At 48.9% G+C, this 260,816-nt stretch overlaps 10 protein-coding genes and 1 long non-coding RNA gene across 26 annotated transcripts; 6 read left to right on the top strand and 5 right to left on the bottom strand.

The window, feature by feature from the left end:
- Positions 1–913: 913 nt before the first annotated feature.
- On the bottom strand, positions 914–6,982 carry Snu13 (small nuclear ribonucleoprotein 13). Its single transcript, XM_021183605.3, has 3 exons — positions 6,782–6,982; positions 3,422–3,542; positions 914–1,921 (listed from the first exon to the last, which is right to left on the bottom strand). Exons 1-3 carry the CDS (start codon positions 6,965–6,967, stop codon positions 1,659–1,661), a joined length of 570 nt encoding a protein of 189 aa, XP_021039264.2. The 5' UTR covers positions 6,968–6,982; the 3' UTR covers positions 914–1,658.
- Positions 6,983–15,704: 8,722 nt separating this feature from the next.
- LOC110310976 (uncharacterized) lies at positions 15,705–22,834 on the top strand. The gene is made up of 2 exons (XM_021184171.1): positions 15,705–15,940; positions 18,451–22,834. Exons 1-2 carry the CDS (start codon positions 15,731–15,733, stop codon positions 22,741–22,743), a joined length of 4,503 nt encoding a protein of 1,500 aa, XP_021039830.1. The 5' UTR covers positions 15,705–15,730; the 3' UTR covers positions 22,744–22,834.
- Positions 22,835–26,381: 3,547 nt separating this feature from the next.
- On the top strand, positions 26,382–86,012 carry Mei1 (meiotic double-stranded break formation protein 1). The gene is made up of 31 exons (XM_021183647.2): positions 26,382–26,555; positions 27,984–28,107; positions 28,865–28,915; positions 33,337–33,410; positions 37,467–37,572; positions 39,447–39,650; positions 41,387–41,499; positions 42,565–42,679; positions 44,729–44,845; positions 46,076–46,175; positions 46,279–46,413; positions 49,485–49,599; positions 51,138–51,229; positions 52,446–52,587; positions 53,695–53,806; positions 55,540–55,600; positions 57,793–57,890; positions 60,758–60,926; positions 61,241–61,388; positions 63,069–63,344; positions 67,172–67,337; positions 69,449–69,547; positions 72,374–72,484; positions 72,772–72,935; positions 75,365–75,446; positions 75,610–75,785; positions 82,606–82,687; positions 83,074–83,180; positions 84,029–84,160; positions 84,328–84,440; positions 85,841–86,012. Exons 1-31 carry the CDS (start codon positions 26,397–26,399, stop codon positions 85,884–85,886), a joined length of 3,789 nt encoding a protein of 1,262 aa, XP_021039306.1. The 5' UTR covers positions 26,382–26,396; the 3' UTR covers positions 85,887–86,012.
- Positions 86,013–87,170: 1,158 nt separating this feature from the next.
- Positions 87,171–101,282, top strand: Ccdc134 (coiled-coil domain containing 134). Of its 2 annotated transcripts, XM_021183610.3 has the most exons (7): positions 87,171–87,288; positions 89,322–89,440; positions 90,670–90,791; positions 90,991–91,075; positions 94,003–94,184; positions 94,484–94,555; positions 99,923–101,282. In XM_021183610.3, the coding sequence occupies exons 2-7, from the start codon at positions 89,338–89,340 to the stop codon at positions 100,046–100,048; spliced, it is 690 nt and encodes a 229-aa protein (XP_021039269.1). In that variant the 5' UTR covers positions 87,171–87,288; positions 89,322–89,337; the 3' UTR covers positions 100,049–101,282. The 2 variants fall into 2 exon arrangements, with proteins under 2 accessions (XP_021039269.1, XP_029325240.1); XM_029469380.2 differs by lacking the exon at positions 87,171–87,288 and having other exon boundaries at positions 89,331–89,440; positions 90,662–90,791.
- Positions 101,283–106,270: 4,988 nt separating this feature from the next.
- On the top strand, positions 106,271–166,386 carry Srebf2 (sterol regulatory element binding transcription factor 2). 3 transcript variants are annotated; one of them, XM_021182744.3, is made up of 20 exons: positions 106,271–106,525; positions 129,047–129,463; positions 130,402–130,583; positions 131,900–132,046; positions 134,160–134,381; positions 136,200–136,314; positions 136,453–136,634; positions 139,516–139,708; positions 140,169–140,350; positions 142,491–142,767; positions 145,684–145,853; positions 152,852–153,020; positions 154,693–154,810; positions 155,569–155,678; positions 157,020–157,152; positions 158,495–158,663; positions 160,481–160,666; positions 164,204–164,315; positions 164,718–164,857; positions 165,049–166,386. In XM_021182744.3, the coding sequence occupies exons 1-20, from the start codon at positions 106,438–106,440 to the stop codon at positions 165,145–165,147; spliced, it is 3,411 nt and encodes a 1,136-aa protein (XP_021038403.1). In that variant the 5' UTR covers positions 106,271–106,437; the 3' UTR covers positions 165,148–166,386. The 3 variants fall into 3 exon arrangements, with proteins under 3 accessions (XP_021038403.1, XP_021038402.1, XP_085687813.1); XM_085831687.1 differs by lacking the exon at positions 106,271–106,525 and adding an exon at positions 106,660–107,213; XM_021182743.3 differs by having other exon boundaries at positions 164,718–166,386.
- Positions 166,387–167,918: 1,532 nt separating this feature from the next.
- Shisa8 (shisa family member 8) lies at positions 167,919–173,548 on the bottom strand. 3 transcript variants are annotated; one of them, XM_085831405.1, is made up of 4 exons: positions 172,607–173,548; positions 169,471–169,604; positions 168,750–168,896; positions 167,919–168,591 (listed from the first exon to the last, which is right to left on the bottom strand). In XM_085831405.1, the coding sequence occupies exons 1-4, from the start codon at positions 173,128–173,130 to the stop codon at positions 168,185–168,187; spliced, it is 1,212 nt and encodes a 403-aa protein (XP_085687531.1). In that variant the 5' UTR covers positions 173,131–173,548; the 3' UTR covers positions 167,919–168,184. The 3 variants fall into 3 exon arrangements, with proteins under 3 accessions (XP_085687531.1, XP_085687532.1, XP_021039977.1); XM_085831406.1 differs by having other exon boundaries at positions 167,919–168,588; XM_021184318.2 differs by having other exon boundaries at positions 167,919–168,544.
- Positions 173,549–183,892: 10,344 nt separating this feature from the next.
- Tnfrsf13c (TNF receptor superfamily member 13C) lies at positions 183,893–185,088 on the bottom strand. 3 transcript variants are annotated; one of them, XM_085831787.1, is made up of 3 exons: positions 184,920–185,088; positions 184,490–184,705; positions 183,893–184,071 (listed from the first exon to the last, which is right to left on the bottom strand). In XM_085831787.1, exons 1-3 carry the CDS (start codon positions 185,086–185,088, stop codon positions 183,893–183,895), a joined length of 564 nt encoding a protein of 187 aa, XP_085687913.1. The 3 variants fall into 3 exon arrangements, with proteins under 3 accessions (XP_085687913.1, XP_021039808.1, XP_021039809.1); XM_021184149.3 differs by having other exon boundaries at positions 184,490–184,693; positions 184,944–185,088; XM_021184150.3 differs by having other exon boundaries at positions 183,893–184,038; positions 184,490–184,693; positions 184,944–185,088.
- Positions 185,089–194,671: 9,583 nt separating this feature from the next.
- Positions 194,672–205,491, bottom strand: Cenpm (centromere protein M). 2 transcript variants are annotated; one of them, XM_029469439.2, is made up of 7 exons: positions 205,383–205,491; positions 204,894–204,973; positions 202,319–202,411; positions 200,742–200,821; positions 200,159–200,250; positions 199,812–199,865; positions 195,303–195,380 (listed from the first exon to the last, which is right to left on the bottom strand). In XM_029469439.2, exons 1-6 carry the CDS (start codon positions 205,437–205,439, stop codon positions 199,818–199,820), a joined length of 450 nt encoding a protein of 149 aa, XP_029325299.1. In that variant the 5' UTR covers positions 205,440–205,491; the 3' UTR covers positions 195,303–195,380; positions 199,812–199,817. The 2 variants fall into 2 exon arrangements, with proteins under 2 accessions (XP_021039182.1, XP_029325299.1); XM_021183523.2 differs by lacking the exon at positions 199,812–199,865 and having other exon boundaries at positions 194,672–195,380.
- Positions 205,492–221,488: 15,997 nt separating this feature from the next.
- On the top strand, positions 221,489–225,571 carry Smim45 (small integral membrane protein 45). Its single transcript, XM_085831602.1, has 2 exons — positions 221,489–221,766; positions 224,854–225,571. The coding sequence occupies exon 2, from the start codon at positions 224,868–224,870 to the stop codon at positions 225,072–225,074; it is 207 nt and encodes a 68-aa protein (XP_085687728.1). The 5' UTR covers positions 221,489–221,766; positions 224,854–224,867; the 3' UTR covers positions 225,075–225,571.
- A 5,760-nt stretch (positions 225,572–231,331) lies between these two features.
- Positions 231,332–240,835, bottom strand: LOC115029420 (uncharacterized). 3 transcript variants are annotated; one of them, XR_003834989.2, is made up of 4 exons: positions 240,752–240,835; positions 238,079–238,186; positions 236,565–236,795; positions 231,332–231,468 (listed from the first exon to the last, which is right to left on the bottom strand). It is a non-coding gene; the product is annotated as an uncharacterized LOC115029420 (long non-coding RNA). The 3 variants fall into 3 exon arrangements; XR_015045642.1 differs by having other exon boundaries at positions 236,657–236,795; XR_003834990.2 differs by lacking the exon at positions 236,565–236,795.
- Positions 234,560–260,332, top strand: Septin3 (septin 3). Of its 6 annotated transcripts, none has more exons than XM_029470058.2 (12): positions 234,560–234,825; positions 237,168–238,600; positions 245,085–245,276; positions 248,719–248,847; positions 249,177–249,258; positions 249,878–250,015; positions 251,669–251,786; positions 252,307–252,402; positions 254,959–255,058; positions 256,200–256,251; positions 256,534–256,627; positions 259,023–260,332. In XM_029470058.2, the coding sequence occupies exons 2-12, from the start codon at positions 237,187–237,189 to the stop codon at positions 259,086–259,088; spliced, it is 2,481 nt and encodes an 826-aa protein (XP_029325918.1). In that variant the 5' UTR covers positions 234,560–234,825; positions 237,168–237,186; the 3' UTR covers positions 259,089–260,332. The 6 variants fall into 6 exon arrangements, with proteins under 6 accessions (XP_029325918.1, XP_021039544.1, XP_029325922.1 ...); XM_021183885.3 differs by having other exon boundaries at positions 256,992–260,332; XM_029470062.2 differs by lacking the exons at positions 234,560–234,825; positions 237,168–238,600 and adding an exon at positions 240,653–240,691.
- Positions 260,333–260,816: the final 484 nt, after the last annotated feature.

Raw genomic sequence — 260,816 nt, 5'->3', positions numbered from 1 at the left:
AGAGAACTACCTGAACCCCTACCACCCACAAACACCCAAACTGGCCTGGTAGGTAAGCAGGTTCTAACAGAACAGATGGGCCTCAGATGCCCTCATCTTCAAGTACACTTCCTGATGGAGTGGGAACTCTTGCCTGACTAAAAATAAAAATGAACAGAATTTGTTCTACTGTGACTAGTCACTAAGGTACTTATCTGAACACTGCAAGATTTTTCAAGCCAAAACTTTTAAGTTTGTGTGATGCAGGGATAAAGCACAAGAGGTGGGGGAGGTGGAAGTTAGTTCAGTCACTAACATTAATTCTGCGTGTGCCTGACTGCCAACAGTGGTTTTCAACTGTAGGCGATTTTGTTTCCTGGACAAGTTTGGGTAATGTAGAATCGTGGCTGGTTGGGAGTGGAGGTGGCATGCTACTGCCATCTAGTGGGCAGAGGCCAGTGATGTCACCAAGCACACTTAAACCCACATAGGGTGGTCTGTTTGAATTAGCCAATTTGTCAGTTGTGTTAGGAAATCCTAGAGTGATAACACTCCAATGACAGTCTGCACAAGAGAATTTTAAACTACCAAGTCACTTATAGGTGACAACTTTACAAACTCTTGGTGAAGAGTTTAAGTGGGAGAGAGCTCTGTGGTAGGAATGTGCTTGCTACTTTAGCACACATAGGGGGCACAAAGTAAACAGAACAGCTGGACTGGGGACAGAGCACTTCTGGAGCCCTGAGCTTGATCCCCAACATCAACACATCAAAACACAATAAAATGTTTTTAGTCTTGGAGAGAGGCAGTTCAGGGCAACCTGGTTTATATACCCAGAACATGTCTCGATTTCACCCCCAACCCGTGTTATCTAGAAATGCTAAGCATTTAAAATATTAGCTGGTAAAACTCAAAATCAGGCACAGCTGCCACATTTCATTTAAAACGAAATATGAACATATTTATTAGGATGCTCAACAATGAACATGTTATCACTTTATTCATGTGAGGGAGAATGCACCTGACCCATGCTGTGGGAAGAGCAGGATAAGGGCTCCCAACACGGGCATCAAATGGTTCCACAAGACATCCCCATTTACCAAGGAGAGGATGTTTCCTGCTAGCATTGTCTCTGCTATAAGTTCCAGCAAATTGGCCACGATCTCCACAGAATCCCTTTGAACTGATACTGCCCCAGATACAGTAGAATATCAGGCTACATACATCATAGATACACAGGACATTAATAAACAGCTCCCAGACATAGGCCCAACATCAAATTTCTTCAAATGGTAAGGGGTGGGAGAGACTGCTACACAAAGGAAGTTCCTCGGTGTCAGTAACATTTATGGAGCTCTTATATCAAAGGCACAAGGGGCCAGGCTTACTGTCATCCTACCCTGCGCAGTGGAATAAGTTTGCAGATGAAAGTATACATTGTCCCTGGCTTAAGTTTCTCCTGGTTCTTCCGGTTATCAAATGGTGACATTCTGCCTTTCACCTGTCCTAGCTATCATTTCATTTTTTATGGTAGAAGAGATGGTGAAAAATAACCTTATTAAGACAAAAATAAAAATATAAAACGTAGATGTAGTACAATATAATAGAAACTGGCTGAAAACAGACAATATGATACACAAACAGGGTGGCAGTAGACAGGAAAGGGCAGAGGCCACAGCCTACACCAAGAGCCTTTCAATAGACTGCTGAATGGACTGGATCTGCTGCTTTAGTTGAGAGCCTTCTTTGATGGTAACAGAACAGGCGATGACTGGTCTGGAGACGCCACAGGCCCGTCCTAAGGCCTGCTTGGAGCGTACAAATACATAGGGGACATTCTTGTCTTCGCACAGCAGAGGGAGGTGCAGGATGATCTCCAAGGGCTCAGCGTCTGCTGCCATCACAATGAACTCAGAGATGCCTCTGTTGAGGGTTTTGGTGGCTGTAGAGATAGGACATGTAGCCAGTAGATGACATGGGGTTTGGTGAAAGCCGTCACAACAAAGCAAGCTAACAGGTGCACTGAAATGGCAAGTGCTTAGAAAAAGCCAGGTAAGGTGGGACTTGCCTTTAATCCTAGCAGCTTGAGACCAACATGGTCTAGATAATGAATTCCAGGACAACCAATGCCAGAGTGAGACTGTCTCAAAAACAAAAAGCTTAAGAACAGCAATTTTCTGCCTGGAGCAGCCCTGATATGTAATTAGGCACCCAAACACTGACCAATTACTTAACCCTCAATGTCTTTCCCAAACCGTAAACCCAATCTGGTCACTTCTTCCTCTGATACTACACTCTCCAAATCCCCACCATCTTTCACCTTCTCAGCTCTAGCAGTTTCTCCCTAAGGATCTGTCAGCACCAGGTAATCCTCCTGTCACCAGGGCCTCAGGTCTCTGTTCACATATCACTTTCTCAGAAGATTCAATCAAAAAAGATGCCCCAACACCTCCACTCTCCTTGACAGCACACCTGACTTCACTGTACTGTGAACTCCAAGAATGGAGGACACAACAAAACAGCCATGGAAGTGCTCTGCTTTTGTCTTCTGCCAATGACAAAGGTAAACAGTTTTCATTTTTTAATCGTTTTCCTAAAATCTCAAAAATGGTAAACAATATTTCAATTAATATCTTCAAAACCAAAACAGCTCTTCTACAAAATACTATTTGCTTTTCTTCTCTTGGTAGAAATATCATAGCACATATAATTACTTCACTGATAACTGTTCATTTAACAAACAAAACCGCCAGGTGTGGTGGAGCACGCCTTTAATCCCAGCACTTGGGAGGCAGAGACAGGCGGATTTCTGAGTTCGAGGGCAGCCTGGTCTACAAAGTGAGTTCCAGGACAGTGAGGGCTACACAGAGAAACCCTGTCTTGAAAAACCATATTAAAAAAACAAAACAACAACAACAAAAACCCCAAAGCCAAACGTGGTAGTACACATCTGTGATGCCAGAACTTTATAGAGATGGAGGATCAGGCTACCTAGTAAATTTGTGAGGCCAGCTTGGGTTCACAAAGCTTTCCCCAAACAAACCAACAAAACACAAAACCCCTCAGCCTGCTCCCACTCTGCACACAAGGGAGATATATCTGAGAACAACTGAAATTCATGAATCCCACAATGTCAGAGAATGAAAAGCATTAAAATGTAGAGTAGTACAATTTAATGCCAATGTGTTTCATTGGTGGGTAAAAAAGTTCTAGGATGCACAGGTACCCAACCACTTAGGTTGTGGTAGGAGGACTGCTTGGGTTGGGGAGTTTGAGGCTACCCTGGGAATACAGGAAGATCTGTCTCCACAAATGAAGACAGAAGAAAGTGAAAGAGAAAATAAAATATTCCCCAAACCCAGTCCTTCTTCAAAACTAGATATTCAGGAGACCGCTGAAAACGAACCTGCAGCACCCCACCATCACCCTGTGGATGTCTTACCTTCATTGGCTCCTTTCCGAAGCTGCTTGTAGTTACAGGACTGTTGAACAAGGTCCAGCAGCTTCTTGGTGAGGTGGGCATCTGCTAGGGGATAGGCCTTCGGATTCACGTCAGCCTCTGTCTATAGGGAAACACAAGAGTCAAATTGGACCAGAAGCTGTTTCGGATAAATTACAAAATATCAACAACTGTGATAATGAACAGTTTCCTGTTTCAGTCAGGGATAAATGAGACCCAATTTCAAATTACTCCCTAGACAGTTGGTGGTGATATCCAACTTTAATCCCAGCAGATCTCGGTTGAGTTCAAGGTCAGCACGGGGTCTACAGAGTCAATTCCAGAAAAGTGAAGAGTCAAGACTACACAAAGAACACAGTGTCAAGCAAACAAACGTCCAAACCACCACACCCTAGCAATGCAACGAAGAAAACAACCAAGTACACACAGAATGTGAGTATTAACATATGCCAACCTCTCTCCAATGCCCCCTTCTGGACTCCAAGGGCAAAGCAATCATGTATGATTGCTACCTATGTAGCAAGGATTCCTACCATCTAGTTTTATTTTAGAAAACTAATAATCAACAAGCTCATGGAGACAACCACATCCACCACCAAACTCACCAGCTCAAGATTCCTTACCACAACGAACCAGTTCAGAGTGTCACACTCAAACTTATAATCATTTAAGATATCCTCTAATTTTATTTTTTTAAGCGTGTGCATGTGTGTGTGTGAATGACAGCTGGGCAGTTGTGCATGCCTGTAATCCAAGCCCTCAGGAAGCAGAGGCAGGTAGGGTTCTGAGTTTGAGGCCACTCTTACAGGCTAAGTTCCAGACCAGTAAGACCAACAAGACTGTTTCAAAACATAAATCTAAAAAGCAAACAAAGGGTGTGCATGTTTTGACCCAGTGAGATTAGATTGTAAGAAAAGTTTCCCTATTATTATTATTAGCTACTGAATTTAACATTTGTTTCAGAAGTCGATAAGAAATCTTTAAAAAAATGAATGAAATAATGGTGTGCAACTGCACAAACAAAAAACAATGGTGGGGTGGGACGGTCCTAGCACTGGGGAGGAGGATCTATGCAAGTGTGAGGCCAGGCAGGAACACAGTGAACCTGTCTCAAAATACGGAAAAAGAAAACTACTGAATTATACTGGAAACAAAAGCCCTTTATGGCATGCAGAAATGGAACATTTAAACTCTATTTTTATTTATGTATTAATGTACTGGGTTCAAATTTTCATGGTGTCTTCTAGCCTTACTTATTCCATTTCTTTGGATTTATCACTGGTTTTCACTATTTTCTCCCTTTACTGGTTTGAATTTACTTAACTCTCTATTCTTTTTCCCCTACAGAAATTTGCTAGGTTGCCTGGGCTGGCTCTGAATTCCTGTGCTCAATCAAATAATTACTTTCAAGTAATCCGACCTGCAAATGCACTCCTAGCTTTACCTCTAAGGTCTCAAATGTTAAAAAGCAATTCAAGCTGGGCAGTGGTGGCTCACGCCTTTAATCCCAGCACTTGGGAGGCAGAGGCAAGTGGATTTCTGATTTCGAGGCCAGCCTGGTCTACAGAGTGAGTTCCAGGACAGCCTGGGCTACACAGAGAAACCCTGTCTGGGGGTGGGGAAGCAATTCAACAGACTACTGAATTAGTTGTGTAAATTTTTTTCTGTGATGTCAGAAACTGAATTCAAGGCCTTGATCATGCTAAACAAGCAATGACCTTTTGGAGACAAGGCTGGCTAAAAAGCCCAGGCTAGCCAACTTAAATCCCTAGGCTTGATCAATTTGGTCCCCGCATCTACCTGACAGTGAAACATACAAGATTTTTGATTTGGCAAATAGTGCCTAAAAATGACTCTGTCAACAAGGGCTTGTTTACTTAAAATTCCAACAGAGCTGAAAAGAAGCCAGTAACACTAGCAGCCTTAAGTTCTAGCTAAACACCTTTTTAATGTTGTAAACTCATCAACTGTGTTAGTTGTAATCAGTGGTACATCGAATTATGCAGTGTTTGATGTTACTGCTGTTAACTAGTCTATACTTCCTGGTTTTGTGTATTAGAGAAACGTTACTGCAGACAGTACATCTGCTATGGCAGCAGCCTCCTGGTCTAATCAGGGGGCTCCAAGAATGACTGACCAGCCTTGGTGTAGTGGCACACACCTGTAAGCCCAGCATTCTGGGTGCCGGCCGAGGCAGGGAGATCTCATGTATAAAGCCAGAACTCGCCCGTTCTGCATGTTTGTACTCCGCCTGCTACAAGCGACCCGTTGTCCCCACTTCCCAGCCTAGACAAACTGCTGCTCACCAAGAGCACCGTACTTCAAAACTCTTCCCTGGTTCAACACTGGCTCAGCCACTCTCTCTAACTCTAGACTCGGTCAGTAGTTGCTAAACCTCGGGGGTGAGAGCACGAAAACAAAGCAGACCACCCAAGGGCTGGATGAAATCCCACCAGGCCTGAAAGGGCTCAGCCAAACTAGTTCCAACAGGAACCGCCGCCCGGAGCCCTGTACACCATCACAAAGTGGAGAAGCTCAAGCGCTATCATCCCACGTGGGGCTACCAGGACCTCGGATTACTGAAGGCGTCGGTTGCTCTCATGGTGGGAGCCTTTCCTGAGCTTCCTTCACATTTCATGTGACCCCAAATTTTAAAAAGGAGGCGAGGGTGGGGTGGTGGTGGTTACCAGTTCGGGAGGGCGCGATGGTACGCGCCTTTACTCCCAGCACTGGTGAGGCAGATCTTTTGAGAGCTCAAGGCCAGCTTAGTTTACAGAGTTCCAAGGCCAACCAGGGCTCCATTAGCCCCTAAAAACAAACTAAACCAAAAAGCGCCCCCGAATTCCCTAAGACTTAGTTCCCGACAGACCCTGGCTGCGGACCCCACGGCGATCCCCTTCCTCAACCCCAGGAGTGGAGAAGACGTGGGTAGTGAGTACCTTGCATCCCGGGATTTCACCTCATCTCCCAGTGTTTAAAAAGAAAAGAGAAAGAGAAAGAAAACGAGAGGGAGAAGAGACGGGCTTCCACACGCGTTCACCATCCCACGTGGGGCGCTCATTTTCCCACGCTGCGCCATGCCTGTCTACTCGCCGCGGCCTCTGGCCACGCCCACGGCTGCAAAGCCCACCGGGCCGCAGCGACCTGGGACTCCCGCTGCCGGGGTCTCCACTCCGCCGCCCAGGAACGACCTCGCGGGCCGCCGGAGTTCCAGCCCCGGGCCTGGAGGTCGGCCATCACGGAGCGGGCGACATGTCGCACGCGCTCCACCTCCCCCAAGACGCAGCGAACAGGGCCCGCGGCCCGCGCTTCCCGTGCTTGCGGCCCGCCGCGCTCACTCACCATGGCTGCGGTGCGCCGGCCTCGCCGCGACTCGACAACAGCCCACCTCAAGAGGGACTGAAACGCCGCGCAGGAAAAAGGAGCGGAAATCACTTCCGAAGCGGTAGGAAGCGGAAGTGACGCCACAGAGAGCGCGCAGTGACGTCGTCCCGCCCCCTTCCCGGAAAAAGAGAGTGCTGAAGTCATCTTTGGATGTGGGAGATGCGTTTTTTCAGGTTTTATTAGCGTCCTAGTTAGGATCGGCAAAAAATTGTGAATAAACCACTCGGGAAGTGTCACACTAGTACAACGGGTTGTGAGGGTTGCCATTTCATAACCAGGCTTTTTAATTTTTTTTTGGTTTTTCGAGACAGGGTTTCTCTGTGTAGCCCTGGCTGTCCTGGAACTCACTCTGTAGACCAGGCTGGCCTCGAACTCAGAAATCTGCCTGCCTCTGCCTCCCAAGTGCTGGGATTAAAGGCGTGCGCCACCACGCCGGGCTTTTTTTTTTTTTTTTGTACATAGTGTACCCTTTTCAAAACCATCCTCTCAGGCAGAGGTTGATTTCTACAATTGGCTGGACTAATGCAGGGGTCGTGAGTCTCTTGGGGAGTATGTGTTTCCCATGGGCCGCCGAAGACCATCGGAAGACACGATTCATAACAGTAGCAAGATTACAGTTATGAAGTAGCAACGGAAGTAATTTTATGATTGGGGGTCACCACAACATGAGGAACTATATTAAAGAGCTGCAGCAATGGGTAGGTTAAGAGCCACTGGACTAGGGGGCTAGTTAGTGAATGACAGGGAGGTTGTGTTTGGAGTAATTATGTAGGACACCTGCTTCCTCCTTCTCAGCATCTTGTCCCTTCTTTAGTGATGCACCAAAACTTCGTTATGAAAGGATAAACTCAAGTCTAGCGCTCCCTCCCACAAGCTCTTCCGTGATCCTCGTGGCTTCTCAGTCTTTTCCAACATGATGCCAAACACATCTTGGGGCCATTTGGATCTAGCCCAGACCCCACCATTAAGAGCCAATTTCAGCTCGTGTCACAACTGTAGAGCTAAGAACTGGGAGGACCTTTAATAGCCTTACAAAATAGTTCCTCATTTTTACAGATGAGAACAAAGTCTAGAGAAGGGAAGCCTGCCCACTGTCAGGAATCAAACAGTGGCAAAGCTAAAACTGAACTTTGAGATTTTTAGCATTGGGGGTGAGGCAACCACACAGATTCAAACTGCCTACAGGAGGGAACATTTCTAGAGACTGGAGAGGTGGCTCCCTGGTTCAGCACACTGGCTGCTCTTCTATAGGACATGGGTTCAATTCCCAAACACCCACATGGCAACTGACAACTCTTGTGACTCCAGTTACAGAAAGATTCAACTGCCTCTCCTAGCATCCATGGGCACTGTGATGCACAGACTTGCGTGCAGGCAAACAATCACACATAAGAGACACTTTTTAAGAGTGAATACCGATGGGGCAATGGTGGCGCACGCCTTTAATCCCAGCACGTGGGTGGCAGAGGCAGGCAGATCTCTGTGAGTTCAAGGCCAGCCTGGTCTACAGAGTAAGTTCCAGGACAGGCAGGGCTACACAGAGAAACCCTGTTTCCAAAATGAGGTGGGGGTGTCAACAACACAAATTCACAGAAGAACATGAAAGAGCCCAGTTTCAAAAGGGAGTGAGTGGGATAAAAGAATTTCTGGGGACTGAGTAGATAATTTAGTTTGCCTGGCAATGGTGACAGAAAAACCCTGTTTCAAAAGAAACCTCTCCTCTCCCCTTCTCTCCCCTCCCCTCCCTTCCCCTCCCTTCCCCTCCTCTCCCCTTCCCGCCCCTCCTCTCCTCTCCTTTCTTTTTCTGAGACAGGATTTCTTTGTTCTGAGCAGGCTTGTTCTACCATGCATGCTTTTCTTTATTATGACCCAATGGGTTTCATTAAGGGTTGCTTATGGTAACATGGATACTTTACTAGTGGTTCCAATACCAAAGAAAGTCTCTCTCTCTCTCTCTCTCTGTCTTTCTCTCTCTCTCTCTCCCTCCCTCCATCTCTGTCTGTCTGTCTGTCTCTTTCTCTCCTCTCTCTCTCTCTAATTTAGGATGTTTTGCTTTTTTGCTTTTTTTTTTTTTTTTTGGTTTTTTTGAGACAGGGTTTCTCTGTGTAGCCCTGGCTGTCCTGGAACTCACTCTGTAGACCAGGCTGGCCTCGAACTCAGAAATCCGCCTGCCTCTGCCTCCCGAGTGCTGGGATTAAAGGCGTGCGCCACCACCACGCCCGGCTCATGCTGATAGTATTAAGAGGAGCTGGCGTGTTACACCTGTAATTCCATCGCTCAGGAGGATCAGAAGTTTAAGGTCATCCTCATTACCCAATGAATAGAAGGTCAGTCTAGGCTACATGAGACCTTGCCTCAGAAAAACAAAACAAAAAGTATAACTAAGAGGGTAGGTTACCATCTGACTTTAGGGTTTAAAAGTGGGGTCTTTGGGAAGTGGTTAAGATCCTGTAAGCCATTAGGTCAGAGTAGAGCCCTTATGATTGGATCCTGGTGCTTTAATTTATTCATTTTGTCTTTTTTGTTGTTCATTTTTGAGACAGAGTCTCCCTGTGTAATCTTGCTGGCTTAGAACTCACTAGATGCGGAGGAGTCCTATGTAGATCAGGCTGACTGAACTCATAGAGATCCTCCTGTCTCTGCCTCCTGAGTGCTGGGATTAAAGGTGTGTGGTGGTATGTGGTGCTGGGGACTGAACCCAGGTCCTGGTTAAGAGCAGCAAGTACTCTTAAATTCTGAGCCATCTCTCCACACCCTAGGGTTTTTGTTTGTTTGTTTTCTTTCGTTTTTCCCTGTTATTGAGACAGGATCTCATTCTAGAAAATATTGGCTTAGAAATTACTATGTAGCCCAGTCTGGCCTCAGATTTACAGTAATTTTCCCTTGGCCTGCCAAGTGCTGGGATTATGAGCATAAACTGTATTCTCGTGGATGTATAAAATGAGAAGACAGTTGTACAGATGTATTTCCACTGTCCCTTGCCGTATGGTGCTCTGTGCCACCTTGACACTCTGCCAGCCGGAAGTCCAGCACTATGAGCCAAAATATACTCTTTTCCAAAGAATCCTGTCTGGGGCTTTTTATTCTAGAAATATAATACAAAGTGATTTATTCCGTTTAACTAATTCCTGTTTAGCACATGTCTTAGGGTTTGACTGCTGTGAACAGACACACCATGACCAAGGCAATTCATAAAGGACAACACTTAATTGGGGCTGACTTACAGGTTTGGAGGTTCAGTCTATTATCATATAGGTGGGAGAGTGAGACCAAGGTTTTTGGGTTCAGACTCCATCTTTGAGAACCTGACCCCCCCAACAAGACCTGTGCCTAGCACCAGTCTCCAGATTATTCCCCCAATAGATCTGCACCCCCAAGTTACAAGCCCACCCCTGCCTAACAACCACCAATCAGAAGGAAAGCAGAAGTTATGCCAATTATGTTAAAGGCCTCAGTAGCCCTCCAATTCGATCCTCGCCAGGCTAGACACACACTTCGCTTGCCATTTTCTGTAAAACCTTGTCCCAGTGAGTGTTCAGGGCTTTTCTCCACTGGAACTGTCTTGTGGGTTAAGCCCCAAGCTTGATCTTGTGAATAAAGAGATCCTTGTGTGATTGCATTGGTCTTTCCAGGTTCATGAACACTTCCTGGTGAGAGACCAAATCTTTCAAGTTCAGACTGCATTTCAGAGAACTTAAATTCAGGTAAACTAGCAGGCCGGTACCTAACTTTGGTTTCCAAGTTCCCCCCCAACAAGACCAGTGTCTCCTCGTTGATCTCCCCCAACAAAACCTGAGCCTAGCTCCAGTTCCTAGGCTAACCCCAACAAATCCAGAGTCTCCAAGTTAATTGCCAACAAGCCCACCTTATGACCACCAATGCAGAGGGAAGCAGAAATTAAGTTTAGGGTTTGACTCACAGCTAAAGGCCATAGTAGCTTTCCAATTAGATGCTTGCCAGGCTAGAATCCCCCCCCCCCCCCCCGCCACACACATATGCTTTTAGCTTTCTAAAAAGCCTTACCCTGATAGATTTCTGGGGCTCTTTTCCATTGAAGCCATCCTGTTGTGTCAGAACTGACGAGCGTGGAGCCCACACTTGTGAATAAAGCCTTGTTGTGATTTACATCTGATTGGTTTCTGTCTGTTTTTTGGGTTCACTAACACATTCCTGCCAGTACACTGGTATTACAGGAGAATAACATTATCTAGGCAGGCATGGCAAGGGAGGCACTGAGAGTTCTGTATCTTGACCTGAAGGCCGATAGGAGAAGGCTGCTGTCTTCCAGGCAGCTAGGAGGAGCGCCTCAAAGCCCACCCCCAAAATGACACATGAAGTGGAAATTTAAGGGTTCTTTGGAAAGTCAGTTGTGTTGGATGGTGCTGGAGCGAACACATGAAGTAGTGTTTTCCTGAAGCAGATATGTGAATGAGTGTTTGGCTGAAGCAGACACAGGTAAAAGGATGTTTTGCTAAAGAAAGCACGTGAAACATAACTAAGAGGGTAGGTTACCATCTGACTTTAGGGTTTAAAAGTGGGGTCTTTGGGAAGTGGTTAAGATCCTGTAAGCCATTAGGTCAGAGTAGAGCCCTTATGATTGGATCCTGGTGCTTTAATTTATTCATTTTGTCTTTTTTGCTAATGACATGCATGTATTGGTCTGCCTTATATGCATTCTTGAGCTCCATTTGCCATGATTCCATAGATAGAAATGCACCAAAAAACTCCTGGTGGTGTGTTGGCGCTTCTTTGCCACTCTGGCCATTGGCAGAATGATGTCAGCTGATACAGACTCACACTGAGTTTTGTTAAGACAGATGGGCTGAGGGAAGACACATGCTGAGTCAAGCACCTCTTTCCCCTCGAGGTCGACTCCTCTACCCCTGCGTGGGATATGAGTCGTCCAAGAGCTCTGGCTTTCCCCGAATAAAGCCTCATGTGGTTTGCATCAAGCTTGGTCTATCGTGAGTTTTTGGGTGTCCGCTATTGTCCTGAGGCCTGAGCGAGGGGCTCCTCTCGGAGTCTTTCACTAACAACCTTTCTTTTCCACTACCTCTGGTGGGTGGTGGGCTAGAAGGGAGGTTAAAGGGTTTAAGAACCGTGAACAGACACACTTCCTCCAACAAGGCCACACCTACTTCAACAAGGCTACACCTCTCATAGTGCCACTCCCTAGACCAAGCATGCACAGACTACCATGGCACCTCTTCATAGAATCTTCCTCGATTACTTGACCAAGTCGTTGTCCTTACTAGAAAGAGTCGCAGCTTTCTTGCATTTGCTCTTTGGATCATTTGTTGACTCTATATTTATTCAAGCACACAGGAACCCTCCCCTGCTCCCTCTTTTTAGTTCAAACTCATTTTCCTTTACTAAAGTCCAAGTTACTATGGTTTGATTCTCAAAGGGAAGTTTGTTCAAATGAAACATTTCCAGGTGACTGTTCCAGTCAAGCAGCGATTAGCAGTAAGGCCTTGTGAAGCCCATCAAGGGGAGTTCCCTCTGGTCAACGACTGCTGCATTAATTAGCCAGGGTGACCTTGGGAACATCAAGGATAGAGAGTTGAAGTGGTCTCAAGAAGAAAAGGCATGGATGGGAGGCGGGGGAGGAATCTATAAAATACAGCAAATGGTAGCTTTATTTTATAGGAGAAAGACTTGTATATGATTTGGAAACAAATGGCATTGGGAGGAAGCACAGGAGGCCATGGAATTGATAAGAACGGAAACAAAGAGAACTAGAAGGTGGCGAGTAAGTATATAAAAAGTTAGGACTTCACTCTCCTTGAAGGATCGGAGACGACAGTGCCTGGAGAGACGTGAGAGAGCCCTGCTTCACTTGCACACCTTTTAAAACCTTGTAAGAAAGCATTTTAACCCTAGTAGCCGTCACCTTTCTTTTTTACATGAAAGTAGGACGGTAAATGAGAGTTCTAGTATGATTGTAATTAGCCTTTGTTGAAATGAGTATAATAAACATTTTGAGGAAGGAAATAAAGTCGAGGGAAACATAATGATAACACTGTTGATAATCCTGTTACAGGGACAATGAAATAGGCAAATAGATTTTTGTTCATTTTCAAGGATTTTCAGTTTTTAACGATTTTAAGGTTTTAGAAAGGGGATGTAGGGAAAACTTGTAAGGAGACTCTCAATTGGAATAAAATAAATAATGTAATTGTTGAGGATGGGATGGTAGTAAATCATGTGGATGTATCTAATTGTGGCCTTTCACTGCAGAGGGTTGTTAGTCACTAACTTTAACCTAAAAGGTTAATGCTCAAGCTTTGAGTGAGTTTAGATTATAGAAATAGATCAACTTTCAAAATGTTTTAGTGGTTGCAGTGGGTGGCTTTTATGTGTCAACTTGACACAAGATGAAGTTATCACAGATAAAGGAGCATCAATTTAGGAAATGCCGCCATGACACCCAGGTGTAAGGCATTTTCTCAACTAGTGATCAAAGGTGGGAGGTTCCCTTGTGGGTGGTGTCATCTCTGGGCTGGTAGTCCTGGGTTCTATAAGAGAACAAGCTGAGCAAGCCAGGGGAAGCAAGCCAGTAAGGAACATCCCTCCATGGCCTCTGCATCAGCTCCTGCTTTCTGACCTGTTTGAGTTCCAGTCCTGACTTCCTTTGATGATGAACAGCAATGTGGAGCTGTAAGCTGAATAAACCCTTTTCTCCCCAACTTGCTTCTTGGTCATGATGTTTGTGCAGGAATAGAAACCCTGACTAAGACAGTGGTACTATTTCAAGTACAATTGGTTTGAAGCTGTGATTAAATCTGTATATTTCTGAGTAATGCCCATAGAATACCCTTGGGAGATTTGATGTTACTGTGGCTTGGTTTAGGTGTCCTGGAATTGCGTTGCTTTTTTATGCCTAGTGAGGGAAGAGCTCATGAGTGAAGTACATCTTCAGATGAGATTAATATCTTGTATCTTGGTAATACAACACAATTATCCACTGCTAATAACCGAAGTTCATCTGGGTTGTTTTGTTTTGTTTTTTCGAGACAGGGTTTCTCTGTAGCCCTGGCTGTCCTGGAACTCACTTTGTAGACCAGGCTGGCCTCAAACTCAGAAATCTACCTGTCTCTGCCTCCCGAGTGCTGGGATTAAAGGTGTGTGCCACCACGCCTAGCTTGTGGGCTTGTTTTACCTTCTCTGAAATGGAGACAGACAGACAATATTGAAGGAGCCTTGTCTAGACAACAGTGAGGATGATGATGTCAGAATAGTCAAGAGAAAAAGTTATTTGGCTCCGAGGAACTCAGATAAAGAAAGATGAAGTAAAATGCTGATCATCTCTGCAAACCTTGCAAACCTTTCTGTCTTTTTTTTTTTTTTTTAAGATTTATTTATTTTAGCTGGGCGGTGGTGGCACACACCTTTAATCCCAGTGTTTGGGAGGCAGAGGCAGATGGATTTCTGAGTTCGAGGCCAGCCTGGTCTACAAAGTGAGTTCCAGGACAGCCAGGGCTATACAGAGAGACCCTGTCTCGAAAAACAAAACAAAACAAAACAAAAAAAAAAACAAAAAGAAATACCCCAAACAACAACAACAGCAAACAAACAAACAAACAAAACCCAACAACAAAAATCCCGAGACAGCAGGATTGTTGAGTCAGCCTGGGCTATATCATGATTCCTCCAGAAATCTCAGAAAAGCGAAACTAGGGGAGGGGAGAGGAGAGTGAGTGATTTGGAGAAACAGTTCTTCCGGAACCTCATGTGATGTGATGGAGCCTGGCCTATGTAATTTTGCTCCCACGGTCCTCTTACTACCTTATTCAGACAGGATATGGTGTGCATGCCTTTCAACCCCACACTGCAGAGGGAGGCAGATTATTATGAGTTCAAGACCATTGTGTTTTACATAGTGAGAACAAGCTGAGAACATACCCAGCTAGGGGTACAGAGAGATACCCTATCTCAAAAAAAAATTTTTTTTTGTTATTTAATCAGCAGTGTGGGAGTGAATGTCTATAAAAACTCAGGCTAAGATGGATCAATGTGAGTTTTAAGGTAGCCTGGGCTGCTGGGTGTGGTGGCGCATGCCTTTCTTTAATTCCAGCACTCAGGAGGCAAAGGCAGGCAGATTTCTGAGTCTGAGGCCAGCCTGGTTTGCAGAGTGAGTTCCAGGACAGCCAGGGATACACAGAGAAACCCTGTCTTGAAAAACAAACAAACAAAAAGATAGCCTGGACTTTATAAAAAAAAAATCCTCTCTCGAAGTCAAGTAATAGAAACAATAACAAAAAATTAATATAATTGTTGCCAATGATAGTTCTCCTTTAATGACACAGACTAGAAACTATTCCTACTTTGTTATATTTCTGGTTGTGAGCCGAGCCTTTAATGGCTGAGCCATCTCTCCAGCCCCTATTCCTACTTTCTACATGCACCTAACCACCCCCCAATGAGGTAGGCTTTCTAGAATCCCTTCTAGAAGCTTCTGAGCTCCTTTAGACTCAAAGTCTGGTATGTGTTCTTCGATTTCTTGATGGGCCAAGAGACCATCCTAACCTATTTATCAGTCACTACTTGGGCAGAGATTTATGGCCCTGAGTCATGGATGAGACTTCCCTCACTGTCCTGGGAGTAAGTTTGAGCCAAGGTCAGGGCAAGCTGAACAGGCCTGGTTTGTATCCAACCTGCTATCTAGCCATTTGACCCCATGGAGGCAAAACACACCAGGTTGGAGCTCCTGGAAGGGGCTTTCTCCACCAAGGGCCTGCTAGCTAGAGCTGCAAGTGCACCATCAGGCTCCTTTGTGAGATGGCCTCAGTGACAGAGGCATTATGAAGTAAGGAGTACCCCACCCCAAACTTACTGAGCCAGCTACATCAGCCTGTGTTTCCTCTTCACTCCCCAAAACACCATCTACCTGACCTAAGCTTTGCCATGTTGTTACCACTTCTGGGAGCCTGTGCTGTGGTAGGTCCATTCCAGGGCCCTGAATGGGAGCCAGTGAGGGGTCTACTGTCCCAGGATCAAAGCTGCAAGGATCCCCGGTGCTGTGGCAATCTGCTTGTCTCCTGCCTCTTTCTGATCTGGCAGATCCAACAGTATTGGCACCAGTTCTCCAGGACCAGAAAGAGGAATGTCACCAAGGTAAAGGAGGTCGCCTCCTTAGCATCATGAACGTTAGCCACTTGCTGCATGGACTGTGTTCTGTGTCTTGTGTATTAGAGGTGAACTAGAGAGCATGGACTGCTCTGTATAAGCACTGTCCATGCCTTAAACCCAGGACTCACTCTAGACGCAACTCTTCCTCACTCCATAAACTCAACCTGCTTGCAAGTTTTAGGAACCCTACTTGAAAACCATATCTCATATCTGATGGCTTCTGGAAACCTTACTCTACCACCTGGGCAGAGCCGCCATCATGTAGCTCTGGATTGTGGTAACAGCTGTCTGCTTCTGACTGGTATAACCTTCCTTTTTCCTTTTAAAAAGTATAAGATGTACACACAAATTACAAGTGTATAAATCAGTGAACTTCTATAAGCCAAGCACACCCATGTGGAGCACTCAGATTAAGAAACACCATCAGGGGCTATCAAGATGGCTCAGTGGATATGACTGACTGCTGCCAAGCCTGATGACCCGACTATCATCCCCCGAACCCACATGGTAGAAAGAAATTCCCACAAATTGTCCTGTGATCCCCACACCTAAGCCACAGTATGTACACCCAAGCTTGTGGTGGTGTGTGCTCATTATATATAGAAAAAGAAGGACAAGGATGGTGCAAGCTTGTAATCCCAAACATTCAGGAAGCAGAGGCAGGGGGATTGTCCCTTTGAAGTCATCCTGGTCTAGTTACCAGCCAGCCAGGGCTAGATAACTGTTTCAAACAATATAAAAGGAAAGTTAAAGAGCAAACAGATCACCAAGTCAGGAGTGTTGCTTCATGATAGGATGTCTAGTATGTATAAGGCCTTGGCTTTAAACACTAGCCGTGAAAACTGGGCATAAGGCTGCATGTGGGGTGCACCCCTTTGATTCCAACATTCAAGAGGCAGAGGCAGGCAGATCTCTGTGAATTTAAGGACAGATTAGTCTATATAATATATTCCAGGACAGCCAGGACGAAAAGATAAAGAAAAAAGAAACCTGGGTATGGTGGCTTATGCCTGTAATCCCAGCAACCCGGGACTCAGAGCAGTGCTCAGGAGGAGCACTAGAATGAGACTGTCTCAAGGTTTGCCCCACAGCTTCATGCCAACCAACCAACCACCCACCCACCCACCCAACAAACTCACCAACCAACCAACCAACCTGCTAACCAACCAACCAACCAAACAAACAAACAAACAAACAACCAAACAAAAGAACCATCCCTCAAAAACCCAGACCAAATCTAAGCACTAGAACACTCTGGGTTCAAATTCCAGCAGTGAAAACAATTCCCCAAAGCCCCCAGATGTGCATTCGTGACTGACTCCTAGATAAACACAGACCTATGTGAAATCACCTGGCAAGTATTCTACGCAGAGCTTAAGTCAAACCGTGCGTGTGAGCCAGGCAGACTTTAAGAACAGATTAAAGCTCTTTGCTACATTAGACCATGTAGTGGCTTCTGGGAGTCCACTCCCTACCAAAACTCCTGCCTCAATTCCACAGCCTGATAGGATATAGCATGTACTTCTCTCAGACCTAGTCTTCCTCTCTTCTTGTTCTTGGCTCCATTCTGATCATATGAGCACTCTCCTGCTCTTCCTTCTCCTCTTTTCTCTCACTTTCTTCCTTGTTCCCCTCCTCCTCTTACTCCTCCTCCTTTTGCTTCTCTTCCTCCTCTTTTCTCTCTCCTTTTTCCTTGTTCCCCTCGTCCTCTTCTCTGTTTTTTAAGGGTGGGAGTAGAGCCCAGGGCCTCCTCACAAGCTAGACGTCTTGCTACGCATTGAACAATATCAAGCTCTCGCCTGGGCTTCCTTGCTGTACCTGTGGACATGGTCTTGGTTGCTCTGTTCTTAGGGTCTTCATATTTAATGTCTCCTCTGCCTATACTACTCCTGTCACCCGTCCTGACCCTGTGTCAGTTTTCCAGACACGCGTCATCTCCTCTGATTTTCTTGACTCTTTTGTCCAGTGGAGTTAACTCCAGTTCTTCATTAGCATTTATTTCCATTCAAATGCTTTTGGAGGAACTCACCAGGATTTTCTTTTATTTAAGACAGGGTGTCATATAACCTAGGTTAGCCTCTAACTTGCTATGTAGCCAAAGATGACCTTGACCTTCCAACCCTCCTCGGTCTACTTTCTGAGCGCAGAGACTATTAGAGTGGATTGTTTCCATGCTAGGTGAATACTCTATGAATTAAGCTACAGCCTTAGCCTAATTGATACACATTTGGTTACTATCTTTTCTATGTCTACAACATTGCTCCCAGCAGGGACTTTGTCTTGTTCACAGTGGTCCCAGCACACAGAACAGTTCCGGGCTCAGCATATCCTCAGTATTTCCGGAGGGAATGAATGACGTCTGCTTGCGGGGTGGTTGACCCCTTTTCTTAGCACAGGTGCTAAGGGAGAGTGGGACATTTGGTCATATCCGTGGGGGAATGTGGGAGATAAATTGTGTGCAGAACTCTGCTTTTCAGCTCTTACTTACTTCACAGGTGCCACCACAGAGACGGACAGTGTGGTCTGCCCCCCAGGACACGTTTGTTGGGATGATTCCTGAATTCTTTACTCATGGAAAAAACAGGGGCCTGGATGTTCACATCCAACAGTGGATGCAGAAGCGGCGGTGGGGATACCAGAAGACTGTCGGACAACAGTGGGACACCCAGTATCTGCTGTCTCTGCAGAAGCCGTGTCAAGACCTGCCTTGGGATATCCATACCTCTACTGAGCCCATTTTTTGTACCTCTTCCTTTTCAAATGCTTGTCTTCTCCCTCAGGACAGTTCTTGGGAAGCATGGCAGTTATCCTGGCATCCCAGAGATAGCCAGGCCCGCCCATCCCTGCCTATATGCCAAAGAACGGAGCAGCTGCTGGATCCTTCTCATACGTTGGTGCCGCCAGAGCCTGTTAGCATGACGTACACCTCCACAACTCTAGCCTTCTCTCTTCCAAACTTCCCTCCAGCTCAGAGTCTAAACTTCTGCCTCAGAGAGTTTCTGCCCGATCCTCTTAGCCAACAATTGGAAATGTCCACCAAGGAGTGCTTGGAGCACTCACAAGGTCCCTTAGTACCATGGGGTCAAACCAAGACAGTAGGCAGAGAATGCAATGAAGTTACTCTGCAATATCTAAACAAGAGAAAGAGCAGGGGGGAAGATGCTCAGGAGATACGAGCATCTGGAGCCTTCCGCCCAATAGACTCTGGAGTGGAGGAGGATGAACAGGCTAAAGCCCTGGGGTACAGAGACCAGAGGCAAGAAAGAAGGGAAACTGACAGCGAGATCTCAGTGTCAGAGTGGGAGAGGCAAACCCAGGTGAGGACTGCAGAGAGAGAACAAACTGAGAAACTCCAGAGGGAGCCTGGAGAGGAGAGCCCTTCTTCCCAGTCTCACATAGGAGAGAACCAAGAAGAGTTCAGATGTAAAACTGACATAGCAACTCAAATACCAGCATGGGTTGGCCAGGAGGATGCTGTGGAGACTCCAGCACTGGGGACGAATGAGAAAGAAGCCAGAGGGAAGGAAGAGGCTGAGGTCGAGGCCCAAGGATTGGAAACTCAGGACTGGACAGGAAGTAAGGCTGCTGAGAATTCCCAAGTGCTAAAGTGGGGGACACAAGACCAGATTGGAGGCAATACTGGTACAGAAACTGAGGTGGAGGAAGGAAGGAACGAGGATCAGATCAGAAGTGGAGATGGTGTGAAAATCGAGACATCTGGAAGGGAGAATCCAGGAGAATTCAAACAGGACAATGAAAAGACCCAGGCCCTGGGGTGGGAGACCCAGGCTGGGGAGCGTGGAGGACAAAGCAGCAGTGAGAACGACACGAAGATCCAAGCATCTAAGGGAGAGAACCGGAATCTGTCAAGACAGGAAGTTGAACTGGGCTTGAGGAAGCTCAGGGAGGTAAGAGAAGAGGACTGGGTGGTGATCCAGGCACTATGCTGGGGCAGCCAGAGCCTCAGGCTGATCGCAGTGGACAGAGGACTCATGATACCATGCTGCGGAGACCAGAGCCAGGTCAGAGGAGAATATACTGTAGACATCTCAACACTGGAAAGTGACCAAAGAGAGGGTGGGGATGCTGGTGCAGCAAACCAGGTGACACCCGAGGCCGAGGAGCAGGCTCGATCCAGTCAACCTGACATGGAGACTTGCACAGTACTGAGCCAGGAAGAGGAAAAGACTGAAGAGGAAAATGGAACGGATGCTCTGGCACAAGGGAAGAGAAACCTGAGAGGGGCTAACAGCACAGATGAAGCACAGACCCAGAAACTTGGGGAAGAAAATCAGGGTCAGTTAGGAAATGAATCCCATAAAATGATTCACGGACCAAAACGGAAGAATCAGAAATTAGAATCAGAAATTAGAGGCAACGATCATATAAATAACCAGACATCTGAGGCAGGGAACTGGGCGGAGCTAACAAGCAAGAAAGGTGATATGACCCATGGGACAGGGTACGAGGAAGCTGAGGAGGCTGAGGGTGAGGACCGCACAGAAGGGACGAGAATCGTGAGAGGAGCCGGAGGGGAGAAAGGTACAGAGACCAAGGCAGCCATGGAAGAAAGCCAGAGCCCGTTAGGTGATGTGGGTACAAACACCCATTCATCCGAATTAGAGAACCAGAAGGAGATGGGCAGCGAGGTTGCAACAGAAGCTCGGGCCCCGGAGCAGAGAAACAAGACAGAACCTGGAAATAATGACGTAAAGACCCAGAGACCTGAGAGCGAGAGCCAGGGACAGCTGGCTGAAGCTGGAGAGATCGGGGAACAGGCTAAAGGAGAGAGCACTTCAGGAAATGGGGCATCGGAGAAGAAAAACTGGGGAGAGGGTGCAAGAGAGGATTGTAGAAAGCTGCAGCGGGCCAGGAGAAAGGATCAGAGACGGTTAGGTGAAGTTGATGGAAAGACCTACCAGTTAGAGTGGAAGAACCAGGAGAACTTTAGAGATGGGAATGATGCGGAAATTCAAAAACAAGGGAAGAGAAACCCACTATGTTTCACGGGAGACGATAGCTCAGACACCCGAGCCTCTGTGGGAGAGGACCAGAGACAGTCTGCGTATGAAACCGATGAAAAGAGTCAGACACGGGGGCAAAGAAACCAGAGCAAGCGTAGAGACACTGCTACAGAAATCCAGGATGTCGGGGTCCAGAGAAAACGCAGAGCTGAGGGCTCTAAACTGTCTCATCCATCCGGGAGAGGAGGCAAGGGCCGGGTGGGCAGGAAGGATGCTGTCAGGCCCAGTCCCCCAAATGACTCTTCTGGGAAAGTGGGGCCCACAAGGCAGAAGTGCAGCTCGGCTCAGCTGGCTTCTCTCACTTCCGGATATGGAACCCCCAGACACAAGCAACCAATGGCTGGAAATGGTGTCGACTCTGCTCCCTGTTCTGAAGAACATCTAAGTTGCCAGGGCAGAGCTCCTGCCCGGAAGCACAGATGTGAAGTCAGTGAAAGAACCCAGAGGGCCCAACCTGGATCTCAAAGAAGACAAGAAAGGGACAAAAGGGTGGACCTAGGGAAGGCTTCCAGCCCGACCTGCCAGGACCCCTATCCACAGTCTCAGGCATCCTCTGTCTTTCCCTCTCTCCTCTGTCCCCAAGTGTCTCAAGCTGTTCCTGCTGTAGCATTCGTACCAGTAGCTCTCAAAACCCTTCACAAATGGCCAGCCCTCAAGAAGAGCAAGCATCTGCTCCTGGAGTCGCTCATGAAGAGGAGGATTGCACATCTGAGGTGGGGCCTCCCTCGACGCATCCTAGAGTCGTACTTGCTTTTTCACTTCTTAGAATCTTGCTCCTTGCCGCCGGCTGGAGGGAAGCTGCCTGGATCACGCACGGACCGGGAACGCCAAAGGCAGCAGGGACGACATTGTGAGTCTCAGGCATCCCTGTTAGGCCTTGAGTCTCCAGTCGGGACTCAAAGCCGTCCAGTTCTTGAAAAAAAAAGTTCGAAACTTTGTACCCAAGTCCAGGCTGTAGAGAAGCGTAGACCAACCAAGCCGGAGCCAACGGGCAGCTCTATTCCACCTAAGAAACCCAGGAGAATAAGACCACCAGGGGGAGCAAGAGAACCACAGATCCAGGAAGAGGCCCCTAAGGCCAAGATCCCTGCTCCCAAGATTCCCAGGCCAGCAGTAGAGTCTAGGAGCTGGCACAACCCAAGAGGAGTCCCAGAGTTTTCCATTGAGAACAGCAGAAGCAGAGAAATGGTTAGGCCTGGAGTCTCCCATGTAGAAGAGAAGACTTCCAGCAGAGCGAAGGCCTCATCTAGTCCAGGAGGCTGCAACCACCTGAAAAAGGAACGTGAACCAAGGGAAGCCTCCGGGCTCTCTGCAAACAAGTGTCTGCAGCCCACGGGCGGAAAAAGTGGAAGTGTGAGACCCTCAGAAGACAGAAAACGAGCCAGTTCTGCACATACATCCAGCTTGAAAGGGAGTATCCACTCCGCGGCAGCCAGACTGAGCATGACCGTCTGGAGCAAGATGGCGTCGTCGACACAGCTGGCTAAGCCCCAGCACTCAACCCCCTTTCTCACCCCAGGGAATCCTACTCCACTTAACAAAGTGGGGGCTCCATATACAGATGAGAACCGCAGCCGATTCCCCACTGCCTTAGAGAAGGACCTGGGGCCACCAGGAGTAACTGTTTCTAGGATAGAGAGCTACCAGGAATACGAGACCCCTGGGAACTCAGTGGGGACACCCCACAATCCAGCCGTCTCACAAAAGTTTGGTTTTATGAGGCACTTGAGATATTTTCTCAGACAGTATGGCCTTAAAAAGTAGGCCACAAGCCCAGAGTCCTTAGGACACGCCAGAGAAGGCATGCAGCGGACCTGCTTAGTCTCACAGCCTCTAATAAAATTGGTTATTTGGATCCTGCAGGATTGCAGATTCCTTTGCTATGTTGTCTGATTGTTCTCTTTTGGGATTTGGGTCCTCTGTGGACAGCATAGCCACTTCTACACTGTAGTTTTGAAGGTTAGCAGAATATAGGGCAATCCAGTCTCATCTACTACCAACCCTTACTTTCTCAGTCCCTTTCTCCCAGGCTCCCAACTCCTCTTGATAGATCACACTGTAGTTTTTTTTTTTTCTCATGCCTTTGTCTTGCTCGATTCCCAAACTAATCCTGATTGAACTATGATACTCAGCCCCAGTTGTCTGGAGGGTTGGTTAGTGTTCTTCATGACACACCGTTTTAGAGTTTTACTGCTGGGAACAGACACCATGGCCAATGCAAATCTTACAAAGGACAACATTTAATTGGGGCTGGCTTACAGGTTCAGAGGTCCAGTCCATTATCAACAAGGTGGGAGCATAGCAGCATCCAGGCCGGCATGGCGCAGGAGGAGCTGAGAGTTTTACATCTTCATCTAAAGCTGCTAGCAGAATACTGACTTCCAAGCAGCTGGGATGAGGGTCTTGAAGCCCACATCCACAGTGACACACCTACTCTAACAGGGCCACACCTTCTAATAGTGCCACTCCCTGGAATGAGTTTATACAAACCATCACATACACTATTATCCAGACTCATTATTACAAAAAAGGGAGGTTTTCAAAGGCTGAGAAACCATTGAGCAAGAGGAGACAAAGATTTTAAGACCAGAAATTGAGAAGGACCAGACAGAAAGGTGTTTTTCTGGACCCGACAGGATACTATACTCAGACTCACAGCAGCTGTGGTTGCCTGTACAAGAGCTGTGCAAGATCAAGCCAGAGTACATTCTAGCATGGGGTGGGAAGGCATTCCTGGATCCCTCTGTTCCTGAGGGGCTGTGGGTACTTGATGACTTCCATGGGAGGGGCGAGTCAGTTTTCTTTAAGGTGTAACTCCTGATAGGTCAGGCATTCTCTAGTGGATGGCCCCGTACCATATATGGGCAGTATCAACTGGAATCAAGGAGTTATTTAAAAAAAAAAAAAGTCACAGAGCCAGGAATGGTGGCGCATGTCTTCTATTTCAGCACAGGGTACCCAGAGGCAAGTAGATCTTTGTGAGTTCGAGGCCAGCATAATCTATATCAGGAGCTCATAGCTGTCAGTAACTAGTTCTGGGGCACTTGATGCCTCTTCTGGTCTCTGTGGACTCCTATAAGCACATGGTTCTATGGTAGAGAGTCAGATAGAAAGGACCAATCCTAAGTGACTTGACGAGTTATTGAGTGACTTAGTTAAAGCTTGTGCTGCCTGTTAGCTAAGCAAGACCGCACTTGCTACCTGGGACAGAATGACCTGTAGGAGTAGCTGAAACAGATCTCTGAGTTCCACGCCAGCCTGACTTACATAGTGAATGCTAGGCCAGCCAGGACTACATAGTGAGAACCCTGTCTTTGGAAAGTGGGGGAGGCAAGGGGTGTTCAGTTTTGGAGTTTTGCTGCCCGTAAACCAACTTCATGGAAAATCCAATCCACACTGCCTCAGTTCTATAATATCGCCCACCACAATTATTTGTTGTATTAGCTCACTATGGGCACATTCCGGTAAGTGTGAATCTTCAGAGGAAATCTTATGGCGCTTCTGCCTTGTGAGTGCTAAGCGAGTGCTGTACCGCTGAGCTATCTTTAGCCTCTACTTGCTTGGTTCCTTATAAAAAGCCGTATGTGTTGACCAAAGGTCACGTAGAAAACGTAATTTCAGCCATTTGGGAGGTAGAGTCGTGAGGCTCAGGAATTCAAGGTCATTCTCAAGTGTACTGAGTCCTCTACCTGTGGGGCAAGTGGACGGCGCCACCAGACAGAAGAACTGGTAAGGATGAGTGAGCCCAGACCCTGGAATTGAGAGCCAGAAGGATGAGGCCACTCATTGCCTGCTCTCTGCTCTGGAACAAGTAACCAAGACAGACTATTGAAGGCCATGGCAGTTAGTCTCTTAGCATAAAAACCTGGAGTGCTCCATGCTTATAAGGTACCTGGATAGGTCCTTTTCTGGGCATTCCTTCCCAGAAAAGGGATTTAATCCCTGGTTCACCTTGAATAGGGTGTATGCGTTCACATCCACCATTAAAGCAGTTTGAGCAAGGACAAAACAAACCAACTCTTCGTCAGGGATTGCTGTGGAGGGGAGGCCTTGTCATAAAGAGCTGAAATCTCCTGGAGACGGCCTTCTCTCTCCCAGCTCCTCCCAACTCTCCCTGAACTCACTTGGGACCAAACCGAGTTCTACCCCGGACCTGGGCTCTGCCTTCCAGTTCCTGCCTGGCGTGCCCTAAGGGGAGCTTGGATAAAGGACCCCCATCAGTATCCCAGTGGCGCCTAGGTACACAGGAGACTGGGAACCACAGATATCAGCCTCCATCCCGCTGAGGACCCTCGTTACAGACTGTGGTTTGCCTCCCCCGAGCAGGCATGCTGGCCATGGCATGGGGCCAGGCACCCCAACAGGAAGGCAAGATGCACCCCAGTTTATCTGATAAAAACAAAAAACTCCCAAAATCCTGTCACCCAGTTAAGTTTTAATATATGTTCTGTTTGTTTTTTCCACCATCGCCTGCAGAATGTTCCTATAACATCTCTCTACCTCTACACTGTGGTAAGTGTGTAAAACAGTTTCCAGTGATCTCTACCTTCTGGTGCTGGTGCCTGGTGTAACACGCTGGCTCCTTGAATGTGATTTGGGCACTATTGACTCCCAACAGTTGGGGTACAGCGGAAATGATGGAGCAGTCCTGTCTCAGTCTTGGGAGAATCAGGAATTTAAAGTCATCCTCAGCAGAATATCTTGTTTGAGACCAGCCTGAACTACATCAGAACCTAACTCTTTTTTTTTTTTTTTTTTTGAGACAGGGTTTCTCTGTGTAGCCCTGGCTGTCCTAGAACTCACTCTGTAGACCAGGCTGGCCTCGAACTCAGCCTCTTCCTTTCAAGTGCTGGGATTAAAGCCATGTGCCACCATGCCTGGCTAGAACCTAACTTAAAATAAACAGAAGGGAGAGATGGCTTGTTCTTGCAGAGGACTTGGTTTTAGTTCCCAGCACCCAAATGGTGACTCTAAGCCTCCCCAACGCTAGCTCCAGGGGATCTGACTCCCTCTTCTGACCTCTGCAGACACCAGGCACTCACATGGTGTACATACCTACACACAGGTTAACACTCAATACATTAAAAAAAATTAGTCAAAAAAAGCAAATAATAGCAACCTTTTTTTTTCTTTATTAAATCTGACAGCTACTTTATAAACGCTTTGAGCACACATTCCCGATGAGGTCCACGCACAGTCCTTTTGGGTTTAGTTGCACACAATCCACAGTTCTAGCCTCCAACACCTTGCCTTGCAGTGGCTGCTCGCCCGCTGGCTGCAACGTCGTCCGGGTGCAGGAGGCTCGCGCTCCTCCACGTGCGCTCGGAGCGCTCTTCCCACTGCGCTTGCGCAGAAGCGGCGCGGGAAACCCTGCGCTGCAGAGCCTGAGGGCGGGCGAGGAGGTGGCCGCGGGGCAGATGACGGCTGCTGACCATCCTGCGTTTGGGAGAGATGAAGAAGCGGCGCTGCTCCTGGAGAGGACTCATCACCGGCACGATCCGCGCTGGCTGCTGCCCGTGTCCCCTCACGTCTGCATGGCCTGCGCGTTGGAACTGCTGCCGGAGCCCGGAGTGTCGGTGCGACCTAAACCCTCCCTCCTCCTCAAGGACCTGGCGCGGCCATTTCCCTCACCCTCCTCAGCAAGCCAGCTTCTCTGAACCAGGCACTCTTTTCCTGAAATGAAGCCCAAACCGGACCCCGCTTCCTCAGGCTCGCCCTTCTCCCAGCCGCCGCGGCCATTGCTGCCCCCCACCCTATCCTCTTCGCCCTACCCTCCTGCGTCTCTGCCTGTCGCCTGCTGAGTCTCTAGTGAGCCTGTCCCTAGGTGCAGAGTCTAGAGGAGCCCCGGGATACCTCCAGGGCTCAGAGCCGCACACTCCACTCTCTGTTCCCTGCTCCCCACCAACCCTTCTGTTTGCTTTCCTCCATCTCTAGGTATTGAGCCCCAGCTCAGCTCCTCTGCTCCACTCCCTTTTAGCTCTAGTGAGTGGGCAGGGAAGGAGGAGACTGTTTTTAGTCTTTGTGATGTCGGGAATGACAGGCAGAGGTTCCTGGCAGGCAGAAGTGGGGTGCATGGGAAGTCATTTTTGATAAACAGAATTCTCTACATTTGCCTTAGCAGAGTTGCTTGTTTGGAGATCTCACTAGATAGCTATCCCAGAGTAGCCTTGGCCTCACAGAGATCCACCTGCCTCTGCCTCCCGAATGCTGGGATTAGAGGCTCACATTACCATGCCTACTGGTCCCTTCTCTCTTGTTTGTTTGTTTGTTTATTTATTTATTTATTTATTTTTCTAGACAGGGTTTCTTTGTGTACCCCTGGCTGTCCTGGAAATCACTCTGTAGACCAGGCTGGCCTCGAACTCAGAAATCTGCCTGCCTCTGCCTCCCAAGTGCTGGGATTAAAGGCTGCGCCACCACTGCCCAGCCCCCTCTCTCTTTTTGATCTGATTCTGTCTTGAACATTTTTGCAGAGACCGTACTGGAGACTGACCAGTGTGAGGGTCTGTGCTTACCCTGAATGGAAGGATATGTGTTCTCTGCCTACGGCTGAGGCTCATGAAGGGTTCCCAAGATCATTCCTGGTTTTGATTGTATTGCCAGCTTCTTGGGCTGAAATGTGTTGGTGTCACACACTTAGGAGATAGAGGCAGGGTGATTAATTCAAAGCCAGGCTCAACTACATAGTGAGTTTGAGGCCAGCCTGGGCTACATACATGGGACAAAAAAAAAAGTGTCCCTCCTCCAAACGTATAGGTGAAAAAGAGTGATTTGTAAACACAGTGCTATGTAAATGTAAACTACAAAGTCAGTTTCTGTATACGTCTGTACAAATGCACGAATCTCCTGGTATAAATGGTGTCTATCCTCCCCGCAGGGAGGATGGCTGGCTCACAGTTTAGAGTGACTGTGCTAGTACTCTTGTTATATTTGGGAACTACAGTTTGGGTTCAGAGTGAGCCTGCCTTGGTTACTGTTGAAAGTTTCTCTTCATTCACTCAAAGCTGGTGCGCAAGAAACATGTGGTGTTCTGCTTCCAAGATGCGCTGGTGAGGCACACCTCCTTGGTCACTCAGCTGGTAGCTCAGGACCAGAGAGTCTGCATCCATTTTGTACGCGTGCTTTTTGGTGAGATCCAAAGGGGGAACTGGCGTGAACTGTGCGCGTGCGTGCGCGGCGGAGCGTAGGTTTTAACCCGGGAGGACTTGGAAAGATGACTTAGATGTCTTGTATCACTGAGGCAGTTTACTAACAAGTTGTTTGGTTATAATCATAGCAATATGGGCCCCCTCCCCTTTCTAAGCTGCATGAATCATTTTATGGTAACTGCCCTTATCAGCTCTAAGAGGCTAGTGAAGGTGGAAAGGCCTGGAATGGAGTCGGCTCGCCTTGGTTGTGATACCAATCAAGTCATTGTCCTTCTCCTTCCTTAATTTCTTCAGGTATAAAGTGAGGTGGCTCCCTCTTTGATTACAGTGTATAGTGGGCCTCGCCCTAGTGGGGAGGATGGATAACCTCGTAGGGAGGATGGATAACATGCTCTGAGTGCTCCTCCATGTGGAGGCTTTCCAGGTTTACCAACTGCTGACCAGTGGGAGCCAGGATGACCTTAGGAGAAAACCAAGACTGCCAAATGTATTGTTAACCCTAGATGGGTCACAGACTCCAGGGCATACAGTCTGCTTGCCGTGAACTCTCATCATTTAAAACTGTCATCATTTAAAAGTTAGACTGAACGCTGAGAACTCTAGGTGTGGTTGAGATCAGAACTGAGCAAGGGCAGTGTTTCAAACGGCTGGGTTTAGAATTATCCTTGCCTTTGTAAAACTGTATGCACTGAGACCGCACTGCTAATCATCCTATTCTTGCCTCCCTCTGCTCCAAGGACTGTTAAACAGTGTGGAAGATGGGAGTATGGCAGACCTCTGTATTGAAGGTAAGTGTTCCTGCTGAAGCTGTGTACCTACCATTCAAACTGGGGACTGTCAGCCTGAATTGTAGCCCTGGCTACTGAGGTGTTAGTGAAATTGCCCACTTAGGAACGTAGGAGGGAGCTCAATGAGTTGATAACTGATTCTGTTTCTTCTCAGGCATCACCTCTTTGCTAAGTACTGCGTTAAGCATTAGGGGTATGTAGATGCTAGGATGTGGCCAGGCTCACTAGGAGTTTACAGTCTGCAGAGGACACTGGTTGGTAAATTAGTGGGGGTCGATGAGCGATGAGGAATGGATGATGGGCTGGGCATAGAGGCGTGTGCCGTGAATCCCAGCATTCTGTGGCAGAGGCAGGAGGATGTCTGTGAGTTGGAGGCCAGCCTGGTCTACATATTGAGTTTCAGGACAGCCAGGAATACATAGAGAGGCCCTGTCTTTAAAAAAGAAAAGAAAGGTAGCTGGAGAGATGGCTTAGTGATTAAGAACACTGACTGTTTTTCCAGAGGTCTTGAGTTCAATTCCCAGCACCCACAAGGTGGCTTACAACCATCTGTAATGGGATCCGATGTCCTCTTCTGGTGTGTCTGAAGACAGCAACGGTGTGCTTATATACAATAAATAAATAAACAAATCTTTAGAAACAAGCAAACAAACAAGGCATTGTCAACAAACACTTTTTGTTTTTGAGCCATGTGTGGTGCTCATGGCTATAATCTCAGGATTTGGGAGGTGGAGGCAGAAGGATCAGGAGTTCAAGGCCAATCTTGGCTACCTACCAAGTTTGAAGCCAACAGACAAAGAAACTGGGCTGGAGAGATAGCTTAGGGATTAAGTGCCCATATTGCCCATGCAGAGAATTTGGGATCAGTTCCAGCACCTAGTAATGATTCACAACCATTTAAAATTTTAGAAGAAGCCGGGCATAGTGGTGCACACCTTTAATCCCAGCACTTGGGAGGCAGAGGCAGGCTGATTTCTGAGTTCAAGGCCAGCCTGGTCTACAGAGTGAGTTCCAGGACAGCCAGGGCTACACAGAGAAACCCTGTCTTGAAAAACAAAATAATAAAAAATAATAAAAAAATAAAATTGTAGAAGAAATTTAATTCCAGTTCCAGAGACTCGAGTGGCCTCTTCTGACCTCTGCAGGCCCTAGGGATGCATGTGGAACATATTACATACATGCAATCAGTTACTCATATACATTAAAAGAAACGCAAGCCAAACATACAATATTTCAGCAACACAATTATTTTCAAAAAATATATTTCATATAAATTTCTTCTAAAATTTTAAAATTCAGTGTTTCTCGTTTTAAAACATTATTTGTGTGTGCATGTATGTGCCCTATGCTTTCAGGAGCTGGAGTTCTAGATGGTTGTGAGTTCTCCGGTGTTGGTGGTACCAAACTCTGGTTCTCTGGAAGAGTAATAAGAGCTCCTAATTGCTTAGTCCTCTCTCTAGTCATTTGTTTGTTTGTTTGTTTGTTTACTTGGCTTTTTGAGACAGGGTCTCTCTACATAGCCATGGCCGGCCTCGACGTATAGAGATCCCCCGTGCTTGGTGGGTTAGGCATTCGGTCCTAACAGTAACGAGTTCAGCCTTCAGGAGGAGAAGTCCATGTTTAGCCCATACATAGCCTCCAAGTCTTCCACCACAACCACACTGTAAATGTGTCTATTAAACGAACCCCGGGTGGTTCAGGAAAGGGGAGGATGGATGCCCACATGCCATTCTGTCCCCTTGAGTGTTCAGAGCCTCCTTTGTAGCAGATGCTCCTCAGGAAACATTCATGTGACAGTTGTTCCCGTTCTGAAGGTGCCCCACCCCACTGCTTGCCTGTCAGCTGATTGACTTATTTTGTCTTTCCCAAGTTTGTGAACGTCCCATAAATCAATGTGATCGGTAGCATCCCATAAATCAATGGGATTGGTGTCATTTCTGACCATCTCTGTACAGGCTACATATCTGGATAAATATGTATTACTTGAAGTTTTGACTTCTGGAGGAAGTTCCTTCCTTCCTTCCTTCCTTCCCTCCCTCCCTCCCTCCCTCCCTCCCTCCCTCCCTCCCTCCCTCCCTCCCTCCCTCCCTCCCTCCCTCCTTCCTTCCTTCCTTCCTTCCTTCCTTCCTTCCTTCCTCTTTCCTTCCTTCTTCCTTTTTTATTCTTTCTTCCTTCCTTTCCTTTTTTATTCTTTTTTCCCCCCGCCCGAGACAGGGTTTCACTGTATATCCCTGGCTGTCCTAGAACTCACTCTGTAGACCAGGCTGGCCTCGAACTCAGAAATCTGCCTGCCTCTGCCTCCCAAGTGCTGGGATTAAAGGTGTGCGCCACCACCGCCTGGCTTCCTTTTTATTCTTCCTTCTTTCCTTCCTTCCTTCCTTCCTCCCTCCCTCCCTTCCTTTCTTTCTTCCTTTCTTTCTCCCTCCCTCTCTCTTGTGTTTCCTCCCTTCCTTTCTTCCTCTTTCCACCCCCTTTTTGAAACAAGCTTTTGTGAAGCCCTCACTGACCTTGGATTTATAGCCAAGGATGTCTTTGAACTTCTGATCCCACCTCATGCTGGGATTATAGACAGGGATTGTCACCACACCCAGTTTTATGGGATTCTGAAAACTGAACCTAGGGCTTCGTGTATACTGGGCATTCATTTCACCAAGCGAGCCACATTCCCAGCCTTACTGGGGGATATTTACTCATGGCTGCCCTTGCGGCGGTTCACTTTTAGCTGGTGCCAGTGTAATGGCCAGACCACTGTCAGAGCCCCGAGGATGCCTTGGGAGGCACTAGAGGGAGGTTAAACGGTGCAAGGAGGACTCCCGCATCTCCCTTGCTCCTGCTCGCTTCCTGCTGCTCTCTGGGTCATCTCACTGCCCCCCCCCAAATTTTTCTTTCTTAGTATAAGATGTGAGTATATTGCTGAAGTTCTCTTAGTACAGCTACTATGAAGCCAGGGTTTGGCTGGTGAGATGGCTCAGCGGGTAGGAGCACTTGACTGCTCTTCCGAAGGTCCTGAGTTCAAGTCCCAGCAATCACATGGTGGCTCACAACCACCCATAATGAGATCTGGTGCCCTTTTCTGGTGCGTCTGAAGACAGCTACAGTGTACTTATATATAATAACAAATCTTAAAGAAGAAGAAGAAAAAAAAGAAGCCAGGGTTTGAAACACTTTCTATTGCCTGCTTTTTTTCTTCCTTGGAGTTTGCGCCTTTATATTTGAGAAAAATGTAATTATTTTTACTACATATTTTATGTTTTTATATATTTTACATATTATTTATCACAATAAATAATATGTAATAAATAACCATATATTATATATTATACATATTATTTATATATTACATTACAACCATAATTATCTTGAGATAATTATAAGTTGAGTTCCTGTGCTAATTATTAACATAATATCTCGCAGCTTCAAATCTGTTTTGCTGCACAATTATTGAGACGTATCTGCTATCATTTTTGAAAAGTACAGACTGATTAGAAAAGCCGCAATATCGATGTACAGCAATATACTCACATCTTATATTAAGAAAAATGTTTTGGGGGGGCAGTGAGATGACCCAGAGAGTAAGGACAGGTGCTATCAAAGTCTAATACCCTGAGTTCAATTCCTAGGACTCACGTAATGGAGGAAGAAAACTGACTCAAAGGTTAACCTACACGCATGCGCGCACGCGCACACACACAAATATATATAAAATGTTTTAAAATGCAAACATATATAAATAAGTACATGTATAAGAAAATTTAAATAAAATATACTTTGATATACGTATATATGCCTACTTTTTTCATATTTAAGAATTGTTCACATAAAGTATGTGGGCCCAGATGTGGTGATAAATGCCTCTAATTCCAGAATATGAGGAGGTAGAACCAGGCAGACCAAGGGTTCAAGATCAAACTCGCCTACATAATGGGTTCAAGGCCAGCCTGGACTACATCAGACCTTGTCTCAAAGCAAACAATAAATAAATAAAAAATAAAGATACTCAGGCTTAGAGACACTTACTTAATTGGTCTAGAATGGGACTTGAAATATTAACATTTTCATCTCTCTTTCTTCCTTCTTTCCTTCCTTCCTTCCTTCCTTCCTTCCTTCCTTCCTTCCTTCCTTCCTTCCTTTCTTCCTTCTTTTTCTGTGGCCTTGGGGGTTGAATCCAGGATATGAAGCATGATAAGCAGTCACTCCTCCGTAACTATGCCTCAGTCCCGTATTAGTATGTTTTTGAAGCTCTTTAAAGCCTCAGTGGTTCTAGGGTGTAGCCTGAGATGCTAATATAAAACAATGAAGATGGGTACATGTACTTTAATGAGGGAGAGATATTATTTGCAAGAAGCAAATTACTGCCATGCTGGTAGTTTGAGTAGGTGTGCGGTTGTCTTCCGGGTTGTAATGCTGTTGCATCTCTTCAGTCCTTGTCCAGCTCACTACTCAGCCGAATATGGAACAGACCGTCTGTTGCCTAATGAATGAGTGCCACAGAGAGGTGAGTGTATAGCTGAGGGGTCCCGAGACCCCTCAGAACCCCCCGATTCTGTCAGAGCTAAGCTGGTCCTCTTTGCATAGATGGAAAATTAAACTCTAGAGAGTTGCTGAAGGTCCCACAGTTGGTGACAGAGTCTATACGGTTCTGAGGATCTAGCACACTGTACACTGTACAATGTCCACTTTCAGAGACCCGAGTTCTACTTCTGTGCACAAAGCCTCATCTTCTCTGTGTAGCCATCCCATGCCCCATTCTTGGGACTTCTATTTACACGACTTCTTTCTTTCTTTCTTCTTTCTTTCTTTCTTTCTTTCTTTCTTTCTTTCTTTCTTTCTTTCTTTCTCTCTCTCTCTCTCTCTCTCTCTCTCTCTCTCTCTCTCTTTCTTTCTTTCTTTCTTTCAAGATTTATTTATTTATTATATGTAAGTAGCTGACTTCAGACACTCCAGAAGAGGGCGTCAGATCCCATTACAGATGGCTGTGAGCCACCATGTGGTTGCTGGGATTTGAGCTCAGGACCTTTGGAAGAGCAGCCAGTGCTCTTAACCACTGAGCCATCTCTCCAGCCCTAGAACATATTTCTTTGATGAATTTTTTTTTTTGCTTCTTTTTTTTTGATTTATTCTTTTTTTAAAAAAATATTTTTTTATTACGTATTTTCCTCAATTACATTTCCAATGCTATCCCAAAAGTCCCCCATATCCTCCCCCCCCACTCCCCTGCCCACCCATTCCCACTTTTTGGCCCTGGCGTTCCCCTGTACTGGGGCATATAAAGTTTGCAAGTCCAATGGGCCTCTCTGTCCAGTGATGGCCGACTAGGCCATCTTTTGATACATATGCAGCTAGAGTCAAGAGCTCCGGGGTACTGGTTAGTTCATAATGTTATTGCACCTACAGGGTTGCAGATCTCTTTAGCTCCTTGGATACTTTCTCTAGCTCCTCCATTGGGGGCCCTGTGATCCATCCAATAGCTGACTGTGAGCATCCAGTCACTTATGTGTTTGCTAGGCCCCGGCCTAGTCTCACAAGAGACAGCTATATCAGGGTCCTTTCAGCAAATGCTTGCTAGTGTATGCAATGGTGTCATCGTTTGGAGGCTAATTATGGGATGGATCCCTGGATATGGCAGTCTCTAGATGGTCCATCCTTTTGTCTCAGCTCCAAACTTTGTCTTCTTTGATGAATTTATAAAGGAAAAAAGATTCGCGTCTGAGTTTGGTATTTTTGCTTGGTTCTGAGTTGTGTGTATGACTTGGTATTAGTATCTGAAGTCAATCTGTACAGTGTGTATAACATGCTCTCTTTATTATGTTAAAAGCCAGTTAAACCATCTTTTGTATTATGCCTAAGATTGAGGAATAATATCAAAACTGCTTTTTGTTTTGGAGATGTAGCCTTGACTGGCCTAGAACTCATGGAGATCTGCCCACCTCTGCCTTTTGAATGTGGGATCAAAGGTGCATACCCCCATGCCCAGCTTAGGATCATTTTCTATTTATTTATTTTAAAGATTTATTTATTTTTATTATATGTAAGTACACTGCAGCTGTCTTCAGACACTCCAGAAGAGGGCGCCAGATCTCGTTACGGATGGTTGTGAGCCACCATGTGGTTGCTGGGATTTGAACCTCGGACCTTCGGAAGAGCAGTCGGGTGCTCTTACCTACTGAGCCATCTCACCAGCCCTATTTTTATTTATTTTATAATATTTATTTAGGAAGACACATGTTCACATTAATCTAATTAAGAGCAATATTTAATTATACATTGTATTTAAATTATCATAAATTATTTTATATGTGATTAATAGATTAAATTTCTGATTATATTAGCTATCCATTACGATGCTGCCATTAATCTTTTTCGATCACTTGCTCAATATATTACAGGCTGTGAGGTGATTTGCATGCAACGTCTTTTTCTTCCTTTTTATTTTTCTTTTTGAGATAGGGTCTCCATATATAGTCCAGGCACTAAGCTTTTGATTCTCTTGCCTCAACGTTTCAAAGACTAGCATTATACCCAGCTTATATGAAACATCTCTTTAAATTTAAATTTTATTTTATGCATATGGTTTTTTTTTTTTTTTTGTCTGCATGTATGTCTGTGTAGCGCATGCATGCCTGGTGCCCTCAGAGGACAGTGTTGGATCCCTTGGAGCTGGAGTTCTAGATAGTTGTGAGCTGCCATGTGGGTGCTGAGAAACAAACATGGGTCTCTTGGAAGAGCGGTCAGTGCTCATAACCACTGAGCCATCTCTCAGCCCCTCCCCCCCTTTTTTAATAGTTTAATGTATTTTAATAGCAAACTTACAGGAACAGCACAGAAGACCGACAACATTAAAAACATGTACTTGTATGTAGGATAACTCAGTTAGAAAAGTATAGTGAATGGATGGAATCTACTGTGTGATAAAAATGCTACAAACACCATTTAGTTGCCGTCAATAAGAAATTTACTTATTTAAAAAAAAATCCAAATGCTGGCATTGTCCAGAAAATTTTAACAGGTTTATTTATAATTGTTATAAAGTGGAGCTGTTGAAATGTGGTCACTGAAGCATTTTGCTTGCATTAATGCTTTACATCTTGCATTTATATTAAAAATTCACACACAAGTGAACGTGGAGAAACGCCAATGCCGGATTCTGTCCCCCATGTCTCCACTCGCAATCGTATACTTAGGTACCTTTGACCCCATGGAAAAAATATCTAACATTCAGAAATACGGATAAAAAATTTTTGAGAATGAAATGTTTCCCCTCATAGTGGACTCTTAAGCACGTTCTCCGCGTGTGCGGTGTGCTAGCTGGATATCTTTTGGCATAATTGTTACATGTTTGGCATGGACAGCACACAGATTGGTATCTTCAAAAAGGCCAACCAGATAGGCCTCACTTGCCTCCTGCAAAGCACCAATAGCTGCACTCTGGAAGCTCAGATCTGTTTTGAAGTCCTGAGCAATTTCTCGCACCAGATGCTGAAAGGGGAGCTTGCGGATCAGAAGTTCAGTGGACTTCTCCTCCTCCTTCGGCTGGAGCTCGGCAAGTGAGAGGCAGCGGTGCGGCGAAGGCTGCGAACACCCCCTCTTCCCTTTTTTTGAGAATCTTATTAGTAGACCAGGTTGGCCTGGAACTCAGAGATCCCACACCTCTGCCTCCTGAGTACTGGGATCAAAGGCGTGCAGTGCCAAGTCTGGCTGATGTACAATACCTTATCCAGGCTCATCAACAAACGTAAGGGAGTGGTATTCTTATTTTCCACTGGAAGAGTCTATGCAGTAGAGAAGGCCACTCTTCCTGTAAATCACAAAACATAGTTCTTGTCCCACAGAATGCGTAACAATAAGAACCGAGCATGGTGGTGCAACCTATAGTCCCCAGCCTCAGCTATGTAGAGAATTTAGGCTAGCCTGGGCAAGATGAGATCTCAAAAAAACCAAACTGAAAAGATTCACATTTAACATAATCAGGAAAATTATGTTTATTCAAACCATGTGACATTCGCCCATCAGGCTGAGGGTGCAGTTTAGAGGCAGAGGGAGGTCTTGTGTTCAAACCCAAGCACTCCATCCACACAAAGTTAATATTCAATAGTGGTAGCTAAAATATGTATGTGCATACATTTAGAGTCAGTGTTTTATCTTTATGAGGGTTCCAACTTTTATCTTCCAGTGTCTAGTTCTTAGAGAGGCAAAACATGCTCTGTGTGTGTGTGTGTGTGTGTGTGTGTGTGTGTGTGTGTGTGTGTAGATTGAACACAGGATCTCAAACATGCTAGGCAAGTGCTCAACCACCAAGCTACGCCCCAATCCCAATATGCTACTATGAACACAGTGTAACCGCCATGTACTAAGCTAGGACCTGAGGCCATAGAGAGGAATCTGGCTTGCTCCCTTTCCCCAGCAGTTCCCAGGTGAATGGAGGAGAGGGAGACTTAGCTAAGGCTACCTGCGGTGACAGACATGCATAATGGGCGCTACCTGGGTAGGGCGAGATCTGCACGGGAGAGAGGGCAGCTGTGATTCTGACTGGGCACATGTTCACTTCCTGTAGCTGTGTAACCTGCCCTCCATGGGAGGCAGCCTGGCCACCACGACTCTCCTTGGCAAGCTGGTGGACGCCATTCCTGGTTTGGCGGATGAGCTTGTAGTGGAGCACGGTGAGTTTCCTGTGGAGGGGGCGGCTCCTACCCTTTCCAGCTTTGGTCACATTGCCACCTGGGCGTCCTAGTCACTTAACTCTTCTTCATATTTGCAGAATGTGCCCCATGTTGGTCACTTTGAACCAATGCACCAGCTGCCTCTGGTCTTGGGCTTTTTGTCGTTGTTGTCGTTGTTGTTTTGTTGAGACAGGGTCTCACTACATAGTCCAGCCTGGCCTGGAACTCACAGTTTCCCCTCAGTATACTGAGTACTGGAATTAAAGGCATATACTGCAATGTGTGGCTCTTTCCTCCCCTTTAATATAAATGAGTTAAGGGCTTATTGCGACCTTCCTTTTGGGTGAAAAGACGAATTAACTCTGGGACTCAGAGCACCTTTGCATCTTATATATGTAATGTAGAGTGTTTGTATGTGTGCAGGTGTGTGGGTACAAGCCACAGAGAGTTTGTGGAGTTCAGAGAACATCTCATGGGAGTCATTTTCTCCTGCCACCTTGCGGGATCCAGAGATGAAACTCAGGTTGTTAGGTTTTCAGGCAAACTTCTTTCCCGGATGAGCAAGGTTTCACAAACCTTGAAGCACTTTAAAAAATAAAAAATCAGTGAAATGTAAATATATACTTCCCAGAGGACTGACCGTTAACTTTGTTTTGTTTTGTTTGTTTTGTTTTTTGCTTTTTTTCATACTTTTTTAAAAAAAGATTTATTTACTATTATAAGTACACTGTAGCTGTGTTCAGACACACCAGAAGAGGGCATCGGATCTCATTATAGATGGTTGCTCATTATAGATGGTTGTGAGCCACCATGTGGTTACTGGGATTTGAACTCAGGACCTTCGGAAGAACAGTCAATGCTCTTAACCACTGAGCCATCTCTTCAGCCCCTGTTTGTTTGTTTTTGAGACAGGGTTTCTCTCTGTAGCCCTGGCTAATCTGGAACTTTCTCTGGAGTCCAGGCTGGCCTCAAACTCAGAGATTTACCTGCCTCTGCCTCCCATGTGCTGGTATTAACAGTATACACCACCACCGTCTGCCTACCCTTTAAGTTTTGACTTTCTCTTTTGGTCTTTAGGAAACATTTCTTGTAGGTGATTTGGGAATTCACTACTATCTCACTGACATGATAGTTTGGATTTTTATTTTTCTAAAAGAAACGTATCTATGTCACAATTTGTTTATATACATGCCTGCATGAATATACAGGTGCTCAAAAAGGCCTGAGGGAGCGACATATCCCTGGGAGCTGGAGTTATAAAGTGGTTGTGAGCACCTTGTTGTGGGTGCTGGGACCTGAACCCAGGTCTTCTGCAAGAGCAGTAAGTGCTCTTTGCACTGAGCCATTTCTCTAGGCCCTAGTTTGGAGTTTTATACGGTAACTCATGTAACATTTCTTGGTTGTTGCTGAGAGATGGTTTGATGGCTAAGAGGACTGACATTCAGTTCCTAGTATCCACAACTGCCTGTGGTTCTGTATCTGGCACCCTCTTCTGTCCTTCATGGGCACCTGCCATCTGCATTCACACGCACAAACCCACCCACAGACACATTAAAAATAAAACGTAACTCGGGTGGCAGTGGCAGGTAGATTCTGTGTTTGAGAGAAACCCTGATTTAGGGGTGGGGGGGGGCAGGAAGACCAAAGCCAACCAAACAGTAAAAGACTTCTTGGTTGTTTTCTTTTCTTTTCTTTTCCTTTCCTTTTTGTTTTTGTTTTTGAGACAGGGTTTCTCTGTGTAGCCCTGGCTGACCTGGAACTCACTTTGTAGATCAGGCTGGCCTCGAACTCAGAAATCCGCCTGCCTCTGCCTCCCTAGTGCTGGGATTAAATGCGTGCGCCACCACACCCGGCTTTGATTGTTTTCTGAACAGGCAATTTGATGGAACATCTGTTGAGGGGCTTGGTTTACCCCAATGAGGGGGTACAGGCTTCCATCTGTTACCTCTATGGGAAGCTCTACTCCTCGCCCATGGCCGCTGAGATGCTTTCCAGCCATTTCCGGGAGAAGCTGTGCGCCCTCTTCCTTTCCACCTTGGACAGCGCCCAGACAAAGGACCTACAGATCAACTGCTTGGGTAAGACAGTGTGTTAGAGAGTAAAGGCTGTTGCAGGTGGGGCAGAGGTTTGCTGCATTGGAGAGGGCCGATTGGGAGAAGAAGATGGAGGAAATAGAAGTCTTTTTGCTTTGGGTCTTCGCTGCCTGAACTTGCTGCCAATGTGAATTGTCATACTACACAGTTTTCTCCTATAGAGTCTCTTCTCTAGTCAGAAAAATCTGACCTCTTCTGGCCTCCAGGGTAAAGTCTGGGTTCCCTGCTTGTGTGTGTGTGTGTGTGTGTGTGTGTGTGTGTGTCTATGTCTCAGTATATAACCTAGGCTTGCCTTCAGCCCTGTCTTCCAGACCTGTGCCACCATGCCTGGCTGTTGAAGGGTTTTAGGAGCTTCAGGTCTCTTGCTTTGCTCCTTACGTGAATGCTCACAGCATGGTGGAGGCTTCTGAGTCGTGAGCTGTATTTTATCATCTCTGTCGGTGCCTGTGGTTGGGCTGTTCCCCCGCTCCAGCTTTCATTTTTCAGACAGTGTGGACTGACACTGTGAGAGGTGACTGAGAGGAGCCACGGGGAAACATGATCTACTGTGTCAAACACAGCTTCTTTTCACAGTCTCGGCCAGTGGTCTCAACCGTCCTAACACCACAATCCTTTAATACAGTTCCTCATGTTGTGCTGACTCCCAAACATAAAATAATTTCATTGATACTTCAGAACTAACTATGAACCATAACACAAACATATGCTATGCAGATATACGTATGCAGATATATATCTGATATGTGACCCCTGTGAAAGGGGTCATGACTTGCAGGTTGAGAACTGCTGGTCTGTGCACACAGTCTAGCCACTCAAGGAGTACTAATTCTGAGCAAGGCTGTGTGCTGGACTCTTGAGTCAGCAACTCCTATCCTGTAGGAACTCACAGGCCACATGGAGGACAGCCATGGCCAGCTAGAGTACAGTGTGGTGTCCTGACAGAGAGATGCAGGAGGGATGAGAGGACAGAGGACAAGAGAGGCTGCCTAGAGGAAAAGATGCTAAGACTGAGGCCTGAAGTATGAGAGGGTGTTGGAGGGAGGAGGAGGGGCGGGGGAGGTAACGTGGGCAAAGGCACCAGGAGTGAGGCAGCCTCAGAGTGTGGTACCTGGGACAGGGCAGTGCCGGAGGGAGAGCACACTAGTGTAATGTGGGTGTTAGCCTTGGCTGTATGTCCATGTATCACACCCATGAAGCTCCTGCAGAGGCCAGAAGAGGGTATCAGCTCCCCTCGAAATGTGGTTACAGGTGGCCACTGTGAGAGGTACAGATGGCCACTGTCGGCGGTGGCGCCCCTGAGTTGGTGGACCTGGGCTGGTTGAGAAAGCCAGCCGAGCAAGCCAGGAAGCAGCTTTCCTACACGGTTCCCAGCCCTGTCTCTGCTTGAGTCCCTGCCCTGACTTTCCTCACTGGTGGACTCTGACATGGAAATATAAGATGATAAGCCTTTCCTCCCCAAGTTGTTTCTGTTCATTGTTTTATCGCAGCAATAGGAAACTAGCCCAGGACACTACTGAATTCCTGGACTCCTGGGCCTTCTAGTTTGTAGGTTCTCCTCAGCCTTGTGGGAGGAAGGTGGGCTGCAGGAGGGAAACTGATGCCTAAGAGTTCTAACCACACTTCATGTTTACAGAGACTGACCAAGTCTCTCAGGTGATGTCTGTCTGCCGTCTGTTGAGAATGCTGATGCTCTTCTGACCTCCCTCAACCCCTCTGCCTAGGTTTACTAAGGCAGCTTCTGAAGTACGATCTCTTCGTGTCGCTGATCATGAACAAGTCTGTGCCAGTAGAAGGTGCTGAGAGAGAGACCTCACTACCTCTGGTGCTCAAAAAGGTAGTGGTGGGCCAGGGCTTGTAGCTCAGCTGTAGAGCCTGTGCTTAGCATGCGAGGCAGGAGGGTCAGGAATGCCAGGTTATCTGGGCCACATGAAGTCCTGTCTCAAAACAACTATAGCAGTAAAGTAAAAAGGGTAGGGAAAAAAAATTAAAGCACAGAGCAAAACCAACCAACCGAGTTTTGACGGGACAGACATTTTGGTGGTGGGAAGACCTTTGCATTTAGAGCGGTCTGACCTGCGTCCTTGCCTTGCTTTTCCCTCTTCTCGTCTCTCTGTGTGGCCTGGAGTTTGATGATCTGCTGAGCAGACTCACCGGACCGAGTGTTTAGTTATACAGCAGCGACTTCTTACACGGAAAGGCTACAAAGCAAAAGGGAAAAGGGGAAAAGGGACACCAGACACAAGATTCTAGAACCCTCTCCAAGTGGGGTCTCGTAGGGCGTTACAGCTCCCCCAACAGGCCACTGGGAAAACAGATGGAAAGTCTTTATGCCCTCCTCTGGAGTTTTGGCTAGAGCAGGGTGCTCAGGAAGGTACCCCTTGCCTCCCACACACTGAGGGTCCAGCTCCTGGAAGGAAAGCAGGGGCGCATCATATACATTGTTAACATAGTCTAGTTGTCGCTGATCTCATAGGTCTTGGCAGGAGTAGCGACCCTCCCCACCCCCCAAAAAAAAACCATATCCAGCCACAGTTGAACTGTGTAGACAGCAACCTCTCCAAGAGCAAGAGCTTTGGGCTGGTTCTAGACACACACAGAAAAGGGACAAAGCAAAGGGATCTGCTCTCCTGGTGTCATGTGACCGTGGCAGATATTTTGTTACCGAATTCTGAATCCCTGTGTTCGAGCTGGGTGTCCCCGATGGATGCCACGGTGAGGCCTTCAGCCTGTTCTCACCTGTGCTGTTCAGAGACCGCTTTCCATAATCTATAGTTCTCCCCGTGCCTGGTACCATGAAGTTTGGGATCTGGGATGATTTAGGCTTCTGCCCCGAGGCACGTAGGCTGGGTGCCCTGGTCTTCTCAGTGGCGTGATTGGGAACTTCTTGCTGCTTCTCCAGTTTCTCCTATCCAGAGATGAGATCCTGCAGGTGGCCAGCTCCCACTGTATAACGGCAGTGCTGGTCCATTCCCTGGCGAAGCATGCTGTTGCCTTCATTCACGCTGACATCCCAGGTATGGGAATCCTCTGACCTTCTTCTTTGGGGACTCCAGAGTTCTGCCCAGAGCCTCGAGGTTGTGGCGGTGGTGGCAGCAGTGGAGGCAGTGGTGGCAGCTTTATCAGTTAACTTTGATACCATACCAGAGGGTGGGATCAGCGGTATATAGAGTAGGCTTGCTAACGTCTGATGGACTTGAACAGGTTGTTACTGACACTTGTCATAGACCTTTGGGGAGTGGCAGAAAGACCTGAGACAAGGAGGGCACATGTACATTAAAAAAACAAAACACCAAAAACAAAAAAAAAAAAAAACAAAAAAAAACAAACAAAAAAACAAAAAAAAAAAAACAAAAACAAAACAAAAAAGCCGGGCTATGGTGGCGCGTGCCTTTAATCCCAGCACTTGGGAGGCAGAGGCAGGCGGATTTCTGAGTTCGAGGCCAGCCTGGTCTACAGAGTGAGTTCCAGGACAGCCAGAGCTACACAGAGAAAACCTGCCTCGAAAAACAAAACAAAACAAACAAACAAAAAAGGAGTGCAAAGTTTTGTCTAGGAGTGTTGCGGAGCCTGAGGACATTAGCCTTGTGATGGATGTTGGTGTCACTCACGCCGGCCCTCTTCTTGTTAGTTTACCTTTTGTGGTCTGTGTTGTAGAAATTACTTAAATCCCAGCCCCCCCCCCCCCCCGTTTTTTACCCCGCCTTCGTTTCTAAGTTCCCGGATGAAAGACACATCGCCTTTGTATTTTTAATAAACCTTAGTCAGCACACTAGCTGGGCAGTTGCCTATCCCCTCCCCCTATACTGTTAGACTCTACTTTCCTATGGATGACCCCAAGTTATGAGTTACTATTTACGACTAGTTACTATTCCATCTGGGCTGTTTTTAACTCCAGTTGGGCAGCCCACAGGGCTATGCTGTCTTGATCCTTAACCCATGGCAGCTTCGCCTTCCTCCTCTCCTGCACTCTCTTTGTCCTCATGGTCAGGTCAGGGTCTCAGACCCAGGGCCTTGCCAGTGCCCAGCAGGCAGGCACTCTGTCATGGAGCTGTATCTCCAGCCCATTATTGGTTTATAGGTTAGGACATTGACTTTTTTTTTTCCTAGAGAAAACACAAATGTATGTGCATGGAGCCCCTGTGTGTCACCCGCCCTCCCCCCCCCCCCCCACTGCTCTGTCCAGTCCTCTGGTCGCTGACGCTGTGCCTGGGCCACGCCATGTCCTTCCTGCTGACTCGCGATCCCTCGCTGGCAGCTCAGGGCTCCACCCTGGTGTCTGTGAGGGGGTCTGGATCTCTCCCATGATCCCTCGCTCGCTCTCGCCATCCCGCTTGCACTCCCGTGTGTGTGTGTGTGTGTGTGTGTGTGTGTGTGTGTGTGTGTGTGTGAGCCCTGCCCAAGAGGGCTCCATCCTACCCCATGCCTGGGGCGGCCCAGGCGGGGACGCAGAGACAGACAGACCCCAAGTCTGTCAGGCAGTCAGAGTCTGAGTTCGCCTGTCTCTCAGTCTCTCCTCCTACCCCCTGACCGCCCGAGTATGTGCTCCGCGGTACTCAGCAGACCAGTGTGGGCATATACATCCTCTTGGTAGAGGAGGCAGGAGAATGTGGGATGTACACAGTTTTGAGGGGCTGTAGATGATGACTGGGGAGAATTAAGGTTCAGAGAAGGGAGGGGATGTTCCAAAGCCACAGGGCTAGTCCTCTGCAGAGAGGTGCCATGTGGCCAAGACTGAATCTCAGTGCTCTTTGTTCCTGAGTTGTGCTGAGGTGATGTCTGCCTGGGTTTGAAAACCCAACGTTTCAGTCTCTGCCAAGCAGAAATGGCCTTCATTGTTACTGCGGCTTCTTCTGGTATTCCGTTTCCCTATCTCCTTAAAAAAGAAAAAACACCTTTGTGGCCCCGAGGACACTTTGAAGGTTTATCTGAGTTGTCAGTTTCTGATGGAGAAGGATGTGTGAACAGAGAAAAGGAGACAGAACTGATAGAGTGGAAGCCCTCGAGTCAGTTTACGGGCCATGATCTCCAGCCACCACTCACTGTTTTCTCCTCTCCCCGGCCAGAGTTCCTCTTTGAGCATCTCTCGTCCTCCAGCGAAATCCTTGTCTGGTCCAGCTACAACTGCCTGATACTCCTGGCAGAAGAACCGCTCTTCTTTTCAAAGTGTCACACAGTGTATGGTTGGTAGTATGGACAGAACTTTAAGGTTGGGTAGCAGCCTCAGAGGCTGTGGAGGGGTGGGCATGCACTTTAGGTCATGGAGCTAGAACGATGCCATGTGTAAACATCTCTATCCTTGTGGTTCTGGTGAGACTCTTCATCAAGCAGGGCCGTTCTCATTAGCCACTAAATGAACTCTAGCCTCTCATTAAGCAATTTCAAACAGATGCAGTCCTTTGTATGCCCTGGATATCTGCCTATCCTAGTTAGTCTCAAGGCCTTTCTAGTTCTTCCTTTCAGTGTCTTGAAACAGTTCTTTTTCCTTCCATACCAATGGTCTTTATTTGGGATCCGCAAAACTACATCTGGGTTTTTAGACTCCAAATAGTCAATATTTATCTCTGCCTTTGAGTGTTGGGATTAAAGGCTTGCACCCCCCACTACTCAGCTGTTGCTGTTTTTTGAGACAGGCTTTCTCTGTGTATCCCTGGCTGTCCTGGAACTCACTCTGTAGACCAGGCTGGCCTCCAACACAGAGATCCTCCTGCCTCAGCGTACACCACCACCACCCATCTGATTTTTGTGTTCTATGCTTCTTGTCTGTGCTGGGTACCAAACTGGGACCAAGAAGTTAAATATATGTATGTATGTATGTATATATATATGTATATATATATATATATATATATATATATATATATATCTCATGGTCTCTGATCCTGAGAGAGGTGTGAACAGGCAATTTTAATACAAGTTAATTCAAGATTTTCTAAACAGAAGCAAAAGGAGCTTAGCAGAGGTTCACAGCTCTTCCTGGATGGAGATGCAGGGCTTTCTGGAGAAGCAGAGGCTGGAGCTAATTCTTCGAGGAGGAAGGGAGGTGTTAAGCGGGAAAGATGTGACATAATCAGTAGGTGGTCAAAAATATCCCGTGTGTCTCGCGTGGGTCTGTGCAGGATGTTGGAGGACCGAGTGAAAGATGAGGCCTGCCCTTGAAAATGTCACGGCTGAACATCTGCAGCTAGTGCTTGAACTCAAGGCTTTAGCATGCTAGGCAGGCACGCTGCAACTGAGCAGTAGCCATAGTCCCAGTCTCATGGCATCAGTTCAGGAGTTCAGCCTCGTCGGGGTCATTTCACAAGGGTCCCGTAGCTCATAGGTGCTTTTTAGAGTGTGTCACCTCTCCTGGGTGGTTCATGAAGAACCACAGAACACTGATCCCTTGTCTGTGGCGTGTTATCCTGAGGTAGGGATCGAGGCAGTGGTCAGGAGCCTACAGGGCAGCCAGCAGATGACCAACACCGAACTGCATACTCAGGGACTGCTGCTCTTCAAAGAAATTCTGACTCGGTAAGCCAAGGCGTGCGGGTGGGACTGGTGAAGGAGAGGTGAAGTTATTTCTGGTGAGGCCGGGGTGAGTCATTCATTTTTTTTCTCCCCTACCGTGTCATAGGCAGCCAGAGGAGATCAGGCTGTTCACAAGCTCAGCTCTGTGTAGAGATGCCAGCCATGCCCTCCAGGAGGCCGTGAGCAGCCCTGTGTTAGATGTGGCTGCTGAAGCACTGAGGGCCATTTCAGCTTTTCTGAGGTGAGAGGCTCACCTGAGTGTACCTATTGACCCGTGGAGGCCAGGGAGTTCCTTGGGGTGTGTTCTTGTGTCACTGTCATCATTAGTATTTAGGGTTAGCGTTGTTTTGTTGAGACTGGGTCACATAATATATAGCCCAGGCTGACCTAGAACTCACGATGTAGCCCAAGTTGGCCTCTAACAGTAGTTTTCTGTTCTTTATTTCCAAGTGCGAAGATTAGGCATGAGCCTCAGATTTCTCTATGTAGCCCTGGCTGTCCTAGACCTCACGATGAACTCACAGAGATCCCCTTGACTCTGCCTCCTGAGTGCTGGGATTAAAGGCCTACATAACCAAGTCCAGCTTCTGTTTGTTTCTGAGTTTCTGAGGCAAGGTCTGGTGTAGTCCAGACTGGTCTCAAAACTGCTGTGCACCCGACAATGACCTTGAATCCCTTAGCATCCTGCCTCAGCCTTCTGAGTTCTGGGACATACCAGCCTGCGCCACCTCACTCAGCTAACTTTGGTTTTTGAAGCCATATTTTCTGATTCTCATTCTCTCAGCAGCTGCCCCCCACCATGCTGCCCCCCCACCCAGCCCTCTCTTCTACTTTCCAAGGTTAGTTAGGCTGTAACTTTATTTTTACATTGTAAAGGTTGTTAATATTTATAGTTTCTTCCTTCCTTATATTTAAGCCTTTGTGATTCAACTTCAGGGTGGTTCTAAAATTTGAAACAAAAAAAAATTAACATTTACATGACAATAACTTGAGTCTATCTTTTTTTGTGGTTCCCTGGATCTGCATCTCTAAATCTGGAGCATGAATCCCAGGGTAGATGCAATGAGTAAACCCGCCACCCCCTGTAGTGCCAGAGGCAGGGTAAACGTGAACAAGCAGCCACAGCCGGGCTCCTTGCGCAGGCCTGTGCTGCAAGAGGCAGGTGGTGGCATTTGAGTCCTGTGAGGAGGGCTGAGGGAATGCAGGTGGAAGAGAGACAGGGTTGGAAGATGCAGGCAGGAAAGCATTGACTTCCCGAGGGTGCTGCAGTTACTTCAGTTAGCAGGTTACAGGAAGGGGCAGCCTTGCTGTGCAACAGCTGTTTGGTCAGGGTTGTGGAGAGAGCTGGGGAGGGATGGGAGAGAGTCGTTAATGTGTGCACGGTGGTGAGGGACTTGACTCATCCCCCAGTGTGTTTACTGACTCTGTGCTCCATCTGAGGTAAGCGGGGTCAGAAGCTCTCTGGGAAACAGAAGGAAGGATGGGAAAAGCAGACTGCTCAAAAACCAACCAAATAAATAACAAACAACAAAGATGGTGGAGCCAGGGCTTGATGACCACCAAGGGAACAAAGTTAGAGTCTCACACGGACATGGTGGCGCACCCCACCGTTATCCCAGTCACTTGGGAGACTGAGGCAGGAGGCTTGCTTGAGGTCAATGAGAACCCAAATGAATGAGCTGGCAAGATGGCTCAGTGGAAACACTTGCTGTCATCTATGCCTGGCAGCCTGAGTCTGCTCCCCAGAAAACCATGCTGGAAGGAGAGCCTCATTCCTGAAAGCTGCCCTCCATCTCTACATGAGCGCTTGGAGGCCGCTGCTCACACGGATGGCACACACGACAATCAGTACTGTTTAAAGAAACAGGCTGCGAGACATACCCTGCCTCAAAAAACAAACAAACAAACAAACAAACAAAAGACAAACCAAACCAAAGGTTTTCAGAAATCAAGGGACAGAAAAGCCAAGCCCAAACTGTGTGCGCGTGGCTGGCTGAGAACTTACTAGGAAGCCAAGTAGATCATTTGATGTTCAGAAAGGAGCCATGGATGAGAGATAATAGACTGTTCCCCAATTACTAGACTGAGTTTAACTGATTTCTCCCAACATTTATGTCTGCCCACAACCTATGAGTATGTCTTTTTGTGGATACTGTCAAGTGAGGATAAAGCTATATACAGCAGGGATTGCAAATTCAATGACTACTGTCTACATTATGAGCTGGAATGGCGGCACTTCCCTATAATCCTAGCACCTGGGCAGTGGAGACAGGAGGATCAGGAGTCCAAGACGGTTTTCAGCTCCGTAGGGAGAGTGTGGGATCATCCCTGGCTACCTGAGGCACTGTTTCGTCGACATGATGCTTGTAATCTCAGTGCTTGGGAGCTTGAGATGAGAATGTCTGAGAGTTTTGGGCTAGCCAGGGTGACATAGTGAGTTCTAGGTCATCCCAAACTACAGAGTGAGACCCTGTTTCAAAAAAGGTTGGGGTGGAGGACTGGGGCTGGGGAGATGGCTCAGTGGCGAGGAGCACTGGCTGCTCTTCCAGAGGACCCAGGTTCAGTTCCCAGTGCCTACATGGTGGCTCACAACTGTCTGTAACTGCAGTTCCTGGGGATCTGATGTCCCCTTCTGGCCCCCAGGGTTACCAGGTACCACAGGTTGTGCGCATACTTACATGCAACGGAAACATCCACATGTATAAAAATAATTCTTTAAAAGCAGTGTGTGTGTGATTCGGTCATATGGGGACGCAATGGGAGAAGGGAGGGGAAGATACTGTTGTGAAGATGAGCAGAAATTAGAGCACTGTCAAGGAAGGCCAAAAATTGCCAGCAACCACCAAGAAGCCATGGCAAGGAAGGGTTCTTCTAAAATACTTGGGATTTTCAGGTAACACTCAATCTTTTAACATTGTGACAAGACATTGTGTCTACAGAGTTAGGACTCAAGAACTACGCAATTTACAATCTCATAATATCATAAGCATTATGGTGGATTTAACAGCAACTTCTCAGAAACTAGCATCACCTGACCTGTCCTGACTGTCTTGATTGATGTGTGGAACGAGACCCGCCCTGATGATGGGGGGGCACAGCTCAGACAAAGAGGATGTGTCAGAAGGAAGGTGTCCCCTTCCCACCCACATTGGTTTGCCTAGTATAAGCCCCGGAATCATCCTGTAATATGCACTGCTGTTAACTTCCTTCCACAGATGGGAAACATGATGAGGATAGGGTAAGCCCGTGAAGGAAGCTGTGTATCTGCTTGGGGCTCGCTTACCTCTCTGAATGTCTTGTCTCTGGATGCAGGAAGGACCACCAGAGCTCTCTGCCCGTGCAGTACAGAGCACTTCGAGCCTTGCTTGAAGCCATGCTGAGCCGATGTATGGAGTTTTCCCAGACCCCTCTGAACAGGAGGTCCCTGGTTAGTGAACTGCGAGCATACTTCTTCTGGAACCCCTGCTCTAATGTCTATCAGTCCGTCTGTCTGTCTTGACTTTTTTCTCTCTGTCCCAAGATTATCAGCATGTATGACCATGCTTACCTTAATTCATTGTTTGTTTGTTTGTTTATTTTGTAATATTGAGGCTTGAACCTGGGGCCTTGCTTATGCTAAGCAAGCAATTTACCATTGAGCTATGTCTCCAGCTCTCCAGTTTGTTCTTAGAAAAGCAATTTGTATGTCACCTTATCTTCTGTGCCAGTTTACAGGCTTAAGGGCAACGATCTCCATTTTGATGGATGAAAAAACTGATTCCTCAGGTGTTATTTCTCCACAGTGAAATAAAATTATTAAATGCAGGTTAATTGGGAAGCTGCCCTCGGGAAGTTCAGTGGCCACAGGGAAGGAGGTCAGGGAAGTCACCATGGGAAGAGAGAGGAGGGGAAAGAGGAGAGAGAAAGAGAGAGGGGGGGGAGAGAGAGAGGGAGAGGGAGGAGAGAGAGGAGACAGAGAGGGAGAGGGAGGAGACGGAGAGAAGGAGAAGGAGGAGTGGAGGAGGAGGAGGAGAAGGAGGAGAGCCGTAATTATGTAGGGAGAACCTCTGAGGGAAGGGCAGCCCATTGCCTGGGCTGGAAAGTTCAGGGTTTCAGGCAGGTACTGAGGGATGCTGGAAGAACCTGGAGGCCAGGTCTGCTTTGACATGTAAAACATGCACCCAGTCCCTCGTCCCAAATGACAAGGGTTAAACAATTTTCTTTAAAGACAAAAATTTCAAAGTACCTTAGCAAGCAAGGTTTATACCTACAGTCCTCATATCTAGGCCACTGGGGTAGGAGGTTGAAGAGTTTGAAGCTGGCCTCAGCTACATGTCTCAAAAAATGACTCAACTTTAGTATCGGAGCTTGGTTAATCACAACTTTCTTATGTTTTTGTTTATTTGTTTGTTAGTTTTTGTGCTGTTGGGAATCAAACCCAGAGCTTAGTGAGTAAAAGGTAAATATTCCACACCAAGCCGTGTTCCTAGCCCTACTCAGCAGGTGTGGTAAACATTCTCACAACATCGTCTAAGACTGGCTGCTTTAGGATCTCAGAAAGAATCTGACTAGTGTGTATTATGTTGTAATGGTTGGCTTTTAGTGGTCAGGAAAGATAGTCTCAGCGTGGGTGTTATGCGTCTCAGGATTGCATTTCTCATACATGCTGGCATGAGGATTGTCTTGTGTTATGGAGCTATGGCATTGGATGTCACAGCTACTAGCTATCACCCACCTGCCGGTGACAGCCTTCTGTATATGATAGACCAAGAGCCCTTCCTGAGGTTCTTAAGGGCATGGGGTTAAGCGTATCCCCTCTGCTATTTTTAAATGAGCTACTCAGACTTGTGATGATATATATACCCACGCTCCCTTGGAAAGTCAGGCATATGGGAACGGGGGTCGGCAGTGAGGGTGGAAGTCTGCAGCATCCAGGCCTGGGCTGGCTGGCTGTGTGACTCATAGGCTCTTCTCTCCTCACCCCAGGGCCACGCTTGCAGTAGAAACTCAGAGAAGGCCACTCTGAGAAAGGGGAATTTCCTCCTGAGCACTCTGGAAGGCTTTAGAAACGCCTGCAGGTGAGGGCCCCTCTGCAGCCTGAGGCCGGAGAGCAGGAGATGGTGGGGCTGGGGCAAAGAGCAAAGCAACAAACACTTGGCTTCTGTTGCTCTCCAGAATTGTGAAGGGACTAGGACTGGGGTAGGAGTGTGGAGGAAGGTTGAGTGTGGGTGGCTAGCGGTTGGATGGTCCTCGGTTCCCCATAAGCATCCTGGCGATGCCTTTGCTAATGTACTTTTATTTTATGTGTGTGGGTGTTTTTTCTTGAATGTATGCATGTGCACCGTGTATATGCATTGTCCATGGATGCTAAGAGAGGGTATCAGATCCCCTGGAACTGGAGTTACAGAAGGTCGACAGTCACCGTGTGGGTGCTGGGAAATGGAACCGGGGTCCTGTAGAGGAGCAAGCCAGTGTTCTTAACCACTGATGGAGCCATGTCTCCAGCCCCCATGAAGTCATGCCATACCCATGTTTGTTCATCTCCGAGTCTAGCCTAACGCTACCACTCTTCTCTGAACACAGTTCACATAAACAGATGTGGGTTTGGATTTGTTTGGTTTTTCGAGACAGGGTTTCTCTGTGTACCTCTGGCTGTCCTGGAACTCATTGTAGGCCAGGCTGGCCTCGAACTCACACAGATCTGTCTTCTTCTGCCTCCCAACTGCTGGGATTAAAGGCTTGTAGTACACTTCCTGGCATATAAACAGACATATGTCATGTCTGCTGTAGCACTAGTGAGAGGGGACAGGAAGAATGACTCCTACCCACGAAGGGCTGACAGTCTCTGAGGGAAGGGGTACTCTTGAGTGTATATGTGAATTCTCTGAGTTGTGTAGAATCCGAGGAAGGTGCGTTATAGGCAAAGAGAACAGCATGGGGAAAGGTAGAGATGTGGTAGCACATAGCATGGGATGCTCGGGGGATGCACATAGGGTACAGAAGAGTCACGTGTGATGGAGCAGTAGAGACTCGGAGGGCTGTGTAGCTCTGCTGTCCTGGAGCTCACTCTCTAGACCAGGCTGGCTTTGAACTCAAAAGTTCACCTGCCTCTGCTTCCCTGCTTGGGATTAAAGGCATGTGCCGCCACTGCCCAGCTCAGTGAGGACTCCTAAAATTGCCCCCCATCTAAGGGTAGGAATACTTTCCGTGAATTCGGAGCGCAGTCTAACGGGGCACATCCTCTCTTGGGGTGCACGCGGGTCAGGTTAGTAAGCACGCATACTGATTTCTCAGGCTGGCTGTGGAATTCCAGGGCGAGCCTTCCGCCCAGGAGAACCCCTTCACAGCTCCCAGTGCAGAGAAGGAAGACACCTTGGAGGCCTTCTCAGAGTTTCTTCTCAGTGCCTGTGACTCCCAGTGCATCCCGATGGTGATGGTAGGTTCTTTTCCACAGGAACGCTAACCCTGGGGACTACTCAGCTGGCCCCCAGGACCCCAGCAATGTTACTCTTGCAGCCACCTTTACTTTGGCTGTAAAAATAAAATAGATCTCATTCTAAAACTAATCCATTGATCTGGGGAGAAAGATGGCACCAGTAACAACAAAATAACGTGCAGGTGATGATTGCTTTTAATGTGGAGCCTGTCTTACAGTCCCAGTGTAACTTTATCCTTCCTACCTGGGAGGTTGGTACCAGAGTCCCCCTAATGTCTCTCCCCTGTCCCAGGCTTTACACATACAAAGCAAGAGTCAGTTATTAAACTATACTCTTTAATTTTTTTAAAAAAGAATTTTTTATACACACACACACACACATATATATATGAGTACACTGTAGCTGTCTTCAGACACACCATAAGAGGGCGTCAGATCCTACTACAGATGGTTGTGAGCCACCATGTGGTTTCTGGGAATTGAACTCAGGACCTCTGGAAGAGCAGCCAGAGTTCCTAACCGCTGAGCCATCTCTCCAGCCCACTCTGTAATTTTTAAATGATATTTTTTTTCCTACTGTTAGAACGCAAGTATGTATTGGGTATGGTGGCACACACCTTTGGTCCCAGCAGGTGAGGCAGAGGCAGGTGGATCTCTGAGTTCAAGACCAGCCTTGTATACACAGTGAGTTCCAGGACAGGCTGGACTACATAGACAAACCCTGTCTTGAAAACAAAGTGAAGTCAGTTGAATTCTATATTACTGTTACAGTTGTTACTGTAGTGAGAGAATGTCACCCTGGATTGTGGCTTAGAAAGCACATTTGGACATTCTAACTCGTCTCCGTTCCTAGGCGGTAGGTGTTCCTGTTTTTATTTGTGGGGAGAGGATAGAGCAGAGGCAGGGGAGGTAAAGTATCTGGCTCTCCAGCTAACGACAGAAGCAGTCCTTAGGTGCAGGCTTGTGAGTTCACATTGCCTAGCTTTTCTCGTGTCAGTCGGATGAAAGCGATCACATCTGCACTTGTATTCGATGGCCGCTTCTGAAGATGCCTTTTCTTCCTCAGAGCCTCAGGCCTTTGTATTCCCTCACTTGTGGTATTTTCAGAGGTACTCGGAGGAGGCCACGCATCCAAACCTGATGGAGGTTTTCCTCTCCATTCTACACAGCCTCTTTGTCATCGTTCCCCACATGAAGGTGAAGTTCTCTAGGAAGCTTGGTAGGTGGCAGGTCATTGGTGTCTGCAGGGGGGGTGAGCTCTGTGAGCAGCTGCTGAGAGTGCTGAGGAGTTGTCTGTCAGACTGTATATCCTTTTCTCTGTCAGTGTTGAGTGGGAGGGAGGCCATGGGGCAGTCAATGCTATTAAAGCCAGTTTCCAATTCATTGATACTTTCAGTGTTGTCTAGAAATCCAGGAGGCTCCAGTTAAATATTTGCAATGCAGCAATGCAGTCCCTTCCTTCCTTCCTTCCTTCCTTCCTCTCCTTCCCTACCCTCATCCCTCCCTCCTTTCCTTTTTTCTTTGAGACAGGGTTTCTCTGTGTAGCCCTGGCTGTCCTGCAACTCACTCTGTAGAGCAGGCTGGCCTCGGACTCACAGGGATCTGCCTGCCTCTGCCTCCCAAGTGCTGGAATTAAAAGCATGCACCACTACCACTCGATAGTGGAAAAGGTCTTAACATACTTCCAAGAGCCTTCTAAGGGAGCAGTCATACTGTATGTAGAAGTTACTATTTAGTGGTCCTCTGAGGTTCCTTCCTATTTCATCCATCTATCCATCCATCCATCTATCTATCTATCTATCTATCTATCTATCTATCTATCTATCTATCTATCTATCCATCCATCCATCTAAGTATTGACCTATCAATCTATCATCTATCATCTATCTAATGTGTGTGTGTGTGTGTGTATGAGTGTGCACGCGTGTGCGAGCATGTATATCAAAGAACAACTTGCATCTCTTTCCTTTCACTCTGTGGGTCCTGAGGATAGAACTCAGGTGGTCAGGCTTGGTAACAAGTGTCTTTATCCCTGAGCCTTGTCATTGACTGCCTGGCTTCTGACTTTTTTTTCCTTCTCCAGTCTTTAATAAACTTAATAATCTAAGTTCTTACATGAGACACTGTGATATGCTTTGAATATATTGATTGGTTAAAAATTTATAGGGATTACACATAATCCTCGCTGAGGTGATGCGTGAATTGGATATCAGAAAGGTGAAGCAGCTTGCCCAAAGCTTTCGAGTGGAATGCCCCGTTTCCAATACTGCAAATGTTAGAGTCTTCTTTCTCTTTTAAAGGTTTCGTTTTAGCTTTGGGTTTTATGTGTGTGTGTGTGCGTGCATGTAAATGTGCATGTATGTGCACGATATGTGTTCATTATTGCAGGCAGAGTCCAGAAGAGGGCGTGGATTCTCTGGAGCTGGAGTTAGAGGCAAATGTGAGCCCCTTGATGTGGGTGCTGGGAGCAAAACCCCAGTCTTAGAGTGGAGACTGGGAGAAGGCTTGCACTAGAGCAGCCTGGACCATGGTCAGTGGCTAAAACGGAAGCTGTTGTCAAGTCTCTGGTCTTAGATCCAATCTCCTTCACATGGACAATTTACAGAGCTGGAGATCAAGCAATAACTACTGCTATTCTTTCCAAGTCTAAAACTGGATTATTTTCTACAAAGATGAGCCAAAGACTGGAAGCAGCACTGTCCTTCCTGGTGCCTGTAGAATGTACCAGGTTATAGCAGAACATAATCGAGAGATAGGAGATGAACAGTCATCCCACTCTTACCCTGAGGCACGTATCTGTTAGATGTACTTATTCCCAACCCATGAGGTACAGACAGTTGGTCTCCTAAGTTAACTGCTACTAGATCCTGGCTCCATGACAGCAAAAGCAGTTCTCTGACACCAGTAACCGGAAGTTCTGTGACAAGCCTGCTTTCTTCCCACTTCACCTAGCTGATTCATCATTCATACGACTGACCCTGGAGCTGAAGGCCAGATTCTGCGGTGGCCAGAGGTATGTATGGCCCCTGGCAGAACCGAACAGCAAGGGGCCAGAAAAAATTTTGACCTAGTAAGTACAAGTGTCTGGTTGGTGTTTTAGTCATGGGACCCTGGTATATTGGAAAACAGTGTCAGCATTGCTGGGCAATGCTGACACACGAGCTGGAGGTGCTTCTGTAAGTTTAGTTTCATCTGCCGCGCAAAGGCGACATGTAAGCCGACAACTGTCACAGCAAAGGTGGGAGGGCCCTGTCCTAGCATTGTCTCTGTGGCTGTGATAAAACACCCTGACAAAAACAGCCTGGGGAGAAAAACAGCTAGTCACGTTGTGCTGTCTGCTTCCTTCTTTCTTTTTTTGGGATGGTGGTGGTGGGGTTCAAGACAGAGTTTCTCTGTGTAGGTCCAGCTCTGACAGTCCTGGAACTTCCTCTGTACATCAGGCTGGCCTTGAATTTCACAGAGATCTGCTGCCTCTGCCTTCCAAGGGTTGGGATTAAAAGCATGCACCACCACCCAGCTGCTTTCTTTATTCGTATATAGTTCAGGACCCCCTGCCTAGGAATGGTGCCACCTACAGTGGACTGAGTCTTCCTATATCTTAATTAGTGCAACCTTGGAAGATATGCCCAAAGGCCAACCCGATATAGACCATCTTGCTCCGAGAATCTCTTTCTAGGAGAGTGTAGGTTGTGTCAAGTAAATAATGAAAGCTAGCAGGGCAGTGGTGGTGCACGCCTTTAATCCCAGCACTTGGGAGGCAGAGGCAGGTGGATTTCTGAGTTCGAAGCCAGCCTGGTCTACAAAGTGAGTTCCAGGGCAGCCAGGGCTATACAGAGAAACCCTGTCTTGAAACAAACAAACAAACAAACAAACAAAAATGAAAGCTAAACATTGGGGCTGGAGAGATGGCTCAGCGCTTAAGAGCACTGACTGCTTTCCCCGAGGTCCTGAGTTCAATTCCCAGCAACTACATGGTGGCTCACAACCATCTGTAATGGTATCTGTTGCCCTCTTCTGGTGTGTCTCAAGACAGCTACAGTGTACTCATATAAATAAAGTAAAGAAATAAATCTTTAAAAAAAGAAAGGAAGGAAGGAAGGAAGGAAGGAAGGAAGAAAGGAAGCTAGACATCACAGGCTATTGGGACTCCATTGTATAACCTTATTTAAATGGAGAAACTGAGGCCCTGGGAGGTGAGAGGATACAATGTTTATCAACTCAAGAGTCTTTGCCAGCCCAGCAGTATCACAAGATCAACTTTTGTTTATAGTGGATGCCCCTGTTTCAGTGTCTGGTCCTACTAGTTTTCTAGAGCACCCTTCTGTACCTTCCTGTCTTTGTAGCTGTCCAGAGTAGATAAACTACCAGTACCGCATGTGGCTTCCCTTCCATAGCTTTGAACAGATACCCACATTCAAGAGAGTATTCAGCAATCTATCATGGTTCAAGGTCAAACCGCAATTAAATTTCTTATTCTCTTCCTCCTTCCTCCTCCTCATCTTCCTCTTCCTCTCCTTCTTCTTCTTCCTCTTTTCCTCTTGTTCTTCCTTTTCCTCCTCTTTCTCTTCCACCTCCTCTTCCTCTTCTTCCTCTTCTTCATCTTCCACTCCCTCCTCTTCTTCCTCCCCCTTTTCCCCCTCTTCCTCCTCTCCAACTTCTTTCTCTCCCTTTCTTCCTCTGCCTCTTCTTTTCTCTCTTTTTCTTCCTCCTCCTTTTTTCTCCCTTCTTCCTCCTCTTCCTTTTTCCCGTTCCTTTTCCTCCCCCTCCTTCTTTTTTTTCTTTCTTGTTCTTTTTCATAAGTGCTCTACCCCAGGCTGGACTTCATGGCAATCCTCCTGCCTCAGCCTCCCAAATGCTGAAATTGCAGATACATGCCACCTGGTGGCATGTATATTTGAACTACTTTATTTTTGCTTGTACGTTTTCATGGCCTTCCTTATTTTATTTTTTGAGGACATTATTAGTGATTCCCATCTGAGCCAAGTGCCTCTTGCAAGTGTGGCAGCTGGTTACATATTTACTTTTAAATGATATTTAAATTTTATTTTTATTTTTATTTTATGTTTGTGTGTATGCCTACTTTTCTGTGTATGTGTGTGCAGTGCCCAGGGAAGCCAAAAGAGGGTGTGGGTGTGTGGTGGGGTTAATGCTGTCAGAGCCAAAGCAGTAATGCTCTCTCTTTTTGTTCTCACTTCTCCCTCTAAGTCACTCGTCCCTAAATCAGGTGTGCTCCAGTTTCCTCTACTACATGTGCCTCAATCTCCTCTCAGCTCCAGAGAAGACAGAACCACTTTCCCAAGAAGGTAAGATGGAGTGGTCCGACCCCTCCCGAGTCCCATGACAGTTTCCCGTCTGGACGCCTAGATGGCTGGCTCTGACGAGTCAGTGCAGGGAGACCTCTTGTCTTACACTACACTGATGGACTTCTAGGAAGATTCCAAGGGAGATGGAACAATAGCATAGAAAAGGATGGGATCCAGGGCCCCTGGGCGATCAGACTCTTGATGGTCGAGGATGCAGAAGCTTATCTGGTCTATGTCCTCTTGCCCAAGTGTTTCCTCTGCACCATCTGCACACTAATGCTTTGCTGGTCCACATGTAGCCCAGAACTCAGCATCTCTCCAGTAGAGTAGTCTATTCCATTTCTTTGTTCATTCATTTAGGAAATAGTTCTTGTACATCCATTGTGTGCCAGACTGTATTCCCGGAGCTGGTGGAAGAGCTGGGGAGACCAAGCCCTTTTCTCCTCCAGTGAGAAAGGCAGGCATTGTACAATAGATGCAATGCCAGACCTGGGTAGGACTATGAAAGAAATAGAAGCCGACAAAGGGATAGAGAAGGAGAGAAGAGAGGAGGAGGCTGGGCCAGATAGGGGGCCAAAGGAGAGCCATGTAGAACCTGGGCAGGAAGATCTGGGGGTGCAGGTCCCATGCGAGATGGTTTCTCTTTTGTTGAGCTTCTCCCTGTGTCTGGGAGGCAGAGGCAGATAAAGCAATGGTCGCAGTGCTGTTTCCTATGAAATTTCCCTATTGTAGACTTCACACTTGGTATAACATAAGACAACCAATGTTTTATGCACTTGCTCAAATATTATCCTCTTTGTGAGTTAGACTTGGTGGTAAGTGTATTTTTTTTCCATTTGCCACGATGAAGATTCTGTGTCATCCCTTACTCCCCTATCTCTCCCATCCACTCTCTTTCTCAGATACAGACAGGAGTCCAGCCAAGCATTCCCATTACTTCCTGTATGACCTGGGTCCATTCTTTTATTACAGTAGCCAGTCTCGGCTGCACGTTTCCCAGCAACTTGCTGGTCAGGTGTAACTTTCAGAGAGAAGGCCACCGTGTCTGTGCTGTGGTGGCCCCAAACTCTTGGCAACCACATCACCATGGCCTCTGACAATTCTCTCATTTGTCAGAACAAAAGGAAACCCCTCTCACCTGTTCCCTTGGGCGCTGGGTGCTTGTCAGATCTCAAAGCACCAGGAAGAGAGGTAGACCGACTTGTGTACTCATGGCTGTTATCTTCTTTCCTGTGTGTCTCACAGGGGAGGGGTGTGTGAGAGTCAAGGATACTCGTCCCGTTATGCTCATTTTCATTACGGAGCATGTCGGTAAAAAAGGAGTTGAATTGAAATTAGAATTCCTGGACTGGAGGGATGGCTCAGTGGTTAAGAGCACTGACTGCTCTCCCAGAGGCCCTGAGTTCAATTCCCAGCAACCACATGGTGGCTCACAACCATCCGTACTGGGATCGGATGCCCTCTTCTCCTGTGTCTAAAGACAACTACAGTGTACTCCTGTGCATAAAATAAATAATTTTTAAAAAATGAAATTAGAATTCCTGACGGGGCTGAGCTACCACACTGCCTGGGGGGATTCCCTCCATGTGTTTAGGACTTGGCCTCAACAGGACAGGGTCTTTCAGTAGCTTTCAGCCTGGGCACTTGCTTCCAGTCTCCCATTCTTCAGCTTGTCTCCACCCACGACTGACCTATCTGTCTGGGAAGCGTCAGCATCTTAACTCCCCTGCTCTTCAGCTGTGGTCCTCGGATGTCAGTCTGTGTAGTAGTGGTCTTTGGTTCATGTGGAAAAGAAGGCTAGTGTAAATTTTCCAAAAAGTTGAAGAGCTCTGTCCTTTTGTTCTCTATTCCTCTAAGATCCTTCTTTGTAAAACAGGTTCCATAAGAAACTAGGACCTCCGCTCCCAGGAGGAAATACAAGTGGGTTTTGCTGTTTTGTTTTCATTTTTATTTTTTTTAAAGATTTATTTATTTATTTTATGTGAAGAGGGCATTGGATCCAATTATAGATGGTTGTGAGCCACCATGTGATTGCTGGGAATTGAACTCATGACCTCTGGAAGAGCAGCCAGTGCTTTTAACCCCTGAGCCCCTTGATTTTTATTTTTTGAGGCAGGATCTCACTATGTAGCCCAGGCTGTCCTTGAACTGTCTAGCCTTCTACCTCAGCCTCCTGAGTGCCAGTATGCAGCAGGGGATATGGATTGTGCCACTACACCCTGCTAACGTGCTTATCCACTCTACTGATATCGAAGTCCTTTAAGCAGCGTTCAGTGTCTTCTGCAGCCCAGCTGTGAATTATCCGTATGGACTTACAGTTCCTGATGCTCCACATCTGTTCATACCAAACAGAAATGTGTCCTCCTACAGCTCTGGGCCTCCAAATACCCTGCTTCCCATCCCCTGGGTTTGGCTCTCTCCCTTCCCTGCCTGCTTTCTGCTTCTCCTCTATAACTCTCTGCCCTTTAAGTTCTCCCTCTCCACCATGCATACATGAGTTATTCTTTCCACGCTGGAACAAGGCACTGACCCTCTGTCCTGAGATTGTCCTATCTAGCTATTCCTTCAGGGTCTCCAGTAGGTTTCACAGTCTGATCTAATGAGGTCATACAGTGAATATCTATCAGAGGAGTGAATGAATGAGTGAGCAAATGAGTGAATGAATGAACTAATGCTGTCTGTGTCCTTCCATAAGTTAAGTTCAGGCTCTTCTGACAGGCTGAAAGCTGCTAAGGGCAGAAGAACCTCCAATTCCCCCTGTGCTACCCTCGGTGCCCTGTGTAGCATCTACACGCAGTGGTTCTCCAGTGTCATTGCCTGCTTTCCTGTGTTCTCTTTGTGGCCTTTCCCTCCCTGCTCCCTCCCAGAACTCTCTGCCGTGTCTGAGTTCCTACAGCATGGACTGCCCCACATAAGGAGCAGGACCCCAGAAAGCCTTGCCTTCCTGTCAGATCGGCAGTATGTGGAGGCGGCCACGCGCCAGAGACAGTACTGCATCCTCCTCCTCTTCTACCTGGCTCACATCCACGACGACAGGTCAGTACCCAGAGCTGGCAGCTGGTGCCACGGAGTCCTGGTTCCATGAAATGGATATCTGTTTGTGTTATGCAGACACGTCCATCTGTGCATGTGCATCCGATTGCTCTTCTATTAGACAAGCATGGCGATGCTTTGAACGTCTATACAGCACACTACTGCTTGTGCGTGGTGTTGTCAGGCTGTGGGCATGCAGGGGAAGGACACTGAGTTGAGGGAGGATGGGAGCAGGCAGAATAGAAGGCTCCGCTGGCCTCGCTGCCCCGCTGGCCTGGCAGCTCGCCCTTCTCACCCAGGCTCTCCTTGCTCAACAGGTTTGTCCCTGAGGCGGAGCTCTTTGTGGCCGTGCAGAGCTTCCTTTTGTCTCTGCAGGACCAGGGTGAGTGCCCACCACCAGTGGTCTGCAAAGCCTCCATGTATCTGCTGGCAGTGTGTGGGGACAAGGACAGTGCACTGGCTGAGGTAGGAGCCAAAGGGCATGGGGTTGATTCGGGGCTTCTCCAACTGCCTGAGACAGCGGAGAAAGACATGCTGGGAAGAGTACCAGTGGCTTCTCAGTTAGCAAGGCTGGATTGCAAAGGTCTCTTCAGAAAGAAAGAAAAAGAAAGAAAGAAAGAAAGAAAGAAAGAAAGAAAGAAAGAAAGAAAGAAAGAAAGACAGAAAGACAGAAAGAAAGACAGAAAGACAGAAAGAAAGAAAGACAGAAAGAAAGAAAGACAGAAAGAAAGAAAGAAAGACAGAAAGAAAGAAAGAAAGAAAGAAAGAAAGAAAGAAAGAAAGAATTTCTCCTTTCCCAATACTATCTTTCCGAAACATTTGAAAATAATTTGATATGCTCTTTTTTTTTCCTTAAATGCTTCAATATATATTTTCCCAAAATAACGGCCTTCTGAGTTGGGTGTGGTGGCCTATGTGTGTAGTTACAGTGTTTGACAGGACAGGAAGATTTTTGCCCAGCTTGGATTACATAGTAAGCTCTGGGCCAATCTGGGTGAGGCTCTGTCTCAAAGTCTAGAGGTATTAGAATATTACTCAGTCCTTAAGTCAGTTATCTAATTTCACTCCTTCTTTGAGTGCTGGGGATTTAACATGCTACTCTAATATGCTACACAGTCTGCCACAGAGCTACAACCCGAGCCATCACATTTTTTAAACTTAATAGTGTTCTACGTAGCTAGTTTCCCCAAGTCTAAGATTTACTGCAGAATTACATTTCACAGTCCTCCCCCACCCAACCCCCTTCTTTCTTTTCTTTTCTCTTTCTTGAGACAGGGCCTCTCTGTGTAGCCCTGGCTGTCCTGGAGCTCACTCTGTACACTAGGCTGGCCTGGAACTCAGAGATCTGCCTGCCTCTGCTGGGATTAGAGGCATGTGCCATCATGCCCCACTAAACCACAAACTTTAAATTTTTTCTTTTCCCCTTTTTATTCCAGCTAACCCCCACCCTATAGAATGGTGACACATTCATGGGCAGGTCTTCCTCGCTTGAAATGCCCTCACACAAACACTTGGGCGTGCCTTACTAATCTGGGCATTTCCCAATCAACCAATCATTTTGTTAATCTTCACTGTCAAAATGAACCGAGGAATCTGAATGATGCGTCAATTTTCTATGGGAAAGGAGTAGGTATTTAGGGTTTGGTAAACAATTCCACACACATCTGCCTTCTCCCTTCTGAGCCAGGCCCTCTGCTAGTGTACCTGCCCCCAAGCAGTCTAAGGTAGGAGACAGAAACATTGACAGGTGTCATGCATGATAGGGTGTTGTTCTTCAGCCCCAGCACTGCTTTTATCCTGCACTGTCGTCGTCCCCATACCCCCATGGGGATTTTTGCCATGCCTTGAAGGGCATCTAGTAATGTGCTCCCACTCAACACAGTAGATGCTAATAGCATTTCCTCCAGTCACGGTAATAAGCAATGCCTCCAGACATCACTGAATATCACACAGGGAGCAGATGCACTCCGAGCTACTACTGAAAGGGAGGCATTGTGGGGTTTCCTCACCCAGGCCATTCTGATGAGCAGCATGCTGTCCTGGGATGCTGAGACATCTGTACATTCACCTCAGTTACTGGCTATGCCGTTGGGTCTCAGGTCCTCTTCAAAGCATGTCTAGTTGCTCTCTGTTGCTCTCCTCCAGGCCGTGATCAGTGCAATCAGAAAGTTCCTAGAGGGCATCCCAGACCTGCGCGGGGTCTACACTCACCACCCGCTCCTGCTCAGGTTCTTCCTGGCCTATCCAGGGTTGATGAGCAGGTTCGGGCACCGTGTCTTGGAGCTTTGGTTCTCTTGGGAAGAGAGCGGCTACGAGAACCTAGATGATGACTCCTCTCCTGGGCATACAGTCTTTCCCGCCAACCTCGCAGCCCTGTTCCGTGTGCTCAGGAGCACGCCCAGCATCCTACTCATTTTGCTGGTAGGTGTTCTCACTCATTCCCACACTTACAGTGCTAGCTAGGTCTTGGGAGATGTAACTCAGTTGTTAGAGTGCTTGCCTGGCATGCGGGAAGCCCGCGGCCTCATCCCAGTTTGCATAAACTGAGCATGGTGATGCATACCAGTATCCCAGCACTTGGAAACTGAAGGCTGGAGAAACAGAAGTTAGGGTTATCCTGTACTATCTAGTGAGTTTAGGACAGCCTGGGTTTTAAGAGAGAGTGGCTTGTTTGTTTGTTTGTTTTTGTGAGTGTAGGCCCTGCTAACTATTGCCAAGCTGCTCTACGTCTTTTATCTTTACCTATGGGCTCATGAATCCTGCCTCCTGCGTGCTATATTTTAATTACCCTCCTTTGCACAGTCCAACTCTTAGGTCTAATTGGGTACTTCAAACTTTTCGCCTCCGTCTCACTAATTCATCCACCCTTTGGCCTCAGACCCTGAAGTTCCTTAAACGTCACCATCATGATAACCAAAATGTCCCTGTGCCTAATTACCACTGACAAGGAGTCACCCGTTCTCCTCTTAAGTGCTCTGTTGATATTGATGGCTGCCCACTTTCATTTTTGTGACACACCCTTGGTTTAAAGAATGCCGTCTCTTGGTTTTCATCCTTCTCTTGATGTTTCTCCTCAGTCTCTTATTGATTTCCCCGCCCGCAGCCAGGTCTTGAAGGATGATATTCTGCAAAGCTCTATACAAGGCTAGGGTTGGTTCATCTGTCTCAGCTCTGGTCGCTGTCTACCTGTGGGCTCTGGTCCACGCTCCATTCCCGACACTCTAAGCTCAGTCTTATACTGCCAACCATGTAGTTAGCACGTAGGCGCTCTAACATAGAGCTCTTTGGAATGGAGGTGTGGGTCAGTGGTAGAGTGTGTGCTTGGAATGCATGGGAGTTTGTAAATCAGTAAACATATAAATCTCCAATTAATCTTTAAAAGATGGAGCTTGTTGTCTCATTCTTCAGTTCCCTTCACAGTTTGGACCTTGTTCAGGTAGAGACTGCCACCTCACTTTCCACTAGGGCAGGTGGGAAACTGCCCTAGACCACCAGTTTCAAAGAAGCAGGCAAGTAAGAAAGTGAATCTCCGAAGATTAAAACCTTAGATTTCACATCCTCAGGACGTGATGGGGTGCTCCATCTTACCCTACTGGCTCAGACCCTGCCTTTGAGTGTGTTCAGCCCCACTCATTGTTCTTTGAGTGTGTTCGGCCCCACTCATTGTTTCTTGTTGGAGGTGGTTGCATCAGGGCCCAGGAGTCTTAACTTTCCTTTGCCCAGAGCTCAGTAGGAAGGAGCTACTTTCGGGGCTGCATGTTGTTTAGAGATGGGAAATGGAGGTTTACCTGTGTTTCAGGTAAAATGGAGAGCAAGAGAGGTGGGAGGTGGTGTGCAGGAATATTAAATGCACGGAGCATACAGGTGATCACTTGTAATCATTGGTGGCTCTGAACCAGATAATTCACATTGAAGATGCTAATAGAATTGCCCAAGGTAATCGGATCATGGCCAGGACCAGAGGCCATGGCTACTGAGCTTGACTAAATTAGATTCAGAAACATCAGTGGTGAAAAGAACAGCAAGAACAACTTTGTTTTCTGTTCACACAGATAATTCCCACCATTGCTTTCCAGCTTTTAGCCACAGGAGGGAAAAGAGTCTAAAAATATGTGCTGGGACCAATTTCTGGTTTTGATATGGGTAATTAGCAGCTGAAAACAAAGCTGTTAATTGCCACTCTTATCAACGGGTGGTCTTTCAAGTAGGATGTTTAGCTGTGAAAAGCAAGGATGTCACAGATGCTCTGTTCTGAGTCCGGACAGCTTTGGACAGTTGAAAACGCAGTGGGCCGTGGGTCCGCCCAACTCCTTCTCACTAACCCGAAGGATGAGTGCATACCAGCACGCAGCATTTACTGTGGCTGGCAAAAACCATGCAGCCCCTTTCCTTTTGGACCTTCCAAATTCACAGGTTTCTGAGAAGGCATTGTGTGCCAGTGGGGCAGGGACGGACCAGTGAATGACAACAGAGAAATGGACTTGACCCTTCCTCTCGTGACCCCGAGTAATTCATTTCTACCTTAGATGTCAGCCTCACACTCCTCAAAGTGGAGGAGTTGGATGAACACACACACACACACACGTTAATTATATGTTATTGTTGTTTGAGACAGGATCACAGTATTGATGTAACCCAGGCTGACCTTAAACTTAGAGCCTCTCCGTCTCAATTTTTCTGAGTTCTAGAATTTTAGGCTTATGCCGTCACATCTATCTTTGACATTTTCTAGATTTTCTAGATTACCTAGATTTTTTTTTTTAGCCCTCCAGTCTGTGATTTTTGTCTGCCCAGAGATTTTTTTTTTGAGTCTTTGTGAGGTGGCAGAGGTAAAGCCACCTCTCCCCTTCATTAGCACACATTGTGTTAGAATTTACAACTACTGTTATTCTCTTTAAGGCACCATCTTATTTCTGTAGCCTAGGCTAGCCTGTAAACTAATATATCGCCCAGGCTGGCCTCACACACATGAAGTTCTCTGCCTCGTCCTCCTGAGTGCATGTTACCCCATCTGGCTCTCTGCTACTTTCTTGATAGATAACCAATCAGTCTGCCTTAGATTTGCATTTGAAAACCTGGAGAAACAGCTGACTGGAGGAGCTATTAGGAAGATATGAAAATGTGTAGACCAATGTCTGGCTATGATGTAAAAACAGTGCTGCACCAATGCCGTTGGGTTCTAATTGAGCAGCTACTACTGATATCGCCACTGGTTCTCCAAAGCCCAAGCCCGGGGCTCGTTTCCTGGTGCCCATGCGGTGGTCAGCACATCAGGGTTTGTTTGGCTAACATGCCCTGTAGTCCTTTCTCTGCACTGAGATTCTTTGTTGACCTTGGATTCACAATGCTCTATTCTAACTGGCCTGACACATTCGCCTGTCCAAAGGCATCGGCTTGTTTGAGCTGGTAGGTGCCAGGAACTATCAGAGACAGCTACTGGCACCCTTTCTGCCCGTTTTTCCTTCAACCTACCCTCGTTAAAATAACTTCAAAAGCAAATCAAAATAAAATGTCCTTTTCCATTTTCTAAATCCAAGACCTTTGGGCTTGGGGCAGGGATGGGCAGATGCTACCTCAGAGATCAGGCCTGACCTGATCCTCATTTCCCATCCCATGCCCTGAATCTATCCCAACTTATTCTTTCCCTGACCTATGACATCTCTGTCCTCTGCATTCCCTTTTTCTGGTTCTCAGGTTCTTGGTCCTAAAAACAACCTCTTCTTGACCCTAGTAATTGAACTTACAAGAGAGGGGCATCCTGAGTCCAGAGACCCATGTTCACATCCTGGGTACCACTTACTGGCTTTATGTGACCTCTGGCATGTCACGTAATGTCCCCGAGCCTCCGTTTGCTTCTTTTTTTTTTTTTTTTTTTTTTTTTGGTTTTTCGAGACAGGGTTTCTCTGTGTAGCCTTGGCTGTCCTGGCACTCACTTTGTAGACCAGGCTGGCCTCGAACTCAGAAATCCGCCTGCCTCTGCCTCCCAAGTGCTGGGATTAAAGGCGTGTGCCACCACGCCCGGCTCCTCCGTTTGCTTCTTGACGTAACAGGCTGGGACTGTCCTCCATGATTTGTGAGGGATTAGTGCATCCTCCCAGAGACTTTGTTACAGAATTAGGTGCTGAGTGAGATTCCACCCAGCCGCTGTGAAACCGTTATCCTAGGTTCTTTTCCTGCCCCTCTCTCTTGCATTGTCTGTCGGCCCCTGGCTGTGTGCTCTCTGAGCCCTGGCTTCCTTCTCTTCTCAGGACCTGGTCTATTCCAGCCCCGTGGATACAGCCCGCAAGGTCCTCATTGTCCTGAGGGCGTTCCTTCGGGAGAATGAGGATGTCAAGGTGGGTGGCCTCATCCGAGGCCACTTCCTGCTCATCCTGCAGCGCCTCCTGGTGGAGTATGGAGCATCCAGCTCAGGAGGTCAGTTTGCCTTGGACGCATCTTGACATGTGGAATAGGCTGTTACTTATTTTGGTGACGTGTGCTCTAAGAAAGAGAATCAGGTTTTGTAACAGAAGAAAAACGAGGCCAGTCCCTACCCTGCACAGTATGTGCCCAGAGCTGTTTGTCACAAAAATGGTGACTCCCAGAGGGAAGAAGAAAGTGGAATCTGGGGGAGGCTGGGGACCCAGCAGGGCTGTGGGAGTAGGGTGGATCTGTGATGTGTTGAATCCCCAGTGAGATCCAGGATGCGCTACCAGTCCCAGAAAAAAAAAAAAAGTCCTGGCTTTTCAGTATGAAGAAACTCAAAATTGAGGTTCATTTGTCATCAGCTATTTTTAAAGAGGCTGGAAATTCTTTTCTGTTGAGAATCTGATCCTGGTTTTGTTTTCTGAGGGAAGGTCTCATACAGAGCAGGCTGGCCACAGATTCATAGAGAGCCACCTGCCTCTGTCTTCTGAGTGCTGGGATTAAAGGTATGTACCGCCACAACTGGCTCTGACCAGGCTGGCCTCGAACTCAGAGATCTGCCAGCCTCTGCCTCCAGAGTTCTGGGACTAAAGGTGTGTGCCACCACTGCCTAGCTAGGAAGAATCTGATTTTATAAAAATAAATTTCTGAGCCATCAAGGGCAAATGGCAAGAGGCTATGGCTCCCAAGTCCAGTCCTGAAAGAAGAATGTTGTCTTAAGAAACCCAGCCCTTCGTTCCTAGGGAAAACAACATGTGACTGGGTGATAGAACTGCTTACCGTAAGCTCTGGGCCCGGGAGACAGCTCAGCAGGTAAAGCACTTGCTGCTGACCACCAGTTCCCCAAGCCCAGTTTCAATCCTGGAACCCATGTCAAGGTGCAAGGAGAGAGCAGACTCCATGAAGTTCTGTGATCCCCACAAGTGTGCTGTTGTGCCCCATGTCATACACACACACACCACCACCACCACCACCAATAATAGCAATAATGACAACAACAAATAAAATTTAAAGATTGTAGGCCATATGTGGCAGCACTGGAGAAACTGAGGCAGGCATGTCTCCATGGGTCTAAGGTTAACCTGGTCTACATAGTGAATTTCAGGACAGCCAGGTTACATAGTCCTATGTATGTATGTATGTATGTATGTATGGGTGGGTGGCTTTGGCAGGGGGTTCAAGACAGGGTTTCTCTGTATAGCCCCAGCTATCCTGGAACTCACTCTGTAGACCAGGCTGGCCTCGAACTCAGAAATCCACCTGCCTCTGCCTCCCGAGTGCTGGGATTAAAGGCGTGTGCCGCCACCAACCAGCTAATAATTTTTTTTTTAAGTGTAACCAGGTGGTGGTGGTGGCACACACAGTTAATCCCTCCCAGCACCTGGGAGGCAGAAGCAGGAGGATCTCTGAGTTTGAGGCCAGCCTGGTCCATAGAGGAAGTTCAAGGACAGCCAGGACTACACAGAGAAACCCTGGCATTGTCTGACTCGGTGGTTTTCACAGAGTACCATAAGTTAGGTGACTCATGAGCAGTAGGTTATTACTAACAGTTCTTGGGAAATCCAGAGTCCAGATACCAGCAGGTTTGATATCTGGTGAGAATCCACTCTGTTCAGACATCTTGTAATCCTCCTGTGGTAGAAAGGACAAGTGACCAGGACTTTGGAGACATTTTGTGGGTACTAATCCTATTCATGGTGGCTGCATCTTATGACCCAATTGACTGTCAGTAGCCCCGCTTCTTAAGAATCATATTGGAGGTTAGGATTTGAGCGTAGGATAGTGGGGGCTTACAAACTTTCAGAGCCCAACACCTTGCCTTGCCCTAGCTGGGGGAACTTTGTGAGAAGTAGGAATAAAAGTCCCCGTCTCGGGTGTTTTTAATGTACTTTAGTGAAATAATGGATTCCCGATAGCCACTCAGAGATGGCCTCCAGCAGTTCAGCTACTACTGTCTCCCACGAGAAGGAAGACGTCTGGGAGCAGGGATGAATCTCAGCAAGCCACCAGATTGATTTTCCATTCAGAATAGAGTCACTTAGGGCTGTCTGTGTCAGGGAGGGTCTGACCTGTGGGTGGACTCAGCTTTCTTCTCTGAGCAGCCCATTCCTGTGCCTCAGGGAACCTGCCGCTGCTGCTGAACCTCCTGTCCTTGGTGCAGATGAGGAATGAGTCAGAACAAGAGCTGGACAGCATGGCCATGAAGCTGCTTCATCAAGGTGCCTTGGCCGCTTGAGACACACCGTGCGCATGGGCCTGGGGCGGAGTGTGATGGCATTCTGTTCCCTCAGAAGATGTGAACCGAATCAGCCTGTTCCTGGGGGTGTCTTTCAGCACCCTCTGCTCATTGTAGAGGAATACTCAGAGAGACCCAGCCAACAAACAAACAAACAAACAAACAAGCCAACAAAAGCCCAAACCAACAAACCAACAATGGGGTATTATAGGTACAAGCTCTAGTGAAGTCAGAAAGCACACTGTTAGTGAACAGCTGTGTGAACAGCCACCTTGCCTGTGCTAAGCCCATAGGTCTGAATGGAGCATCCTCCCATGTAGGATTGAGATACAAATATATATTCGGGCAAATGTGCAGTGCTGGACTAACAAAGGCCTTCTGGATACAGTCTGGGTCAGGTCATGGTATCTTCCTTGTTTCATCGCTGACTCGGGTCTCTGATCATCCAGTTCACAGCTCTCTGGGAGTCTTTCTCTTCTAAAGTATTTTCTTTTTTTATTTGTGTGTGTGTGTGCGTGTGTATGCGTGCGTGTGTGTGCGCTGTGGCATGCTTGAGAAGGTCAGAGGAAAGCTTGCAGAAGTTTGTGACATTCCTCCACTGAGATCTGAGGACTGAACTCAGGTCAACAGCAAGTGTGTTCTCAGCCACTGAGTATAATAGACTTCTGTCTGTCTCTCTCACCCATAACCCAGACCTGACTGGGACCTTTCACTGCCTGTGAATGTAGCCACCAGTTCACAGGTGGCACCAATAAGCACACTGAGGAAAGCTGAAATGAGTTGAAATAAATGACATCATCAGTGACTATGGATTTAGGTCTTCTGGCTGCAGGGTAGGATTTCCCTCTCCAGGGCTGAGGTTTCCTCAAAGGATTCATAAGAATCACTGAAGGCAGCTCTAGACCCTGTGTCTATATGGTGCTGGAGGGAGATCTGTGCATGATAAAAATCATTATTACTCTCTGGTGTGTGTATGAAGTGCATGTGGCCCAGGCATGCTACAGCACGTGTGTGGAGGTCAGAGGATAACTGTAGAGCCGGTTCCCTCCCTCCATCTTCTTGTAGGCTCTAGGGGACGAGCTTAAGTTATCAGTCCCGGTGGCAGGTGCTTATACACACCGAGCCAACTCATGGCACTTCTGTCTAAAATACTCATTCACCCCACCACAGCCCCCTGTATTCTTGTGCCATGCGTGTCTTCAGGGATTGTAGTGTGCTGTCTGGCCTGTCATCTGTTCCTGGCGGCTGTCCCTGTACTCACATGCATCGTCAAGGAGGCCTGCTGCCCTGTGTGGGGAAAGATGGCTACCCTGGAATTTCTCCACGGATGCTCCACCTTCAGATGCTTAATCGTATATCTTACCATCTTTAGCAGAGACCATGCAGTTGTTCTTCCCTGAATCTTTGGTTCTATAACGTTTATGATGCTGTATTCCTCTTCCTGGGGGAATGTAAGAAAATGTCTATTCAGGCTCAGATAGGGCACAGACCACAAAAAGGTCAGCCAGTGCATTTACAGGAATTAAGAATATAAATGACTTAAAGATAACAGCATCATTGAAACGTTCTAACCAGGCGTGGTAGTGTATTCTTTTAATCCCAGGACTTAGGAGGCAGAGGCAGAAGGATCTGTGAGTTCAAGACTAGTCTGATCTACGTAGTGAGTTCCAGGACAGCCACAGCTACATAGAGAAACCCTGTCTCTCAAGGAGGAGAAGGAGGGAGTTCTGCCCTAGCATAGGCAACTCAGGAAAGCTACAACACTAGAGACCCCGATCTGAAGTTCGGTGGCTGAATAGGAGTCAACTTAGGCAGAAAGCAGTGATACAGGAAGAGAACATGGCACATGTAATGGTGTCTGCCTATAACCATAGAATTCTGTAGGTGAGGCAGGAAGACTGTAAATTCAAGGTCAACTAGGACTATATAGCAAAAGCAAAAGCGTGGTGGTGTGCACCTGGAATCCCAGCACTTGGAAGGCAGAAAGAAGCAGGAGCATCATAGGGGCTCATACCATCATCAGCAAAGTGGTGAATCTGAGATTAGTCCAGGATACATGAAGCCTTGTCTTAAAAAAAAAACAAAACAGGGAGTGTGGATGGAAGGAAGAAGAAAGGGGTGAGGATAGCCAAGGACAGGGGATTGTCTGTCCAGCATCCCAGAATTCCCTGGGGGATGCAGCAGCTGCTCCTTTGCTAGGATAGTTAAGAGGCTGGATGGTCTTAGGGAATGAAGATCAGAGCTAAGGTAGCAGGCTGACACACGCACAGTGAGAGGCTTCCCTTGACAAGAAAACACATAACTGTGTGTTCAGTGCCCTTTGGTTGTGGGTGTTTATGTGGCCGGTGCAGACTGAAGGTGTGAGCATATGACTTTGTTCCGACTTCACTCCTGTCACTGTCTGTCTTAGTTAGGGTTTTACTGCTGTGAACAGACACCATGATCAGGGCAAGTCTTATAAAGGACAACATTTAACTGGGTCTAGCTTACAGGATCAGAGGCTCAGTCCATTATCATCAAGATGGCAACATGGCAGCATCCAGACAGGCATGGTACAGGAGGAGCTGAGAGTTCTACATCTTTATCTGAAGGCTGCTAGCAGAATACTGGCTTCCAGGCAGCTAGGGTGAAGGTCTTAAAGCCCAAGCCCACCATGACACACCCACTCCAACAAGGTCACCCCTTCTAATAGTGCCACTCCCTGGGCTGAGCATATACACACCACTGTCTTTCCTCCTGTGCAATGTGCAAGAGTACTTAAAGTGTAGAGCGCTGTGCACAGACTACCTGTGAACTCTGTTTCTTTCAGTGAGCATGCTGTGTGGGAAGTGCAGCCCTGCACATGTGGACATCCTGCAGCCCTCCTTCAACTTCTTGTATTGGAGTCTTCATCAGACCACACCCAGTAGCCAGAAAAGAGGTACAGGGACCCAGGCAGAGTCATTGAAGAGGACGTTGTGTGTGTGTGTGTGTGTGGGGGGGTGTCCTTGGTACCCTTGGCTTTTTCTTCTTAAAAAAAAATCTAGGAGTCTATGTGATGATGATAGAGCTCTCCAATTCTAATAGTCTGTCATTCGTCAATGTGCGAAGTGCCTTAGGTCCCTTTGATGATCCACTTGTTTGTATTTATATGCTCGAGGCCCTACCGGGTACTCAACCCATAGGGACATGAAGCTAGATGGCCGCCCCTTCCTCTCCTGCCTGCAGCTGCTGCTGTCCTGCTGAGCAGCACAGCCTTGCTTGAGCTCCTGGAGAAGATGCTGGCCCTCACCTGGACAGAAACAGGCTCCTCCCCAAGGACACCACTGCTCTGCTCTGCCTGGCTGCTCATTGCCTCCTTCTCTGCCCAGCAGCACAATGGCAATTTGCAGGTTTGTATCTGGCGCCATGTCTTCGGGTCATGGGGTGGAGCTGCAAGAAGTGGCTAGCCTCCGAGGTCTGTTCCCAGTTCTGAGGCATATTAGATGTGTGACCTTGGCAAAATATTTAATTAACTATTGTGGGTTTCAGTGTTCTTACCCACAGGTGAGAAGCAAGGGAGTCAGGGTTATCGACAGTGTAGTTTGTTTTGTTTTGGGGTTTTTTTTGGGGGGGGGCGCTTTTTTCGAGACAGGGTTTCTCTGTGTAGCTCTGGCTGTCCTAGAACTCACTCTGTAGACCAGGCTGGCCTCAAACTCAGAAATCCACCTGACTCTGCCTCCCGAGTGCTGGGATTAAAGGCGTGTGCCACCACACCTGGCCTGACAGCGTAGTTTTAATACAAACGGATCGCCTGCGTATCAGACTATAGTATTTGCCCTACCCTTGGGGGATGTGTTTTTCTCAGTAGAGCCTTAAAGTAAAACTGTACTTCACAAAGGTGGTGGGTAAAGATGCTCCAGGGAGGAGAGTACACCCTGAGCAAGGACATAAAAATGGACAACTTTAGGACGTGGGACATATATTTAGGGATAAGCTGGCATGTGTGGCCAGATCGAGGGGCTGAAAAAATAGATCGGTTTAGACAAGAAGGCAGGAGCCAGCTGTGACCTTGTTGTTCCCAGTGGCAAGATGTGAAGTGCCACATGTAGTTAGCTGTCATTGTCACTGTTGGAGGTGAGTGCAGGGAACAGGACAGCAGGGGACAAATACAAAGCCTCATTTCCTTCTGAAGGACCTCGCCATGCCAAGCCTTTTGTGAGCTCTGTCCTTGGTTATTTCATATTCAGATGTCCCTTCCCCAAGACTAGCTTGCAGGGACAGAAACCACCCCTGATCTCCCAAGGCATTCCCAAAGCACCCAGCCATGCCCACAGTGGCCACACAGTTCCTTACGTAGAAGGGAAGTCAGTTTTGGCTCTTGTGTTGGTGACAAACTATGGCAGTTATGTGCTGTGGAAGACCTTACAGGGTATGGCCTAGGGTTGATTTTTGTTTATTTATTATTTATTTATTGAGACAGGACTCCTCTATGTAGTCCTGGAGCTGTCTATGTAGATTGGGTTGCTCACAGAGAGATCTGCTTGCCTCTGCCACTGGAATGGTGGGATTAAAGGCATGTATAACCATGCCTGTCTCTTATTTTTTTATTTTATTGAGATAGGGTATCATGTGGCCCAGACAGGCCTCTGATTTGCTAAGTAGCCAATTCTGGCCTTTCAATTCTTACCCTTCTGCTTCTACTTCCCAAATGTGATTTTATAGTTAGAGTGACTGTTCCATGCTTGATTCAGAACAGAAACCTTGCCTGTTTTTTTTTTTTTTGTTTTTGTTTTTGTTTTTGTTTTTCCTGAGAGTAGCTTGAGCCACTCACACTTCCATAGTGACTAGTCTAGTAGAAGCCTGCCTCACCTTTCTTCCTTCTTGACTGGGCCTGGCAACCAGCGTCTGCCCAGCTCAGGACCTGTCCCTACCCATCTCCCATCCAGTCTAGGATGTTTAAAAAATTTCTTTGTGCTTGATTATGAGCCAAGAGAGTAGTAGTTCCTGCCCTCTGACAGATCTTGGTGGAGGTGAGCGGAACAGACTGGCTTTGCATCTGCCCGCGTCTAGCTCCCCAGTCCAGACTAGTGGCATGCACTTATGCTGCTCCGGAGCCGGTCTCCAGATAACTGGAGAGGATGTGAAAGTAGTTTGTTTCATGGACGAAGAAAGCTAGGCAAGTGGAGAGAGAGCCAGTGACTTACCTAAGCCTCACAGCTGACAAGTAGCAGAGCCAGCATGCATGCATCCATCTTTCTTCCTCCTTCTCTCCCTCCCTCCCTTCCTTCTTTCTTTTTCTGAGGCAGGGTTTCTCTGTGTAGACTTCATTGTCCTGGAACTCGCTCTGTAGGCTCGACTGGCCTCAAACTCACAGAGATCCGCCTGCCTCTGCCTTCCAAGCACTGGGACGAAAGGCATGTGTCACCACTGCCTGACGAGCCAGCATTTCTTTCCTTGTATTATATAGCAATTCATTCTGTAATTCAGGCTGGCCTCAGACTTGCAACCCTTCCCTCTCGAGTGGGTGATAGGCATGAGGTGCCACACTTGGCTAGAGCCAAGATTTTGATTTGGTCTGTGGGACTCTTGGTCTTCTGAGTTAGGTGAAGAGAGCCAGAGCGGCAGGTGAGGCTACGGAAGCTTCAGAGAGGAGTCGGTTCTCTAGGTAGGCTTTATGCCCTCCTTACACTCCTGACAGCAGAGCAGGAAGCCTCAGAGGGCTCTGTGTCACCTCCCTGTCTTGATGTAACAACAGGTGCAATAGGAAGTGAGCCAGGATATTTTCTGTCCACACTCCGAGAACACTGATTGGATGGAGCCCTTTCTCCTTCTCCGCCAGGTCCATCAGACATTATCTGTGGAACTGAACCAAGTATTGAAGGCTCTCAGCTTTCCAAAGAAGATGTCTGCATTGCTGTCAGGTACCGTATGGACTTCCCAGTAGGAATAAAAAAACACCTTTCCCCTAGATTCTGAGATAGGACCACCCACCCGGGCCATAACTGTTTATCAGCATTGCTTCTCCGCCTGGACAGAGGATGGGGAAAGAGGAAGATCTTAGTGTCAGAAATCTTATGTTTCCAGCTGCCATCCTACGATTCCTGCGGACAGCCTTACAACAAAGCTTTTCCTCTGCCTTGGTGGTCTTGGTACCCTCAGGGGATCAACCGCTGTCAACTCCTGAGGATGCTGTCCTAGCTCCACTGGGAAAGTCACAAGTGCTAGCCCTGTTAATTGGGCTCCAGAACCTCTTGGTACAGGTAAGGCTGTCGCTGAGGGGGCCCCTGGCAATGGGAACTCCTGTTCTCAGAACAATGGAAAAGATGACTTCCTCTCGGGAGACTAGCGCTTCTGTCAGAGCGGCCTTTGTGTCACATAGCTGAAATCCCGGCATTTGGGAGGTGGCGGCAGGAGACCAGGAGTTCACGGATTTTGTATTGGAGATCTCTAGAGGAACAGAACAGACAGAATAAATATGCCATAAAAGGAGTCTGTCAGATTGGCATGCATGATACAGTTCTGATTCCAACTGTGCCTGTCTCCATCCTGGAGAGGCTGAGAATCAATGAGTACTTAAGCTGTGAAGCTGGATACCTCCACAGGCCCATTCTGATGCTGAAGGTCTGAAGCAGTGGTTCTCAACCTGTGGGTCAAGACCCCTTTGAGGGGCTGCATATCAGATATTTGCATTACAATTCATAACAGTCGCAAAAATGGGCTAGAGAGATGGCTCAGTAGTTAAGAGCACTGACTGCTCTTCCGAAGGTCCTGAATTCAAATCCCAACAGCCACATGGTGGCTCACAACCATCCGTAATGAGATATGACACCCTCTTCTGGTGTGTCTGAAGACAGCTACAGGGTACTTAGATATAATAATAAATAAATCTTTTTTAAAAAGTAGCAAAATTATAAAGCAGCAACGAAACAACTCTATGGTGGGGGTCACCACAGCATGAGGAACTATATTAAAGGGTTGCAGAGTTAGGAAGGTTGGAAACCGCTGCTCTTGGGGATTTCTGAAGAGCCTCTTGTCTCCAGTCCAGGAATCAAGGACTGAGCCAGCACTCAGGAGGTAGAGTCACACCGGCAGATCTCTGAGTTTGAGGTCAACTTGGTCTACATAGTGACTTCTAGGACAGCCAAGACTGAATAGTGAGACCCTGACTCAAAAATCAGATTAGACAAAACCATCAACTAACTCTCTCTCTCTCTCCAGAAAAAGAGAGAGAGAGAGAGAGAGAGAGAGAGAGAGAGAGAGAGAGAGAGAGAGAGAAAGAGTGTGTACAGGAACCCTGGCCCCGTGTGCCCACATTTGTATCTGTGGAAGCACAGGTCAACCCCATGTCCTCAGGTGACATCTACCTCCAAGTTTTTGTTTTGTTTTGTTTTGTTTTGTTTTCAAGACAGTGTCTCTGTGTAGCCCTTCTATGGAACCAGAAGAGAAGAATAACACTCACAAAAGTAAAAACTTTTTTTTTAAAAGATTTATTTATTATTATACATAAGTACACTATAGCTGTCATCAGATCCCATTACGGGTGGTTGTGAGCCACTATGTGGTTGCTGGGATTTGAACTCAGGGCCTTCTGAAGAGCAGTCAGTGCTCTTACCCACTAAGCCATCTACCAGTCCCAAGCAAAAACTTTTACATAAGCAAATATGCATAAACTCACATAAGTTCATATATAGATTCACGCATGTGCATTTATACATTTCTATTCAAACCAGTTGGGTCCAGCTTGCATGCATTTTCACAGTTACATACTCATACACACACACACACACACAAACATTCTCACAATTACAGACTTACACACACATCCATACTTACATATGCACATGGAGCAAAAGACCAAGCAGCAGAGCAGAAAGAACTCCCTCATTCTGGATGAAAAGTGAGCTCCAGTCTTTATTGTATAGAGGAAGAAAAGGCTTCTGCCCTTTTAATGCTAAGTGAGTTAAACCCACGTTTGTAAGAAAAAAAAGCTTTGTTCCTTTTAATAAGACTAAGCCTGCCTTGTTATTAAGAAAAGACCTAGTCTGTCCCCATGGTAAGGAGAAGCCTGCCTGCTTCTTCTGCTCTCTGTAGCTTCTTCTTCTTCTTCTTCTTCTTCTTCTTCTTCTTCTTCTTCTTCTTCTTCTTCTTCTTCTTCTTCTTCTTCTTCTTCTCTTTCCCTCTGCATTCTGCACATTACTCTCTTAGTTTTTTAAAATGTCATGTATAATTTCTAAGTTATTCCCCTCTGCATTCTTCCAATCTTGCTCTCTCCTCCTGCTCTGATGTCACAATACTGCTCTTACTCTCGATGCCTTTTCTCCCAACGCTATGCCTTTACTTCTAAGTTCTTCCTGAGTTCCGTTCTAAAAGCTTCTCCTCAGCCCAGTTCCCTCTCTGCTCAGTTCTTCTGACTCTTCTCTTTTTCCTCAACACTTACACATCTTTCAGAACACGTGATCACATGTTAAAAAGTTCATCACAAATTCACACGTAAAATCGAACCATAAATTGAAATAGAAGTTTTCAACAGATAATGTATGTGTACCATGCATATCCATTAGGAGTGATTATCAAGCTAAACATCCATCACCTATCTCGGCTCCACAGGTTCACTGAAGGTTTAAAACCATAACTTAGTTATTAGTGAAGTTTTGTATAGATAAACCCAGTCAATATTTTATCTTCTGTGTTCGCACCTGTAATAAATCACTAGTTCCCTTTTTATGACCTTTGGTTAATTGTTTTACAACCTCTTGGAATGTGCTCTGGGTAGGAGAAAGTCTGGTTACTATCTAAGAGACAATTAACTGGTGACACATGGGAGACTGACAGAGTACTCATTACAGTTTTGACTATTAGAAAAGGATCTAATAGCAGTTATACTCTAAAAGAACTTAATAATCACTGATATAATTTTAGGAATTCTTATAGGATCATCATTAAGAACTAAGAAGACATCTATTTGTCTATATAGCATAACTACAAGAGAGTACATCTTCATAGATCTGCAGAGATCTGCTCAAAAGGATGGGCTAATACCTAAGTGATTGTTATATATATTATATAGTAACAGTAAAAGCATGTTAATAGCAGGAATCTTTCCTAAAATTAATTCTCTTGGGCCTTTCCTACTGAGCAAATCTGTCGCTGATTATAATCCGAAGCAGACCATCTCCGGGAGATCACCTGCTAGTTATTAGCTTGTCCTGTGATGGACACAGCAAGGGCCTTACCATCTTCTCAACCGCCAAATATCAGCTTTGATGCTGTTAACACCATAGCACAACATAGCTGGGATTTAGGGTGAGAATGGGCTTATTCCATGATCTGAAAGTCTGGCAAGGCGCACAGATGAAGGCCCTTTTTAAAAGCTTCAGAAGGCGCCGGAGAGATGGTTCACCACAGTGGTTCTCAGCCTTCTCAATGCTGCAACTCTGTAACACAGCTCCTCATGTTGTGCTGACCCCCAACCATAAAATTATTCTGTCGCTACTTCATAACTGTAACTTCCCTGCTATTATGAGTCATGATGTAGATATCTGATACGCAGAATATCTGGTATGTGACACCACCACCACCACCAAATGGATTGAGCCCCCACAGGTTGAGAACCTCTGATTTAGCAGGTAAGGCCCTGGCTGCTCTTCCAACAGATCCAAGTTTCATTGCTGGTGCCCATATGCTAAAATGTGTGAGCACAACCCTCTGTAACTCCAGTTCTAAGGGATCTGATGCCTTTTTCTGGCCTCCACAGGTACCAGGCATGTGTGTGGTTCACAGACATATATACAGGCAAAACACCCATACACATTAAAAAGAAAAGAATAATTATAACAAAACCCACAGATAATCTGTTCAGCCCCATTCAGCAGGACAGAGAAAGTTGCCCAGAGTCATGCAGCTGATTTGAGACTAAACAAGGATTCAGCCACATCTGCCCCATGCCCTCAGCCAACCTGCTGTGCCACTGTCTAATTAATAGAGTATAAGATTTTTGTTAAGTTTGCTTTTACCGACCAACTAGATAGCTCAGGACATAGGAGCTCTTGCCACCGAGTCTGATAACTGACTCCAGCAAGTTGTCCTCTGACCATCACAGGTACTTTGTGACATGCACGCACCTTTCCTCCAAATAAAGGAAGTAACTTTTAAAACTAAGCCTTCTCTGGGAAATGGCATAGTTGTCCCAGTGCTTGGCTCATGTATATAAAGCCATAAATTAGGTGTGGTAGAACATCTGCAATCCCGATGCAGGCAGCAGGAGGTTCAGAAGTTCAAGGGCACGCTCAGCTGCTTAGTCATCAACCACCAGGCCAGCCTAGCTGTGTGCAAGACCCCATTTCAAAACAAAACAGTTTTAATTGAGTGTGTAATCTCATTCCATAGCAGGAAGATTGAAAATTGAGATCAACCTGGGCTACATAGAACAAATCTATCACCAAAAAGCCAAAAAGCCAAAAAGCCAAAAAAAAAAAAAAAAAGAACGAAAATCATCTTTATTCAGATTCAACTCTCAATTCTAAAGTTCACCAATTGTAACTGTACAACTGTATGGGTTTTAACATATATATGCCTTTTGTATTTGGTTGTTTGGTCATGTGGCTTTTTGAGATAAGGTTTCTCTGTGTAGCCCTGGCTGTCCTTGAACTCACTCTGTAGACCAGGCTGGCCTCGAACTCACAGAGATCTACCTGCCTCTGCCTCCCCAGTGTCACTCATGTCCCCTCCATGATCCTTCACAGACACTGATCTGTTTTTTCACTCCACCATTATCTGTCATAGCACATCCTGCCTCTCCACTGTCGGTGCCTGGGCACCGCTGGCCACTGCTCAGAGCAGGCAGGACCAAGTCCCGATTCCTCCATTCTTAATCCCACAATGGCACGTGAGCCTCACACTCTAAGTCATTCCGATTCTTCTGCCAGTTCCCTCGTTGAGCAGAGAGAACTTCAGAAAGGTTCACAGGAGCATCAGTCTTCTTAATCTCGGCTCTTGGCGAGTGTCCTGGTTACTGTTTACTTGTGTTGTGTCTCCCTACTGAATGGTCATAGTGATTTTTTTTTGCGTGTGCTTTATTTTAAATTATTTATTTTTATTTTATGTACATGGTGTTTTGTCTGCATGTATGTATATGTGAGAGTAACATATCCCCTGAAACTGGAGTTACAGACAGTTGTGAGCTGTCATGTGGGTGCTGGGAATTGAACCCGGGTCTTCTAGAACAACAGCCAGTGAGTGATCCTCACTGCTGAGCCAGCTCTCCATCTGGAGTGTGGTTTGTTAGAGTTTAAAACTTCGTTTGATAAAAGATTCAGATGTTTAAAAAAAAAAAAATTGACACCTGCTGGTTTAGACACATTGTGACATCTTCTGGTGTCTAATTGATGAATCTTTTAGTTGGTCCTAAGGTCCGTTTCCTTTTCTGAGAAAAAAGAACTCTTTCAAGAAAGGCAAGTTAGGGGATTAGGGAGACATCAGTGCTTAAGGGCACTCCCTCCCCTTGCAGAGAACCTGGGTTCAGTTTCCAGAACTCACATGGCTACTGACAACCATCTGTAACTCCAGTTCTCAGAGATACAACACCCTTTTCTGGTCTCTGTGGGTACTGTATGCACATGGTATGCTCTCATACATACATACATACATACATATATACATACATATACATATACATATATATATATATACATATACATATATATACACACACATATATGTGTGTATATATATATATATATATATATTCTTGGGGGCTAGAGAGATGACTCAGTGGTTAAGATCACTGGCTACTCTTGCAGAGGACCAGCAGCTACACCATTTATAACTCCACTTCTATGGGCTATAACACCCACTTCTAGGCTCTGAGGGCCCTGGGCACACATGTAGTGCATAGACATACATATGGGCAGAACACTTATGCACATAAAAGTGGAAGTAAATAAATCTTTTTTTTTTTTTTTTTTTTTTTTTTTTTTGGTTTTTCGAGACAGGGTTTCTCAGTATAGCCCTGGCTGTCCTGGAACTCACTTTGTAGACCAGGCTGGCCTCGAACTCAGAAATCCGCCTGCCTCTGCCTCCCAAGTGCTGGGATTAAAGGTGTGCACCACCACGCCTGGCATAAATCTTTTTTTAAAAGTTTGTTACACAGTTGTGGCTTGGTCTTTATATGGGACTCCTAACAGCAGGAGCAGGACTGTCTCTGACCCTGTTGCCTGCCTTTGGAACTTTTTCCCACGACTGGACTGCCTCTTCTAGCCTCAGTAGATGAGCCAAGTCTTACTGCAACTTGATATACCAAGGCTGGTTGATATCCATGGGAGGACTCCCCATTCCTAAAGGATGCAGGACAGCAGAGGTGGGGGGGAAGGGACTGGGAGGACAGGAGGGAGGGGAAAATGGTTGGGATGTGAAGTAAACAATTTTTTTGAAAAGGCAAATGTGCTGGGCGTGGGGCACACACCCTTTAATCCCAGCCCTTGATAGGCAGAGGCAGGTGGATCTCTCTGAGTTGGAGGCCAGCCAGGTCCACAAATCAAGTCCAGGATAGCCATGGCTCTGTTACACTGAGAAACTCTGTCTTGGAAAAACAAAAACCAACCAAACAACAAAAGGTAAATGTAACTAGACTAGAAAAAAAAACCAGTTTGTTACAGCTATGTGTCACGTTGGCTCCCTAATCTTAGCACTTGGGACGCAGAAGCAAGAGGGTTGCCACAGTTTGGGGCCAACCTGATCTACACAGTAGAATCTCCATGAGCCAGGCATATGATACCTGTTTAAGGAAAAAAAAAATGCTGCACAAAGTATGTTACTTAATATAAGCATTGTGCTCTGTTCATGACCAATGACTCTAACAAGCATTTAATATTATCTACAGGACTATATTCCATATCTGAAAAACTGAAACCTTAATAACTGAAAAACAAGTATGTCTTTGTTAAAACTAAAAATGTGTGAGTGTGAGTGTGTGGATAATGATGATGATGATGATAGACTTGGAGGCTAGCCTGGACTACATGTCTCAGAAAAATTAAAAAAAAATTCCTGACTCTAATTCTGTTCTGTTTTGTTTTATTCCAGAAAGACCCTCTGTTATCTCAAGCTTGTATTGGCTGTCTAGAAGCCTTGCTCGATTACCTGCATGCGAGGAGCCCGGACATTGGTAGAAACCTCTATTTTCTCATCCTCCCATGATCAAGATCAGAGGGAATCGGCCCGTTATCTTACCGTCCCAGTGATTTGACAAGACTGCAGAGGACACTGCCATGTCTGTCGTCAGATGTGGACACTGAGGATCAGAGCATTCAAGTGACCTACGCTGGTCACCCTGCTTTTAAGTAGCAGAGACCTTCTGGTTGCCCACTTCCATGACCTACAGTCATGTGATAGACTCTCCCTGAGAGTCCATATGGGTGGTCTGAAGTCCAAGGCATGAACCCAGTCTGTCCATTTTTTTTTTTTAAGCCAATAGGAAAAGCTCTTCTCAGGCGCGCTCCTGGGTCTCTGGGAGAACAGCACTAACCAACTGAGGACTGATGTTTCTTGCAGCACTCCATGTGGCCTCCCAGCCCTGGAACCGGTTTCTGCTGTTCACCCTCTTGGATGCTGGAGAGAATTCCTTCCTCAGACCTGAGATACTGAGACTTATGACCTTGGTAAGTGCAGAAAGGAGAGGTCTGTGTCTGGAAGCTATATCAGCAGGGTGTTGCTGAGGTGGCCCATAGCATGACGGTATTTCAGGTGACCCTCATCTTGAAAGAGCAGAAGGGGTTGTGGGACCTTCACCCCCTACAGGAGACCTGCCCAGGGATTTCCTGTGAATAGCTGCATCTATCCTTAGGACACATTTTCTCTTCTTTCTGTCATGAACAATGGCCAGGGACTGTGGTAATGTGGCAGACAGGTCTAGGTGCTGAGGACGCTGACGAACCCTGTGGTCTGCTTCCCAAGGTCCTTTACTCTAAACGGACAGGTAAACGAAGAGTTAAATGTGAGGTCTTGAATGATAGGGTATTTGGCACATAATAATTCTTGTTGGATATGGAACACAAGAACAGGCTCATGGGTGACAGTAAAGCTCACCCACTACTAAATCAGAGGTTGGTGTGAAGTGTAGGGACCATTCTGTCTTGAGGCTTGAAGGGTAATAATAGGCAGAAGGAAACAGTGTTACAGAGGTACAGCGAGAGTAGTAGAGCCAAGAGCACACAGAGGAGTTACAAGGAACATACACAGTTCATCTCGGCCATGAGTTTGCAGAGCAAGGCTGGGGGAGGAGGGAGCCTGACCAGGTCCCTAAAGCCAGCTCTCTCATGAGCTCGGTCTACATTATCTGCCCTTTTCTCCTGTGAGACAACCTCACCCACTCTCACCGGTGCAGAGCTTAAAAGCAAGCCTCTGGGCTTTAGAATAGTAGTTTCCATCTCAGTGCTGGCTACAGCAGTCCACAGGAAATGGTGTCTCCTCTAATTGTGAGCTTTTGGGGCTTTTATTCCCGGGCTAGTTTGTGCAGTACCGGAGCAGCTGTGTCCTCTCACGTGAAGAGGTGGGACTTATTTTGCAAGGTGCAGCTTTGGTTGACCTGTCAACTCTCTCAAACGATACACTCCAGGCCCTGCATGGCTTCCTCCTGCAGGTGAGTGGAAAGAGGGTGCTGTGTAGCTGTATGAGGCCAGGCCCTCAGGACCATCTTCTCTGCAGAAGGTGGAAGCTCTGGCCACTGAAGCCACTGGGAAATCAAAAGAATATGGGAGGTGGGGGACAGTTAGAAAGGGCATAACTTTCCTGTCCCTTCTCCTTCAGGTCCAGAGCATGGGTCTCCTAAATGACCAACACATGACCCAGACCTTGCAATCATCTTTGGAAGGCCTTTGCTCCCCGACCTTCCCAGCCCAGCCACTCTTTCAAGACATGCTGTATCCTTTCTTGCCCTGGGGCCTTTGGCCTGGGCAACATCACCAAAGCCACAGAGACTGTAGCAGTATTGTCTTAGTCAGGGTTCTATTTCTGCACAAACATCATGACCAAGAAGCAAGCTGGGGAGGAAAGGGTTTATTCAGCTTACACTTCCATGCTGCTGTTCATCACCAAAGGAAGTCAGGACAGGAACTCAAGCAGGTCAGGAAGCAGGAGCTGATACAGAAGCCATGGAGGGATGTTCCTTAGTTGCTTGCTTCCTCTGGCTTGCTTATCTTGTTCTCTTAAAGAACCCATCTTATAGAAGATTGCCAGCCCAGGGATGGCACCACCCAAAATGGGCCCTTCCCCCTTGATCACTTCTCAGCCTTACAGCTGGATCTCATGGAGGCATTTCCTTACCTGAAGCTCCTTTCTCTGTGATAACTTCAGCCTGTATCAAGTTGACACAAAAAATCAGCCAGTACAAGTATGCTTTCCTCAGCCCAAGTAAGGAGCAGTAGTGGTTGGTAAGTCCCTAAAAACACCTAGGGTTGAGACCAGTCATGACAGCACAAGTCTGTATATCCCAGCACTTAGGAAGCTGAGAATATTATAGTGCTGGTGTGTGTGTGTGTGTAGTGCTGGTGTGTGTGTGTGTGTGTGTGCGCAGGAGAACTTTTTTTTCAATCCTGGTTTGTTTGTTTGTTTGTTTATTTATTATATGTAAGTACACTGTAGCTGTCTTCAGACACCCCAAAAGAGGGTGTCTGATCTCATTATGGATGGTTGTGGGCCACCATGTGGTTACTGGGATTTGAACGCAGGACCTCTGGAAGAGCAGTGCTCTTAACCGCTGAGCCATCTCTCCAGCCCGAGAACTTCCTTTTTTAAAAGACTTATTTAATTATTTTTATGTACATGAGTACACTGTAGCTGTATTGATGGTTATGAGCCATCATGTGGTGGCTGGGAATGAAGGTTGACCACTCTGGTGGGCCTGGCTTGCTCCGGCCTCAAGATTTATTTATTATCTAAGTACACTGTAGCTGTCTTCAGATGCACCAGAAGAGGGCATCAGATCTCATTACGAATGGTTGTGAGCCACCATGTGGTTGTGGGATTTGAACTCAGGACTTTTGGAAGAGCAGTCAGTGCTCCTAACTGCTGAGCCATCTCTCCAGCCCCAGAGGAGAGCTTCTTAGCCCTACTGGCTACTCCCCTGGCTATCTTCTCTTTTCATGGAACAGTTCTCTGTTATATGCCAACTGCTGGTCCCAGTTTTGTAGTCCGTGCCACCAATATTAGAAGTATTCATGCTCTTCTCTGACCATTGCTACCCTTCTGGGGTTCTGTGATATCTCCCCCCTCCCCCTTCAGCTCTGTTTCTCTTTTATTCTCCTCTCATGTTTCATGCCAGCTGCCTCGGAGGTGTGTCTGTTTCCCTGGCTCACATCAGAGGCTGAGCCTCAGGACATAAAGGCGCAGAAACAGAAAACAATGAGACCTGCAGACAAATTCGGGGCATAATGGTTGAGGGGGGAAACTACAATATCAAGTCTTTCTCTGGAGCTATTTTACTCCACAGTGGAAATGGGATTGGGAAATAAAATACTGCATTAACATTCCTGTGTGCACTTTCACTCTGAACTCATCTTCCTGGGACTTGTTCCTCAGCTACGCAGCTGGACACTGGCTTGTTTCCGCAGATGATGGAGACAGACTGGAGAGTGAGAGCATTTAAGGAGCATGTGCGCCAGGCAGTGGTGGCACACGCCTTTAATCCCAGCACTTGGGAGGCAGAGGCAGGCAGATTTCTGAGTTCAAGGCCAGCCTGGTCTACAGAGTGAGTTCCAGGCCAGCCAGGGCGCCACAGAGAAACCCTGTCTCAGAAAACCAAGGGGTGGGGCTGGAGCATGTGCAAAGTGCCTCATAGTTGTACATAGAGAACATGAAGAACCTCTGAGCAGGGAAGGCCCCAACATCAAGGGCCCCAAGCCTTGTGGTTGGACTTTGGAAAACCACTTCACCTCAAGTGGACATGGAAAGAGGTACAAATCTCAGGGGGGAATAAAATCAAACCCACTTCAGCCTCTCTGGCTCAAGCCAGAGCCCTTTTCTATACTCACGTGGGCAACGGTCATTTAACGTCTACGGTCGCCGGCTACTGGCAGACAACTCTGCCCACACCTGTTTGTGTATCAGCCCAGCCTGGGTTTTGCGTCCTAACTGGCCACTCCGCCGGGTCTTCCCCGGATCTAGCTGTCCTGACACCCTCAATCCCTACCCCGGAGCAAAACAGAATGTCTACGAACAGAGGAAGAACTCTGGTTTAGAAATCAGTGGACTGGATGGACAAGTAGGGGTTGCCCGTGCTCCGCACTACCATAGGTTCTGCTGGTTCCTTAAAAAGTTCTTTGGATCTTGCGAGCTGAGGTTTAAAATAGACTCGGATGAGACATCAGGCACTACGCTTAAAGCGCCGGGCAGCAAGGGTTTCGGGCCGCGGTTTGCTGACGCGCTTTCAGCAGGGTAAGGGCCCCATCCGTAGCTTAACTTCCTCCAACTCCTCCAGAACCGAGATCAGCAGCGTGCCCGGCGACGGCTTCTCTGAGGACCCCGCCGTGGCTGACAGCTGCAGCTACACGCGCTGGAGCACAGCGGGGCGGGGCCGGAAGTGAGGTCAGCGGAGCGCGGCGGTCGCGGCCCGGTCTCATTGGTCAGGAGCAGCGCAGTGGGTGGGCCGGCCGCTCGTCGGTCTCCTAGCGCTGCTGCCCCGGTGCTGTAGAGTTCCGCGCCTTGCCGGAGTTGAGTGCTTCCGGCTGCTCGCTGAGGGGCTGCTCCGTTCTCCCTGCTCCGCCGGCCCGGGTAGGTAGTGGTGGGGGTGCCGGACTGTACTGTAGGCTTCTTGGGAGGGGAGTGCGGAGCCCCCCGCACTGCGTGCGGGTTCGGGACCCCGACACCTCCTAGAAAGGCTCGCTAGCCCCTCCGAAGCCCCAAGGCGCGGAACCAAAACCCCCGCCCGGCCACTACCACGGGCTCTACAAGACGAGTTCGGAGTCACTCGCCGAGTCTGAAAGAGCGCTGGGGACGCTTGGGACAGAAGCGAGATTTAGAGGCCGAAGAGTAGAGTATCAGTAATGAAAACCAGACCTGTCCCCCGCGGTCCGCTACTTTGCTTTCTTTCCCACGTTTGTCCTGCTTGAGTTATCCTAGGTTGTCTGGTAAATTTGTTTCCCTAAGTTTTGCTGTGGCCTGGTTCAAGTTCGCTTGGGTTCTGGAACGTGAGGCGGAAGGTGGACGGTCCTGGATAATCTTCGTTCTGTAGATTTCTGCTCTCCCGGCTCCGTGGGGGCAGGGGTTCTCCTAACGATCTCTCCCAGAGCATCTCAAATTCTGGGTGGGGTGTGGCCAGCTTTGATATGAGATGCCCTGTGCTTATTTAGAGACAAGACACAGTGCACTGAACTGAGAGTAAGACTTTTGGCTCAGTTTAGGAACAGCTGTAAGACTCTGAATAGTAACTTTTTTTTTGTTCCCCCAGTTTCCACATTAGTAAAACAGGGTATCTATCATCTGAGTATGGGGCCTCTGTTGACTGTCCTTTTCCACCCTAGTCTATCCATTTTGGAATTTTAGACAAGGCCTAGATTACTCTCAAACTTAAGGACATTCTCCAGCCTCAACCTCCCAAGTGGTGGGATTAAAGTCATGAGCCACTACTCCTGGCCCCCACATATTAATGTTTCACTTGATCAAATTCTTCTTATCCTTAAAAAAAAAAACAGAGCCAACTGTGTGTGTGTGCATGTGTGCATGTGTGCGCGTGCACTCTCGCTCATTCATGTACGCCTCAGTATATGCATGCAGAGGACAGAGATCAATACCAGGTATCTTTCTTAATTGTTCTCTTCCCTATTCGTTGAGACAGGACCTTTCAATGAACCTGGAGCTCCTAGATTAAGCCAGACTAGCTGGCTAGCACGCTCCAGGAATAGTTGAGTCCTCAACTCCTCAGTTCTAGGAGCACAAGCATGCACTGCACCCAGCTTATTCATGATGCTGGGGATCAGACTCAGGCCCTGGTTCGAACTTCACCAACCGAATCATCGCCCCTGCCGTGCCTCATCCTTTTATGCTTGTATGTTAGTTGATTGTGTCTTACCCGTTCAAGCGATAAAGTACACAAGTTCAGGGAGTCTGGTTTGCTGAACTTCCTGGGTACGTGTTCTCAGCTCTAGAACTGCGTGGAACATTGCTTGAGCAGTAATGGTTGGGCTGTTGTTGGAATAGGGACAGATGCTGCGTGTATTTCCTGGGTGAATAGGTGCAGTCTCCAAGTCTTCCCTGCTTCCCTTCCCATCCTGTGTCCCTTCTTCCTGATGTCAGAAGAAGTTGGAGGAGGAGGGAAGCCACACAAGCCTTCCATACCTTTTCACTGCCTGAGACTCCTTGGCTGATACCCTCTTAGAAGGCTAGGACAGGGATTTGAAAAGAACCTTAATGCCCAGTCAGCCCCGTTCTCCAGACATAGTACATTGTTCAGACCTGTCGCTCTGCATCAGGAAAGGGACCTCCTATGCCCGATTTTATAGGAAGCTATATTAAGGAAGCTTAGAGAACTGGAGTGCTTGCCCAGGAACAAGGCAGATGTAGTCAGGACTCTAACCTAGAGCTTTAGCCTCAGTCCCTATCCAGTGTTATAAACCTGGCTAAAGTGTCTCTTCCTTTCTTCTGCAATCCTATAAGCCTGTCCAGTGTGCCTGCTAGTCATTAGTCCTGGCTAGATCTTCAGGGCTTCCTAGAGCTGGATGCTTGGTATTTGGAGGCTGGGCCATGTCTGGGGAAGTATGTTTTCACTGAACTCACCCCCTGCCCCCATCTTTGGGTTGTTCCTCTAGCTCCAGAATCTCAGATATGGACCTTCTTCAGTTCCTGGCAGCCTTCTCTGTCCTACTGTGGTCTGGCACAGAAGTCACAGGCACCCTGAAGAGCACTCTGGACCCGAGCCTCAAGATTTGTATCTCTTCGGGGCTTTGGTGGGATGTGAATTCGCTGTCTCTGAGGGGCTGGTGAATGAGGTCCCTCAGTGTCCATAACTCCTTACAGGGATTCCAGGGCTGAGCAGACAGGGTTGTAAGAATAGGAGGAAGGAGGAAACACACTCTGGCCATACTGAGCATGTCAGCTTTCTCCCAAGCCTGCTCCCCATGTTAATCGACATTTAGACCCATCTCTCAGATCTGCGAAGGCTTAAGACTGTGTGTGTGTGGTACCTGGCTAAGGCCTCACACGGGACCTCCAGAACTTTGGGTTGCTAGCTTATCTTGTCTGGTCCTCTCGGCCTTGCCTTGGTGACCCAAAGATGAGACAAGACCATCCCTGGTTTTGAGGCACCTATAGAACCAGAAAGTATGTGTATTCGTTACTGTTTTGTTGCTGTGAAGAGAAAGAAACCATGACCAAGGTCGCTTATAAAAAGAAAGCCTTTGGTTGGGGGCTTGCAGGTAGCTCCAGAGGGTTGGTTCTTGATCATTGTGGTGGGCAGCGGGAAGGCAGCTTTAGCGCTGGAGCAGCAGCTGAGAGATTACATCCAGATCTGTAAAGAGGGGGTGGAGGGGTAGGCAGAGATAGACTGGGCCTGGTGTGGGTTCTGAAACCTCACAGCCCTCCCCGACCCAGTCTCATACCACTGACAAAGCCACACCTCCTAACCCGGTCGCTCCCTCACTGAACACTGTCCCCTTTAGAGAACCTCTACCCATCTTCCCATGCTGAAGCCCCCGTCCTGCTGTGAGCTGCCCTGCTTCCTGACACCTCTGGGAACTAAACATTTAAATACACTACAGCATCCACACAGATGGCCTTTGCTCCTCTGCTCAGAGGCTCTGATGGATACAGGAGGTCTTGGGATACGCACCTACTGAGAACTGAAACTCCAGGAGAATGGTGGGGGCATGTCTGGCTGACGCTACAGTTGAAACAGGTTGGAGCAGTGAATGATTGTGAAAGATGACAGGGAGATAGAGGGAGCATAGGGCAGGTGCCTGGTTTTGGAGTGTTGGGCTTGTTCTCTTTTCTGTGTGTAGAGTCTTTGAGATCTAGAGAAATGGTACATTACAGGACCCATGTATGTCCCAGCCATTACCCTCCAAGGCTTTGGAGGCATAGGTTAGGAATGTGTAGGCCCTCGGAGACAGGGCCATTGTACTGGCTTTTGTGCTAGCCCCTTAACTTACAGCTGCTAAGACAAGAAGATGTTTGAGGTGAAGCGGCGAGAGCAGCTGTTGGCGCTGAAGAACCTGGTGCAGCTGAATGACATCCACCAGCAGTACAAGATCCTGGATGTCATGCTTAAGGGACTCTTCAAGGTGTGTCAGGAAGCAGGGCAGCTCACAGCAGGGCAGGGCTTCAGTTGGAGCACGGAGGAAGGGTTCTCTAAAGGGGACAGTGTTCAGCGAGGGAGTGACGCATATGTAGAAGGGTTGGAGTGGGATTTAGGTAACGGGGGCTGGAACTAAGTTGTGAAGGTCTCCACACAGCCACTTAGCCAAGATGGGGTTCCTTCAGGTGCTGGAGGACTCCCGCACAGTGCTCATTGCTGCCGACGTGCTTCCAGACGGGCCAGTCCCCCAGGACGAGAAGCTGAAGGACGGTATGGTCTCCCCAACACCGCCCTTGGATTCTCTAGCTGCTCCTTCTATGTCCTCATCACTCATCCCCTCACCCTCTGGGATTATCCTTGTGTGATACTGAGTCATGGGCCCGGCGTGGCTAAGGGCCCGGCGTGGCTCTCTAATCATTTCTAGGTTTCACGACCAGTTTCTCTGTCCTTAGCAGGTAGTCCTTTTTTTTTTTTTTTGGTTTTTCGAGACAGGGTTTCTCTGTGTAGCCCTGGCTGTCCTGGAACTCACTCTGTAGACCAGGCTGGCCTTGGCAGATATTTCTTTATGCTGTCCTGTGCTTGGGACAGGGAAACTAGAGAAGAGTCTCTGCCTGCTACCACTCCAGGGCACAGGGCAGAGCCTGCTAGTCACTTTTTAGGAAGGCAAATGGGGATTGTTCCCATCTGAAGGAGCAGTGCCCAGGGCCGATCAAATAGCTGAGGCAGAGTGTGATTACCAGCACTCTTTGCTACTTTAGTAAAGATCCCAAACTCCTTAAATCCCTTTTCAGACAAGGTGAGAAAGACAGGTAAGGCGAAGGGCATGCCCCTCCCGTCCTTCCTGCAAGAGCTCCTTCTCGGTGGTATGCCTCCTCGTGCCTACGAATGGATCACAGTTTTGTTTTTCCTCACTCTGTAACCTGTCCTAGAACTTGATATGTAGACCAGCGTGGCCTCATGCATTGAGACCTGCCTGCCTCTGCTTCCAAGTGCTGGGATTAAAGGCCTGACCTAACCGATCATGGTTTAGCAATAGTTCTTAGAGTCACTGAGAGGAGGGACCAGAGGGAGAGCTCGTGTGTGAATAGTGACGCTTTCTCATGCCTGATGGAAGAGAACACATTATCTGCCTTGGCTCTTCTTTCTCAAACAAACTGATTCTTAAGTTCTCTAGGCGTCTGGATTATTCTGAAGCCCAGAGCTCCAGCGCCTACATACCAGCCTGGCAGATCTTTGGCTTTTGCTTGCCTCCCTGGGCTGTCTGGGTCCTCTCTGCTCCAGGAGTGCAGATATAGCTACTCTTCATTCTTACCTGGGTCTAGAGGACTTGTCACTAGAGTGAACACGCTAACTCCAGTGCAAACTGACCTGTTGACCTCATTAGAAGAGGGAAAACTGACACAAAATGCTGAATAGCTGTAGGTAAGCTAATGTACTGCTGTTAATTTCCTGGTTTAGATATACTGGTGTAAGTGTATGGTGTTAGAGGGAGCAGGGTGAAAAAGTTTTATGTTGTAGCAAATACATCTAGACGATTTCAAAATAAGCCAGTAGTGGGGCCACACACTTATAATCCTAGCTTTTAGAAAAAAGAACTCGAGGCCAACCTGAGCTGCATACTGAGTTTGAGACTAGCCTGTGGCCTCATCAAGACACTACTGAAAAGAGAGAACAACGCTTAACAAAAGTAAAGCTGGGGCCGGGCGTGGTGGCGCACGCCTTTAATCCCAGCACTTGGGAGGCAGAGGCAGGCGGATTTCTGAGTTCGAGGCCAGCCTGGGCTACAGAGTGAGTTCCAGGACAGCCACGACTACACAGAGAAACCCTGTCTCGAAAAACAAAAAACAAAAAACAAAAAACAAAAAAAAACAAAACAAAAGTAAAGCTGGTTGTGGTGCCATGCACCTGTAATCCCAGCACTTGGGACATAGACACAAGATCAGGAGTTCACGGTGATCCTGGGTTCCTTGTAAGTATCAGCCTCACTTGGGCTGCATGAGACCCTCTGTCAAGCAAAACGAAATAAAATTAAATGGAAAATATGTATATATTTACATATACACATACATGTGTGTGTGGATGCTTGCGCGCGCGCGCACACACACACATACACATGCTCCAAGCTGTTCTTGAACTCAGAAATCCACCTGCCTCTGCCTCCTGAATCCTGGAATTAAAGGTGTGTGCCACCACTACTTGGCTAGAAATAACACTTTAGACAGAAACCCTACGATTCTGATCCTTCTCCTAGCCATCACGACAACTGACCGTGCGCAGCTAACACTAAGATACAGCTCCAGACATTTGGCTCCGTACCTGGGTAGTTTGCCTCTGTACAGAACAATGCCCATCTCTGAATCTCAAAGGGAATTAATCTTTTTTCAAAACAAGGGAATACCTAGGGATTTATGTAGCCCGGTCTGGCTCCATAACTCTGTAGCATAACTGAGGATGGCCTTGTACTCCCGACCCCTGGCTTTGTGCTGTCCTGTGCACTGCTGTGCCTCAGTCCTGGAGATGAGCCCTCTGCGCTCCCGAGTCGCGAGGCTGAACTGATATGGGCAGGCTACGTTTGATACTCAGTCGCCGCTGTGTCCTGGTGTGGCTCCTGTTCTGTGATTAAACACTTTGACCAACTAGGGAAGGAAAGGTTGCTTTGTTGTTGTTGTTGCTTAGAGATTAGAGCCCATCATTGAGGGAAGCCAAGACAGCAACTGACATGGAGACCGTGGAGGAGGGCTGCTTACTGGCTTGTCCCCCGTGGTTTGCTCAGCCTGCTTTCTTGTATAAGCTCAGGGTGGCCCATTCCACGGTAGTTTGGGTCCTCCTACATTAATCATCTATCAAGAAAATGGATATAGATGTGGCCACAGACCAGTGTGATGGAAGCAACTCCCCGAGTGACGTTCCCTTCCCAGATGACGCTCCCTTATGCCAAGTTGAAAAATAAAAATCCAACAACAAACACAAGCTGTAAAATAGGAACAGCAGCCACCTCTCCCTGTAAGAAAGCCCATTAATGGGATATAAGGCCCTACTGCATATGCAGTGAGCAGCCTGTGATCAGTGGCCGCCATGCCCTTCTCTGATTGGTGGGTTTATGGATGCCTCTGTCCCTGGAGGAGGTCTGGGGTCAGCCAGGTGGACAGAGGAAGGAGCAACTACTCTGACACAGCTGCCACCCTCCCTCCCGCCAGCTTTCTCCCACGTGCTGGAGAACACCGCCTTCTTTGGTGACGTCGTGCTGCGCTTCCCAAAGATTGTACACCACTACTTTGACCATAATTCCAACTGGAACCTCCTCATCCGCTGGGGCATCAGCTTCTGCAACCAGACAGGTGTCTTTGACCAGGGGCCCCACTCGCCCATCCTCAACCTGGTAAGGACTGGTGAGAGGGCTGGGGTCCCTGTCGGGTGGTGAGCTGGGAGCCTCGAATCTGTCTACATGTGGTTGGCCATGTCAGTTATCCTAGGTAGTTAGTTAGTGTGTTCTATAAGTATCAGAGCACTTTGGGTCATAGAGGCCTAACTTCTGTGCTAACTTTTGGAGGGTCCCTAAGGGATTGTTTCTGGCCCATATCTGTCTAGGCTCTGAGGCTTAAGACCCTGCATGGTGGGATGGCTCTAGTAATCAGGGAGCAGAAGGCAGAAGAGGATGACTAGTGTTCTCATCCACAGATGGCCCAGGAGCTGGGGATCAGTGAGAAAGATTCTGACTTCCGGAACCCGTTTAAAACAGACCGGACAGAGGTGAGCTGCTGGGGCCTGTGACTGTGGTGTCTGGTGGGCACGGGAGGTGGGGCCTGCAGGGACTAAGGTCTAGGGTATGCAGTGTGAGCTTTAGACTTAGAACCAGACAAGCCAAAGAGTCTGGGATCAGAAACCATTACCCAATTTATTGACGGTTTTGGCAAGTCACTGTTTCTCTCCGAATGTTGTACACCAAAGCTGGGGGTCGATGGAGATTGGGGGGATCCCTGAGGCTATGAATATCCTCATCTCATTGCACACTATGTACAGGTTACAAGTGTCAGAGTGACCAGGTGAAGTCAGGTCACGCCCTTCCCTGCTCTGAGCCTCTGGGGTACTGTGGCTTCTGCTCTCACGCCTACACACGCCTTTACTCCAGAGTTCTAAACTTGGCTCAGGGTGCTAACAGCTGCAGCCTGAGAAGACAGATGGTGACACACAGGGGGAAGGGATCAGATGGAGCAGGGTAGGCCAAGGAGGACAGGAAGGAAAGAAAGGCTCCTCTTATGGGTGAGAAGCTGAGACTCTTCAGATCACAGCTCAGGCCTGTTTAGAGACAGATATTGAGTTTGTGACAGGCTTGAGATTCTACCAGCTTGCAGGCTGACACAGTAGCCTGCTATTGTATAGATGTCAGCCGGTCATAGACAGTTTTCAGTGCAGCAAAAGCAGTAGCTAGACTGTTAGGCTTGTTGTCTTGGGTCCTCCTTGTTCTTCCAGGTCTTTACATGGAAGGGCCAGGCAGGTGTTGTGCACGCAGTAGGTTTGCATTATACCTACAGACCATTGTGCTTGTGAAATTTGACATCCTCATAGTGAATTAAACAGATCCGTGCTTTGTCAAGGAAAAGATACCTCATCCTTCCAAGATTAGTCTCTGCAAAAAAAAAAAAACAAAACATAAGAATCCTGAAAAAAATAATCTGGTGGGGCTCACTTATAACCCCACAGCTCAGGAGGCTGGAGCAAGAGGCCACCTGTCTATGTAGTGAATTTGAGGCTAGCCTGGACTAAAACTGCCTTAAAACAAAGCAAAAGTAAAATCAGCCAAACAAGAGACTATACCAGATTTTGTATTATTAGGTACTCAGTAAGAATGTAGAAAGGTGCCCAGCAGCACTGGAAATTGCTTGCTGCATAGCCTCTGCCTGGCTAATCTGACTGAGAGGCAGTGACCAGGTTCATTCAGTTTGTCTTATGTCACTTACTGAGGCTGCAGTCATATGCATTGTTTTAGGTTTGTTGATTGGAGTTTTGAGACAGAGTCTTACCCTGTGTCTTAGTCAGGATTTCTTTTTTTTTTTTTTAAGATTTATTTATTTATTATATGTAAGTACACTGTAGCTGTCTTCAGACACACCAGAAGAGGGTGTCAGATCTTATTTCGGGTGGTTGTGAGCCACCATGTGGTTGCTGGGATTTGAACTCTGGACCTTCGGAAGAGCAGTCGGGTGCTCTTACCCACTGAGCCATCTCACCAGCCCCTTAGTCAGGATTTCTATTCCTGCACAAACATCATGACCAAGAAGCAAGTTGGGGAGGAAAGGGTTTATTCAGCTTACACTTCCATATTACTGTTCATCACCAAAGGATGTCAGAACTGGAACTCAAGCAGGTGAGGAAGCAGGAGCTGATGCAGAGGCCATGGAGGGATGTTACTTACTGGTTTACTTTCCCTGGCTTGCTCAGCTTGCTTTCTTATAGAACCCAGGACTACCAGCTCAGGGATGGCACCACCCACAATGGGCCCTCCCTGATTGATCACCAACTAAGAGCATGCCCCACAGCTGGATCTCATGGAGCCACTTCCCCAACTGAAGCCCTTTTCTCTGTGATAACTCCAACCTGTGTCAAGTTGACACACAAAACCAGTACACTCAATAACCCAAGTTGACCTTAAACTATCCACATTCTTGCCTTAGCCTTGCTTCCAAGTGCTGGAATTACAGGCTGAAGCTCCCACAGCCTTGTTCTGAGGGTGAGGATGAGGCCAGCTGCAGGCCTGAGTTACCATGGTCTTCAGAGTCCTTGACTCAAACAGGGGTTACTTAAATCTTGGGACTCGGATATCTCAAGAACCACTAGAATATCATCTAAAAATCAATGTATTATCTGTTACATCCACCTAAAGTTTAGATTTTTACCTGCCAGTTTTACTAAATGTATTTGTTAATAATTACAGGAAGCAAAAGTTGAGCCCAAAGCAACTGTCATCCACCATGGGTCGATGCCCCGGGGCCTTTTTCTCTCACATTGTGCTTTATGGCCAAACCCTAACAATATTTAAGTGCAGAATTTTAGCCTCTGTTGCCTTGTGTGGTATAACTAAGGCTGCTCAGACGTTAAGAATAAATGATAGTTTATCTGGGAGAGTAAAACAAGGTTGTGCCATCCTGTGATGTGTAGCTACTCTGAGAGATAGCTACCTTGGATGGTGTGGAACACAGGAGTTCATTGTTGACTGTGTCTGTGTGGGTTTTCCCATCATGTGGATGAGAATTACACGCCCAGTAATCGTTAGTGGTACCTGCCCCTGGATTGTGCCTTCTAGAGTCTTAGGGCATCCCCAGGGACTGGCGTTCTTGCTGAATTATTCATGTGTCCCTCCTGATACCTATACTTTAATTGCTCTCTAGTTACTTCCCTCGGCCACCTAGACTTTCTTTCAGAAGGTTCAGATGAGTGGAATTTTTACCTGGTTCTAGAGCCGGTTGTGATAGCTAGCACACACATGTAATCCAGCAGCTGGGAGGGTGCAGGAGAAGATCCCTTGAGCCCCGGAATTTGACACCTGCAACAAAATCCAGGAGAACCAGCTTCCGGCATTCTCTCCCAGTAGTCACAGAAGATGTATTTAATTCCCCCAGCAACCAGGGGTAGCGGGAGCTTCCTTTCTCGCTTCACGTTTTACTGGGAGCTGGTTACACGATTCCCCTGTATCTAACTAGTACCCAAACTCCAGGCTGCTGGAAGGAAACGCACCACATGTCGATTTCACAGACAGTAGAGAACAGTAAACCACTCGTCCTGATTAAGTCTGTGGTTTGCAGCTGCCAGTCAAGGCCCAACTTTAGACACATGGGTTTTAAAAGAAAGCAACCAGGCAGACCTACAACTCTTTCCCTGGGTTTCATTAGTGTTTCCTTGTTTGTTTTAAGACAGGGTCTCATGTAACCCAGGCTAGCCTCAACTCCTGGTCCTCTTGCATTTACCTCCGAAGTTCCAGAACTACAAGCATATCCCACCACCACGCATGGCCACAGCTGCAATGCTAACTAATTTTTGTTCAACACCTTGTTTTTATCCTAGTGGTACCATAGTGGACTGTGCCTGACTGTTGATATCTAGCAGAACCTCTGAGGTTCCTGTTGAGCCAGTGCCTGTTTTATGCAGCAAGGATATAGTTTTCCCCATCAAAGTAGTGGCTGCTGCTTCCAAATGGTCCACCCCTAAGACTCTTGCTGTAATCATAACTCTGAGAATTATCCCTGGGCAAGACCTTGAACCCGGTTGACCCAGTCAGTGCAAAGAGGCACTCAGGCGATTAAAGGCGTGTGCCACCACGCCCGGCTTTCTTTCTTTTCAAAACAGGGTTTCTCTGTATCTCTGGCTGTCCTGGAACTTGCTCTGTAGATCAGGCTGGCCTCGAACTCAGAGATCCACCTGCCTCTGCCTCCCGCGTGCTGGGACTAAAGGCGTGTGCCACCATGCCCGGCTGAAGATTCTTTTCTTCTTGAGATAAGAGTGGTAGATATCTGGGAGGTGAGTGGATGTCTGGTTGAATCCGTCCTAGTTAGTTGGGCATCCCACTGTCTGACCTGAGTCACTTCTGTCTCTGGACCACTCTAGAGACTTCCGCCCTTTCCCGTAGGTGTGGACTACTCACTCGGCAGGTAGGTTAGGCCACAAGATGGCACTCTTAGTTTGCTTTTACCTTGATCCCACATTTTGTCAAAAAAATTTTTAAAGATTTATTTATTTAGCCAGACGTAGTGGTGCACACCTTTAATCCCAGCACTTGGGAGGCAGAGGCAGGCGGATTTCTGGAGTTCGAGGCCAGCCTGGTCTACAGAGTGAGTTCCAGGACTGCCAGGGCTACAGAGAAACCCTGTCTCGAAAAACCAAAAAAAAAAAAAAAAATTATTTATTTATTTTATGTATATAAGTACACTGTAGCTGTCTTCAGACACACAGAAAAGGGCATTGGATCCCATTACAGATGGTTGTGAGCCACCATGTTGTTGCTGGGATTTCAACTCAGGACCTCTGGAAGATCAGTCAGTGCTCTTACTTGTTGAGCCATCTCTCCAGCCCCCACATTTGCCAATTTTGTCCTAAGAATATATAAAAGGAAAAAAAAAGAATATATAAAAGGTCATAGTTTACACCTGAGTTTTGAATACTTTGTGTTTTATATATTCTAATAAGCCATTTTGTCCAAAATGTCCACTGAATGCTGTTGAGACCCATGTGGGATTCTGTGCTTGGGATATAGTGGGACACAACACCCAATACCAACATTCCTCCATCTTCATGAAACATGCGGTCATAGATGTCAGGCACAAAGTAGGGGAAGAAAGGAAGAGAAGCATGAGAATAAGTTAGTACAGAATTATAAAGAGGGTACCAGTGAGGGGGCAGATGCCACAGAGGAGGCAGCTGTAGCAGAGCAGATGAGACCCACAGACAGGCCTGGAAGGGGCATTCTGGGTCTGGGACAAAGCACGGGCAGAGGCCTGCAAGAGTGTGGCCATGGGTCTCATCACTCATAGAGACAAATAGACACAGATGCAGGTTTGATCGTTTATTGGCTGTAAAGACAGACCAACAGGAGCAAAAGGTAGCTGGAGAAGTATCGGGTTGAGGCTGAAGTCACCCCTATCCTCTGCCCATCTCTTCTTGCCAGCATCCGAGTCTCTCACTTCCCGCTCTTGCTCTGCCAGAGTGACTGTGACCCACTCTGCTCTGTTTGCTCCCTCTCCTGGTGACTGCGCCTTGTTACTAGGGCAGGCAGCACCTGTTGTCTAGGACTCTTAGCTTGCTTCCTCCTGAAGGGTATGTCAGACAAGTCTTCCAAGAACCACACCGCTCCCTCTTCCTGGAAGAGTGTGTTTGTTTTCAGGTTCACACCTTGGCTGGCTCCTGTCCGCCAGCCTGGAATCTCCTATCTCATTTTCTGGCAGTCAGGCTCCTGATTATCTCATGGTCCAGTCAGTGGCTTTCCTGAGCCTTTCGTCTGATTCCTTGTTTGGGTTCCCTGAGGGCAGGGCCTTCTCCAGGAATCCTTTTGTCTTACATTCTGTGATTTAGCTTGGAGGAAACCTTTTGCTACCCCTAGACTAAATCCGATTACTCTGTCTGTCCTAGTTTATTCCTAGCACTGACCCTTTCCAGAAGGCTTTGAGGGAAGAAGAAAAACGCCGCAAGAAGGAGGAGAAGCGGAAAGAGATCCGGAAAGGCCCGAGGATTTCAAGATCCCAGTCTGAGTTGTAGCCCTGGACCAGCTAGGGGCCTAAGGAATCCGCAACGGCCAGTCAGAAAAGGCTGCAACTGTGTGGCTGTGGTATAGGCCCAGCAAGCACCTTGATGAGCACCAGCCACTTCAGATGGGAACTCTGTTTGCTGCGCCCTCAGAAGCCAGGGTTGAGCCCTGGCCAAAAAGACTGAGCTTCCAGGATCTTACAGCACACCACGGAGGCCTTGAAAGGACACTGCCCCTCAGACAGGGTCATGCAGGGAAGCTGCGGGAGGAGGCTGGCTGAAGGAACTTCTGGCCTGGATCCCCTTGGTGAGGGCAGGCTGCAGGCCACTGCCGCCCTTGATAAGGAAGCAACAGAACCAGGCTCTGAGTTACAAGTGAAGGTGCTATGCTTGCAGCCAGTCTCACTGTGTTCCTGGGCTGCCTGTCACTGGTCCAGCTCTCTGTAGAACAGTACTAAAAGCTAGCAAATCCACTGGCCTCCCCAAGGCTGGTGAGGAGAATGTAAGGGGCAGCAGGAACTGCTGCAGATGTCAGGACCAGCCTGGAGTATGTTTCTGCCTCAGAAAGAGGGAGTTCCTGGCTCTGCAGTGCAGAGAAGCAAGAACTAGGTTTAGGTCTCTCTCTCTCTCTCTCTCTCTCTCTCTCACTCACTGCTGCCCTTCATGACAGGCCAGTTTCCAGAGGGGACTCAGAAGTGTCCTGGGAGGGTTTTTATTTCAAGGAGACCTTAAAAGAACATGATCTCTATTCTCAGATAACTGGGGACAGTCATTGAGCTGGTTCAGGGGACAATCAACTTGTTCTCTCTGCTGCTAAAAGATCCTGTCTGTGTGTGGGGAGGGGCTATGGGGACAGGTTGCAGGAGGCCGTGCTTTGTGATGAGACACTGTATCTGGATTGACCAGACAGTGGCCACAGAGCAGGAAGCTATGCAAGGAGTTAGGCCTTCAGAAGACAGCCTGGTTTCTATGAGTCTCAAGGCAGGTGGCTGCCTTGGCTCTATTGAAATTACAGCTCCACCTCTTTGATCTTGCCAAGCCAAAATGTATCGCTTAAAGGAGTGGAGACACCCCAGCCCTACCTCTACCTTCAAGTGCAGGTGTTGCTAACAGTGCTCAATTGAGACCTGAGTCTTAGCCTGACCTGTCCTGTTCTTTCTCTTCCCTGTGCTGTGCCTTCATTGGTAAAATAAATTTGATGGTGTCTGACTCCTCTGACAAGCTCTAAACTATGTCTTTGTCGTCTTTTCCTCCTCAGGCTAGCAAAGGGAAGCCAGGTATTGGGGAGGCTCCATGGAAGTCCTGGAATAACCTGCGTCCCAACAGCCATCCAGGAGAAGTTCGGGGTGAGAAGTAGTTAGGAGGAGGGCTGGGCAAGTTCCCATTAAAACGCTTTGTCTCCCTGTCGGGCAGAAGAGACAGACAGCTGGCCCAGGACATCTAGGCTGCATTCCCAGCCCAGTCGACCCAGCTGATTCCTGTGCAGTTTACATGAGGGAACAACCCTAGAGTTTGTGACTTGGCCCACGAAAAGGATGGGATCTACCCTGTCATCTGTTGAACCTGTCTTAGTGCTTATGGGTCTAGGGGCTAGAGCCAGCCCCATTGTGCCCTTCATCTTTGAGAGGTTGTAGTTGTTGGTTTTGCAAGGACATTACTTCCTCCCTTAATTGAAAGAATTTCTAGAGAAGTCCTTTAGAGGCCAACGTGGCTGTGGACTTGTCCTTTTTTTTTTTTTTTTTTTGAGACAGGGTTTCTCTGTGTAGCCCTGGCTGTTCTGGAACTCACCCTGTAGACCAGGCTGGCCTCAAATTCAAGAGATCTGCCTGCCTTTGCCTCCCGAGTTCTGAGATTAAAGGAGTGTGCTAGCATGCCCACTCTACCTGTCTTTCTTAGAAGACGTGTGGAGACTAAAAGGATGTGTCAAGCAGTGTGGCTGTGGCTGTGGCTATAGCTTTGGTTATGGAGTAATTACTTTGTGCTTGGCCATCAGTGGGATTTTATCTACCTCCATTTCCTGAGACAGCACCACACCTGGCCATCATCGGGACTTTTGATGTTTCGATTATGGGCTTAATTAAACTTTAACAACTGAGCCCTGGAATTGTTATAATTTGAGGCAGAGCTAGAGAAGTGTAAAAGTGATGAGTAAGAGGCCGGAGAGATGGCCCAGGAGTTAGGAGCGCTTGTTCTTGCAGAGGACCTGGGATCTGATCTGTTCCCAGCATCCATATGGTAGCTTACAACCATCCCTAACTCCAGTTCCAGGGGACCTGATGCCCTTTTCTGACCTTGGGCACTGGGCATATACATGAAGGGGAACCATTCATACAAATAACGTTCATATATTTTGGGTTGTATGCCTAGCCTTTAACAGCTGAGCCATCTCTCCAGTCCAAGAATAAATTTTTTAATTTAAAAAAGTGTTGAAGGAAGCAAGCAGTCCCATGTGCTGGGAAGGCCAATTTGGGACTAGCCTAGGCTGTGCCTCTATCACTAATGTCATCAGGATCGGGCCCTTCTTGGGTTCTCCATCCCAGAATACTCAGATGTCCGAGAGAATAAGTACTTATGAAAAGGGCCTTCAGGCAGGCAGTGCCTGGAATTTTGGTGGCAGTTTGCCTTTTCTGAATTTTTTTTTTAATCTCACTGATTTGCGGAGTGCCCCTTGTGTTCAGGGTAAGAGAAGGACCCGGGCCTCTCTTTCCCTTTATGTCCAGTCCATCTGGTGCCTTTTTCTTGGGCTTTCCCCTCTGATCTCAGTGCCTAACTTGATAGATTCTATTGCCCTTTCCGCAAAAGTGCCCGAGGATTTCCATCTGGAACTTCAAAGAAATAAGCAGCTGTCTTGCTTGCCTCTTCTGTCCTTGAGTGTGCTGTCAGTGTTGATTGCTGTGGTCATTTGTTCTGGGAACTCCACCTTTGAGCCTTATGCAGGCACACAGCGGCCCAGCACTCAGGATGCAGGCCAATCTGTGAGTTTGAAGCTGGCCTGGTCTACATAGCAAACTCCAGGCCAGCCACAGCTACACATGGAGACACTCTTTAAAAAAAGGTGGTGGACGGGCAGCTTGCTTTAGAAGACAGAAACACAAAACACCTGACGGAAAGCACTTGCTTCTCTAGCTTACCCAGCAGCAGGGATACAGTTGTGTAACAACTGCATGTTTATTGTAGTGGCAGTGACCTAGGTAACTAGCCTGTCTGTTTCCTAGTGTCCTGGCCAGCGGCCATTGCTAGGGGTGCTCACGATGGCATCTGCGATAGTGTAGTCTAGGATGTTCCAGTCTCCTAAACTTCCAAGTCCAGTCTGCAGCACTGTGGAGAATCTGTGAACCCCCTAGTTACCTCTTAAGGCAGGGAAGGCTTCTTAAAAGTGGTGCTGATGACATTTTGGACCTCTGAGCTGTTGTGTGAGAAGGCTATCCAGAGTGGTGTAGGATGTTTAATAAGTATCCCTGGTCCCCACCTGTTAGATGCCAGGAGCAGTCCCCCAGTTAGGACAGCTAAAAATGTCTCCAACCATTACTAGATGTCTCTCAAGTTGGCAGTCCTCCATTTTCCTCTGCCCTCCAGAGATATGTCGAGGGCTTCTGGGGATGAGCCTCATGGGGTTTATCCTCTCTTTTAGACTTTTTCCTCACTTCTTTAAATCAATAGGTATTTTGACCTAGCTTCTCTTTCCTGGGCATTTCTTCTTGGACAAGCAAACCCTCTCGACTTAAGCATCTGCCCTACTACCAACCGACAGCCATCATTATGTCTGTTTCAGCTCGTTCCAGCTAAACTCTTGAGTAGTCCAACCGGAGAGCCTCCTAGAGGCAGTAACATCTGAAAGATGATGGAGGACGCCTGAAGGCAAAGCTCTCAGAGGAAATCAATGAGAAAGATTTCTACGATGGACCAATCCATGGTAGGTATCTGGATGTAACGGTCACTCAGCACAGTCTCTTCGAATAACAACCTAGCTCCCGAGGAGTAGCTTGTACAGTGTGACAAGCTGTCATCCCAGTGGGAGCTAGGTGCCAGCTGAAGGGACATTCAGTTATGTGGACAAAGCTGGAGGGAGATGTCTTTTTTGCTGAGGTGTGGGACCAGTGCGGTGGCCATCCTGTTACAATTTCTTTCTTTTTAAAAATTTATTATTATTATTTTTTTTCGAGACAGGGTTTCTCTGTATAGCCCTGGCTGTCCTGGAACTCACTTTGTAGACCAGGCTGGCCTCGAACTCAGAAATCTGCCTGCCTCTGCCTCCCGGGACTAAAGGCATGCACCACCACGCCCAGCTTCTTTTTTTAAAGATATATTTATTTTATTTATATGAGTACACTGTAGCTGTCTTCAGACACACCAGAAGAGGGCATCAGATCCTGTTAGAGATGGTTGTGAGCCACCATGTGGTTGGTGGGAATTGAACTCAGGACCTCTAGAAGAGCAGTCAGTGCTCTTAACCAACTGAGCCATCTCTCTAACACCTCCCCCCACCCACCTTACCATTTCTAATGAGCCTCCTTTTGTCCTTTCCCAGGCCAGTTGCTAAGCACACACATGAAGGTCAGAGAACTTCTGAGAATCAGGTCTCTCCACCTATGTGAGTCCCAGGGGTTGATTTCAGGTCAGCAGTGTTAGCCGCTAGCACAGCACTTAACTATCTTGCTGGCCCCAGGCCATAGTCGTGATATCCAGCCCCTTGTTAGTCTCATCTTATCTTTACTTTTCCTTGGCTAGTCTGTCTTGTGTGTGTGTGTGTGTTTTGTTTTGGTTTTGTTGTTTAGTGATTTGATTTTGTTTTGTTTTTTTTTTGAGGCAAGGTTTCACCAAAAATAATAAAAAAAATTTCAGGCCACTCTGGACAGCTTCCCCAACCCCACCTAGAAACCCTGTCTCTTGCTCAGTTCTTTGCTATTTCTTGTCCCCCAGCAGAGGTGCCTCTCCCAGTAAATCTCTCCTGTGAGACTTGTTGTGATGTGACTTTGTGGGTATTCCCAGGCGCCTGATTGCCAGGATCTTTTTCCCTCTTAGAGCTGCAACACCTTCACTGGAGACCCTTTCCCCCTCAGAGCTGGAACACTTAATCCCAGAAGAGCTGTTTGCTTGCCATGGAAATCAAGTAAATGTGACAATGACAACTGTGGTCCTGTGCTGTTTTAAAGATGACAAACCAGGCTTATCAGCAAACAGTTGCTTAGCCAGCCCAGGAGCAGGAAGTGGATTATTGGATATGCAGGTCTCCCCACAGAGCCTTCAGCTCTGACCCCTAAGAACAACTGCCTCAGACTCACAAGAAGCTCTTCCTATGTATGCCATGAAAACCTTCTTCCTCTCAGTATACACTTAGGTCCTTTCTCAAATGTCCAATGTCCATTCCAGCATTTTTTTTTAACGATGCCCTGATATTCTACAGTTTGGAGGTAATTTACGTACCTGATGCCTTACTTGTAGTGTTACTGTTTTCCCGTTAGAGAACTTTGTGATGAATGTCTTTGAATACATGTACTTAATAGCATTCCTCTGAACACTAATCTGTTTCTTCGGATAAATTCTTGGAAGCGTGCACCTTTGTGTGCAGTGTGACCGACTACCTGTAAGATGATGCAGTGAGGTGACCGCAGGAGTGGGGCCTCACCTGGAGAGACCATTGAACAAATGACCTTGTCTGAAGGCCTTAGAGTGATCGAGGTTTCCCAAAATTGAGGGCCAGTTGTAAAATGTTCACAACACTCAGGCGATCTCTAGACCCTGTTAAGTCTCGGATGGGATAAGTGTGACTTAGGGTCTGGATAGCCTATCCCAGAATGTTAGGGTACTATGATTCTACCCAGAGCTAGGAGGAGGGAAGAGGCAACTGGGGAGATGACGTAATGTGCTCCTAGAGTAAAGGGGGCGGTGGTAGAAGGTAGCGCCGGACAGCGGTGCGTTAACCCTTCTATTTCCGGGGTCTCGACAAAGTTGCTTCTGGAGCTGATCCAACGGAAAAGTAGCGGCTCCTTTAAGCCAGAGGAAGGCTGGGACGAGGACCCAGCGGCTACTCTCCGATGGCGCTGGGATGCCGTGAGGGGCGGAGTCCCGCTATGCAAATCTGAGCTGCTGATCGATGACGCGCCATCACCCCATGTGCCGCTTCGCGCGCCGATTGGCTAATGCAAGCCTGGTCCCATTGACAACAAACATGGGGGTGCAGAGGCTCGGGGCGGGGCTGCAGTGGGCGCGGCCCGGGGCGGGGGAATTCTGCCCCGCCCCTTCCGTGGAGTCCGGGCGCAGCTCAAACATGGCGGCGGTTGGCACAGGGCGGTGAGGCGGTACCAGGTGGGGGCTGTCGGGTGTCATGGGCGGTGGCGGCGGTACCGCCTCCGCGTCTCCCTGAGCTGGACCTCACGGGGGACTCTGCGCCTAGCTGGGCGATGGATGAGAGCAGCGAGCTGGGCGTTCTGGAGACCATGGAGACCCTCACGGAGCTGGGCGATGAGCTGACTCTCGGGGACATCGACGGTGAGTGGCGGCGGCTGGGTGGGAGTGCGGGGGGCGTGCGGGGAGGAAGGGGTTACGGCGGCGCTCGCGGGTGCGCGTGCGCCCACCCCGCGATCGCCCCGGCGTGCGCGGGAAGGAACCCGCGGGGGCCGGGCTGCCCGGGAGGTTCCCAGTTCTTCTGGCTCCAGAGTCTGAGCCCCGGTCGTGACGCAGGGCTCCCGGTGGCTGAGGAGTCGTGGGCGCCCCGGGGCCTGAAGCGGGGCTGGGGGCGTCGCGAGTGCTGCCAGAGGAGAAAGCGAGGCGGCCGCCTCCCTCGCGCGTCCACACGCGCTCTGGTTTGTCCGGTCTTCGCCGGCGTCCCGCGTCGCACCTGTCACTCCCTGCCTGGCCACTGGAGCGGCTTCGGGATTTCCCGGACTGCGCTCCCGGGGCTCGGCTCCCCCACGCCCCCGCTCTTTTCGGGATTGACTGACAGCCGGGTCTCCGGGCGCTCTGGAAAACTTTGGGCAACAGCTGCAAAAAGCAAGTTACTGATGGAGTGGACAGAGACCGCAGAGTGCGGCGGCCTTGGATGGAGACCCGAGCGCTCCTGCTGTCGCACTGCAAAGGGAGTTGAGCAGCAAGAATTTTGAGTTGTGGCCCCTCGGGTACAGACTAGGGAGCGGGTGGCCTTTGTTTCGGCGGCCTTAACAGCGAAGTGGAAGAACTGGTAGGAGCCCAGGGAACCTCTCTTAAAATTCTCTCACTTTTCAGCCACGGGAAGGAAGGTTTGGAGAGGGTCCCAGACTTGCCCGCGGTCCTCATGCTGGTTAACAAAGCCCAGTTCTTTCTGTTTCTGAGCCACTATTAGTTTCTTTCCACTCCACCTTTAAGAAAAATAGGCTAGTAATTAAGTCATTCTCAGTAGTCAGGGCTCTTCTGAAGTCCTCAGTCCCAAATACTTTGCGTTACTTCATTTATTTAATCCCGCTGAATTGGGTATCACTCAGTTTGGCCGGAGGTGTCGTTTAAGGTCACTTACTTTAGAGAGTCCAGAACTCCTAAGCAGTGACTCAGTTTATGGAGTGTTACTACACCTAGAATCTAGAACCTTGCAGGCAGATGCGATGGCCACATCCTGGATTTGCAGGTGATGAAGCAGGTAGAAGGTTCTCTCGTGGAGGAAGGAGTGACAACAGTTGTTTGAAGGGGTTGGCCAGGTGCCTGTTTTGCTTTTGTAGCATTTTTCCCTTCGGGTTCGCCCTTACTTCTCATTTTGGTCATCCAGACAGTGTGACAAGCCCCTGTAATTGAAGTTCCACTTTTAACCACAGATTCTTCCCCCAAGGATAGCTAAACACAAAGATAGGTTAATGAATGGGAGGGGTTACTCCTTGGAACATGGGAGTGGCCAGAGTGTTTTGAGGACCCAGGTACAAGATAAAAGTGTTAAAGCACTCACACAGGTTCCCAATACTTATCACAGCCCTGTCAGATAAAGATGGATGTCAGACTGGCCATCTCCCCTCACCGGTGTTGGGACTGAAGCCCAGCACTGTTCATTAGCGTACCCAGGGTTCCACTTACATTTTATAATGATCTTTATTTGTCTATGTTTTCAGTCTATTAAATAATCTTAGTGGTTAATATTAACCTTATAGATTGCTAAGTCTATGTATAAATAAAACGTATACTCTAGAAACCCCAGCAGTCAGGTTAGTAGTTTCGTAGGCCTCTGCCTAGTTTGGAAAGTGTTTCCTCGCTCCAGGAGCTGGCTTAGGTTTGGATGGGGAATTTTAGGACCACGTGGGGTTGTATGTGCATAGAGCAGCAAGTGCAAGTCAGAGGTGAGAAAGCTTCCTTGAAGGCTAGTTTACCAGAATGATCACACCGAGGAGATAGCCATTGACCTTAAAAGACAAGAAGAACCAGTTGAACAAAGCTAAGGCCACTGGGCTAGTTGGAAGTGTCCCCTGAACCCTCTGTTCTCCTGAGCAGGTTACTGGAGGGGCGGGGGGCGTGGTAAGACGGGACAAGGGGACAAACCACCTTTCTTTCCCTTCCCACTGTTCTTTGCACTGAGAACAGCCCTTGGGAAGTGAGGATGCTCACTGCTTATGGAATGTCTGCATGAGTACCTGGGGCAGGGTACTAAACGGTATTAGGTATAGTTCCCGTGAGTGGATCAGGGTGAGCAGCCCATGTGCATCCGAGATGAGGAAGAGGAGAGGTGATATGAATGCACTTTTGTAACTGGAAGTCTAAAAGTCTCATGGCTGCCTTCAGTAGCTCAAGGAGCTGGGAGTCCAAGACCAGCAGGGTCCTCAGTCGGAGAGCTTTAAGTTCTTTAAGTTCTTATTTCTTTGGGGTAAAATAAATGGTCACTGACCTGGGAATATAGTTCCATGGCAGGGTGCTTGCCTGGAATTCATAAAGTCATGAGTTTGATACTTACTACCACAAAGATAATGCAGTTGAGCACAGTGGAGCATAAGCCATCTCAGCTTTCAGAAGCTGAGGCAGAGGGGTCACCTCATGTTCTAAGACCAGCCCAAGCAACTTAGTGAGACCCTCATGTCAAACTAAAAAAGAAGAATGCTGGAGGGGGAGGGGGAGCTCAACAGTAGACCTCTTGCTTGGCATATGTTGAGGTCCTAGGTTCAATTCCCAATACTGCCAAAAAAAAGTAGAATAAATAAACAGTTTCAGCAGGACACTATATAAATAAGAAAGGAGTTTTTTATAATGGGGACTGAGATAGCCTAGTTAAATTAGGTGACAGAATGAAGCCCTTTGGAAGAATATCAATGTCATTCTCTCTGAAGCAATGCCAGAGTCTGGAGTTTTATTTATTTTTTTAACTGTTGGCTTCATTATCTTTTTTTGGTGTGTGTGTGTCTGTGTGTGTGTGCCTCTGATTGCGGGCATAGGTGTGCATTGGTGTCTGTGTGGCCATTACAGTATGACCTCAGGTGTCAGGTTTTGGCTTTCATCTTCTTTGCAGCAGTGTCTCTCCTGTTGTTTGACACAGCATCTGCTCTTGGGCTCTTGGGCTTCTGACCTTCCAAGGATTCCCCTGTCTGCCTTCCATCCTGGCCAACAAGGGGCACTGTTCTTACAGACCTACCTGCCACGCTCAGCCTCCTGTGGGCTCTGGGGATTAGAACTCGGGGCCTCACACTTGTGCAACAGGTAGTTCATCCACTGAGCCTTCTCCCCAGACCTTAACTTGTTTTTACATTTATTCAGTTTATGGATATGCGTTTGCCTGTGTGTCAAATGAAGGTGTCAAAGGTGTCAAACTTTTAAAGAGTTAGTTCTCTCCTTCTTTTTTTTTTTAAAGATTTATTTATTTATTATATGTAAGTACACTGTAGCTGTCTTCAGACACTCCAGAAGAGGGCGCCAGATCTCGTTACAGATGGTTGTGAGCCACCATGTGGTTGCTGGGATTTGAACTCTGGACCTTCGGAAGAGCAGTCGGGTGCTCTTACCCACTGAGCCATCTCACTAGCCCCTAGTTCTCTCCTTCTACCATGTGGGTTCTGGGGATCAGAGTCAAATCACCAAGGTTAGCAGCATGCCTCTTTACACACTGAGCCATCTTATTGGCCCACCAGTCCTCTTAAAAGTTTTATTTCAAGCCGGGCGTGGTGGCGCACGCCTTTAATCCCAGCACTCGGGAGGCAGAGGCAGGTGGATTTCTGAGTTCGAGGCCAGCCTGGTCTACAAAGTGAGTGCCAGGACAGCCAGGGCTACACAGAGAAACCCTGTCTCGAAAAAACCAAAAAAAAAAAAAAAAAAAAAAAAAAAAAAAAAAAAGTTTTATTTCTTGAGAATTCCATATGTGTATACCATTTGTTTTGATCATATCCACCCGCCCACCTCTTTCAAGACCTCCCCTCACATTTCCCTTCTGGCTTACCTGTACTCTTTCCTTTCTAAAAAAATAAAAATAATAATAATAATAACTCACTAGGCCAATTAGTGCTTCCTGTGTGCACATAGTAGGACCTGCTTTGTCCATTGTCGATCAGGCGGGGCTGAATCACACGAAGGCCTTTCAGGTCCCAAGGTTAAAGGCATGTGTCACAAATTCCGTCTTGTTCCTCTTTCATTTTTAGCAATAGAGAAGCAAACACCTAAAACCAAGCCTTCTGAAAGAGCCACTTGTTCTGGCCCATTTTGTATCTCTCCTCAGTCTTCACCGTGGCCTCCCACCTGGCTTGTATTTCAGAGTAGGGTCTCTGAAGATAACCTTGCTGACAGCAACCGTGTCTTTTATAAGGGCAGAAAGATAGTATCTTCTTCTGGGATCAGAAAACACAGAGTCAAGAACGTGACCTTTTTTTGCTAAGCACAAAAGAAATAGGTGTCAGGGGCTGCAGAGATGGCTCAGCAGTTAAGAACACTGGCTGCTCTTCCAGAGGACCTAAGTTCAACTACCAGCACCCACATAGTGGTTCCCAGCTGTCTGTAACTTAGTTCAAGGAGACCCAACACCCTCATGGTGCATAGAGATACACACAGGCAAAGCACCCATACCCATAAAAACTAACTAATTAATCAATTAAAATAGGTATCAAGCCGGGCGTGGTGGCGCACGCCTTTAATCCCAGCACTCGGGAGGCAGAGGCAGATGGATTTCTGAGTTCGAGGCCAGCCTGGTCTACAAAGTGAGTTCCAGGACAGCCGGGGCTACACAGAGAAACCCTGTCTCGAAAAACCAAAAAAAAAAAAAAAAATAGGTATCAAGAGCAGCACTGATAAGCATATGAAGGAATAACCAAGCTAAATGAAGGAAAAAAGGGCTGCTAAAGAGGTTTTTTTTTTTTGTAATTAACATTATGTGTAAGAAAATGTTATATGAGATCCAAGAGGTGAAATGAAAATGAATTGTGCTCTAGATAGATTGGCTTTTTTTTTTTTTATTTTGAATATTAGGAAGGGAGTTGGTGAACATTTCAGAGTAGAAATAACTAGTCATGGGTTAAGAAATGCCAACTGTGTTGCTAAGAAACATTCAGATGTAGGGGCGTGACCTCTGTGAAGGCAGCATAGAGGAAACTGTAGGATTCTAGTGAGACCTTGAGCACAGGGCATCCCAGGGCATTGAGGAACTTAAGAAGGTAGCTATGCTAGGGAAGCTTGCCGTGGAGATGATGGTGTGTAGGCTTACATGGGCTTGTGTGGGGGCGTAGTCACAGTCGGATGGGAAGCCCATTCAGAAGCTCACGATGGAGGGAGATTGACGTGAAAGAAAAGAACGGAGGGTGGTGAGCTTCGGGAAGGGCAGTCAGCGCAGAGTGGACACAGTGCTACCGAGTGCTGCGGGGATGCTCAGGCCATGCAAGGAGACGGCACAGGAGGTCAGCCTTCGTTGAGCGGCCACGTGGCAAGGGAAGGATCCAGAACTAGATGAACCAAACAGCACTCAGAAGTCCATGAGCGAGGGGCAAGCAGAGGCAGAGCTTCTCCTTGGAGAAGATTGAGCTTTTACCTTGGGCCTTGTGTGTGTGAAGCAACCTCTCTACCACTGAGCTGCATTCCCAACTCCCCATGTTTCTACATTTTATTTTGAAACATGGGCTCATAAGGTTGCTCAGACTGGCGTGTCTCAGCCTGTCGCTACCAGCTCTCCTTTCCTCTTTAGGAGTTGCCTGTTCTAAATGTGATGTTTTAATGGACCCAGAGCCCATGGCTTCTTTCCCTTAGCACACGTTCCAGTTCATCCATGTTGCCATGTAGTGTTTCAGCCTGGCTCCTTTTGTTAACTCACCTGTCAGCTGCCAGACGTTGGGGCTCTTTCTCCCTTTTGGCTGTTTGGAAAGAAGCAACTGAGAAGTTTGGTTTTCTGTGGACATGCATGGTCGTTTTACTCAGGTAGATCGCCTGTACTTGTTGTTTGCTTGTCCATTCATCCACTGTCTTCCTGTCTCTGGTCAGTTCTTTTGCTTCTTGCAGCCCTCACTCTGTGCCCATCTCTGGTTAAGTCGACCGCCCTTAACAACCTACAGGGTGGTGTTGAGGTTCCTGGTCCCTGGTTCTTGATTTCGGGGTGGTAGTGTTTGCTTCCTTGTTTTTTATGAAACACTAGAGGTAATTTGTTGTTGTTTGATGCTGGTTTGGCCTCAAAGTGTATGTGCGCATGCACCAAAACTGACCTTTAAAGTTCGGGAATGACAGACATAGCTTGGAAGTAAAATGTTTAGGATTGGCCTGTTTCTAAGTACATAGTCGGCTCACACTCTGACTTAATGAGTTTACAGTTTTAGACAGTTTTTTCTTTTTTTTTTTAAACAACAAGGTCTTTTACTGTATAAACCTGGAACTCAATGTAGGAGAGGGGAGTGCTGGGATTCAGATGGGACCACAACTCCCATCTGAAAGTAACATGTTTTGAGACCAGGTCCTGCTTGTGCGACCCCAGGCTGGGCTTGTGATGTTCTCGGCTAGGCCGTCCTAGTAGTACGGTTACAAATGTGTACTGTGGAGCCTGGTTTGATGGGTAGGACAGAGTTTGTAGTGGAAATTTGAAGAAGCAGCTTGCCGTTTCAGCTCCTGGTACTTGAAAATGTTGATCCCACGCTGCCCTCCCATCCCCCTGCCTCCGCCTCCCCCTGCTACAGTACAGGTATTACAGGCATCCGCGCCATCCCCATACAGCCGGTTTGCTGTGCTGGGAACCGACTTGAGGGCCTTGTGCCCACTGGGCTGCCCTGAGCCACAACCCCAGCCCCAGCACTTGGATCCTTTGTATTTTTCCTACGAAAGCTATCAAGCGCTTGCTGTTGCCCACAGCTTGTTCTTTTCCACGTGCTATAAGCTCTTGGCCTCATCTGCTTACATTTTCTGGGGTTTCTCAGAGCAGACTAGTGTATTATTGAGTTTTCCTTTCTCTGTTTGGCCTCACCCTTGTTAAACATTCTGTGATCACACCCAAGCCATTGGGCTAATAATAATCCTGACCATTGAAGTCTTTAAAATTTGCGGTTCTCATACTCTGCTCAAGATCCTGCATTTATTTTAAAAAGGGTGTTCTTGTTTCCATCTCGAGCAGGGTTTCTCTGTATAGCCCTGGCTGTCCTAGAACTCACTCTGTAGACCAGGCTGGCCTCGAACTCAGACAGATCCCATCTGCCTCTGCCTCCCAAGTGCTGGGATTACAGGAGTATGCCACCACCATACCTGGCTAGCCAAAACTTTAAAGTATATACACACTTGTCATATTTCGCATACAGATTGCTATATGTGGCAATAATTGCGGTGTAATGGGCCCTGTAATACAGTATAATCCAGCCAGATAGACAGTTTGCATCTCTTTGGCTCTGTTGAACATTTTCATCATGGTCATCTCTCAGATTAAGTAGAGTTGCTTTGAGCAACTCAGGAAAAGTTGCTTTGGAGCCCACATTGCCAGCTGTGTCCTTTTCACTTGTCACATTTTCCCATTGCTCCAAATTCCGGTGGTTACCCTTGCTTATTGGGGTTAGGGAAGTACTGCATTTACATGGATCAAAAGTTTGTACATGTGTAAAATAGGACCATGAAAATTCTTGCTCTCTCTACCTATCTCCCCAAATTACACCTTCTCAAAGATAATCAGGCTTAGGCTGGAAAGGTGGCTCAGTGGTAAAGAGCACTGACTGCTCTTCCAGAAGTCCCAGGTTCCATTTCCAGCAACCACATGGCTAAAAGCATCTGTAACTGCAGTCCCAGGGGATCTAGTGTCCTCTTCTGGCCTCTGAGGTCACTGCACACATATGGTGCACAGACATACATGCAGGACAGACATCCATTCAAACAATACAAATAGCCCCCACCCCCAATTTTTTTTTAGTTTCTTTTACCTCCTGCTAAACCTGTTATAAGTAGAAGCAAAGGCCAGTGAGATGACCTAGCAGGGAAGGCGCTTGCTGCCTGAGGACCTGATGTCAATCCACGGAAACCCCAGGGTAACAGGAGAGAACTGACTCCAGCAAGCTGTCCTCCCCACGTATGCGTGCACACACACATGCACACACGCACGGTAGCACTCAGGAGGAAAAGGCAGGCAGGTCTCTTAGTTCAAGGGCAGCCCGATCTGTTGGATGAGAAGTTAGCATTCACCCTGCTCATGTCAGAGGTACCACTTTAATGCCCACCAGGGGAATCAGCAGGGATTCTAATCCCTTTCTTTTTTGTCCTCTTCTGCCATACTCCTGTCAGGTTCCCAGCTGAAGCCCCTCCCTGGTGCCTCACTTATGCAGAAGCACTTGACGTTTAACACGCTCCTTAAGGTTCAGTGGGTCCTAGCTTTCAGTCTGTGCTCTGAGGGTCTTGGGACAGTTTCCTAAATTCCATAAGACTGTTCTGGAAGGTCTGTGTTCTCTCCCTATATTTTTAGGGCATCATACCTTGCCGCCCCAAACTTTAGTTACATCTTCCCCTGAAAAATTCTGTTTCGCCATTGTAAATGGTGTTGCAAAGTTGCTTCTTTTCACTCTTCATTTGCTTATGACCACTTTGCACGGGCGTCCCCACATACCGTAGGAAATGTCCTTTTGTTATAAGTCATGTCTTTTAAGAAAAACATCTCTCTTGAAGGACTAGAGCCATGGTTCTCAACCTGTAGGTCCTGACCCCTTTGGGGTCACATATCAGATATTTATATTACAGTTCATAACAGGAGCAAAATCACAGTTATGAAGTAGCAATGGAATAATTTTATAGCTGCGGGTCACCACACCATGAGGAACTGTATTAAAGAGGTCCCAGCATTAGGAAGGCCAAGAAACGTTAGACTGGAGAGATGGCGCGGCAGTTAAGGGTCTGTACTGCTCTCAGAGTATACTCGAGTTGGTTCTTGGCATCCACAGCAGACAGTCAATTACTGGTAATTTCAGTCCTGGGCGTTTGAGGGGGCAGTGTCCTCTTCTGGCCTCTGAGGGGAACTTGCAGTACTCGTGTGCGTCATATACAGATACACTTATATAAAATTAAAGTATTTTTATTAATAGTTTTGATCAGCCTTGAAGTTGGGCGTACTAGTACATACCCTTAATCCCAGCATCGGGGAGGCAGAAGCGGGTGGGTATCTGAGTTTGAGCCCAGCCTGGTGTACATAGTGGGTTCTAGGACAGCCAGGGCTATATAGTGAGACCCTGAGTACAAAGTCATCAGCCTTGGGAGTTTCCTGAGCCAGCAAGCTTTCTCTTTATTTCTTGGGCAGGGTTGGGCCACAACTTGTGGTAATTTTTCCCATGGTGTTACTTTTTTTGTGTCTGCATATATACACACATAAAATTACATAAAATGTGTAAAAGATTATTGCATTTGTTTATTTAGTTGGAGGGGGCGTACGTGTCACGGTGTGTGAGGATCAGAGGGTAACTTACAGAGGTTGTTTTTTTCTTCCACAGTTGTTTCTGTGGTTCAGCCATGTGAGTCCTAGGGCTAACCAACTTGGATCTAAAGGCTTGATAGCAAGCGAGTTACCCACTGAGCTGTCTTGCTGACCTGGACCTTTTGCTCTTGGTTGTAGATACCGAGGAAATGTGACTTGTCAGTCATTAGCATCTTCCCTACTTGGCTTTGCTTTTCTTTTCTTTTCTTTTCTTTTCTTTCTTTTTTTTTTTTTTTTTTTTTTTTTTTTTGGTTTTTCGAGGTAGGGTTTCTCTGTGTAGCCCTGGCTGTCTTGGAACTCACTCTGTAGACCAGGCTGGCCTCGAACTCAGAAATCTGCCTGCCTCTGCCTCCCGAGTGCTGGGATCAAAGGCATGCACCACCACACCTGGCTACTTGGCTTTTCTATTGCTGTGATAAAACCCCATAACCAAAAGTAACTTGAAGAGGAAAGGATTTATTTTGCTTACACATCTGGATCACAGTCCATCCCTGGGGGAGCTCAGGGCAGGAGCTCAGGGCAGGAACCAGGAGGCAGGAACTGAAGCAGTGACCATGAAAGAAAGCAGCTCACTGACTTGCTCCCAAGGCTTGACCAATCTGTTATATTATACAGTCCAGGCCTGCCAGCCCAGGGTGGTCCTGCCCTCAAGTCGGCTGAGTCGGCGCACTAATCATTACGTCATTATTACAGTCAGTCACATTCAGGAAGGAAATACACACAGACTTGCTTACAGGCAGCCTGATGTGATAGAGGCACTTTGTCACCTGAGGTTCCCTTTTCCCAGATGACAGTAGTTTATATCAAGTTTTCAGAAAGCCAACTAACCAGCACACCGTCCCTGGGGTCGCGGCTGCTTTACGGTTTCCTCCCTCCCTCCCTCCCTCCCTCCCTCCCTTCCTTCCTTCCTTTCTTTTTTTCCTTTTCCTCTTTTGGATTTTTCCAGACAAGGTTTCTCTTGTAGAGTTGGCTGTCCCTGAACTTGCTCTGTAAACCAGGTTGGCCTCAAACTCCCACAGATCTGCCTGCCTCTGCCTCCTGAGTGCTGGGATTGAAGGTATGCGCCACTGCCCAGCATCTTCAGATTTTGAAGTCATAGGTAGGCAGCATCCCCCGTGTGCTCAGCACTGCATCTGCTCAGACCTTTACAGAGGTCGGAGCTGGGACCTGGGCTGAGCTGCTATCAAAGGAAACCAGAATCCCTGCTATCATGGAGTCAGGGATGACCTGCGTTCCAGGCACTGTCCACTCTGTAAGACTGTTCTCATCTAATAAAGCTGGTTGGTTTTTAGTCTTTTCTCCAGCTCTCCAGGTACTTAGGATCTGAGGCCCATGCTACACAATTAGTAAGTGGTATGTTGGTGATCTTAAATCCAGATGTGTGATGGTCTGAAACCTGTGGGCATCTCCTCTGGTCCGTGCCAAATTCCTTGCTGATGTAATAAGCAGGCGTCTGAACTGTGGGTCCAAGGTAGAAATGGAATTCAAAACTTGAGAGATGTTAGATTCTCTAATGATTTCACCTTCAGTGAACATGTGCCTAGTCCCTGGGCCCTGGAAGTGACTTCCCCTGGGTGCCCTGACTCTTCTGTGCATCCCTTCCATGTGTAGGGTGGGGGCTGGGATGATGAGGTGAGCTAAGCCAGACAGTCGGAGGGGGCAGGAACTAACAGTCTTTTTTTTTTTTCTTCCCTCTGTCAAGAAGGGAATTGAATGAACTTCACTTTGCACTGATGAGTTTTTTAAGAACAGTTTCAGAGTGTTGATTTTCCCCATTTTTAAATGACTCTTGTCAGCCCAGTGGGCGGGTCACAGGAATAGTCAGAGTGTGACGGGGTTGTTCCGTTTTTTCCGCACAAGACTCAAAGGATTAAAAACTTTTTGATGTGATGGAATTTTTTAGAGGCTAGCAGAAGAATAGCCTGGCCCTCGATGTGAAGCCCCTGGAGAATTCCTGCTTAGAAACTGGCCTCCAGATGCTGAAGGACTCCTGCGTCTCTCTAGCCTTGGGAGTCGCTATCCCCTCCCAATCTTACTCTTTCATCTGGCCTGGGAACAGGTCTGTTGGTTCCGGGTGGTGATGAAACTGGGAGTTGCTGAACCAGGTTTGCAGCTGCTTTGTTGCACTGACTTCTGCCTAGCCCTGGCTCCAGCCATCCCACAACTGCAGGGAAACTGCGTCGTTTCCTGGGCACTCACATTCTTGTGGGCCTCAACCTTCGCTAAAGTCAACCTGGTAGCATTTGTCTGCCTAACAGTGCTGTGAGATCCGCGCTATGTTTCTTTGTGCATTTTTCGTGGACATTCATAAGGGCTCTGCAGAAGAGACAGGACATGACTTATGCAGGACTTTCTATGCTGAGCAGAGCGTGCTGCTCATCCTTACCTGTGGGAACGAGGTGGGAGATGCCCTGGTGGAGGGGGCCGGATTGTCAAGGAGCCTTTTCTCTGGTCAGAAGTTGTAATGAATGGATACCATATGTTCATAGCCCAGTGCTAGAGGATGTTTGAGATGAATGCAACAGTTCCTATTTTCAGGGCGCTTTCTCTTTTTGATTGCTGTACTCAGAGTACAAGCTTACATCCCAGTGTTCGCAAGGAAAAAAGTGTAGCTGGAGCCATCACAGGAAGAACTGCAGATGTTTGAAGCACTAAAGAAGGACTTGGGGAAGTCTTCACAAGGACTTTGGCTAAGTTGTAAATGAAGGGTGGGTGAGCAGATGCGTGTTTGTAAAATTATTTATTTGTATTTTATGTACATTGGTGTTTTGCTTGGGTGTACGTCTGTGTGAGGGAGTCAGATTTTGGAGTTACAGTTGTGAGCTGCCGTGTGGGTGCTGGGAATTGGACCTGGCTCCTCTAGAAGAGCCGTCAGCAAGTACACTTTTCTGCTGAGCCATCTCTCCAGCCCCTAGCAGAACCGTTCTTGATAAACTGTTACCTTCTCAACCCCTTTTAATCAGGTCCTTCTATGCTTCAGTGTATTCTTTATCTGACCAGCTTGAGTTAAAAGCCAGGGTTTATTTGAGGGAGGGGAGTACATGTATTGATCAGAGAATCTAGAAAGCTGGGCTTGGAAAATGGGTTTGAATCCAGAGAGGCTCAGCAGTGCCAGAGCCCAGCCAGGGTTAGGATAAGCAGCAGCCTGCTCAGGACCCCACCCTCCTGATGACCTGTTGTGTCCTCTCCTGAGTAGTAGCAGGCCTTAATCAGAGTTGACTTGTAGGCAGCCTTGTCAAGACATGCCTGGTGGGCATTCTCTAGAGGACCAGTGGGATGCTCATAGTGTGTGTGCCTGTGCTTGATGAAACGAAATGCCAACTGTCCATTGCTGCTCCTCTCTGGTGATGATGTCATTACGGCCTTCACCTAAGGCAGCTCCATCCATCCATCCCTCTCGAGTTCCAGGATCTCTGCATTGTCGATTTGCAGGGCATCTCCTGGTGCTGTTTTGTTGCTGTTTTCCCTCAAACTGTTCCTTTTTTCTTGAATGCTCTTCCATCCCTTTAGCTCTTAGAACCCCTTTTATCCACGGTGCAGCTTTCAGTCGCCCAGAGTGGTCCTTTCCTCCCCACAGCCTTACATTTTTGAGGCATCTGTCTCCCTTATGGCGAAACTGGTGGAACTGGTTGGGTCTCTGTCCTCTCTGGGATTCTCTTGAACATGTTAGGCAAGCATTCTACCACTAGGCTTCTCCCCCCCTTTTAGGCACAGTCTCAGTGCAGCAGGCCCACCTCAGATTCAGTCCTCTTGCTTCAGTCTCCCAAATGCTAGGGATTAAAAACCCAGGGCCTTAACACATGTCGGACAAGCACCCCATCACTGAGCTGTCTCCCCCCCTCCCCCCGTGCAAAACAATTCATACAATCCTTCTTTTTCCCTTCCCTGCCTCTCTCTTTTCTGCCTTTCTCTCCTTTTTCTTTTCTTTATTTTTATCTCTTCTTGGATACGTCATCTTTTTGTAGCCTCGGCTAGTCTCCAGGTCTCACCCAGCCTCATCCTGTGTTGGGATTGCGTCCTGGACCCCATGTCCAGCTCAGTGCTTTTGTCCCTGCTCTGTAGGGTCCCACGAGGCACGGAAGGCTATCCGAGCTGTCAGACACATAGTGAGCATCACAGACAAGCGCCAAGTGGATGGTGGTGTAGCATTCAATAACCTACTGTACAAGTGGGTTTGGTCTTTGTTTATGGAGGTTTGAGAGTGTGATGGTGAATGGCGGATTCTTGAGGTCTGACATTTTTTACCTAATAGTTTTGGTACTAATAAGGGTTGAGGTCCCTTGCTTTGCAGACTCTGTCCCTAAGAGCACAATCCAGGTGGGGTGGTTTGTGCCTGACTTTGTTGACAGTGTGTGGGTTATCTGTCGTTGTGAAACCCAAGGCCCTCTTAAAGCACAGGATCATGTCGGATCAGTCCCCTGAGCAGCTTGCTCAACTTTTAGACTGCTCTTTCAAGAGTGGGGACGTAACCCATGTAACCCTAGGGTAGGGGCAGGTAATGAGCGAGGAAAGACAGGAAAAGCCTGAGATGACACATCCTTTCCTCCCCGAGCTTGGGTGTTCACCCCTGCTCACTCCCCAGGGAAGCACTCACTGAATGTCCACTGTGCCCACCTGCTCCTGGGCTTGGTTCAGTGACAACCGAGTGATACTGGCACCAAAGCACTCAGTGACTGTGAGCTTGATTGCAAATCCCAGCTCCACTCCCTGGGCGTTGTGGGTGCTGGCCAGTGTTACATTAGGCGCTACTTCATAACTGTACTTTCGCTGCTGTTGGGAATCGTAGTGTAGATAGCTGATGTGTGACCCCTGGCCAAGTTACTTCATCTGCTTGCCTTGATTTCTTGTTTGAGAGGTGGATGATGATAGATAGCACTTACCTCAGTCTTGCAGAGGTTACCCGAGGAAAGGTGTCAAGTGTTTAATGGAGTGCTGTCTGTCATGTGCTGTGTGCATTATTTCTGTTACTAATCAACTCCGGGCCACTTCCTGACTGTTGCACTCAGAGTGCAGACTTTTTAATAATAAATGGAACATCATGGAGGTGTGCTTTTGAAACATGGGGGGCTAAGAGACTGGTGTCTCTGGGAAAGAACTAGCATGCTTGTGTATGGTGCCTGCATGGGTGTGGATTCCCATGGAACATTCCAGAATTCAGCTGTTGTGAAATGGGGATGGAGTTCTTCAAGGATACCACAATGTGTATGTTTATGGGGATAACGTCTGCATTGGGGTGCCTCTGTGTGTGTGGATGGGGTTTGGGGCCACGGGGCTTCCCCAAGAAAGGCTCCCATTCCTGTTTCTCATTTATATCCCTAAGACTGTGCAAAACTCCTCTTATGGACTTAAGTTGTTTCTTAGGCACAAACAGCTCCACACTTGCGCACATAAGACTGAGGCAGCATGCAAAATGCCTTACATACGAGTGCTTGAAACAGGTCACCTCATGGGGTGGGTTTGAAAATTCTGTAACAGTGTGTGGGAAATGCCTAACCAGGCATTAGGAGCAAAATAACAGTGGTAACACCAAAGAAGGTGTTTTCCAGAAAAACAAAACAAACAAACAAACAAAAAAACCAACAAAACTCGTGTTTATACTTAGCTAATGATAGTATACAAGTTCGCTCACAAGCACAAGCAAAGAAGCAGCTGTATACGGGCAATTTTACAGTTGTGTGCTGTGTGCCCGGCCTGACAGATGTTGCACAGGTGTCTGACAACCCTCAGAACCTGCCTCTCACAGGCTTTTGCTGCTGTGTGACATGTAATAGGGTCGCAGTCAGTGCTTATTCCATGCGTGTCTTTATTGCCGTGTTCTCTATTAGAGCAGAAGGGGCTAAGGAGAGTTGTCTTTGGCGGAGATCTGTTATAGAGTAAGAATTTGGATAGGAAAGCCTGCCTATGCACTACAGAGAGCTAAGCAGAGCCTCTCTCCCCTGTGCCCCTGATGAGTTGGTTACGTGCTTACTGTTCAGTTAGCCTTGGGGAGGGGTTGCTGGTTGCTTTTTATGGTGGTGAAGTCAGAACTTTAGAGCTTAGAGCTCCGTGCCCAGATCTCGTCCACTGACACTGAAAGCAGTGTGTGGCCGATTTTCCAAATCCCTTCTAACACACTTTCATTTCGCCTTTACTGTCACTCCAGGTCTGTATGGTATCTTTCAGCGGTGGTAGTACACACCTTTAATCCCAGCACCCAGGAAGCAGAGGCTGGAGGAACTCTGAATTTGAGGCCAGCCTGGTCTACAGAGTAGGTTCTAGGACAGCCAGATACAGTAACAGAGACACCCTATCTCAAAAAAGAAAACAGCTAAAACCAGCCAACCAAACAGTAAATAAGTGGCTAGAAGCCAGGCGTGGTGACACACGTTTGTACTCAGGAGGTGGGACGGGAGCCTTCAGGGTCATCTTCAGCTACATAAGGAGTTCAGAAAGAGCCTGGGGACATAAGACTGGACCTCACTAGCCTCCACACCAAGAGAGAGGGTGTCAGTTGTTACTGTTATGTTATCCACATAAAATTAATATAAATTAACAGGGCCAGTTATAATCACCTTCTATAAATTTAAATAAAGCATACATATGATTTCTAAATAGAAAATATAATTTTCTTTTAGACATGAATAGTGTAATGGCTTTTTAAAAATTATTTAAATGATTTCTGTATGTGGGGGGACACGGGTCAGAGGACAACCCGCTGGGTGAGTTCTCCCCTCCACCACAGGCATTCCAAGGATCAGCTCAGGTCACCAGGCTTTGTGAGAGACTTCCTCATTCACCAGGCCATCTTGCTGGCCCTCCTTTATTCCTTTAACTTTTAAACAAGAGATTTATTTTATTCGTATCAGTGTTTTGCCTGCATATAAGTGCACTGCATGTATGTGTGTGCACCATGTCCATACTTGTTACCCACAGAGGTAGGTACATCTTGAGACTGGAGTTGCAGGTTATGAGCCACCATGTAGGTGCTGCGAATCAGATCCAGGAAACATCCTTTGAAAGAGCAAGCAGCCTGTGCGCTCAGCCACTGAGGCATCTCTCCAGCCCTCATTGGTTGCTGCTGTGTGCCTCAGCCTCTTGAATGCCCGGATGGTGTGCATGGGTCATCACAGCTGGCTCTGATGGCTTCTGTTTGTGGAACCCGGGACTCTGGGTGTTAGTCAGCTGCTATACCGCTAAGCTATGTCTCCAGCCTAGGTTCTTCTAAATGGAACCTGTGTTCAGGAGCTCTCAGCTGGACGAGAGGTGTCGAGTCCTTGGCGAAAGCCTTTAAGTAGGATGGTGAGCCAGCATAGAGAAAGAATAAAGGTGATCTTAGCAGAAAGGACATGGTGGTCTTACTCTGAGAATGACTCACCAACCCCAAGCTGGTGCAGAAAGGGAAGTGGGTATCTTTGAAAGGTAGGTGAGTGGGAAGTGAAAGAAAGCCGTGGGCGTTGGAGGGCTCAGGGCTGGGCAGGGCCAAGAAATGGCTCAGAGGACCAAAATTCAGTTCCAAGCACCTACAGCCATCTATAACCAACTTGAGCTCAAGGGGGATCTAACTGGTCCCCTGGAGCACCCACATAAGCTGGACAGACAGACAGACAAACTGGAGCACCCACATAAGCTGGACAGACAGATGCGCACGCTTCTTAAAGAGAGTCAGAGCAATTTGCAAGAAGGGCTGAAGTGTGGTTTGTAGCTGGCAGGCGGCTCAGCAGTTGAGAGCACTTGCTGGTCTGTAGCGGGCCTGTGTTCAGTGCCCTGCACCACAAGGCAGTACACAACCATTTGTAACTCTAGTTCCAGGGCGTCTGGTTTGAACGATGGCTGTGCAGGTCAGATGGTGATTGGTGTCTGACAGAAGACTAGTTGAATTGAAAACAGGGTGTGGGGTGGAGTGATAGGTGCTATAGAGAAGCTTTGAAACAGTCAATCTTAGGGTGAACCTGTGGCAGAGAAGAAAACCCGTGGAAAGTGCTATTGAAAATAGCTCTTCTGGATGAGAGAGTTGAACCGGCTCCAGTCTTGGGCTGTGGAGACTGGAGAAGTCAGGACTTCGTTCCCTGTCCACTTCCCCCCCTAGAACTGCAGAGGTGCCTTCTGGGTGCCTGGGAAAGGAGGAGAGAGCCGGACAGAGAGAACCAGGAGGCCACATTGAGTTGCTCTAGGTTTCTTGTGTGCTTTTTCTCCTGCGGGGTGGGGGGTGGGGAGGGGGAGGGAGAGGCATGTGAATGTGCTGATAGTGGAAGCCAGAGCAAAGCATGCAGCCTTGGCAGCATGGTAAATGCCAAGTTATGTGGTAAGTTATAGAGTAACTTACTGAACTGGGGCTCAGCTGTGAGTCATAAGCACACTCAGCCACGCCCGGCTTTTTGTATGAGTGCTGGGGATTTGAACTCAGGTCCTCATATTCACAGAGCAAACACTCTTACACACTGAACCAGGCCGCCACCTCCTTCTCCTTCTCCTTCTCCTCCTCCTCTATCTCCTCATCTTCCTCCTCCTCCTTCCTCTTCTTCCTCCTTCTCTTCCTCCTCTTCTTGTTTTTTCAAGACAGGGTTTCTCTGTATAGCTCTGGCTATCTTGACACTCTGCAGACCAGGCTGGCCTCTGCTTCCTAAGCACTGGGATTAAAGGTGTGCACCACCACCATCCGGTCTATTTTCTAAATTTGTTTATAATGAATAATATATTCCTTTCATTTTAAAACATTGTCTAGAGCTGGCAAGATGCCTTAGCAGGTAAAGGCACTTGTCACCAAGGCTGATGGCCTGAGTGCCATCACTAGAGCACACATGGCGGGAAGAGAAAACTGACTCACCCCTACCTCTCTTCATATGTGCCTTGGTATGCACAAGCTCCCCCTGCCCCCGTAAATAAATATAACTCAAAAATAAATTAAAACATATTATCTAACAACATTCATAATAAATATAAAGTGTAAGAATAACATTGTACTAATGTCTCAAAGAATTAATAAAATACGTATTGAAAAAATAAGTAGTGGGGCTTGCAGAGGGCACCCCAGCCACATGACAGCTAGTAAAACAGTCTGTAACTCCAGGGGATCCAGCGCCCTCTTCTGTCCTCTGTGGGCACTGCATGTACGTGGTGCTCAGACACATTCAGGCAAAACCCCCATACAATAAGAATAAGTAAGTGACCTTTGCTCTGTGTAGTCACTCACTGTAGACTAAGGTCTAAGGAAACCAGCTTTGGCAGCATGGTAAACCCTGAGTTATGTGGTAAGCTATACAGTAAGACCATGGCTAAACTCTTCATCCTACCCCACCCTCACTCCCCCTAAAAAAACAAATAATGACCTCTGTAAACCAATTCTTCTCTTACCTCTCTGGGCTAGATAACAAACACCCACAGGACTATTAGCTGACTATGTCATTTGAAGACATTGTTACTCCATCTCGGGCGCTTTGGATGCACTCCTAATCAAAATTAATCTGATCAGGAGCCCGAAGTGATGGATTAGTGGCAGAGAGCCCTGGCCGTGCTTCCAAAGGACCCAGGTTCAATTCTCAGCCAACCACACAATCTGTAACTCTAGTTCAAGGGCAAATGCGCTTGCATACATAGAGATAGACAAATATGCCGACAAAACACTCAATGGCATAAATTAAAACAATAAAAATTTGCTCTGATCATACTTTGATGAGCACTAGAGGCTGCCTGGCTAAGGCAGCCAAGATATGTTGTCGTCTCTAGATCATAAGCTCCGTAGAATATACATGAGCTTCTGTTTCTTTGAGGCATGAAGCTATTTGAAATGCACAGGTGCTAAAAACCTCCCTCTAGTTTTGTTTCTTTGCTTTTTTTTAAAGAAACAGAACCCAAATGTAGATTCTTGGTGCCCCAAGCAACTCAGCCTCAACTTTTAGAGAACTGCTAAGGCTGGGGAAACGGTGGAGAAGGAAGTGAGGTGTGCTTGGGTGTGCCGGCCACTTCCGGGGAGCCTCTTTGCCCCTGTGCTCTGTGAACTGCAGCTGGAACACAAACTCCATTTTCAAAGCTTCATAAAACCTTTTCCCAGGCCTCACTTTCCCTGGCTTCATGGCTCTCTGTGGAAATGAGAGCCCGTGTAACTGCCTGACACAAAACTCGGAGTGGGGAGTCATTCTGTGCTCTCATGCGGTGGAGGGTGGAGTCGGAGCATGACTGTTCCTGGAGCCTGCACCTCAGCTCCCTGGGTGTCTCTGCATGGCGCTCCTTCCCACAGTCGCTCATCTTGCCTTACCACTTGGTTAGGGCCTGCTGCTCAGCTTTCTGAAGTTGGCTTCACTGATACTTTCTATGTAAGCATTGAAAGGCATTTACTTTAAGAAGAAAAGAAAAAAAGAAGCAGCGGCTGGTCCATTCCATCTGCCTACCGCTCTTAACCTGCTTTGTGAACTAAAACCCTGTGACCTTTGCACACCAGCCGGTATGTTCCCCGAGCAAAGGGTCTTTGAGAGCGAGCACTTGGTGGAGTAAACTTTAAGTGGGCCCAAGTGCCTGTGCAGTGGGTGCTCAAGGGCTTCCTGAGGGCCTGCCCCTTGCAGGCATTTTGCATAAATTATCTTAATTCACCTCAAAGCAAAGAATCAAGTGTGTATTTATTTCCCAGACAGCCTTTTGTGGTGAGAAGACATGAGAGAAGTAATCTGTCCTCACGGCTGCTAGAGCTGCCTTCCTGAGACCCAGACCCATACAGCACCAAACCAAAGCCTGTGTGCCTCTCCCTCCCTCAGACTGCCCTTTCCTTTGGTTTTATGGCACTTGGGAAGGGCTCAAGAATTGTTAGATTTCTCCTAATCATTTTCTTAAAGTTTTCCATAATCTCATATTACGCTCGTGCGCCAGGTGTGTGTTGCATTTGTGTTTTGTTCTGAGACTCAGGACAGCTCTTAGTTAAAGTGTGGAGAAGGACGTGCCCTTAGTTGACCTTTGCCATGTCTGTGACTTGTGCCCTCCCACGTACGTACATCAGAGTGGAGCAGTGAGATGTTTGTAAGTGGAGCTGACATGCCTGGCTGGTTGAACTGCAATTGAATTGCTAAGCTCCAGTTGCTCCGTTTGGACCGCACTAGGAATCTCCAGTAACATGCTGCTTGCCCCACATACAACTCGGCTTCCTCAGACACCTCCCCTACTTTTAGAGACTTGGAAGGGACTTTCTGGGGCAGAGGAAGAGGACTTGGGGGAAGGAATGGAGACGGTGCTTTTTGGTTTGGAAGGCTGGTCTTCTCTCTTTATTCTTATTGTTTATATTATTTACTTTGTACTGGGTGCACACTCCATGGCACATGTGTGGACGTCAGAGGACACCTTGTGAGAGTAAGTTCTTTCCTTCCTCCATGTGGCTTCTGGGGATCAGACTCAGGTCGTCAGGCCATGGCCAGTGTCTTTTCCCACTGAGCCATTGTGCCAGGCATGGGGGCTGTTGGTCACAATGGTTTGTTTGGTGTCTGAATGAGAGCATCAAGAGGCCAAGAGATTTCGGAGCCAGGAATTCCTGACCACTTTTCAAGAATAATCACCCATTTCATGGGTATGTGTAAGATACTCTAAAAGGAAAGACGTGAACGCGCATCTAGTAAGGGGCACTCGGAACAGGAAGCGGTCCTGAGAAACAAGAGTGTCTGGAGTTAGTGGAGCGTATGGAAGCCTTCCCAGGCTTGAAGCTTCGGGGGACAGGGACTCAGGGGTTACAGACACCTGGAATATGATCTAGAAAGGAGAGCATAGTTTCCAAGGGGGCCCCACAGACTTCTTTCCCAGTGGGGAAAAGACACAGCCAGAGATCCACAAGGGCCCTGAAAAGCATGGAACCTGGTGCAGGACCAACATCTCTCTGCCTCTGCCTTCAGACGGGGCTCTGTGGTAATGAAGGTGAACGAAATGGTATGGCAGAAAAATGAATCTAAACCCAGCTTTGTGCTGGCAGTGTGTGTCACTGTGTTCTAGCTCTTTCCAGGGCTTTCCGTCCTTTCTTCCCTAAAGGTTCTTGACAGCTGAACTGATGAGTGTACCCTATGCTGGCCTCAAACTCAGGAGCTGAGCTCCTGCCTCAGCCTCCCGAGTGCTGGAATTGCAGGCATGTGCCACTATGCCCTGGGCCGCCCAGGTCACCCACAATACCGAAATATGTTGATTGAATACCCAGATTGGTTGAAGGAGATGACCAGAGTGTGTCCATTGAGGATGAAAGGGGCTCGGAAGAACTAACATTTGGTGCAGCTACAGCCCGGCAGAGTTGGGGCACTGCCACAGAGAGCAGGGCTGAGAGTGGAGGTGGCTTCGTGGCCAAGCTGAACATGGTGGCTTATACCTGGAATCTCAGCACTCAGGTGACAGAGGCAGGAGGATTGATGCAAGTTGTGGGTCAGCCAAGGCTATCTAGTAAGACCTGTCTCAGACAAGACAAGACATTGGATGGTCATGCACTCTATTTTCCTGTTTTGGGTAATATGGCTTATGGTGCCTAGAGTGGCGCCCAGAGCCCTGTGCATTTCCATAAATACTGAGTGTCACTCCCAACTCTAGTGCATCAATTTCTTCATCAAGTTTAAAAGTTAACATTTGTGAGCTGAGAATGTGCCTAGCATGCATCAGGCCCTGAGTTCAATTTCACAGCACCTCAAAAGAAATCTCAGAGAAATTAGTAACCTGAAGTTGAGGTTATTAAAGAGCCAAACGAGAGAAGTTGGCTCTCAGTTCAGTTGTTGGCTAGTCAAGGATACTGGCTAGACTCTAGGCATAGGAGTACTTCTCTCTGCCCACAGATTACATACAACTCCATGGGAAACATTGGGGGTGGGAGGAGTACCAAATAAAGATGCCTGTGTTCCTTGGCCTACTGTAGTGACACACCTACCTACAATCCCAGAGCTTGGGAGACTGAAACAGGAGGTTTGCTGTTTGTTTTGTTTTGAGACAGGGTTTTTCTGCAGAGCTGAGCTGTCCTATGCCTTGTAGACCAGGCTGGCCTCGAACTCACACAGAGACACCTGCCTCTGCCTCCGGAGAACTGGGATCAAAGGCAGGCACCACCATGCCTGGCTCAGGAGGATTGTTTTAAGTACCAGGCCAACCCAGTCTACATAACAAAACCCTGTGTCAAAAAGACAAAACCAAAATGTTTCTATTTTGGGTAGCAAAAAAATTACTCCTTTTTTCTTTCTTTCTTTTTTTGTTGTTCACAGAGATGCTACAGTTTGTCAGCAATCAAGTGGGAGAGTTCCCTGATTTGTTTTCAGAGCAACTTTGTAGCTCCTTCCCTGGAGGTGGCAGCAATGGTGGCAGTGGCAACAACAGCAGTGGCAGAGGCAACAGTGGTGGAGCCACAGACCCTGCAGTACAGCGGTCATTCAGCCAGGTCCCATTATCTACCTTCTCTCCCTCAGCTGCCTCCCCTCAGGCTCCCGCCCTGCAGGTCAAAGTTTCTCCTACCCAACCAAGGGCAACCCCTGTTCTCCAGCCGCGACCCCAGCCCCAGCCCCAACCTCCAGCTCAGCTGCAGCAGCAGACGGTGATGATCACCCCGACATTCAGCACCGCTCCGCAGACGAGGATCATCCAGCAGCCTCTGATATACCAGAACGCAGCGACCAGCTTTCAAGGTGACGCAGAAGTCAGGGCACTTGGTGGCTTCCGGAGCCTCCATGCCAGTGTGCAGACAGACACTGCAGACCTATCCTTCCTGAGCAGGAGAAGATTTTAGTCTGGTCCTGTTTGGACAAGTTTGTGATCATTGGCAGAATGGTGCAGGGATACAGCTCCTTGCTTTAATGTCTCTTAGACCTACTTCCAAGTCCAAACATGGTAAAGGCTGGGTTATCCTGATAGAGGTGGAGTTCTGAATAAAATTAGGTCTGAAACTTACTTTGCCATCAGACCTGAGCATGCACAGATGAGAACTGGTCCCTCGGCAGATAGCTCTTAAGTTAGCACTGTGGAGATAAATTCCATTTTTAAAATAGGTGCTACATCTCTGAATAGCAGCCCTTGCGGAGGGCATGTGGTACACGTTGATGGAATGCGCAGCTGAAGTGCTTGTGCTTGCTGTGGTGTGCTGTCTCCCATGACAATGGGGAGCCCCGGGTAGGCTCGGTATTGCTCTCAGTTTGAAGACACACATAATTTTCTGGTGGGTTTGGAGACTTTGGAGGAGGAGATAAAAAACAGAAAGCAGAGACCATGATCTCAAAGCAGATTTCCCATCTAGAACGGATGGGAAGCAATGAGGCCCCGGGGGGTTGTTGACTCTCGGCATCTATTAACTCGATTGCGGGCGCAGCCATTTGCCCGTAGTTTCCCTTACATTCGCTCCAGCACCCGGAGTCATAAAACAATTTGTACTCATTCCATCAGATATTGATGCAGTCCTTATGGGACATTCCTATTCTCTAAACCAGCTTGTAAATGGCTGTGCGCATCTTCTTCAGCAGCAGGTGGGAAGCCGAAGTCATTACAAGACACCCCATCCCCAAGTCACACTGCAGCTGTGGTGACATTGTGCCTTCCTTGCCCATGTAACTTTGCTCTCTTCTTCCCAAAGTCCTGCAGCCTCAAGTGCAAAGCCTCGTGACGTCCCCGCAGGTGCAGCCCGTCACCATCCAGCAGCAGGTGCAGACGGTACAGGCCCAGCGGGTGTTGACACAGACAGCCAATGGCACACTGCAGACCCTTGCCCCCGCCACAGTACAGACGGTCGCTGCGCCACAGGTGCAGCAGGTCCCGGTAGGTGGCTTGGAAAGGAGTCTGAATTAGTCCTTGGTTAAAACCTGCTGAGCCTGCTATCGAGAGCATACACAGACCAGGGAGGAGGAGGAGGAGGAGGAGGAGGAGGAGGAGGAGGAGGAGGAGGAGGAGGAGGGCTAAGAAAGGAACCTCTGAGTACCATGCAGAGATCTGACTGAGCCTTGCCTCTGGCATGCAGTGACTGTTGACACATACGATGGGTATATACAGCTGGGAAAAAGGGCTAAGCGGACAGGCACTTGTTACCGAGCCTGGAAACCTGAGTTCAGTTCACACCGTGGAAGGAAGAACCAGCTCTTACAAGCTGCCCTCCCACAATAGATCTACCAAGTGTGTATTTAAAAAACAAATAGCGTTTTAGGGGGCTGGGGAGATGGCTCAGTGGGTAAGTTTGCTTGCTTGCTTGTTTGTTTGTTTGCTTGCTTGCTTGCTTCATTGGTTTGAGACAAGATCTCTCTTTGTAGTCTGGCTGTCCTAGAAATCACTCTGTAGACCAGACTAGCCTCAAACTCACAGAGATCCACCTGCCTCTGCCTCCCAAGTGCTGGGATTAAAGGTGTGTGCTGCTATATCTGTCAGGGTGATAGCCAAAATAGAAACTTCTAGTTGATTAAGAGAGCTTTCGAAGCAATAAGTCGAGCTGAGGTCCTGCTCTGACCTATGTACACTCAGATAGGCATGTTTGCACATATGTGTGTGGTCAGCACATACATAAAGTATATATGAACTTAACTTATACTTACTAACAAACGGACATTTTTATTTTGTGTGCACGTATCTGTGGGCGGGTGCACACATGTGGCAGTCGGAGGGCAGGTTCAGGGGTCGGTTCTCTCCTTCCACCTTGTAAGTCCTGGGTCTCAGACTCAGGTCATTAAGCTTGGTAGCTGGCACCTCCACTGATGAACCTTCTTAATGGCCCTAAACTAACCTATCTTAAAAAAACAAACAGAAACAGACAACCTGAGCTTGCCATTCTTCCTTCCTACCCGTGCTTCCGACCCTAGCCAAGGCCAGCTCTCTCAGCGCACAAGGTCTCATTGTCATCCTGAAAGCCTTAAAGCCTTACTGTTCTCCTTAGCTGTCCCCTTTCTCCCTCCCCTTCCACACAGGATGCAAGCTGCACAAAATAGCCAACTTTGGGAATTGGTCTGTAAGGGATTTCCTTTTTTGTTTGTTTGTTTGTTTCCAGTTTCAAGAAAATGTTCTCTTACATTTTCGTGATTAGTCTATGCAACAAGAAAGAAACAAAACCAAAATAATAATCATGCTCCTTTTTGTCCTCCTCCTTCTAGGTCCTGGTCCAACCTCAGATCATTAAGACAGATTCCCTTGTTTTGACCACGCTGAAGACAGATGGCAGCCCTGTCATGGCTGCAGTCCAGAACCCGGCCCTCACTGCCCTCACCGCCCCCATCCAGACAGCCGCCCTTCAAGTACCAGTAAGGGTCGAGCTCTGCTTCCTCTGTGCTTCAGAGTTTCTAAAGCTCATTGCTGAGTAGATGTGGGGAGCTTAATAGAATGTGTCCATCAGATTGGAAACATCACCCCACTTTTAGTTTGTTTCTTCCCTTGAAGCAGTGTTGTGGAGTTGTGCTGTATTAAGTCTTGGGAGCTTGTAAGGGAGTGGAACAGAACCCTAGATGAGCCCTGCTGCTGGATGGCAGCTCCTCACAGAGCCGTCATCTTTTTTACCATTGTTGCCGTGGGGGTTGACTGCTAATGGACCCTAGGGCCACCAGACAGGGAGAGGTATGAAAAAGACAGACAAGGAAAGCACCATCCTTCAGCTACAGGATCCCAGCCACTTTGAGTAAAGCTTATTTAAATTTTGGAAGCATTGACTTTATTCATAAAATCTGAGAGCTAGAGTTGGAGAGGTAGGCAGTGGATAAGAGCGCTTGCTTAGCATGCTCGAGGCTCTGGGTCAGTCCCCAGCAACTTATGAACCGGGTGTGGTGGGCAGGACTGGAATCCCCGAACTGGGGAGATGCAGGCAGAATGTGCAAAAGTTCAAGGTCAGCCTCAGCTACATAGGGGCCAGCCTGGGCTATGTGAGACCTTGTCTTAAAATAAAAACTGCTAGGAACTAGAAACAATTCAAATGTCCATCAATGGGAGATAAACAACTCACAATACACCTGTAAAATAAAAGTATTCCCAACAGTGATAGGAAAGAAAAGCAGCCTGACTCAGACGATCACACTAGTAATCCCATTAGTAAGACGGTCAAGAGCTGAAGCGTGACTGTGCTGAGTGACAGAGCTGGGTTATGGGGCAGGACTTAGGGGACATTCTATATGGTAAGGGTTATGGGGCAGGACTTAGGGGACATTCTATATGGTAAGGGTTATGGGGCAGGATTTAATGGACATTCTATATGGTAAAGGGTTTTTGTCTTGGATGCTACAAGTTGCACGCATATGCAAAACTTGGAAAGTTCTAAAAATGATACTTGTTATGTGTAAATTATTCTTTCCTTTGTTTTTTGTTTATTTTGTTTGTTTTTGCATAGGGTTCCTCAGTATAGCCCAGACCTCAAACTCAAAATCTCCCTGTCCAAGCCCCTGAGGGCTGGGGTTATAGGCCACCTTGCCTGACTGACGGGTTGTTTTGTTTTGTGTTTGTTTGTTTGTTTTTATTTACTTTTTTTTTTTTTTTTTTTTTTTTTTTTGGTTTTTCGAGACAGGGTTTCTCTGTGTAGCCCTGGCTGTCCTGGAACTCACTCTGTAGACCAGGCTGGCCTCAAACTCAGAAATCCTCCTGCCTCTGCCTCCCGAGTGCTGGGATTAAAGGCGTGCGCCACCACGCCCGGCTGTTTTTATTTTTTTGAGATAGACTCTTACTATGTAGCCCTCGATGGCTTAGATCTCACAAAGATCCACCTGCCTCCTCTTCTCAAATGCTGGGACTAACGGTGTGCTCCACCAGGCCGGCCCAGTAAATTATTTCTAATTCTGATTAAGTAGAGCAGGTTTCTGTCTCCTCATTAACCATTTGGATACTGAAACTATTCATTGAGGGAGAACAAAACTTAGTACACATAGAAATGAGGGGCAGGAAGCTCCGTGGGAGCTCTGACAAACTGAGAGAGCAGCTCTGAAGGAAAGTATAGGTGTTATTCTGCACGCTCTGGTGGCCAGAAGAAATGCCAGCATTTGCTTGTCATTGAGAAGAGGAAAAACTATGTCACATACTAGGAGAAAGTTTTCTCTGGGTCCAGCTAATGCTCCTGTATGTGTGTTCAGAGGTTACTGAAAGTCTGACAGCAAAACTATACAGCATTTCCTAGCAAGCCCACCCCGCCCCAGGCCAGAAGTTAAGGCTCAGCTAATCTTTTGGTGGTGCTGTTTATTAATAGTGATCTTGAGAGGAAGATGGGAGTGGATGTGCACAGCTCTGGAGGCCTTTCAGGACCTGACCTCCTTAGCCCAAGAGGGTATCAGACGACGTGAAGCACTCCCGGGTGATACCCCATATGCAGGAGCAGGCCACTTCATGTTGTGAGGTTACTGTATTTAAACTAACAAAAGGATAATTCTGCCCTTGTTCTAGACCCTGGTGGGCAGCAACGGGACCATTCTGACCACCATGCCTGTGATGATGGGGCAAGAGAAGGTTCCTATCAAGCAAGTGCCTGGGGGCGTGAAGCAGCTGGAGCCTCCCAAAGAAGGAGAGAGGCGGACGACACACAATATCATTGAGAAGCGCTACCGGTCCTCCATCAACGACAAAATCATAGAGTTGAAGGACTTAGTCATGGGGACAGATGCCAAGGTAAGAGCCAGGAAGAGCACCGACACTCAGGCCCAGTGTCCTTGGTCTCTGTCATGCAGTTAGGGAAGGTGCAGCCTTAATGAGTGGACACAAAAGGGAGTTAGAGACAGATTTTTGTTGAATAATCCTGGTGTTTAACAGGATTGTAAAAGACTGCCCAGGTATGGTGGCGTATGTTTGTTATCCTGGCATTCGGGAGACAAGGCAGGAAGATTACAAGTTCTAGGCCAGTCAGGACTAAAAGTCAGTTCCATGAGTGAATGAATGAATGAATGAATGAATGAGGAGGCTTTCAGAGGCGGGTCAGCAGTTAAGAGCAGGCGATACTCTTCAGAAGACCTGGATTCTGATCCTAGCGCCCACGTGGTTGTTTAAAGTGGCTGTAATCCTAGTTCTGAGGTTCCGTGTCCTCTGTGTGTCTCCCCTCAGGCACCAGGCAGGCATGACAGGCAGATAAAATAAAGATAAATTAATCTTTAATGAGTAAGTATCTACCATAAATGGAGTGTTGAAGGTTGGTGATGTGATGACCTCCTAGTACATTTACTCTGTCACCTGTGCTGTGTGACATGCAGTGAAAGAGGGAAATAGCGCATCCTACCTCGTTGACAGGTATGGGACTATGTGTACCTTGGAAGTAACTTAGGACATTCTTGATTCTTTTGGTTTTTCGAAACAGGGTTTGTCTGTGTAGCCCTGGCTGTCCTGGAACTCACTCTGTACACCAGGCTGGCCTCGAACTCAGAAATCTGCCTGCCTCTGCCTCCCAAGTGCTGGGATTAAAGGTGTGCGCCACCACTGCCCGGCTCTTGATGTATTTTTATATGCTCCCTTTCAGGAGAGAAGCAAGAGTGCAGATCAACTCTGCACAAGAGCAAAGCAGAGGAAACTAATTTTTTAAAATATATCTTTTTTTTAAATGAATGTGTCTCCTGGGAAGTGGGAGGTGCTATTTTTTTTTCTTGTTTGTTTGCCATTTGATTTCCTTAAAGTTTGTTTTTATGCTAGATTATTATGTGAATTATTATAGTCAAATAATTATTGTATGTCAGTTATATGCCAGGCTCCAGGCTATAAACTCTTAACATGTATTGTCTCATGAAGACCGTACTACCAGCCTATGGCTTAGATCCTGTCATTATTCACATGTTAAGGAGAAGTGAGGATTTAGCTCATGATAGAGCTAGAATGGGCCAGACCTTGGGTCTGTTCCCTAGGTCCAGTCCCTAGTGATATGTTAGTCTTGGCCAGTGAAATGAGCCAACTCAAGCCAGATTATCGTATACAAAGGCAGGGTTAATGGGAACCAGCTCTACAGTGGGTTCACTGGTCCCAAGTAATAAAGCCAGGAAAGTTGGCAAGGCCAAGGGGTTGGGGGTGGGGACAGGAGAAGCTTGAACAGGCATGCAGGGAGAGAGAAAATGCAGAGAGCGGCAGAGAGAGGGAGACAAAATGTCTCTGTTATATAGGGAAAAACCTCTGGGTAAGGGGTATAGCAGCCATGCCCTGTAACAGGTAGGGACCAAGAGATGCTGGGAGAACCTAGAGGCCAGGCCCACTTTGGTATGTTAAATATGCATCTCAACGCTTGTCCTGAGTCTGAAACCCAGCACCCGGTACTATCACCACCCCACCAACCAAAAAAGAAAAAGGAAAGAAAGAAGAGGTCCAGAGTTAGGGCGAGCTCTGTCCCAGCCAGCCAGCCATGAGCTGGGCCTTGGCACCTCCCAGCTGTGCTTCCCACGCGTGGACTCTGGGCTCTGCTCTCTCAGCTCCACATGCGTGGCGGTAACTGTGTTTCGTCTGCCTTCCTTCCAGATGCACAAGTCTGGCGTTCTGAGGAAGGCCATTGATTACATCAAATATCTGCAGCAGGTCAATCACAAGCTGCGCCAGGAGAACATGGTGCTGAAGCTGGCCAATCAGAAAAACAGTAAGTCTGCCTGCTGGAGGGCCACCAGACCTCACGGGGAAGTCCTGTGGCAGGCACTGAGAGGTGGGACGCAGGTGTGTGTGAGGGAGGCCCCGCTCATGTGGGACTTTATAAAAATGGAGGGACTTGTCTTTGCAGAGCTCCTGAAGGGCATCGACCTGGGCAGTCTGGTGGACAGTGATGTGGACTTGAAAATTGATGACTTTAACCAGAATGTCCTTCTGATGTCTCCGCCGGCCTCCGACTCCGGGTCCCAGGCCGGCTTCTCTCCCTATTCCATTGATTCTGAGCCGGGCAGCCCTCTGCTGGATGACGCAAAGGTATGTGCTTCTGAAATGTCTCACCCTCAGAATCTCTCATTTTCTGTAAAGGAATAGTGGCCACAGAGCGCTGACCCAACCAGCGGTCTAAAGAGTGTAAGGTGCAGGGAGCTGAGTGCCCTGTGCCGTTAGCTCTCTATGAGGTGGGAAACTGCTCAGTATGGCCCATGCCTGTAACCCAGCCTGGCAGAGGCTGATGCAAGAGGATCTTGAGTTCCAAGCAAGCTGAGGAAGACCACCCCCACACACACACCCATCCCCCTAGAAAAGGGCCTCTGGATGAAGAAGCCACAGACCCTCAGACTTAGCAAGTCAGACAGGAAATGAGGACACAGAGCAGCTGTCATGCGGGTGGGCTCTGGGAGCCTCTGGACGCACTCCATTACTCTCCCTGCCTGCCTCTAATGGGCCTGGCAAGACCACTTTCTAGGCTGCTCTGCTCGATTAGAGCAAGGCCGCCTCTTGGTGCTCTTTCCGGAAACAACTACAATTTGCAATCTAACAGTTAGCATTCCACCAACTGAGGGCTCTTAAATGGTCCCTGAACAAAAGAGCCCTTGGCAATTGAAGTTTTAATAGAATTAGTTAGCAGAGGCCCTGAGCGCAATGATTTCCCAGAACCTTTGGAAACACTGAATCCTGTGTACTGCGTCTTGGCATTGGAGTTTCTGACTCCAGAAACAGGTGGTTCGTTAGTATCTAGTTTGTTCATGTGAGGGTTACCATGTTGCTCTGGCTGGCCTAGAACCTGCTATGAAATTAGAATGAACTCTGTCGGCCTCCTGGTCTTCCCATCTCTACCTGCCAAGTGCCAGATTGCAGGCACTGCCAATGCCTTTGATGTGTGTGGAACTGGGGAGCCATTTGGCCTTGTACATGCTAAATACATTCTTTTTTTTATTTATTTTATTTTATTTTTTTAAAGATTCATTTTACAGGTGGTTGTGAGCCACCATGTGGTTACTGGGATTTGAACTCGAGACCTTTGGAAGAGCAATCGGCGCTCTTAACCACTGAGCCATCTCACCAGCCCTGCTAAATACATTCTTTTTTCTTTCAAGACAAGGTCTCACTAGTCCTAGCTGGTGGGCTGGAATTCTCTCTGATCTCTATGTAGACCAGGTTGGCCTCAAACTTACAGAGATCCACCTGATCCAGCACAAAGCAAACATTCTTGGGAGATGTTTTTGTAAATACGATTGTGTTTGGAAATAGTAGTCCATATGACATTCAATTTGGAATGTGTGCATCAGGGCTCAGGGTAAACCTTGGCTCCAGTCCCCTTACTCACCCCTTGTCTGTTCCCTTGGGCCTCTGCTTCCATATCTGTCTATAAAATGAACAAGGCACAAAAAGCGCATTCTAGTTTTAACAAGCAAGCTGAACTGCAGCATTCTCTCCCTTTCTGTTTCCCTTACCACTGAGGTCAGACAAGCTACCCAGCTCTGTCACTGGGGCACTTCCTAGTGTGGTGAGCTGACGCTTCACAGTGAGCAAAAGCAAACCTTCCCCTAAAAAAAGTCTGCAAAGCATCGTTTCCCATCATTATTGAGGCATGACGTACATGCAATGAAATAGCCTATTTTAAGAGGCCATTAGTATGGCTCAGCAGGTAGAAGTGCTGGCCAGGCAACTTTGAGCACCTGAGTTCCAGAACCCACATCAAAAAGCCACATGTGGTCGGTCAGACTTGTGATGCCTTCTGCAGGCTCCTTAATGTTACCCTCACACACAAACAACTCCTGCTCATGCACACACAATCAACACTCTCGCTCATGTACACGGCGCAGAGGTTTGGTTTTTTTGTTTTTTTTTTTAGTCATGAGAGCTCTACATCTCTGCTATTGTAGAGATCTGTTTTGTAAGAAAGTTGGCCTGGGGGCTGGAGAGATGGTTCAGTGGTTAAGAGCACTGACTGCTCTTCCAGAGGTCCTGAGTTCAAATCCCAGCCACCACATGATGGCTCACAACCATTAGTAATGGGATCCGATGCCTTCTTCTGGTGTGTCTGAAGACAGTAACAGTGTACTCACACACATAAATAAATAAAATTTTAAAAAGAAAGAAAAGAAAGTTGGCCTGGCACTGAGGAGGTAGAGACAGGCAGGTCTGGGCATTTAAGAGTCATCCTGGTCTACACAGAGAGTTCTAGGCCAGGCAGAGATACATGGTGAGGTCCCATACTTCTGGCTGTTGTGCTTTGGGTATGCTCAGTTAGTGGTGGGAAGGTTATTCCTGTGTCTTAACAATGGCTTGTGGATTGTGGACGTCTTAGGTCCATCCTGGCTCTAGTCCTCGTTGCCTTAATGGTCATGAGTTCAAACCTCACAGTCTGTTTCTTGGTTACTTTTCTGTTGCTGTGACAAAACACCTCGAACAAGGCAACTTATCAGAAATAAAAGAAAGCGTTTAAGTGGACTTACTAATTTAGAAGGTTAGGGTCCATGATGAGAGTGCAGAGAAAGGCCTGGTGGCAGGAGCAGCTGAGCGCTCACACCTGGATCTACAGACAGGGCAGAGAGTGCACACTGGGTATGGCAAGATCATTTTGAAACCTCCTCAGCCACCAACTGGGCACCAAGAATCAAATGCTTGAGACTATGAGGGGCATCTCATTCAACCCACCACACAGTTCTGTAAAAGCCCAAATGGTAGGGCTGTAGAAATGGGTCTGCTGTTAAGACCACTGGATGCTCTTCCAGAGGACCTGGGTTCAATTCCTAGCATCCACACAGCAGCTCATAACTACTGTCTGTTACGTGAGTTCCAGGGGGTCCAACACCCTCACACAGGCAAAACACCACTGCATATAAGATAAATCATTTCGAACCATAACAATTACAAATCCTGACTGCTCTGACTCGGAGCTGCTTCTCTGAAGGTCAAGGATGAACCGGACTCCCCTCCTGTGGCACTGGGCATGGTGGACCGATCTCGAATCCTCTTATGTGTCCTCACCTTCCTGGGCCTCTCCTTTAACCCCTTGACTGCCTTGCTGCAGTGGGGAGGGGCCCACAACACTGACCAGCACCCATACTCAGGCTCGGGCCGCAGTGTACTGTCACTGGAGTCAGGTAGGTGGGTCCCCTCCCTAATGCTGGCTTGGGTTGGATGGCCTGCTGTGGCAAAAGGACCCTGTGCAAAAATGGGCTTCCCACCTGCTTGCTGCTGACGGGGGCTAGCCTGAGTTAGATATAATAAGACAAGCATGAGTATGTTGGGACAAGCGAAACCAGTGTGGCACCTGCTTTTGGAAGGGAGTGGGTGGGAGAGATGGGGAGGCACTTGTTTGAGGGGCTGTATGTCAGAAGTGAGATCGGTGTCCTAATTTCCTCTTAACTGGGGGTTTTGTGGCACTCAGCTCCATGGTGCCAGGGTATAAAAGGACTATTGCTTAGGCTGCGGAAGTGTGTACCATTTCCTCTGAAACTGTCACAGAAGGCTCACACTATGACCTTGCACCCTGGAGTCCGTCAGGTGCCTTGCTGTCCCACAAGGTACCTCTGGTAGTCTCAGCTGAGTGCCCCTCTCTAGGTGCTGGGGGCTGGTTTGACTGGATGGTTCCAACTCTCCTCCTGTGGCTGGTAAATGGTGTGATTGTCTTGAGCGTCTTTGTGAAGCTGTTGGTCCACGGGGAGCCAGTGATCCGCCCACACTCACGCCCCTCAGTCACCTTCTGGAGACATCGGAAGCAGGCAGACCTAGACCTCGCCAAAGTGAGTTCCGTCATCCGCCTTTCTTCACCTTTCTCTATGCTCAGGGAATGTTGTTGAGTCCCCAGTGTGAATCAAGTCTTGTGGCAGGTGCTGGGTGACTAAGGAAAGAGAAGAAGCACCCCCGCCCCCCATCTAGAACAACCACAGGGCAGTGAAGGAGGGTACCGCTGTGTGTAGATCATGCTGTGGACACAAAATGATCTCTGCAATGGGACATACGAAAGCAGGGCTGCCCTGGACAAGAGGATGGGCAGGCAGACATGGCAGGGCCTTTCAGGAGAAAGTGTCCTGAGAATTGTATTAGCCACTTGTCTCCTTACTGTAACCAAATACCCAGCAGAAGCAATTTAAGGGATATTATTTGAGTTCATAGTTTCAGTCCCTCGTGGGAAAGGCTGGTGGCCATGGGACAGGAGCTTGTGGCGTGGTATCTCACGTCTTGGCAGATCAGGAGGCACCAGAGCTACAGGTAGAGATCATTCACAAGAGCTGCTGCTTGCAATCCATTTATGTCAGCCAGGCCTTAGGCCCCGAGGTTCCACAGCCAGCTGCGGCAGTACCATGGCTGGGGACCACATGTTGGAATCCATGAGCCTGTGGGGACATTCACAGTCAGACTACAGTCAGGTAGACAGACTACAGACAAGTAGACCATTTGAGGCTATGTGTCTGTGTTGAAGGAAGAAGCCAGTGAAGGCTGGCGCTGTAGCTAGTTGCTGCGTGCAGAGAGTTTAACTTATAATTAGGTTCATTTTTTTATTTCTGTCTGTCTGTCTGTGTGAAGGTATATGCACATGAGTGCAGGTGCCCTTGGGGGCCAGAAGAGGGCGTCAGATTCCCTGGAGCTGGAGTTACAGCTGGTGATGAGCCTCTTGGCATGGATGCTGGGAACCGAACTTTGATCCCTCCAGAAGAGCATCGAGTGTTCTTACCTTCTGAGCTATCTCTCCAGCCCTCTGCATTAGGTTATTTCTAGTTCTCTGGTAAATCAGGGAAGATTTTAGAACAAGAAAATTAGTTGAAAGTTTTTATTTGGAATCACTGTAAGGAGAGATTATGGGGTGGGTTCTGTGTCACCTGATGACATTGAAGAGGCTACATGTACACTGTGGTATCACGTGACTCAGAACATCCCTGAGCATAGCAAACCCAGAACTTACTCTCCCTCTGTAGGCTGCCACACCTGAGTCCTCCCACCCCCGGTCAGTGCCCACCCATAGCCCTGGGGTCCTAAAGTACAAGCGCAGTGCAGGACAGCAGTTCATAGGAATGTCCTAGAGACAGATTTAAGGGTGTTTGAAACTGTCATTCTGGTGGCCTTGTGAAGAATAGGTTAGCGAAAGGAGACAGTGAAAGATACAGAAACAAGCTAGGAGGCTCTTAGAATGGGTGGAATAAGAGAGAGACAAGAAGGTAGAATTGAATAAATATTTTGAGATGTAAATTAATTAGCAATGATGTTAACTCAAAGATGGAAGGAGCTGGACGGTACAGAGGACTCTTTCTAGGCTGTTGCCTGGAAACGCTCGGATGCCTTTGAGTAGTGAGCAGTGGCCAAGAGGCAGCACTCATAGGGCTGGTGAGAGCCGGTGCTAAGGGAAGCCGCACTCTTGCTGGGAGAAGAGTTGGACTGATTGAGGAGGCAAAGACAGCCTGGAGAACAGCCAGGAAAGGATGCCTGCCATCCTTTGGTTGCCATTGATAACCTCTCTCAGTTACCCATGTCAGCAGGGTGCCGTACACCCCATTAGACCCTCAGCTTGGCAGAGATCCCAAATTGAGGGAGTTGAGCAATTTAGCTGTGAGTTTGCCTTAAAGCTGCAGTTCTTGGGCCTCCATGGACCACTGAATCATAGGCTACAGTCCCAGAGCTGTGACTAAGCAACCCTGAGGTGTCGGGCACAGCAAACTTCCCGAACCTAAGCACACTCTTTATCTAAAAACCAGCACTTATTTATAAAAGCTGCTCAACACCAGGGCGATGGGGGCGCTCACCTCAAATCCCAGCATCCAGGAGCACTCTGACTTCAAAGCCAGCCTCATCTGCCCAGAAAAACCCTGTCTCAAAAAAACGACGTGTGTTAAACCCAAAAGGCAGAGGTAAGGCCAGTGACTGTTATTCCCACTTGCTGCCTTATAGGGCGATTTCGCAGCTGCTGCTGCCAACCTACAAACCTGCTTATCCGTGCTGGGCCGGGCGCTGCCCACCTCCCGCCTGGACTTGGCCTGCAGCCTCTCCTGGAATGTGATCCGCTACAGCCTGCAGAAGCTGCGCCTGGTACGCTGGTTACTCAAAAAGGTCTTCCAGCGCTGGCGGGCTACCCCCGCCACTGCAGCCGGCTTTGAGGATGAGGCTAAGAGCAGCGCAAGGGATGCGGCGCTGGCCTACCACAGGCTGCACCAGCTGCACATCACAGGTGAGAAGGGAGGGTGGCCAGGCGTGCTGCATGGTTGGTTCCGAGCGCCTCTTCCTTGGGTTTTGCAAGAGCTCCACCTTGACTGAAGCCATTTTACATGACTTTAAACCAGCCACCAGCCTACACTCTTTATAGCTGTATTTTACCCTCCTTTCCTCCCTCCCTCCCTTCCTTTTTTTAAAATGTATTGATTTTATGTATATAGATGTGCACCACGGGTGGGGGCAATGCCTAGTGGAGGCCAGCAGAGGGCGCCAGATCCCCTGGAACTGGAGGTGCATGTGGTTGTGAGCAGCCATGTGGGTGCTGGGAATTGAACCAGTGTCCTCTGGGAGAGCAGCCAGTGTTCTTAACCACTGGGCTATCTCTCCAGCCTTGAGCTTAACTATTTCTAAGATGGACTTGGGTGTAGATGCACATGCCTTTAATCCCAGCTCTCAGAGACAGGCGGGCAGATTTCTGAGTTCAAGGCCAGGCTGGTCTACAGAGTGAGTTCCAGGATACCCAGGACTACACAGAGAAACCCTGTCACAAAGAACAAAACAAAACAGGACAATCCCCCCCCCCCTTTTTTTGTTTTGGTTTTTCGAGACAGGGTTCCTCTGTATAGCCCTGGCTGTCCTGGCACTCACTTTGTAGACCAGGCTGGCCTCGAACTCAGAAATCCGCCTGCCTCTGCTTCCAAAGTGCTGGGATTAAAGGCATGTGCCACCACCGCCTGGCAAAAACCCCTTTTCTACGATGAACATTGTTCACAGTACTGTCTCTCCATACTTAAGCATGGCCGGATACACATACTACAATCCCAGCACCAGGAAGGCTCAGGAGCCTGGGCTGCATGAGACCTTGTCTCAAAAAAAAAAAAAAGGAAGAAGAAGAGATAGGACTAGCAAGGTGGCTCAGTCAGTAAGGCCCTTGCCACCGAGCATAATGACCTGAATTCAACCCTAGTGACTCCATGGCAGGAGCCAACTAAGTCCCCCACAACGTGCTTGGACTTACACACGTCCATGACACACACAGACACATAAAATAAATCAATAAGTGTTATTAAAAGTGTGGATTATGATGGCTCTTTGTTTCCTGCTCAGGAGTTTGGTTTGCTGACAGAACTGAGAGAAACGGGAGGGAAGGCCATTTGCCAAGCCAGGCTGTGAGGCCCTGTGCTGGACAGTTGCTGTGAGACATGGAGGAGAAATACCTGGTAGACGTTGGACCTGTGGGGTCTGCAGCCCAACTAATGGGCCCTGGGCCTTCAAGGGAGCCCATGAAAGGGACCTCTCATGCAGAGGACGGGTGGGGCAGTGTAGTCAAGACGGGAACTGTGTAGCTAAACATTGTGGCACGTCCTTTAATCCCAGCACTGGGGAGGCAGAGGCAGGTACGACTCTGAGTTTGAGACCAGCCTGGTCTACAGAGTGAGTTTCAGGTCAACCAATGGCACATGAGGAGCGCCCATCTCAGAAAAACAAACAGACCCTGCCCGAGAGGGATGGCAGTCAAAAGGTCAGAGGAGAGTTTGTCAAAGGTCAGAGGTGTTTGGCCCTTGGGTAAGAGAGACAGGGTAAGGACAAACAATTGAAGAGACGATTGCTGCTGCTGTATCCATGAGCAGTAGGTGAAGTCCAGAGCTACCTGCTGCTTTGAGCTTTAGCCAGAGGGGGAGCATCCTGAGGTGAGCTTGCGGCTTTACCAGGAATTCCCCACCCTCAGCTCTGTCCTACTCCTCAGCTCTGTCCTGAGGCACTGCTTTTGTTCTTGGATTTTGCCCCCTCATGGCGCCCTGAGAACAGACTCCACGCCTGATCTCCGACCGCGAGACAAAGCTGCTCAGTTTTAGAGTTCGAGCTAGAATGGTTTCCATCAGCCGTGTCTACACTCACTGACCATTCCCTCCCCCTGGGACCTAGGGGCCTCTGAAGGGACAGGGCTGACCCCAGCGTGACTCTCGTACTGTGCTCTGTCCTCTCTCTGAAGGAGAAAGCTTAGAGTTTTGTGGGAAAATCAGATAGCCCACACTAATACAGAGTGACCTCGGGCCCTAGGAGCGCCTCGTGCTTATCATAAGGACGCAGCTGGTTACGAGGCCCCCTCAGCTGGTGAGGGCAGGAGGCTATGGAGGCCCTGAGGTCAGAAGGCTGCAACTCTGTGGAAGCTCAGGACAGCTACAGTGGGGCCTTGGGCCTGTGCCAGGGCACCTTGTCTGTCCCCTGACCTCACCGTGTAAACGGTCTCCCTTCTGTGAAGTGTGTAGGAGGAGGGTAAGGGAACCAAGAGCCACTTGGGTTTTGTGTTGTTTTCATTGTCTCCCTTCAAACATTTGGAAATTTGGCCCTTTACCAACAGAATGTGGCCGTGCTGGTGACAGGGCTTTGGGAATGATTGCACCACACGCCTGCCTTCTGTCCAGTGACCAGCACTCCTAGCAGCTAATCCTAACAGTCACGGAACCACAAGCCAAGTTCCAGTCGGTAGGAGAGGCAGGCAGCCACATAGCTAGTAACTTGCTGAGCCTGCATCCCGTCCGCATCTTTCTGAGCACGAAGGCCACTTCTCGTCTCCTCTGGCACCTCTTTGACACAAATAAGAGGAGATGTTTGCTTTGGTTCTCGGTTTGGAGAGCGTATTCCTTGGTAGCCGAAGGCAGCTTTCAGCCACAGAGAGAATGCAGAGTCAACCTGGATCTGGAGGTGTGCAGTAGTCCTCAAAGGCCCGCCCCAATAGCTCCCATCTGTCACCTAGGCCCACCTTATAAAAAGGCTCCACAGTCTGCCCAGGTGGGGGGCGCCACCAAGTGCAGACCCCGGGCTAAAACCCCTGAGTCTGTTTACAATCGCTGTTAATGATTGTACTGGAGAGGCAATGAGACTGTCGGCTTGGAGACTGTCAACATGAGTGTGTTTCTGCCCGCCCTAGGGAAGCTTCCTGCGGGATCTGCCTGTTCAGATGTGCACATGGCTCTGTGTGCTGTGAACCTGGCCGAGTGTGCGGAGGAGAAAATCCCACCAAGCACACTGATTGAGATCCACCTGACAGCGGCCATGGGGCTCAAGACCCGCTGTGGAGGCAAGCTGGGCTTCTTGGCTGTGAGTACTGTTCAGTTCCTGTGTTATTGGTTTACTTTCCCCATCCCTGTGGTAAAATAGCTTTTGGAAAGGGTATGGTCCATCAAGGCAGAGAGGGTGTGGCAGCAGCGACAGGCCATGCCTAATTACACTGCAGTAGCATTTAGGAATCAGATAAACCAGGAGTAGGGGCCAGCCTACACCCCTCATAGTGACCTCTGTATCCCTATATAATTCCCAACTATACCATGGCCAAAAAGTTCCACAGCTCTCCAAATTGGGGACAACCAGCTATTCAGACACACGAGCCTATGGTGACATTTTGCAGTCAAGCCATGTTTCCCTGATGCTTCCCCATCCTGGGCCTAAAAGCAGAATGCACCCTGCCACTTGAAGGATTGGGGGGGGGGTCACTTTTTCTTCCACAAGGGCTTAAAGCAATGAAGAAAATGCAGCAAGATGTCCCCCTTGCTGGGCTTTTCAGGCAGAGAGCCTTACGGGGACATTCTGGTACACTGAAGTAAAAGCCCCAGTTCATAGAAATACACAGCATGTCTGTCTGTCTGCCTCCCCTCCCCCCTCCCCCCATGGGATTCATATGTAACTCATTTTCAGAGTCTATTACATCTCCTGTCTAGTTATCTACAGACTGTTTTGAGGGAATACCTTGTATTGATTGATCTCGGGACTATAGATCCACAAATAACAAACAGCAGAACTCGCAGGGCAGCTTCGAGGTGGGAAGTGGAGTTAGGGAGTGCTTCCCTGGTTGCCTGGCAGGGGACGGGGCCTGCGCTGGTTGTTCACAGCTGGCTAATTCCCAATCCTCACTATCGCTGGTTCACAACATCTGCTGACCTTGGGCTTTCTCTTACTCCAGCAGAGAGAGCCACATTTCCCTCAGTGCCCCACTTTGCATAGATAACTGAACACACGGGGATATTTTATCTCTGCTTGTCGCCACTTGGTAATGGAGGTGATACGCTGAGAACAGACGGAGAACATGTGTGGTAACGCTGATCTATTGCCACAAGTGAATCATGGTAGTCTACATGACAGGGCGTAAGGAAACTAACTCTCCCCTCCGCTTTTATAAATAAATGAGACATCCGTTGGTTGACTTATCCAGCATATTTTACTTTACTCTTGTTCTGGAACAGGCACTCCGGAGCGGATAGTAGAGAAAAATGTGTTAACTGGCAGGACACCCAGGCAGGTTCAGGCTTGCAGAAAGACATGTGGGTAAGCTCAAAGACAGGACCATCATGTCACCCCAAAGCCCCACTTAGCTTCATTAGGCGCCATCATTGCTGAGATGCAGTTGCCTTACAGAAGAGCTCTCAGCCTGACTTGAGCACACGGGCTGAGGTTCAGGGAGATGGCTCCACTGAGGTGGCTCTAAAAGCTGGTGACTGGGGCACACCTTGTTGAACTTGGGAGGTTGCAGCAAGAAGATCCCTTGTGCCTAGAAGTAAGTCCAAAGCTAATCTGGGCAACATGGCAAGACCTTATCACAAAGCAGGAAAGAAAGAAAATCACCCTTGCCTGCAGCTCCCCCGAAGGCTTTGTGTGCCTAATCTATACTCAGCAGTTTCATATGTAGTTCCCTGGCAGTCCTCCAGCACATAGGACAGATGCATCATCCACTCCAAGTGGCTGCTTAGACCTTAAACCTTGCTTTCCCTTCAGTTCTTTAACTTAGCAAGAGATCTCGGGCATCTTGTTCTGCAGAGGTGGCTGGCACTCACGTGGGGGTGTTAGAAGCGCTTCCTGTATTTGCTACAAACCACTGCAGAAAGGAAATGTTTTTATATTGTCACCCACTGCTATGAATACACCCTCATTCTAAGCCTCTAGTGATGGTTCTCCTGGGGCAAAGGGATAAACACCTTAAACTTTAGCAGTGTTGCCCAGTGTGCACTACCAGTAAGGTGGCAAACAGTGGCGGGCATCTGTTGTGCCTGCCCCTTTCAGTCCACTCCCTTTCGGAGCAGCTGGGTTAAGAGTTGCAGACAGGGGGCTGGAGAGATGGCTCAGCAGTTACAAACCCTGTCTGCTCTCCCAGAGATCCTGAGTTCAATTCCCAGCAACCACATGGTGGCTCACAACCATCTATAAGGGGGTCTGGTGCCCTCTTCTGGCCTGTGGATGTGTATGCAGCAGAGCACTCATATATTTAAATAAAAAATTGAAAAATTGAAAGGAAAAAAAAAAAAAAGAGTTGCAGACAGGCCAGGGAGGCAGGTGGGTCTCTGAATTCAAGGCCAGCCTGATTTATAGAGCGAACTTCAGGATAGCCAGTACTACACAGAGAAACCTTGGGGGGGGGGGGGGAGGAAAGGAAAGGAAACAAGAGGCAAAGAACTGGAGTTTTGGTTCTGTTTGTTAGTTGTTAGTGGTTCCAGTAGCCTAAGAAGTATTTATGTCTTAATTAGTTTAGTAGCTTGTGGAGCAATCAGACATGCAGTTTGAAAGAGGAAACAATGCTTTTAGTTTTTTAGACCTTTGAGGCAGATTTTTTAAGATTTACTCATTTTGTGTGTCTGGGTGTTCTGTCGGCATAGACGTCTGCACCACGTACAAGCCTGTGAGCCTCCTTTTGCATCCTCTGAAAGAGCATCACCCAGTGCTTCTGACTGCTGAGTCATCTCCAGCCCCTGGCCTTAGCTTTTTGGTTTGATCTGGTTTGGTCTGGTTTTCACACAGCATCTCTCTAGCTAGCCTTGATGGTCCTTGAATTCACTACCTAGATCAGGCTCACCTCAAACTCACAGAGATCCACCCACCTGCCTCTGCTTCCCAAGTGCTGGGATTAAAGGGGTGGGCCACCACACTCGCCTTGCCTCCGCCTCTTAAGTGTAGCTGTCATAGACATGTACCACCATGGCTTAGACTCAAACTGGACACAGCACCCCATTCCCTCTTCCACGCTGGTTTCCACACATGCTAATTGCTTTTTAGAACAAGACAAAACAGTCACACACAAAAAAAAATAGCTTCCTAAAACTTAGCTTTACACAAAATACGATGTTATTTAAAGGAAGGTAATGTAGTCTGGCTTTTGCATCTCGAAGCACCTCGGTCTGTTGTGCTTCAACTGTCCACATGATGTCCAGTATCCATGCTTAGAGCAGGAATTGCAGGTACCACTTGGCTCCCGTGAGCGTTCCCTGTGCCACTTAGGGTTCATGGCACACAGTCGCCAGCTGTAACGGAGGGCTAGAGCCAGTCCAGGCACACTGGGCAGCTCTCGAGAGCTAAGCAGTCCCGGGCGGCTGCCTCGCCTCTCATGCCAGGCAGTTAGCAGATGAGCTACGGGAGAGGCTCCTGCAGCTCAGTAGAGGTCTGGTGTCTCCAAAATTTAGAGGGAAAGTATTTTTTTTTTCTTTAAATTGGGAATATTATAATTGGAGTATAAAGCCAAGAAAATTAAAAGAGCAATAAAAATTATTCTCGGTTTCCTGTACAGAAGCCTTTATAGTTGTGCCGCCTGTCCTGGATTTATGTTTCTTATTAGTTCGAACCATTAAGGGGAGACTTAATGTCAGCTAATGCTTCTTAAAGTTTAGACTCCAGGGACTCTTGACACCCTCTTCTGGCCTCTGTGGGTACTGCATTCATGGTGCACAAACACACAGAATGTTTTAATTTAATGTCAGACCAGGCATGGAGGCTGTTTTAGTCAGGGTTTCTATTCCTGCACAAACATCATGACCAAGAAGCAAGTTGGGGAGGAAAGGGTTTATTCGGCTTACACTTCTATGCTGCTGTTCATCACCATAGGAAGTCAGGACTGGAACTCAAACAGGTCAGGAAGCAGGAGCTGATGCAGAGGCCGTGGAGGGATGTTCTTTACTGGCTTGCTTCCCCTGGTTTGCTCAGCTTGCTCTCTTATAAAACCCAAGACTACCAGCCCAGGGATAGCACCACCCACAAGGGGCCTTTCCCCCTTGATCACTAATTGAGAAAATGCCTTACAGTTGAATCTCATGGAGGCATTTCCTCAACTGAAGGTCCTTTCTCTGTGATAACTCCAGCTGTGACAAGTTGACACAAAACTAACCAGTACAGAGGCCATGCTTTTAATCCCAGAATTCAGGAGGCAGGAGCAGTTGGATCTCTGTGAGTTCAAGGACAGCTAGAGCTACAAAATGAGACGCTGTCTCCAAGGGATTTTTTGTTGTTGCTGTTGTTGTTGATCTTAATGTCTAGACCATGATTTCAATGTTTGAAATAAAAGAGCTCAGGTTAAAAATATATTTTAACTTAATAATTTCCTAAATGGCTTCAGTGGGTTCTTGCCATAGGACCTGAAAGGCTTCCTTTGTACCTCTCTGTATCACCCTTGGATCCCTAGAGAGGCCAGCACTCCTTATTTTTCCTTGGAACAATCACCATATTACCTTGCTAACCAGGCCTATGACCTGGAGAGGGTTGGACTCAATTATTAGAAGATTCTGGGATACACGAAGCCCTGGAATTACACATGTGTATACACACACACACAGCCTGTGTTGTCCCACCACTGAGGAGCTCGGTGAGCACTTTGAAGGTCATAGCAGGTCATAGGTTCTTCGGTATTGGGTGTCACAGTATCCTGTTCTCAAGGCTGGGTGGTAAATAGGAGACTGTCACTGTTTCTGTGAATCTAAGTGAAATGCTCTCCTGGTCCTATAGGCTGCCGTGACACTGCCAGTGAGTGTGTCTATAGGCCAGTCAGCTTTCTCCCATCAGGCGGCTGTCCCCGTGGTTCCCTTCAGAGCCTCCCCAGCGCATCCTCGAGTGGCTGTGCTATTTCTGACTCTGGCATTCAAGTTTTCTGAAACTGTTACATTAGCTGATTGCTGCTTAAAGTCTATTAAAGGTCAAAACCATCAACCTCCCAGACCCCGAGATAGATGCCCTCATTAGAGGCAGTGCCTACACTGGAAGTTCCCAGACCAGCAGCCCCTGTGGCGGACTCCTGGAGCTCCGGCTATGTGTCTTCCTTCCCGTCCACCTCTGCTCGGCTCCCCGTTCCGGTTGAGTAGGTTTATAGATCAGAAATCGTGAGCTATAGAGTGGGGATATTATCACTCAAAAAAGACGGAATTAGGGGCCAGGGTTGGGGAGAAAAGAATTTCTAATAACCCAACAGACAGCGATGTTCTTGTGTTTGTCTTACAGTAGGGCCCCAGAAACAGTGTTGTCCTGGCTATGCACTGGTGGTTTCACTTCCAGACACTTTTAACATCCCTTGGTTTGGTTTGGTTTGGTTTGGTTTGGAGACAAGGTCTTACTACATAGCCGATTCTGTCTTGGAACCCGCTCTGTAGACCAGGCTGATCTCGTAGGGATCCACCTGCCCTGCCTCCCGAGTGCTGGGATTAAAGAGGTATGTGCCCCTGTGCTTGACCCAGTGTCCCTTTTTAGAGAACTAGAGAGGTCTCACAACAGACGTTGGTAGAGTAATGAAGGGATGAAGAGGTGTGTGTGTGTTTTAGGAAAACAAAATTATGAAATTTGAAAAAATAGTGGATGGATCTGGAAATTAAAGTCAATCAGCCTCAGAAAGGTGAATCCTACTTTTGTTCACATCCTGGTTGTTTGTGGGAGGGGGCAGAGGGCAGGTTGTGGAGGTGGAAGGACAGGATTAGTGCACACTAGAGCATGACTTGAAAACAAAGGGGGGACCCGCCCTTAATCTCAGCACTCTGGAGGCCTATAGAGCAAGTTCTAGGCCATCCAAGGGTACAGAGAGAAATCGTGGGGGGAGGGGGGACACTAGGAGTGAACAGGTATAGGGTGGGGGAGGGAGGAGAAATGGAGGAGAATCAACAAAAACAGATTTTGTTTGGAAATGCCACGATGAAACCTAATCCTTTTTACGTGAATTTAAAAAGAGGCTGGAGAGCGAGCTGCTGTTAGGAGTAGCTGCTGTTCTCAGAGGACCGAATCTGGTCCCCAGCTCCCAAACCCAGTGGCTCACACCACCTGTGACTCCAGGTTCAGTTCTGACACTCTGCTAGCCTTCCTCCCAGGCTCCGTCCCGCAGGTAGGCCTGGCTTGCTATGAACAGGACTGACTGGCCTCTCTGACCCCTTTCTCCCTCTCTCCCCTTCCTTCTTTCTCTTTCTCTGTCTTTCTGTGTCCCCTCTCTTTCTTTGCCTCTACTTTCTTCTCATCCCCATTCCCTGTCCCCAAACAAACTCTGTTTTATACTAGACCTCACGGGAGATGCCTCAGCATGGGCCGCCACCACCCCATACCGTGCTCTACAAAGCCCATCCTTGGTTTCACAAAATACATCAACCTCTTCTGGGCTTAAGGGTACACATGCGGTGCACATATACGGAAAAAGTGCTTATATTAATTACCATTTAAGTTTGTGTAGTGGAAAAGAAGTCCCTTTGTGATCGTTCTTCCAGGTTGGGGCTCATGCAAGGAAGGCCTGAGACTTTCTGTTGAAGTTTTCTGTCAGGGTCTCACATACACACAAACATGCCATGGTCTCCAGCAAGCCTCTTAGATACCGCCTAATGTGGTACCGCCTAGTGTGGTGCTGAACGCTGGCTCTGGGTGTGCGTTTCTCTGTAAACTTTTTGTAAGACAGCTGAAAAAAGTAATCAAAAAAACAATTTGCCTAAATAATACTCTAAAAGATAGGCAGTTTTAATGACCCAAGAAGTCCTAGGATTGAGGGGGCTACTTGGCTAGGCACTCACAGTGTCACAGATAAAGTTGGGGACTTCTGAGGCCCCTTCCTAAATAAATAACTGGAAGCCAGAGTTGAAAGAGAAGCATGTACCAGAGGCTTAGATAGTCTTGGCAGGACGGGGTATAGCAAGAAGCCCGCTGCATGTGCCCCGCTCCGTGGCGGGACTTAACTCTCAAGCCTGAGAGGTTTCATAGAACATAGCGACTTTCTCTTGTTTCTGTGGTGGGATCCCTTTGGGACCCACTCAGGGCCTGTCTTCCATTGATCCCCTTCCCCAGCGTTTTGCTACCTTGATGTCACACCTGCTCCTTTTCTTTCATAGAGCTACTTCTTAAATCGTGCCCAGAGTCTGTGTGGCCCAGAGCATAGCACTGTCCCTGACTCCCTGCGCTGGCTATGCCATCCCTTGGGCCAGAAGTTTTTCATGGAGCGAAGCTGGTCGATCAAGTCAGCAGCCAAGGAGAGCCTGTACTGCGCCCAGAGGAACCCAGGTGAGGGTGCTTTCTCCACTGCACAGAGCTGGTGACAGGCGCGTCACAGGAGACTAGACACTCAGATGTCTCCACCTTATTTTTTTTTCCTTTTCCTCTTTTTTGAGTCTCATAGAGGATAAGTAACTTCCTTGAGGTCAGAGCCTATCTGTGACTTAGCTCGGCTTGCAGCTCTGCTGTGTCACCTATGGTCACTACATGACAGGGACACACATGATAAGTTGTGATAAGCACCAGCTACATTCTTAGCCCTTGTTCTAGACACTTTGGAGATGTCAAAGGTATGGGGTGTGCTGTTCCCTGGCCTCAGGGCCTTCTGGCCCCACTGGGAGGGCAGAGAGCTGTACACAGAGCAGTTAGGGAACAATAGGCAGCGGCAGGCAGTCACCAGTGCTCAGAATGGTGACAGGGACAGGGCTCCAGGCACTGGAAGGAGATGCAGGCTTTCTGTCTGTGGCATTTGATGGTGATTGGAGTGGACTTGCCCGGGCCTAGCGTGCAGAGGTTGGCAGGGTAGACTCACACAGGGAAGGAACACTGGGGTGTTTGTCTGCCATGGTCTCTCTGCCGAGTAGAGAGTCAGGTTCTGTCAGGACAGAGTGGATGTCAGCCATGGGGAGCGGGAAGCTTGTGGTCTGGTTTTTGTGCAGTATCAGGATTATGTGTGGCACCAAAGACTGAAGAGTTAAAGAGAAAGAAAGGCAAAGGAATCCCAGCCCCTCTGACAATTTTGTCCACAGGGCAGACCTTCCACAGACCTGCTGGTCCTCCTGCACTTCCCGGGGCCAAGCCTTCTCACAGAGAAAGTGTCCAGAAACATCTCTCCTCCTCTTGGCCAAATTGGGGCTGAGCATGGAATGGATGAGTGACTCTATAATCAGGGCCTACCAGAAAAGGGACTCGTCAGCCATTATGTGCTTTGGAGCACCCCTGTCTAGCCATCTTAGGCCGAGCATGGCTGATCCCAGAGACTTGGGCTTCTCCACAGTCAGGAGCCCTGTAGCCCACTCTCCTCTTGTCCTTCTTGGCCACCAGTTCTCACGAAGACAGAAAGTCTCTCAGTGTTACATTCTCTTTTTCTTGCTAAGGCTGTACAGCCATTCCTTTACACCTCTGACTTGGAACTTCTGAATCCTGCGCCAGTGTGGTGTGCGCCTGCATGGACACACATGCCCTACACGTGTAGTTTAGAACCACACAAAGGCCTGGGCTGCCTTGGCACTCTCATGGGCTAATTCTTATTTTTCCTTCCTTTTTTTTTTTTTTTTTTAAATTTGTTCATTTTGTTTGTGTCTGGTAGGGGCAGGTGCCACGGTACTCGGGTCAGGGCCGTTTGTAGGAGCCGGTTCTCCCCTACTGTGCTAGCTGCCGGGTTGAACTCTGTCATCAAGCTTGGTGGCAGGCACATTTACTCACTGAGATATCTCACCAGCCCCTAAAGGGTAGTCCTGGGTTTGGTTAGGAAAGATTTGGTCCCTGTTATGGGCACAGCCGTCTCTTTAAGTCTCTTTCCCTACCTTTTTACACTGTAAAAAGTCTTTTTTTTTTTTTCTTACTGAACAAGACTGGAATCTAAATTGTCACAGGTGATAAACATGCCTGCTGTCACTGAGATGTCCCCTCAGCCCCAGAAGGGCTCATGAGTAAGACCCATACGATTCTTTCTCTTCAGCTGACCCCATTGCCCAGGTGCACCAGGCTTTCTGCAAAAACCTGCTAGAAAGAGCGGTGGAGTCCTTGGTGAAACCTCAGGCCAAGAAGAAGGCAGGCGACCAGGAAGAAGAGAGCTGGTAAGGTCCCCAGGCCTTGAATCTGCCCTGGGGCCAGTGCCCTCAGGCAACATTCCTCACCAGACCCGTGGCCAGCTTTTCTGCTCAGTGGTCTGGCTCAGACCTCACAGTGCCCCTTTTTTCACTGTTTCTAGCCCTCCACCGACTGGGGCTAGTTGTCAGAGCAAGTTAGAAATGGATGAGTTTGCTTTGCTTTGGGGGACAGAGAGCAGTGAGCTGTTGAGAGAGATGGAGTGAGAGACGGAGAGCTCACCAGGCAGGCACAGCTGGCCCAGAGAGTTTGAAACTCAGCTTGCAGTGAACATGGCTTCTCTGTCGCAGATTAATGCCCGATAAACCAAAAGATATCAAAGTCCCACCATCCCAGGTCCCGACTAGAGTGCACTGAGGAGCGAGGGAGGGGCAGCCCTTCCTAAGCAGTGGGGATCTCTGGAAGAATGTGGCTTTGGGGTCTAGTTTGGAGGAAGAGTCAAGGTTGTCCACAGAGGGAGGAAGGCCGAGCCTGGGGTCTCTGCTGGCACAGGGAAGAACATCTGCAGAAGGCTGGCTGTGAAGCGCGTATACCATGCTCATGGGCAGAACTTGATCTGCCCGGGGATGGTGGGAAAAGGGAGGCAGAGAGGGCCGTTCAGTCTTAGAATTGGATCTCTAAGCAGCCAAGCTTAGAGGTGTAAGCGCACATGTGGGTATGTCAGGCCATACCATACGTAGGTGTAGTCTTTCTAAACATGGCACCTTTTTTTTTTTTTTCTTCTTAGTGAATTTTCCAGTGCTCTAGAGTATTTGAAATTACTTCATTCCTTTGTGGACTCTGTGGGATTTGTGGCCTCACCATTCTCCAGCAGTTCCGTGCTCAGGTCGGCCCTTGGTGAGTATCAATCCCTCCAGAATCAGGAGTCCATCTCAAAGCGTCTTCCCTCGTCCCCGGTTTACATCTGTGTCCTCAGGATGCCCCAGCCCATATTTGTCCCTCATGAGCAACATTCTCTGAGCAGAGAATATTGGTCCTTGTATAATGGAACAGCAAGTGGGTCATTACCACACTGAGGCCCTGGCTGGGTAGCTTAGGACGGGACCCTTTCTATATGCACATACAAGCCACAAAGGGCCTGAGTCCCTGAGGCTAGCTGGTGTTCACCTTAGCTGCAGAAGGCCCTGGAGCTGGTTTCTAACACTCCTGCTGGGAAGGTCCCCGTCTTACCACCCAGCTCCCCACTGCCTCGGCTGCAGTCTCCCCTGCTGACTACAGAGCTATGGTTTATTTGCTTCTCCCTCTAAACTGCCCTCAGAATGACAGCCCGTCGGCTGCCACCTCCCAGCCTCTGAAGTACCTGGGGGTATGGGATGCCAGGCTACCTTGGAAGGATGCTCTCATCCTAGGGAGAGAAGGATCCCATGAAAGCAGCTATGGTAGCGTGGTTCATATTGACTTGGGGGTTAGAAGAATACGTGTTCTTACTCCTTTTCTGTCACCGGGCTGTCCCTCACTGGTCTCACAGGATCCCTTGTAACATAGTTTTACACTTGAGAAACCTGAGACTCAGAAGGGAAACTGCAGCAATAAAAACATAAACGTGGGCTGGTGAGATGGCTCAGTGGGTAAGAGCACCCGACTGCTCTTCCGAAGGTCCAGAGTTCAAATCCCAGCAACCACATGGTGGCTCACAACCATCCGTACTGAGATCTGACGCCCTCTTCTGGTGCATCTGAAGACAGCTACAGTGTACTTACATATAATAAATAAATAAATAAATCTTAAAAAAAAAAAAAACAAAAAACCATAAACGTGCTTTGCCAGGCAGTGGTGGCACACACCTTTAGTTCCAGCACTCAGGAGGCAGAGGCAGGCAGATCTCTGCATTCCAAACCAGCCTGGTCTACAGAGTGAGTTCCAGGACAGCCAAGGCTACACACAGAGCAACCCTGTCCCCTGTCTCAAAAAAAAAAAAAAAATCTAACATTAAAGTGAACTTTTTTGTTAAACTTCTATTCCAACCAGTTTCCTAGTGATAGGAGGAATATGGGGTTACTGGGTTATGAGGATGAGTGTGTTCAAGTTCTTGCTACAAACTACCAGGTCCTGAGGGAGAGTGACCTGAAGATTCCTTGTCCAGCACCGCAGCCTAGAGACGCCACATGCCACTGAGTGCCCCTTAGACTTGGTTCCTGTGGGTGCTAATGGGTGCTTCCTGCTGCTGTTCCCATGCAGGCCCCGATGTCATCTGTCGGTGGTGGACGTCCGCAGTCACCATGGCCATCAGCTGGCTCCAGGGAGACGATGCAGCTGTGCGCTCTCGCTTTACTGAAGTAGAGCGGGTCCCCAAGGCCCTGGAAGTGACCGAGTGCGTAAGCTCCTTGGTCGTTTATGTACTTCTCGCCAAGGGGATCTTAGCGAGGTAGCAGAAGGGAGCAGGTCCAGATAGCCATGTTGATCTGGGGTCAGAACTGTGTGACAGATGGGAGCTGGGGGAGGGGCAGAGGAACCCTGGGTGTATGTTCTGCACAGAGCTCTCCAGGCGCCCTCGCTTAGCACGGTTGCTTAGGATGCCCCTTCCCTCTGCCTCCGTGACGCCACACTGTATAGAGGAAATGGAAACGGCATAGCCCTGGCAGAGCCAGAATCAGCAATGTGATGTAGTGCGGCCACTGCAAGGCAGTCCTGGAGCTTATGTGAGCTCCAGTTCCCGTTTCCTTACTGCTATTCGCTACTCCCCATCAGCCCTGTTGGCTCTGTGTGTGTGTGTGTGTGGTGTGTGTGTGTGTGTGTGTGTGTGTGTGTGTGTGTGAAAGTGTGAGTCACGGTACGCATGGAGAAGTCAAAGGACAGCCTACAGGAATGGGCTCTTCCCTTCCACCTTGTAGGTTCTAGGGACCAGAAGTCCATCAACTTGATGGCAAACCCCTTTACGTGCTGAGCCATCTCTCTGTCACCTGGGCAAGATGCATAAAGAAAGACTTTGACATTCTTTTCAACACGTGTCTGAACCTTGGAGGTGTGCAATATTTAAAGATGAGCAAGCCTGCGTGCTGGTACCCTGCATGGCGTTGGTTAGATCTGGGTACTCTTGGTAACATTACAACATGCACCATGCAGTGAGGCTGAAAATCCCCTGGGGTCCTGTCCTGAAAGCCAAGGCACACTCTTGCCAAGAACAATTCTACGCAGGGCAGGAGTGGGAGGGGGCAGCTTGAGCTGTCTGTTTCATTGGGCCAGGCCAGATTTCAAGCCCCTATCGGGTAAATACCCAGCCCCTTACCAGCCCTACAGTAGCACTCCTTACCTGAGTGTGACTGCCTCTGACTCAGCTGAAGATGCCGAGGCTCAACAAGTAGCTTACCTCAAGTTACTGTGCCACTGAGCCAGTGGACTGCAAAGCTGCCTGGCGGGCATACCTGCCTGGGTTCTTCTTGCTCCTCTGCCCTTCACAACCCAACATCCTGTCCCCAGACCAGAGACTTGTAACACTGAATCTGAGTCTCCAGTCACCTCCAGGACCAGTTAAGGACTAAACAGAAAAAGGCTTGACTCGGCTCAAAGCCAGTGTTTCCTGTCTGGGGCTGGCTCCAGGAGACCACAGTGGCAGTATCACAGTGCCAGCAGATGCCACAGCAATGGAGGATGTGATAGTGCTGGCACAGCTGACCTGTGCTCACTTGCTTCTCTTCTCCCACTCACTGCTCTAGGAGTCCCTTGGTGAAGGCCGTCTTCTATACCTGTAGAGCCATGCATGCCTCCCTCTCTGGGAAAGCTGATGGGCAGCAGAACTCCTTCTGTCACTGTGAGAGGGCCAGTGGTCACCTGTGGAGCAGTCTCAACGTCAGCGGCACTACTTCTGATCCTTCACTTAACCATGTGAGTGGGAGCCCCTGGAGGGTTCGGTGTGGTCTGGATGAACACTTCCGCTCCAAGCTTACCTAGCCTCTTGGGCTCTCTGAGACACAGAAGCCAGATGGACAGATGAAGCCTACTCGGGCAGATGTGCCTTTTGTTTCCCGGGGCAAATGTGTTTGCACCTTTTCTTCTCCCGAGCTCCCTTACTCTCAGGTCCTGCTAGCCGGCAGCTTCCTCTAAGTCCCAAGTGAACGGGGCAGGGCTCTGTGTTTGCTCCAGGTAGCTCCCTTGGGCCTGGGCCCACTGACAGCGCTGGTGCCTCTGGCCGGCTGCACACCTCCTGGCGGGCAGCTGTGGTGCATTGTAGTTGCATTGCATGTTCTGGCAGTACCTGTGCAATGTTTCCACAGTGCATCACAGAGGCCTGCCCTGACTGCCCACAGTGCCGTGGCCAAAGAGGATCTAAGGGCACTGCTGAGGACCTACCTAACCATCCCGGGGAATAAGGACAGTGCTACCCCTGGTCCTCTAGGAAACATCAGACAGGAGGAACAGGGAACTTTTTGGAAGGTTAGAACTAGCTGCTTCCTGGGGTTTTGTCTCAAGTGGCTGGTCTGGAATGTCATGGTAGCAGTTGTCAGCAGACCACCACTTGGGTGCTTTCTGTAAGTCAGGACAGCTTGTTAACCCTACAGGGAGAGCCGTTGTGTTGATCACAGGCTTGGTGGCAAGCCATTGTTGAGCTTCCTTGGTGTGTTTCCTCCTAAGGAAACCATTGTCAGTCATATTTGAGGAACTAGAAAGGTTTTTAAGGGACACCCTTGGAGCTGTGGTTCAGGGCGGGAGAATGGGCCTGGGAGAGCGAGGTCAGAGTGCAAGACCCAGTCCAGGCTCCTGTCCCACACATGAAGATGCTGCTCCTACACCCACAACTTAGAAATGCCAGCTTTGCCTGGAGGGAGAGTTTCTCATCTGTGTCCCCTGAGGCTGTCATCAACCACAGGATAGTATGGCCAAGAGTTGGCACCTTGTGCAGGCATGGGGCAGAGAGGTCTGGGCAGCACGGTACACCAGACTGCAGGTACCACCTAGGCGACATGAGAAGTGGCCTTCAGGGAATCTGAATGGTGCGTGTAGAGCCCCTCTCCCCTTAGGGCCGCACATGCTACTGATGGCTTATTGGGCATCAAGGAGGTAGCCTGGACTCATCAGGGGTTACACAGAACATGCAGTTCCTGCGGTGCATGCACAGAGGGCTGCCTTGTAAAAAAAAAAGGCTCATAATAGCTAAGCTGCCGTTCCCATTTCACAGATGAGGAAAGTAAGGCTTAGGTTAAGTCACATGCCAGGGTTCTGTAGCTGCCAAGACAAACGTGAGAACACCGTGTGCCTCTGCCTTCCTGGTGGCCCGCCTCCTTCTCTTCCCTCCTCCCACTGCCCTCTGCCCCAGGCTCCGCTGCTGCCTTAGTCAGCCCCTTGGTTCCTCTAGAGGAGAAAAGCCTGGGGACCTCTGGGTGACTTATCCTCCAGGCCCATCATGGGAGATGGAAAATGTGCACCTCTTCCCACGCTGCTGCCTCAGAGAGGCTCTTCTCCTGCCCCTCCCGGCCACCGCGCTGTGTCCCTTTTAGAGCTTTGGTTTTCTTACCTGCAGAATGATGAGACCAGACCACACCCAGCTTGGGGGTGGCCAGTACAGGGTTAATGCTCCCCACAGATACTCTTCTCAATTCCTGCCCAGGGGCTGCTACCTGTTGGGCTGAGGGTCTGGCAAGGGGCTGGGGCCCCTGAATTAGCTGTGGGCCAGTCACAAGTCTCTCCCTGCGGTTTACCCCTAGGTGGTCCAGCTGTTCACCTGTGACCTGCTACTGTCGCTGAGGACAGCACTCTGGCAAAAGCAGGCCAGTGCCAGCCAGCTCCTGGGTGAGACCTACCATGCATCCGGCACTGAGCTGGCCGGCTTCCAGCGGGACCTGGGCAGCCTTCGAAGGCTGGCCCATAGCTTCCGCCCAGCCTACCGCAAGGTGAGGCCCAGCAGTCTGGTGGGATGTGCAGTCTAGCGGGGGTAGGTCTCTGGTCCAGCGCTAAGATGGGGGCCATGGGTTCCTTTGCACACTGCTGTGCACCCGGCCCAGGGTCATGTGTCACTAACCGGACCTGTAGGAGTGGTGAGAGGACAGAGGAGGAGCTAAGCAGCTCCCTCCCTCCCCAGTCCTGGCCACAGGGCAGGCGCTCAATAGCTGTAACCAATGTCAGGTGGCAGCCTTGCCGAGAGCCACATGGAAACGGACCTTCACTGTAGTAAGCCACTTGGGAACTTTTCAGCCGTGCCGCCTTCTCTCCACAGCACCCCTACCTCTGGCTGCAGCATCTGAGTTAAGCTCTGAGGAAAGATGCACATCTGTGCTTCTTTTTTTTTTTTTTTTAGATTTATTTATTTATTATATGTAAGTACACTGTAGCTGTCTTCAGACACTCCAGAAGAGGGAGTCAGATCTCGTTACGGATGGTTGTGAGCCACCATGTGGTTGCTGGGATTTGAACTCCGGACCTTCGGAAGAGCAGTCGGGTGCTCTTACCCACTGAGCCATCTCACCAGCCCCCCATCTGTGCTTCTTTACATTCAAGTCATCCCTTCGTTGTTTACAGTGCTCATCAGCGTAATGCAGTGAGCAGGCGGAGTTTGTTTTAAGCAAAGTCTCAATATGTTCCCTAGGCTTGGCCTTGAGTCTGCTTCAGCACCTTATGTGTGGAGTCAGGCACACACCTCCTGACGTGTGTGGCAGTCGGAGGCAGCAGTAAGGGGAGAGGCATAGATTGTACTAAACATTAGGGGAGTGGCTAGAACTTGCTATGACAGCCAGGCGAGCCTCAAACTCACTGAGATCTAGCCGACGCTCTCTCCCAAATGCTAGGGGTAAAAGTGTGCACCATCATGCCCAGCTTAAAAATGTATTTAAATTTTTATTTGACACATAAAAAAATAATAATAAATATTACAAGTTATATATAAGTATATTATAAGTTAGTATATGACGTGTAATTATAATTGGCATATCCTTCACTTTTGTCCTGATTAGCATACTTAGTTAAAATAACTATAATAATTGATGGGTTTCATTGTGACATTCCCACCCAAGCATGCATATGTATGTAATGTTATATATGTGTGTGTGTGTGTGTGCTGGGCTCCTTTCAGTCCCGTCAGCCTGTCCTTCCCAGTGCTGCCTCTCCTCTCCTCCTCCCATCAGTCCCCTTTCTACTTATGTGCTTTCTTGTTTCGTTTTGTAATGACCCAGTGAGTTTCATCAGGCTTGTTCATAGGCATGTGGGTTCTTGCCAATAGCCACACCACTGATGATAATGTCCCTCTGTCTCCCAGCAATCCGTAACTGCATATAGATACTCATAAGAGGCCCGAGACCTCATGAGCTCACTTCACTCCGTGACAGGAAGTTGGTGAGCCCAGCCTTGTGCAGATCTTACGAGGAGAATTGTAGCATCTGAACTCAAGTGCGGTGCTTTGTGCCCGGAGGCCCATGTTGCTCGGCCCTGCTTCCCCCCCTTCATGAACCTCACCCTGTTGTTATTGTGTAAGGATCCACATGCTGGAGCCTGAATTATTCTATGAGAGCAGAAGAGGACACCGTATCATAAGTGGCAAGGAAAGGAGAAAGCTGGGCTAGAAGCGGTGCTGAAGGCCAAGGATGTTGCTGGGGAAGAAATCCCTCAGCCGGAAGTACAGCCTCAGGGTCGTACTGAACACTGCAGGAAACCAAGACAACTGGCCCAGGAGAGAGATCCAGTCATCAGAGCACAGGCAAAGGGGCTACTTGGTAGTGTGCCTACCTACAATGCACAAAACCCTCTGTCAGCCCCAGCACCAGATAAGTCTCGAGTGTGATGGCATACACTTGTAATCCTAGCATTTGGGACATAAAGGCACAAGGATCAGGAACCCATCATCCTTGGCCACATAGTACATTTGAGGCCAGCACAGGCTACATAAGACTGTTCCTCAAGGGCTGGAGAGATGGCTCAGTGGTTAAGAGCACTGACTGCTCTTCCGAGGGTCCTGAGTTCAATTCCCAGCAACCACATGGTGGCTCACAACCATCCATAATGAGATCTGTTGCCCTCTTCTGGGCTGTCTCAAGTCAGCTACAGTGTACTTACATATAATAAATAAATCTTTTTAAAAAAAGACTTCCTCAAGAAGACAGACAGACGTGTGCCCCATGGTTTGGGGCATCCTGCACCTCCCTTTTGGAACCCATTCAGGTTAAACCTCTGGTCTGCTCACAGACTGGCTGGGACCAAACGCCTCCCCTAAAATGCCCTCCTTCCTGCCCGTCCTCACTCAGGAGGCTTCAGCGCCCCCACCCAGCATCACGAGCTACTCAAAAGGCTGAAACAGGACTATTGCAAATTCAAGGCCAGCCTGGGCAACTTAGTAAGACCTTGTCTCAAAGTCGGAAAGGCTGAGGATGTCTGTCGCCCAGTGTGGAGAGCTTGCCAGGCATGGGTAAGGCCCTAGTTTCTCTCTCTAAGACTGGAGAAAGACAAAGAAGTTAGAGACCTAGACCTGGGCCTCCACCCACCAGTGGTTTCTGTTTTCCCACAAGCGGCCGATTTAGGCCAATGAGATGGCTCAGCAGGTAAAGGCACTGGCTATTAAGGTTGATGGCCTGCGTCCAATCCACAGCACCCACGTGGTGGCAGAAGAGAACCGGCTCCCTCCCACAAACTGTCCTCGGACCTCCACGTGCACAATGGAGCACTTACCCTCCACACACACATACTCAAACACACAAAATAAATCCTGTTTTTCTGAGTTAGCATGGTAACCATACCTTTAATCCTAGCACTCTGGTGACAGAGGCAGGTGGATCACTGTACATTTGAAATCTGCCTGGTCTATATCAGGATTTCTAGGCCATCCAGGACTACACAGTGTGACCCTGTCTCAAAACCAGAAACTGGTCCCTGGAAACATGTACCCAGTCTGACCAATCAATCTGCTGTCCACCTGTGAGCAAGAGAGCAACACAGAACCATACACTTAAACCTTGAGATTTCTCGTGTGTGTGTGTGTGTGTGTGTGTGATCCCCAATTTACAGAGGTGGGGAGGTTTGGCTGTATTGCAGAGTCCTTCAGCATGTCCCTTATAAAGGACAGTGTTGGGTTACAGTGTCAAAGGGCTGAAGAAGACTTCCAGTCTAGACTCCATTCCTTTCTGAAGAAATAAGATATTGCACTCGATACTGTCCTAGCTATTCCTCCTCATCCCTCTTTCTCCTCCTCTGTCCTTTTGTCCGACTGAGACACAGCCCTCAAGGACAAGGCGTCACCCAAACCCTAGAGGGTACCTCGGGGCTTTGCAACATCAGGGACCGTCCCGTTGCCTCTAGCTCCTATTGCTCCTGCCCACAGCTGGCCTGTGCTCTGTCCCTTTCTCAGTGTTGACATAGGTTCCTAGGTTGGCTTGAGGATAAGATAGGGACACAGCGATTAGACAGGTCAGACCCAGAGTGTGACTGGTGCCCCCTGTACCTCCCAGGTGTTCCTGCATGAAGCCACCGTGCGCCTGATGGCAGGAGCCAGCCCTACCCGTACACACCAGCTGCTGGAGCATAGCCTACGGCGGCGCCCCACTCAGAACACCAAGCATGGTAAGTCCAGCAGCTGCCTGGCCAGAGGCCCGCTGTAGCCTTACACTTGGGGAGCAGAGAGGGTGGAGCCCAGGTATCGGGCAGGGGGTTTCCACACACTGCATGACTCTCTTAGCTGCTTAGTGAGGTGGGGACAAAAGGGAGGCAGCAGAAACCTTGTTAGCTGAGGAATCAGCACACGGCTCTAAAAGCTTAGGATGTCCTCCCAGTGCAGGAGCAGAGTAGAAGTTGCCTGGGTTTGACTATCTCGGCCCAGTCAACTGCCAAGTTCATCTTCTTCTGCCCTTTGAGAAGGACAGGGAAGAGGGCAGAAGACACCTCCACAGGATGAGGGGGTGTGTTCAACAAATGAGGCCGCACAAACTCCTTGGGACAGTGCTTATATAAATGTCATTCCCACAGGAGAGGTAGACACCTGGCCTGGCCAACGAGAGCGAGCTACTGCCATCCTGCTGGCCTGCCGCCATCTTCCCCTCTCTTTCCTGTCTTCCCCGGGCCAGCGGGCAGTGCTGCTGGCTGAAGCTGCCCGCACCCTGGAGAAGGTGGGTGACCGCCGTTCCTGCAATGACTGCCAGCAGATGATTGTCAAGCTGGGCGGTGGCACTGCCATCGCTGCCTCCTGACCACCGTCTGGGGCCTGGTCCACTTCTTTCCACCTTTTTGTCTCTTTCTCCCAGGATCTTCCCTCTGTCTCCCAGACTGTCTCCCCATCTGTTTTTCTCCCTCCTCCCAGAGCTGTGAGGATGAAGGCAAGACTGATTGTTCTGAGCTGTTACCTGCCAAGGCTTTTGGATCATTTCGGGCCAGTAGGACCATGGGCAGAGCTCCTTAACACTGCTGTGGTAAATCCACGGTCCAAGCCCAGGCGGGCTGAGAAGAGAGATGGCCTGAGCAGGAACGGAGCTCTCCTCAGTTGGAAGCAACGTGGGGCGCTGCGAGCCCCTCCCAGCCCTCTAGAGACTGTCTCCTTTCTGCCTCTGGTTTTCTTTGTTGTTACGTTTCCTTCCTGTTTTTGTTTTTAATCAGGCTTTCTCTGGGAACTAGGTCTCTGCACCAGAGAGCATTTCGCATTCTGGACTTGATAGACGCGCCCCTTTTTATACAGATGTTTTTATATGTGTGTGCTCAGGCCTGCCGAGATGCAGGGCAAAGTTGCTGTAGCATCTTTGTTCCTCTCCCTGGGTCTGCACTCCCTCCCCTGTGCCTGACTAAGCCTTGTTCATTGTTCTTTCATCCTTACAAGGGACAGCCAGGGAGGGAAGGAGCCCAGCCCTGGGGAGGTGGGTGGGAGGGAGGCAGGGGCAGGTCTAGGGATGGGTGAAAAATAATGTCGGCATTGTTTTTTAATTTTTTTAAAAAATAAATGGTATCTTATTTAATTGTCCTGTTCCTTCCCACTCCTCCACCCCCCCCCAGACGGCCGCCTGAGCTCAGGGTGGGCCCATGGGGCTGGACAGGATGAGGTCACCATTGGGCCTGAGGGCCAGGGGTCTCCAGCATGACTTGTTTGTTCTTCCTCCCCCACCCTCACTCCTACCTCCCATAGAAGTGTATTTTTATCCCTAATTCCTGTCTGAATAAGCCCGGGTGGCAGACACTGGTCCCAAACCTTACCAGCAACCAGCCTCTCATTTCAGGGTAGGCAGCAGGAGTCGGGTCTCTTGCCTTGAGATGGGGGGGGGGTCCTAGGAAGAAGAATGCTCTGACCCTGCTTCTGCAGACTGCTTGGCTCAGGGCTTTCTGAGAGACTTGAGAGGAACTGTCCCTCCTCGCTTCTCCTCATCCCTTCAAGCTGGTTGAAGTGAGTAGGCAGGGGTGGGGCCCTGAGGTGCTTCAACCCCACCTACTCTGCCTTCCGCCTCTCCCCAACCATCACTGTAATTTATGGCCCCTGCCGTGGGGCAGCCTAGCCCTTGTGTCTGTGTATATACTGTGCCTTTTCTCCTTGTCGAGGGGTGGGAGGGGTTGGTTTTTCACTGAACAGGGGATACACCTATGTCTCCATCGATGTTGAAACATTCACCATGTGCTGGACATAGGTTTTCAATAAACACAGATTGGTACCACCTAACGCAAGGCTGTGTGAGTCTGTAGTATGACCATTACGCTGATTTAACCAGATGGCTGCATTTCTTGGCCAATATTGAGCTAGGGACTTTGGGGGACTGGGGGCAGCCTGATGGCTGCATTCTGGTGGCCCTTTCTTGCCCACAGGTGTACCTGACACACTCTAGGGATGGGAGAGAGTCTGGGATAAAAGGGCTTTATCCAGATTCCAGCTCCTTGCCTGGCCATTCAGCTCTCTGACTGGCTGGTTGGTAGTAGTTGGTTTTTTTTTGAACTTGAGGTGTTAAGTCACTCCTCCGTCAGGTGAGCCCTTGCTTCATTTCCACTTCCTGTAGGTGCGGCCCTCAGCAATTCACCGGCTTCTGGACACATACCACATATGTTGTTGTTTTTCCCAGCTGAGTCACGTTGGTGAACTGGCCCCTCACCACTTGCATATATGCAGACTAGAACAAGCCTTTGACCTCAGCATCAGGCTTATTGTTCAGGTGATAGCAATGTGACATACAAGAAGTACCAGGGTGCACTACGTGCTCTGTGAGCCTGGTAGAGTATTTGGGCCTTTAGAAGTAGAATGGAAGAAGGTTCCATCCAAGATGAGCCTGGGGCTGAAACCTGATCATCAGGCCAACAGCTCTGAATCACACCCTTTCCTAAAAGGCATCAACTGTAGACTACACTGCCCAGAGGCCAGCACAGCTAGGAGGGTCTGCCTGCACCATGTTCACTAGAGTCGGCATTGCAGTGCTGGCCCCTGCCCTCTGCCTCAGCCTAGCCCCAGTGCAGATCTCAGACAAGGAACTCAGGTCCCCAAACCTTCATTTCTTTATCTGCAGACAGCCCTGCAGGTCTCTTCCCCTTAAATAAGAAATAGTAACATATGGTAGCTGTTGTTCAGACAGTGTGCCATCCCTGGGGAACACAGGGAGTGGTTTAGCTGAGGTCATATACCTCACCTGGCTGTAGCCAGGGTGTCCCCACACACACCAGAACATGGAACTGAGGACCTTGCAAACAGGCGCCGACAGTACCCTGGGCCTCAGCCAGGTACTGGGAGCCTCTGGCAGGAAGAGGGAAGAGAGCTGGAGGGGCCAAGCCTGTGCAGTGGGAGCACCCCAAGGGAGGGGCATTGCTAGGCTCCCATTCCAACATCTCCATCCCCCTTAACCCAGAGCAGCTCCTGGGAGGAGCCTTTTCTATCCTGAGCACCAGATGTCCATGTGGCCCACACCCATTAGGGGGGTGGCCCTGGGCCAATCTGGCCAAGCAGCCTGCAAGCCAGGAGCCGGCCCAGGGCCAGACTGTGTCAATGATGATCAGCCAGGCCAGGCTAACTCAAAACTGTTGAGTGAGAGATCAGCTGCGGGCTGGGGAGGGGCTAGCCTCTGGTAGAGCACAGGAACCCCCACAGGGGTAACAAGCCCGCCCGCTCTCCCCTGAACCCAGACCTTTGGATGACTGTGGCTCCATCTGCTCTGAGCATTGGTTGGCATTCGACCCAGCCATCCTCTCTGGCCACTTCTCTCTGGTTTGCACTGCTGTCTGCCCAGTCAATGACTGATGATCCCCTTGGGACAGGAACCACATTAGAGGCTTTATTTACACAGGTAAGGATAGCCCTACATTCCCAAGGACAGAACACCTGGCCCTACCCTTTTGGCCCTTTAGCCACAGGCTCTGAATGTCCTTGTTCCTGCTTGGATTCAAGCCTGCAGCGCAATTTCACGACCTGGGGCCCAGGACCCTACAGAAGGCTCCAATGGTTCCGTTCTAGACCGTGACCTCGGCTTTGCTGTTGGTGCTCAGGTGCCGGGGTCCTCTGCCCGCGCTGCTGTAAAAGCTCGCCTGCTGCGCGCTGAAGGCCTCGGGCAGCTTCTCCACGCTGAACTGACGCCGCGGCGCGTGGTTGGGCCGCCGGGGCGCTGGGGAGACCTGAGCCACCAAGTGGCTACGGGGGAGCGGCCTCGCGGGGCGGCCCGCGGTCCAGGCGGCATAAGGGACCGAGACAGGACCGGCCGGAGGTACGTAACCCGGAGGGGCCCAGGGACAGGCGTCAAGCAGCGCAGGCAAGTCCTCCGGAGGCCGCGGGGCCCGCGCAGGGAGGGTCCGCGGGCCCGTCTCCGTAGAGGGAAAACGTTGATAGAAGTCCTGGGGTGCAACCTCTGCGTGGGGAACAGGGCGAAGCGAGAGTCAGGCTGCTCAGCACCTGCTTTAGGTAATAGGGGGGGTGCGGGTCAGCGGGCTGGGGAGGGAGCCGATTGGCTGCTTGGGGACGTCCTGAACCCGGATTGGTCAAGCGGGCTCCCTTTTGAGGTGAAGAAGGTAGCATTATCCCTAGGGAACTGGCGACAGCAACACGCGCCTCACCTGTAGCCTTGAGCGCAGCTGCTTTGAGGGTAGCGAACTTGGCATAGTCAGGCTGCAACGTCAGGCTGCCACCACCCTGCAGCCTCGGGCCGCGCGGGGGTCCCGGGGTGGCAGACCCCAGAGGCGTATTATTGAGGCGTTTCTTGTCTGGAGGGGAAAGTGGAGTGTAAAGGAAAAAAGCTGAAGCTTGCCGAAAGCCACTACTTTTCAACTCCCTACCCTCCCCCACTGTAGCCCCAGGCTACTTGGGGGATGGATGGCTCCCCAGAACATCCTGGCTCGGCTCAGGAAAACATGAACAATGGCAGCAAGTCCCGAGGCCCCCTAATGGATGGGTCCCTAGCTAGCAAGACGCTAAATCCTGCGCCATGGAGATGGAGGGGCACTGAACCCTAGAAGCCTGCATGTAGCAGGTGGGGGAACCACTTACGCAAGACACAGAGGCGGGTTCCAGATCCACAAGCCAGAGCTTCAACCTAACAGCCCTAGCTAGCATATCTTGAATCTAGAGTCTTTCTCACAGTTTCGTTGCCCAGGAGACAAGATGGTTCCCCTCCACCGAGGGCTCATCCAGACCCCAATCACACCTCTGCACAGGCAGCCACTCATTTATATATGAAATGTAGCTGTCCACTCTCCTAAAGCTAGCCAACTCTCCCACCTCCTCCTCCTCCTCCTCCTCGGCCTTGGTGTAGGTGAGCCAAGCTCAGCTAACACTCACCTGTGCTGTTGTGGGGGGAACCCCGGAGAACACCGTCACCCATTTGTACCTGGACGCAGTTACCCAAGGGTGGACCCAGAGGCGGAGGCAGTGGTTCTTGGGGACCTGGCTGCTTGAGAAGTTCTGTCAGTGTCCTGTGGAGACAGAGAGATGTTGAGGGGGCTTGCAGCTTCTGCCTCTCCATCAGCCAGGATCTAATCTCATCAAAGGCTGGCCGTTGCCACCATGGCCTTGCCTGGTTTTGGTTTAGTTTTATTATTTTGTGTATCTAGGTATTTTGCCTGCATGAATATCTTCATACTGCATATGTGTGCCTGGTGCCCTTGGAGGCCAGATGAGGACATAACAGTCTTAGAATGGGGGTTACAGATGCTCATAAGCCAGTGATTCTCAACCTTCCTAATGCTGCAACAATCTAATACAGTTCCTCATGTTGTGGTGACCCCAGACTATAAGATTATCTTCACTGCTACTTCATAATTGTAATTTTGCTAGTTATGAATCGTAATGTTCTATAATAAATCTGTATTTTCCAATAGTCTGTGAAGGGATCACTTGACTCCCCCATCTCCAGGACTCATGACCCACAGGTTGAGAACCGCTATCATAAGCCAACATGTGGTTGTTGGGAATTGAACTTGGGTCCTCTGCGAGAGCAGCTAGTATTCTTAACCGCTATGTCCTCTCTCCAGTTCCCAGTGGTCTCGCTTTGTATCTCTGGATAGTTCTTTCAACCTCTCAGTTCTCCCTTCTGTTCTTTCTAGTGACCTCAGATAGCTCAATCCTCCTACCAGGCATGGCCTGTCTCACTTACAGCCCCAAGATGGCCATCTCCCAAAGCAGGTCAGGAAACTAATGAGGTCATACGTAACTAGGGCCACCTCCTGTTCCTGAAGCTCCTTCCTGGAGTTCATTCTCCAAGACCCTCCCCATCGAGCCTCCTGTCCCAGCTCTTCGAATCCAGTATCCTCCTCCTCCTCTTTTTCCTCCTCTTCCTTATCCCATCTTCTTATTCTTCAAATGCTGCTGGAGTCCCTCCTCCAAGATCTCCCTTACCTATACTCCCGCTGTGTGGGCTTCTGCCAGGCCTGGGGCCTCGCTGGCATACGGACAAGGAAGGCAGACAACAAGGAAAAGAGGGGAGCCATGGAGATCCCTCTGTGGCAGCCCAACACCCAAAGGCTGTATGACCTTGGGCAGCTGCCTCCCTGGGTATCCAGAACACCCAGCCCCCACCAGCTGTGACAGTGTCTGACTGAGCCATCCCCGTAGACAACTCAGCCTTCAGCCCAGCTGCCTGCAGAACCCAGAACCCATGATTTTCTCCCACTTGGCCTGGCCCTCTTTCTGGGGCTGAGTTACGGCTGATTAACGAAGAGGCACACTGAAAGACACCTGAGGTGGCCAAGGATCAGCTGCAAGGTGTCTGCAGGCTGCCTAAGATGACCTTGCCTTTCCCACTCCCCAGCCACTCGTGCCATTATCCCAACACCGGGCAAGCACTGATAAGTCAGTTCTGTGTAGGGAAGGAAGGAGCCTCGCACCTCTGGGCCTTTGCACGGATTCTCCAAGGCCCGACTCCAGTCTGCTCCAACCCCTCTAGCCGTCCTTCCCTAGCTGTCAGAATCAGCATGGCTGAATGAGAGAGAAACTTGGGCAGGGGGTTCAGAACACACTGCCCAGGAGCCCAGAGGAGAGAGTCAAAGCACAGGGTTGTGAGCACACAAGCAAACCTGGGCTTGCACAAGTCGGCTATAGACTGGCCCAGCCACCCCTATACTACAGTGGATCTCTGGCTCCCACTGCCTCTCTGGCCTCCCCACTGCCCACCTTTGTCCTGGAAGAGAGATTCCCACATTCAGAGGCTGAGTTTCTGCCCCTGCAACATTCAGAAGCCCCTGCTAAATCCCGCTGCAATTCAGTGGCTTCAAAGAAACACAAAGTGCCCGGTGGTGGGATAGGTGGCAGGATAATTGGCACGAGTGGCTGAGGAGTGGGAAAGGTGAGGTCATCTTAGGCAGCCTGCAGACACCTTGCAGCTGATCCTTGGCCACCTCAGGTGTCTTTCAGTGTGCCTCCTCGTTAATCAGCCGTAACTCAGCCCCAGAAGGAGGGTCAGGCCGAGTGGGAGAAAATCATGGGTTCTGGGTTCTGCAGGCAGCTGGGTTGAAGGCTGGGTTGTCTATGGGGACGGCTCATCACCCTTTATGCCCTCCAGGTGTCTGGAAGGGATGGGCTTAGTGGTCTGGGACAACTACTCTCATGATCTGCCCCCGGGCACATCTGGTCCACCACATGTGTATGGCGGGGGAGGGGCGTCTCTTTATTATAACTCCCACTTGCTGCCTGTTGCATGTGGTGCCCACAGTCTACATGCCCAGTGGGGCTGGGACCTGGGTGGAAAGGAAGGGAGAGCACAAACAGGACAGGGGATTTGCTGGGGGTAGGGGGGGTGAGGGGGAGCATAAGTGGAAGAGATCCAGCCATGATCAGGACAGAATTTCAGCTCCCAGCGTTCCCATTCGGCTGACAAGTCAAAATAAACTCAAAACTTAGCTAGCATCTGGCGGGGTCTCTAAAACACAGGTCTAGATCCCTCCACACTCCCATTCTGAGCAGCTGGAAAGCCAGACCTTTGCCTGGGGGGCTACTGGGGAGGGGATGCTTCTGAAATTCCAAGGAATGAAGGTCAGGTTTGAGTCACACTGGGTTGGGGAAATGGATGGAGGTGGGAGGAGGGCGGGAGAGGGAGATGCAGCAGGGAACCCGGCAAGCATCCACTCCCTTCGCTAAGCCCACGACCACCCTTAAAACTGCCCCAGTCCAGTGGCTTCATCGTCCGTGCCCCATTCCTTGGACAGCGACTTTTTGTCTTCCGCAGAGGAGGTTAGAGCCACAAGGAGCCCAGTACAGGCAGGGAAGGTCAAGGGGAGAGAGAGCTATCAGGTATCTATCTCCCTCTGTGAAGCAGAGACGGGGAAGAGAGGTCCAAAAGAACAAAACAAAACAAAAAGAGAAAGGGACTGCGGAGAGGCCAAAGATTCAGAGGGTCCAGAAGGATGCAGTTGCAGTGAAATTTGGACCAACTAGGGACAGTGAAGACAAGACCGGCGGGCAGGCAAGCGGGCGCACTCACCTGGTCACCGTGCGCCGAGCGCGGGGGCTGTGCGCTCTCTCCAGGCCCAGGCGCGCCCCGATGCCGACCAGCACGAGTAGAGCGGCGACACCGCACACCGCGTAGACCGCAGTGTGGCTGCGCTCCCGGGCCGGGTCGCGCGGGGCGGCGGTGTCACGGGCGCGGGCAGGCGGCCGGCCAGTCTGCACCCAGGCCGGTGTGTCGTAGTTGGAGCAGCGGCTCTGGTCCAGGCGGCGCGGGCCGTCGTGGCAACAGAAGCGGTAGCCGCACGTGCCGCAGCAGAAGCTGTAGACGCCCGAGCTGCAGTTGAAGGGCGGGTCCCATTGGCCCATCACGTCGTAATAGCCGCGGCAGCGGTCGCCTCCCGCCGGTGCCACGGTACCGGACGCTGCGGTCTCCTGCTCCTCGGGAGCCCCCGCGCGGCCCGACGGCGACCCTGCCAGCAGCAGCGCCAGTCGGAGTGCGAGCGGGAGCCCATGCGGGCGCCGGCCACAGCGCTGTCCCCGCGCCCCAGCGCGCTCCATGCAGCCCGCTCCTTCTGCTATTGCGCCCGGCGCATGGCTCGGCGCGTGGCCGCTCTGCCAGGCTCCCCCAGCCCTCCGGGACCGGTCCCTCGGTCGCCCGGCTGCCCGCGCAGTCTCCCGGCCGACGCCTCCTGGTGCGTCTGCGGTTCCAGACACAAGTGAGCTCGGTGTGGAGTACGCGGGGCTGGATCTCCGGTGGGCGCGTTTTCCTCCGGGGCTCACCTCGGACTGCGCACGGTGGAGGCGGTCGGCGAGTGCTCGCCTGCACAGTTCCCGGCTCCCTCTGACCCCGGAGGGCGTGCGGGGCCTGGGTCTTTCGGGGACTGCGCCGGGCGGCGGGTCGCCGGATACCTCTGCCTTCCCGCCGCCCGCTCCGCGGTGCCCGCGCTCTGGATCTGGCTCCGGCTCGGGCTCCGGCTCCGGCGCGGGCTCGGCGCGGGCTCGGGCGGGCGGGAGGGAGAGGGAGCGAGGGGAGGAGGGCGGGAGGGAGGCAGAACCGGGGGAGGAGCGCGGCCGCTGCGCCGGGAGGGAGGGGTTCTGTAAGGTCAGTGCAGCAAGCGCGCCCCACCAGGGACCCTCTCCAAGACCTCCCTCAAATTGTTGTCGGAATTGGGCCCTCGAGGGGGCTCAGCTTAAGCTCTGGGGACTCGGATCTTGGCAGCCTTGGATGAGCGATTCCCTGCTTTTTAAGTAAGGGGACAGAGGCATAGAGATCAAAGCAGCCTGGAATTCACTGGGAAGGGACTCACAAATACACACACACACACACACACACACACACGCCCCAATGTTCCATCCCTGTGTCTGGTCCTGACATGAATGAAGAAGGCACAATAAGGACCCCCAACACAAAAATGGCAGAATCAAGCTTTGATCAACCCCTCTCTGGTCTGCCCCAGAGCATGTGCCCTGATTCTAAAACCTGGACATTTGGCTAGGGTCCTAGGATGTCCCAGTTCTGGAAACAGTCTGGCCAGAGCCCTCAAGTGGTCAGCTCCCCTCCATGGCCTCTGCCTTAGAAGGCTGAGCAGGTCCTGGGGACCAGGCCAGTTGTACTCCCCTGTCTGTCAACTCTCACTCCCTGGGACTCCCAGGTCCTTTCACAAGCTCAGGGAAAGAATGACAGGCATGGCTCAATGCCCCATTCCACCACTCCCCCGCTGAGCTGCTAAGGAGAATATGACCCTGATGCCAGTCATTGCCTCTCCCTGCCTCAGTTGCTACAGTAAAGGTCAAAAGGTCTTCTGGGAGCCAGGCTGTGGTGGCGCTCACCTTTAATTCCAGCACTTGGGAGGCAGAGGCAGGTGGATTTCTGAGTTCGAGGCCAGCGTGGTCTACAAAGTGAGTTCCAGGACAGCCAGGGCTGTACACAAAAACCCTGTCTCGAAAAACAAACAAACAAACAACAACAAAAAAAAACCCAACAACAACAAAGGTCTTCTTGGTGCCCGCAATGGCATAGCAGTGCTGAAGGCTTGCGGAGAGGTTGAAGAAGGAGGACCACTTGGGCTCACAACTTTGACCAGCCAGGGCAATGTGTTGAGACCCTGTCTCAAAAAGCAAACAGAACAAAATAGTGTCCTTTCACACACTAAGGACAAAGCAGGGGGATTCCTTGAGGCTAAATTAATCTAAATCAGAGAGGTTCTCAGCCTTCCTGATGCTGCAACCCTGTGACATAGTTCCTCATGGTGACCCCCACCATAAAATTGTTCAATTGCTCCTTTATAACTGTAATTTTGCTACTGTCATGAATCCTAATGTAAATATATAATATGTAGGATATTCGACACCCAACCCCTAGGTTGAGAACCACAGGTCTACACGGTGAGTTCCGGGAAAATTCTGTTTCAAGAAAAGAAAGAATGCCTTTAATCCCAGCACTTGGGAGGCAGAGGCAGGTGGATTTCTGAGTTCGAGGCCAGCCTGGTCTACAGAGTGAGTTCCAGGACAGCCAGGGCTCTACACAGAGAAACCCTGTCTCAAAAAAAACCAAAGAAAAAAGAAGAAAGAGAAAAAGAAAGAGAAAAAAAGAAAAAGAAAAAGAAAAAAGGAAGGAAGGGAAGGGAAGGGAAAAAAGAAGAAGGGAAGGAAAGCTGGCAATTTGGTTCTGGTCATGCATACCTGCAGACTTGAGGATTAGAAGTTCAAGACCAGCTTGAACCACATGAGACACTATTTCAAAAAACAAAACAAAAACAACCGCCCCCCCAAAAAAAAACAGTGAAATAAATCAAGACCTTTCTCTGAAAAGCAGATTCATAATCCATTCCTTCCAGGAGGTGGAGATGACCTCTCACTATCCAGATGGGGACACCAGGAGGGCAAGGCTAGGTTTCCAGTTGAGCCCTCTGTCCCCAGCTCAGCTCAGGTGCCTGTCAATACCTGCTGAATGGAACAGTGAAATGATACTTACTTCTAACTCCCGTTTGATGGGGAATTTAGCTGCTTTAGGGCTCACTCTTCTCCTTCCCACCTCTCCTCCTCCGGAGCCTGGAATCAGCTTATGAACGGGGAGGGTATGAGAGAGGAAGAGGAAGGATTTACATCCTAAGGAGGATCAAGTCCTGTTGTGTGAGATGAGGGACTGACAGGAATGTCAGGTATTAGTGGGCTAAGGCTGGGAGGAGGGTAACTACCCCACCCACAGGCTGTCTCCGTTCACCCTGGCTAAAGATGATCTCTTCCCCTCCCCGGACACATGCACACATACCCATGTAATTAATTCCCAATCCAGTCCTGAAGACCCTATCCCCATAAAAAGACTTTCTATATTGCCATTCAGAAAGGGAGGTGATGGAACAAGATGGACAGAGACAAGAAGGAAGCGCTTTAATCACCCACCAGGACCACACATTGTAGGGCATCACATTACAGACTATGTCATGACTTGTTTTCAGCTGGGGTGTTGTTGCTCCAATCAGAACTTCATAGCCGTGCTTTCTGATGCATCCTTCTCTGCTTCCTTCCCTGGCTTTCCTAACGATGGGATAACTGCCACCAACTGTGCTGTGTGTGCAGTAGGTTCCTATCACTCTGCCAAGCTACCTTGGTGTTTGTTGGGTGGGGGTGGGGGATTCTGAGGGTGGTCTCCCTCCACCCCCCTCTCTGAGCTGTACTTTGGAACTGTGTCATCTCCCAATGTACAGAGTCTCCTGTGGCTGCGTCTCTTCTGGGGTCTTCTCTTCCCCCTATTGTCTTGGCATTTGCTCCACGGGTGACCTCTTGTTGACCTGCAAATCTATGTGATGTTTCCATTGGTCCAGGGACTGATTCCAAACCTCATCCCATCCCCAGGTCTCTCCTCAGCTTAGCCTGATTCTGTGGGTTCTACGGTGAGCCAACTACCACAGGTGCCAACAACTATAGGGTCTGTGCCAAACTCTAGATGCCTGTCTGTGTGGACACATGGTCTTGGGGTGATGGGCAGCAGAGGAAGAGTAACTTAAAAGACACAGCTTGTCTTTGTTCTGGGGGTCTGACTCTCCACGCAGCTGATACTCCCACTTCAGGTACATGGCAGTGAGCTGGGCTAGGGGCGTCTAGAGATAATGCAGCCCAGTGAAGGTGAGACCCCATTATCCTGGACTCCAGGGCCTCTGAGCACATCAAAGCTCTAGGGCATCCGCCCCCTGTCTCTTTCCCTCCCAAGTCTGTGTCACCAAAAAATCGTCCATTGATCCAGGCTTAAAATAACCCCTGGCATCTGCAATGAGCCCCACGGGGCGGGCAAGAGGAGCCGAGTGTCTGCCTGAAGGGCACCCGCCCCGCCCCCAGCTCCCAGGGCTGGCAGCCGAGTGTGTGTGCGTGCAAGTGTGCAGGCGGTGTTGGAGTGTGCTCCTGGTTGTGAGTGAGAGAGTGCATGTGTGTGTGTGGAGGGGGGCAAGGGTGACGCTCTCAGGGGCCATCACTGCACTACGGGGTTTGCATGGGCATTTCCCTGCCTAACTCTGGCTGTGGGAGCCTGGGGGCCCCTGAAACTCTATGGACATTAGCGAAAGCAGGTGCTGGGCCTCCGCATCTGCATCTTCAATGTTAGGTGACCAGTCTGTCACTCTGTACAGACAGGAAGGTTTGGAATTTACTAGACAGAAACCTAAGAACAGGAGTGGGGGAAGTGGCTTGTTATGGCTGGCACACAGCCAGAAAGGATCAGGGTCTGGCCTGGAGCCACACTATGAGCCCTGAGCCCGCCTTTGTAGCGCTAGAAGCCCCCAGGATCCCAGGGAGGCTCTTCTTCCCCCATGACCTGCACTCAGGCAGCCTGTGCAGAAGGCCTCCCTTCAGCCACTGTTGCTTCTCCTCTTTCTCCTGTTTCCTGCCCTCCTGATGATGCCCTGTGTCACTGTAGACCTGTTACAATCCCTACTCTATGAGGGCCGGTCCATCTTTCTAGACCTTATTTTCTCATCAGCAAGATGGACGACTAGCAGTTCTTTCACAGAGCTACAAAGAGAAGCTGAAAGGCCCGACTGGAAACAGCCAGTATAGGCAACCACCTGGGAAAAGATAGTGACACTGGGTGCCACTCAAGGGAGAAGGTGACTCCTAAGCTCACTGTCTTCCATTTTCTCCAGAGATTGGGGGGATGTTAGACTCCCTGCTAGTGCAGATGCTGGCACCAGGAGGGGGTCTGGAGGGAGGGCCCTGGGCTGCCTTTGTCTCCTGAGAGGCAGCTCGTGACTCAGGCTCCAGCTGCCTGTAGGAGGGAGGGGGCGACCAGGCTCCTGAGGTCTCAAGGGAGCAGCAGGATTGGGGGGCTGGGCACTGCGACTCAACCTGCTAGTCCCAGTCATTCTGTATCCTGGCCTTCGCCCTTCCTGTTCAGGTAACCCCCCTCATTGTTTGCACCCACCGTGTTAGTCCCCCTTCAGGATTCCCCCAGAGGCCAGAGCTGGTGACAGCAGGGCTGGTGGAGGTTAGACAGGGCAGCCACGAGGTCAGGGAAGTTTTATCGGCTCATGTCTGGTGGGTAGCTCCCAGTCAGCTCAGAACGTGGGCCTGACCCTTCTCATCTGCACAACATGCTGAAGTGTGTGATTTCACACATCCAGGCCCCTCTTGCTCCAGCTGCAGTTACCTGAAGGCGCTGGAAGACTGCTCGTGAAAAGAGCTCGAGGAGGAAGGAGCTGGTGTTTGTAGCTTCAACAGTAGAGAGCTTGCCTAGTGTGCACAAGGGATTCTATCCTCAACACCACGAAAAGAAAAAGTCTGGTGTGGCAGCGAACACCATCACTTGTAAGGAGAAGACCAGATCAGGAGTTCAGGCCATTCTGGGCTACACAAAGAGTTCGAGCCTAGCCTGGACTACATGAGATCATGTCTCAAAAAAAAAAAAAAAAAAGAAAAAAAGAAAAGAAAAGAAAAAAAAAAAAAACTCAAACCAAAACAACAACAATAAAGAACAGATTTCTCCTACCGGACCAGCCTTTTGTAAGTCTGCATCCTTGGACCTCTGGCCACTCCCCTTTTGGCAACCTGGCCAGCCCTCAGCCCCGCCTCTCCATGGCTCTGCCCCACGCCCACCCTGCCCCATCTTTCCGACCTAACAGCTAGCAGTCGGGCTCTGACCTCCTGACCTGCACAGACAAACTTTCTCCCACCGTGGTGATGCTTGGCAGACCTGAATCTAGAGCTTTTCCCAGGTTCTCTAAAACTTAGGGATCCATCCCGTCCCGCCCCAGCAGCAGAGTCCTGGGACCAAAAGCTTGGCCGAGAAAGCCCGGCTCAAAGCGAGAACAGTCCACAGAGGGCACACAAAGATTTATTTATTTTATTTATATGAGTACACTGTTGCTGTCTGCTGTCTTCAGACACACCAGAAGAGGGCATCAGATCCGATTACAGATGGTTGTGAGCCACCATGTGGTTGCTGGGAATTGAACTCAGGTCCTCTGGGAGAGCAGTCAGTGCTCTTAACCACTGAGCCATCTCACCAGCCCAGCTGGGTAGTCTTTAGGAGCTGTTTTTGTTTTTGTTTTTTAAGACAAGATCTCTGAACTGGATACTTAGCTGAGTATGGTCTTGAACTCCTCATCTTCCTGCATCCACCTTCCAAATGCTGGGATTACAGGTGTGAGCCACTGTGCCAAGTTTTATACTGTGCTGGAGGCAGAACTAAGAGCCTCAAGCATCTAAGCAAGGACTCCACCAACTGAGCCACATCCCCAGCTACGAGCCCCAGCTCTTGACATAGACGCAGGCCTTGAGACATGCTATCAGCTTCTAAGGACAGTGCTGTCTGGTGCGCGCACGTGCGCGCATGTGTGTGTGTGTGTGTGGGGGTGGTCAGCAGGGCTTCCCCTCTGGCTTCTCTAGTGAACCCTCCACCTCCACCTTGCGCCCCCAGTCTTGGAGCTGCCAGGCAGGAAGTGAAAACGGCCTGCAGGAAGCACCAAAAGGAACTGAGACTTCAGCCCTCTGCCCCCACCTGTTAGTCCCTGGGGACGTTGGGGAAACCAGACCATCCAAAGGAAAGGACACAGCTTGCGTAGGTGACCTCCCCGCCACCCCAACCCCGTAGGGTTGGGTAGGCATACCAGGTAGGGGCAGAAACCTCCATTAAGCTCCGCCCATCACTCATTGTGATTTGTGTCTCTGAACCACTCTTTTTTTTTTTTTTGGTTTTTCGAGACAGGGTTTCTCTGTGTAGCCCTGGCTGTCCTGGCACTCACTTTGTAGACCAGGCTGGCCTCGAACTCAGAAACCCGCCTGCCTCTGCCTCCCAAGTGCTGGGATTAAAGGCGTGCGCCACCACGCCCGGCTGAACCACTCTTACAGATGTAAGATCATCCCGACTCTCAGAGGTCGTTAGAAAGGTCAAGGCCATTGTCACTTTGGTCCTTCTGGTAAGAGAGACCACACAGTTTTTTTTTTTTTTTTTTTTTTTTTTTTTGCAGAAAGGAGGCGCTTGCTCTATGCCTGTGACACCAGCAGAGCCTGAAAGGGACCAGATGCTCAGATGGAAAACTTGACAAGCATCGAAAAGCCCAATTGGGAGTGTTTCAAGACAGAAACCTACTGTATGTGACGTTCAAGATAGGACTTAAAGGAAAAAGTCTGGGGAGGGGGCAGGGCACACTAGTGGATGTCAAGGGTCACCTTGCGGGATTCAGCCCTCTCCTTCCACCACACAGGGTCTAGGATCACATTTGGGTTTCCAGGCTCAGCAGCAAGCACCTTTCCTCCATCCATGAGCCATCTTTGACCGGAAATGGGGCTTTTGAGTATGTGACGGTTATAGCTGACATTATAGATGACAGCACACACTGCATACGAAGAGGCTGGTCCTCTGGGCCACGGTCAGCTCTCCTCAGCCTCCAGTAAGGACTTCCACAATGCACCTTCCCACTCATATGCAAAATGACTGTCTTGATTTAGATTTAATAATTTTTTTAAAGATTTATTTATTGATTATATGTAAGTACACTGTAGCTGTCTTCAGACACTCCAGAAGAGGGAGTCAGATCTCATTACGAATGGTTGTGAGCCATCATGTGGTTGCTGGGATTTGAACTCCGGAACTTCGGAAGAACTGTCGGGTGCTCTTACCCACTGAGCCATCTCACCAGCCCTTAATAATTGTTTTAACCAAACATGAGTCCCCCACTTCCCCCTTCCAGCCATTGTCATGGAGATGAATCATGGAGATGAAGTGAAGAATGGTGGACAAAGATCCTCAGAAAGAAACACCTATGACAAACAGGGAGGGGGTGCCAACTTCACTGCCTGCCTGGTGGTGCAGCCCTTGTGTGTGTGTGTGTGTGTGTGTGGTGTAGTGTTCCTGCTCCTTGTCCCCCCTCCACTTGCTTTTCCTGCCTTTCCCAAAGAGCTCCCTTCTTCTCCTTCGTTTTTTTTTTTTTTTAGACAGGGTTTCTCTGTACAGCCCTGGCTGTCCTGGAACTCACTCTGTAGACCAGCAGGCTGGCCTCGAACTCAGAAATCCACCTGCCCCTGCTTCCCAAGTGCTAGGATTAAAGGCGTGCACCACCACTGCCCTGCTCCCTTCTTCTTAACAATGATAATGCCAGGTTCTCTGGCTACCTAGGCTTCGGTTTCCTCACTGTGAAATGGGGACGAGTGTCAGACTTCTCTCAGGTCCCTTCCAGCTCTTCTCCATTATGGGCCGGGAGACCAGAAAAAGAACTTTGTACCCATCCCCCATTTCTCAAAAGAAACTGAGACTGAAGGAAACTGTGTACCAGCCAGCCACTTAGCTGGGATGGAGAGGTGCCAAAGGTTTGTATGCCCCATGGGGGTTTCACTAGCTTTTTTTTCACCGTCAGAGCCTAGACCCTGGCTATAGCTAATACAAGTAGCCAGGGTCAGTTCAGACTCCTCCAGCCCCAGGCTAGCACTAGTGGACAGCAATGGCCTGGCTGATGCCTGTCACCTGCTGTTGTCATCGGATCTCACCCTACTTACACAACCCCTGGAGAGAAGAACATCTTGGAAATAAATGTCCAGATTCTGGATGCTCTAAACTGCTACTGGGTACCATTTTCTAAACTAGGAAGGGACTGCACAGGAGAGCCAAATGCTGCCAGGCAGCTGTGAGTTCAAAGAGACTGGAAGGCAGGTTCAGAACTTAGACAAGACTCTGCAGAAGGACTCCACTTCTGACTCACAGGTCAGTGCTCCTTCCTATACATGCTAGAGTGCAGCTTCCCTGGGAGCAGGAGGGCAGGCAGGAGACATGATGGCTCCCTCTGAGTGTGCAATGTACCCCAGGTACTGGGGAGAGGGGATTAGTGGCTTCAGAGCAAAGAGCCCCACTGTCAGGGGACGGCTTCCACAAGGGTGGTGTTGAGCCTGGGGCCAGCTTGGCTGAGAAAGCCCAGCTCAAGGGGAGAGCAGTCCGTAGAGGGAACACAAAGGACCATCTTAGCTCCGCTTGCTGCAGAGCCACAGGCCTGCCTTGGCCTCTCTGTGAAGGAGCGCTGTACAGGTCACTGCTCAGCACACCACACTGCTGAGTGCCGCCTCCAGCTGGTCTCGGAGGGAGATTACCACCAGGATGTTCCATAGGCTTAAATTTAGACTCCAACCTGAGACTACAGACATCTGCCTATGAATCACAGGTCTCTAGAAACAGCCATCACAGTGAAGATGGCATCTTACGTCCTAGCAGACTGGGTCAAAGAAATCCATGGTTCTTCCTGGGTTACAGACAACCGAGCCTCCTCACTACCCTACCCAGGCCTCTCCCCTAGTCCCTGCTTATTCTAAAAACTGATCTTACAGTTAGGGCAACACTCACTGTAGAGTGCTGTTTAGTGCGGGTCCGGTCCCCAATATGGTGAAATATAAAATTACAGAGAAACTTGTACCAGATACCACAGCCAGACCATCAGCTGTTGCTGCCACTTGAGTCATCTTCAAAGCAGAACAGCGCCCCCAGCAGGAATTAAAGAAACACAGCACCCAGGTACAGAGTAAGTGTCTTCCCCGTAGCCTTTTTTTTATTCAGATTAATTTTGGTTTAACAGTACCTTTCCCAGCTCAAAGAAAAGCCTCTTACTCATCGTGCCTGTGTTAGTCCATGGTATATTGCCGTAACAAAACACCTAAGGCTGAATAACTTTACAAAGAAATGAGATTGATTTAGCTTACAGCTCTGAAGGTTCTAGGGCCCACATCTGATGATTGCCCTCTGGCTGGTGGTCCAGAGCTGGCACACGGCAGGAGAGGGGCGTGTTCATTGTCTCTGGTCTCCCCTTGTATGTTAGGGGCTCAGTCCTGATGGCTTTACCTCATCTTAGTCACCATCTAAGTATACCACTTCTAAATACCATGAAATTAATATAAAAAAAATAATAATAAAAGAAAAAAATCAAAATTTAAAAGTTTTTTTGGGAGGGTATTATTTTGAGACTTGGTCTCACCATTTAGTTCTGGCTAGCCTGGAACTTACTATGTAGACCAGGATGGCCTCCAACTCAGTTATCTGCCTGCCTTTGCTTCCCCAATGTTGGGATTAAAGGTGTGTACCATCATGCCCATCTTATTATATTTTATCATTTGTAAAAGAGTGTGTGTGTGTGTGTGTGTGTGTGTGTGTAGAATGTGCACGTGAATACAGATGCCCATGAAGTCCAGAGGCATCAGGTCCCCTGAAGCAAAAGTTATGCTCAGTAATGAGCCACCTGAAGTGCATTCTGGGAACCAAACTCTCATTCTCTGGAATCACAGTAAGCGCTGTTGACCATGAATTTCTCCAGCCGCTAATTTTGACATTTTTAAGTGTGCATGTGTGTGTGTGTGTGCATGCGTGTGTGTGTGTGTGTGTGCTCTAGAGCAAATGAGTGCTGGGTGCCTTTGGAGGCAAGGATGTTCCAGGGGCTGGAGTGACAGGTGGTTTTAAGCTGCCAGATCTGAGTTCCAGGAAGCTGAACAACTGGAGTCCTCGGCTAGAACAGCACACAAACCGAACTGCTGAGCCATACCTCCAGCCCAATAATCCAAAATTTTTAGAACGAGATTAAGTTTCCAGTCTCTGACTCATTACAGAGATTAATATGCAACCCTTAAGCCTTTGCAACCATCTGAAGGCACACAGGCTTACAAACCATCTCAGAAATGGAAAGTTCTCAAGCCAAGAGCTAACACAAAAGCAGTCTCATGTGGCCTGTAGTGTCTGGTTCTGCCGGGCTCACCTCCCCAGGCAAAGGACTCGGTCACTGAAGGGCCAAGTTCTTTCCCAAGCTGTTGGGTGAAGTCCACAAGCCCAGTAGAGATCCCTGGGTTCCAATCTCCACTGCTGCTATTGCTCTGGGCCAGCTGTCTTGGTGGTTACCAGCTCGGTGGAGCCCAGTTCTGTGGCGGGCACCGGGACGCTGTGGCGTGGCAGGGTACTGCCTGATTCTTCTTTGCGCGGAGGCCAGGTAGGAGCTGAGGCATGAGGGGTTTCTGAGGAGGGTACAAAGACATTTTCCAGGGACTCTGGGGTGGGAGAGGGACCAGGTAAGATAAGTCAGGAAGGTCTGAATCACAGCCTCCCCCCCAACGCCTGTTCTAGAAGCCTCCTCTGGGACAGCCCTAGGAGGAGGACGTGGAACAGCACGTGACAAGTCTTCAACACAGGAAGTGCTAAGTTCAGAGACTTGATGAGGTGAGGGAGAGGGGTGTCTGGCCAGCCCACAGGGCATAACCTAGCATCAGGCCCTTGGGCTCCCAAATGTCAGGGTAGACACCTCCATCCCAAACATCTCTTCTTGGCCTCTGGGTCTTCTTGCTTGTATTAAGGCTTGGGCTGTACTGTCCTCCCTGCTTTATGACAGCCTCAGAGTCAACTCCAGGTCTCCCTCAGTCCTGTGTCCCCCCCTCTCCCCCAACGTCCCCTAGCCCCGGCAGTTCTTACCTTGCTGGACTCCTTCTGAAGTGTCTGGGGAGGCCGTCCTGAGCTGTTGACGCCACCTCCAGCTCACCAGACTCACTAGACCCACCAGGGTCAGCGCCAGTATCAGTCCTAGGAGTGCGGGGGCACCGACGAGCAGCGCCACATCGGGTCTCAGAGCTGAGCCCTCCTGAGGCTGCAGAGCTGTCCCAGGCTTCAGGCTGCTTGCTGTTGGCAGAGTGGATAAGGGGATGTGGGGATGAGGGGATGAGGGGATAAAGGGATGGGGGGGGGAGGGGGAGACGGAGAGGGGCAGGGGAGGGGGAGGAGGGGGGAAAGAGAGATGGGGAGGGGGGAGGGAGAAACTAACAGTGAGGGACGCGGGAGACCACTGGCTCCAGGGTCAGCAGAGGAGCATGCGGCGCTGGTAGGCTGGATACATCAGGCAGGTCGCGCCTATCCCCATGCCTTTGCTTACTATGTCCAGTGTCCGGCGTGTGGAAGAGCGCACAGGACACGCAGTTTCGCACCAGAAGGTCGAAGCACTCGGTCTGATTGCACTGGGTGGGCACCGAGCTGTCCCGGCTCCTCCGGCTTCGGACCCGGAGTCTCCTGGCGCCCATGTCGCCGCCTCATGCAGCTGGGACAGTTCTGAGTCTGGGCTGTGTGCCCTGTAGTCCAGAAAGAAACCGCGACGCAGCATCCTCCGCCCCGCCCTTGCCTGCTGGGGTGGGACCACTGGGGTGGAGCTGCGACCTCGCCTGGAACCCCAAACCTCTTTCACCTGTGGTTCCTGCATTAAACCACTCAACTGTCACCGCAGACGACAGACAGCTGAGCATCATCTGCGCTGGGGGTCACACTGGAGCCTGCTCTTGGACAGCAGAGGGACCCTGCAGCCACCTACCTTTTCCAGTCCCCTGCTGCTGTGCCTCAGCAATACCAATTGTTCCCACTAACCATGTGCCTCCAAGTCCCTCCTGCTTCCTGCTCTGCCCTTCCCAGGGTTGAGACATCAGATCATCTTGAGTGGCCCATGGGAATGCCTATAGGGGTGCTGGAGGGACACCGATAAATAAAAGACTTCCTAATCTCACTGCCCTCTCTAATCTTCCATATCCTTGCCCTCTGCCCTGCCCTACCTCCCCGGCAGAGTCCCCTTTGAGAGTAATGGGGACAGATTGCCAGTCACCCTGGACTCCACAGGAGTGGGTAGGCATGGGGTCTGGCCTGAGGTCCACCAGTGCCAGTCAGCACCAACCATAACAGGAAAGTTCGATTGAGAAAATGACATGGTGTTGGTAGAGAGGTGGCCAGTGTAGGGTAGAACATGAGCAAAAGCCTGGTGCCTTAAATGGGAGGCTAAGTTGTGCTCAGATCTGTGGGGCAGGCTGGACCAGCAGAAAGCTTGGACTCTGGCCGCAGGGTGCTGGAGCCACACAAGCTTTCAGCAAGCAGAGCCCTGGGAAGACCTGAGGATTAGCAAGGGACCTCCCTGTCCCTGCAGTTCCTTTCTTAGATCAAAAGCTTGTTCACATCTGTGCCTGTTGTATCAGGCTCTGGCCCCCCCCAAACCTCCATGTTCTCTCCCACTTGTCTCTCTCATCAATGTCTCTCAGACTCAGCCCCAGTCACACAAACAAGCTCTCTGGGGGTCTTGGGATATGTGCAGCCCCCTCCCTCCAGGGGTCATGGCCTGGGAAATGCCAGAGGGAGCTGCCAGATAGGAGCTGGGACCTGGAGTTCCCTGTGGTGGGCCTCGTGGTGGGCCATATAGACCTCTGAACCCTCAGGGCTAGGGGCTTAGAGATATCTTTAGCAGCTGCAAGGGGCAGGGAAACATGCCCTCCAGGCCACACATACTGGAAACCAACCAACATGGCCACTGCTTGAGGGATGCTGAGAGAAAGGTGAGAGCAGCGTTGCTAGGGATGGATGGAGGGGTCCAGCTGGAGTGGAGGCCTGGTGGTGAGGAGACCTCTTGTGTTTTGAGTGTGTGTCTCTGTCTGCCTTGTGCTTTAGTGGGAAGGGCCTTTGGCTGCTTCAGATTGGAGACTGGATGGAAAGGCAAGGAGGCTGGTGCTTTAGTCCAGGGCTGGGGATGATGAGAGGGGATCAAAGTTGTTAAGAGGAGACGCTGAGGACCACCACAGAAATGGGCTTCTAGGGCTTCTGGCCCATTGCCTGTCCACCCCCTTGCCTATGGGCCAGCAACTCCTCAGCAGGAAGGTGTAGGCGTCAGCGTAGCTGCAAAGGAGAAGTGGGTCTGGGAGGGTGGGTGTGGGTGTGAGTGTGGGTGTATGGGGATGTGGGGGGAGGGAAAGGGTATGGAGAGGAGCCCTTCTCATAGGACAGAGGCATGAAGGTAAAGACCAGACACTTCGCAGCAACCCTCTGCCCTCACTCACCTCTGTCACTACTGGGCCGCTGTTACTTATCACCGTTAGGGCCATGGAGCCTTGCTTATGTGCCAGGCATCTTAGCTTTGGTGTCCGACACTGGAGCCGAACAGACTGAGGCTTACAGGAATTTAGGGCTAGGATAATGCACATGGACCACACCAAGGAAGCCAGCCTGCAAGCAGGAAGTTACACTTCCCTACAGGATGAAGATCATTAGCTGCTCCAGCTCCTGCAGCAGACAGGGCTCATCTCAGAGCATCAAGCAAGAGGGCTGGAACTCACAGTCCCAATTACAAAGCCCTTCACCTCAGCCAGAGGGACTTTTGACATCTGGAAGGACAGGAGCAAAATTAGTCACTTGACACAAATGTTTGTCTGTCGGGCATTTCCTAGGGGTCCCATTGAGACAGGTGCCAGACTAAGCTGGGGCCGGGTGTGTGTGTGTGTGTGTGGGGGGGGGCGGGACAGGACAGCAAAAGGCCTGTGGGATTCATGTCTGTGGTGTGTCCAGGTGCCTGACCTCAGCTAGGTATTTTCACTTGAACCCTGCAGTGGGGGTGGGGCAGAGGCTGTGGTGGTCCTTGAATCTCTACTTGGATGGTTTCGTCTCATGGTTAAGAAGAGAGATTTGCGAGGCCAGCCTGGGTTAAACAGAGAAACCGTGTCTTGAAACTCTACCCCCCCCCCAAAGGAAGAAGAGAGATTTGGGGACTAATGCTATCAGTTGATAGAACATTTGCCTAGCATGCACAGGTAGAACATTTGCCTAGCATGCACAAAGTTCTGGGTTCTGGCCCCAGCACTGCATGGGCTAGGAATCTAGACTACACCTAGGGAGGTGGGGGGCCCAGAAGTTCAAGGCTATCCTTTGGTGGCATAAGGGGCTTGAGGAGTCCATCCTGGCCTACATAAGACCCAGAGATCAAGAGAGAACAAAAGGGGGGGGGGAGAGAAGGGAAGGGGGAGAAAGAGCTCACCAATGCAGGAAATGTTAGGCGAAACCTTCAATGTGTTTTCTTTCTTTCTTTCTTTCTTTCTTTCTTTCTTTCTTTCTTTCTTTCTTTCTTTCTTTCTTTCTCTCTTCTTTCTTTCTTTCTTTCTTTCTTTCTTTCTTTCTTTCTTTCTTTCTTTCTTTCTTTCTTCTTTCCTTCCTTTCTTTTTCTTTTCCTTTTTTCTTTTTTTTTTTTCTCGAAACAGGGTTTCTCTGTGTAGCCCTGGCTGTCCTGGAACTCACTCTGTAGACCAGGCTGGCCTCAAACTCAGAAATCCGCCTGCCCCTGCCTCCCGAGTGCTGGGATTAAAGGCGTGTGCCACCACGCTATCTGAATCACATGGATTTACTACCAGCTTCTTGAAAAGGAGTCGACTCAGACAAATGACGGACAACAGCACAGGGCATAGTCTGCGGGTGGCGTGGCTTCTGTGTCCCCTCTAGCCACCTTCTCAAGCCAGAAGCCCTTCTGTGCCACTTTTGAGTATGAGATAATCAAGAAATTAATTTCTTTCTTTTTTTATGTGAGTATACTATAGCTGTACAGATATGGTTGTGAGCCTTCATGTACTTGTTGGGAATTGAATTTAGAACCTCTGCTCGCTGAGGCCCAAAGATTTATTTATTATTATACATAAGTACACTGTAGCTGTCTTCATATGCATCAGAAGAGGGCATCAGATCTCATTACAGGTGGTTGTGAGCCACCATGTGGTTGCTGGGATTTGAACTCAGTACCTTCGGAAGAGCAGTCAGTGCTCTTGCCCTCTGAGCCATCTCACCAGCCACAAGAAATTAGTTTCAAATTTTCTGTAGGGTTTGCACATTTTCCTTTTAACAGGGCTTTGTCTTGCTTTTTTTTTTTTTTTTTTTTTTTTTTAAGATTTATTTATTTGCCAGGCGTGGTGGTAGACGCCTTTAATCCCAGCACTCGGGAGGCAGAGGCAGGCGGCCAGCCTGGTCTACAAAGTGAGTTCCAGGACAGCCAGGGCTATACAGAGAAACCCTGTCTTGAAAAAAGTCCCCCCCCCAAAAAAAAAGATTTATTTGTTTATTTATTTTATGTATGTGAGTACATTGTGGCTGTCTTCAGACACACCAGAAGACAGCATTGGATCCCATTACAGATGGTTGTGAGCCACCATGTGGTTGCTGGGAATTGAACTCAGGACCTCTGGAAGAGCAGCCAGTGCTCTTAACCACTGAGCCAGCTCTCTAGCCCCTGCTTTTTTTTTTTTTTTTTTTCTTTTAAAACGTTATTTATATATCTGTTTAGGACAGGATCTTGCCTTGGTGCCGAGGCTGGCCTCAGACTTCAGGGCTCAAGCAAGCTTCCTACCTCTGCCTCTTTTGTAGCTGGGCCTACAGGGACATCCCAGCAGCCCAACCTTTTACCCATTAAGAAAAACCAAAAAGTGCAATTTTTACTTCAAACTTTTGATAGGACTTCAGTGCATTCTTCTCTTTCCTTCCCATGCTGCTACAGATGGTATCCAGAGAGCCAGCCCTTGGGGGGTGGAGGATGGGGCAGGAGGATCAGGAGTCCAAGGCCAGGTTGGGTTACACAAAACCCTTGCTTCAAAACACCAAAATTTTATTTTATTATTGTGTGTATGACATGTGTGAGCGAAGCACACGTGTGCCCAGGTGCACACCATGTCAGAGGGCAGCTCTCGAGAATTGTCGGAGGCACGCTCAGGTGGCCGGCTCATGAAGTGAGCACCTCTTAACAGCCTGTTCATATCATATTCTTGAATATAAAATGACGGATCTTTGAAGCCAGGTGGTGGTGGCACACACCTTCGATCCCAGCACTTAGGGGGCCAGCCTGGTCTACAGAGTGAGCTCCACCAAAGTCAGGGCTTACAGAGAAGCCATCTTGAAAAACCAAAAATAAAAATTAAAAAAAATGCCGGGCATGGTGGTGCACGCCTTTTTATCCCAGCACTTGGGAGGCAGAGGCAGAGGCAGGCGGATTTCTGAGTTCAAGGCCAGTCTGGTCTACAAAGTGAGTTCCAGGACAGCCAGGGCTATACAGAGAAACCCTGTCTTGAAAAAAAAAAAAAAATTAAAAAAAAAAAAAGGGACTTTGTCGCTGAAACGGCTTCTTAATCAAATTTTTGTCTTGCTGGTCTCCACCTTTTCATTTGCTAAACGCTGGCTTTGAACTCACAATTTAGCCAAGGGTGGTCTTGAACTCCTGGCCTTTTCACCAAGTGCTAGAGCTAAGGGCATTCTAGGCCCAGATTAGAGGCCTCTCAGAGATCCACCTGCCTCTCCCACTTCTCAGTGTTGGGATTAAAGTCCCTGACACCAGACTTTTTCTTCCCCAAAGGTAATTCATTTCGGGGTGGGGGTAGGGTTTGGAATTCTTGCCCTGAAAACCTACCCAGTTTCCGAGGAAGACACAGGCTTTCAGGGGCAGAGAGCTCTTACAGGATGCACCAGCAGGAACAAAGGCCTTGATGGGGGTCTGCACCCACCTGACTGCAGAGCCTGTTACACGTCCTTCATGCTTCAGAGACAGGGTCAGGGAAGTAAGGCTACTTTGTGTCTGTGGGACAAGCCCAGTGTGGTGAGGGTTGGGGAGGCAGTCCCTGGGGACAGAGAGGCCCAACCTCCCAGATCCGCATGTGAAACTGCTGAGACCTGCCTGGGGTGTTCTCAAGCAGCAAGGCCAGTTTTAGCTTTAATACCTGCCGGCTCATTAAGAGCCCATCAACACCAGAGTTTCTGGGTTTGAAGTGGTGGCAGTCCCCCAGTGCCCGTGCTCCCTGAACAGCCCCAGGGACACACTCGATGGCTTTTTGTTCATTTGAGACATGAGTCATAACATGGACTGCCGTGGGGCCTTCCCAGTGCCCAGGATCTTCACGTGCACCCTTCCAGCCCCACCCTGTTTCTCAGTGTCCAGTTCTCAGAGGAGACGCTCCCTTGCCCTCCCCGTCTTGTATCTAGTTCTGAGAAATGGGGATGATCCTGGAAAGTCCCCTTCAGTGGAGACAGAGGGAAGGACAATGTCAGGCTTTCCGTTCACTGAAGAGGGATGGGAATGGTGGGCGATCAGGACAGAGTCTGCAGCAGGAGCCCCGGGCACAACAGTGGTCAGGGAGGCCTCTGCCTCTTCTCTTTTGAGCCCAGGCCAGTCAATGGCAGGCCATGCCTTTCCAGGAAGCAATGCCCCATTCACTCTCCACAGCCTGGGCTACTCATGCCCAGCCCCCTCTCCCTACACACCCACTTTGCACTGGGTTCCAGTTCTGTCATTCTGTAAGCCTGGCCTTGGTGTGGGGACACAGGGCCTTCAGTACTAGACAAGAGACCACAGACCTTCAGCCTCTTGGCTGCAGCGTCAAGTCCCACCCAGGGGCCCCAATAGGCAGCTGTGCACCTGCAGTGAGGCTGTGGTGGAGGAGTGGGAGCTTCCCCAGCTTGTGGAATGACCTGTGGTTGGGCTCTGGGCCTCCTGGAGACCCCACGGATGGCTACTTCACCATCTGGGAAGTACCCACTACGTACCAGACACCCAGTAAGTCCTGGAGCAGCAAGCAGCATCAGGCAGCCCATAGAGCCAAATTCCAGCAAGGAACCATTCTAGTAGGTGGAGGGTAATAAGGGCTGTGGAGGAAAACTCAAGGAGGGTACCAAGGCATGAGGGGTGTGATGCTACCTTGGATAATTACTTCGAGCTCTGTGAGAGAGGCTGACTCAAAAATAAGGCAGCAGAGGAAGACACTGAAACTGACCTCTGTACTCACAAGCACGAGGCAGCCTGTTGGTGAGCCTCGCAGACCTGGTCCTTTCTCTCTTCACTACTGCCCCTGTGGCTAAGCAGCCCTGGCCTCTGTTGAAGTGTGTGTGCACGCGCTGTTAAGTGTTTTGTTTTGAATTGTATTTTTATAAATGGCATTTGGGGGTGGGGTGGGCATGTACACGCACAGGTAGGTCAAAGGACAATTTGCAGGAGTTCTGGAGATGAAATTCAGGGCATCAGGCCTGGCAGCAAACACTCTTACCAGCTGAGCCATCCTGCCTTGACAGCCCTGGTTTGTATCAGATAGGGTCTCATGCAGCCCAGACTGGCCTCAAATGAACTACATCGTCGATGACCCTGAACCTCCCTGAGAGCTGGGATTACTGGTTTGAGTCACTATGCCTGCATATGGTGCTGTGGACCGAAGTAGGGTTTCACACACACACACCACACACACTGTGGACCGAAGTAGGGTTTCTCACACACACCACACACACACTGTGGTCCGAAGTAGGGTTTCTTATACACACACACACACACCACACACACACACACACACACACACACACACACACACACACACGGCAAGCATCTACCAACTGAGCTACGCCCCCACCCCTTGCAAAATGTATTAATATTGAATGATGTGAGGCTAGAGGACAAGTTTCAATGTGTTATTTCCTACCTTTATGTGGAAGACAGACTCAACAGCAAATACTTCTAGCCTACAAACCATCCCATCAGCCTTCCCTGTCTTATGAGCTGGTTCTATGCTGTAGCCCAGGCTGGCCTGAAAAACTAGTCCCTCTCATGTCTGCTGGCTACCACATCCAGCCAGGTGGAGCTTACTGGATATGCCATTCTGCAGAGTCCTTGTCTCTATAGGAATGGCCAGCCACCATCACTAAGGCAGGGACAAGAAGTCCCACTGGACAGCTGCCAGAACTCTTGTGTCTCTGCATCCTCCTGCAGAGAGCTGGGCTTCCTGTAGGGGTCTAAGAACTGCTCATAGCAGGTAGCCTAGCTTGGGGAACCTGTGATGTAAATTAAATTCTCGGGAGAATCTTAGTCCTAACACAGGTAGCAGGCACCTGGTAGCTTCTAGGGTCAGTTGGGTCCGAGTCACCCAACAACTCCACTTCAGCAGCAGGCCCCAGTCCTGGGTACACCAGTGTCATGTCCTCAGTCAGACATACTGCCAGGAGCAACTGCTTCCCGATGTCTTTGGTAAGGTCTGAGGGCACCTGCCTGCCATTTAAGTGTCACTCAGCTCTGCTGTGCATCAACGGCAGGCCAGCCCAAACCCCAGAGAGGTGCCTCTAGTTCCACGATCCCTGCCAAGCTTGGCAGGGAGCTGGCAGCGGCGACAGCCTGAAGCTCCTCAGCGCCTGGAAGGCTCCCAGGCCCTCGCTGGAGAATGTGATGCCATTTCTCTTGTTAAATGGCACCAGGTGGCAAAGAAAACGTGGCACAGGGACCTGAGGCAGAGATGTGCACATCACACTAGCAGAGGGGGTAAGAGGAGAGCAGCTTCCTGTTGTCAGCAAAAGGTGACATAACAGTGTCCCCATGCTTTCTCTAGCTCAGATGTTGCTCCAGCAGCACCCCTTCCCCCGACCCCACTTTAGGACCCAGGGTACCACAGTACCATTGTCTGGGGACAATGTTAGTCCCTAAGAGAAGGCTGGCCTTCCAGTCCATCTCTAGGGACAGTGCACGTGTTCTCATTTGCTTGCAGCCTTCCCATTTCTGGATCCATCTGTGCTGTTCCCCCCGCCCCCAATGACTGTCTTGTCAGGGTCGCCTGAGTTGGTCCCCTGCTTCAGACCTGTGGTACTGACAGAACCAGAGCACCTTGGCAGTCTGCGGTGAGGGAGGTTTTTCAGCTCATAGGACTGCTGCTTTCTCAGGCATAAACCCCTGTGTTCCCATCTCAGATCCTCTTGGACCACACAGAACTCAGGGCAATGCAGGGTGTGCCCCTATGGGTACACCTTTGGCTCTCATGAACCCTGCAGGCCTGCTGGGAGGGTGACAGGAGCTGCCGCTGCGAGAGCACAGCCCTGTGAAGTGTGAAGCACTCTGCAAGTGTCAGGTGACTTGTGTGGCCTCAAGGGAACCTACAAAACTGGGATGCAGGGGGCTACCTTCAAGACAGAAACGTACTTCGGGCTAGGTGTGGTAGCGCTTGCCTTTAGTTCTGGCACTCAAGAGGTAGAGGCAGGTGGATCTCTGAATTCAAGGACAGCCTGGTCCAGCAGTCAGGACTACACAGAGAAATCCTGTCTTGAAGAAAACAAAAACAAAAGCAAAACAAAACCCAGAGAGGTAAGAATGACCCTAACTTCACAGTAGGGGCAGGGCCTTGGGACGTTCTGGAAGGAGCTATGGTCCTTGTCATCTGAGTGTGGTGAGCTCAGGACTTGGCTCCCCTGCTCCCTCAACAGCACCCCCAGATCAGAAGGTGTTAAGCCACCTTCTGAAGCATCGGGAACTTTGATGGGGCTGACAGGACCAACCCAGCTCTTTTACAACCTTCTCTTTGGATCCAGTGTGCAATGCTACAGTTAGCTCGTCACTTGTCACACTCCGACCTTGCAGCTGTCATTCCTGATGTAAGAGTGGCTTTACAAATCAGCTCAGTCACTGCCAGGCAGTGGTGGAACATGCCTGTGATCCCAGCACTCGAGAGGCAATGGTCGGTGGATCTCCGAGTTCGAGGCCAGCTTAGTCTACAGCCTGAGTTCCAGGATAGCCAGGGCTACACAGAGAAACCCAATAGCTCAGTCTGTTTTGTTTTGTTTTTGTTTTTTTGAGACAGGGTCTCTCTGTGTAGCCCTGGCTGTCCTGGAACTCACTCTGTAGACCAGGCTGGCCTCGGACTCAGAAATCCGCCTGCCTCTGCCTCTGCCTCCCAAGTGCTGGGGTTAAAGGCGAGCGCCACCACTGGCTGGATTGCTTTTTTTTTTTTTTTTAATGTGATTGGTAGCTTGCTGATGGCCTTGCTGTTACAGTGTGAGGCATGACACTGTGTGTGATCTACAAGAGAGACCGACAAGTTGTAGGGAGCAATGTGGTCTTGGGCAGCAAGCCACCTGTCATTTCCTTCAATCCTCTCAACGTGAGTAGAACCAGCTCCACTTACAGGAAAAACGGGCACCAGAATACAACAGCCAGGCTGGAAGAAACGCAGGGCCTGGACATGACATTTTCCCTGGGCTCCTGGAAGCCACACTCTGCCCCCGCAATTGTACTGAGTCAGTTTCTGCATCTACAACACATTTCCTTTCTTTCTTTCTTTCTTTCTTTCTTTCTTTCTTTCTTTCTTTCTTTCTTTCTTTCTTTCTTTCTTTCTTTCTTTTTAAAGCCAAGGCTTTTTGTTCTAAAATCTTAGGTGGATTATGATGGTAGACAGGCGCAGATGGGACCTCTGTGGGGTGAGACGAGAAACGGGAGGCTGCTGGGGTCTCGCTGGGCTCTCTCCCCGACTCCTGCCCAGCAGACCTCCCTGGTGGAGCTCAGTCCTGCAGTGAGCAGGCTGCCTCTGGGCCTGTCAGGCCCTGACTGGTCTTCGCCAATAGTGGCTGCTTTTGGAACTGGCAGCAAACGTGTGGAGGGCAGCAGTGCTCACAGCTCCTTGGATGGGGGGTTCTCGGGGCTCCGCAGCAAGGACATCAGGTTCAGTGCGGAGACGCCCGGCACGTGGCCAGCGCAGATCTGCAGAATGCGCACCAGGCGCCGCGCCATGGCTGCACGAAAGCTTTCCACCTTCAGGGAAGAGCACAGAACAGCAGTGAGGGGGTGGCTGGCCCGGTGGACACACTCTGAGAAGCTTCTCAGATGGAGCTGGAGGACGAGAAGCAGGGGCACCTTAAGGGCACACCAGGCAGCTTCCTACCTCACTCTTCAAACCCAGAGATACTGAGCACCGATCAAGAGGAAATGGGGGACTTGACAAGCAAGACTGCTAAGGCCAAGGACACTGTCAAGCACAGGGTCACAGAGAAGTCACTGCATAGGTTGGACCTCAACCACTGCTAGTTCCAGCCACTGACAGGCACTGCAGGAAGCCACAGGGACAGAAGAGGATGGACAGGATGTGTCACCTACAGGTGACCCCTTTATTGGGGTGGAGAGCCCAGTGTAGCTGGGGGTGAAGCTGTCCGGGCCCTGAACCAGTGAGTTCTGGGCAAGTAAGAGACACTTGCAGACATTTTCGGAAAAGCAAACGGCGCCCCACTAGCGGCCCCAGGGCACTGTCAGCCTGTCACTGACTCCCTGCAACCCTGCCTCATCTCTACAGGCAGTGCCATGCTACCAGCTACCAGCTGTCATGCCGGAAACCTCAGTTGTCCCTTACTTGTCTTCCTGTCACCTCACATCTGTCCGCCAGCACTTTCTGTTGAATGTCCAGGAAACAGCAAGGACTATGGGCCACTCCGTGTCACTCTCCCCTGGACACCAATGACTCCAAGCCACTCAACCCTTCCAGAAAAATCTCTAAACCTTGTCATCGTTTCTGCCCTTCTCTCTCTCTTCATCTCTCTCACAGCCAGAGCAAAGCCACATGTCTCCTAGGCTCCAAACTTCAGCAGTTCCAGTTTCATTCCAAGTAAGAGCCAGTCTTTACCGACTCTAGGACCTGACCATCACTGCTAACATTTTCCACTGCTCCCCACCCCCGACCCCACCCCAGAACTCAGCTACTCCTGCCCCGGCCTCTCCAAAGGCCCCTAGACACACGAGCAAGCTCTAGGCCTCTGCATTTACTGCTCTGACAGCACTCTTCTGTAGACTGCACCACGTCCACTGCCGAGACACGAGCTCTTTCCTGCCTCGGTATCCATTCTGCCCATGAAGCCACAGCCTTAGCTCCCATCCGAGTCACTCTCTCTTACTTTACAAACAAGCAAGCACAAGTGGCCTGCCGAGAGCACAGTCAGGATGTATATACGTATATACTGTTCTGTGCAGTGCCTCTAATGCCTACAGCGGTACTAAGGCACACTGTGCATGTGAGGCATTTTCAGTCGCCCTCCTCAAAGGTCTGACTCCTCAACCTCCCGCTGCTTTAGCCTGAGCGCCACAGCTGCCTCCTGTCACTCACGCCCTGTGCAGACATGCCCCGCCCATTCTGACCACAGCCAGGACTGCCCACGTCATATGGGAAGACATATTCTGCCGGGCTAGATTCTGACAAGACTGGGCCAGTGTTTGCTGGATTTGTGTGCCAAGCACTAGCACAGGGCCTGTTGGTAGACAACTGACACTGGGGGAATCACACACCTCTTAGAGCAGTGGGTCCCAGCCATCCTAATGCTGCAACCCTTTAATATAGCTCCTCATGTTGTGGTGACCCCACCCCCCAACCATAAACTGATTTCACTGCTACTTTATAAGTGTAACTTTGCTACTGTCTATATGATAATATAAATATCAGGTAGGCAGGAGACACAGGTGGAGAACCACTACCCTAGAGTATTTCCCTCCTACAAAAGACAACTAGCAATTCTTGTTACACAAAGGCCTCCAAATATGTTGAGGTTCCAACTTGGTAAGACAAAGTGCATGCTCTGAGAAGGCTACTCAGAGGCCTGCGGGGACCGCCGGTCTAAAGATGGGCTCTTCATCGAGGGATGAAGGCCTGCCTCTGCGCAGGGATCGGAAGCCCTGCTGCCAACTAGAAACACACAGGAGTCTCTGCTCCCCTCTACACACCTGGCCCAGGGCTTTCCTTTCTTTCTTTTTAAAATTACATTTAATAGGGAGGGGGAGGAAAAGGCTGGCCAGTGGTGACCTTTAACCCCAGCAGAGACAGGAGGACCTCTGAACTGGAAGACAGCCTGGTCTACAGAGTGAGTTCCAGGACAGCCAAAGCTACACAGAGAAACCCACCCACGCATGAAGGTCAAAGGACAACTTGCAAAGAGTCCACTCTCTCATTCCTTCTTCATACAGGTCCCAGGGACAGGACTCAGGCTGAGAGCAGTGCCCTTACCAGCTGAGCCACATCTCTGTTCTAGTCCAGTCCTCGCGCCCCATGAAAACTCAAAAGCTGGTGTGGCCTGCCACCTCGTGGCCATATGGGAAACTGCAGCAGCACCTGTCATCCAGATTAGCAGGCACCATAGCCACCACCTTGGTTATGGAGCAAAGATGACTCTTCAGTAAAAAAACAAAACTACTGAGGGGTGGGTGCCAGGTGACTCACAGAAAGCAGGTCACAATGGGAAAACGGCTGCAGACTAACGGGCTGGCCTAACTTACAGCGGTGTGACTGAACAAGCTGAGTCTTCCTGGAGTGTTTCCTCAGAGCTTTGTTATGAGGAAAACCTGGCACGGGAGACACTTCCGGTGTGCTGGGAACGCTGGGTGCCACCTTTGGAGGCAGAGCTTGGATCTAGTCAGGGATTCTAAAAACAACTGTGACTAAGACAGGTGCTCGATGAACGGAATATAAACCTTGATTAGTGCTTTGGTCTCGGGGTGATGTAGGGGGCAGTGTAGCAACAGAACACAGCAGTGATGAGGCTGGCCCTAACTGCAAGCCAAGGCATCAGTGCCCCTTATGTGCACGGGTGCCCTGCCTGCATGTATATCCTGCACCATGCGCGCCTGGTTCCCGAGAAGGATAGAAAAGCGTATCACATCTAGAGTTGTAGACAATGGTGAGCTGTTATGTGGATGCTGAGAACCAAACTCAGGTCCTCTATAAGCTAACAACCGGCCCAAGCATCACTGTCTGCTGGTAACTGCTAACTTAGCTCTTCCTGTGACTCCCTTGGCTAATTGAGCTCAATTTAAGTCACATGTTAGTATGGTTCTCTCTGTGTGTGTGTGTGTGTGTGTGTGTGTGTGTGTGTGTGTGGTAATTCTGGAGTTTTGGGTTTCTTAAAAAGAAAGAAAGAAATCATAGAAATATAAGAATGTTTTTGTCTTAATCCCAGGTGTAGTGGTGTGGCGCTGCTTCAGGCGTCCACAGCAGCTGACTGTGATTTGCCTGTGCTCTAGCAGAGGCGTGGTTTTGCCAGCTGCAGACAGTTTCTGAGATTGCGTGATGTTTGGAATTCTGGGAACTTTTCAGAAGGTATGTAAATGCTAGCGGCCTGAGGAGCGGGGGTGGGCGGTGTCGGTTGTTAAGGGAGATTGGTTAGGGTTTGTTAGTAGTTGTGCTCAAAGAAGAAACAAGAAGAAAGAAATTGGATTCAGAGATCTCTATATCCCCTTTCTCTCCTCTGTCCTTCTTTCTATGTACTGATGGGGGAATAAAGGTAGGAAAGGAACTCACATAGTAGCTAAGACTGGCTTCAGGGAGGGGCTAAGTTCTACTTCCCATCTAAGTTTATAGATCACCTGAAGTCTGCCATCACTGGCACAGACCAGAGACCCCATAACAGGAAACTCCTGACACAGAATGTGTGGAGTTCTGTCCTGACTTGGTTTTCACTGAGCCACTTTGTCTTTGGGAAAAGGTGCCAGATCCAGGATCTAACTGTTCAAACCTTGAAACTAACAAAAAGATCCCTTGGAGCAACTGAGGAAGTCAGGCCCGTGGGTAGGACAGCTCAGGCCCAGAGAACCTTCAGTAATCCTCCCAGGGAGTGTACATTAACTCCTGTAGGATAACAACACGTGTCAGCGGAGTGTGCACTTCTGGGGCTCCGTGGGTAAGTGTGCTTGCTGTATAAGCATGTATCCAGACCCTAGCACACATGTCAAATGCTGTGTGTGGCTGTGCGTGCCAGTAACTCTACTGCTGTGGAGGGAAGGGAGCAGCAGAGGCAGGCAGGAGGATTGCTGGGGCTTGCTCGCAATCAGTCTAGCTCCATGTTCAGTGACGACCCTGCTCAAGGGAACCAGGCAGATGGAGATAAAGGCCACCCAATATCCTTCTCTGGCTTCTGGGCATGAGCAGGTACATGATCCATCACACAGTGTGTTCACAACACATACACAAAATAACAATTAGAATGGGAGAGGGGGTGACTGGGAGGAGGGGCAGTGAGCGGGATAAAAAGTGAATAGAAAAAGACAATAGAGAGAAAACACATACCAGCCTTCTACGGCCAGCCAGGGCTCACTGGTGAGCACACTTACAGAAGCTAATGGATAAGAATGGAAGCAACACACCCAGCGACATAACTGCCCATTTAACAAACACCCCTATTACTTGCTGTGTGTCCTGTCCTGTGACGTTACCTGACACTACAGACAAGGTCTGTGGTCTGTGGAGGTTAGGATCAGGCACTCTGACTGCAGGGAAGACACGGGGATACGCTGGTTACTGAGACAGACACAACACTGTATCTCCTAAGAACTTACCCTCCAGCAGGAGAGTGGGATCTTAACAGGGACTTCCAAGCACACCACAAGACTTGAGCTAAGCCTCAAGCCACAATCACACGGCTCCTTCCATATCAGGTGCCATCTCAACTGGAGACTTGGGGACCGTTCAGAAAGCAGTCCTGATATGCTCACTGTCTGTTCACCGCCCTTTCTTTGTACTGAACTATATATAGTACGGCCTCAATGAGCAGGGTTCTCACCTGTAAATCACAGAAGAGCAGCGGGCTTCGGTAGGTGTGGGCCAGTTTTATAACTGTGTTCTGGTGGACGCTGCAGTGGCTTTCCCGTCCCGCTGCAAAGAAGCCAGGCACACACACTTCAGGCTATACCCGCCCGAGATCCACCTCCAGCTGTCTCCCAAGGGCTGCGATTAAGGGTGTGCACCATCACTGGACACCTTCAAAGGTACATTCTTAACTGGGGCTGGAGACAGGGCTCAGCAGTTAATAGCACTTACTGTTCTTCCAGAGGACCCGGGTTTGAGTCCCAGCACCTACGGTGGCTCAGAACTGCCTGCAACTGTCTATAACTACAGTTCTAGAGGACCCCATACCATCTTCTGGTGTCCTCAGACAAAAAAAAAAAAAAAAAAAAAAAAACCCCATGTACATAAAATTACAAAAAACAAAACAAAACAAAACACCCCAAAAAACCCAACAAAACTAAATTTCTAAAAAGTCAGTAGTCCGGTAAGGAGAACCTCTCTGCAGGCCACCTCCCCAAGGGTCCGTAAGTGTGACCACTCTAGCTAGGTGGGGTGTCACAGGAAGGGGCCAGACTTACCCCCTGTGACAAGGAAGCACACTTTCCCCAGGAAGAAGCTGCTGTCCACGTGCTGCAGAAACTCCTCCACTTTCTGGAGACTGGGACAGGAGAAGCCAGGCAAGAAAGCAACCGCAAGACAGAAATACGCACTGGAATTATGGCACACACCAGAACACCGAGCTAAAATCTGGGGGAAAATCTTTTTTTTTTTTTGGAAATTTATTTATAGGGTGTACACACACGCTCTGTGTCAAGATCTCATGTAGCTTGGGCTAGCTTAAGATGACCTTGACCATCTGACCTTTGCAGTCTCTATACCCTAAATGTCGGGAGTCCCTGCGCTTTTATTTTTTAAAAGATATTATATTATTATTATTTTATTTTATTATTTTACAGTACGCATAGGCAGGAGCTTCCATGAATTTAGGTACACCAACACAGGTGTCCGTGGAGGCCAGAGGCACTAGGTCTCCTGGAGCTGGACTTACAGAAGGCTGTGAACCTCTTGTGGATGCCGGGATCCAAAACTTCATAACCACCGAGCCACTTGTCCAGCTCCATATACCATTTAAAATTTACCTTTACTTAGAAGTTCATGAATGTTTATAAAATAACCAAGCAGCAAATATGAACACACACATATAAACAATAACCTTCTCTTGGGCTGGAGATGTGGCTTAGTGGTTAAGAACACTTGCGGTTCCTCCGGGGACCCAGGTCCAGTCCCCAATGCCCATGATAGCAGCTCACAACTGTCTCTAACTCCAGTTCCAGGAGACCCAATGCCCACTTCTGGCCTCAGTGGGCCCTGCACACATACTGTACACAGACTTGCATGCAGGCAAAATACCCACACACATAGGCTAAAAAGAGAGAGAAAAAACAGAATCCTTCTCTCGGCACCACCCTCTGCTGCCAATTCTCCAGAAAAAACAGTTGTCAATCTCGGGTGTAACTCTTGGTGGACTTTTCTTTTATGTGCAAATACAATGGTGTGTTTAAAAATAGTAGTATTTTTCTCAAATGCTGTCCAACTCCTGACTGTTGTAGTTTTGATATGGTTTAGTGTATCTACAAATTTAATCCCCAGTGTTAGTGAAAACCTCAGGAGAGCACTTGCCCACAAGGGCGCAAGGGCCTGTGTTCTATCACCAGTGCTACAACCAAAATAAATAAAATGAGAGAAGGAATCTGGGCTGGCTCAAAGGTTAAGAGCATTGGCTGCTCTTCCTAGGACCTGAGTTTGCGTCCCAGAACCCGCATGGCAGCTGACGGCGACCGTCTATAACTGCAGTTGTAGCTGGTAGGATGCTTTCTTTTAGCTCCCTCAGGAACTAGGGATGCATGTGGTACCCAGGCATACACGGGCTAGGAGGACCCCAAGGGCAGAGGTGTTTTCTACTCTGTTGTTAGGTGTATACAGTACATCTCAGCGAACATTAACTAGAGGAACGGGTGATGTTGTCATGATTTGTCTTTCAAACTCCGAAGTCCTCCCTCCTTGCCCTGGGCAGCCTCCCACTGCCTCCTGCTTTCCCATCACCAGATTACTGTTCTAGCGGTCACCCAAGCTAGAGCCTGGTGCTGCCTCTCACCTGTATTTGCTGTGCAGGTTAATCACAAACACAATCAGGTCAATTCGGGGCCGGTTCACATTGGAGGGCAGAGGAAGGGAGTTGGCCAAGTGGCTGAAAAACAAGACACGGCAGGATTAGACACACAGACCCAGCTCACAGTGACTGGCCACACATAGTCCTTTATAGCGAAAGAAGCTGCCTCGAACGGAGCCCAGCAGGATGGAGCCAGTTCTGCCCAAGCCTCTCTGGACTGATTCCTTCTGCCAGAAGGGGCTGTTAGGGACTACTGTGCTAAGAGGACTCAAACCCTGCTGGCTGAGGCAGAAATGGGTTCCACCCACCTGTTTTCATTAGCCAGCTGTGTGACCTCAGCTAAGCCTTTATTTTATTTGGGCTTGCTCTCTATAGTTACCAAACACCCACCTGAAGGCTTTTCTTGAATTCTGCCACCCATTCTTTGTATATATGGCATTCTCCTTTGTTTTCTTTACTTTTAAAAAAAACATTTATTGCAGGGCATGGTGGCACACAACTTTAATCCCAGCGCTTGGGAAGCAGAGGCAGGCGGATTTCTGAGTTTGAGGCCAGCCTGGTCTACAGAGTGAGTTCCAGGACAGCCAGGACTATACAGAACCCCCTCAGTCCTCCCCCCATAAAAAAATAAACCCAAAACACCCTCTTAGAATATATTTCAAGGAATACTAACCAAAAGTATAACATTCATTTTTTAAAAATGTCATACTTTTTAAAAGATACATATTTTAGACCTGAACCCATATGTGCCTCATACCAAACGGATTATGCAGCCCTGGTGTGGCCTCTACTTTCTTAGTTGAAGTTAATCTTTGAACCCCTGATCCTTTTGCCTCTGCCTCCTGTGCTGGAATTACAGGCTTGTGCCACCATGCCTACAAAAAAAATTACATAAAATATACATTGCCCAAGAGGCTTCTTTGGTAGCTAGCACACTGTTCAAGCACACTGTTCAAGAAAAAATGAAGCCGGGCGATGGTGGCGCATGCCTTTAATCCCAGCACTTGGGAGGCAGAGGCAGGCAGATTTCTGAGTTCGAGGCCAGCCTGGTCTACAGAGTGAGTTCCAGGACAGCCAGGGCTACACAGAGAAACTCTGTCTTGAAAAACCAAAAAAAGAAAAAATGAATTTTCAAAAATCCTGTTCTACTTCTGAGTTATGAGATTGGGCTGGGGTTAATGAATTTCATATTCTCAAGCCTAAAAGCTTGATGAGGTTAGAAAAATACACAGCAACTACTGCTCCTCCACATTTGGGGGCACTAAAGAATTCTCAGAATGTTGCTGCAGGTATCCCATGCCAGACCCTCCTGCCACCAGCAAAGCTTTTGGAGCCTTGCCACTTTCTATGTCACTTCCCTGGGCTAGCTCACTAAGCCTTCCTCAGACATCCTTCCCTTACATTCGTACCAGCCCGAGACAGCATCAGCATCTCTTGGATCATGACTTAACCAGATTAAACCCAACTGTCATTAACAGAGCATCTTCTCTGTGCTAGTTACTGCATAAGGCCTTGAGGATTCCCCAGTGAACCAGAGTCAAAATCTCTGTCCTGAGAAGCTGATTGTGTGTGGTTTGGGGGTGGGAACCAGAAGCCTTCTTTTATTGTGTTGGTTAGTCTTATGTAGCCCAGGCTGGCCTGGAACTCGATATGTAACAGAGAATGGCCTGGAGCCTCCTGCCTCCACCTCATAATGCTGTGGTTACAAATGTGTCCTCTCATGTTGGCCTGGAAGATAAAAGGTGTTTATTTTCTACTCCCCTGGGGTTCTGGTCACCTTGTTATAGTTACTTTTAATTGTCAATTGGAAACAACCTAGAGTCAGTCATCTTGGGGAGTCTCAACTTTCTAGATGCTTTGTAATGTTTTAAAATATTTATTTTATGTGTGAGTACTCTATCTGCATGCACCTGCAGAGGGCAACGGACCCCATTACAGATGGTTTTGAGCCACCATGTAGTTGCTGGAATTGAACTCAGGACCTCTGTGAGAGTAGACAGCGCTCTTAACGGCTGACCATCTCTCCAGCCCTCGTTTGTAATTTCTTAATTGGACTGAGGTAGGAAGGCCCACTACAAGTGGCACAATCCCCTAGGAAAGAATTCTGAATTGTCTTCAGTTTGGAGAAAGCCAAATAAAAACTTGCAAGCCTGTGCTTGTTCGCTGCTTCCTCTTGACTGTGGATATACAGTGACCAAGTGCTTCAAATTCCCGCACCAACGAGCAAGCCAAACATGTCCTTTCTCCAGGAAGCTGCTTTTGTCGGGGTATTTTATCACAGCAAGAGGAGAAAGGAAACCAAAACACACCTCCCCTGTTGTTTTTACATGCTGACGTCTAAACTCCGAGCCTTGTCAATGAGAAAATACCCAACCCGTGAGTGTGTTTTTGGCGTGCGTTATGACCTATGAACATTTGCAGAGACCAGTAAAGGAGCCAACTCGACAACCATAGGCAGGATCACGGAGGACTGATGCCAGCTAGGAGCGGGGCCCTCTCTCCCGCAGGCTCCCTTCCCTCATGCCAGCCCAGAGTTCAGGCTACAACCTCAGCAACTTACACCCTCAGCTCGGACGCACAGTCGTCTTTGAGCATCGACTCCGCCAGCTGCTGCAGAAGCGCATCCTCGGTGCTCACCAGCTGCGAAGGGAGAGAACCAGGCAGATGGAGACCCGAGCAGGGCGGCTCCTTTAGAGGGCCCCGCACTCGGAATCCCTCCTGGGGGTACACACTCAGTTAGAGGCGGCTCGGAGGGAGCCATTTCCTCAGAAGAGGACCCCTAAGGAGCCATCCACGGAGGGGGACCGCCCGGCCTCCTCTTCGAAACGCGGGAAAGCCACGTTCGAACTGGAACGCCCACTCAGCCGGTGGTAAAATCAGTCGCGCGCCTATTGGTGGAGGCGTCCCTCAGCCTCGCGAGCCGCCGCTCCGATTGGTCCAGAGTAACGCGCCCGTCCGCCCGCCCCCCGCTGTCGGAGCGCGCTGAGGCTGAGGAAGGGCACCGGCTTAGGCTGCGGGAAGCCGGTCCAGGGGCGCTGCCCGCACCTACCAAGACGGTAGCCCTGTTCAGGTCGGGCAGTTTGTCCATCGACCTCAGCACCGACATCTCAGCGGCAGCAGCGCCACTCGGCTCAGCGCATGGCGCTTTCAAACCGTCGCAAGGCCCGCCTCTAGTGGGCGGGGCGCAGTACGCACGTCCGGGCGGGGCTTTCTGAGCCGCCACTTTTTTTTTTTTTTTTTTGGTTTTTTTTTTTTTTGAGACAGGGTTTCTCTGTGTAGCCCTGGCTGTCCTGGAACTCACTTTGTAGACCAGGCTGGCCTCGAACTCAGAAATCCGCCTGCCTCTGCCTCCGGAGTGCTGGGATTAAAGGCGTGCGCCACCACGCCCGGCTCTGAGCCGCCACTTTTAAAAGGAACCGCCACTCTTTTTTTTTTTTTTCTTCGAGACAGGGTTCTCTGCATAGCCCTGGCTGTCCTGCTGGGATTAAAGGCGTGCGCCACCACGCCTGGCAGAAACCGCCACTCTTAAAAGAGCCTGTTCTGTCTCTGACCCTACTCCTCACTCCCAAGATTTATTTTTTTTTAAGATTTATTTATTATTACATATAAGTACACTGTACTTAAGACACACCAGAAGTGGGTATCAGATCTCATTACAGATGGTTGTGAGCCACCATGTGGTTGCTGGGATTTGAACTCAGGACCTTCAGAAGAGCAGTCAATGCTCTTAACCTCTGAGCCATCTTGCCAGCCCCCCAAGATTTATTTTTAATTACGTGCATATGTGTGTGTGCGCGCGCGCGCACGCGGGCTCATGTGAGTGGAGGTGGCTGCGGAATTCAGAAGAGGGAGTCAGAGTCTCTGGAACTGCATTTAGAGGCAGTTCTGAACCACTTGACTTGATGGGTATTTGGTTCCCATCGGAAGCAAATTCAGGTGCCATGTTCAGAGCAGTATGAGCCCTTAATTGCTGAGCCATCTCTCCAGCCAGCCTCTACTATCTTCGTTCTAAAAAAAGATTTATTGCATTTTAAAAAAAGATTTTCAATTTAATTAAAAAAAATTTTTTTTTCTTTTATGGGTATGGGTGTTTTTGCCTGCATGTGCACCATGTGCACAATGCCCCCGAAGAGGTTGTCAGTTAACCTTGAAACAAGTTACAGACTGTTGTGAGCTGTGAGCTGCCATGTGGACACGCTGAATCCAACCTGGGTCCCAGAACAGCCAGTACTCTTAATGGTTGGTTGTCTGTCCAGATAAGTACAGCCTGTTTCCCCACATGTCTATTCCCAAGGGTGTGATCTCCTTCTCCCTTGGTTTTGGGACTCCTCCCCTCCCTCAAGTACCAGGATTAGGGGCCTGAAAGGTACAAATGTATAAGAGTCCGTGCTTCACTGAAGAATGGTACCCGGGATTCAATAGTATGTAAACAGAGAGTATTTTATTCTGCAGAAGTCTAGCATGCTGGGGTCTCCCATTACCAGAAGAGAGAGACAGCCAAGTAAGTTTGAAAGCCTGAGATTTAAAGCACATTAGGGGATTCTGGGATAGGTGACCTATATCTTGCTCCATCTCCACGGTCATTCCATTACCAGGGAATGGGGCTGGAAAGTGAGGTCTAGAAACTGTGGCTGAGGAAGTAGCTGAGGAAATCTGGAAACTGTTGCTGATCCATTGTCCTGGCCTCTAGCCAGGTGGCTAGGCAGCTCCTGATGGGGAGACAGGGTTTCTCTGTATAGCTCTGTTCCAGCTTTAGTTCCAGGCATTCCTGGAACTCACTTTGTAGACCAGGTTGGCCTCAAACTCAGAAATCTGCCTGCCTCTGCCTCCCAAGTGCTGGGACTAAAGACGAGCGCCACTATGCCCGGTTGGTGGGTCAGCTTCTAACTAGCGGCCTGAAGCCTGTTTTTGTTGTTGTTGTTTGTTTGTTGTTTTTTCTAGTAACCGGCCTGTCTGGACTTGCCCAGTTCTTAGGCCTAGTCTCCTAAACTGCCAATTTGAAGCCTGTCATGGAGTCAGCCTAGTCTTCTCATATGATTTAAGTTCTTAAACTTTAACTTCTGTCCCTAGTCCATATCTGTCTCAGAAGATTTCTACTCAGCTGACATATTACAAACTGCCCCTGAAAGAAAATAAAACTTGAGACCTGTGATTCATGTAATGTATGTCAAATAGCCCAAAGAGTTGTTTGTGAGCTTTGAAACCTGGGGCTAAGAACATAGAAGAACAGGCCAGGACATGCCTGGGCAGGCCCGTCGTTAAGACATTCCTGAGGCTGTTTGGCCATAAAGATAAAGAGAAGGACATGCTGGAGAGAAGGACATGCTAGACTGGTCTGGCGCCTCCCTATCTCCCGCCCTTCTGAGCTAAGTTAAATGTTATCTGCATGTACAGTCTGCTGATGTTTAAATGAACCAATCGTGTGAAATGGCGCCAATTCTTCCCCCAGCCCCACCCCTTTTCTATAAAAACCCCTAGCTTCCAAGCCTCGTGGTCCAATCCACGTTTCGACCCGGAGCTCCACCATTAAACTACCTCGTGTTTTTACATCAAGATGGTCTGTTTGTTCGTGATTCTTGGGTGCACACCGAATCGGGAGTTGAGTGGGGGTTTCCCCACTAGGTTCTTTCAAAGGCAGAGGGCAATAAAGGAACAAGGCATCCAGTGTCTTCTTGGGTGTCCGAGCACATAAAAATAAGTAAAATTTTCATTTTAAAGAAGGAAAAGGAGGGAGGCAGCTGGGTACTGCAAGGGTTTTCTGATGCAAAGGTATCTTGGCAATTGGGAATTCCACAGTCACACCAAGCAATAAACCTCAGGTGAGAGATTTACTGGAGAGAAACAGGATGCCTCTGACTGGAAACAGAGACAGCTGTGGGCTAGACAGAGCAGAAGGCTTTTTACATGGCTTTTGAAGTTGCACTGTGAACTTAGTGGGAAAGTATCACAGGGTAGGAAACATTGTTTCGCCATGAAGGCTGAGTCACAGGGGTGGGGACTTCCAAGACTTGGAGCAGTTCCAGGTCAAGTCAGGGACAGGGTGTTCTTTCCCTGACGCTTTTACCCAATATTCTCTGAGTTCAAGGCTATCCTGGTCTACAGAGCAAGTTCCAGGACAGCCAGGGCTATACAGAAAAATCCTGTCTTGGAAAACAAACAACAGAAACAGAAAAGGAAGGAGGACTGTCTCCTATTCCATATGGGCTGTCAAGGATCCGTTGGCTGGAGCCATTAAAATTTTCCTTGCATTTTTGGAGATCAGTCTGGAGTCCTTGCATTGTCGGATTTTGTCTTTTATTATGCATGCTTGACTGACATAGAAGCAACATTCCTACTTGAAGAACACCCTTCTTTCTCTACTGTTAGTAAATCTAATCCTTGACAATTTTCTCTAATTTTTTTCACAGAAACAAGGATTTTTCTTGAAGCCACACAGTAACATCCTTGTTCTGCATAATTTCAGCCAGAAGTAGTTACGGAAGAAAGCACATAGCCCCTTGTCCTGTACAAAAGGCTGGATTGGGGAACGGGAGAGGTGGCTCACAACCATCTGTAATGGGATCTGATGCCCTCTTCTGGTGTGTCTGAAACTACAGTGTACTCACATATATAAAATAAATACATTAATTTTTTTAAAGGCTGGATTATTAGGTCAAAAGGAAATTACCTGGTATAGGGGACAAAATGGCTACCTATAATGCCTATTGGCATACCAGGAAAGGTACCTGTTAAAACCAGATAGACCTACATCTATGAACAGGTAAATTCATTAGCTGAAATAGTTCTACGATACGACAGGGCACTAGACCTTGCACCTGGGATCACAAGTACAAGCATAGGACTTTTCCTGGGTGCTGGGGATTTGAACACAGGTCTTCACCCTTGCACTGCAAATGCTCTTACCTCCTAAGTCATTTTCCCAGCCCCCAGCCCCTTTCTAAGGAGATATTTTGGCTTTGGCACTAGACACATAAAGAACTAGACAGGCCTTTAGGTTAACTGCCTCATTCATGGTATTCCTGCCCGAAAGCTAGCTCTATCCTTAAAGTTGTTCAGAATAAAACTTAACATGACTTTAAAAAAAAAAAAAAAGAAAAAGAAAAAGAAAAAATGTCACTCTGTATACCCCCGATGGCCTTAATTCATTATGTAGCCCAGGCTGGCCTCTGCTTCTCAAATGCTGGAATTATGACTGTGCTACACCAAGCCCAGGTCTTGGATCACTCTTGAGTCTGCTTTAGGATTCACATCTAGTGGGTTAGCAAGTCCATGCGTTCTTTTTAAAGATACACTCCACTATGTCAGTCTTAACTAGGACTGCTGCTGTCATCTGTCATCTGAACTGTCTCACCAGCTCCCTGTTCTCATCAAACTTCCTAGGGCAGCCAGCCATTCTCCTTAGAGTGTCAGGATCCTTTTGAGACAGACATCAGAACACACGACGTCCTTGATCAAACCAGCCTATGAGCGGCAACTCCTTGTGCTGCAAATACTTATTATGGCCCCCATGTGTCCTGGCTCTTGACAAACTCCCTCTGAAAGTGCCTCCAGCACAACGACCACTAGGTTGTCCTTGGCCAGGATGTTGGTCCCCTCCTGTTCCCTTGGAATAAAGTATTCCAATTAGAACTTCCATTCATCTGATCACTCATATGTCTGCTCCAATTCCAACTTTGCACGAGGCCTTTCTCCTTTGTGTGGTTTTTGTTTTTGTTTTTGTTTTTTGAGACAGGGTTTTACTGAGTGTTCAGCTGGCCTCCGATTCTGGGCAATCAGCCTTTTCAAATGCTGGGATTATAGGCAGGGGCCGCCATGCCCTGGTAGAGGGCTTTCTTTTATAATTATTTTGCACGTTGCTTATTCACCTTGGGTGTATATATGGGTATGCGCATGCCATGGTGCATGAGTGGAGATTGGAGGACAACCATTGGTAGGTTGATTCTTTCCCTCCACCCTGTAGGTCCCATGTATTGAACTCAGATTGTCAAAGGCTGGCTGCAAGCACCTTTAACCATGAGGCTATCTCACTGATCCTTTTTTTTTTTTTAGATTTTTGTTTGTTTGATGTTTGTTTTTTATGAGACAGGGTTTCTCTGTGTAGCCTTGGCTGTCCTGGAACTCACTCCTCTGTAGACCAGGCTGGCCTCAAACTCAGAAATCCGCCTGCCTCTGCCTCCTGAGTGTTGGGATTAAAGGTGCGTGCCACCACTGCCCGGCTTAGATGTTTTTTGTTGTTGTTGTTGTTTTTTAGTATATATTAGTTATGTGTAATAATGGGTTTCATCATGACATTTTTATAAATGTATATAAGTATTTTGGCCCCTCCCACTCCTAGCAACCTCCTTCCTCATAAGTAGTTCCCAGAAGGGCCTTTCTTTTTTCTTTCTTTTTTTCTTTTTCTCATTAATTTGCTTATTCACTTTACATCCTGATCACAGTGCCCCCCCCATTCCTCCCAGTCCACCCCTCAAAAAGCCCCTCCCCTCTACCCTTTCCTTCTCTGAGAAGTGGGAGGTCCCTTCTGGGTACCAACCCACCCTAGCACATCATCACTGCAGGACCAGGCACATCATCTCCCACTGAGGTCAGACAAGGCGACTCAGTTAGTGGATCCACGAGCAGTCAACAAAGTCAAGGGCAGCCCCCACTCCAGTTGTTGGGGTACTTGCATGAAGACCAAGCTGCACATCTGCTACAATTGTGTGTGTGTGTGTGTGTGTGTGTGGTGACGGCTAGGTCCAGTCCATATATGCTCTTTGGTTGGTGATTCAGTCTCTGAGAGCCTAGTGGGATCTTTGTTAATGGCCCTACCTAAAACAACACCTTTTCCAGCCTCCACCCCCCCCAGGCTCCTTTCCTCTTTCCGTTTTGCTTTCTCTAGGACACTAATCTTGACGTCGTCATCACAAACTTCAGTATCTGAGAGTCTGTTCTACTTACAGACCGATAATCTAGCTCACTCCTGTCTGCTGGGTGCTGCCAGGAAGAGGTAAAGGACACACAGCTTTATTTACTTTACGGAAACGGTCTGAGCTGGCGATGTGACTCAGTTGGCAGGGCGCTTGCCTCAGACATGCAAAGCTCTGGGTCTGGTCCCCAGAATGACAAAAACAGAGTGTGGGCCACACACCTATGATCCCAGCAGTGGGACAGTAGAGGCAGGAGGGTCAGAGCATCAATGTAATCCTCAGCTACATAGTGAGTTTGAGGACAGCCTGGGACAATGAGGCCTTGTCTTTAAAATAAAATCAAAGGAAAAATAGTAGCTAGTGATAGGCTCCCATGTCTGGGGAGCTCCACAATGGCTCATTGTGAATGTTGTGCAGTGGCTTAGTTGGGGTTTTACTGCTGTGAACAGACACCATGGCCAAAGCAACATATAAGGAAAATATTTAATTGGGGCTGGTTTACAGGTTCAGAGGTTTAGCCCATTATCATCAAGGCGGGAGCATGGCAGTGTCCCAGGCAGGCCTGGTGCGCACAGAGCTGAGAGTTCTACATCTTCATCTGAAGGCTGCTAGTGGAAGACTGACCTCCAGGCTGCTAGAAGGAGGGTACTAAAGCCCACTCCCACAGTGACATGCCTATTCTAACAAGGCCACACCTCCTCCAACAAGGCCACACCTCCTCCAACAAGGCCACACCTCCAAATACTGCCACTCCCCGGACCAAGCACATACAATCCATCACATGCAGCTCGTGGGTAGTTTTTGTTTGTTTTTATTTTGTTTTGTTTTCTTTCCTCAGACAGGGTTTCTCTGTGTAGCCCTAGCTATCCTAGAACTCAGTTTGTAGGTCAGGCTGGCCTCAAGCTCAGAGATCTGCCTGCCTCTGCCTCTGCCTCTGCCTCTGCCTCTGCCTCTGCCTCTCTGCCTCTCTGCCTCTCTGCCTCTCTGCCTCTCTGCCTCTCTGCCTCTCTGCCTCTCTGCCTCTCTGCCTCTCTGCCTCTCTGCCTCTCTGCCTCTCTGCCTCTCTGCCTCTCTGCCTCTCTGCCTCTCTGCCTCTCTGCCTCTCTGCCTCTCTGCCTCTCTGCCTCTCTGCCTCTCTGCCTCTCTGCCTCTCTGCCTCTCTGCCTCTCTGCCTCTCTGCCTCTCTGCCTCTCTGCCTCCTCTGCCTCTGCCTCTGCCTCCAGAGTCTTGGAATTAAAGGCGCGCGCCACCACTATCTGGCCTTCTAGTATAGGTAGCTTTATCGCGGCTGGTAAACACATCTGTCCTTTGCGCAGGAGTCGCTTTTCTTTTCTTTTCTTTTCTTTTTTTTTTTTTTTTTTTTTTTTGGTTTTTCGAGACAGGGTTTCTCTGTATAGCCCTGGCTGTCCTGGAACTCACTTTGTAGACCAGGCTGGCCTCGAACTCAGAAATCCACCTGCCTCTGCCTCCCGAGTGCTGGGATTAAAGGCGTGCGCCACCACGCCCGGCTTTTTTTTTTTTTTTTTTTTTTAAAGATTTACTTATTGATTATATGTAAGTACACTGTAGCTGTCTTCAGACACTCCAGAAGAGGGCACCAGATCTCGTTACGGATGGTTGTGAGCCACCATGTGGTTGCTGGGATTTGAACTCTGGACCTTCAGAAGAGCAGTCGGGTGCTCTTACCCACTGAGCCATCTCACCAGCCCCGCCTTATCCCTTTTCTGCAGAAGCAACTCTGAGCAAACACCTGGGTACAGAGCTGTTGGGATCTTGCTTTCTTGGTCTACCCATCAAGAGACATTCTGAAATGTTCAGGGCATATAACAGATTGCTCTCTCTCTCTCTCTCTCTGTCTCTTTCTCTCTTATGTTTTTATCTTTTTATTTATTTGTTTTTTAAAATGTTTTCCTTTAAGTGTACCGCATGTATGTAATACCTATGCTGGCCAGAAGAGGAAACCAAACTCCCATGGAACTGGAGATATAGTTGATTGTAGGTAGCTTTGTAGGTGCTGGGGATGGAAACTGGGTCCTTTGCAAGATAAGCAAGAGCTCTTAACCACTGAGCCATCTCTCCACCCCTATATTGCTTTTTGTTTTGTTTGGGTTTTGGCTTTTCAATACAGGATATCACTATGTAGCCCCAGTTGTTCTAGAACTCTCTATGTAGACCAGGCTGGACTTGAACTCACAGAGATCTGCTTGCCTCTGCTCCCAAGTACAGGGATTAAGGATGTGCACCACCATCCCTAGCTCCCTAGCTCTAGATTGTTTCCTTAACAATTTAATTACTTGTCATTGTCTGTCTGTCCAACAAAGACACAGGAGCTCAGGGACTTTGTCACTCACTCTAAAAGTGGTGCGTTGTAGTTGCTAATAAATACTTGTTGAATGAAAGAACTACTTTACATCCATCCATCCATTCATTCTCACTAGTCAGTCATTCATAAATATCAGATTGAATGCCTGAGCTTGGGAATACAGATAGAAACCCCAGACATTATGTCAGGCCTGCAATGGGAGGAGACAAGGGTGATGTCATTGTGCTTATTGTGGTATCTGAGAGAGCCAAGGTCTCACCCCTTAACCAGTCCAAACGCCACTGTATATAAGCTTGTCCCACGTAGAGAGAGAAGGAACTAAATAGCTTTACGGAGCTGCTGTCTCCACACTTTGGTTCTAATGGCATGGTGTTTCAAGAGGTTCCCTGAAGATCAGACATTATGTAGGTACTGTGAAGATAGAAATAGAGTAGGTGAGGGAGTGATGGATGGGAAGGAGCTGCTTTGAGCCAAGGGAGGTGTCTTAGTCAGGGTTTCTATTCCTGCACAAGCATCATGACCAAGAAGCAAGTTGGGGAGGAAAGGGTTTATTCAGTTTACACTTCCATACTGCTGTTCATCACCAAAGGAAGTCAGGACTGGAACTCAAGCAGGTCAGGGAGCAGGAGCTGATGCAGAGGCCATGGAGGGATGTTCTTTACTGGCTTGTCTCCTCCGGCTTGCTCAGCCTACTCTCTTATAGAACCCAAGACTACCAGCCCAGGGATGGTCCCACCCACAAAGGGCCTTTCTCCCTTGATCACTAATTGAGAAAATGCCTTACAGTTGGATCTCATGGAGGCATTTCCTCAACTGAAGCTCCTTTCTCTGTGATAACTCCAGCTGTGTCAAGTTGACACAATAGTAGCCAGTACAGGAGGCTTCTCTGGGAAGATACTGGGACCCATTTCTGCCTCTCAGAGGGAGGAACCAATGGACAATAAAAGCTTCACAGAGAGACTTGAGATGCAAAGACACGCCCTCCCTCCCCGCAGTGATGGATGACAGATGCAGAGAGCCCCAGTGGTGAGCACCTTTGAGAGTGAGCACTGCTGAGTGTGGAGCACGTGGAGGGAGGGAGAGGGGAAGAGACGAGGGGGCCAAGTAATATTCTTTTAGAGTCACAGGCCATGAAAAGACTTTGGATTTTGGTCTGGGCTTTCTAGCAGGTTCTAGACTGAGACCCAGTGGATCAACAGATGCCTTGGCAAGCAGGCCTAGTGGGGGCATGGGGGGCTCAGGTCTCAGGGGTATCATCAACTTTATGCAGTCATCAGCAAAACAGCAGCTGAGGTGGAGAGTCAGTCATGAGGGAAGCAGCCAGGGAGCCACAGGCGAGGGCGACAGATAAACATATATTCAATGTCCTTTGGGACCCCACACGCAGGACAGTTGGTGCTTGTCATTGGTGCCAGTGGTATAGAGGCTGTATAGGTGCTATACTGTGAGGTAGGATCTGGACTGCAGGAGGCTAGGCGCAGGCCTCAAGGTTCATCTCATGAATACTTTCAAAAGACTTCTGAGTCAACTTTTTTTCTTCCTTTTTTTTTGAGACAGGGTTTCTTTATGTAGGTAGCCTTGGCTGCCTTGTAACTAGCTCTGTAGACCAGGCTAGCCTCGAACTCACGGAGACCGGCTTGCCTCTGCCTCCCATGCATTGGGATTAAATGTGTGCGCGACTACTACTCAGCTAACATTTTTGGCTTCTATGGCTGGGCAGTGGTGGTGGTGCACGCCTTTAATCCCAGCACCTGGGAGGCAGAGGCAGGCAGATTTCTGAGTTCGAGGTCAGCCTGGTCTACAGAGTGAGTTCCAGGACAGCCAGGGCTACACAGAGAAACCCTGTCTCAAAAAACAAACAAACAAAAAACAAAAAACAAAAAAGATTGGCTTCTATGAGGCTCTGGTGGGCTGTCTATGAAAGATGGGGAATTTGAGTGTTGTCGTCCAGAGATCTCACCTCTTAACAGAAGCCCCCTCTGGCTTTAACTACTGTTACACATTGAGGTCCTTACACATGAAGTTTTCCTATGACTAAAAGAATTAGCTAAAATGATACCTACAGACTATTTATCATACATGTTACAGATTTTTTGAGACACCATTGACACACATGAAGCTACTATACACACTGGGCAAGCCTTTAATGCCAGCATTTGACTCCACAAGGACAAGGGACTGGGTGCATATTTTTACATATCAAAGCAGACCTGACCTCCAGATTCTCCCAGCATCCCTCAGTCCCCATCTGGCATACCTTGCCCCCAACCCTGAACTTTCCAGCTTAGCGGCTGGACTGTTTCCCCGCCCCCCCCCCCCCCAGCAGAGGCTATTTCCTATGTAATCTGGGTATGTTGGAATTTCTGGCACTCCTCCTCTCTCTCCCTCCCCACTGCCCCTCCGCTTTCCCCATGGTGACTTCCCTGGCCTCATTCTTTGGGGCCAGTGAACTTGCCTGAGAACAGTTTCCCAATAAACCTGCCTTTAATATATTCTAATCTGGCTTGAATTGGCTCAGTTCACCGGCGGAGAAAAAAACCAATCACCCAGCTCTTGAGAGACAGAGAGAGGCAGGTAGATCAAGGCAGTGTGGTCTACATAGTAAGTTCTGGGATGGGCAGAGCTATATAGTGAAGGTTTCAGAATCACATCACTAAAAGGAAGCTGCTACATAAGCCAGGTGTGGTGATGCAGAGCCCATACTTAGTGAGTGTGAGGTGGTGGGTTCCATCCCTAGCACCAAAGGAGGAAAAAATTGATCCAATGAGCTGGTAAGGGTACTTGCTGCCTCAAGCCTAATAACCTGAGTTCATTTCCTGGAACCCACATGGTGGAAGAGACCTGATTCATGCAAATTGATCTCTGACCTCCACAGCATGGTACACAAATATAATAGAGGGATAACATACAATGCAATAGCCGGGCGTGGTGGCGCACGCCTTTAATCCCAGCACTCGGGAGGCAGAGGCAGGCAGATTTCTGAGTTCGAGGCCAGCCTGGTCTACAAAGTGAGTGCCAGGACAGCCAGGGCTACACAGAGAAACCCTGTCTCGAAAAACCAAAAAAAAAAAAAAAAAAAAAAAAAAAAACCATACAATGCAATAATTGCAAAAAGATCTATAGGCGTAATGGGCTTCTTTTCCCTGGTGTACTTGAAGGTTAAAAATCCCCAGGATCCTCAACTCCTCCTTAGCCACATAGGTCGGGAAGGACCCACTACACCTGCAGAGCAGGTAGCATGGTGGCATGTTTAGTGCACCTGCCAGACACCCTATCCCAGAGCCACCTCACCCAGAGCCTCCTTTTCTCTCCTTGGGTTCCTGGGAATAGACCCTGGGGAACCTGGTCCTCAAAAACCTCTTCTGCACCTCTGGGTCCTGAGGGCTGTACTATCCTTTTGAGATGAAAGCCATTGGTGTCCATAGAATCTGAGCTGAAGGAGGCATCTTACCAGCTAAGACTATCTACAGCCCCTAGGGGGCAGGATGTGGGGAGTGTGGCCTCCCTTCCCCCAGCCTGGAACCTGCTTGCTCAAGGGTGGAGCTACCGGCTCATTCGTCCTGTCACGCCTACCTACTGCTGGAACCTGCCTTTGCTGCCTGGAGGCACACACGTGTTCGTCCTGCTACTGGACCCTGAGTTACTTGGCAGGAAGTTGGGTTCCCTCCCCCTTCCTTTATAACTGGGTGTCTGAAAATAGTAAAATTGAGCCTTGATCAGAACTTGTTGTCTTGGCTCCATTGTTTCTTCCGCCCCGTCTAGATTCCTCTCTTTTTAGCGAACTGCCATTCTCAGTTGAACCGTTCGTGTTGTGGACTGCGGGCAGGCCACAACAGTTGGCGCCAGAACTGGGACCTGAAGAATGGCAGAGGGATGCTAAGAGAAACGACTGCTGTGTGGAGCTCCACAAGAAAGGAAAGGATCTTCGTATCGGAGGAGCATCGGAGCAACGGACAGGTACACGTGCTAGCGCTAGCCTAAAAAATTTTTGTAAAGTTTTGTAAAGTGTTGCTGAGGATGTGGTAGGATACGAATCAAGTTTGAATCAGTGCTGACCCAACACTGTTTCTGCTTGGGGTCAGTAGTTCGTTAATCGGAACTAGATACGGAGACAGGCGGTGTGCCGCAGCTTTTTAGAAAGCTGCTTAGGTGGAAGAAGGAAGGGTTCAAAGTCAGAAATATTTTAGATAAGATAGATAGCTGTTGTCCATGGTTCAAAGAAGAAGAAACGATAGATTGTGGAACCTGGGAAAAAGTTGGTGAGGCCCTGAAGCGAGTTAGAGTTTGAGATTAAGCTTCAGAGGCTGAGTCTCTTAAGATATTTCTAGTTTAGATAATGAATAATGTGGTTCCTATCCTAAATAGTAAAATTTAAGATAAGATATAAAGCAATGCCTCTTTATTAAAGCGTTAAAGCTTGCTTTAACAGGTATTCATAGGTATTAATTGATATCCAAACTTCGTAATATGATAGTAATGCTTCTAATATTGATTTTAACAGTGATAAATTGTTTTAAACATAGGTTTTGCTTTCCCAAAGTTGTAGGTATTATCCTAACCTTGCACAAAAACTTAAAAATTATGGTTAAAACTGCCATTGTTCCATTGACTGCAGCTTGCAGTTTGATTGCAAATTTAAGATTAATGCTCAGATTAAAAAGTATTTTACCTTTGAGTCAATACAGGGCTCTGGGCATCCCCAGAGCGGCTTGTTGCCCTTTCTTTTGTTTTGCAAACAATGCCTAAAAAAGTTTTTCCCTGTGTTCAAGAAAATTTCTTTTTAACAGTGTTACAGATCTATTCAGATGTTTAAAATAATGCTTAAATTCAAAGATTTTTGCTTCTAGTAAACTGGTAATCACTAGAAAATTTTGCCTTTACGTATGGCTAATATAGCTTTACATTATGTAAGAAAAATGTTTATTGTTTCTGCTTCTTTACAAGAAGCCAAAAGTTTTAATCTTTCAGTATATATTGCTTCCTAAGTGGAAAGTATTTTATTAACTAATGCTTCTCAAGGGAAGGTTACCTTAAATCCTTGCTTGTCATTTTTCCAGTTTAGACTAGCTTCTAGCCTTTTAACTTTATGGCAATAGTACATCAGAGACTGTATATTCAGACTTAGTAAAATTAGTCATTTAATAGAGTCATAATGATTTTTCACTCTTCTTCAGTGTGACCAGCCATTCTAACTCAATCTTAGACTGGTCTAATATTCAGTTCAATTATTAGAGATTCCTATATTCTAAATTACCTAGCAAAGTTAATTCAGAGCATTTCCCCCAAGGTCACCAAAGGCTCATCTTGCCTTCACCTTATTTGTCCTAACCTTTTTGCAAACTGACATTAAAGGTCAGTCTGCCTTTGAGTCAATACAGGGCTCTGGGCATCCCCAGAGCGGCTTGTTGCCCTTTCTTTTGTTTTGCAAACAATGCCTAAAAAAGTTTTTCCCTGTGTTCAAGAAAATTTCTTTTTAACAGTGTTACAGATCTATTCAGATGTTTAAAATAATGCTTAAATTCAAAGATTTTTGCTTCTAGTAAACTGGTAATCACTAGAACGCTACTGGCACCCAGTTACTTCTAATTTGAGATTAACTTTAGTTTTACAATTTGCATCTAAATAAAGTACCTTGACTTCTCCAAACAGAAAATTTACATTGCTACACTCTCATTGTTTAGAATTCTTCCTTTTCTCAAGCAGGTCAATCTACATTCTCCGGTTCTCCGCCCCTAAGAGCAAACAGGTGGTACTGCTAATCTCCCTTCCAAGGACATCCCAGCATGTGGCTTTTCAGTCTAAGATAAGATTTAGATTTACCAGGAGAGCTAGGGAAGTAGAAATTTCATATATATTTACAGAGATTAGTTCTTATTTTGATAGAGATGGGCTTAGTCCCTTAGCTGGCCTCTGGCTTTCCACCCTTGCTGTTACTGCAAGGTGTCCTTAGTTCCTCAGGCTAGGGAATAACAGGTATGAAGAGGAAAGACTTTCAGCTCCTATTTTAACCAAAATTAATGGTGTTAATACTGACATAATTCTTGTCTAGGCCTTGCTAAATCTGAGGTTGACAAGTCTCATATAGAGACCGCGCATTAACTCAGAACTGCACTACTGATTCATAATCATATGAATACAGTATGGGTACCGCTTGGCGCAGGAGATTACTGCGGAGGGAAGGTCCAGCTTGACCGTTTCTGAGTTCCCTGTGTGACACACCTGATTTGTAAGAGGTTGGTATCTGACTCCAGCTAAAAACCAAAAATACTTAAGGCTCTGCCTCCCCTCCCCAAAAGATACCAAGAGCCACAGATGTGAGTTGTTATAATGCTCACGGGAGGAATCAGGTCAATGTCCACCCAAGTCAAGGTTAAAGGCCCACTCATCTATGGATGAAAAGAATCATTTGATCACCTCTGTTAAGCATTGCCTATTTAAACTTAATTAATAGGGAGGAGAGAGGTTGGAGACCTTGCTGTCGTAAGGGCAAGCCCTTCACTGCCTCCCACCCAAATAAAAAAGCCAACTGGCCTTGTACTAAAGAGCTGGTCTTAACCCCTTCTCACTGTTTCCCCTGCCTTTCACCCAAAATTGCGGATAATTATCAGCTCAGTGTTATTCTAAAATTGTTTAGTTAAACTCAGCCAGGGTTCCAACGCCCTACTTAAAATGCAAACAGGTAGCTACCTATTCAGCACTAATTAGCATTATAAAGTCAGAGCCTACAGCCCAGCGCTGCTATTCCGTCAGTGCTTTAAAGACAGTCTTAGCCAAATACAGTTTACCATTAGAAAAGTTAGGGAATCCCACGGAAATAGGTTTTTTCTTTAGCCCTAAGAACTCAGGCAGAACTATTGAACATAGATAATTTTTCTGCCTCAGGCCACCCCCTTTTTTATTTTTGTTTTGTTAACTAATGGGAGGAAATGTGGCCTCCCTTCCCCCAGCCTGGAACCTGCTTGCTCAAGGGTGGAGCTACCGGCTCATTCGTCCTGTCACGCCTACCTACTGCTGGAACCTGCCTTTGCTGCCTGGAGGCACACACGTGTTCGTCCTGCTACTGGACCCTGAGTTACTTGGCGGGAAGTTGGGTTCCCTCCCTCTTCCTTTATAACTGGGTGTCTGAAAATAGTAAAATTGAGCCTTGATCAGAACTTGTTGTCTTGGCTCCATTGTTTCTTCCGCCCCGTCTAGATTCCTCTCTTTTCAGCGAACTGCCATTCTCAGTTGAACCGTTCGTGTTGTGGACTGCGGGCAGGCCGCAACAGGGAGAATCCAGGTTACAGCTTGAGAGTCTCATCTGCCCAGTCTTGCCTTTGACTTTGAATTCAGCAGCTTCACTTCCCTGGGTCTGGGCTGATTCATGGTCAAGTAGGTCAACAGCCACTCTGCAGGAAGGCTAGGTGGTAATGCTTGTGCCTGGGGATTTGTAGAAATAAAGGCAGAAGGAGGGCAGCTGTCAGAGGCATCCCCGAAAGCAGGCTAGCTTGCCTGCCTTGGCGGTGGGTTCATTGAAATGAAGGACTGAAAACAGTGTCTGACCAAGAGCAAGAGATCCACGGAGCCAGCACATCCTGGCTCTCAGTTCTCAGTTCTGGCTCATCACTTTATAACATGGAACCCTCATTAGCACTGTCTGTTACTGTTGGTGCATCCCTGTGCACCTGCCAGACACCCTATTCAGCCCTGGGTCTCCTCCCCTCTGCTTACCATCCTTGGGACCTAGTCCCTGCTAGGTGACTGTCCTCCTGCCTGAATTCTGCCCTCCCTGTCATCCGTCCGTACCACGTGTACAGTAGAGGGATCCAGAAAAGAAAGCTGGTTGCCAGGGCAACAGAGGATAAAGCCCTTGTTCTGTCTGTCTGCTGATTGGCTGAGACAGGTCCCACCTCCTGCTATCCTGAATGTGTGGGGCGGTGCAGAGAGAAGGGTCTTTGATAGTAAGGAGAGGTACCAGGGTGCCAAGCCAGCCCAAGACTGCTGCCTCTTGGCCCACTCAGAGGCCTCCAGACCAGACATGCTCCATCTCCCGTGGGAGCAGTGGCCTGTCGCTCTCTGCCTCTAGCTCCCACAGTGGCCACAGATGGCAGTGTCTCTGGGGACAGCAGCTGCGATTGAGTCCACTGGCTAACACTGAGCTGCTCAGGCTGAGGCATCTGGCTCTGTGCAAAGACTGCAGAACAGGCGTTTACGGGCATGAGGTGAGTCTGCAGGCATGCAATGTTGCTAGTGGCTTGGGAGACAGGGAGTGGGGCCCTGCAGCCTACCTACTGTCCCAGGCAGGACCTGGGCTGAAATGGGCTTGGCAATTTTCTTAGAGACCATCTGGCAACCGCCATAGCAACCAGCCATTATGCATACAGAAGCTGCAGCCCAGAGGGTGAGGGGTGGTCCAAGGTCACAGAGATGGCCCGTGAATGTTTTCCCTCTTCAATTATGCCAGTACCCACAAGAAATCAGGAGCAGGTCTAGGAGTCCTCTGATGCCCCAGAATGCATGGATGTTTATTTAGAGTATTGGGAAGGCAGAGGGACTCCAAGCTCTGTGCCGCAGATCTACAGTATTGCCTGTGAAATAAACACTGCTTTGTCCCAGACTCTCATTCTTACAGTTAAGTTTTGTCCTGTCCCAGGGCCCCTTTCTCTCCCATACCACTGCAGCATCAGCACCCAGCAATTCTGCACTCTTTATTTGGCTTTCCCGGGAGGGTGCTGGGCCCTGCACTCCATCCATCCTACCTTTGTCGCTCTGTCGCTCTAGTCCTGACTCAAGACGATAACTGCCCTTTAATCTATCCCTCCAGAAATGGGGCACCTTTAACTGTTGGCCTTATTTCAGGACAGCCAATGGAGACCCTGGGGGCAAGGGGCGTCCAGGAAGCAACATCTCTTCCTCCCACAAGGTTAACAGACAACCTGGGAATGGAGCGGGGCGGGGGTGGACAGGAGGAGCTGGAGTTTGGAGGTTAGAATAATGGCGTTTCTCTTGAACCTGTTCTGGAGGTGATTCTGTTCTCCCCCTCCCCACCCACCAGCCCCAGTGGTTCATTTCCTTGTGCTTGGGAAGCTATTCCCTGTGGTATGGGACCCAAACCTCAGGCCATCACCGGGAATGGGCTCTAGCTCCACCACGTCTCAGTTGCGCAATCCTTTGCAAAGTAGCTTGTCTAGGTTTCTGTTTTGTTTTTGGTCTATGGACGGTAATGCTCAGCCAACACCGTGGTTAAGCTCTGGGAAAATGCAGTCCCTGACAAGTACACACAAGGAGGCTCCTCAGACCTTGCGTTCCTAGACCCAAGGAAGGTGTAGGGGCGCGGTGAATGGACCCCTCCATCTTTCTATGCCTGAACGTGATTGGCTAAATGCAAGTTTGTCCAGTAAACAAAGATACAAGGAACAGTCTAGAGAAAATAAAAGCAGACATAAAGATGGGGATTGCATGGCAGAAGGTGATTGGTACTCAGTTCTGTGATAACACCCAGCATGGGATGGGAGGTAGGGATGCTGGCAGAGAGCAGATGCACACACATACACATACACATACACACACACACACACACACACACACACACACACACACAGAAAGACTCTTCTATTGTGGACTTACAGTTTCAGAGGGGTAGAGACCATGAAGGTGGAGCAAAGGCATTGGTGGTGGAACAGCTGAGGGCTCATATTTTGATGCATAGATGTGTGTGTGTGTGTGTGTGTGTGTGTGTGTGTGTGTAGGATTGGGAATGGCTTTTGAAAACTCAAAGCTAGCCCCCAATGATATACCTTCTCCAATGAGGTCACACCTCCTAATCCTTCCCAGACAGCTCTACCCGCTGGGGACTATGCATTCACATATAGTGTGAAACCATGGGAACTATTCTCATTTAAACCACAGGGATAGAGTCTAAGGGGCCTAGGTCCACATGACTATTGTGAATCGAGTTACATGTTCCCCTCCACCGTCCTGCCTTCTCTCTTTGGGGCTCCTTCAAAGTAACAGTCGCCGATGCAGCTAGGGTGCTGATTATGTGTCAGGCTTGGCCTGAAATGGCACTGTCTGAAACCCACAGTGTGGAGCTGGGAATGCAGTTAGCACAGTGCCTGTCTGGGTGCATGAAGCCCCGGGTTCGATCCCCAGCACTGCATTAAAGCAGGTGTGGTGTGGTGACCTGTAATCCCAGCAACTAGGAAAGCAAAGGCGGGAGGAGCAGAAGGCTAAGGTTGTTGTCAAACTGAGGCCGGCCTAGACATACAAGACTCTGTCTTAAAAAAAAAACACACACACTTTTTAAAATTTCTTTCGTTTGTTTTGTTTGTTTTTTCCAGACAGGGTGTAACCTGGCTGTCCTGGAACTCACTCTGTAAACCAGGCTGGCCTTGAACTCAGAAATCTGCCTGCCTCTGCCTCCCAAGTGCTGGGATTAAAGGCATGTGCCACTATTGCCCGGCTCAATCTCTTTTTATAGCTAAGGAACGGAACGGTAGAGCGTAAGAACACCTTACAGCACTTACATGGAGGACATTGGTATGGGAATATCTTACCTACATTAACCCACTTAGCAGTCGCAGAGCCCCTACCACTCAGGAGCTGCCGTTCCCATTTACAGCCCGAGAACCCCTGATCATACCCAAGTTACATGGCACCAGGGACCGTGGCCTCATAATCACAAAACTCGGCTGTGTAGATTCTATTGATAACAGATCAGGTGCCCTGGGGATGAGTGTTTGAACTCCATAAGTTCACCAGGTTGCAACTTGCCTATGTCCCCAAGTCATCCTTGTGTGTGTGAGTGGGTGGATGGGGGTGTTGGCAAGGAGCAGGTTCAGCTGGGCCTCAGGGTGTAAGGAGAGCCGAGGAGGCTCCTCCTCTGAGCCTTGTTCTCTTTCAGTGAGTGCTTTGCGCATGCACGCCCCCTCCCACCCCTTCAGCAAGGATTAATCACCAATGACTGCTCTTCACAACCTGTGGTGGAGTTGTACTGTTTCCCCCTTCTATCTGAGAAAGCCGAGGCCACTTGTCTGAGAGCACAGACGTTAGATGGGGTCTGGAGCCAGCGCAGCTCTTGGCTATAAATCCCTTTCTTGAAGAATGAGTAGGAACTGAGTGTCCTCGTGTGAAGAGGCGCATGCTGAAGGGGGAAGACCTGAGTCTCTGAATCACCCTGAGGTCTGCTCGGGTACTGTCCTTCACTCCCCTAGGCACGCCCCATCTGATGATGGAAGGAGCGTGGCTCTTTCTTTCTGGGTGGTTACTACAAAGGAGCTTTCTGTGTCCTCCTGTCTATGTCTTGGCAGCCAAAGCCTGAGCGATGCCGCACTTTCTGGACTGGTTTGTGCCTGTCTACCTGGTCATCTCCGTCCTCATCCTGGTGGGCTTTGGAGCCTGTATCTACTACTTCGAGCCTGGCCTACAGGAGGCACACAAGTGGCGCATGCAGCGCCCCCTGGTGGACCGTGATCTCCGCAAGACGCTGATGATGCGGGACAACCTGGCTTTCGGAGGCCCAGAAGTCTGAGACTGCCTGGGTTACTTGAGACCCTCCAAGCTGACAGAGGGACGACTCCTTTGATCTTTCCACCCATCCATCTGCAGCCCAGTAGAGGTCCTTGTTGTTCAGGGGAGCCCCTTTCTGTAGAAACCAGGCACTTGAATCTTATTTGCTGCTGTGGGATCAAAATCTCAGAGTTGAGCCCATTCACCCCATGCCTTCCCTTCCTAGCTCTGGGGACATCCTCCACTAGCCTTCCACTAGCCCTCAGTGCCTTTGTGCTGTCCTTCCCTCTACCACTCTACCTGGAGTCAGTATGACTGTCCCATTGAATTCTGAGTTGCTTTCTGCTCCCATTTCTGTTGCACAGCTGAGCTGGACAGGCCTCAAAACTGTCCCAGGACAAGAATCTAATTCAGAAGGATCCTGGCTTGGTATAGATGAGCCCTGCTCACCTCTGAGAGGTCAGGCTTAGAACGAGTGACAGTGTACGGTGGGGGTGTGCCTGTATGTGTGCACACATGTGAGGGGGGGAGGGAGGGAAGAGGAGGGAGGAAGAGAGGGAAGGAAGGAGGGATAGAAGGAGAAGACGAAGGAGGAGGAGGAGGAAGAGGAAGAGAAGGAGAAAGAGAAAGAGAAGGAGAGGAGAGAGTGGGGCCCCAGGCAGAGCAGGCAGTGGTGGGGATAAAGTGGATCAGTGGGAGGACTGTCCACAGCAGGTTCCACCCTTACTGCTAGGCTGCCCACACTCCCTCTCTATCCCATGCTGCACTTCCAGGGTTGAGCTTAGCCCTGCTCTCCCACTCTGGAAGCTCCTTTCGTGTGGAGGTTTCATTACTTGACTTTGCACACAAATTGGCAGCCTCCCTCAGTCTCTCCTGCTGTGGCTTCACTTATGCAACACTAATAAAGGTTCCATGGCCACTTTTGCAGGGTTATTCTTTCTCAAAGTGGGTCCTTGTGAGAAATACCCTGCATTGGAGACGGTAACACCCAATCTTAGCAAAGGTGAGCAGAGATTCTCAGTGGATAGCACCGACCATTGTTGGTTATGGGCAATAGAGTGTCCTGTGACTATAGGATAACATGTTTACCATCTGGCAGGCCCACTAGAAGCTGTGCTAACTGCCTCCAAGTACCCTTGAGGGGCAGAGAGGGTTGAAGCTACAGGTGGTGCTGGGCCACTTGACATGGATTGTGGGAGCTGAACTTGAGTCCACTGGAAGAGCTTGAACTGTCTTTCCAGCTCCTGGGGACACGTGTTCACTGGAGTACCTGGAGGAGAGGACAGGCTAGGAGAGAAAATCGGTCATTAAGATGCAAAACAGCAGGTCTAAACACAGAGAGGGTGCCCAGAGCTGTTTTGGTGTCCATTTCCATTCAGGGACCCCAGGCTTCCCTGGTTGCTTTGCCACACTTGGGACATGGCTTGTTTAGCATGAGCTGCTTCCGGAGCATCAGGGAGATGGAGGTGGGTGGGGTGGTAGGCGAGGAGGTGATGCTTCCCTGGACCACTCTCTGGTGATGGTAACTATGTATCTCCTCTGCTTGCTATTTAAACAAAGAGCTATCCTAGCTGCAAGGGAGGCTGGGAATGGAGCCTTGAGTTTGGGTGGCAGTGTGTCCAATTAAAAAGTCCATTTAGGACTGGGAGTGGGGGTGCATGTTTTTAATCCCAGCACTTGCTCTGTGACCAGGTTGTTCTCAAACTCAGAGATCCACCTGCTTCTGCCTCCCAAGTGTCCAGGCGCTATAGGATTTGTCCCCCCAGCCCACCACTTCACCTTAGAGATGGGAGCTGGGGCCTTATTCATGCTAGGAAAGGTCTCTACCATTGAACCACACCCCAGTCCTCTCTGACAACCTTCTAAACTTGCTTCTGTGCACCTTTTTAACCAGCCATTATTCTCTCACTATGGGAGCGACAGTGAGCTCCTGCCAGCTTTTCTATTCCCTGCCTTCCCTTCTCTCTGTCATCCCATCAGGGTCTCCTTCAGCCCAGGCTTATTTTAGATAATTGAGCTGACGCTGGACTTGAACTCCTGACTTTCCTCCTGCCTCCACTTATCCCTCATCCTAGGTCAGGTCCATTTTGACCAATTATTCTAATGTGGCTCAGGGCCCTACACATGGTCCAGTTTGGGTCTGGGCTTGTTAATCTCAAAGAGGAGAGGAGAAAGACCACCCACTCAAATCATCATGGCCAAGTTAATTAAAGCAAGCTTTTTAAAAATCGTGCACACAGACTGCATCCCCCTAAGGAGGGATTCAAGAGGTCAGCATTAGATGCGAAGAAGACAAGGCTTTGTATCTCAGGGGTAGGGGGTTTCTAAATGGGAGAAAATTGGCAGGGTTACAGGAGCAGAACACAGCCATTAAAAACAAGGCGATCCCAACAGGTAGTCATAATAAGATAGTGATAGAGGGCCATATAACCTTTAGGATTGCAAGACAGTTAAAGTATCTTTTTGAAGCAAAGACAAGGTTGCTGTTTCTTGGAACAGGCAGCACAGAGCCATTTGTAGTTAAAGTTACAGGTGGGGCATAGCTCAATCCTTGAGAAACAGATTTAATCATAAATAGGAGTAAACCTAGTTTCTCTTTACTATAAGATGGCTTTTAAGTCTAAGATGGAGGCAGGCTGGCTCTTCGGGCTCACTTGGACTGACAATGTGCCCTGGACTTGAGTTGTCTCAGAAGAGGGTAGCTTTCTCAGAATGTCTGGAGGGGAAGACAGATTCCAGATAGAACACTAAAACTCACCCCTAGTCACCCTGCCATATCAAACAGGTCCTTTGGGAGTAGACTGGGCTTGATCAGTTGAGCCCCAATGTGGCCTGCAGGCAAGGCTGGTTTATTCAAAACAGTGTTTTGAAGAAAAAAAAAAAGATGCAGTCGGTTGCTAGCATTCACAAGTCAGGAGGTTTCACATGAGGGCCTCATTTCTGACGCCTTTAAAAATAGAATTCAAGGCGCTCTGGGTCTGAAGTGTGAAATTCCTGGCTCTGAACATGACAGTGTGTCTGACTGGGATCCGATCAGAGTCTCTGAGGCAGTCAGGCTCTCAGAACAGCTGCTGCCTCTGCCCAATGTCCACCACCAAGTGTTCCGTAGCCAGAAGGGTTTGGGGATTCATCAAGCCTTCTGAGCTCAGATCTGGACCTCCTGCCGATCTCACCGTGGGCCTTGTTTCATAAATGAATTTTTAATATCTGATCTTTCCAGAGAGAACCCACGACAGTTTCAAGTAGGTCCCTCTCATGCATCCTCTCATCCATCGCGTCAGGAGATGCGAGTGGTCCTCAGCTCACTGTGGTGTGACAAAATGCCAGAGTTATGACCGTTCAAGGAACAGTACATGGCCTGGGCTGGGTAGCTCCGCTGCTTAGAATGCTTACCTTGTGTGCACAACACTTTGTATACAATTATTATGCTATACACTGGCTATAATGGCTTATTCCTGCAATCCCAGCATTTGAGAGGCAGAGGCAGGAGAATCTTGAAATACTTATTCCTGCTGTAATACTGTTATTACTGTCCCTGAGTTTCCTGCCAGCCAGAGGGAAAACAGAAGCAACAAGGAAGCACCACCACCATCATCATCACCACCATCATCATCACCACCACCACCATCATCATCACCACCACCATCATCACCACCACCACCACCACCACCACCATCATCATCATCCTATTCTTTTATACTCAATAGGGAGTGACCGTTCATGAAAGGAATGTTTTCTGCCTCTAAATGGTGGAAAGACGTGTTTCTGATGGGAGAGTAACAGCAGCAAAGTCAACCGAATTCTCAGTATCTCTTATGGGGTTAGGAGGTGTGGCAACCCTGCCACTGGCCAGTCCTGGGGGAGACAGAGTCTTTCCATCGGCCTGGGCAGGCCAGAGGACAGGGCAGAGAGCATCCTGAAGCCAGGGCCTGAGAACAGGAAACCCAACAAAAGTGGGGATTTAAAAGGGATATCCCCAGACAAGTTTCCTGAATCCACTGAGCATTTCTGTGTGCCAGGCACTGATGTCAAAGATGAGTTAGGCTAGACAAATGTCCCCCTTCTAGCATCTGGCCCCGGGCTCAGCTTGCATTATCTTCTCTGTAGACACCTGCTTCTTGTCTTGTCTTCTCTCTTCTCTCCCCTCCCCTCTCCTTCCCTCCCCTCCCCTCCCCTCCCCTCCCCTCCCCTCCCCTCCCCTCCCCTCCCCTCCCCTCCCTATCCTGGGACTCTCTTTGTAGAGCAGGCTGGCCTTGAACTCAGAACTCTGGGATTAAAGGTGTGCACCTCCACCGCCTAGCTTGACATCTGTTTATTTGCGCATCATGTCTGCTCAGCTTCACTGGTGGTCGCAAATGTTAAGGAAGTCATGGGGGAAGTAAATATTATATAACCATAGAGTGTTGTTTAGCTACAGAGGCAAATCAGAACCTACGCTGACCCCACACTAATCCCAGCTCGAACATGTAAAGAGCCCATGTTGCCCCTAACTGCAAAGAGCTAAAAAACCAAAACCAAAACCAACCAACCAAACAAAACAGGGTAAATGGAAAGATAGCAGCGGTCAAAGGTGAGGGGAACTGAAAACATGACTGAAGAAGCCCTGAGTCTCCACAGGGGGCTGTCAAGGAAGGCTTCCCCAAGGAAGTGACCAGGATGATGGGTTTGTAAGGTTGCATAAGAGTTTTCCTTGTAAGGGAAGAGGAATATGCCAGGAAAAGCTGGGACGTCCCTAGGGTACCTACTGAGAACTGGGTTGTGTCACGAGGCCAGAGCATGGAATACAGTTGTGACTGGTAGTAGGGGATTGGAGTGTGGCTTTTCCTTCCTTCCTTCCTCCCTCCCTTCTTTCCTTCCTTCCATCTTTTCTTCTGCCCCTCCACCCTCTCAACCCCCCTTTGTGGGGGTTGTTCTTTTTCCAAGACAGGATTTCTCTGTGTATCTCTGATTGTTCCGGAACTTCATCTGTAGACCAGGCTGGCCTCGAACTCAAGAGATTTAGCTGCCTCTGCCTCCCAAGGGTTAGGATTAGCCTGTGCTACTCACCTGGCTGGAAGGCAGCTTTTCAAGGCAGTTTAGACCTAGGAGAAAACCCGATGAGCTTGTAGTTACCACTTCCTTCTGACCCCAGCGGCAACTTATTCCTGCCCTGGTTTGTGTGTGATTTATTGACGTGCCATGGAGAAGTGTCTCAGCACAGCGGCCAGTAGCCTGGTTTTGGCAGGGAACCCTGGAAACTGAGATTGCAGGGGATTTATTTTTCAGCTGCTTTAGGAGATTTTGTGGAGTCCCAGGGGCTGGCAGGGCTTGCCAGGGTGGGTGTGTCTGTGCTCAGCCCAGAGCCAGAGGACAGGGAATTAGCGTGTGCAGGGTCCTGAGTGGGAACGGCTGCAGTGTTCAGATTCCAGCTAAGAGGGCAGGACAGGCTTCTCTTTGTTCCTCCCCCGCTGTTCTCCTGCCAGAGCTCCAAGGCTAATAGAGGCCAAAAGAGTAGCTTAGAGGGAGGAGTGGAGGCTCTCAGCGCCCTTGAAAAGTGGCCACCAGGAATACTTCATGGGTGTGGCAGTGCACACCTTTGATCCCAGCACTCAGGAGGCAAAGGCAGGTGGATTTTCTGAATCAGAGGAATTGAGTTCCAGGACAGCCAGGGCTACTTAGAGAAACCCTGTCTCAAAAACCACAACAAAGAAACAAGCGAACAATGGCTGGGAAAATACTCCATAGGTGAAATGCTTGCTGTATAAGCATGAGCTGGCTTCCTAACACCCACATAAAAGTCAAGTGTACCTGTACCCTTGGTAGGACAGAGGCAGAGACGGGAGGGTCCCTGGAGTTCATTGCGCAGGCACCCTAGCTAAATCAATGCGTTCCATGTTTATTAAGAGACTCTCTCAGAAAACAAGAGGGAGAGTGAGGAAGACACCAAGCATTGACTTCTGACCTCTCTAATCAGGCAGATATCCATGCATGCACAACATACACATATGTGCACATACATGAGCAGCTACACATGGTGGTCACAGTCTGGGTTAACAATCTTTCCGGAGGACTTAGGTAGGCAGACCTTCTCCCTCTCGCTCACCCGGAGTTAAAGTATAGAGATCTGAGAGCCTAGCCCATGCTTTGGGCTCTGTGTGACTGTGGCAAGACCCTTTCTGGTTTTGTGGCTTTGAGTAGCTTCCCACAGGTTTATGGCAATCGAAAGAAACCATGGGGGTAAATAGACAAGCAAATAGATTTTAAAAAAAAATTTATTTATTTATTTTATGTATATGAGTACGCCATTGCTCTCTCCAGACACACCAGAAGAGGGCGTCAGATTCCATTACAGATGGTTGTGAGCCACCATGTGGTTGCCAGGAGTTGACCTCTGGAAGAGCAGTCGGTGATCTTAACCGCTGAGCCATCTCTCCAGCCTGAAAATAGAAATGTTAAGGCTGCAACTGTGTGTGTGCAAACGTGTGTGTGTGTATGCTTGTGTGTGTGCATATGTGTGTTTGTGCTTGTGTGTGTGTGTAGGTCTGTATGTTTATGGCTGAATTCAGCATCCTCTACATGTTAGGCACACCATTCACCACCAAGCTGCCTAGCTCCAGGGTCATCGGTTTTCATAGCTCCCATAGAGTGAGCGCAGTGTACAGGAACAGCGCTGGGCGAGACTTGAGGCTCCCCGAGGTCACTCTCAGCCTGAAATGTGTCCACACCACTGCTTACCAAACAGTCCTGGCTCCTCAGCTCTCAGTGTGCCATAGAAGTTTACCTTCCTGCCTTCTCGTAACGGGCGGCTCATCCAGCTTGTTCTGGCCACCGAGTTCTAATTAAATCAGAGCCATTAGTGGCTGGCAAAAGGATTCATTAACCTGCAGTTTGTCACAACCCCAGGCAATAATGACTTAGAGGGTCCTAGAGCAAGGGTGACGTGGGACATAGTTGGTTCACGGTGTTGCGGACAGGAGGCATGAATGAGAAACTAGTTCTTGGTGTCACAGCCTCTAGGGTTTTGGAAGTTTGTCACCCATGCTATCTAAGCCTATCCCTATTACAGAACAACGTGGGGCCCAGAAAGACAAAGAGATGTTCCAATTCACGTGGATGCAGAACACACAAGTTTGAGAGGTATCATAGCACGTACTCTTTGTCGGGGGGGGGGCACTGTAAAGATTGGAGTGGAGGTGTCTGTTTTTGGAGGACCCTTGAAAGCGTCTCAGTGTTTGGTGGGAAAATTCACAGAAGTACAGTATCATTTATGGCCACTAGAGGGCAGCTGGACCCAAGTTTGTAATTGAGGTGGGGTGGCGGCAAAAAAGCCCCACGTTTGGAAACTGGGTGGCCACCAGAAAATAAATGTGGGAGTGGAGAAAACTGGGCAACAGCAAAAGGTTTGTTTGTTTGTTTGTTTGTTTGTTTCTTTCTTTCTTTTTTCGAGACAAGGTTTCTGTGTATAGCCCTGGCTGTCCCGGAACTCACTTTGTAGACCAGGCTGGCCTCGAACTCAGAAATCCGCCTGTCTCTGCCTCCCGAGTGCTGGGATTAAAGGCATGCGCCACCACGCCCAGCAGCAAAAGGTTTCTGAATGCACCACAACCCGGTATCATCAAACTCAAAATGAATCTGGGCTGTTTCTACCAACTCTTGTGTGTTAGTATTGAACGTTCGATGTGCACGCTTTGACCGACGCGTGCCATACACTGTGGAGGAATACCACCTAAAAGCTCACAGAGGCCATGGTACATTGTAAATTGCAATGTCTTTGCTGCTAATGTAGAAACATGATGGAAAACGAAGTCAGCATTTTCCTCCAGTTGCTCCTTATTGGCTAAGTAGAAATTTAGCTCAGTCCCTGGCTGTGCATAAACCAGGTGTGGCAGAGCCCGCTGGAGGTCCGAGGACACCAGTTCAAGGTCATTCTTGGAAGTTTAGGGCCAACTTGGTATATGTAAGACCCCATCTAAAACAAAAACATCTGCTTCAGTTGCTGTCTGGAGTTTCAGAAGATTATTAAGGGAAATCTGACTTGGGAGTAGGGTAACACATTTCTAACAATTTCTGAATACAGGCCATTTGTTATTATTTTAATTTATGCAAAATGGCAGTCTGAGCATTGCCAATGAGAAAATCAAAATATCCATCAGTTCTAGAAAAAAAAAACCCACTGAAGGTATTTTACATTCCACAGTAGCAGGTAAACAGCTAAGATTTAGTTTCATAAAAACAAACGAACATCTCTACCTCATTAATATTGCAAATTTGCCTTTGTCTTTAACAAATGATAAAATTTTACGTGTACCAAAGAATTATTTTAAAATAAATTTCTTTTTTCAAATTAATGTTATCTCTTTGGTGTTTTTCTGTTTTGTTGTTTCTGTGGCTCTGGGGACTGAACTCAGAGTTTTATGCACGCCAGCCAGGAGCTCTGTCACTACACCAATCCCCAGGCAAAATGGATCAATTCCTTTGAATTATTCTCAGTAAGTACTCGATTTATAGGACTGTATTCTATACCTATATACATGACACTGAGAACAAATGTCTCGGCTACAGCGGCTGCAGATAGAAAAATGACAAGAGGTTTGCTCAGAGATAGTTAACCCTGGAGGGAAAGGAGGCAGACCAGCAGGCGAAAGACAGAGATGGATGAGACGCGGGTCTTGCTCTGAAAGGAGGGAGGCGGGGTGGATTCTAGATCTTCAGGCTGGAAGAAATCACTTCAGGGCATCTAATCTCTAACTGAGAAGACAGCTGAGGCCTAGGAGGGTTTTGTTGTTGTTGTTAGGTTTGTTTGTTTGTTTTTTCGGGACAGATTTCTCTGTAAAGCCCTGGCTGTTCTGGAACTTACTCTGATACCTGCCTCTACCTCCTAGTGCTGGGATTAAAAGTGTGTGCCACCACCTCCTGGCCTATTGGGCAGGAGTCTTATAATGGAGTGGTCAGGCAAGGAGATCCCAGGGCCCCTGACTTCAGCCCCAGCTGCTTGATCTCCAGGGGGTAATAACGCAGTGTAGGCCCTACAGAGCCCGGTCCCCAGGGTGTCCAGGCTGATTTTGCCACCTCTTTTTTTTCTCAGGGCCTCAAAACATGTAGGGAGGGGAAAGAACTCAGACAGCGCCCCTCCCCCTCCACTGTGATTTCTTGCCGGTTGCCTGGTAACCAGGGCATAGCCAGCTATGGCAACCTAAGGCTCAGAGGGGAGAGAATGGGATGAGAAGAGAAGAGGATCCTGGGCCCACACGTTCATCATTCAGTCACTGTGAGAAACATGCCGAGTGATTCTTGTCAGGCCCTGGGACCCAGAGAAGGATAAGATCTGCGTCTTTCAGGACTGTGCTGTCCAATATGGTAGATGGACATTCAAATGAAATAAAATTGAAAAAAAAAATCCAGGTCCCTGGTCATCATAGAATAGTGGGAAGTGCTCGGGAGCCACCTGTGGCTGGTGGCTATTTTATTGGACAGTGGACACATAGAACATTTCCATTATCACAGAAAGTTCTATTGGCCGGCCAGAAGCTCACTCGCCAAGGAGAGCAGCTCACAGGAAAGCAGGCCAGAGCCCTCAGTGTTGTGGGGTATGGCAGAAAGGAAGTGGCAAGATGATGGGTCGAGGACATGCCAAGAGAATGTTTGGCTTGTCTCCTGGCTCAGAGTGAGTGTTTAGGGCACGTCTGTGGTGTGGCGTGCACTCTGTGGCTGAGATGCTGTGCCCATCTGCTTACGTGCCTGGCTTTTGCAGAAGGCTCTGAGTTTCTCCAGCCTGGCTCAGTCCCTGGCACAGAGTAAGTACCCAGCCAATGGCGGCTCTTCCCACCATGGTCCTTCTCATACTATCATGTCACAGAGCAGCCTGGTGCTGGGGAGCACAGGGAAAGGTACTTAGCCCAGTGGCCACAGGCTGCTGAGGATCTGCCTCACCAGAGACAGCTGGGGTAGGTCTGTGGATTTCTTTGAGGTCTGGCCCGGGGCTGGCTAGCTTCATACCCTGAGTCTTACTTAGTAGAGGATCTGTCTGAAGCAAGATGGGTCTCAGAGAATGGATCTGAAGGGTACATTTGTATACACAGACATTCCAACATGAAGCAGAATCGCAGGCGCATGGACACAGATGGCCCTGGGGTCAGCAAAGTCTTAGGTGGTTGCAGAGGGAAAGTGGGAGGGCACGAGACAAACAGGGACATCACCGTTGGAGTAGCTCAGTTCTCTCTTACTGGTGACACTTCTCAAGGGTCCAGTCTTGGAGACAAGGACACATGGGTTATGCGCCATCCCCTCCCTAGGTGGCTCTGCGTTTAGGGCAGCTCAGCTGGCTGACGCCCATAGCTCTGTAGGATTCCAGAGACTCAGAGCAGCCATTCACTGCCACCCACTCTCAAGAGGCCAGAGCCTCCCTGCCCGGAGCTCTGTCCAGCTAGAGGGACAGGTCAGGGGAGAACTGGGCCCTCAGCTAGTGGACTGTGATCGGGAGGCTTAGTGAAAGCTCAAGAGAGGACCCAGAGAAGAGAGGTCTCTGAGCCCGGCCACATGGCTAGCCTCTGGGTGCAGAGGAGGGGGTGGGGTCTGCAAGAGGTCCAGCTTCCTTGACTGAAAACCACCGGCTTCTTTTCTGTCTTCTGATCCAGGTAGGTGTGCCTGCGTGTTTGTGTGTGTGTTATGTGGGGTGTGGGGGTGTGGGGAGGGTAGAACCAAGGTGTTCACAGGACACGGGGCTCACTGAGGAGGCAAGGATCTAGTGACACAAGAACAAGGTGATCTCAGAAGTTCTGGTCCTTGGGTCTGTGGCTAAGCGAAGGGTGAACACGGTGTGCCCAGGTGCATGTGGTGGGAACAGTGGGCGAGAGAGGTCAGGGCTGCAGGGATATGCCTAATGGAGAAGAGGCAGAGAGGCTGGACAGTTGAGGGAAATACATGGCCAGAGATGATAGGCTGAAGCCATCCCTTAAGGCAGAACAAGAGCCCCCATGCTTCCTGCTTCTCCTGTTCCAAACTTCAGAGAGACGGATGCGATACCACTCTCTACTGGCAGCCCTCACCTCCCCCCGCCTCTCCCCTGCCCCCCCGCCAGTCTTGGCCTGTGGTGTTGAAAGTAATGGAGATAACTTTGTCCCAGAGGCAGCACCAGTCAGCCCCCTGGGAACCCTGGAGACCACCTTGGGTAGTATGGTTCATCTACCCACTTGGCAATACTGGATCATCGAGGTGGGGACCCCCTTTTCTCTCAACTCCCTGCCCCCAGGCAGCCTTTTCCAACCTCATCCCTGACCCACTGCCCAGACCACAGAGTCCTTCAGTCACGCCCCACGGATCCACTACTCTCAGATCCGTTCCCAACATTTCCCCTTTCAAGCTGTCTTTGAAATGGTTGTTCCTAAGAGCAGCAAGGATCAAGTTATCTTGCAGGACCCGAACGGTTTTGCAGCCTCGCCTGGACCCTGTTCACCTTTAGCCTTATCTCTACTCTGCCAAGCAGAGCCTGGAAGCCTTGTGCTGGGGCTTTCAAAAGGAGGCTCTTTCTTCTCACCTGTGGGCTGTCCTTAGGAGCTACCTGATGCCAGGCACAGCTTCCTTCAGCTGACATCCACCCTATTCAGGCTTCCCCCAAATGTCTCTCACCAGCAAGACTCCGGCTCAGGGGCTCTTTCCTAGTGGGGTGCAGGGACCCCTGGTTCAGACTCTGTTCTCAGGCCATCTGGACATCCCACAGTCTCTGACCCAGATACCTGGACTCTTGTTTTCATTGCTATGGTGGTTTCTGCAAGAGACAGGCAAGATTACCTTCTTCCAGAGTCCTTGAATTCATATGTAACCTCCACAGAGCTGTGCAGGGAGAGCGTCCACCCTCCGGAACCAGGGAAAAGAGATAGCTAAACTCCATGCTGGGTTCTCTGATGTCAGGGGCAAGTTGTTTGATGGCAGTGCCTATAATGTGGCTGCAGACTGGGCAGCTGTATGAGGTGTGTGTCAATCTGCAGCAGGTGGAAGCTGTTGGGCCACAGGAAAACACAAACTTCCCTAAGGACTCAACAGGTCCTCACACTAGGTTCCCTCAGGCTGGCAGCGCCACCTGCTGGTTGAGAGCTGAGACTTTGTCCTTGTCCACCCTCCTCCCTTGTGATTGCCTTAGGGAAAGCTGAACAGCCTGGATGAACCACGCCTTCGCACCTGCTCCTCCGGAGATGCAGCCACACAGGGCTCCAGGCCCCAGAACATCTTTCTCTCACAGCCACATGCTGGGGCACCACACCCACCAAAAGCTCGCTGCAGATGTGTCCCCCCTCATCCCTGTCATCAAGAAGACTGGGCATTTGGATGCCTTCCCCCAGAGTAATGTCCTAGAGAATTCCAAACAGCCAAGCATTAGATCCAGGGCCTCTAGTATGTCCCAACAGGGCACTGCCATGGGGTCCCTGAGTTCCATGCCTCCCAATAGCTTTATGCCCAGGAAACTCAGCTCTATTTCCTTAACAATCCACCAGAATGTCCAAACACGGCCCTTAGATGCCTCACTTTCTCATTGGGAAGAATTGCCCAGTTTGCACAAGGAGGCTGTCACCCACAGAGAAGGGAGGCTGTCTGCTTCAAGTTTGCCACTCATGGCTCAAGTGCCACAGGTCAGGACCTCCTCTGAAGGCCATGGGAACCCAGAACTTACCAAAGTCAGCAGAACATCCACAGGGAATAAGCCTCTGGTGTCTTCATGCCTGACTTTACCTTTCCAAGCTCAGTTCATTCAGAGTTCATCAAGCCTCCCGGGGCCAGGTCCCATGGGACAAGTCCCTTCCAGAGCCTCTCCAGGAAGAGGCAAGTGCAGGCCCAGGGGTATTCCCAGATCCCGAGCATACCTCCAAAGGGCTACCTCTGCTGCAAATTTGTCTGTTGTGAGCACAAAAGTAGATAAAGCCAGACATATAGGCTCAGTGGCTCTCCACAGACCAGAACTGGCTATCAATATGCCTACACTAAACCCATCCAGACTGGTCAGAAGCGCAGAGCTTCCTGTTCTCAATGCCAGGATGGACCTGGCCACCAACTTACCTGTAGTATCCAAGTCAGGAAAAGTGACAGACTCGATTGCAGCAGGCACAGCCAGGGATTTAGCTAGAGCAGTGACAACCAAGTCAGGCCAGGTTCCGAATTTGGTAACTGCAACATCAGACAAACAGGAAAGTGTCAAGCTTTTGACCACAGGGGGCTCAAACATGGCTTTGCCAACATTGGATGAGGCCAAGCAGGGCATAACCAGGTTGGACACAGTCAAAGCTTTGGCCAGAGCCACTGTAGGCAGGCTGGACACAACGACAGATTCTCCTGCCTTGGAGACAAGCAGACTAGGTACAGCCGTGGATTCAGTTGTGCTGGTCTGCCCAGACCCAGCCAGTAGTGAGACCAAGCGACACACTGTCAACAATGGGACTATCCGAGACACGGTTACCTATGCTACCTCTCCTCTAAAGCCGAGCAGAAGCACAGACCCAGCCCAGGACCATGGCACTGTGGGTGCTTCCACAGACAGCCTCAAGGAACCCACCTCGCTGGACCTGGCCCGTGAACCCAAAGGTAAATGCAAGAGCTTGGTTGCGGGGAAGCCCTGCTGGTGGGCGAGCAGGGATACATCCAGCTCACCAGGTTATGAAAGAGAGTGGGGGCTCTCTGGTCAGAATTGAATAGGTGGCAGAAAAGGGGACAGGGGTTGAGGGGCTGAAGGATGCTGTCAGGAGGAAGGCTCACAGCTGAGGATATGCTAAGTCCTCTTCTTGACCAGGATCTATGCTTGCTGCTGCTGCTGCTTCTTTTTCTTTTTCTTCTTCTTCTTCTTCATTGTTTTTTTTTTTTTTTTTTTTTTTTTTTGAGACAGGGTTTCTCTGTATAGCCCTGGCTGTCCTGGAACTCACTTTGTAGACCAGGCTGGCCTCGAACTCAGAAATCCACCAGCCTCTGCCTCCCGAGTGCTGGGATTAAAGGTGTGCGCCACCACGCCCGGCTCTATGCTTGTTTCTTAGTTCTCTAAAAAGTCAGGCTAATTGGGTGATTAATAGGTGATTCCAGCTTTAAGGAAAGTCTATCTGAGTTCGAGGCCTCCCTGGTCTACAGAGCATGTTCCGGGATGGCTCTAGTGCTACACAGAGAAACCCTCTCTGGACACCCCCCCCCCCTGAAAAAAAAGGCTAATGAACAAAAACACAGAACTGCTACTTAAAAGGAATGTCAGTGACTGGGAGGTAAAGGTGGGAGGATAACGTTCACAGCCAGCCTTACCTGGAAGTCTTGGCTCCAGCTCTTTAAAGTTGGAGGTATGTGTGTGTGTAAATCCTATACATGTCTATAAACAGGTCAGCACAAGGGCTAGGAATTCTATGGATGTCTCAGCTCAGATTCTGGGTCAGGAGAAAGGCTTGGGAAATATCCAGTCCAATGCATGAGCTGAGTCCTTGGCTCGTCAGAGCCTCTTCTATCCCACTGTGCACACAACCTCCGTTTTCACTCTTTGTGGTGTGACCCCAGCTCTCCAGCTTCAGCTCAGCTCTCTCTCTCCTGAACTCTGCTGGACTCTTCCCCCTGGGTATCTCCAGGACATGTCCAGAGGCAGGGAGTCCTTTTCTTCTAGAACCAGCTGCTGCCCTCCCCCATCTTGCTCAGCTGCAGGAACCATGGTGATGGGATTCCCAGGTAACCAGTCTTCCTCATTTTCTTCTCCATCCCATTCAGTCTATTCCCAATTTGACTTATGTACCTACCGACTCTGTCCTTGACCATGTTGCTGTCCTGGAACTCACTATAACTATGTAGATTAGGCCGGTTTCAAACACCATATATGTGTAAACTGTACATACAAATATACATATATAGTTTCTATGCAGCCCTGGCTGTCCTGGAACTATGTAGATTAGGCTGGTTTCAACCCACAGAGCGCCCTAACCTCTGCTGGGGATTAAAGGCATGCACAGCCACACTTCGCAGCTGTCGCTACTATGTATCCTTCTGCTTCTTCCCTCTTCTACAAAGCTGCGACAGGCACTTAGTTATTTGATGGCAGAAGGTAAAAAAAAGTTTCACTATCCCCACCCCTAACCCTACTGTGCAGACTGCCTCTCCACCCTCTTAGATGGGGCAGCCCTTGTCTGCCATCTTTCTTGCCTCAGACCAGGTTCACATTTTGAGTGTTCTCTCACACACAGCGCTCTACCCCCTCTGGGCTTCCCTACCCGCGTTGCCCTTCACAGAAAACGCCCCTTTATTCTTTTCCTCTCTTCTCCATTTGCCTTTCCAAGTTGGCCCTCACCTGCTCCAAATCTTCCATTATATCTTCATGGTGCCCCAGCACCTGTGCGAACCAACTTTCTGTTTTCTCTATTAACATCCATAAGCTTTAAGGTCAAGGAGGTTTGGTCATCCTCAGGGTTGATCAACTAGCAATGCATCAAAGACTTTTTGGGTGGGTAAGAGAGGCTCAGGGAAGTTCAGGGTTATAGGGTTCAGCACCCAGGCTGGGAGCTGGGTCTGGAACCCAGTTCTCTTGATTCGGAGCTCAGTCAGCAACCGCGCCTGGGCAGAACCGCGGTGATCAAGCGCAATATCCCAATCACCGCGTGACTCACGCACGCGCACGGTCGCCGGCAGCTGCCACCAGCCTCCTGCGCCCTGGACCCGGTAAGGGGCTAGGGATAGGATCTAAGGAGACAGACAAGAACTGGGATACAGGCACCTTACCCGGTCGAGCATCCCCAGCTCCGGCACCCGCTCCCTGGTGCTGGCGCGGGAGCTGCGGGAAGGGGAGGGGCCCTCGGCGAGGCTGGCTTGCGCGCGGGTCACGTGGTGCCGGTGGCAGCGGCGGCATCGGTGCGCGCGGGCAGGGGCGGCGCGGCGCCGAGCGAGCGGAGGCGAGGTCCCGGGCGGGCGCGGGGCGCAGGGGCGGCGCGGCCGGGTGGCGGGTCGGGCGGGTAGGCGGTACGGCGCCGAGGGGCGAGGCCCGGCTGCAGGGGCCGCTTGGCCCAGGGAGAGCCCGCGCCCGGCTCAGCCTTGCAGCCCCGCGCCCTGAGCATCTCCCGGAGGACCCGAGACAAAGGAGGATTCATGTCCAAAGGTAGGGCTGTCGCCTGGGCGCCTGGCACCGGCCTGAAGGAGGCTGCGGCCCCAAGCCCTACCAAAGGGAGGGTTTGCTGTGCTGAGGACCCCACGTGCAGTGTGACATATGCATGGGCGCACGCACACCCGGTGGCACACACTTGGAAGCATAGTCTCGGGCAAAAGCCTACAGAGAAGCTTGGGGAGGTATGGAGACCCAGATGCTTAGGGAAAGCCTCCGCTGGGGCACATCAGGGCACGCACACACACGCACAGCATGAACTCCGAGCTCGGGTACCAGACCACCTACAACCAGTAAGAGACCTGTGCGCTGACACATCAGTCAGTCCCCTCCCCCCACACAGAGACCAAGCACAGAGACAGGCACCAGCTGGTGGTCTCCAAGGGAACTATTGGCCTCCTGACTAGAATGGGGGAAGGGGAGTGTCCCAGGGCCCTTTGCTTCTTTTAATGGAGAAGGATTTGTTTGTTTCTTTTCTTTTTCTTTTTTCTTTTTTTTCTTTTTTTGGAGCTGCCCAGGGCTGGAGCTGGGATGAACTGGAATTGGGTCTATGATGGGTGTGGGATCTTAAAGGCTGCTGGTTACCAGGGAATGGATAAGATTCCTCAGCTTAGGAGGGAAGGGAGAGCCCTAGCCATAAGCTAAGGGGACAGGCACTATCCCTAAAGATCTCCTTTTCCTATTGCCACCTTTCCAACAGAGGGGTGGGGTTTCTGGTCCAGACAAAGACAGAGCCATTCATTTTCCCATAGTAGAAAGCACTATATCCTTGCTTGTCTTAGGGATGGAGTCTGCTGTCCTGAGGGACCAGAGCTGAGTCAGGTGGACTGTCTCTCTTTCTGGAGCTCTGGTGTGGCAGGTACCTAGCAGGGAGTGCTGCAGACAGATGCACCCTTTTCTGGGTGAGCTGGGAGCTTAGGAGTGGGTCCCCAAGGACCATCTAGCTGCTTTCTGCCATGAGCACAGCTATGGGCTCTTTCTCTATTCTTGGGGAGCCCTCTTTCCAATCTCAGATGCAGAGGACAGAGGAGGTTTCAATAGGTGTACCTACCTTGACTGTGGCTCACATAACAGCTATTTGTTGGTTGGGGGTGGGGTCCAGGTGCTCTGGGGAAGGAGAGAGGTGTCTGCAGGGACACCTGCCTGGTGGGACTATGATCCGTCCACTATCTTTCATCCATCCATCCATCCATTGTTGAGAGTCTATGATATGCCAGGTGTGTTGGGGACAGAGAACAAGAAGGCATGGCTCCTTCCTCAAAGAGGGCTGGGAACTTGCACATATTCACCGACAGGGCTTTTACATGCATGGTTTTGCATGGTTTTCACAGTAGGCCAAGCAAGCAAGGCAGGTACATCCCCTATCTTCTGAGAAAAAAACCAAAACCAAAACCAAAACCAAAACCCTAGGCTGGGATTCATGCCTGTGTCAGCTACCCATCAAAGGATGGCCTGGTGGGACCTGGGGAATGGGAGGAACAGACTCCCATAGAGACCAACTCCAGAGCGGTCTACTGGTTAGGTCCCCTCACAGACAGTGGGTCCTCCAGGACAATGACCTTGTCTTGGATACAACGATATCCTTGGCATTTACTGTAGTGGTTGATTTAGTTGGGCTTTCACTTGACAGCCTATGGAATGTCCTGGAATAAATGAATGCGCTTAGGTACTGTAGAACCTACAGAGGATGGAGGCAGCCCACAGTGAGGGGCCCACCACATCAAATGGGCAGGCTTTCAGTGAGGAGTTGTTACTTAGCTGGGATCTTGAGGGGGGACAGGGCGTTCTAGCCAAGCTTGTTCCACAGCAGCGTGGCCATCAAATTGGCCAAGGAGTTACTTGGGCATTTGGTCAGCTTCCTCTTTCAATCAAGGTCAGACAGACAGAGCCATCATTTGTAGGCCACGATGTAAGACCGCATGCTTTGTAAGCATACTTGCGACCTCCACATGTACAAGTACCCTTGCCTGCATCCCTGGTTGCTTGTGTCACAGCACAGGCTGTGGGTACCAAATGTGCCTGGCAGGCAGGCAGGCAGGCAGGCAGGCAGGCAGGCAGGAAACCAAAAGGGCCAGGCTGTGGGAACAGCAGGAAGAAGAAACTGGTTCCCAAGGCAGATGTGCTAAAGGGGCACATGAGCCATGTATGGAGTGGAGGAGCAGACTCAAGCTATTCAGAGTCAGCTGTCTCAGGGCTGAGCCAACCTTGCTGCCCTCTGGAGCCACCTGGCTGGCAACAGCCTCCTGGGAAGCAGGAGGGAACTGAGCCAGGCTCTGGGGAGGTGTTAAAGCTTTGTCAGATTTAGCTGTGCCTGAGGAGGACAGGGAAAAAGAAGACAGGGGAAACTTCCCATCAGGAAGTACATCTTGCCAGTACCAGGAGAAGGACCAGGTGGTGGGGGTACCAGAGCAGACTCCTGCCTGGGCTTGGCGGTGGGGAGGGAGACACGTTCCCACTTCCTCCTGACCATCTGCTGCTCCGTCGACTCTCCTCACACACAAGGCTGAGATGCAGGGCGATAGTCATGAACTACCCTAAGATGGCAAAGCCTCTTAGAGAACATGGAAGCAGAGAATATGTTTGGGAAATTAGCAGCTGGGGACACCTCCCCCTCCTAAATACATTCCCCGTGCACAGCGTCAAACCTTCCCCTCTCCAGAAAGCCGAACTTGAAAAGGGTAAGGGCAAAGCTTGGATCTGTGAGGCTATACTCCGGGCTCGTGAGCATCGTACCTCTCGGTGATGCCCACCACAGTCTTCATCGTGGCCCTACTACCATTCTCCAGAGGAAGAAGCAGGCTGAGAGAAGAGAAGTGGCCCACACAAGTCAACAAGCTGACAGACAGCAGAGCTAAGATCTCTTTCACCGCACCCCCCACACTCACTGTACAGAGAGGGAGATAGAGTTGCTTTCTTCTTGGACTTATTCTGTTGGACAGTGTGACCCTGCTACATCTCTCCTATGTGTGAACACATCTTGGGTCTGCCAAGGGGACCCTTGATCTTCTTCTCTAGGGAGGGAGGGCTGTTTTCTCAGCCTTCTCTTCTGTGGCTTACTGGTATGAAAGTGTTATCACAGGGAAATAGCAATCCTTGTTTGGGTCTCAGTCCTTACCATGGGCTCTGTAGACTCAAAACTTGGTGTGGAAGGGTGTCAGGGGATCCTCTGCTGCACACCAGCCATGCAACTCATGGCACGGAGGGGAAACTGAGGGTGAAGGTGGATTAACACTCTGCAAAGAAGGGTGGCTCCGATGGCTTCTAAGAGACCCAAGTAACCGAGGCTGTTGACAGTTACTAGACCTAGAGACATAGACCTACTGCCCTAAAGGTTCTCTGTTCCATAGCTGGCAAGGTAAGATGTAGGTCTGAATAACTGAGATGTCTCGTGGAACAGTGATCTTTGGGAATGGAGTTAGCCATCCAGGAAATATTTGGTACTGTGTAGAGATGCTTTTGGTGGCCATATCTGAGAGACTTGAGACTGTAGATGCTAGTAACTATGCTGCAGACATAAGTCTGTCAATCCTGCTGCAGTAGATGATACCCAAGTATCGGTAGGGCTAAGGGGAAGGGGCCCTTGGATCGCACATGTAGATGTAGTGCCTTGGAGCAGGTTCAGGATGATCCATTGTCCTCTTCTGGCCTCTGAATACACATGGTACACACACTTACCTTATGCACTTACCTATGCATAAGGTGAAAACAGATAAAAATAACCCTGGAGAACTGCATCCTGGAACAGATTTTGACACTGACCTAAACTGTGCTCATCTTGAGCAAGTCCTCAGGACATCAGTGTTTTCCCCACATCCACTGTGGGACCCAGACCAGATGATGTTATGGTCTCTTCTAGTCCCAACGCCATGACTCCATATCAAGACACTCTTGGTCTTCCATGAAACCCTTGCTCTCTTGCTGCTCACCCTGCCTATCTCTCCCACCTTGGCTTTTCAGGGCTCCCAGAGGCTAGGACGGACGCAGCCATGTCAGAGCTGGTACCTGAGCCCAGGCCTAAGCCGGCGGTGCCCATGAAGCCGGTCAGCATCAACTCCAACCTGCTAGGCTACATTGGCATTGACACCATTATCGAGCAGATGCGCAAGAAGACCATGAAGACAGGCTTTGACTTCAACATCATGGTCGTTGGTATGGAAAGCCATGGGGTCATGGAAGGCCTAGTGGTGGGCAGCACCCAGGATCCCATTTCTTTCCCTAGAATGGCCTGGCTTCTCTAGGGTGAGCTCTTTCTAGGACAGAGGATTTCAGATGCTGATCACAAGGGCCTGGTCCCCTCCTAACCTGCTGATTCAAGGACAGGAGATTTGGATGGATGGCCAGGCTAGCTTCCCCACTAACAGTGTAGACAGGCTACCTGTTGGTCACTCTGAGCTGGCTTTTAGGTTTGTGGGATGGCCTAGCCTTTTCCCACCTGGAATGGGGTAGCCTTTTCCCACCTCCAAGAGCCATGAGAGGACTGGGAAAGAGAATTTTTTTTTTAAAGATTTATTTATTATATGTAAGTACACTGTAGCTGTCTTCAGATGCACCAGGAGAGGGCTTTAGATCTCATTACGGATGATTGTGAGCCACCATGTGGTTGCTGGGATTTGAACTCAGGAACTTCAGAAGAGCAGTCAGTGCTCTTAACCGCTGAGTCATCTCTCCAGCCTCAGAAAGAGATGGTCTTATTATTCATGTTTTGTAGAACAGTAAAGCTTCAAATTTTTCCAGGGTTTTGGTCACTAGCATCAGTGAGTCACAGAATGTAGCAGAAAGGAGCATTTGTCTAATCTGAGTTGTTCCCTGAGTGTGCAAACAGAGAGCGAGGCATCCTCTTCTCCCTTCTTCTTCTCCCAGTTCAATCAGCGAACCCTGTCACTTTAGCCTTGTAAAGGTCTCCTAGGTGTGTCGGCTTCTGCCCATCCCTCTACCACAACTCTAGGCTGAGCTAGGGTCTCACCTGCATTACTGCAGCTACGCAAGCCAGCGTTGCTCACATAGTACTGACCTGGAGCAGGATAAGAACCGTGGCCAGGTTAGAAATCCTCCCAGCAGTTTGCTACAAATGCACCAGCTGAGCTGACAGTGCGCTCTCTGAGGCAGATGTTTAACTTTCGCCTACCAAAGTCTTAGCACAAGAACCAGAAGCAGTTGGCTCATGGACACTTACAGCTGGGCTGTGGGACAGTTGGGGTGACCTTCACCCTCCTGGTCTCCCTTCCTCTCCAGTTTCTTGTCCACTGGCTACCCAATGGCTTTTCCAACCTGCAGAACTCATTGGACCATCCATCCTAATTCCATAGCTCTCTCTCTTTTTTTTTTTTAAAGATTTATTTATTATATGTAAGTACACTGTAGCTGTCTTCAGACACTCCAGAAGAGGGAGCCAGATCTCGTTGCGGATGGTTGTGAGCCACCATGTGGTTGCTGGGATTTGAACTCCTGACCTTCGGAAGAGCAGTCGGGTGCTCTTACCCACTGAGCCATCTCACCAGCCCCCCATAGCTCTCTCTTAACCTCGGGATAAATTTAGACTTCTCTCCCGACTGGGAGCTGCTCCAAGTCAGCTCTTACCAGTTCCCATCTACACTCCACTCTGCACACAGAGGCCTTCTACTTGCTGAGCTCTTTCCTATAGAGCCGTCATTACATGATGGTTTAAGTGGCTTTGGCCAATTCCCCAGGTGGCATGAGAAAATGCATCTGTTTGCCACTCCTAGTCTCTGCTGGTCCCTTCCTTCCTTATCCATCTGTAAAGAGACAGCAGGGATCACATGACAAGCCCAAAGCAGTGGGAACACCTCAGTTGGTGTCTAGAACCCTGGGCTTTTTCCTCTCTGCCTGGCCACTTTTTCCCCCCAACATACCACACGGATGCTTTAGACCAGCCCTTCTTGGTTTTACCATCCAGTTAATTCCTCTTAAAGCCCAGTTAAGCCACAGGTTCCGAGTTGTGGCTCTGAGGTGGAACTTCTGCAGACATCTGGGCGAATGGCAGCATTGGTCACCAGCTACGAGGCATTCTGAATTCTTAAGCATGAAAACTGCTACTCAGACCTGTGGTTCTTGAGCGAGCTTGCACTTGGAGGCCCTCTTTGAAGGCAGAGCTATATAACTAACACAGGCCGAAAGGGAGCCGTCATGGAGGAAGGTGCTGTGGTCCTGCCTGCCCAGCCTCCTCTCCTCTCCTCTCCTCTCCCAGCACTTCCTCCAATCGGTCATTAGGCCTTCTCAGAACACAATTTAAAAAGTAGTGGGGCTTGGAAGGATGGCTCAGTAAGCAAGAGCACCGGTTGCCTGAGGGATTGAGTTTACATCTCCAGCATCTACATAAAAAGCTAGGTGCAGCCAGCTACCTTGTACTCATGGTCCTGGTGCAGTGGGGAGCAGAGATGGGAAGCTCACTGGGCCTTGCTGGTTACCAGCCTAACTCCAGGCTCAATCAGAGATCTCATCTCAAAGGAATAAGGTGGGGAGTGATAGAGCAGCACACTCAGTGTCCTCTCCTGGCCTCTGCAAGCACATGCACTGGTACACATACATGAACATATAACATATACTCCCATATATACATAAACGTACGTACATATATACATAAACATAACATACACACATATATACATACATGTTATACATACATATATACATATGCATGTACACACATATATACACATGAGCATATATCACATCACACATACCACATATATATACACACACATACTTAGGTATACATACATACATGCATAAATGAGCATATAACATCCATCCATACATAGCCTATAATACACACATCACATATATACAGATCTATACCACACACCACACACACGTACACATATATGCACACACATACAACATGAATATATAACATACATATATACACAGAATATATATATGTATGTGTATGTATATGTATATGCATATGTATGTATATGTGGCACCATTCTTGGGGTGTGAGCCCTGGTCTTGCATTCACTGGCTTTGCTGCCTCATACATGTTACATTAGAAGAGGTTTCTAGGGCTATCTTAGCTAGGGATATAACTCTGTTATGAGATATACAAGGACGGTATAAAGAATAATTTTAGGGGTTAGGGATTTAGTTCTGTGTGACTGTCAAGCACAGTGCCCTGGTTTTCAGTCCCCAGCACCGGTTGGGGGAGGGGCGTTAAAAAGACCAATTTTATTAACAGATGTGGAAATGCTCAGGCACCATGAGTCGGGATCTGAAAGTAAAGTAATTCTTCTGTTCTCACTTTTGCTGTTATCAAATACAGAAGAGCTAAGCTGAGTAAAACCACAAGCCAAACCAAACCAGAAAACTACACCACCCACACTACCCACATGCACAAGTTGTGCTTTCTCCCCCTGGTCCTGGAGTCCATGAAGGGACATGGAATCCAACTGTCATTTCCCAAGGCCCCTCTGTGTTAAAGAGACACCAATGCTCATTCCTCAAGGGGTGTTCAAATAAGGTTTGGCCTGGACTACAGCTCTGGAGTTCTGTAAGTGCACAGGAGGGCTCTGCAGCTCAGGAGGCAGATGTGGGGCCTGTCTCCCTTTTTCTGTCTCCCCTTCCCGTGCTGCAGGCCAGAGTGGACTGGGCAAGTCAACACTGGTCAACACCCTCTTCAAGTCCCAAGTGAGCAGAAAGGCCTCCAGCTGGAACCGGGAGGAGAAGATCCCCAAGACAGTGGAGATCAAAGCGATTGGGCATGGTGAGGACTAGGCCAGGATCCTCTGTGGACATCAGTGTGTGTGTGTGTGTGTGTGTGTGTGTGTGTGTGTGTGGGGTCGAGGGGAAGCTGTGCCAAGCAAGAGAAAGGAAGGGAGCATACTGGGGAACGAGGAAGCCCAGGGAGGATTTAGATAGAAGTAGAAAGAGGAAGAAGCCAGGCACGGTCTCCTAGGTGTAGCGAACAGCATGCGTAAAAGTGCTGAGTGGGAGAAGTCTGTAACCTTGACTTTGCACATAGCTGCTTCTGAGAAGTATGGGTGTTGCTGGCCAGTGGACCGCAGGACCTCCGATGCTTTCTGTTCTCTCTAGTGATAGAGGAAGGTGGTGTCAAAATGAAGCTAACAGTCATCGACACACCAGGTTTTGGAGACCAGATCAACAATGAAAACTGGTAGGTGCCTGCCTCTGAGATTTTCTTCCCCTTAAATATTATGCTAGGAAGACAAGGCGAAGACTCATTCCCACTGAGAACTACCTGTATCTTCCCTCGACAAGTAGTTTGGTCCCATGGGAGCTATTCTTGCTGACCACCCATGGAAAGCCATTCGTTGGAGAGGCTGAGGGAGAGCTGGCTGTTGGGTTGAGAAAGGAGGGAGTGGGGAATTGTGCCCCGACTGTGCTTCAGAGGCACGCTGGAGTTTTTTTCCTTGGATCTTTGGGTGGATCCCATCTGTCTTAGTTAGGGTTTTACTGCTGTGAACAGACACCATGACCAAGGCAATTCTTATAACGACAACATTTAATTGGGACTGGCTTACAGGACCAAAGGTTTAGTCCATTATCATCCCCAGGCAGGAGCATGGCTGACGTAGGACTGGAAGAGCTGAGAGTTCCACATCTTGTTCCAAAGGCAGCTAGGAGAAGACTGACTTCCAGGCAGCTAGGATGAGGGTCTCCAAGCCCACGCCCACAGTGACACACCTACTCCAACAAGGCCACACCTCCTAATAGTGCCACTCCCTGGGCCAAGCATATACAAACCATCTATTTTTTTTTTTTCTGCCCTTCAGCTGGGAGCCCATTGAGAAATACATCAACGAACAGTACGAAAAGTTCCTGAAAGAGGAGGTGAACATTGCCAGGAAGAAACGCATCCCTGACACCCGTGTCCACTGCTGCCTCTACTTCATCTCCCCGACAGGACACTCGTACGTACCACACCTACTCCTCCTGCTGGGCAGTTTGGGTCATCTGTGCCATAGATTGGAGACACCATAGCTGGACTTAGCTGGGGAGAGCCAGATGGCTGGAAGGCCATGGCCCTGGGACCTTAGGGTTCCTCAGACTTTTTATAAGAAAGTAAAACTGGCCGTTACCGCCTTCCATACTGCTCACCAGTGTCTCCATACAGCCCAGCTGTACCAGCAGAGAGAACTTAAGCAGAGGGTACCTCGTTAGCTCAATGATACTTGCTTTGGGCAAGGCTCAGGGGTATGGGGGTGGCAAGAAAGGTGAAGCCGAGAGAACCAGGGCTCCTGCATTGGGCCTGGTATTTAGGCAAGATATGGAACTTGGCTGTGGGAATCTAGAGTGGCCATCTCAGTTGGGGGAGCCAGACATCTAGAGATGAAGGCTGTGCCGGGAACACGCTTTGTAAGCAGCAGGTGGGCCCCGTGATAGGGAGTGTGGCAACAGGCAGAGGTCAGACATCTCATCCATGTTTCCAGCCACCCTCCTGCGGGGTACTGTGTACCTCTAAGCCTCTCTGCAAGGTCAGAACTTAAAGCTTTTGAGAGGATGTAGACCCTGAAGTTTGAAGGTGCCAGGGGTACCCAGCCAGTGCTGAGTGGTAGAGGTTGTAAAACAATAACCTTGGATCAGATCTAGGTCCTCAATAACCTGAGGGCTTTTAAAGCTTGTTTTGTTTTGTTTTTTAAGAGTGGGTACTAGGGATTGAATCCAGGGCCTTACACATGCCAGATAAACACTGTACCATTGAGCTATATACCAGCCCTCTTCCTCTTCCTCCTCTTCTTCTTTTACATATTTATTTATGGTTTTTTTTTTTTTTTTTTTTTTTTTTTTTTTTTTTTTTGAGATAAGGTTTCTCTGTGTAGTCCTAGCTGTCCTGGAACTGGCTCTGTAGACCAGGCTGGCCTCAGACTCAGAGATCTGCTTGTTTCTGCCTTCTGAGTGCTGGCATGTGCCACCATGCCTGGCCCTCCTTTACGTTTTAAGACAGGGTCTCACTTAGTTGTCCAAAATGGCCTTGAATTTACTCTGTAGTTTAGGCTGGCCTTGAAATTGAGATCTTCCTTCCTCAGCTAGCAAGATAGCTCAGCTAGCTCTTCCCAGACCTCAGTCCACAGTTAGGGGACACTGTCAGACAGTCTGACTTAATGGATCCCCAGATTGCAAACTCGAGTCAGACTGGGGGGGGGGGCTAGAGCTTGCCTCTACGGTATGAGCTGTAGGGACTGACAGGAGGCCATTGAGAAGAGTTCAGTTGGTGATGACCATCCATGTTTGTCCCCCAAAGAAAGAAATTCTTGGGTCAGGGAAGGTGTTGTGGATGGTTTGAGAGAGTTTAAGGAGAGGGATGCTTTGTATAGAAACTGAGGGAGATAAGAGGGAGCTTGACTCTGAGGGGTTGAGGACAAACTTGGGGACATGCAGCAGGTGCTGAAGCAGTAGACATGTGCAAGAGAAGAGGCTGCAGCTGCAGGGCCTCAGCTGCCTGGCCTCAGCCAGGTTCCCAGACCAGTCCGCTCCTCAGGGCCATCAGGCAGTCTGGCGCAGTGGCAGTGGCTGAGTCAGGAAGGGGATGTGGCTCTGACCTTCCTGCCTTCTCTGGGCCCCAGCTTACGACCACTGGATCTTGAGTTCATGAAACATCTCAGCAAAGTGGTCAACATCATTCCTGTCATTGCCAAGGCTGATACCATGACCCTGGAGGAGAAGTCGGAATTCAAGCAGAGGGTGAGCTGGGGCCTCTCTGTCCTTTTCCTACCTCTAGTGCTGCCTTCCCCTCCTCTGGGTCCAAACCATCTCCTGTCTGCCATGTCTTCCACTTCCCTAGTACTCCAGTTCTCCACCTTAACTCCCTCCCACTTCCCCATCCAAGGCAAGGGCTAGATGTTCCTGGGACCGATGGCAAGGCCATCGGTCCCAGGTTTCCTTTCCCTCCCAGTCCACACTTGGTCGGCAAAGGCTCCCAGATACACTCATCACCGAGAACCCATCCAACGTTAGGTTACTAATCGGTAGCAAAGCCCTGCTTGTTCCCATTGGGTGAAAAAGAAACCAAAAACTAAAAACAACACGGAAGAGGTCCCAGAGGAAGAGTCTTAAGCTGGTCTTGAAGGAGAGCTGCGAGCCCGGGAGGTGGGCTTTACCACCCTTCCCTGCCGCCTGGATGTCCCAGGGGCGGAGCCTGTGCTCTGACTCCTCCTCCCGCTGCCCTTAGCGCGGAGACCGCTTTCCTATCTGACCTCTCTAGGTTCGCAAAGAACTTGAAGTAAACGGCATTGAGTTCTACCCTCAGAAGGAGTTTGATGAGGATTTGGAGGACAAGACAGAGAATGACAAAATCCGGGTATGTGCACGGGGCCCTCTTTGTCACCAGATGCCCCCTCAGTGCCTCTGGGGGTAGGGTGGGGGTGCCTTCAGGTCCTTCCTCCTGTTCTTCCCTTACTGTAAGCCGTTGTCCTGTCACCTAACCCAGACAACAGGAATTATGGAAGTCAGTGACCCTCACTAGGACTGTGAGCTCACAGAGGGGCTTCCTGTGCTCAGGGAACTGGTCCCTTCCATCAGCAAATAGTAGGCAAGCCTCGCCTTCCTTCCCAAGAGTTGGCAAAACCATTGTCAGATGATGGGGCACTGGGCTAGTGCCCAAAGGAATCTATACTCTAGGTCAGTGTTTGCCTCGGTTTCTCCCTCTATAAAATACAGAGGCTGGACTAGGTGAGCGGCTTATGGGCTTTCTCTGTCCCTAAAAGAACTATTTAAAAAATAAGCTTGAGCAAACGACATATGTTTAATGCGTAAAGGCACTTGATGGCAAGCTGATAGCCTGATGAACTGGATCACCAGGATCCATGTGGCATAAGGGAAGAATTAACTCCCAAAAGTTGTTCCCTGATCTCTGTATACACTTGAGAGAGCACGAGTGTAAATACACGCACACGCACATGCAATGTAATTAAACATCTTAAACAAACAAACCACTTTAGAACTCCAGTATACACCCCAGCAGAGCAGGACTGCTTGGCTGGGCCGTCGTGGGCACAGAGCTCTACAGCCCTAGCAGCTGCTGAGATGCCTTCCATGGCTCTGGCTGCACCAGGGAACCAGGTTTGGAGACTATCAACTATGTGATGTCTAAGGTCTTGCTCTTAATTAAAAATCTTTTGATTCTGCATCAGACACCTGGGCCCATTGATCAGCCTGTGTGCCCAGTGACAAATCAAATCTCTTACAGTTTAGGTTTTGAGACTCTTCTAGACTCTTCTAGAAAGTTGAATACTGTAGAGAAGCCCTTTACTCCTTACAGTGGGACAGACAGTTGAAAAAGACAACTGAATTAAGTTCATCACTTAAGAAAAATTCCTTTTAATGACATTAATTTACTTATTTGTGTGTGGGGTGAGTGATGGGGAGCTGGTATGTGCCTATGGCATGTATGGAGCTCACATGATACCTTTTAGGAGTTAATTTTCTCCTTTTACCAAGTGGGTTCCATGGATCTAACTCAGGTCATCAGACTTGGTGGCAAGCATCTTTATGCATCGAGCCATCTCACCAGCCTCAGATAATCACCTTTAAAAGTGATGTTTACAAATCTTAAATGTTGGAGAAGAAATATTTTAGGTAGCTAAAATGCCTTTAAAATATGTCACATCTATAGGCCTTCATGTTTTTGTGGTGCTAGGGACTGCATTGCCTCTCTCTCTCTCTCTCTCTCTCTCTCTCTCTCACACACACACACACACACACACACACACTCACAGACACACTCACAGATGTATACACATACAGATCAGAGACACAGACACACACAGACACACACAGACACACATACATACATTTTGTGCAGTGCGGAGGATTGAACCTCAGCACTTGGGTCTTGGGTCTGTTAGGCAAACGCTCTATTACTGGCCTGGACCCTCAGCCCATAGTCTTTTTTTTTTTTTTTTTTTTTTTTTTGGTTTTTCGAGACAGGGTTTCTCTGTATAGCCCTGGCTGTCCTGGAACTCACTCTGTAGACCAAGGGCTAGCCTGGAACTCAGAAATCTGCCTGCCTCTGTCTTCGGAGTGCTGGGATTAAAGGCGTGCGCCACCATGCCCGGCTTCCAAAGTCTAGTCTTAATGTCAAAGAAGTTCACTTCCATCATCTATCTCATGCTTGGCTTAATATTCAGAGAATAGCTCTACATGAATGTGTCCTCAGTTTACATACTATATTCATATGCTACATGAAGAGATTTTGGCTAGCAAGGGGCCACATAAGAGTGTTTCCCAGCAACCATATCATCTGGTAACATGGTCACTGCCTTATTAGTTTGTATACTTCTATGCTATGAGTTCACCCCATGGCGTAGTCTCCCATGATCTTTTCCTAAACTTACTCTGTCATTCAGCAACACATGATTCTTTTATCCAATGACAAACACACCAGGCAGATCCATTTGGGTACTTGTCCTGATGGAGCAGAGCAGCCCCATCTCAGAGCAGAGCCCTGAGAGCTCAGGACCTGGGCATCTGCCAGTAGGATCCATGGGAGCCGAATAACACATCTCAGAGTCTGGCTGGCGCCTGGGTGGGTGCTGTTTGTGAGAGAGTCCCAAAGTGGTTCCAAATCAAATGAAAATATGTGTCCAAGCACAATGAACTGTTCAAAGTGCTCTCTAGTTGAAGGAAAGCCAACTTAGTGCAGCTAGCCAGTCAGACAACAGTGTAGTCAGGGTTGGGCCCAGGCCTTGAGTCCCAACTCAGTCTTTTCAAGGGGCTGAGTGCTGTTGCTGTTGCAACCAGTAGCGTCATTGAATGAGCAAAGGAATAAGATGTGAAAGGCCATCCTGCTCTGGACACTCAGTTTGGAGACTAGCACTGAGCATGCGCATCTGGTTTTGCTTTTCTCCTTCTTCAGCAGGAGAGCATGCCCTTCGCTGTGGTGGGGAGTGACAAGGAGTACCAAGTGAACGGCAAGAGGGTCCTTGGGAGGAAAACGCCCTGGGGGATCATCGAAGGTAATCCAGCGCATCTCCCAGAAGGACAGGCAGCTAGAAGGAACAGGACAGACAGAAGGAAAGAGCAGCTATGAAATAGCAAGAGGTCAAAGTGTCAGTATCCTAGAATACGAGGATATTATTGCCAGCCGGAGGCTGCCCTTAAGGAACTTACAGTTTGAGATGCTCGTCACAGGCAGGAAACAATGACACCATTTAACGCGTGACCAGGTGGCAATGACTTGGCCTGCCAAATGAATATAAGACACACACAAATTATTTTATTTTATTTTTTTTAAAAGCTATTTATTTTATGTATGAGTACATTATTGCTCTCTTCAGACACACCAGAAGAGGGCATCAGATATCATTACAGATGGTTGTGAGCCACCATGTAGTTGCTAGGAATTGAACTCAGAACCCCTGGAAGAGCAGCCAGTGCTCTTAATTGCTGAGCCATCTCTCCAGCTCTGACCTTGAATTTATGATCTTTCTGTTTCTAACTCTTAAATGCTGGGATGATGTGGTGCGTCACCGACTTCACCATACCCAGTACCTTGGGATTTTATTTCATTATTTCCCTTGAATTAGAATTATTCATGAGAATGTTATATATGCATCATTAAGGCCAGAGAGTCATGTCTTATCCTCCTCTGTTCCCACAGTTCTTGGTGAGTGGTTTGCAGACAGCAGTTACCCCATCTCTGTCAAATCAATTTACTGTATAGAATGTGACCTTTGTAGGCTGGGCCAGTTATTAGGTCCTATGTGTTTTACCTTCTTTCAAGCTTTATCCTATCTTTAGAAAAGAAACTATAACAGGCCTTCACAGGTTTCTTAAACTCCCACATTAAATTTTTGTTAAAAAATATGGGACAAAACCAGTCCATATTAAGATCGATTCTATAGTGTCTAGAAGGGTACCGTGTCCATTAGACCTGATTTAAAAAGTATTTGCTCCATTTGTAAAAAAAAGAAAAGGAAGAGAAAGAAAGGAAGGGAACCAGTGCACTAGCGAACAAGCCTCAGACAAGTCCACATAAGCACCCACCTCATGCTCTCATTAAAGTGGCCTAGCTGCTGGGCCGACACTAGTGAACTGGTTACCTGCTGGGCCCACACTAGTGAACTGGCTACCCCTTTCCTTCTGTTTTATCTGTAGTGGAAAACCTCAACCACTGTGAGTTTGCCCTGCTTCGAGACTTCGTCATCAGGTACGATACGCCCCCACACTCCCCCAGATGGCACGTTTAATTATTTGTGATCAAAGGCCATCTGCCCAGATTCACTTCCTGAATGTCTGCCCTCTCTAACAGAGCTCTCTGTCCCAGTGCATCTCAGAGGGGTTGTAAAATTGACATTGGTCCTCAAGGGTGGGTCCCAGTCATTGGGTCCAGTCTACCGAGGAGATGTGTTCGCCTCTGAGGTGAACCACCTTTTCCTCTTCTGATCCCTGATCGTATCTGCTTCTCTTTTTTTTCTCTGTGTCCCTTCAGGACTCACCTCCAGGACCTCAAAGAAGTAACACACAACATCCACTATGAGACTTACAGGGCCAAGAGGCTCAATGACAATGGAGGCCTCCCTCCGGTGAGCGTGGACACAGAGGAAAGCCACGACAGTAACCCGTGATGAGCCCTTCTCTGTGTTATCATACATATCCCCCTTCTCCAAACACACACACATCCCAGATACCACCTCCAGCCACCACCTCCTCTCAGCTCTGTCCCCAGGCCTGTCTGGTATTTGTGCAGTATTTTGTCGTGTGTGTGTGTGTGTGTGTGTGTGTGTGTGTGTGTGTGTGATGGAGAGTGCCTGTGTGTGTGCGTGCATGTGTGTGTATGTATGCATGTACTCAGGGGTGAGGTATTTTCATTGCCCTCTTTGGAAAGTCCTTTGTAAGTCTGCTTTCTCCATGACTCTCCATTCTGTCTCCTTTTTTCTTGTGCTCCAGAACAAAAAGCTGTGCGCCTCACTCAAGAGGTCTGGGGAAGGTTTTAATTTATAATGCTGGGAGCAGGTGAGCCACAGGCAACTCTTTCTTACTTCTGACCCACCCACAAACTGGGGCTGCAAGTATTCTTCATGGACTGGTGGCTGAGCTAGCCTGTGGTGGGCTGTAGGAGCTCAGAACAACTTTTCACTGTAAGTTGAGGTAATCTGGAGGAAGGCTAGGACTTCTTGGGGAAACAGAAGATTCGTGGGGAGCAGAGAAGAAAGCTGAGGGGTTCCTGCAGAATTGGTGTCTGAAAATGGAGCTCCACCCTTGTGTCTATGTTGGGGTCACTGTCAAACAGCGGATCATCACCGCTGCAAACCACTGCTTTCTGTGCCCGCCTTCCCCGTATTTCCAGGCTGGTTGGTTGCTTCCTCTTCCTGATTTCTCTTCTCCCTCCCCAGCGTCCTTTGCCTCCTTTCTTCATATATATTCATACATTCACCCCATTTCCTGCCTGTCTCTGACCTTTTATCTCCCTTTAGAGTCATCTATGTTAGCTTCCTTTCTATATTTAGAAGTCATGCCCAGACTTTCTAAATTGACTTTCTATTGCCCTAAGATAGAATCACAACTAGGGGCTGAAGAGATGGCTCTGTGCTTCGGGGGACCTTTTGCTCTTGCAGAGGACCCAGGTTCAGTTCCCAGCACCTTCTTGGTAGCTTACAGTTATCTGTGACTCCAGTTCCAGAGGACCTGACACCCTCTTTTAGCCTTTAAGAGCATGGTGTACATACATACACATAGACAAGCACTCGTACGCATAAGATAAAAAAAAAAAAAAAAAAAAAAAAAACCTTAAAAGAATAAGATCCTAAGTAAAAGCATGGGGCAGGGCATTCTGAGATTGCAAGAGAATTCAGAGTTATAGAGAAGACTAGGAAAGCCAGTTTCTGCAGCTGACCACTGAAATTTGCTCTGACTTGGGAGTAGCCTGGGGAAATGGGAGAATTTGGTAGCTTGGGCTGCTCCGGGTATTCTGTTCAAGGAAGCACATCTATTGGCCAAATGAGGCAACCTTTAGGTGGAGGAAATTATATTCACAAACTAATTCTGAAGTATCAGAAAAAATATACAGAGTTTCTTAGGTGACTGGATTTGTGAGACAAACTAACACAGTTTCCCTTTCTTTAGCAGCCTTCTGTCTGCATTAAGCTGGCTTCTCTGTGGCTTTGTTTCGTACAAACCCAACTCACTCTTTTCTCTGTTCTCATTTGTCTGTCTGTCTTTCTCGGCTTCTCCCCTCCCTACATTCTCTCACTGTCCAATCCTGTAGATGTTCCCAGGAATACCCACAGCCATACATTTAGCCTTCTCTTGCCTTCTCAGGAGCCTTGTATTTATTAATGCATACTTTAACTGCTCCTTGCACATTCAAGTTGTTCTTTTTTTTTTTTTTCCCTGTAGTTTCTAAGGCTGCTTTAAGGAAAGCCATTTAGTCATAGGAAAGGGAAGATACCACGCAATTCTGTTTACAACTGATCTATCTATCCACTATGCCACCTCCCGGTCCAGCCTGGGTGTAGAACTGGTCTTCACTGAATGCCAGCATTTATGACTTCAGCTCTTTATTACCCAGTCACTAGGAAAACAAACACACAGAGAAACAAAAAACAAAAAGAGATGGAAGACCCATAATTCAGTGGACCAAGCAGAAGTGGTCCTAATCCTATGGTCTTAGTCTTTCCCGGAGACTGCTGTCACTACCCCTCATCTATAACGTCACTAAAGAGTGGCCAGCTGTTAGGCTAGAGTGGTAGCAACATAGAGCTCGCTGACTGCTCCAGTGAGCTGCCCTGTATGGTGACATGGGATTGGGCACCTAGGGCCAGCAAGGGATAAGGATGGTGGGTGTTGGAGAGGCTAAGTAGGAGAAGGCTGCCTGTCTCCCCTAAGCTGTGGTCTCATTCTCCCTGGAGAAGCTGTTTTATGTGTCTGCTGCCGGCTGCCGGTCTCCACACCCTCAACCGTTCTCAACTCCCCCTGCAGGGAGAAGGCCTCCTGGGTACTGTCCTTCCACCTGTACCAGCCACCCCCTGCCCCACTGCTGAATGAAGGCCATTTCAAGTGCTGCTTCTCCCTCATCCCTCCCAGCTGTTATTGCTGCAGGGCCACGCCCCTTTTAGTGCTGTGCTTGTCTAGCCCACCAGCACAGCCCCTCTCAGCCCTCAGCAGGTGGGAGGGGCTAGCTGCCGCTTTAGGACAGTTGCTTCCTCTGTTTAGCCAAACTACTCCTCTCCTCCCAATGGAATGGAGTTCCTGCCAGCACCACCCTGCTCCATCATCTGTGTCAGCAGCATCCCAGTCCTTGTGTAGGGAGGAGGAACTCCTGGGGAGCTGCTCCTGCCCTTGCAAGCGCATACCAGCGACTTATAACTGTCTCCAAGGGAACCGGCATTGCTCTCTAGCCATTCATCTGCATGAGTACTTTCTTGGCTACCTAACCGGTCAAGAAAGCAACTTTCCTGCTTGTCAGAGTCACTGAGGTCAGCCGTGTGAGCCCCTGTGTGGGACAAGGGTGTTTCCTTCATTGCTTAAAGGTATTTTATAAGGGTGATTCATTATACATGGTGGGGAGCCAGAGGCTAGCGTCACTTAAAAAAAAAAATCACCGCTGGTGGCTGGCCCAGTGAGTATGTGTGTAGACAACCTGTTTACCCCAAAATATGGCCATCTGGGAAGTGGGTTTTGCTGAAAAGAGGTTGCTGGAGTTGACTTATCCCCAAACTTTAAAAGGAAGGGAATTTAACACACACATGGACTACCCCAAACCCACCAGCTATACACTCTAGGAAGAAAAATAGCACCCTTTTATACATTTAGCAATAAGAGGGATCTCTTCCCACCTCCCCTGACTATTCCTACTCCCATCCCCCACCCTGGTAATGTGAGCAATGCATTAGCCTGACCACAGGTGGTCGCTATAGGCTAATGGAAAATACCCAAATGGAGGGCAAAGCCCCCATCAGATGCATGAATGTTTGCGAACGAACGGCTGTCACTGCCCCATACACTGTGTCTTTCTAGAACCCTCCCTCAGCCACCCCACCTGCCATCTCCACCTGGACACAACTTGCTCAAAGGCTGGTGACTTGTGGGCCATTCATCTACAAGTCCCGGAGGAACAAGAGGCCCAAGCCTCGGGGATGCAAGAATGGCCCATTTTAAAAATGTTGTTAGTCCCAGCCGACGTTTTTTGGTGATATTCCCGTTTAGTTTCCCAATTGAAAACAAGCCAAACAGACACTTAGACTGGTCATGTAAATGTTGCTAGCCTCTGTTGTACAACTAAACATTACTGTTTGAACAATAATGGCCTGGTCTTTGTCTTATTTGTGTTTTTTGCTCCTTGATAAAATCAGCCGTGAATGACACCATCTCACTGCGTGTGAGCCAGGGACCCTCCTGGTAAGGGAAGAAATAGCTACAGATATTAGATATTGAACATGTGGCATCTATTCATTTTTTGGGTGACGTGAGGCTATATCCTAGTCATTTCCTGGAATTTTGTAACTCCAGTGAGCGGGAGAGCTGACTCTCTTAGGACCTGTGTTTTACCAGGAAGTATTTAGTCCCAATTACTTAACTTCTTAGCATCTCTCCCATCCCCAAGGTGCGAGGACCAAGTCTATAAATGAAAGCCTAGCCTAGCCTAGAAAGCTATTTTACTATGAATATATTGAGAATATAAAGGGGCCAGTGAGATAGCTCAGTTGGGAATGGCACTTGCTATCAAGTGGTCTCATGATCACCTGTGCACATGCTCATGCAAACACATATATG

This window comes from Mus caroli, unplaced genomic scaffold, assembly GCF_978045245.1.
Source record: "Mus caroli unplaced genomic scaffold, Mus_caroli_1 scaffold_16, whole genome shotgun sequence".
NCBI classification, from domain to species: domain Eukaryota; kingdom Metazoa; phylum Chordata; class Mammalia; order Rodentia; family Muridae; genus Mus; species Mus caroli.
Note: the sequence above shows the minus strand (reverse complement) of the source record. Positions and strands in the feature narration are given on the sequence as shown.

Coding starts and splice junctions, on each gene's coding strand:
- Snu13 (XM_021183605.3), bottom strand. CDS start 6,967: ATGACTTCAGCACTCTCTTTTTCCGGGAAGGGGGCGGGACGACGTCAC. Junction 3,543..6,781: donor GCCGGCGCACCGCAGCCATG/GTGAGTGAGCGC, acceptor GTTTCCCTATAG/ACAGAGGCTGACGTGAATCC. Junction 1,922..3,421: donor TCGGAAAGGAGCCAATGAAG/GTAAGACATCCA, acceptor CTATCTCTACAG/CCACCAAAACCCTCAACAGA.
- LOC110310976 (XM_021184171.1), top strand. CDS start 15,731: ATGTTGTTACCACTTCTGGGAGCCTGTGCTGTGGTAGGTCCATTCCAG. Junction 15,941..18,450: donor GAAAGAGGAATGTCACCAAG/GTAAAGGAGGTC, acceptor CTTACTTCACAG/GTGCCACCACAGAGACGGAC.
- Mei1 (XM_021183647.2), top strand. CDS start 26,397: ATGACGGCTGCTGACCATCCTGCGTTTGGGAGAGATGAAGAAGCGGCG. Junction 63,345..67,171: donor GCATCCTACTCATTTTGCTG/GTAGGTGTTCTC, acceptor TTCTCTTCTCAG/GACCTGGTCTATTCCAGCCC. Junction 72,485..72,771: donor ACCCAGTAGCCAGAAAAGAG/GTACAGGGACCC, acceptor TCCTGCCTGCAG/CTGCTGCTGTCCTGCTGAGC.
- Ccdc134 (XM_021183610.3), top strand. CDS start 89,338: ATGGACCTTCTTCAGTTCCTGGCAGCCTTCTCTGTCCTACTGTGGTCT. Junction 89,441..90,669: donor GGACCCGAGCCTCAAGATTT/GTATCTCTTCGG, acceptor ACAGCTGCTAAG/ACAAGAAGATGTTTGAGGTG. Junction 90,792..90,990: donor TGCTTAAGGGACTCTTCAAG/GTGTGTCAGGAA, acceptor GGGTTCCTTCAG/GTGCTGGAGGACTCCCGCAC.
- Srebf2 (XM_021182744.3), top strand. CDS start 106,438: ATGGATGAGAGCAGCGAGCTGGGCGTTCTGGAGACCATGGAGACCCTC. Junction 106,526..129,046: donor GACTCTCGGGGACATCGACG/GTGAGTGGCGGC, acceptor TGTTGTTCACAG/AGATGCTACAGTTTGTCAGC. Junction 134,382..136,199: donor TCATGGGGACAGATGCCAAG/GTAAGAGCCAGG, acceptor CCTTCCTTCCAG/ATGCACAAGTCTGGCGTTCT.
- Shisa8 (XM_085831405.1), bottom strand. CDS start 173,130: ATGGAGCGCGCTGGGGCGCGGGGACAGCGCTGTGGCCGGCGCCCGCAT. Junction 168,897..169,470: donor TTCCCCCCACAACAGCACAG/GTGAGTGTTAGC, acceptor TTTCCCCTCCAG/ACAAGAAACGCCTCAATAAT. Junction 168,592..168,749: donor AGCTGCGCTCAAGGCTACAG/GTGAGGCGCGTG, acceptor TATTACCTAAAG/CAGGTGCTGAGCAGCCTGAC.
- Tnfrsf13c (XM_085831787.1), bottom strand. CDS start 185,088: ATGGGCGCCAGGAGACTCCGGGTCCGAAGCCGGAGGAGCCGGGACAGC. Junction 184,706..184,919: donor GCAAAGGCATGGGGATAGGC/GCGACCTGCCTG, acceptor TCCCCTTATCCA/CTCTGCCAACAGCAAGCAGC. Junction 184,072..184,489: donor TTCAGAAGGAGTCCAGCAAG/GTAAGAACTGCC, acceptor CTCCCACCCCAG/AGTCCCTGGAAAATGTCTTT.
- Cenpm (XM_021183523.2), bottom strand. CDS start 205,439: ATGTCGGTGCTGAGGTCGATGGACAAACTGCCCGACCTGAACAGGGCT. Junction 200,822..202,318: donor AACCTGCACAGCAAATACAG/GTGAGAGGCAGC, acceptor CTCCTGTCCCAG/TCTCCAGAAAGTGGAGGAGT. Junction 200,251..200,741: donor GTGCTTCCTTGTCACAGGGG/GTAAGTCTGGCC, acceptor GCTTCTTTGCAG/CGGGACGGGAAAGCCACTGC.
- Smim45 (XM_085831602.1), top strand. CDS start 224,868: ATGCCGCACTTTCTGGACTGGTTTGTGCCTGTCTACCTGGTCATCTCC.
- Septin3 (XM_029470058.2), top strand. CDS start 237,187: ATGAACCACGCCTTCGCACCTGCTCCTCCGGAGATGCAGCCACACAGG. Junction 245,277..248,718: donor CTTCAACATCATGGTCGTTG/GTATGGAAAGCC, acceptor CCCGTGCTGCAG/GCCAGAGTGGACTGGGCAAG. Junction 249,259..249,877: donor CAGATCAACAATGAAAACTG/GTAGGTGCCTGC, acceptor TCTGCCCTTCAG/CTGGGAGCCCATTGAGAAAT.